This window comes from Cheilinus undulatus, linkage group 13 (assembly GCF_018320785.1).
Source record: "Cheilinus undulatus linkage group 13, ASM1832078v1, whole genome shotgun sequence".
NCBI lineage: Eukaryota > Metazoa > Chordata > Actinopteri > Labriformes > Labridae > Cheilinus > Cheilinus undulatus.
Window position 1 is genome coordinate 36,325,823 of NC_054877.1, and position 288,358 is coordinate 36,614,180.

The 288,358-nt window shown below is 39.1% G+C and overlaps 6 protein-coding genes across 12 annotated transcripts; 5 read left to right on the top strand and 1 right to left on the bottom strand.

The window, feature by feature from the left end:
- The first annotated feature begins 9,975 nt into the window (after positions 1-9,975).
- Positions 9,976-27,936, top strand: pgap6 (post-glycosylphosphatidylinositol attachment to proteins 6). Of its 2 annotated transcripts, XM_041804293.1 has the most exons (14): positions 9,976-10,137; positions 11,741-11,924; positions 12,090-12,291; positions 12,941-13,068; positions 16,080-16,348; positions 16,457-16,803; positions 19,384-19,480; positions 19,698-19,812; positions 20,794-20,936; positions 21,099-21,277; positions 23,181-23,327; positions 23,437-23,553; positions 25,270-25,628; positions 26,262-27,936. In XM_041804293.1, exons 1-13 carry the CDS (start codon positions 10,074-10,076, stop codon positions 25,597-25,599), a joined length of 2,322 nt encoding a protein of 773 aa, XP_041660227.1. In that variant the 5' UTR covers positions 9,976-10,073; the 3' UTR covers positions 25,600-25,628; positions 26,262-27,936. The 2 variants fall into 2 exon arrangements, with proteins under 2 accessions (XP_041660227.1, XP_041660226.1); XM_041804292.1 differs by having other exon boundaries at positions 25,270-27,936.
- Positions 27,937-31,968: 4,032 nt separating this feature from the next.
- rgs11 (regulator of G protein signaling 11) lies at positions 31,969-48,424 on the bottom strand. The gene is made up of 17 exons (XM_041803671.1): positions 48,321-48,424; positions 47,979-48,075; positions 47,721-47,771; positions 45,664-45,770; positions 45,338-45,389; positions 44,985-45,043; positions 44,787-44,863; positions 44,615-44,696; positions 42,947-43,015; positions 40,824-40,847; positions 40,660-40,721; positions 40,290-40,403; positions 40,005-40,120; positions 37,411-37,498; positions 37,185-37,323; positions 36,433-36,515; positions 31,969-33,589 (listed from the first exon to the last, which is right to left on the bottom strand). The coding sequence occupies exons 1-17, from the start codon at positions 48,381-48,383 to the stop codon at positions 33,451-33,453; spliced, it is 1,422 nt and encodes a 473-aa protein (XP_041659605.1). The 5' UTR covers positions 48,384-48,424; the 3' UTR covers positions 31,969-33,450.
- Positions 48,425-49,777: 1,353 nt separating this feature from the next.
- c13h7orf26 (chromosome 13 C7orf26 homolog) lies at positions 49,778-54,689 on the top strand. Its single transcript, XM_041803724.1, has 8 exons — positions 49,778-49,868; positions 50,444-50,643; positions 50,731-50,952; positions 51,953-52,118; positions 52,246-52,523; positions 52,623-52,860; positions 53,063-53,102; positions 54,270-54,689. Exons 2-8 carry the CDS (start codon positions 50,449-50,451, stop codon positions 54,511-54,513), a joined length of 1,383 nt encoding a protein of 460 aa, XP_041659658.1. The 5' UTR covers positions 49,778-49,868; positions 50,444-50,448; the 3' UTR covers positions 54,514-54,689.
- Positions 54,690-68,664: 13,975 nt separating this feature from the next.
- tfr1a (transferrin receptor 1a) lies at positions 68,665-96,040 on the top strand. The gene is made up of 18 exons (XM_041802496.1): positions 68,665-68,816; positions 79,216-79,265; positions 79,944-80,181; positions 80,379-80,565; positions 82,206-82,431; positions 82,526-82,648; positions 83,363-83,446; positions 84,298-84,437; positions 84,545-84,696; positions 84,778-84,897; positions 86,304-86,389; positions 86,523-86,586; positions 86,681-86,748; positions 87,397-87,461; positions 89,258-89,351; positions 89,433-89,654; positions 89,937-90,095; positions 92,105-96,040. The coding sequence occupies exons 2-18, from the start codon at positions 79,233-79,235 to the stop codon at positions 92,342-92,344; spliced, it is 2,301 nt and encodes a 766-aa protein (XP_041658430.1). The 5' UTR covers positions 68,665-68,816; positions 79,216-79,232; the 3' UTR covers positions 92,345-96,040.
- Positions 96,041-99,583: 3,543 nt separating this feature from the next.
- On the top strand, positions 99,584-196,429 carry tnk2b (tyrosine kinase, non-receptor, 2b). Of its 6 annotated transcripts, XR_005992716.1 has the most exons (21): positions 99,584-99,815; positions 116,556-116,804; positions 138,793-139,318; positions 159,986-160,163; positions 163,817-163,887; positions 168,639-168,908; positions 169,216-169,368; positions 171,769-171,932; positions 174,275-174,394; positions 175,017-175,143; positions 176,654-176,800; positions 177,707-177,801; positions 178,271-178,465; positions 180,297-180,388; positions 181,062-181,184; positions 181,491-181,918; positions 184,046-185,206; positions 187,817-187,912; positions 189,630-189,760; positions 193,090-193,160; positions 193,292-196,429. XR_005992716.1 is itself a non-coding variant. In XM_041802356.1 (20 exons), exons 3-20 carry the CDS (start codon positions 139,235-139,237, stop codon positions 193,094-193,096), a joined length of 3,642 nt encoding a protein of 1,213 aa, XP_041658290.1. In that variant the 5' UTR covers positions 99,584-99,815; positions 116,556-116,804; positions 138,793-139,234; the 3' UTR covers positions 193,097-196,429. The 6 variants fall into 6 exon arrangements, 5 of the variants coding, with proteins under 5 accessions (XP_041658290.1, XP_041658293.1, XP_041658292.1 ...); XM_041802356.1 differs by having other exon boundaries at positions 193,090-196,429; XM_041802359.1 differs by lacking the exon at positions 181,062-181,184 and having other exon boundaries at positions 193,090-196,429.
- A 24,425-nt stretch (positions 196,430-220,854) lies between these two features.
- LOC121520229 (beta-1,3-galactosyltransferase 2-like) lies at positions 220,855-224,810 on the top strand. Its single transcript, XM_041803604.1, has 7 exons — positions 220,855-220,911; positions 220,988-221,046; positions 221,487-221,561; positions 221,659-221,761; positions 222,440-222,490; positions 222,590-222,657; positions 223,607-224,810. Exons 1-7 carry the CDS (start codon positions 220,855-220,857, stop codon positions 224,808-224,810), a joined length of 1,617 nt encoding a protein of 538 aa, XP_041659538.1.
- Positions 224,811-288,358: the final 63,548 nt, after the last annotated feature.

Below are 288,358 nucleotides of genomic sequence, written 5' to 3' on the forward strand. Positions count from 1 at the left end.
TTTTTTATTAGTACCACTTACTTTTCCTGCCTTTTGGAATCCCATTCCTACTTTTTTGAGATATGTTGCTGCCATCAAATTCAAAATGGGACAATATTTTCATGAAATGGTAAATTGTCTTAACATCTGATATGTTGATATTCTATTGTTAATAAGATATGCAAATCATTGCATTCTTGTTTTAATCACATTTAATATTTTTTACAGTTGGGGTTGTATTCAGAGACATAGTATGAATTTAAATAACAGGCCCCGGTAATTCATATCACTTTATAAGATGCAGTATTGCTCACATTTTCAAATGAATTCCTCCTCATATATTATTTACTGGTGCTTCTCCAGGAAAATTTCCTCTTAACCTCAAGGTTAAAGTTGTTAGATATTCCAGTTCAATTAAGAGGGAGATTCTGTTGCAGTAATTTGATAGTATAATGTCATAGCTAAGTTAATTAAATTGAACAGCAGTTTAGGGTAAAACCCTGGTAAAAGACATTTTTCTTGCTCCATCACGTGAGTTTTCTGTAAGTACATCAGACTACATTCTCCTGTAGGTTGTTTTGCTGTGTCTTTGGCTGCTGTTGCTTCATATATATGCATTACACACTCTTTAAACTATGCATTTAATGCAGATCAACTAGTGCTAGTCTCAATCATGAGGACACAGGAAGCCCTCAGAACAGCTGCCCTGATTTTGAACCGCGTCAGTTTAGGGCAAGATGACAGACGAATAAAAATAAATGATCTATTTGAGTAGGTGGCAGATGTGAGCTTCCTGTCTGCGTGTTTGACCCGACTATGTGTCTAAAAGTGGGCTACGTAGCTAAACAGACCTGTTTCCTCTGCAGAGACTCTTTGTCTGAGCATTTCCACACCGTAAAGAAAGCTGCAAATTAATCACAGTTTACGACAAAAGAAATGTCACTGAGAGCAAAAGTCAGTGGCAGTATTTTTGACATTGTGTCATATCTGATGAGCACCTACAGATTAAATACCAGAGTAAAGTCAGCCATTAAAAACCTAACATTTCTTTCCTCATGTCTGTAAATCAGGAATTTTGTTCCTATACTGACACATATCTGGGTCACTTCTTCCTTATTAAACACATCAACTTAATTGAGAACAAGAAGTTCATACTGTCGTTTATCAATACTACAAAACAAGCAAAGACGGGCAAATGGTTAAGTTCTTTGCCAAGCACTATATAAAAGAGGCTGATACCGTTTAAAGGAAGATGTGTCTGAATTAAATAAGATGTCTGTTTTTATTGCTTAAATAAGTCGTTGTGAGCATTTACATAAAGAGGAAAAATGTGATCATTCCTCAGATGAGGCATGGAACATGTTCCGACCTCCATGGGCCTCCAGCCCCTGGCTGGGCCCCAGAAAGCTTTCCCCTTCACCCCCTAATGGATGGCCTTGATGTCTGCTTTGAGCTTCCATATATCATTGACTTTTTGCCACAGTCTTTTTTCCCAGGCACACATTTGTGACCCACTTAAAGCAGCTTCACAACCTACTTTTGAGTCCTTCCCCCAGGTGAGAACCTCTGATAGCCTACTGTAGATTCAAATACTTGGAATGTCCTTTAAATTCACAGAAGTTACAACTTTGCCAGCAGTGGGTTGTATTTTTACATTTATTCAGTGATGGACTACAATAGCAGCAACTTTATAATTTCTTATTTTTTTACATATTTGTCATATTTAACTGTTTTACACCATGAAACAAATTTTAATATTAGACCAAAATAACCTAATGCAGTTTTTAATTGATGATTTCATTTATTAAGGGAAAAAGCGATCCAAACCTACCTGGCCCTACGTGAAAACCTAATAACTGGTGGTGCCACCCCTGTTCGAAAAGAAACGCAAGCAAATGTTTGCAACAACTGGCAATGAGTCTTTCACATCCCAGCGGAGGAATTTTGGCCCACTCTTCTTTGCAGAATTGTTTTAATTCAGCCACAGAGAACGGCCCGTTCAAGGCCATGCCACTGCATCTCAGTCAAACTCAAGTCCAAGCTTTAACAAGGTCGTTCTAAAATCTTATTTTCAAGCCATTCAGAGGTGGACTTGCTGGTGTGTTTCAGATTCTTGTCCGGCTGCATAATCCAAGTGAGCTTGTGGTCATGAATTGATGGCCAGACATTCTCCTTCAGGATTTTGTGGCAAAGAGTAGAATTCATGGTAACAATAAGGCAAGTGGTCCAGGTCCTGAAGCAGCAAAGAAGCCCTAGACCAGGGGTCATCAAGTACATTTGCACAAGGACCAGATTTATTCTCGACAGAAACTCTGGGGGCCAGACTTTCAAATACAGAAAAATTAGATAAATATTGTGGTCTGGTTAACATATTACTGTAGTAGTATTTGTATTTTTTTTTCAAAATGCAGGACATTTTTAAACATTACCAGTGAGATATATCCCCATTATCTATCACGCAGCAAGAAGTCAGGCCTGACAAGTCAGGCCTATGAGATGATGCATCTCAAGGGGCTATCCTTGAAATAAATAAACAACAGAGTTGGCTGGCCCCCTGATAATCCCAGAGAATTGGTCCACAATTGTGATTTAGTACTAGTATTAACTCATTTCAACCCCTTTTTGCCTCTTTAACCAAATTTTTGCCATTTTTAACCCCTTTAAACTACTTTTCTGGCATGTTTTATCCGCTTTGTGCCACTCTTATCCATTGTTGCCAGTTTTCTTCTATTTTTGTTACTTTTTAACCTCTTTCACTTCATTTTTTCAACAATTGTTGCAACTTTTCACCAATTTTTGCTACTCTTTAACCCCCTTTTGCAACTTTCCTGCCAATAATTTCCCTTGTGTGCCAATCTTGAACACCTTTCACTAATTTCCAGGCTATTTTTGCTGTATTTTTTGCCACTTTAACCAACTTATGATACTTTTTGCCCTTTTTTCCCCTCTTTAACCAGTTTTTGCCACATTTTAACCTCTTTTCATCACTTTATCTGGTGATTTTTGCAGCACTTCTGCCAACCTTTACCCTCTATTTTAAATATCTACTAATAATGACATTAAATATCTGTACAGATCAAATGTTAAGTCATTCTCACACTATCTCAATATTTATCAGCTGCAGACTTTTAAAGTCAAAGGATACTACTAAAACCTGACTATCTTCTTTTCCTCCTTTTTTAATTTAATGATCTTTTGGGGGCCGGACAGAAAGCTTTGGGGGGGCCCGATATGGCCCCCATGCCGCCAGTTGATGATCAGTGCCCTAGACCATCACACTGCCACCACCATGCTTGACTGTTGGCATGTTTTTTTATGAAATGCCTTGTTAGTTTAACATCATGTAACAGAACACACACCTTTCAAAAAGTTCGACTTTTGTCCAATATTTTATTTAATTAATAGTATTATTATAATAATAATATTTATTTTAGAATATTTTCCCAAAAGTCTTGGGGATCATCAAGATGTTTCATGGCAAATGTGAGACAAGCCTTTGTGTTCTTTTTGGCCAGCAGTACTTTTGGTCTTGGAGCTCTCCTGTGTGTGCCATTTTTGTCTCTTTCTTATTGTTGAATCATGTCCACTGACCTTAACTGAGGCCAGTGAGGCCTGCAGTTCTTTGGATGTCATTCTTGTTTTGTTTTTTTTGTTTTTTTTTTTTGACCTCCTGGATGAGTCACTGATGCACTCTTGGAGTCGTTTGGTTGGCCGGCCACTCCTGAGAAGGTTTCACCACTGGTCCAAGTTTTCCCCATTTGTGGATAATGGCTCTCACTGTGTTTGCTGGAGTCCCAAAGCCTTAGAAATGACTCTATTACCCTTTCCAGACTGATAAATGTCAGTGACTTTGTTTCTTATCTGTTTTGCATTTCTTTAGATGGATGTGTTGCTTTTGTCCTACTTCACTTTGTTGGACAGGCCCTGTTAAAGGATTTCTTGATTCAACAGGTCTGGCAGGATTCGATTTGTCTTATATCCTTTTTTATAAATGACCTAAAACATTTAAGCGTTGCAAATATCCAAAAAATGAAATCAGGAAGGGGGGAAATACTTTCTCACACTAAGAATTTACAGTAGCCTTGTTTACAGGCTCTATCTCTGTCTACTGTCCTTTAGGATGAGAAGTTTACCTGTGTGAGTATTTACTAGGCTGTTCTAGTTTATTCTCAGTGTGACCTTTTTGTTTGTTTTTCATTAAGAGCAGTCTCGGTTTATTAAACCCAACCCCCTGTCATTGTTTTGATTGGACTTACTTAAAGTCAGACTAATAAAGACAAAGTCTTCACGTGCTTTCAGAGTAAACTCCCAACATCAGCCCAGAGCGTACAGGTGAATCCTCTCCCCTCCATGTGACCTCCAACTATTGTTTGAGGACGACACAAAGAGCAGCTCCACTTTCCAGCATCACATTCTCTTCTGCATTCCAGCAATAAATACCTGTGACAGGTGATCGGCTCGCGCACTCTTCCAGTGGTTTCATGGCTCGTTCTGCGCTGCTGCGGCAGATTCTTCACCCATGATCATGCTTTATTGTGGACTGTTCAGGACTACAGCGTTTGGATTGTGTTGTCAGTCGAAAAGTGAGAAAGATTTACGGCTGTGTGGTTTACACACTGGGGTGTCCAACTTCTAAAGTGGCTTTACGCACGAGCTCTTCTCCATCCGCAGCCACAGATCTGAACGCTTGGAAGTAATCACAGCGCGGAGAGGGATGGCAGAGGAAATCCTAAACCTCCCAGATCTTAGGGAACTGGAAAATAAGGTTGGCAGGAAAACACCGGAAAGTCTTCTGATGTGGATGAGAGATGCCGTGGAGCGTGAAGATGGCTGGAGGTCTGATGTGGTGGACTGGGGGGAGGGCAGATCTGCGTTCAGCAAGACTTTTTATGACAAAATCAGCAACTTAAAGCAAGAGATGGTAAAGATTCTCCCTCTCAGTAATCCATTTTAAAATGTCAGTCACTGCATGCATGTTTCTTTATATGCAAAATATTCAGTTTTGCTGCTGTGCTGGTTTTGGTGCGTTTTAATCCACTTTCTATGTGCATCTTTCCATTTTTGATCCAATCTTGCATGACTTGTTTTCGCAGCCACTGCTCTGTTTATTCTAATGACATGTCTTTCTCTCAACCATACAAATGTCAAAGCACTGAGTTCCGTTCTGAGCCACTTCACCTGCTCGTTTTAATGTCTGCTGACAGCTGCTGCAGCCTGCTTCTGTCACACCCTCTCACCTGGCTTTCCTTTCATTCACCCCCATTCATTTCTCACATTCTGTCTGGATTCCGCCGCTCATTCTTTTCCACTTCACTCCTCACCTCTGATCCTCCCTCATTCCTCTCCTTTTCTTTTTTTCTCTTCTTTGTGTGTTGTAATCGAATGTGCACACATCTAGGGGTCTGTATAGGGGCCCCTGTGTAGAAATGTGATTTCTCATCTACACCTGCATCACTCCACTCTGCCTACAGAGGTGGCTGCGCTCTGCAGATGTGAGGATCTTGCGGCAGCTCGTGGCCGTGCATGAAGGGATCGAAGCCATGCGGTGGCTGATGGAGGAGAGGGACGCATTGGTGAGCCGAAGCAGCAGCCTGACAGGCAGCCTGAGCAGCTTGGCCACTGTGGAACCTGGGACCTCCATGTCCCCCTGCAGGTACAGCAGAGCATTGCAAATGTACAGGAGCATTTGATTCTAGATATTTTGTTTTTATTATATAAACTGATATCAGTTACATGTAGAGATTTGGGTTAAAGCCCCTGCGAGTAGTTTTTTGATGGCATGAAAGTGACTGATATTAATATGGATGAGTCTTGCTGAGCTAAAAAAGCAAATGAGATCGCCAGCATGAAGGCTGAATGTTTCTCTACAGTTACATAATGTCTGAAATAAGTTGCTGCCACAGGGTAGGTTGTCAGTCAAAGTGATTAGCAGCAGGCTGCACAAGCATTCTTCATACAATTTCCACTTCTACAAGAACTAGACAAGTACAGGACTAAGTCTGCAAATAGAGAAAGATCTACCACTTGATAGGTCAGAAGACTGTTTCCAGGGAAGGGTTTTGGCCCCCAGAAAATATCTACTTAGGGCCCCCCTTAGCCTGCTGTACAAGCAAAAAATGTCCTTTTTTAAAAATCAATATCTATGCATTTTTTGTATTTCTAAAGTATTGTTTCCCTATTTCAGTAAGTCCAATTTTTGCTATGGCAAAACTGAAAATACTTATATTATTTCATTCACATTAGTTTACAAGTTTATAGGCTATTCTTGCTCTCTGTCCTTGCTTTCTTCTCCTCCATTGTTCTCATCTTCCTCTCTGCCCCTGCTTTCTTCTAACCATCATCCTCTTCTTTCTCTTGCCTGCTTTCATCTCTTCAACCGTCCTCTTCTTGCACTCTGTCCCTGCTTTCCTCTCCTCCATTATCCTCATCTTGCGCTTTGTCCCTGCTTTCTACTGTTCCATCATCCTTTTCTTGCTCTTTGTCCCTGCTTTCCTCTCCTCCACCATCCTCATCTTGCTCTTCATCTCTTCTTTCTACTCCATCATTCTTTTCTTGCTTTCTGTCCCTGCTTCACCATCCTCATCATTATCCCTGTCCCTGCTTTATTCTAACATCATCCTCTTTTTTTCTCTCTACTGCTTTCCTCTCCTCCATTATCCCCATCTTGCTGTCTTTTCCTGCTTTCTTCTCCTCCACCATCCTCACTTTGCTCTCTGTCCCTGTTTTCCTCTCTTCCATTATCCTTATCTTGTCCTCTGTCCCTGCTTTCTTCTCCTCCACCATCCTCCACCATCTACATGTTATCAAGGTATTATCATACCGTGAGATTTTGATACCATTCCTACCCTAATGTTAACAGGCTTGCACTACAACTAGACCACTCCCATAGTATCTGCCTCGTTCCCCTCAAGTGGTGCTGATTGGTTTTGTCATTCTCTAACCAGGAGCAAATGTTTCAGCTTGAATCTAGTGTATGAAAGCCCTAAGCAGATATACATCATTTTAAAAAAAATAATTACACTTTGCTATGATAATAATTGAATGTTGGTTGTTTTCTTGAGAGCTCAACTCCCTTGTAAATTCAGATGTACCTGTTCACCTGGTATAAAAGCACACTCATCATGGTCACTTGTATAGACTGCTTCATTGCCATAAACTCTCTGGACACAGTAGTCATGTTGAAAAAATAACCTATTTCCAAATTTACCTTTTTTCACTTACAAACAGTATCCAAACACATCAGTTATCATCACCCACTCACTTGGCTAGCATGGATGGACTATTGTACATAGCATAACTTTTTTATAAGTAGTGTGTCAGGCCTCTTTCTGTTGACAACTCATTCAGTTTTTCTTTGCTATATATATTTTACAGTCAAATGTTGATGAGATGTTGGTCAACTCCCAATACCTTCAAGGGGTACTCTTTTACTTTGCTGTCTTTTGCATGCATTTTACTCCAAACATTAATGCAGTTATGTGGCTTTAGACAGCTCAGTCACGCTTGGAGATCTACAGCTTATTCACTTTCAGGGCTCATATGTATTCAACTTTTTCTCCTCCTGCTTCCGCAGAGAAAATCTGAGTCCCACTCAGGATTTAACTGAAACCACCGGATATGAGTCAGCAGATCAACAACCACACACTGACCACGATGAGTCAAACCACACCAGCGACTCTGACCTGCTTAGCTCTGAGCCTCCTGACGCAAGACCTCCAAGTCCATCCACCTCCATGTTTGAAGTCATTCATGCCACGCAGAGCAGACATGTCCACACATCCCCTTCTCCTGAGATTGATTATGGTAGCGTCATTTTATCAGAGTCACATCCACAGGACTCAAACGTGTCTCCATTGAAAGACATCAGGTCTGGTTCTGACATCATCAAAAGGGCTCTGCTCAGGTCGAGCAGGGTGAGAAAAGAAGTGAAAGTAGATTCTGGTATTTTCACCATCAGTAAAGAATCAGAGGAGAAACAGACAGAACAACAGGGGGGATTTAAGGACTCTGAGAACAATGTGATGGGAAAAGATGAGAGTCAAGTAAATGCAGAGACAGTTTTATTGGGCTATGATGCTCAGTGGTGCTGGGTAGAGTCACAGGATGATGTGACATTTCTATGATTTTAATGTATGATCTTTGATGTGTAGCAGCTCCCATGTAAAGCAAAAAGCCAGATATAAAGGTAAATTTAAAATTAACTTTCACAGTGATAAATGAATGATACCTAAATATGAATGTCCATAATTATTGTCTACATGCCATAACACTCTACATCACCTCCTTTAGTAACGCTCATGATTTGTTAATGACACAAACAACATATTTCAAAGTAGAAAAAGAAAAACTGTATACATTTTCAGTCCTTTTTGAATATTTCATCCACTAGGGACCTAATCTCAAGAGATTTGGATCGTGACCCTCAGGTCTTCTTTATCAATGGGTCTTCTTTTTTCTCTTATATGATTGCACTTATTTTCTCAGAATTTAGATCTTTTGTTTTGTTTGACTATAAATAAATGCAGTTTATACATCTTTGTGCTTATTTCTTAAATTCTTCTATTTAACAATTGTGAACATGATTATTAAAAATGATAATAAACTGATGAGTTAAGATCAGTGCCGAAATTAAGGAGTCTCCATTACTCCTCTTGCCTGTCTTAGTAAAAAGCAACAACATTTGGAAGTGTTTATGTAATATTTGCATATTAGTACTGCACAGTTAATCTAATTTTAATTGCAATCGCAATATTAGGCTGTGCAATTACATAATCACATAAAAGTCTGCAGTATTTTTTAAGTTTGCAAAAGTGCATGCAGAAAAGCCTTTAAGTTCACATAGTGCCACTGCATTTGCACTGTGCAGAAGCACCTTTATTTTTTAAACAGGAAGACATTTTATTTTTGGTAAAATTTTGAGTTATTTTGAAAGTAGTACTTTAAAACAAAAAAAAATCAGGTTTTGTATCTGTTATGCCATTTGATATTTGTTTATTCTTCATTCATTTTCGGTTGCGTCACCTGGCATGCTGGTTGTGCCACCTGACATTTGCAACTACTTTCAAATAAACAGGCACATATTGTTAGTTTTGATCTTGTTAGAAAATTGGATCCGTATATAAAAAAAACTTAAGAGTTATATTGTTAAATACAGTTTTATTAGTTTTATATTGGTTATACCTTTGGCATGTAAAGTGTGCCATCCACAAGGGTTGGGTGGAGTTAAATGGATGATAAATGATCTATTTTAACCTTGCATTTCAAAATAATGTTCCCATGATCAAGGTGGCACCACCATGACATTTAAGAACTTGCAAATTCCGGGACAAAGTTTTTGGATGATCCTACTAGGTTTATATTGATACATTTTAATAACATTTTTTTTTTATTTCAAAGATTTCAACCATAAAATCATGCCAAAATATTAAAATATGAATTCCTTACAATTAAAATGCAATTTATAATAGTGTAAATAATCAGTTCATTTACTCAGATGGTTTCACCACCTGACATGTTTAGGGTTTGAGTAGCTAAAATATGATAGGAAATATATTATTCAAATATACTGAAAATGTATTCAGACAAATAAGATTTCATAGAACAAATTGATAAATGCCGTGAACTGATATTTTTCCAAGGAGAAATAAAACATTTGGACACCAAAAAGAAATGCACTTCATGCATGCATTTCATGTTTATTAAATTGATGCCTTTATGTAGTCTGTTTTTTATGAAATTACAACAGATAGACGAGTCTTTTTTGAGAACCAGTTCTTATTCTTTATAATTTAAGTATAATCTATGGTATTTGTATTAAAAGTATAATGTATATGTCAATATTACAATATCCGAACGTTCTCTACCTGTAAATAACGCAACTTTTGAAGAAAATGCCAGTACGGTACCTCTGAATGTACACCGTTGTCTTTCCGATGGACCACAAAGGCAGCACTCAATGACACTGCTGACGTCATGTATTTACATGAAAACCCGGAAATGTGGTGCAGGTAGAAATGATTTCCCCGCGGTAGATTTATTTGACATTACAGGTGGATAAAGGACGATGTAATGTTTCAGTCGCTTTCAGAGGGAAAATGGACTTTAGTTTTCTTCGTTGTCTCCTTTTTGTCGTCCTGACGGCCTGGACTTTAGGAGACGGTGAGTATTTTTAATATGAGGGTCGAAATCTCAGTGAGTGATGTTAGCATGTTTGCTAACTGCGTTCAGTCTGATATAATGAGACCTTTGGCAATCGTTCATCTGACAGGTTGCCTGGCGTCTTCATGGCTACGATAACTGTATGTTCACATTTGTATGATTTTAAACATACAGCCTCACATTATATTCAAGTTAGGGTGGTAATTTCTTATTAAAATAGCAACAGTTGTTATTCTGGGAAGTTATCATTCTTGTCCATTGATTTGAGTGTAATAATTTTATTATAGTTTGTATTCTGTGTGTTGTGTAACTGTCGTAGGCTGAAAGCATTGACTTATTTATTGGTAGTTTTAGAAGTCCGGAAAGCTTTTGATTCTGATCTTTTTGATTCATTTCCCGTAATCTTTACAAGTTTAATGACGCACATTTATTTAAAAAAAAACATGAACAATTTAGCGCTTTGCCGATTTTCTCTTGTTTTTCATTAGCTACTTCTCCAGTTATGCTGAAACACAAACATTTTTTGAGCGAATTGGGAAAAAAGAAAAATATCAGTGATTTCTATTCAGAAATCTAAAAACAACGACAGTAACTTTTATTTATTTTCTTTAAACTCTGCATACAATGTATTAAGTATTATATTGTACATACATTGAAGTATATATGGTCTTTTTAGTTGGGATGCACAATATTATCAGTATGATATCAGTATCTGCAGAAATTTGCCTTAAAAAGGTAAAAATCTGCATCAGCAGGTCTGGCAATTTCTGCCAATATTTACAACTGATTTTTTTTGCTTTTTTAATTTTTAATTTTTTGAAAATAATCTAATTACCTTTTTTTTTCTTCCCAATATTGTGGTAAGATTTAATATTCTTTTTTTTATTCCTAATCTTTTGAATTTTTAACAAACAAAAGTAGAAAAATGTTCTACATATGACTGAATGCTTTGAATCAATGCCCAAGGCACCCAGTGTTGAGTAATCTCTTGTTTTTAATCACCAGAAACTGCAGGCAAAGTCCTGCAAACCGTGTGAATAGCATTTTACACAATGATGGTGCTGTTTACACAGTTCTCTCTTTCTTTCACTCTTGGAAGCTTTAGCGTAAAAAGTGACAGGAGACATGAAGGTTTTTGTTGAATTTATGGAGATTATGTTGAAAGTACTGAACATTTTGACAACTTTATGTGCAACCCACGTCTCCACTATGAGTCTTTTCAAGACTTGCTGTGATTAAAAGAATATTTGATCAGTTTCCAACTCTAATATTAACTGACAGTGATTGTGACCCTCTTTTAATCAGTAAACTGATGTGAGATGTGGGATTTCTCTGATTCCTTTATCTTTAAATTTTAATATTTTTCTGGTTTCTTCCTCCTTTAAACAGCAAAGACATAAAAGGCTCAGAGACAGAACAAAATATTTAATGAAGTTTTTTTTAGCTTTCAAACACTGGTTAACATTTTTCTGACCTTTTTTAAACTCAACCACAAATTAATTGATTCATTAACTTGTATACAAAAAGTCTGAGCTCTAAGCTGAACTACAAGCACAGAGGTTGGTATTTTTACACAGACTCACCAAAGTCTTGCTCCTTTCAGATGCACAGGTGACGTTTGTGTCTGAGCTCTCGTCCAAGCCAGCTCAGAAGCTGTCAAAGTATGGCTGGTACGGCAACGTGAGGCTGCAGAGGTTTCATATACCGGAGGAAACGGCCATCGCTCGATGGCTGTTCTCTGTCACCAAAGGCCACAACTTCTACTGTGGGCAACACAACGTCACCATGTAAGGCTCACAGTTCAGCACAATCCCTCCTCTCCTTGTTTGATTTCTCTTGTTTTTGAGAGATCTAGTTACCACAGTCAAGCACACCATCAGTTACCCAGATGAAATTCTCCACTTACATTTGTTTTTATTTGTCTTTTAATCTTATTTTCTCTCCTTTCATAGCCATATACGATGGGGTGCCCCTCCAGTTATAAACCCCACAGGTTCTGTGTTTCCTAACGCAACGCTGTGGAGTCCTGGTCTGTCTTTGATCCTGCCTGTGATATCGCATAGCTCCACGACCTTTAACCTCTCCAGTCCTGCTCCAGGTCATTGGTACATTGCTGCCCATTTACCTGAAGATGATGGGCGCATTGAGCAGAAGGTTTGTCTTTAGCTTTTATTTACAGCACATGCTTCTGTCTGTCTCTTAGGATTGTTGTGATTTTCACATTTTTTTCCCAGGTCCCATTACCAGACAGTTGCTCTGTGCTAATGCAAACAAACATTTTGCATATAAAAATAGCTTATATCCTCTAAAGACAGTTTTAAGTAACATTTAACACCATTTGTTTCATCATTTTGTGTCATGGTTGTGGGAAATATTTGCCGAACCCTAACTTTACATATCTGTAATGTAAGTTTGGGAACTGTTGCTTTGTCATTTAATGCCACGATGAAATGCCAGAGTTGTAATCACTCTCCCTGTGATTTTTTTTTACTCTGACCTGTCTAGCAGGAGAGGTGAATAGAAGTAGCCAAACTGCATTTTCCTGCTGCTTTCATTTTCCCGGCTTCATTTTTAAAGCACGAAAGCTGCTGGCAACTTATTCTTCTTCGCCTTTTTTCTGTTTAGGTTTATCTTATACCCCTGCTTTTATTTTCGGTCATGTTTTGTTTTCCTGTTCTCACTACTGACTTATCACTGTTATCAGTTTGAAACCTGTCTGAAAGTGTCAACACAAGCTTTGGCTGAAAATTTAAAGATAACCTTGTGCCAGTACGAATTAATATTTTCTGTTTTTATCTGTTAGGGCTTTCCATCGTGTTCCTACTTCTTCCAGCCTCAGTTGTCAATCCGGAGGGCCGTGGACACACCCATTTTACAGCAGGGCACACTCCTTCAGCAAACTGCAGGCCCAGACAAACCTGCACGCCTTAAGTAAGACCTGGATACTCTGGGGCTGCACCTTAAGAGTCAAACATGGGAATTCAATCAAGTAGATCCTCAGTCAATTTACATTTTATATTTTAGTATATGTATTGCAGTGTTAATTTTGACAGCTATTTTTAATTTTAGTCTAATCCTTAGTCATTTGATCACATCTTTTAGTTTTAGTCATATTTTAGTCATTTCTACCCTTTTTAGTTTTAGTCTAATTTTAATCCATAAAAAGTCCTCACATTTTAGTCTTTACTTTTAGTCCAAGCATTTATTTTCTTGCCTTAATCTGGTACAAAATCATGTCAGTGTGTTCTATGTACCCTGCGAAACCTGGGGTCCCTGCTTTCTACAGCTGAGAGGCAGACGAGAAACAGATGCATTGGTTTTTAACAGATTTACCCTCAGTGGAGAAATATCACGCATTTTGAATGTCTGTTGAAAACTAAATTACATTTTAGTCTAGTTTTAGTCATCATGATGAAAACTAAACTTACTTTTAGTCAGTTTTGGTCATCATAGATCTATCTTTGATTGATGTTTTTTTTGTTCACAGAGTGCAGGAGCAATGGCTTTGTATTAACTCAAGAAACTGAGATTTTAAATGACTTATAAGTAGTAGTAGTTTTATTCAGTCATAACACAAAATCAGAAAAGTCTACACTAGACAGATTTAAAGTCAATGGCCATATACAGAGTAGTGACTGAAAAGGCATAGGCACAAGCAAACTGCTTATTAAAGCCTGTCCTGCAGCCTTATCAGTTTAGGTCACCAACTTTCACAAGTTTAAGAAAACAGTAACAGATAAATCAAATACACTAAAATAATAATCCTCAAAAATATCTTTACAAAACATTTTCTTGAAAGCCAAAATTAGATTGCATGTTTTTAGATTTATAGCTGCATCATTCCACAGTTTAAGTCCAGCAGTAGAAACAAATCTTTTTTTCATTTATCTTTTTGCAAAGTAAGCTAAGAAACAACTCTTAAATCATATCAACCTTACTGTATCAGTAATACATTTCATACAGAGTCTGGGAGTGTTTTTGATTTTGCTCAGAACATGATTTACATTATTTTGTATCAGAGTCAAAACATTTTATAATGTGGATCTGTGTGAACAGAATAATCTGCCTTATTGGTGGCTCGTTTTTGCACGATTACTATTGAGTTTATAGTTGTATTAAAGATAGGATCCCCACAACTCCACACAGTAAGATATGTTAGGAATAATAAAGGAATAATATATTAAATGTAAGGCCTTATAATTAAATATATGTTCTGTTTCTTAGAGGATTGCTACTGACTTTGAAACGTTTTCTTTAATATGCTAAGATGTTGTTTCCATGTTAACTTACCACAACCCCAATGAATTTGGTCTAAAAAAACTCTTCAAAATTACACTTTTTTGGTTTTGTGAACTTCAATTCGATTCTGATTCACAAAAAAACATGAATTAAGTTTTCTTGACATTTAGAGACAATCTGTCAACATCAAACCAATTTTTTAGACTTTTTCTAGCTCTTTTTCAACCCCACAAAAGATTTGTTTTAATTCTTACCATAACAAATTAATATGTATCATCTGCAAGCATTACAGATTTTAAAATAATAAATAATACTGCAGATATCATTGATATAAAGTATGAGCAGTATTGGTCCAATCATTGATCCCTGGGGTACACCACAGGTAATCTTCCTTAATCCTGGCACAGTATCATTCTTTCCAGCTAAGAATAAATCATCTCTCATATCCCATACATCTCCACTTTTCTTGATAATTGCCAGTAATCTACTGGATCAAAAGCCCTCTGCAGGTCAATGTATCAACCATTTCAACATTTATCATTTTCATTAGCATAAAATTTTAATCGAGGTTGCATTTTTTTCAGCAATAATGTTACTCTCACAGGTTTCTTCCACCCAAAACAAACAAAACAGCTTATAAAAATAGAAAGGAGAACTTTAATCAGACTTAATTAAAAAATAATTGCCTCTTCAATACTCTTTATTGTGTGCAGGGTGCTGCAAGCCAAGTTTTTTTAAACACTGGGTTCCCCTGGTTTCTCTGAAAGCGGATATTGAAAGACTCATACCTATTTTGGAATTTAATGACATACAAACCCAATTCGAAAGCTGAGATGCTGTGTAAAACGTAAATAAAAATAAAATGCATTGATTTGCAAACCTTATAAAAACCATATTTTATTCAAAATAGAACATAAGCAACATATCAGATGTTGAAACTAAGGCCTTTTACCATTTCATGACCAAATCTTAGCTCTTTCTGTCCCTTGTGCGCAGAGATTTCTCCAGATTCTCTGAATCTTTTGATGATTTTATGTACAATAGATGGTGGGATATGCAAAGTCAATGATTTTATGTTGAGGAAAATTTTTCTGAAATTGTTCCACTATTTGTGGACATTTTTTTGCAGTTTGGTGAACCTCTGCACATCTTTTCTTCTGAGAGACTCTGCCTTTCTAAAATGCTTTTTTTATATCCAGTCATGGTACTCACCTGTTGCCAATTAACCCAATTAGTTGCAAAATTGCTCCTCTAGCTGTTTTTCATAAGTACAACTTACTTTTCCAACCTTTCGTTGCCCTGTCCCAACATTTTTAAGAAGTGCTCAAATTCAAAATGAAATGATATTTTTCATGAAATGGCAAAATGTCTCAGTTTTTACATGGATCTGTTATTTATGTTCTATTGTGAATAAATTATGTTTTTTTATATATATATTTGCATCATTGCATTTTGTTGTTATTTACATTTACACAGTGTCCCAACTTTTTTGGAATTGAAGTTGTAGTTTCAAAACACTAACTAACTTTAAGTAGGGGGTTAGTCTCTGTATAGAATGACTGACCACATATGATGTTAAGCCTCTGAATAAGGTGCAGCCTTCGTGTACATGTTTAACTTTGTGTGCTTAAATCATTTATCGTATCTTTTATTTTCCTCATCTGTCTACATAAATCCAATGACTGTATTTGTGTTTGTCTCAGGTTGTATGTTCCAGAGTTTGCCTCCTCTCTCTCCGTCTCTGTGGCTGACTGCTCCTCCTCAGAGGATGGAGCAGACGACAGAAACTGCTCCCTCGTCCTCAGGCTCGGCTCCTCTTCTCCTCTGCATAGCCCAGTCACAGTGAACTGCTCAGGGATCAGCTGCTCTGCTGTGCTTTCAAACCCTCCATGGGACACTTGGTTACGAGTTGTCGTGGAGAGCAACCAGGACAACCGCACTGTGACCTTTAACATTGTCTCAGACTGCACAGGTGAACATTAAAATGCTCATTACTTCCTACCTAAGTTTCACATGTTATGCCAAAGTTTTTTAACCCCTTACCTGTGAGTATTCTCCCTAATCTACTTTTCTGTCTCAGTGGGATGTAAGCCAAAAAGTGTCGGCCTCACAGCAGACGATAACATCAGCAAGCTCCGTGGCAACAGCAGCTATAGCAACTCAACATCAGCAGGGAACAGCTCACTAGACACAGACCCAGACGGTTTTGGTAACAAATCAATAGCTCTATTGACACCATTGTTGCCCTCAGCCTGTGTGTGGAGCTTCCCCGTGCTGTACGAGGAGGTGGACATCCTGTCGCTACGATACACACCTGTCAACGGACCAAACGTTAGCGTGTCGAACACACACCCCTCTCTGCTCATGTACCCGCTGCATGCACAGGCCACTGGTGGGACACTGAACCTACAGCTCACACTCAACACTGTGAGTACTAATTCAGTACTGCAACAACATGCATGCATTGTTTGGGTAAAACCTGTTTGTTTTGATAGATTTTTGTTTTCAATTTAATACAGTTCAATTAAACTTTATTTATACAGGACATTAAAAACAGCCAGAGTCAACCAATGTGCTTTACAAAGTAAAAACTATGTGTAAATCATTATAGACTAACATTAAAATAGTAAAATCAATTTGATTAGAACATCATAAAGTAATAGTAGGCACAAGAGTAAAATCTATAAAATGTGTTGGGATTAAACAGTCTCATCTTGAAATAAAAGCTAAAGAGAAGAGATACGTTTTTAACAATGATTTAAAATGTTCAGGAGCTGCTGGTTGGCAGACCTCAGTGCTCTGGCTGGAGCACAAACGCGAAGCAGTTCACATAAATAAGGTGGTGCCACACCATGAAGAGCTTTAAAAGCTTAAAATTAAATCTTGAATTAAATCCTGTGGTGAACAGGGAGCCAGTGTAGAGAGAGCAACACTGGGGTAATGTAGTCGCTCTTTATTTGTGCCTGTTAGGAGACAGGCAACTGCATTTTGGACCAGCTGGAGACTCTGGACAGAAAATGGTCCATGCCAATGTATGAGTTACGATAGTCAAGTTTAGATGACATACAGTAAATGCATTTATCAGCCTCTCTTAATCTTTGAAGGAAGACACAGTTTAACTTAGTTTATTAGTCTCAGCTGAAAAAAAGCTTGACTTTCAAGAGAAAAGATCTACTGATCAAATTAAAAGCATCAACAAGATAAATATCAAGACTTCCCTGAAGAATGCACACTACAAGTAAGAGGACTAAAAGTGCTTAGTTCTTTTAGCCCACACATGCTCACACATTCAAATTTGGTAAATTCAAGGTCATCCATGTTTATCTTTGTTTCTTAAAATTGTTAAAACAGTCATATAGAGGCTGTAGGTTACCTCCATTTTTGTTTTATGTAAGAGGCTTGTAGGTTTCTCAAATTAGACCCCCCAAAATAGGATGGGGCCCAGCACAGAGCCTTGTGGGAACCATTTGTATAAGAGGAGAAAAAATCTCCAAGGTGAACAGAGGAGGTGCTTTCTGTTGTGTTAGTGAAAGAGCTGTCAGAGCTAATGTGTTAATCAAGATGCAATTATGGCCCGAATAAAAAATGTATCTTTTAAAATTAGATTCACTCTATGCATTTTGTCACTTTAGGTCCACTGTAGTTAAGCCACCATAGTGTCTCCCTGCTCCCAGTGATGGATAATACTGACCTTTGAGTGCTTTTGAATGTCTCTTTACTTAAAAAAAACACACAGACATCTCAGAGGACAAGTCAAAAGTAACCTATGCCCTGTGATATCAACTATTTCCCTTTTTTAGTATTCTGTTTACCAATTTTCAATTACTTCACAATCTGTAGGAAGTTCCTTTTTTCAGTTTTAACTTATTTTACATCATTTTTTCTACCAGGAGTCGCCCTATTTTATCCAAACAGGAAGTACAGTGCCCTGAGCTAAAGGCAGAGCTGAATACAAAGTATTTATACAAAGAAAGCATTAAAAGAGCAGTTTTTGAGTAAATGTATTGCTAGATTGTTAACCTTAACTGGGTTACTTACACAAAGAAAAAAGCAACAATACCCAGACTCCTGATAAGTGCAGGTGGTCATGCTGCTGCATTAACTGGGGATCATTGGGCTAGTGTTGCACAGCTAATCTAAATGCAATTGCAGTGTCAGGCTGTGCATACAAGGCTGCAATTATTCTTGTTTTAGGTAGAACTGGAAATGTTGAAAAATGCCTGCAGAAAGAACTTTAAGTTTGCAATAGTGCCACTGTTAGATTTTCTAGAAGTCCCTTTATTTTCAGAAAAAAAATTCTTTAAATATTAAGTTATTTTGATGGCAGTTCTGTAAAGACTGGTTTTGTATTTTATGTTACTTAATATTTGTAAGTTTTGAGTTGAGAAATACAAGCTTAAAGCTGTAATTATTCTCTTCATTTTCCTTGATAACCAAGAAAGTAGACTCATGATACCATTGATGTATTACCACAATACTGTCAAGTATAATCACAATTGCACATTATTACCAAATCCTGTGGCACCACATTAGATGGTGGTGAGTCTTTTTTTTTGAGTCACTCCTGTATGTTTCTTCATGTGTAACAATGTTATACTTTCAAATAACTAAAATAAGTATATTACTCATGTTAATCACTTTAAGCTTTCTCTTTCCTCTGAGAAATGGTTTCATGCCACATTAGTGTATCCGTGCAGCATCCATTCATGAAATAAGTCTTAGATTTAAGACCATTAAATATGTTTCTTGCATTCAGTTGATATCCATGGAAGACAGTGGTTATAGTAGCTTCACATTGTTAAAATTGTTAACATTAATATGGACCTTAAACAGTTTTCTGGAATGAAAAATTGAACTTTTAAATATGAGATTAAAAATGTGATTAAATGCAATTAACTACTGAAATCCATCAACTATTCCCAAAACTATTAATAATTCAACAGGCCTAGTATGTGGGTGTTTTTGACTTGCTCCTCATATTTGTTTGTGTTTTTTCTGTTTGTTTAGACTAATGTGACTCTGGGTAACAGCAGCAGCGTGGTGGCTTGTCTCTCTCCCTGGGCTCCAGTCCTTGAACTCAACAATTCTCAGCCCTGTCGCACAGGTAGGTCAAATATAGCTACAGTAACCACTGACATTATAAAATGTATGCACTTAACATGTAGAACTGTAACTGCTATATCATAAAGTGTGCTTCATTAATATGAAGTTTAAGAAAATATTTTATACACTAGAGCTAACTGTTATTCTACCAGATTAAATCTCCTGAAACTGAACAGATTCAACCGTTTGTTTTTTTGTTTGCATGTGTTTTTCTGCAGCTTTGTATGGAGGATACGGTGTCGGTGTAAATGTCAGTGTTCCTAAAACTGTGATCAGGCTGCCTTTCCCTCAATCAGCAACCTGGTACCTCACCCTGCAGCTCACATGCAACAGGTAGAACACAAACTCCAGTCTATTTGAAGTTTTTGTGATTATTTTTGTCAAATAAGCAAGGCTTTGTCCTTCTACATCCTCAGTCAAAGGTCAACAGTCAACTCAGGATTTTGTAATATACACATCCACACCCCAACACAATCACAAACATGAATTAGATCTTTAGGCTTTGTAATGTGTACACTGTGGATATTGTTGTTAATTGTCTGTGCCAGCACACATCACACTAACACATTTACTAAAAGAGAAATGCAGGCAAACAAGCTGGGTAGTATGTTTGTTTTTTCCATATGGTATGATTTTAACTGGTTTGTTTGACTGTAACAAACTCACTATACAGTGCCGTGAAAAGTATTTGCCCCTTTTCTGAATCCTGATGTTTTTGCATATTTATCACACTTAAATGTTTCAGATCATCAAAACAATTTTAATATCTCACAAAGACAACCCAAGTAAATACAAAATACAGTTTATAAATGAGGATTTTATTTATTAAGGGAACCAAATCAAAACCTATCTGGCCCTATGTAAAAAAAGTAATCCCCCCCTTGTTGAATCATGAGTTAACTGTGGTGAACCTTCCCAGGATTGGTCCGCCAACCAAAATTACTCCAAGAGTGCAATGGCAACTCATCCAGGAGGTCACAAAAGAACCCAGAACAACATCCAAAGAACTGCAGGCCTCACTGGCCTCAGTTTAACATTGGTATAGATGGAATAGGCCCTGTTGGCAACCATCAGTTAGGACAAAAAATGTGGCATGAACTGATGTCAGTAGGTTATTTTTATCTGTTGTGTCTAGTCAATCTAATGCTGGCATGTAGCCCACCTAACTGTTGTATCAAAGTTTATTTTTACCAGGCAGAAAACGTCACATGTTGGGAAAAATGTGATCTGTTTTCATAGTTGAAAATGAGAGAGAATGTTGGCATTGTGGGAGTGTTGCTTTTACTCATGTAAATGTGTATTTTCTTGTTGCAGCAGTGACTGTGGGAACACGTCAGTGGTGTCTGTGGTCCCTGAGGTGTCTGTCAGTGCCTGTGTGGAGGACTGTGGGATGTACGGTGAATGTCGACTGCTGCGCTCCTACAGTTACCTGTACGCCGCCTGTGTCTGCAAGGCTGGTACGACACACATACTTAAAGATAACATTTGACGTCACTGTTATATAAATTCCTACTTTTTCTTTTAACTTTGGCTATAATGATGAGTCAGCACTGCGTCAGATATCAATAATTCATGAACCTCATGATTAATTAATCTGGTTTTATTGTGTGGGTGTTCAGGCAGGAGCGGTTGGGGCTGCACTGATGATTCAGCAGCTCAGTCGTACCTACGGCAGGTGACGGCGACTCTTCTACTCACACTCAGTAACCTCTCCTTCCTGCCCGCCATCGTGGTAGCCGTCAGACGGTGGTACATCACTGAGGCGTCCGTCTACCTCTTCACTATGTTCTTCTCCACGGTAACAGTCATTCAGTAGCACACGTACACCTCTGCATTAATGTTGCAACACTTACAGTATTTCAGGCGTTTCTGGAGTATTGCTCATTCACATTGCAGTTGTGTAAGAAGGAGGATTCATTATGAGCTTGAGCAAACACCAAGCATTTATTTGGTTTAGAAATCACACTTTTAATCAGTGTGAGTGTTATAATGCTAAACATGGAGAGTTAAAGTACAGCATGTTCCCTTTCATAACAAGGATCAATATGTTTACACTCAGACTGTGGGTGTAAACATTAAGCATCTTTTACAGGTAGTTTTCATTTCAAAATGTACATGTAAGATATAAGAGACATTTAAATAGTAAAAAAAAAAAACTAGAAACAGAGGGTGATAAAACTACATTAAAAATGCAATAAATGTTATTCAATAGAGTAATCAAATCCTCATTTAAATCAGTATATCCATACATTTTTAGTTTAATCTCTTCCTTTATATTTCAAGGCTTACCTCATATATTCATAGCAGACGAAGTTGTACATTAGGGAAGCACCAGTTCCAGGTAGTAGACTGATCCCTTGTAAAGACTTTTGGGCTCCCTGGGAATAAATGGACATGACGCTCAGTACCAGCTGGAATGAGGTTATAAGTTCGTTCATTAAATGAAAGTCTAGGATGCACTCATAGTGGTGAACTTCAGGTACGGAGTAAACAGCCCGTCTCGTAGACATGTCCGAGTGTCGGCTGTTGTCTTTTACTCATCCTTATAAGTCTGACTTTAGACAGTGACCGAGAGCTCAGCCGTGCTCTGCTGCTCTCCCACTTTGTTGGGAGGAAAATTTAGCTTTTTGGACAGTACCACAAAAATATCAGAAAAGCTACTGAAAGCTAAGGTACTGAAAAGCTATTTGATTCCGAAAATAATAGCGATACTACAAAGCTACTGAAAAATGTAGTTAAGCTACTAACAACCCTATTCTTAGTGATGCTACTGCCCAGCACTGGCCATTGCTCTGATGACAATCTTTATTAACTACTTGAGTAGACAGCGTTTACTTTACACCTGCTGCCATTCACCCAGTCATTCGTGGTGCAACTTGCTCATAGGTTATGCAACAGTGGATGTAGAGTTGGTCAAATCTTAATGAAATGCTATGATGCCATTTCCTGTGCTTTTACCCACAACCCACCAAAAAACTTCTTGTGTAAAGGTTCAGATAAATTGGTTTAAACAATGCAAGAGGGCCCTTTTTATGTTGGTGTTTTGCAAGACTTTAAACTTCATAAACTGATTTTGTCAGCCAAAATAAAAGAAAAAGATGCAACAGAGCAAACATCCCAAATAACAGAGGGGCAACCTATACTTGGTAGAGCTCTCCTGTGTGATTTTTTATAGTTTACATTTTTGTAATGAGCAGATTTTGAGTCCCAACATTTACTAGACGGGCCGCTCTAGAAATATCTCTCTGTTTGCCACTATAATCAAAACGAGGCCTATGTGCTTGGCACTATTCCACAACAAGGAAGGGAAAGTGTTTACGCAAGAGTGCCGGTTTAGCTCAGTGGCTAGAGCAGGTGCCCATATACAGAGGCTATAGTCCTCAACGCACTGGTTGCAGGATTGATTCCCAGTCTTTGTGCTGTTTGATATATGCCTTCCCCCGACTCTCTCCAAATTTCCTGTCCCTCCTCAGCTATCCTATATAAATAAAGACATTTTTTAAATGAGATTTTATTAAAATGTAACCTTTAAAAAACAAGTGTTTACACAAGATATCAAAACAAAATGACAAAGGGACAAAGCAACATGCTGAAATGCTGCATACTATGTGTGTTTCTTTCTGCTGTTATTGAAAAGAGGGATGGAGCATTTGGCATCATCCTAAGTGATTCCTCTTCTGTTTTTCTCTGTCCTTGTGTAGTTCTACCATGCCTGTGACCAGCCAGGTGTAGCTGTGATGTGTATAATGGACTACGATACCCTGCAGTACTGTGACTTCCTGGGGTCCGTCTGTTCCATCTGGGTCACCATCCTGTGCATGGCTCGCATAAAAGACACATTCAAATATGTGAGACAGTGACTGCCATCTGTTTTTCTGAAATGCATTTCTAACACTTTGACCCAGGATAAATCAACATGTTTAGTGTTAAGCCTGATTTAATGTTGTCTTTTAACAGACTCTGTTCATGCTCGGGGCTCTGCTGATCGCCATGTCGATGCAGCTGGATCGTAAAGGACTGTGGAACCTGCTGGGTCCAGTCCTCTGTGCCATCATGTTTATGGTCTCTGCCTGGGTAAGAAATTCACCAGGATATCACAGAAACCAAACAGGGCAGATGTGCTGCAAGAATTTTGTTGTTTACTGTGGAGGGGTTTTTTGGGGATGGTTTTTTTACTGAATGTGATTTTATCATCACCACTTTTTTTTTCATTATAGAGAGATACATGTATGTTTTGCAATTGCATTGTTTTACACCTGCAGCCTTTGTCTTCTATTGTAACTCTTTTGGGATTTTGTAATACATTAGTCCTCATCTGCCACCGTTTTATAGGGAGTATGAATATCACACTATGAGAACTTTAAACTTTAAAATAATAATCATTATGTTTGTTTTGATACCACAGCATCAAATACCTCAGTCCTAGGCACCAAGTGTTAGATCATTTATAATTTTAGTGACCAGAAAAATGCATGGGTATATTTCACAACATTTGGGAAACCTCCTGTACACCATTTACCTTGCAAAGCAGATGGATACGCCCATTTCAGTGTTTCTCACTGGCAAATCCATCTTGCAAAGCTCCTGCCTGAACCGCTTGGGCCCGGTTACAAAGTGACAGGACCAATCAGCGACAAGGGGCAGTGCTTACAGGCATGGCGGAGTTGTGGCGTAAGCAAGCAGGAACAAAAGGCCGGTGCGGTTATGGTGGAAGACATTAGCGTGGATGCTGCTAAAGCACCAGTTTTATTAGGACTTGACAACATTTCTTTGTTAAAAGAAGAACAAAGAATAGCACTGAGTTGTTTTCTTTTCAAAAATGACAAGTCATGTACTCACACGACCACAGTTGCCATGGTTCGTTTACTCCCTCGGTAGGGGCGCACCTTGGTAGCGTCTGTGTCATGTGTTTTGTTGTTTTGATTGACCCGTAAAGATGTGACTGACAGAACGTTCATCCAATCACCCTCTGAGTTTTTTTTCAAAGCCTCTGCCCTGTCCTCAACCCTATGTACCACAGGTTTACCGGATGGATGTGTTTCACACATCCATCCGGCGTGTCAGGTTAATACGCCATTGTGTTTGGGGAGAAATTCTCAGAAGGTGATTGGATGAACATCTGTCTGTCACATTCAATATGGGCCAATCACAGTGGCAAGACAAAATGAGGTAGTAAGCATTCTCAGTTCCAACAGTAACCGGGGCTCTACAGGCAAGTGCTGCTGTAGTTTTTCAAACATCGGAGCTTGGATAAAACACATGCCGAGGCTGGCTCTTTCCTCTTGTTTTACTAAAGAAACATGGCACAGTTAGATACAACTGCTGCTACACTACATTTACATCTAAGCTATTTGCTACACCAGCAGCAGCCATTGTATATACCAGCATACAGTACAACTAAACCACCCCGTAACTATGGCAAACTCATGTCAAAGCAGGGCGGGATAAGAGCAAAACATCTTTTCTGTCATAAAAAGCTTTCATTTCAGATTGGAGCTTTGGAAGATGGATTTGCTTGATGACAGACATGGAATCTGGCCAATCCATCTTCTTTGTAAGGTTAAACATCGACTTCTAAAGCAGAATTAACCGTCCCAGCTAGTTTGACAGGCATGTTTGTCACTGTGCACTGACGATAACAAATAAAAGATTAAAAAAGTATCAAACCATAGAAGATTTTTACAATATTAACAGGGAGGTTTTAGAACAAAAGTCTTTGTAGTCAGAATTGGCACATAAACTAAAGCCCAGTAGTGAGACTGAACTTCCTGCTGTTCTTTTGGATTACAGGTGTACCGAGGTGTGCAACGGCGGCACTGTTACCCTCCTTCCTGGCAGCGCTGGGTCCTCTTCCTGATCCCCGGGGCTCTCTGTGCTCTTATTGGTGTATGTTTGTACATTTTTGCCGAGACTGAGGACAACTACTATTACACACACTCTCTGTGGCACATCCTGGTGGCGACCTGCGTGGTGTTCCTGCTGCCGCCAAAGGAGAAGAACAGGGAGGCGTTTGGATGGAGCAGAGGCTGGAGCTGGACGTGGAGCTGGAGCTGGAGACCCCGGGTCTGTGGGTACACGCTCTGTGAGAGCAACAAGGATGAACTTTACACTGTCACATAGGAGAAGAAGGGAGGCTGTGAGGAAGCAGAGTGAGCAGACCTTGATTGTTATAAAGCTTGAAGACATTCACAGTACAGAAAAAGACAAACATGGGGTGTCTGCACAGGGTTGAGAATATCTTCAAATATGTCTTCTTTTAGATCAAATATACACCTATATCCTCTGTGGTTCTACCTTTATCATAAAGGTTTAAACCTTAGAATGAAAAAGATATAATAATATTGAAATAGCTGTAAAAATCGGTTTGCAGACATCCTTTCAAACACAGAAATGCCCAAATCAAACCTGCTGAAACCTCTAAGGTGGTCTGTTGCACCTGTTTTGGAAAGAAAAACCACCTTTTACCTCATGACCAAGAGTTTGTACATAACTGCATCTGTAAATATTTTACCAGAATAGTGAGAACATGTATAAAAATATTCATAGGGAATATTAAGCACTTTGTGTAACACTTTTGAATCTTTATATTCAGCCTATACTCAGTCTTATATACCAGTGATTCTCAATCTTTCTGATTCACAACACCCAAGAATAATATCATTGGTGTTTGCAACCCTGTCCTCACTGCTGAAGCAGAGAGATTTCTCTGCCTTCTTCCTTTTAGTGGTTGTAAATACAACTATTGACCCTATTTCTTCTCCTTTTCCTGTTGTAATTGACAGACGGAAAATAAATGACCACTAAGGGAAGTGCCGGTCACAAGAGAGAGGGAATCCCAAGATGGTTTGAGTGAGTCATCATGCAGCTGCCAGTTTGAAATAGCTTTCAAAGAATACTGATATGTCCTTTAAAAGTGTGTTTTATTTCTCAGCAATTACATGGTGACCCTCAGAAGTTATTGCACAACCCCAATGGGGTCAGGACCCCAGGTTGAGAATCACTGTTCTGTATCATATTTATGGTAGGTGTTCCTTACTCTTGTGCCCTTGATTTTTTTTCCTCAAGCCTTTTAAAAAGAGTTATTTTTAAACTTGGTTTATTTCTGTAATCATTTCAACAACCTTTAAATTACAGCAAAAAGTCAGACTCTGCTTTCTTGCCTTTATCTGATACTTTCAATCATATAATGCGGCCTTCATCATCATCATTATCATCATCATCAGAGGAACCTTTAAACTTTGTTGTCTTCAAATTGTAGAGTATAGTGCCGAACATCTAAGGAAATCAATGAAAAACATTATTAGAAATTATTTAAAAACTGTTCGTTTTTCTAAATGCCTTCCCATTATATTCATCTGGTGGTTCATATATGTAAAGAGGAGATTATCAACCAATGGCCAGCTGTATTTAAACTTTATTTTTTGGTGTATAGGGTGCCTCTTGTTCAGCATCTTGGTACACTGGACTTTTTAGGTTTTGCTCATGTATAGATTTACAAAAAGGCTTGTCCTCTTCATCCATTAAACCTTATCACCTCTTACCTTTTTCCAATATTTATACTGACGCACTTTTATAATAAAAAATCTGATTCACTATGTAATGTACATAGCCCACATGAGCGTGAATGTGCACTTTATGAATGTATAATATTCAGATTACTGTGTCTAGTGCCTCCTCCTTCTGTCTGTGTGTTTGGGCTGTTCATCTTTACTGGTCTCACCATTAGATTACGATCATACTGTCAATTATTTGATTCAGTCTCATGTTGCTTTACGATGGGCTGCATCCTCATTTTTTTTCTCAGTGCGCCTGGATATGTTTTTATCAATGAAGACAGGCAGTTAGATAAATGTGACCTCCCTTTTTTATCACAAAGAAAATGCTTTAGGAATATATGTGAACATGGATGTCTTTATGTTGTGACTCAAAATAAATCACTTATATAGGACCAGCTGTGTCCAGAACATCCATGAGCTGCATCAGTTTGTAATAATCAGTAATGTTCTGTCATTGCATCGATGCATAATTGTCCACTTCTGCATAGCAGTGGATCGTAAAAATTACGCTCACTGACTCTCAATATGTACTGTATGATTATTTGTTTTGTGTTGTATTATATTTACTTTATTTAATTTTATTTAGTGAAATATGCTGCCTATTATTATTTAGTGTCCCCTCATAAATCAGATTTTCATTCTTTGTGATTTTGCACTGGATCAAGTTGAACAACTATGTCTCACTTACACAGCCTTTCTTTGTTGTGTATTCTGTTTTCCCTGTGTTAAGTGTGAATAATTTAATTTTGTTGTTAAATTTTGTTTTGACCACTACAACATATACAGCAGACTGTAGAGTTCAATACATAGAGAAATGTATTACTTGTTGTAAAATGGGATTTTACTTCTTGTACTGGTCGGACACTTTTTAATCTCTGAAAAAACCCAAACGGCATTTAGTCTACCAAAATAAATCTGTTGTATAAAGATGAATGCTTCTTAGTTTATTTTTGAAATGGTTTTTCTTTACTCAAGCACTCACAAACACAATCTCAGACACCAAGAGAGGATGTGGAAATGGAGGGAAGAGGATTATCATAATCCTTGGAAATACAGAAAGTGCTCACTGTGTAGAAATACACATTAACCCCCAATGTTTGTGTGTGGGGGGATGTGTGTGTAAATATATTTGCTTGTATGTAGCTAACCTCCATTAGTAAATTTGATGAGCAGTCAGGTTGAACACAGCTGACACAGATCAGTGCTACAATCACAACATCAGGACGGACTGCTCATTGTTTATCTGATAATAAAAACAGTAGAAGCTGAAACATGCTGGGTTATAATCCCTTAAGTAAAGCATTTCCCATATGCAAGTGACTTTTAAGAACTAAATGCCCTACGTTTTAAAAGTCCATGCTAAGTTCATAAAGCAGATCCCTTTAAACATTTAGCATTTTTACAGTCTGATGTTAATGCTGTCTCCTTTTAACTCGCCTAAAAAGAGGCTTGTGAAAGACAGGAAATGTTTTCTTAACAATAGTTGGAACGTCCCTAATTAAAATACTTAGTAGGTACTTTGAGTTCATACATGTGCAAAGTGCATTCACACTAAGAAGTATACTCAAATAAATTATACCACTGGCACACTCAAAACCATCCAAATATTGAGTGTGGAATAATTGACTCTTAACATCATCACAATGCTATATAGGTGTTGTAGCAGATACAGTTCTGTTAGCATGTTAGCAACAGCAGCACAATTTTAATCGACACAAGGGCATTTAAGGCAAAATAAATTTGTTTCTTTCTTAAGCAAAAAAATGTTAACATAAAATGCAAGTTAAAAGAATTCAATAGTGAGTGAAAATATTGAGTGAAATGCATTACTAATGGCAAACTAAAAATCATCCAAATATTGAGTTTGGAACAATTGACTCTTAGCACTATCACAATGCTATTAAAGGTGTTGTAGCAGATATTGTTCTGTTAGCATGCTGGCGCACAAGCTAATGTTAGCATCCACTAGCTGGCTAATGTGCTTTTAGCAACAGCAGCACAATTTTAACCCCTAAGAACCCACTGTGACACGGGTGTCACACAATATTTAATGTTCCATCACTTTCTTTGTAAATCTTCATTTTTGATTTTTAAATCATGAAGTCCCCACATAACACCTAATGAACATCCGGCCGGTCATGTGACAGACCGTGTGATTTTATGTTTCCAAAGCATCACTTCCAAGATGTCTGTGTGCCAGGTTGACACATTTCACTGAACTCGCACATTTTCAAAAGCTTCTTTTTCAATGCCAAAGGTAAGATTTAAGGCATTTAACAGTTCTAATTGAAACAAGGCATTCTTTCGTACATTTAAGCTGTTGGAAACACAGCTATTTTGAGTTAAATCGCAATCAAACATTTGAATCTTTTGGCAGCCCTAGGTTAAACGTAACCTCTCACCACACATAGACATCACATCTGGAACGATGAGGACATTCTCAAAAAAAAAAAAAAAAAAAAAAAAAAATCAGTGTTGTCTGGAAGCTGGTTCAACTTGGTCTAATTTGATGCCAGACTTTTGAGTTGGATCAGCTGAGCAGAGCCTGTTTTTGGTGAACTGTGAACTGATCAGTTCATTTTTCTAAATATAAATGCCAGCTGAATGTCGTGCAGTCTGAAGAACATCCATTCATTGCAGTGTGCAGCTGACAAATCTGCACTCCCACGCTCCCTAAAGAAGTCCTGCAAGGGTAAAGTCCTGGTCCACTGTCACACAGCCAGGACGGATTCTGCATTGTTCCTCCTGAATCTGAGGTTCCACAATCTGCCAGAGCCTCCTTTTCAGCATCCACAAGTAAACTTTAAGGTAGGCCATATTTGCTTTGACTTACTTAAAAGAGGATTTATTTTTGTCTGGACTTCCCAGATGAATGTGACTTATAATACATTAAATTAGTTTTTTTGGGACAAGAAAATAGACAAGTACATGCTTTGGTTAGAGTTTTTGCAGTGTAAAAGCAGCTGCTGAATTTCAGCTTCAGGAAGCAGCTGTCCTGCACTACTCAAAGTCTTTAACCTTCTGTTACCAATTTAAGTGATGATAAAATTTAAACAAGAAATGTTTAAAAGCTCCTCATCTTTTCTTTCCCTAAGCTCTTTAACCCTCCATGTGCATCTTGAGATCAATGAATACTAAAATAACCCATGAAAAGGATTTGTGCTTAAAAATAGAACTAATGGCTACAAAGAGCGCCCATCCCTGTCAGGGATCCACAAAAACTCCCATTTTACCAAAGCATGCAGAGCTGAGAACACAACACAGCAAAGGCTGTTGTGAAATTTTATTGGGATACTTAAGCAAAATCAGCAATTACAGTGTGAAGTGTAGACATGGAACAAACATCCTGTACAATATTCTCACACATGCTCAGGCAGATTTATAAACTCATACATAATTCACAGTTCTACTAATCTATAAACAACCATTTGATAAATATTGGAAATATTGTAGGTTCATTATAAAAGATATCGAGGAAGACAGGAATATTTGCTATTAGGAATCAATATGAAAGGCTTATTTTGCAACTTTTAGAGGAGATTTTCAGACCAAAACAAATGTTAGTCTGTTAGTCTCAAATCTATTTGGAAACATCTCTTTCATTTCTCAGCTCTGCCCTCACCCTCCTACCTCCACACCTTCCTTGCCCCTCTGTCCTAACCTTACAAAGCAGATGGATACGCCCATTTCCTTGTTTTTCACTGGCGAATCCATCTTGCAAAACTCCCATCTGAACCGTTTGTGCCTGTTAGAAAGTGACAGGACCAATCAGCAACGAGGGGCAGTACTTTCAGGCACGGCAGAGTCGTGACGTAAACGAGCAGCAGCAAGACGCTGGTGCAATTATGGCAGAGGAGCTTAGCATGGACGCTGCCAAAGCTTAAGTTTTATCAGAACTTGACAGCATTTCTTTGTTAAAAGAAGAACAAAGAACAGCAGTGAGTTGGTTTCTTTTCAAAAATGACAGAGGTCGAGTACTTACATGTCTATAGTTGCCATGTTTCGCGTTATTCCCCGTAGCTGTGCACGCGCAGCTCTATAGCTACTACGTCACATTTTGTTGCTCTGATTGGCCCGTAGAGTTGTGACAGACAAAACGTTCATCCAATCACACTCTGAGTTTTTTTCAAAGCCTCTGCCTTTTCTCAAATGTTTCCTATTGAAGCTTTCCCAAATGGATGTGTGAAACACATCCATCTGGTGTGTCAGGTTACCTCAGTCCCTGTTTCAACAGCAAACGTCTGTGAGACAGAAGCTGCAGACTGAAGTTGGGTTGTATAAGATACAGTGCCTATAAAAAGTATTAACCCCCTTGGATGTTTTATCTTTGATGACTTTATAAGATACAGTCATGGTCAGTATAATCTGGCTTTTGACAAAAAAAACTACTCAACTTAATGTCAAAGTGAAAACAGAATTCTGTTTGGAAGGCCAAGTTAGTATTCCTGGCTACAATTACACCATAAAGAACAAAAGAATACTCCAAGACACTCAGAGAAAAGGTTACTGAAAAGTATAAGTCAGGGAATGGAAATAAAAAACTACAAGACACTGAACATCCCCTGTAGTAAATCATCAAAAAATGGAAGAAATATGGCACATGTGTAAATTTGCGTCGATCTGGCTGTCCTCAAAAGTGAGTGGCCATGCAAGAAGGAGACTAGGGAAGACACCTATGACTATCTGTAGGAGTTCCAAGCTTCAGCAGCTGAGATGGGAGAGACTCTCCGTACAAAAACTTTTGCTAGTGTTCTTCACAAGTCAAAGCTTTATTGGAGAGTGGCAAAGGTAAAGCCACTGTTGGAGAAAACTCAGATTAAATCTCAACTAGAGTTGGCCAAAGGCATGTGGGTGACTCCATGGTCAAGTGAAAGAAAGTTCTTTGGTCTGATGAGACAAAATAGTGCTTTTTGGCCATCAGACAATATGCTATGTTTGGTGGACACCAAGCACATCACTACAAACATACCATCCCCACTGTGAAGCATCATGCCGTGGGGATGCTTCTGGGCAGGTAAAATGGATGAGACAAAATGCAGGAAAATCCTCAAGGACAATCTTATTCAGTCTGCAAAAGAACAACAGCTTGGGAGGCAATTTATTTCCACGCATGACTATGACCTGAAGCAAACACTGAAAGCTACACAGAAATGGTTTAATGACAACCACAATGAATGTTACAGTGGCCAAGTCAAAGCCCAGACCTCAATCCAATAGAGAATGTGTGGCTAGACTTGAAAATGGCTGTTCACGTCTGATTCCTGTGCAATCTGACAGAGCTTGAGCAGTTTTTGCAAAGAAGAGTGGAGTAAAACTGAAGCGTCCAGATGTGCAAGCCCGATTGAGACTTTTTAAAGGCACTGTACTTGGCAAAAGTAGTGGCATTGACCTACAGATATTTCAGTGAGCACTGTCCCTTTAAGAAAAGCGTGCTGAGGGCATCTGCCTGGAAGCAAGGCTGTACAACGCTGCAGACGGGTCCGGTGTGGTGAAATAGCATGTAACCAAAAGGTTGCTTGCAAAATAGTGGCAAACACAGAGACTTTCCGGATGAAAAATAAAATGCTTCAACAATTTTTTTAACAAGGCGTACAACAGAGCCAACACTGGTTTTTGGCTCATTTTCACATAAAACTCACTAAATTACATGGAGTGACTGTACCCATCTGTTGTGCTATATAGCCTAGCTTCCTGGCAGGTGCCCCCAGCATGATCTGCTTAAAGGGACAGCACGCACTAAAATTATTGGAGGGTAATTCTGTTACTGTTGTAACCTCATACAACCCAACTTAAAAATTATCAAAATATCCCTTTAGGTATCTATAAGCATCTAAATTTGCTCTCTGTTTGTTTCATAAGACCAAAGAAATCTTTTCTTTTATTTGAAAAGTTCTCATTCAGTAGTACCCCTTTGACCACACTCCATCATAACACCCCTAGACACAGTGTCCCTGATTGGATGGGGCCATCACTCTTCTTCCACCTGATAACAAGGAAAGTGTGAGCGCAGAGCTGAGAAAACAAACTCAGAGGGAGTCTGACCTCTCTTATTAGGAAGACGTTACTCCACAATATATTTACATATGGTGTGACTGATTTTTGCGCTATCAGCATTCAGAATGTTGCATATTAAGCCTTTAAGAACAGTAAAGACTTTGTGGACAGAGAGGTGTAGATGTAGGATAAATATGCAGCAGTAAAGGCTGTAACTGTAATTCTAGCTCTATTTTTCTCGGTTCGTGCTCTGAGAATATGGCGTGATGCTGCTGAGGTTTGTATTAACACCTGTGCTCTGAGAGGAGGCTCTAACATTAAATCCTTACCCTGTTAATGTTGCCAGGGTGAAGATAAAAGCTGGACATTAAAGAAAAAAACTCTCATCAGCACTCCTTGTGCATTTCTTTTGGCCTGAGTTTCAGGCATGGGAGCCGCCTCCAGAGTTGCTACCTGCTTGACTGCCTCCCTTAGCATGCCCATCCTCCTCTGTCCCGTGACTGGCAGCCTGAGCAGGGGATGGACTTGCATGCCGCTGACGTCTCATGAAGGGGAAAACACTGAGAAGGGGGAAAAAGGAGATTCTTAGTGTGGGGACCTGGATCTGAGTATACTTGATCCTAGAGTCTAGTTTATTTGATCAGTAAGAACACAAGCGTACTGTAATCTGGCACCATGACATTTGAAGAGGTGGTCTTGGCCGATTCACATGTGGTACCTAGAGCTAAAACACACCCTAGTACAGAGTTTTATCAGCAAGTAGAGCTGTTAAGGCAATCCTAAACATCTCCTCTCTCTTCAAAAACCATAGCAGCCATGCAGCACGGATCCATTTCATCCTCAGATATGGAGGGTTTTTTGTGGGCATCTTACAAATAACAGACATCCAAAGTACTTTTAAGAACGGATTCTGTTGTCTCCATAGAGCATAAACAAATGTCAGCACAAGTGTTTGCCATTATTGCTTCTTTCCTCTCCTTTGTGAAGTTAATAACCATGCATGACGCTGACGATGAGGTTACTAATCCTTAGCATCAGGCCATAGCTTCCATGTTTTTTTCATTAATCAGTGATATTGGACATCCTTTACATCTGTTAGTGGATGTAACAAATTTTAAACCAACAAATAGTGTCAAAATGATACTGACTGTGACCAGCATTTTCATTCCCTAAAAAGCGGTGATTTTGGACAGGAGGTTATGGTTGACGTCTGTGTAGTGCTCTTTTCTTTGATTGGCTTATTTTTCAGGGACAAATGCAGTTTACAAAGATTACTGAACTACAATTATCCATTGCACTAACTCGCAGCATTTATAGCTAATGCTAATTTCCAATGCCTGTCCGTTGAAAAGCCTGGGTTGTATAAGATACCATGAAAGCAGAGCAGAGGCAGCAGAGGAGAGGGAGGATTAGTATCACCATCAAGTCACAAAATGGACAGTAAGTATATGGTGGCCATAAATTTGCCTTCCATTTGTTGTTTTTTTATTTCTCTTGTCCTTCTCCCTGCATCCCCCTCTCCTCTTTTCGTGCTGCTCTCCCACCCCTTTCCTATCCAATCCAGTCCTATCAAAATGAGTCTGGTTCTACTCGAGATTCCTGCTTGTTAAAGGGATACTTCAACATTTTGGCAAATTCGCCCAATCCAACAACTGCAAAACGCTCTTGTGGACAAGTTGTGACCTGCAAATTCACCACGCTATAAAATAATCATGGAACATTACGAGACAGAGTTGTTTAAAAGGCAAATGCAAAGCCGGAACCAAGTAACTGCGGCACTGCCACAGGCGCGCACTGTGTCAGTCCGCCCAGTGGTTTACTCAGAAAGTAGTAGTAGTATTTGCTTCATGTGTTGTAATGTTACATAATTATACGTTATTTTTTCATAGCGTGGTGAATGTGCAGGTCCCAACTTGTCTACGAGAGCGTTTTGGAGTTGTTGGATTGTGTATTTGATGAGTTTGATGAGGGAAAGCCGGAAATACCATAAGACTCCATAGAGTTGGTGGATCAGCTGGCATCTCAGCATGGCCGATCTAAAAATAGCTTGCACTGACAACTAAAGGTAACAAACTTATTACTAAGACTATAGGAATTATGGCAATGGGCCAATTTGCCAAAATATTAAAGTATTCCTTTAAAGAGAAGGTTTTCCTCGCCACTTTGACGAGGCCAAATACTGCTAAAGTTGAGCTCATGGCAATTAATGTTGGGTCTTTATATTAATACATCAAAGAGTATGGTCTAGATCAGTGGTTCTCGACTGGTTTTGTGTCAGGACCCATGATCACCTCCATAATGATAAATCACAACCCCAGTTTCTTGTATTTTTCAATCATAACTAAATGTTTCAAATTAAAATAGCTTTTTTTTTCAACAAAAAGATGTGGACATTTCCCTTCAAAATAAAAGCACATCATAGAGCTTTTGCCACATTTTTTTGCCTTGACTACCATACTTTTTGCCTCAAACTTCATTGAAGATCAGTAAACTGTTTGTCTGATCTAAACTACATGCATGCATCCCCAACCACTGAAAATGGATTCATGACCCACTTTTTGGTCCCGACCCACCACTTGAGAACCAATGGTCTAGACCTGCCTCTCTTAAGTTATGAATTGGTGCTATACAAACAAAAAAATGATTAATTGAAGTATCAATCATGCTTAAAGGGATATTTCAGTATTTTTTAAGCTGGGTCATATAAGGGACCTGGCAGTAGAAGTGGTATTAGCCTCCAGTGATTTTAGTGAGCATTGCTCCTTTAAGAAGGACTCTTTAATTGTACCGGCCAGGAAGCTAGGCTATACAGAGTAACAGGTGGGTACAGTTTCTCCCCAGAATTTGGCAGATTTTGGATTAAAATAGGGCACAAAATAATGATGACCCAAATGTACACACTGTCAACAATTTTTTAAACATTTTATGTCATACCCAGAGAACCTGTGTTTTTGTCAAAATTTTGCAATGCAAGAGCACGTAACTGGTTTTAAAAGCCTGCATCGCAACATAGTAATAAAAACACACAGGCTTTCTGGGTAAAATATATCGCACTACAAATTTTTTATTTATTTATTTATTTATTTTTTTTTTTTTCAAAAGTGTGTACATTTGAGTCTACACTGTTTTGCGACCCATTTTGACCAAAAATTCTATAATGCTTAATTCTGCTGAGAATCTGTACCCATCTGTTACACAGTATAGTCTAGCTTCCTGGGCGGTACAACCAGCGAGTCCTTCTTCAAGGAATGATCCCCGCCGAAATCACTGGAAAAATCACTTCATACAGCCCAACTTTAAAAATACTGAAATATCCCTTTAAGCACAGTACAAAACAGTTGTGAAACTGCCCTTTGAGAATGAATGTATTTGTTAAAAAGTGTTAACTGGTGTGACCTTTTACCTTTTCTTTGTCTCCTGAGGGACAATTGCTTTGGCTAGCATGTTCTTGTAAAGGTCAGACTTTAGATATCTTGGGTAAGAGTCCTGTGCATACAAAAGAGACAGATTAATAAGTGTATCACACAACATTGCCGTTGTTGACTGCTTTATCTATTGATGAGAAATGAAGAAAGTAAACATTTACAGAAGAAACCCAACTGCATGTTTTGACCTAATTAAATCTATTTGCAACCAAATTTTCATGAAGGGTTTTTTAAATTTTGTTAACCAAGGGACTTTTACACTGAAAAGTTGTCAGAAGTGGCACCCCTCAGGGATCAATACTTGGCCCACTAGGGTACCAAAAATATGGACAGTATGCTGATAACGCTGAATCATAAATTTACTTGTCTTCTGCAGTTCAAAACCCTAGTTAAGTGCATCGTAGGCATTATTTAATATCTGACAACTTGTTTGTGCTTGAAAGGACGTGTCTTTGACCTTACTCATGCACTTTACTAGCATAACTTCTGAATCATTTATAAAAGGACCATACTGAGACAGACTGAAGAGGACAAGCCTCATCTACTATTGTTTTGACTATTTTAATGCCTGTGCCACTGGTGTGCTACACAAACTAAACTAAAAACATGCTGTAGACTGAGTCCTGACAAGCGATATCATAATTATCCTCTGAATATATGATTTAAATATCATAATCTCTATAACATCACATATTTAGAAAAACTGAATTGTAGTTGAAAGAGTTCTGACCTTCTTCATGAGAAAGTAGATGTGCATTTGTGCATCGTCCATGACAAAACGATGCGGATGTCTGATCCCTTCTAGGGTTTTATCCATCGTCTTGCTGTCGATATTGACCCATCGCGCAGCTCCAGGAGCCAGGAAATTTCTGAATCATACAGAAAATGATGGACTGTTGGAGAATTGTTAAATATTGTTGTGAATTTCTTGTATGCATATGTGTCTGTATGCTTACTTGTAGATCTCTTCCACTTTCTCGATGATCCTGGAACTCTCTCCATGTCTGACATCCTCACACGCCTGCCAGAAACACAGGTTCTCCGCTAGCAGAGGGACAGACATCAAGATTAATCATATACAGGACAAGAAACAACAGTGATGCAGGAAAAAAAGAATCACATATCAAACTTCAAATAGCTGCTCTCTGTGGAAATCCCAGAAGAACATAACTCCCCAGCAATAATTTATTCATCCATATGAAGGAATGTTCCGTATTATATCCTTTACTTTCCTTTAATTTTTTATCTTAGTCTTTAATCTGTCTTACTTGCACATCTCTCTTCTCTTACTAACTATTTTCATCCTCTCAGCAAACCTAGTGCTCTTTTTCTCTACATCAGATTCTGTCCAGAGTGGTTCTCTTGAATGGATAGAAGAATAAAAATACACTTGACATTCATAAACCAAAATCTAATCCATTCATCCACATGTCCAAGTTGGCATTAGTGCCAAATTTAAGTACTCCCCTCCTGGTGAGCCTGAGATGTCACAATCATAAGTATCCGACAGAAAAATAACAAGAGAAGTGTTTTAGGATACCTGAATATAACTAAGTTGACCTTGAGGATTTGTCTTCACTTCTAAATTGTTTCTTATTTGCATCATGATAGTGCATTATTTTTTCCACTACAGGTGTTTCCATTGTGTTGATTGACTCAACACACTAGCATACCACTTTTTGAAATATGGCTACATATGTTTTCTGTGATATCACAGTGATCTTAAAGTTTTAAACAGGCAAAATTTTAACAGGCAAAAGTATGCATGCCCCTGCCCATTTCTTTTTCAGTAACTTGTTGACAATTTTGTCACCCATTTTGGTGATGATCCGCGCACCCGTTCGGTTTTTCTCGGACTTCGAATTTTGAACACCATAGCAATCAATGGGAGCGTGAGTTCCTCGGTGGCGCTGTTTAGGCGTGGGTCTGCTGCCTCAGATGGCCATTCTAGTTTAATTTAAAATAGTTTTAGTTCCTGTTTGTCTTTTAAGATGTATGTAACTGGAAAAAAATATTGATTTATTCATTTATAAATACAAACATTGACCAGTTCATCCTGGAGGATGTTTGTGTTTGATGTTAAAAACTTCTCACCGGCGCTTATTGTTGCTACATAACAAAAAAATAAATCCAGCTTTCCTTAAGAGAATCTGTAAAGCTGTTTTAAAATAGCTCTATGTGCTTCAAATTTCTGTATTTCAAGGAAATATCACACAGAAGACAACAAGACAATGCAAAGGAATCCTGCCCTAACACAGGCAGCAGCTGCAGACCTGAAAACTACCCTAAAAAAGATGAACCATATTAGTTTCTCTTCCGCTACTGTAAGAAGTCCTGCCCTTCATGACGAGGGCAGAGCTGTTCTAAAAGTTGAACGATTTTCAACCTAGAGCCATTTGAGTGTGACAAAAACAGCTGGCACTGAGGGCGTTTTTTTAATGAATGAATTATAAATAAGAGCTGCCAGTGCTAAAACAGAAAAGAACCATACACCACTGCTTCTTTCTCAGGCAGCCATGATAAGTCTATCTTAGATGGTTTCAACATTACGGCTAACAGTCCAACACAGAAGCAATGCAGAATGTATGACTGAGGTCTATTTGACTGCTAAATCTTGGCAGAGGTCAAATCTTAAGTTCAGCCTTAAGTCTAACACTTTAAAGCAGATTCCATGTCTGACATCAGGCAGATCCATCTTATAAAGCTCCAATCTGAAATGACTGTGCAAGGTCTGAGAAAGCACCGGACCAACCAGCCTCATTTGAGGAGACCAAGCCGGTAATTACGGGTGGGGTTTAGTTGTACTGGGCCAGGGTAGTAATGGCTGCTGCAGGTGTAGCAATTAGCTTGGATTAGCTATAGTATCATGGCAGTTTTATCAGAACTGGACCACACTGCTTTACTAAACAAGAGCAAAGAACCATTGAAAGCTTCTCTTGGAAGGTAAGGTGTTTTTGCTCTTCTTCCGACCTGCTTTGGCATAAGTTTGCAAATGTTATGGCGGCTTTAGTTGTACTATAAGATGGTAGCGCATCTGTTGGTGTAGTGATTAGCTTGGATGTAGCTACAGCAGCAGTTTTATCCTAACTAGGTCACATTCCTTTATTAAAAAAAGCAAAGAACCGCACTGAAAGCTTCTCTTATTGGAGACGATTTTTTCGCTTCAAACCAGCTTCGGCATGAGCGTGTGACAGTTAAGGCAGGGTTTAATTGTATTGCTAGCTGGTGAAGCTATTAACGTGGATGTAGCTTAGCGACAGTTTTTATCAGATCTGGAGTTTTCACAGATGGATGTGAAATATATTCCATGAGACAGTCTACCTGTCGTGTCAGGTTGCCTTGAGTCCAATGAGAGTTGTTCAAAATGAAAGCAATTCCCTTACTAAGGTTTCTTAGATATTGGATTAAAAGTATAGGACTAATGAGGGGACAGAGATACAGATAACTTGAAAAATACTGCTTCATGTTCAGCTGGCACAAACCCTTACAGGAATGTGTAAAAAAGCCAGATTATAAATCTGAATCTCTCATGTCTGAAACTTTATCTTACCGCTGAACTCTTTCTCCAGATATGTCATGAACTCTTTTCTTCCCATGGAATCGTTGAGAAGCTCCATGAAGCTGAAGCTCCAACGCTCCACTCGTAAACGTGTTGGTACAGGCACCCTGGCCACAGAAACACAACATCAAAACAAAAATAAACCAAGTACATTCAAATAACACACTACTGTAATGACTTTGAATTACAACAAGAATGTGACGTGTTGAGAAGAGCTAATACCAGCAGTAATGCATTATTGTTGTAATTTCTGTGTATCTGTGTGTATTTTCTCACGTTTCTGAATTCATCGTCCAGTGTGCTGTGTCATCAGAGATCCAGGGGTTGCTGGGAAGACAGCCTTGCATAATGGGGTCGTGGTTGAGGTACTGCTCGCTGTATTTCACAAAACTACACAACAACACATATACACACAGAGTATTATTGTATCAGAGCTGCAGATCATAACAGTAAATGGCCACTAATTCCAAGTTGCCTCAGGAAGCATCCATTAAAGGCTCTTATAGTAGGAGCACTAAACCTTGTGCGCATGGTGTGTACAAAGACGTCGAGTTCGGAAAAGGCAGCTTCAAGTCCATTAGTCCCCCCTGTGCATGTGTGCCTGCCCAAGTTTGTGTGTCTTTATGTGAGTGTAAGCAACACATACCCTTCTAGGCAGATGGATGACTTTACACGATTTCTTCCAAGGGCCCTTTTACAGGTTTCGATCTATAAAAAAATGCCAAAAACCAAATGAGGAGCTGTAAACACAGCTTTTATCTACAGCCATTGACTTTAAGTGATAGTGTGTTAATTACGCATGGTGTTTACCTCACTTTTGTAGTAGTCACTGTTCTAGTTCTGAGGAGAGAGACACATAGGCCTCACTTTAGGTCACACAATGACTGAATTATACATTTATATAGTAATATCATTCACAAAAGACAGACTCTGTGTTTACTTACACAATGAGCAGCATTAATATTAAGAGGATGTATTTTGTTGAACAAGGATAGGAAAGAGTGAGAATATTTAAAAACGAACAATTTTTGTAGTCCTACTCGATAGTAGGGATTGCATTCAAATCTGTCGCAATATTTAAATGAATTTGGGGAAATTCAGCAAATCTATGCATGTTTCCAGCTGTTATGTGAGTGTTTAGGATTCCAAAGGATGAGCGGTAGGTGGCGCTACTCATGGGAAAAAGAAAAAACTACAGAGGGAAAAGATTGCATTACTGTTCATAACCAGTTTCTTAGAAGTTTGTGAAGTGATGGAAGACAGATGGAGGATTTTATCACATAAATGGAGGGGGGATAGAGCATCTTTAACAGACTTTTCCCCATACCATACTCCACCAGTAAACAGAAAGCACAACTTTTTTAATGCCCACCCCAGCCTCCCTTGTTGTGATGTGAATTCTGGCTCTTCTTAGAAATCCAGATCATTTCAAGACAGCCTGGCTGCAGACCGTTCATCCCTGAATGCCTCTCTCATACACCATTCATATGAGACACCATAAACGCTAAAACTTTCTAATTAAACTGGATAAAACTTTGGTTTAGGGTTAGAGTAAGGGTTAGGGTAACAGGATACCAAAAATTAAAAGTTAAAAACATAACTTCCAAAACCTAATTCTAAAACGTTTAATAAAGCAGAGGAAACAGTCTACTTATAGGGAAAAAAGCTCATCCCCCATGTAAACATTCCAGCACAGCAAGTCTAGCTTACTTTGCTCAGTTGGCTGTGACAGCTGTGTAGATAGCAAAGCTATCTGGATAAAGGAGCTGCATAAATAACAGAGCTACACTGATTATGAAGCTACGTAGCGAACGTAGCTAAAGCTAACTTACAAAGCAGCTACATAAGCTACATAGCTTAGTTAGCTTTAGCTATATTTCTAAAGCAAACTAGCTATAGACAATGGAGTTATATAGCTAATGTAGCTATGTAACTAATGTAGCCAACATAGCAAACACAGCTACAGCTAAGCTCATAAAGCAGCTATGTAAGCTACATAGATTCATTATCTACGTAGCTGCATTAGCTTTGACTACATTTGCAAAAGCTCATGTTGCAAAAGCTTACTTAGCTACACTGGCTTATGTGGTAATGTTAACTAGGTAACTATGTTGGCTTTAGCTAAAGCTAGGAGCTAAAGCGAGCCACCATTTATGTAACTACTTCAAAAACAGGCCTATTCTAGAATACAACTCTGGATTAGACCTCTTGCCTTTTTCTCTTTTTTTATGAAATGTAGCTTAGTCTGTAACGTTTGCAGTGAGGTTATTTCACGAATGTAACTGCCGGACTTTTTTTATGAACACCACTGAAGTAAAAAAAAAAAAAAGTATGTTTATGAGAAATGAGGGAGAAAAGCTGTTAAAAAGGCACTGCTAACTTAGTTTATGGTTAATTTGCCCCTAGTCATATGTTTTGCTAGTAGCTTAGCATGCAGGAATACCTAAATCAGAGAACTGGTGTATGGGCTGTTATTTGAATGAGAGGTGGACATGTGAGTTCTGACTGGTCTCCACTACAGACTTGTGTTAACTGAGTCATCTTTGTATTTGAATGTCCAAAACTGATGTTACTCTAAGGCTTATGCAAGGTATAAACAACTTCTTAGTGCAGCACATCATTTCCATGCTGTGTATTGACACTATGTCAAATTGCATCATCCCTGTTAAACAAATTACATTCAATTCAACCTCAGTTTATTAGTAATGTTGCTGAAATGCTGTTGAATGAGTGTTTAATCTTACAACAAAATGCTTATAAGACTATATTTCATCAATTATAAAGCACACCTCACGTAGTCACTTACTTTGAATTTCCCAGCAGCAAGAAAATTGAATTTAAAAAAACAGGGAGAAATTATGTAATCACATGAGATTTTATTGGAGGTTTTTATGGTTAAACAGTGAGTAATGAAATGTGATGATGCCACTAACCAGAGTCACTCGTGAGCTGAAGTTATTTGGTCTCTCCAGACCCATGTCCAACACATTTGGTGCCCCAGGCTGAAACAGTACACATGTACATAAAGACATTATTAAAAGGGTAATATGTTTGTCATTACAGTTGTATTGTGTTGTATAGTGTGAGTGTGAGTGATGACGATGAGAACATGCGTGTGAGTAAGCACTTATCCTTCCTTTAGCTTCCCTCCCCCAAAACCCTCCTCCTCATTCTCCCTGCTCAGTGCCTCTTTACTTCACCTCAGCTTCTCTTCCCTTTTGTTGATCATCCTCTTTCTCTCAGTCCAAGTATCAAATGGACTGCTGTAATGTTTAAAGCAAATAGCAGAAATATAAGGTGAAATGTGATCTTCCTTTCCTCTCTATTTCTGATTCTCGTCTTCTCTATTTCTCTCTCCCACTCTCTTTTTCCTCTGTTGAAAGCCACAGCTTTTACCAGATGGGTTGAATATTTTATGGAGGAGGCAGAAGGGACTGTGAGTGAACATTGGTGGGGCATCTAAATGTTTTAAATACTGTTAACTATATTTCTCTACTTTGTAGCAAAGTTAATCAAAATATAGTGCTGCATAAAACAGTGTTTTAAGAAAGCAATGTGGTAGAGTATTACATAGTACAGTGTAGTGATGTGTGATACAATATTCCAATCTGCAAAAGACACTGTAGTGTTTGTGGTGTTTGGTTTAATACTGCTGTGATGAGCAACATACTGTAGTAAAGAACTGTATGGGTATTTCCAATTTGCCTCTGTAGTGTCCTATATAGTTTATTGTTATTCTATACAACACAGGACAGAAAAACTGTGTAGAAGGCTGCTATATCAAATTCTATAGCACTATGGACTGTAAAGAACAATGTGATGTAGTATAATCCAGCAAAAGACAGAGAGAGAGCAGCACTGTACAGTATTTACAGTTCAGATATAAAAGGCGTGGGCTATGAAAAACAAGTTAAACAAAAGAATGACAATGAATTGTACCTTTCCTGAGCTGCTGTTAACTCTTTGTTGGTAATTTCATGAATTGATTGATATATGTCAGAACAAATTAAGTGAGTATAATGACTGCTGCTGCTGCTGTTTCACATAAAACCTCCACAGATGGAGGCCATGGTGTTGGTGCTCCTGCTGTCACATACTGCGCCAACCAAACCACTCAGCCCCCTTGGATATCTTAACCTTTTATGTACTTTATAAATCAAGATAATCAAGTACTATAGCATAGCAGATGCATGGAATATTATAGTTTAGTATAGGATAAAATAGTGTAGTTTACAAAAGCATAGCATAGTGGAGTATTGTACAGTATTGTACGGTATAGTAAAGTGGGATTTCAATATAGGATAGTATATCAAAGTGTACTGTAGTATAGTTTATAGTATATAGTATGGTACAGTGCAGTGTAGTATAGTATAGTATGGTATAGTAAGTTTAGTGTAGAGTAGTGTAGTGTAGTTTAGTTAAGTATAGAATAGTATAGTATAGTATAGTATAGTATAGTATAGTATAGTATAATGTGTTGTACATTACAGTTTAGTACAGTACAGTCCAGTATAGATGAGGTGGTATTATAATATAGTGTAGTGCTAAGTGTTGTAGAAAGTGTACTACTACAGTCAATAGTAGAATAAAAGTGAACATACCGGGGGTCTGTTGATGAGCCAGTAGGCCTGCTCCTGACATTCAAGAACAATGCGGTCTGCCTTCCTCCTCTGTTTGGATGCTCTAAACATAAATCACACTGTTAGTGTGGCCGTGTGTGTGCAGCCTGATGTGTGCTTTAGTTTGTGTGGCTGGTTGTGTGAGTGTGTTCACCTGAGCTGCTCTCTAGCTTGCATCACCACAAAGTCCCAGGTGTGGTTGATCCTCTTGTGCAGCACACTGTATCTCTCCTAAAAGAGAGAGAGGGGCAAACAAAGAACAAAGAGGACAACAAATCACAAGGTAATAATGCTATTTACTATGAACACACTGTTATCTTCTCTTTGACAGAAAAACATGCACTTTGCTTACCTTTTCATATTCCATCAGTTCTCCTTGTTTTCTTATATTCTTCTTAGCTAGATAGATTGCTAATGGGACAGAAAGAAGAAAAAAACAGAACAGTTAGGAGAGAAAAGGGTTAGAATTCATAAGATATCCATAACTTGTACATATTTTCAACAGGATTTATGCAAGTAACTACATAAAATTGTTCTTGCTTCAATTAATAGTCTCTCACATTGAGTCGTGTCACAGTGAGGGGAAAATTGATGTTTTGCCTTTAAATAAAATATATACTGTGTTTCATTGGAAGCCTTTTTCTGTAACTAAACCAAAAAAGCCTACCATTTACTTTACCCTTGACCTTTTTGGCATATCCTTACCATAGTCCAGCTCTGAGGCAGGCCAGCGGGTACTGGTCCAAAAGTATGGAGTCTGAAAAAAAACAAGTGACATATTCAGTCATTTATGATGGAGATTGATAGTGAAGCAGCAGCAGCAACTGATGATGAAAAAGGGGCAGCAGAGAGTGGCAGATGGATGAGGGATTAGGAGGTGGGCTAATGGAGTGAGAGGGAGAAATGGAGATGGACAGTGATAGAGAGATAGAGATGCTTAAGTCCAAAGTGCTTTTGAAGTGGAAGGATGGACAGTGAGATTTTTAGGAGCAGGCAGAGTGGACATCCAGCATGAGGGATGAGAAATTTACCTGGAAGCGGTAGGGAGTCTCATCTGGCCTTAACACAAGGGATCTGGGCTCTTTAAGAGGGTAAATATACCCATATTTCACCAGCATGCCACCAACATGCAGAGACTCTGTGAAACAAATTTGAAAAAACAAATTAACCTTACACTTTAATAACCCTTACATTTAAAGTTCCTGTGAGGACCTTTTGTTTTGTGTTGTTTCTAATGCCCAGTGTAGACAAAGCAGCTCATCTTATTATTTTAATTATCCTGACTTATAAATAAACATGAAGGGTTTTCAGAGAAAAATCTCTGCTGTCTTCCTTTAACTGCAAATGTTTGAAAAATAAGGCCAACACTTTCAAAACCTTTTGATGCCACATGCTTTCAAACAATACAATATCCATTATTTTAGTAATAATTGTAAAAAATAAGCTTAATAGTTAAAAATAAATAACCTATACAAACTGGGTACAAGTCAATCTCAGGGATAGATATCCAGTAAAGCCTAATGCTCATACCTTAGTATACTTATATCTCATAGGATGTCAGGAAACCTGAATTTTAAACTTTGATAGGACACTGGTAACCTTGCAAAGCTAATGGATTCCATATCCAGCATCAGGTGGATCAATCTTGCAAAGCTCTGGGGTAAAATGCTTTTTTCCACCAGACCAATCAGCGTCATGATATTTTTGCTATTCTCCCAACCAGCTTTGGCAAAAGTTTAATTTACCAACTGGCTCCACTGATAGTGAAAACACCAACAGCTGCCTGTCCAGCTCACACTGTGTGGTTTATTCTCTAGCACACACCTACTAAATCCTTTTTGTTGCTCTGACTGGCCTGTAATTAATGTGAGGGACAGAACATTTGTCCAATGACCCTCTGAGATTTATTTTGAACTGACTATGGGGTGTTGCCCAACGTGAAGTATATATATATACCATGCAATGGATATGAAAAACTGTCAATCCAGCATTTCAGGTTAAGAGACTAGTAAAAATCAAGCATTATCAATACCAGACTCATGCAAATTGTCTTAATAATACAAGTACATTAGCAGCAATTCTGTACTTAAATGTGTTTCTGTGCAATTTAGACAGTGTTCAGGAATTCATCTGCAATTTAATGGATTCAGATCTCTTCTTTGTACCTGTTGTATGAAGGTTATTTAAAGCTATAATACTTCCTGTTACTACCTATCATTAGTATAACAAACAATGTGCTGTTTGCAAACATTTGCTATTGAAAAAGCGTTAAAATTTGACAACCTTGTCTAGTAGGGATAGATTAAATCCAAATGCCTGTGCTGTAGACATACATTTCTTTTATACTAAGCTGGGCTAGGTTTTTATTGATTACAGTGCCATAGTTGCTGGCACACACAGGAGCTATTGATTTCATTAGGGATAAATCTCTCACATCCAACATTAAATATAAAACATGATTTGGCTCCAGGGAATAAAAGTAAAAAAAAAAGGCTGTGGACCAAAATGAGTCATACATATTATTTTAAAAACCTGCTGCCTGTCAGCAGTCTCTCTCAAAACAACACTTTGTTCCTGGGATGAAATGCATAATCAATCTTCAGTCTCTCCTCATTTGTTAAAGAGCCCTACTTTTATGACTGACAGCTTCCAAAAAAAGCTGTGTGATGCATTTTAATCAGCTCTTACCACTCTCTCTCTTTATCCCTCGCTTATACCCACTCCTCTCTTCCCTCCTTTAGTGTGCTTTGAGGCCACAGAGACCAGCAGGCTCATTTTTTCTAACTTCTAATTTAGTTCAGGTGCGATAAAGTCTCCTGAGGCGCAAAACTCCACAGGGACACTAATCAAACCCCCAGATCATCAGGTGAGTTAATGAAACTGGGATCCTCTGGGGCTAACCCCGGTCCTTGTTTACTGGAAACAGCAACCCCCATAATACACTCCTGAACAATTCACTTCCACGTCAGGTGGAGGGAAAGCTCCATATCCTGGCAACACTCTAGCAACGACACAACAAACCGAGACAGAGAATCACAGGAAAGTCTCCTTCTCTGTCTGAAATGTATACATCGATACTGCTGCTTACCCTCCTCGCTGATATTGTATTTCTGCATCAGCCATTCAATTATATCCCGGCCTGAAAAAAGAGGCACAGAGTCAGAAAAGAGACAAGAAATAAAGGGACAAACTTCTTCTACTTTACTCTGCAAAGCACACACTCTTCTCCCAAATTCACTGCTGCATTATGCATGACCAGTGGGACCCAAACACTGGCTGCAAAGTGCAGGTCCACACACAGATGCTGATGCACACTGACATACAGCACACACAGGAATATACACACCTGTCATGGCGTGTGGTATGACAGTAATAAGGAGCCTCTGGTTTCTCATCTTCATGCCCATGTCAGGGTCCTGCATGGCCACAATCACTTTCTCCATCTGTCAAGGAGGTGCGTACACATGAAGTCACGCAAGCAGACACAAAATGAAACCACTTAAAACATGCAAAGTCAAATATTTGTTCAATCTAGGCATATATTTTAACTATTCTATCGTTAATAACTTGATTTATCTTAGCTTACGTGCATGTTTGTGATGTTTTTCGGATTTTCACAGGCTCGTGTCTACAGCTTAGCATGTCAGAAAATAAAAATAAAACGAAGGAAACAAATTTGTGTAGTTACCTTTCGAAAGCACGCCATTTGCTCCCGGTTCCAGCCTCCTTTAGCCAGGGTGTTGATGGTCATCTTGCAGGCTGCTTGGGATCACTCGGCGGGACGGTGGAAAGTGCAGGAGCGAAGTGCTGTCGGGAGCGCGCGGCACTGAGTGCACCAGTGATTCCTTTTTTTTCTCCACGAGGCGGTCTGGAGCCTGGCATGCACGCGCCGATAGATTATAAAGGATTATACGGTCGATTATATTTAATTCTACGTTTGTTTGTAACAATAAACTTTGTTGTGTTGCCATCAGCGTCTCTTCTCTAATCTGTTCATGTTGTTTTTAATAGCTTCATGCAATCGATTATTCCTGATGAAAGAGGGCACAAAACTTCGAATATTTAAAGGAACATACAAGTAGTTTAATATCATGGTAGGTCCAAGTGAAAAAAAAAAATACCCCCTAACATTAGAAAAGTTTTTATAGGACATAATATAATATAATGTGACTTAACTGAATTGAGCAATGTCCACAATATCATAACAAATTTCACATACAATATTATATTTCACTTGTAGTATTCATAACATTAGCAGAACTGTTAAAATCTTTTTACTGTGACTAATCTCAGAATTAATGGAGTTAATCACGATAAATCTCAGCGTTTTATGAATTTTACACTATTTTGCATTCAAAACCGTTTTTGTTTCTTTTGAAATATAATATAATTCAATATACTATAATATGATATTATATTATATTATATTATATTATATTATATTATATTATATTATATAACATAATATAATATAATATAATATATTAAGATTTTCAATTAATTCGAATTTCAGTCATGATTAATCTCATTATTTCTTTTGTAATCACAATTTACTAAAGAAATTTTGAAATTCCATAATCACATTGCAATCAATGTATTGATTTTCAAAGCCCTAGAAATATAATATAATATAATATAATATAATATATATCCATAAATAAGTGTAAAGATATATAAATAAAAATCATTCTGAGACGGTTAAATGTTCATTTAAATAACAGCAACATAGAGCATGTTATTTTTAAAAAGGCTTACATAGGCTATAGGTAATAGACTATTGTCTATGATTTTAAAAAGTGTGTTTATATGATGTAAAAATCCCCACTACCTAAATGAAATAGAATAGATTATTAAATTATTATCTTGCCACATCTATAATACAAACATAGGCTGATCTATCTATTTCAACCGATAAATGAAATCAGAAACACAGATGTCTTCTTTAAAGTGCCTCTGCTCAAGATAACACACTTTAATTTTGTAACTTTTTAAAAAACAAAACATTGTGTGTAGTGATTCGCAGTACTGTAGGCCATGGTGAACAGTTTACAAAGAGCACGGTCTATTGTTGACATAACCTAACAGCACATGCACTGATTCCGCTAGAAAAGTCAATGACAGATGTTTGTCCATCACAGGCTACCATAGTATCCGGAAGTGGCTTATCTTCGCATTGAGGCTGTTCACTTGACTGATACTCGATTAGTTTCTAAAGAATCGGAAGCTTTCTCCAGGGGTAAGAGTTTGTTTAAACGTTTATTTCGTTTGAATGTCCACAATGACAGCACGCGCTCATAAGATGCCTAGCAAAATAGAAAAAGTCCACTAAGCTAATGTTGCTAATGCTAACTGTAGCAGGATGGAGGAGACCGACTCACTGAAGCTGGTTCACTAGAGAAGTGTTAAGCGTTGAGCCCAAGACATACAAGACTGCCTGTAAAAATACAGCACTAAATATAGACTTACGTTGTTCCTTGTGTCAGCTTTCTGTCAGTTGTTTTCTCCGTTCGTACTTAAACATGTACGAATGGAGGACAGGTACATTGTTTTGTTGTAGCTTAACGTTTTTTATTTGTTCTACTAGGTGTTCTCTTCTGTGAATACATGAACAGTTTTTTTCATTCATTGAACATTTTTTTCATTTCAATAATTTACCACTTCTATAGCCAAGTCTAATACATCCTTTTCACGTGTTGTGAATAAAATAGACGCATAGAATATCACCTTTCTGAATCAATTTTAACACTCTTGAACCATAAACACAAAACATCCGTTTTTGAGGTTAGCTGTTTTGTTTGTGTTTCTCTTAAGTGGTGATGGGTGACATCCGTCAGTCGTTGCTGCCTCGTGATGTCCTGAGTGCAGCCAAGGAGCTGCTGTATCACCTGGACATCTACATCTGTAACCTGGTGCAGTCAGGGAGGCAGCCTCCTCAGGTCGACTCAAAAACCCTAGAGCTGGTGGAGGAGTTTATCCTACATGCCCCGAAAGACAGAAACACCCCAGCCAGGGTAAGACATGACCTTGACGTGCTTTACCACTAATACCTTGATACATGCACAAATGTGTACAGCTAATACATTGTGTTTTTCTTTCAGAGGATGAGTGCTCTGCAGGAGCTCCAGCTGTTGGAGATCATGTGCAGCTGTTTCCAGGAACAGAGCCGGGACACCGTGCGGCAGCTCATGTTCTCAGCCCTGTTCAGTCTCCAAGGAAACCAGGCAGATGAAAGTCGGATGGCACTGTTAGGGAAGCTGGTCTCCATGGCGGTTGCTGTGGGCAGGGTGCCTATCTTGGAGTGTGCTGCTACCTGGTTACAGGTGAGGGTTTTTACACATACAACTCAAATAGCGTTCAAACTTGAGTTTTATTCTGCTCTGTACAATTCAGATCCTAGACCAAATCTGCATATTTTTTGTGTAAAATGTATTAGCTTTATTTAATTTGTGGAAACAGGTTTTAGTATTTTTTTTAAATGTACCTCTGAGTAGGGTGCTGGTGTAGCTCAGTGGGTTGAGCAGGCGCCCATAAGCATACACTAAAGTCCTCTATGCACTGGGATTGATTGGCACATGTTTGGTGTCTGTCTTCCTCCATTATAGGCAAAATGCCTTTAAAATAAGATCTTGGCAAAAATCCAAGTCCTTAGGTATATCTATGTATTTTCAAACAAGATACAGGGTAAGATAATATCATTTATATAGTTGATGTTGAGGCATTGAAAACAAGATGCCAGGCTTAATTCTCATTGAAAATATAGTTTAAAGTAAGAACAACTAACCATATTTGTTAATTTACCTTAAGAACATTTACCGTATATAATGACTGAAAAAAAATAATACAGATACTTGTTTGATAACACAGCAACAAATAGGAAATAGACAAAAATAGAAGTCCTATGCACTCATACTTTTTTTTTATAATTTAGGAATTTTAATCATCAAAAATTGATTAAGAACTCCTGCACATTGACTGAATATCCTCAGTGCATCAGCAATGTTTGTAAAAGTGAGTGGACTGAAGAGTGAGGGAAACCCCTTAAACTTTAGATTTGCCTTTCGGTGGTTCATAGTGTAGCTACCTGCACAGAGGAAGCAGAAAAACAAAACATGCAGATGCCTCAGGGATTTCCTTTTTGTGGCAAAAGGGGATGCAGCATTTTCCCTTGATGGTAGATAACTTTAAAGAAAAAGATACTACAAGCATATAACTTGAATTTTGGAACAAATGTGTTTTAATCACTGGCTACAGCAAAGAACGTTATATGAGGCTTCTGTAACAGTTTACTTTGAGATGTAAATTGGTTATGTTTTTCTGCAGAGAACCCACAGAGTGTACTGCGTACGTCTGGCACAGGTGCTTGTAGACGACTACTGTAGTTTAGTGCCAGGCTCTGTGTCCACACTTCAAAACATCCACAGTGCCAGCCCACGCTTCTGCTGCCAGTTCATCACTGCAGTCACCACCCTCTATGACCTCACCTCAGGTACTTGGGGAAAACAAAAAAAGTAAAGTTGTATTAAAAAGTTAAATTTGAGAACAAGGTAAATATTATGTCATTATGTTAACTTGAGATGTTTGGTGTCATTTTAAACATTATTTTATGTGTTTAGAGGAGCTCACTCCTCCTCTAGAACTTCTCCAGATGATTGTGTCATGGATCCAGGACGACCCTCGTCTGGTCCTCATCACCTTCCTGAACTCACCCCTCTCTGGCAGCCAGCCAATCAGCTCACTGGATGTCACACCATTAGGCGGGTTAGTGCGCTGGTGCGTCAAAGCACCGCTGGCCTACAGAAAGGAAAAAAAGCAGGCCTTAACCAATGGCACCGCTGAGAGTGAGACAGAAGTTGGGCCACTTTTCTCAGGCCTCCATCTGAGTGTCCTTCAGGTGAGCATTTACGTACTTATATACAACGAAGAATACCTAATAAATCCAGTTTTAACAGCAAAGATAATCTACCTATTTAACATTGTCTCCCACATTCAGGTCTTCATGCTCTTGCCTAGTATACTAAATGAGAAGGGGCTGTTTGGTCGTCTGGCACTGCTCCAGGTTGAGTCCCTGGCTGCTCTGACTTCAGACCTCTCCAGGTTGTTGGACCAGGCTGACAAACATACTCATACATCATCTGCAGATGCACACTCGCTGTCCCAGCTGACCCTGGACCGGCTAGCACAGGCCCTGCAGGTGGCAATGGCAAATGGAGCTTTGCTCTGCTCGAGAGGTAAGATTGTTAAAAAAAGAACAACTAACAGTATTTCAGTGCAGAGGTAAGAAAAATGGATAGAAGAGGAGAGAAACATTTCTATTTAGGAAAACCTTAGCTGTGTTATTGAGTCTGGGATTTTGACTCTAATCACTTGTCATATGGTTTATCTGCTGATGCTACAACAGTATTTGAGGTCTTTTCTCATGCTTCCTTACAGAGGACCTGCGAGCCATCTGTTCCCGCCTCCCACACAACAAGTAAGAACTGTTTACTATACACTAACATGGTCACTATTCCCCCTTTAACTTAATTACAGCTGGAAAACTATGACTACAACTTATAGAGTACAGCTTCAATATGCTCTTTATACTCTTGTAACAACTTATAAACATCTAGTGGGGCCATAATGTTTTGGATGGGGAGTATTGTGTTATGTGGCGCAATCCCAAAGTACCCATTTCAAGACAGACTTTGGGAACAGAGAGCAAAAATAAGTCTTGTTACTGAGTCACAGAGCAAAGACTAACTTCCAGCACTTTTTATTCATGTGAAAATTTTTAGTCATAATTTTAGTCTACAGAATAAACACTGACTAGGTGTAAAGTCCTTGGTAAAATAAGATTGTCATGCTGATAGTTTTGAGAGGTTGGATAGCTCTGAAGATGATGAGGAGCTAATTGCACCAGGCAATTTGGTGTCGGCAGTGAGCAATTACACTTTTGTCTTCCATGAGCGGAGTTAATTTTGGCCTCCACCATTATTTACATTTTCCATACATAATGTTATGGTTGTTTTTTTTTAAATGGCTCTAGGTTTATGCTGTAGGCTTTGGTAATCACCTATGCAAAATGCTTTGTCATATTGTTCATACACTTTTGGCGCTGTTTGAGGATTAAAGGCTGTTAGCTTAAGTTATTACCACCAGTTTGCATGTTAGGATACAGTTGGGTATGAAGGGCAGCGCTGTAAAAAACACTGGGTTAAAGATGCTTTTCCCTGATTGGTTAAATAAAATCAAAACGTCCTATCCGTGACAATATTTCAGTTAGTTTGGACGTAAATCTCTCCTAGGTAAGATGAACCTTGCGTCTCTGTGGTGCAAACTAACAATGACACAACTTACAACTTCACTATTGCTGTCGTAGTGTTTAGTGTGGATTCTATGCCATATCTTAAGACAGATTTCACTCAGCCGCTGCAGCAGGCGGTACAAGTGTAACCCAGTTTTGAATTAGAAAAAGATATATATTTTTAGATGAGAAAGAGGCGTGCAGTGTTAATATCTGCTGATTGTGTGGTAGCTGTGCCTCAGCTCCCAGCTTTGTCTTTTAATATACAAGATATGAAAATCAGATTCATTTTTTGCTTCACTCTAACATTTCTCTTCTCTCCTCTTTGTCATTTTTTCGTTTTCCTCTCTCCAGTTTGCTTCAGCTGGTGCTGTCAGGCCCGGTGATGTACTACAATAACATCCACACTCCTCCTCTGGCCTTCAGCCCACACGCTGCTCACTCCCCCATCGCCTCACATCCCACTCACTCTCCTCACCCTGCACACCCCACTCACCCCACGCACACACCACTGGCCCCCCACCCCTCTTCTCATGCTCAGTATCCTGGTCAGCCGTTCATGACGGGGATGCCGTTCCCCTACAGACCCAGCCACTAAAAGTGACCCAACATGTCTGCAGATGTGAAGCTGTCTGTTAATGTAAGTGTGTGAATGTTGTTGTCAGTTTGTATGTTTGAATAAATGGTTGATGAGTGTTGTTAATGAGCACATTTTCTGTAGCTATAATAGTCTGTGTGGCTGACGTATTGTCCAATAAATATTTTTTTACCTCATTCTTGGTGTTGTTCCTGATTTCACCACTTGTGGTCACTGTTGATCTACTCACAGCTGCAGATATCCAGTTAGATCAGCTCTCAAATGACCAAACAGACATTCATTTTAGGGCTTCTTTTTCCTTCTTTTAGTCCAGAATGTACAAAAGCCTGCCAGAGGCTTTATTATACCTCATGAAGACTAAAAGAGTGCAGATGTATGATTTAAATGTAGTTTATTTTAGATTTTTCTGATCCAAGTTGACAAAACATTACAACCACAAGAAAGCAAAGGATCCAAGCTAAAAGACAGAGTATGAAAATTGAAAAGAAACATCTGCCAAGCATCAAAAGTTATGCCGTATGCTCACAACAGGTGTTTTTTTTTCCCAAATAGTCCAAGGAACAAACCCATACCTCCAAAAAACCTCTGTCTGAATCAGACCTCTGAAACTGTAGCCCTTTCTTTTGAGCTGCAGCAACTGTTTCACATGGAACTCTCTGTCAAATGTAAGAACAAGAGCCTTTTCACAGTAAAAGTCTGGATGGGTTGAAACAGAAAAATACGTTGTGGAATATAACAAACTTACAGTGCCTATAAAAAAGTATTAATCCCCTTGGACGTTCATCCTTGTAATTGATTTTATAATTCAGCCATGATCAATGTAATTTGGCTTTTTTGAACCCAAAAATTCATGAAAACCTCTTTAATGTCAAAGTGAAAACTGATTCCTACAAAATCATTTCAATTATATTAAAAAAATACTAGGTTAAATAAGTGATTGCATAATCATTGAAGTGACTGACGTAATTCAATAGAGGTCCAGCCAATCGATGCTAGTAGTCTCACAGTTAGTGAAACTGGGATCACCTGAGTGCAATGAATGTCTCTTAAGTGATTGTAATATAAAGACACTTGTGTCTGGAAGGTCCAGTCACTAATTTATTAGTATTCTTGGCTACCATTACAGCATGAAGACAAAAGAACACCTCAAGAAACTCAGAGAAAATGTTATTGAAAAGTTTAAGTCAGGGGATGGATACAAAAAAAAATTCCAAGAGACCCTGAGGTCAGCTTAATCCATCATCAAGAAATGAAAGGAATATGGCACATATGTAAATCTGCCTTGATCAGGCTGTCCTCACAAACTGAGTGACTGTGCAAGAAGGAGACCGGTGAGAGAGGCCACCAACCTATGACTCTGAAGGAGCTACAAGCTTCAGCAGCTGAGATGGGAGAGACTCTGCATACAACAACTGCTGCTCAGGTTCTTCACCAGTCAAAGGCATGTCGGAGACTCCATGGTCAAGTTGGAGAGAGTTCTTTGGTCTGATGAGACCAAAATGGTGCTTTTATTACTTTCTTCAGATTCAGTTTGCATACACTTCCTTACTATTTGGTAGCATTGCCTTTAAACTGTATGACTTCGGTCAAATGTTTTGGGTATCCTCCCTCAAACTTCTCACAAGAGTTTGCTGGAATTGTGTCCCATTCCTCCTGACAGAACTGGTGTAACTGAGTCAGGTTTCTGGGAAAGACCGATGTTTGAATGCTTGGCAGACCAAAATATCAAAAATACAAAGATATTAAAATAAAAATGCTTAAAAACGAAACATATATGTTTGAAAATATTGTCAAAATGATTTTTTTTCTGTGTGGGGGTCCATGGAATAAATTATTTTCTCTTGGGGGAGGCTCACTTTCCACACTTTGAAAAACACCTGCTCTACGACGTTTAAAACCTCATTCACCTCCACCTTTCAGGGCCTGACTATATTTCCTGCTTCTTGTCAGAGGGGTAGAGCTTCACTGTCAGCACATACAGGGTGATCCAGTCAGAGATGTGGGTTCCCTTTAACAGGCTGTGGAAAGCAATGATGGCTAACTCGATGTTGGCAAAGGACAGGAAGATACCACTGGTGCAAAAGATCACACAGGAGCCAGCTGAAGAGACAAAGATGGGTAAAGGAAACAACAAACAGTGATGTTTGGCTAAAAGAGAAAGCAGAATAAAGACTGGCATTAGCAGGGATCTGAAGTTACAACAGTTAGGAGAATAATAGATACTCACGGAGATGATAAATCCAGTTGTCAAAGCTGTGTAAGACATGCTTGCACATTTAAACCTCATGTGGTGCAAAGAAACATCTTATAATAGCTATAAAATATGTTATAATATCTTTAAAAATGAAGAAAAATAGGTACAAAATGACATATGTAAAGATTTCTTACTTAAAAGTTTTCCATTTATGCAACAAGAACATGAAATCTCTTCTTCTGTGAAAACATAACGAACAAAGCACTTTTATTTCCTTTCAATCCATTTTTCTTACTCTGTCAACAATTCAGACTAGGGCTGAACAATTTGTAAAAATGATCTACAGGTACATCTAAAAAAAAAAGAGTAGAATATCATGAAAAATTCAATATTTTTTGTCACTCTTTTCTGAAAGTGAAAATCATATATTAAATAGACTTGTTACACATAGAGTGAAATATTTCAAGCCTTTATTTCTTGAAATGTTGATGATTATGGCTAATAGACAAGAAAACCCAAAATTCAGTGTCTCAAAAAAATTAGAATATTACATAAGATCAATAAAAAAAGGATATCTTAAAAAGAAATGTCAGGCTTCCGAAAAGTATGTTCATTTCTATGCAATCAATTCTCAGTTGGGCCTCCTTTTGCATGAATTACTGCATCAGTGCAGCGTGGCATGGAGGCGATCAGCTTGTGGCACTGCTCGGGTGTAATGGAAGCCCAGGTTGCTGTGATAGCGGCCTTCAGGTCTGGCCAGTTTTCTGGCCAATCAAGCACAGTAACACCATGGTCATTGAACCAGCTTTTGGTACCTTTGGCAGTGTAGGCAGGTGCCAAGTCCTGCTGGAAAATGAAATCAGCATCTCCATGAAGCTTGTCAGCAGAAGGAAGCATGAAGTGCTCTAAAATGTCCTGGTAGATGGCTGTGTTGACTGTGGACTTCAGAAAACACAGTGGACCAACACCAGCTGATGCTATGGCGACCCAAATCATCACTGACTGTGGAAACTTCACACTGGACTTCAAGCAGCATGGATTCTGTACCTCTCCACTCTTCCTTCAGACTCTCAGACCTTGACTTCCAAATGACATGCAAAATATACTTTCATCTGAGAAGAGGACTTTGGACCACTGAGCAACAGTCCAGTTTTTTCCTCCACAGCTGCGGTTATCCCTTATGCTGATGCACTTTTTCCTACCACACTTTTTCCTTCCACTCAACTTTCTATGAATATGCTTGGATGCAATGACCTTTTGTGGCTTACCCTCCTTGTGGAGGGTGTCAACGACTATCTTCTGGACATCTGTCAAGTCTGCAGTCTTCCCCATGATTGTGTAGCCTACTAACCCAGACTGAGAGACCATTTAAAGGCTCTGGAAACCTTTGCTGGTGTTTGGAGTTGATTAGCTGATTAGGGTGTGACACCATGACTTTCCAATAATGAACTTCTTCACAATATTCTAATTTTCTGAGACACTGAATTTTGGGTTTTCATTATCTGTAGGCCATAATCATCAACATTTCAAGAAATAAAGGCTTGAAATATTTCACTTTATGTGTAATGAGTCTATAATATATGGGTTTCAATTTCTGAAATGAGTGGTATGATGGCTGGACACTCCTATGGTGTTTATACATGCGTATAATGGTTTAAAGAGATGAACGTGGCACCTTCAGACATCTGGAAATTGTACCAAAGATGAACCAGACTAGTGGAGGTCCAGAATTCTCTTACTGATATCTTGGCTGATTTCTTTAGATTTCCCCATGATGGAACACAAGGAAGCAGTGTGTTTGAGGTGTACCTTAAAATACATCCACAAGTGTGCCTCCAGTTAACTCAGATGTTGTCAATGAACCTCTCAGAAGCTTCCATGCTGTCATCATTTGGGCTTTCCCAAATTGTTTTAAGGCATAGTAATCTTAGTATATGAAAACTTCTGACTTTGAGAAAAGTACTTAAAACACTTTCTCTCAATATTCTGGCATTTAGCATATAGAAATAATCTTGGTAATCCTAAATGACTTAAAACAAGAAAAGTTTAGTCTGATTTAATGACAGACATTGAGAAAAAAAAGGGTTTATACAGTGTATGTAAACCTCCAGTTTCAACTGTCAACAACGGCAACAACTGACCAATACTGATATGGCTAGAGTTGTTTTTTTATGGACTACATATTTTGCAGGACAGATTAGAAAGTACAAACAAGAATTGTGTGATTATAGTTTTGAGAACCACATGGTTCCGGTTGACCTTCAATAACCCCAGTGCCACGGACAAATTGGCAACATCCTGCTGCTGCTCACCTTGAAATGAGAACAAACCAACGATACCAGTCTGCCTGTGTTACCTTTCAGACCCAAGCCTGTTTTCATTGACATTTTAGAGGTTTTTATTTTTTAATCATAAAAGCCTAATTATTTTGACCATGTTTGATTTACAATATCAGTAAAAGGGTAAACATCCCAGGGACTGAATACTTTTTATAGGCTCTGTTTTACTAGTATAAGAAAACTTGTCCTATACATTTGAATTGGAAAAATATCTGAATAAAAATGGGGAGGATACAGGAAAACTTAACCAATGATTGCGTAGATATATGAACTGCCAGAGGCTCCCTGAGATCTATTACCTAAAGGTACACAGTCCACCTCTGTGTAAAACCATCAGGGGTTGTTACATAACCAAAAATGTCAGAGTCTTTTAGAGCCAAACCCTGAGCGTACACGCTTGTCCCTGCTGCCCGTCAGATATCATATCACTTAGCTGCAGCACAGCAAAATGACCCTCCCTAGGACCCCTGCTGGCCTCATCCTGGATGAGAGTTGCATCAGCCATTGTTGCATCTGCACATGTAAAATTCAGCATTTAGATATTTAAAACAGAAACCTATTAATATTTAAAGCAGTCTTACTTTACTTTTATTATGTTTATATTCCTACTTACCTGACTTCCTTATCCTGTTATGCAGAATTCTCTCTTACCTGCCGAGAAGGAAATAAACACTGAAATTCCTGTGTGTACTACTGAGTAGTCACTATAATTAGCAGTTGCTTCTGAGTTCCTGGTTTGTTTTTGTTTTTACAATGAATTTTTCACAGGCATGCAGCTGGAATTTTAACCAGAACTTCTGCTGTTTATCCTGCAGCCTTGTGAAATCCCACAGAAATGTCAGACTGTCTCTCACAATACTGAAGTTGATTGTGATTAAAGGTGGGATTAAAGGAGGGACTGTTGCAACTTGATAATAATGTGCTTACATACTGAAGGTTGTCACTGGTTTCCCTTCTACAGAGTTAAAGGGTGAGGCAGTGATAAGGATATTGTTTCTAGGGAAATGATTCAGAGCTGTTAGTCTAGTCAAAGGTGGCGGCAGATAATATTCGAGCAAAAGAGGCGGGATTGCAGATAGTACGTATATTTAAAAGTGTGTGCTGCTGTAAGCCAGGCAGAGTCTAGTTTGTTGGCTTGACATGACATCCAGGCTCTGTATAGTTGAGTCACCATTGACAAGTAGTTTAATAATTAGCCTTAACTCATTCATTCAAGCATTTTTATGCCCTGTTGTCATAAATGAGCTTTCCCTCATTTGCAACAATGTCAGGCTTTAATGTAGATCTGCTGGTGTTAAATATTAATATTCAAAACATCCTCTGTAGGTAATTGGTGGAACGGTCTGTATGTCACTTTCATGATGGGCCAATCAGAGCGACAAGACAAAATTATGTCGTACGCTCAGTTCTCTTGAGCTGACAGGCTAGCGCTGCTGTAGATTGTTGATGGCAGAGCTTCTCTGTGAATAAAATTGATGCCAAAGCCGGTCAGTGGACATGCAAAACCATCTTCTCTGCCAAGACAAGCTTTTTTAGTGTGACTCTATGCCCTTGTTTTTTAAAGAAATGTGGTCCTGTTCCGATTAAACTGCCACTTTCCTACTGCTACGTCCGAGCTAACAGTTACTGTGGCAGCAGCCATTGGATACACCCTCAAACCTCACCTCATAGTTGAACACAGTCATGCACATTAAAGAAAACCATTTGCAGACTTAATTTTAAGGATTTTTTAAACATTACTTTGATTAGAGCACAAATCTCACAAAATGAACAAGATTTCATTTTACACTTATCTTATTTTAAGCACATTTATTTATAGAAATGGGTAAAATATAGCTTCATTTATAACTTTATTTTTTGGAAGGCATCTGGAGACCATCTCTCATTGTCTCGTGACCTCCAAGGGGGTCCCGACTCCCAGGCTGGGAACCACTGGACATGGGTATCATTTGAGCATTTATTTAGGGAGCCACGAGAGCCTGGTCATGCTGTGGATGACCCAATAAGTGCAAGAAAACCACCAGCGATCTCTGGATGTACTACCAGGAGTGAAAAAGTCAGCACAAGTGCTGAGCTTGACTCTGGTTGCCCCTCGCCAGCCCCAGGTAATGGGGCATCAGGCTGAATGATGAGTCCTGTAAGTAAATAGGTTTAAAAAAATGGCAAACTAAATTCCAAAATAAATTGAATACGTTAAATCAGTGGTCACTCGGAAGGTTAAATAGCCTAAATACAATTGAATTCAAGAAATGAGTATAAATGATTGAACTTTTACAGAGGTTGCAGTGGATATAAATGTTTCAAATGTTTTAAGAGCACAAAAGGGCTTGTAGGTTTTTTTAAAGATTTATTTTTGGCCCTTTTGCCTTTATTAGATAGGACAGAAGATAGAGTCGGTAACAGGGAAGAGAGCGGGGAGAGACATGCAGGAAATAGAGCCATGGGCTGGATTTGAACCTGGGTTGCCTGTGTACATGGCATGCACCTCAACCGCTCGACTACCAGCGCGCCGGGCTTGTAGGCTGTTAAGAGTTGGCAAACGGACATATTATAGTACATCATCTGCATAAGGGTAGATCGTACATTAAAAAACACATCTTCAATTTAAAAATAAATAAGATAGGACCCAGAATTGATCATTATTGTACACCTTTTCCTTGTGTTTCTCTTTATGTGGCATCCCTAGCTATGCATTTGAACTGAGGGTGTCTGAATAGTAATACACAGATTAAGGCCCTAAAAGTGTTTGGCATTGCTGGTGCAGAGTTGTGGAAATTTTGCTGCCCTTTTTTATTGGTGTCTAAAAGAACCTCTGTGTGGTCTGGTTCCTCTCTACCCTTGCAGGTGTGCTCTGTGGTTGTGTGGGACTGTCTATGTTTGCAGCTGCAAAATCATATTTTTCATGAAGGGAACAACCACAACCAAGAATCATATTTGGGTCACAAAAAAGTTTCCCTTTCAAGCTAACCACAAACCAGAAAAATGAACATGAATGTCTGCAAAGTATTAAATGAATTTGCTGTTAGCTTGGAAAATATCAACTCTGCTTTGAGTTTTATCACAAGAATGTTTCAAGCTTGAGAGCAGAAATAACAAAGAGAAGTGATCTTCATAAGCTTCTGCCTCCACTCATTGGGAATCTGCATTCTTACGTTGCAGGTGTTTGGGGGTTGATCTACTCACACATCCTCTTTTCTCAATCAGTCCACAAGAAAAGACTAAAAAAATCACACAAAGTTTCATAATGAATGAAACCTGCACTTTAAATAGTTCTTTTTTTTTGCATAATGAGAGAACATAAAAACATCATTTGAGGTTGAGAGGAGAGAAAAACAAATCTGTGTTCATTTTATTGACAGCATCCTGTGGATGAAGAAGACTACAGTGAGGTATCATTAACCAGCTGTAGTCAGATCCTACAACACAGGACTTGATCTGTAACAGATTACAAATTCAGCTGTGGTTGATGTGACTCTGCGCTCACAGGCTTTTCTTAAAGAAAGAATCTGAGTTTACATCCTGCGAAGCCTGATCCTATAATTGAAACAAACAGATCATAGTTCTATAGGACTCAAAGCAGTGTTTTAATGGGATTTAGAGGTGGTTTTAGTGGTGTTATGAGAAAGTGAAGACATTTCTTTCTCATACGGTCATGAGCTCCTCTACTAGCTGAAAAGAATTATGCAGCATAATGGCCAAGCTAATCTTGGTTTTAAAAATGTAGAAGAAAATCAGTCTATTGGGGGGCGCAGGTGGCCGAGTGGTTGAGGCGCGCCCATGTATGCGGACGGCCCGGGGTTCGAATCTGGCCTGAGGTCCTTTACCGCATGTCTCTCCCCTGCTCTCGTCCCTGTTTCTGACATTATCCACTGTCCTCCTCTATCAAATAAAGGCACAAAATGCCCAAATTAAACCTTTAAAAAAAGAGAAGAAAATCAGTCTATTAAGTAGAGTGCAGTGAAACGAGCCTAGTTTATGATGTGTTCACTTTTGGGTGTCAAGTGACAACATAGCAGGCTAGTAGGCTTAAAAAGACAAGGCTAGAAGGCTCATAAACATTGCATAGGCCTATTATTCACTATTCAAGTACAATAACAAAAAAGTTGGGGCAGTGTGTAAAATGTAAATAACGATACGTAAGGATTTTCAAATCTCATAAACCCACATTTTATTCACAACTGAGACATCATATGTAAATAACAGCTCATTTTGAATTTGATGGCAGCAACACATCTCAAAAAAAGTAGGGACAGGGCAACAAAAGACATCTAACTGCAAATCTCCACCACCTCCATCACCACAGACACACACTCCACATTAACAAACTGCCTATCTGAAATAAAAACCTGGGTGAACATCAATTTCCTTTCTCTAAACTACAATAAATCTGAACTCTTGATCATTGGCCCCGAATCTCTCACCAAATCCATCCATAACTTCAGCCTCCAAATTGACACCTTCACCCACACACACACACACACACACACACACACCTTCAGTAGTCACCTCTCCTTTGATCAACACCCTGCTCACAAAAAATGCCTTTTTTCACCCATAGCATCCTTTATGGCACATCCTCAACAGTCCTCAATAAACTTCAATACATCCAGAACTCTACAGCGCGTCTCCTGACCCACACCCACTCCCATGACCACACACCCCTGTCCTCCAATACCTCCACTGGCTCCCTGTCCCCTACCGCATCGATTCAAAATCATCCTCCTCACCCACAAAGCCCCATACCAGCAGCTGACTTACTGACCTCCTACACCATCACACCCCCTCCCGTAATCTCCACTCTTCAATCCTCAATGTCCTCTCTCCACCAGGTAGAACCAAGCACCGGATCTTGGGCAACAGAGCCTTCTCCATAGCCGACCCCTCCCTCTGGAACTCAGTCCCTAAACATATCCAAGACTGTACGGACTCATCCACATTCAAATCACTGCTCAAAACTCACCTTTTTAAACTGGCTTTTAATGTTTGATTCTGTTGTTGTCTTGCCACTTTGATTGCTTGCTTGCTTGTTTTCTCTGTTTGATTGTGATATTGTCCTGTTTTGGCTTTTTTTGTGTAATGTATTTTATTATTTTTGTAAAGTATCTTTGAGCTTTTGAAAAGCACTTTATAAATGGAATGTATTATTATTATTATTATTATTATTATTATTATTAAAAACTTGAAAAGTCATACAAATAAAAACAGCTGAAGGAGCATTTGGCAACTAATGAGGTTTACTTTGTGATATTTTGTTCAAATCAGAATATCAACTTTCTACCCCTGACAGTACAACACAATCAGTGCGGCTTTATTTCCTTGTATTGTGTGTTTAATTTTACATAACTGAAGCTGTAGTTGATGATGATGTTGTACTGGAGTGCACTGATAAAGAGAAGTTAATGTGTAGATAAAATACAAGTAAGAAGGAAGTCAGGGACTCAGCTTAACATCCTCATAGATGTTTAAGGTTAACATGCTGATCTGTTATCTAACGTCTTTTGTCCTCTAACAGGATATGATTGGTTAAATCCTCACATGTGTAAATTTACTGTGCTTGACAGGACAGTTCTACATCTGTTAAAATTACTGTGATTGTTTCTTTCAACGTTATTGATCGTGCAAAACTAGAACTACCACCTGATGGTGACATTCCTCTCTTATGGTTACATGCGCTGCCCTCTCTGGACACTGTTACACTTGTCAGTGGATTCCTTCCCCCAGGAACATTTGAAAATACCTGGTGAGCTGGCAAATTTTCATTTTATTGGCCTCGGTGAATAACTGCAAATCTCTACAAACCTATTGAAAATAGCTCAAAATATTACCAATGTTAGATGCTAGTGATGTAGGCTTATAATAGCGGTCCTTCCTAGTTTGCTAGCTGCCTTGCCTCCACTGACTTACCTCTGGACTCAGTCAGCAATTGTTCCTGGAGCTAGAGGTCTGAAAATTCTCTCTGTCACCATCAGGGCCTTCTTGATTTGTACATAATATGACATTCAACAACACTGATTAGAGCATAATCCCTTGCAATGTACATGGGAAATGCTCTTAAGATTTTTCTTTTTTTTAGAGATATAAAGTTATCCTGATACAGTGTCATGTGTCTTTGTCTTTATACTTTCACTCCATTGTATCAATTATATGTAACTTAAACCAATTTAAATGATAGGATATTCATTGTTTTAATCAGTAACGAACCCAGCAAGTAGACTTTCATCCATCCATGAATCCATCCATGAATCCATCCATCCATCCATCCATCCGTCCGTCTGTCCATCTGTCTTTCCAGCCAGCCGGCTGTCCATCCATGAATCCATGAATCCATCCATCCATCTTTTCATCCATCCATCTGTCCATCCATCCATCTTTCCATCCATCCATCCATCCATTTTTCAAAATCTAAAAAGTTTATTCTGGAGTGTTGGTGAACATTTTTGCAAAGTTTAAAGAAAATTCCTCAAAGCAGTCTTGAGATACTGAGTTATCAAGCAAGGGATGGAGATAAGACCCAATGACCTTGACCTCTGACCTATAAACTCTGAAATCAAATAAGTTCTTGAGTAAGAATGGACATATTTGTAAAGTCTGGAGACAATCCCCTAAAAGACTCCTAAGATCCTGCAGGCACAGGATGAACATAAGATCAAATGACATGGACTATTGACCTCAAAAATGGAGGGGGCATTTGTGTAGGGTTTAAAGAAAGTCCCTTAAGTGTCCTTGAGGTATCGTATTCATGAGACCAAATGACCTCGAGCTTTGACCTGTGACCTTTAAAATCAAATCAGATTATCCTTGAGTCAGAGTGGACGTTCTTGCAAAGTTTGAAAAGGATCCTTTAAAGAGGAGCGGCCCAGTAAAAGGCGTAAAAGGTCCAGACTTTTCCAGTTAACTCTGAAAACCTGCTCCCTCTCTCATCATTGTTATTTTTACTGAGAAAAGATTTCCTGGACTGTTTTCACACAGCATGACTGGTGAGGTGATTGTCAGTGTGGAAAAGTGTCAGCTTGCTGTGCAGAGAGTTAACAATTGAACCTAACAACACAGGATGAGGCGATATTACCTGTTGCTTAACACCAGCCGAGACCTTAACAGAGTGTCAGGTAATGATTTCACAGACTAAAAGAGACAATGGAATCAGCTGACAGTCTCCATGGTGCCTTTGCATTCTTGGACTCTTCCTGCATGATACTACAACAACCACTTGTTAAAAAAAAATGCTGCTGAACTTTAAAACTACAAATCTTGGGCAGTGATACTGCTCTTTGTAAAGGATGGAGATAAATTCTCATTATGCCCGCTCTGTAGACGATATATAGCTGTTTTAAAGGGTAATCCTTAAGGTGGTGGTAGGAATAAAGCTCTCCTGAGTTCAAATAAATAGATAGTGAGCTAAAATGTAGGAAAATGATGCTGTGGGAAAAAAATATTAAAACCTTAGCTCGGACCACCCAATGACTGCTCTGCACAAAATAACAGTTAGCAGCTCTGCAGCAGCCATAAACATGTAATTACTGCAGATACCCAAAAGAGCAATTATAAGAATGCTTGCAAAACATCACTGACGCTGTTTTAGTCCAGAAATCAATCATTAAAAGTGATGGTAAATATGGGATTGCAAAATGTGTAAATAAAAAAATAGAAAGAACCATCATGTTGACAAAGATTTACAAATAATTTACCTCCTGTGGGGACAGGATTTGTCATGCCCACCATGAGTGTCCAATCACAGGGCAGCATGTCTGTATGAACATAACCTTGGGTGATTTAATAACAGAACATCAATAATGAGATCAAATAAAACATTGGACTTAATATTTTATCATTATTGGTTTATATGGCACAAGAAATGCAGTGGTTTTCTAAATATTGCATTTATAGCTTCTATTGTGAGAAAAAGCATGACCACTCTGTGTTTTAAAAAAGAACCTATTCCAGATGACTGAACTGGAAAAAATCAGCACGTCTGACTGAGTCAGCAGACTGAAGACTAAGCTAAATAGGCTCCAAGTCTTTCCTTTCCTAGAGCTGATATTTTCACAGCTGCAGCATAAAAATAAATGCTTTTCTGTGGACTCTGGTGTCTGAAAGGTAACATGGGCAGACTGGTATTATTGGTTTGTTCTCATTTCAAGGTGAGCTTCAGCAGGATGTCGCCAATTTGTCTGTGGCACACTGAGGGATTTTAAGGTCACCAAGAACCATGTGATTCTTCCTTATATAAAATAAGCATGCAATAGAAAAAAATACCAGTGATAAGCTGTGATTACACAACACTTGCTTTTGTTTTAATTTCCTTTACTTACTTTGCTCACCATTAATTCAGTCCATAAAACTCTATCACAGTATTTGGTCTGTATTGCCCACTGTTTTTGTGGGTCAACTATTGCTAATGCTATGTTGACATATAAATGATTAATATTTTCAGTGGATTAAAGATGAATTCAGTATTTCTTGTAATGAATAAGACAAATTTCAGTGTTACACATATGGAAAAACGCTTACTTAACAGACTACCACCATCTTACTTTTGGACTTGTTTTTTATTATTGATTGCATTCTGTAAATGACATCCTTCATAATAGGAAAAACCCCTAGAAAATGTATTTCATAGGAAAGGTGAAGGAGGATAATTTATCAAAACACCTTTCACAGAACATCACAAAGTGCTTCACAACAGTTGGAATAAAATTACAAAGAAATGGTCTTTTTTTCCCCACTTTTAACCGATTCGTGCTGCTATATTCTATTTTGGCTTCTTTTTGCCACTTTAAATCAACTTTGCCATTTTTCACCTTTTTTTTGCTACTTTCAATTTTTGTTTTTACAACTTTTAACCCACGTGCAGCATTTACCACTTTTACTTTTTATCAGGTTTTTGCCCATTTTTTTTTTTTGCCAATTTCTTACCTATTTTTGTGGCTTTTTGCCAATGTTTTTTAACCACTTTGAACCCATTTTTGCCACTATCAACCAATTGTTTTTGCCTCTCTTCACAAACATTTATTGTTTTCCATTAAAGTTGTCCCAGTTTCTTCGACTTTATTTTCTGGTATCCTGACATTTGTGCACATCATGGCTTAGCTCTGAAATCTAACATTACTTTCCCAATCATTTAGTTCAGTGTGCCATTCTGTTTTAAGAAGAGGGTTACATTTTTTAAGAGCTGATATTGTGACACAGCATAAATAGTGAGAGTGGTGTTATCCATTTTAAAAATAAAATATGGTTACTTTACGATGAACCGTGATTTTGCTGACCCCCAAAGCCTCCCTTATGAATGCCCCTGTTACTAAATGTGAGCGTTTGAATGAGAAATGTTGACCACAGTTTCAAGAAATAGCCTTTTTAAGTTAAAAATGTTATTACGGTTTCTGTAGAAACAAATAACATATTATTCCACGGTTAGGCATAATCTCTAAAAGCATGGTCTGTCTATGACAGCGGAATTTTCAAATAAAAAAACCTAAACTGTGAAAAGTAAAATCCAAACACACGTGCTGCCTCTACCAGTGTACAAATCCAAAACTCGCGATAGCTGGTTTTGGCCTTTGGCGCGGAGGAGACCGGTGGGGAAGTGACGTTCGTCTTACGTCTCCAGCCCCCGTAAGCGTGCCTCTCTCATAGATAAAACTGAATGCAGCATGGTCAAGGGCACCGGCTGAAAGAAGCAGATAGAAAGCAGAAAGCACCCAGGAGGAGAGGAACCTCGTGTTAAGAGCTGTCAGAGGAGAAGTCAGTCAGTTTTGAGCCGTTTAGAAGACACGGTGAGAGCTTTAACCGTCATTCACTACAAGCTTAAATTGATCATACTTAGCCGTTAAAGATGCTAAATCCTAATGTAGCTTTATCATTATTTTAAAGCTTTTACCACGAATCTCATACTATGAATGTGAAAATTAATAGCTGCTTATTTGATTAATTTGAATGTCCTTATGAAGACTAAGTGAATGTGTATGTACATATTATGACCGTTTATTTTCATATGGAGTTAACTCTGTAACGTCTGTCATCCTCTTCAGTGCTAACGTGTCCTAGCATGTTTATCAAAGCCAACTGCAGGACTCCACCTGTCACTTAATAAGAGACATTCTGCTTTATTATTGTGCTGATATTAATTTTTTCACGCGGTTTGCTGTCATGTTGCCAGTTCACCAAAGACGCCATAATGAGGAGAGCCTGTAGTCACGTCTAGCAAGTCCCATTGAGCTCTGTAATCTGCACTGTGCTGTGTTAGATACAGCTAGCTTCCTTGAATGACCCTCTTGCTCGGGGCTAACCGTGTCAGTAGGTAGACATTACACTGTCCCTGTTTACTGACCTTGACAGGCAGCAGAAGGGTTCTGCACAGATACGTTATCTTTACTACGATAAGATTCACAGCTATAAACGTGAGTCTAGACTGCTTATTGATAAACACGTGCTGCATTTATTCATTTCTATTATACATTTATGCACTCAAAGGCTTCTCTCATATGATCTGTTAACATATGGTAGGCCAGGAACTAGATTTGGTCATTTGTGAGGTGTCTTTTAGGAGCTATTGTGTGTGGCTCATGATTGAGGCATTCATTACACAGTTTAGACTAGCAGCAGGTGAATTTGACAAGCCTAACTGTTGGCTGAAGCTCTATTTTCACTGAAAAGGGCATTTTGGCCTTTTCTGTTAGTGCATTTGAAATACAGATGTAATCAGTTGGAAAATTTGAGAAGCAAAGTGATATTGTGGAGAAGAGACAGCACAGTTTTGCAGTAACTGCAGTAATATTACTCTTAAGGTGAGTCTTACTGCCTTAAAATGTCTTGACCCTTTGCACTCTTGCATGCTGAAAGCATGGTGCCCCCTGGTGGGACCTGTATGTATGTAGGTTGCAGGTAGGACTAACTGTTGCAAAAGTTACCAGCAATACCTGCATTATAGTAAAATTAAACAAACAAACAGAAGTATTGCTTGAAAACAGAGGACAAGTGGTCATTGTTTCATCTACATGGAACACAACAGCATCCTGTGTTGCTGCCCTTGTCTATAATTCACAATGTGCTGCTGTTTTAAGATTACTTGTGCAAGCCTAATAAATGGGATTTGCCTGCATCACCGTTCTGCTTCATTTTCCCATGAGCTAGTCAGAGCTTTGCCCCAGTGTGACTCTCACATGATAAGCCACTGCACAATGACTCCAATGCACCCCTGACCCCTCTATCCCTCACCTCCTCCTCTCCTCTTCTGTTCCTCCCCCATCATTTCTTTCTCCTTTTTTCTCCCCCTTCCTTTGGTCTCCCACATTAATGTTTCCTACAACAATTGCTATGTCTCTTGATCAGCCTCTATCCTCTTTTTATTCAGTTGAAGATGCTGATCTAGTGGTTGTAGGTTCGGGCTAGGATTTCTTAGAGTTTGATCAGACTAGAACAAGAGAGAAAAATATTTCGCACATGTATTTATGTCCCCTTTTTTTAGTAAATTTAATAATAAAATGGTAATCAAAATCACTACAGTAACATATCAGAGGTTAATCTGGTGTTATGACTTCTTTGGTTAACTGAGCTGTTAGGTGAGTAGTATTTAATGCCGTATGTTATTAAGCGCCTTGTATGATGCAATCGCATGTGTCTCCTGAAATGTTATTCCTGTAAACAACTATGAAGATAACTATTGGTGGTTTTCATTAGAAAAACCAGTATGGGAGTCGAGTAATCATGGGCTAAATGTATCTTTATTAGAAAAAAAAACATATTTCATAGATTTGTTTTCTCAGCTCCTTCAATCTCACACATAAGAGCATTGTTTTCTCAGAAAAAAAATGGCTTTCTTCTTTTCTTGGTTCATGATTCCTGTAAAGATCAACAAACTTGTTGAACAGGACTGTCTCTTGATCACTTGTTTTATTTGTTTGGCTCCTGGTAGGCGTCAGAGCTCTAACGGTTGCAGGGTTTCTTTAAACACTTGCCAGTGATGTTTCGATCGAAGGTGCGTTCATTAAAAGACCTTCATACCCTTATATGAACCGTGATTAAAGATTTTTGTCTGGCATGACTTCAGGTGCTGCTGCTGCAATGCCAGATCAAATTGCAGTTTGTCTTTTTGACCTTTTGAGTTCTGCAGAAACACAAACATGATGTTCAGCATTTAAAGCACTCATATGCTTGGCCTTTAACACCATAATAATAGTTATTATGATGCACTAACAGGTAATAATTGTGATGTTGTGTTTTTAAAGTGAGAGCTAAGCTGAGCATGTCAGCAGTCTAACATAAATGCATGTTCACTCTTGTCCCGTTGGCTCTAGTCAGTAGATTTAGTGAATGTGTGATTTATATAATTGAGGTGTTTTCGCCTCTGGTTTTCTGCCTCTTCGTTCCCCAGTGACTCTCAGCAGAGTTCACAGAAGCAATGTGGTAATGTTGCAATCTTGTTGCCACAGCATCTCATGGAGCAATCACTTCTTTCTTGTTAAAAAGGAATGATTGTTTCTCAACAAATAAAGAGTAAACTGCTGTAATGACATGTTTCATCTGGAAAGGGCAGGGAAAGTCATCCTGTCGCTTCTACAGTGATATTTAATCCATCTGCAGAGCAATGCAGTTTTAAAGCTGAATCATGCTTCATTAAAATGAATGCAATCTTGTATGTAGCGTTTCCTTATTGGGAAATTGCTTGCTGTTCCATATTCCTACTTTTTGTGGCTAGGCCTGTAACTTTGACAATAAAATTAAATTATATTGAAACATGTTTTAATACATCATCAAGTCTTAGGTACCTGTGTTGGGAAGCTTCTTATTTTATGTGCAAAAAATGCAAGCAAACTCCTGCATACGGTCTAAATTGCACAAATATGTGAGCAATGTCAGCACCGAAATATTGCAAACTTATTTGTACAAATTTGTCAGCTCTCTCTCTCTCTCTTTTGGTTAAAAATCTTACTGAAAATTGGAGGTTTTCTTGAAGCTTTGGTCCTTTTTGATACTATGAACCATTAGAATAGCAGAGAAGGTATCATTTTAACATGTAACACCGGGTATCAAAAAGTACCTAAAAGTCCCAACCTTGCAATGATCTCTATTAAAGTAAGTGGAACCATGCTTTCCAACCCTCATTGACTGAGTCTATCATACTACAACTACTAGAGCGGTTCTCAAAAGGGTGTGACTCAACTTTGCTCTCACTATCTCTTGCACACACGTGTCTGAAAGTCATTCAGATACCTCAGTCATTCCTCAGTCAAAGTCAGATACTGCTCTAAGCAAATGGCTGCCTTCAAGGGCACTAAGAACATGCTGCCACTTTTTACCAGAGTTTTCCCTTTTATTTTGCTTATATCCATAGATCTTTAGACTGAAAGAGTAGCTAATCTGATTAAAGTATTAAAGCGCAGCTTGGTATTTTTGGTATGTAAGATTATAGACATAGTTCTGCCACGTTAGAGAGCAATTAGCTTTACAAAGCGGCTTAGACCGTTCTGATAGCAATTTAAAATCCGTATTTGCTCATTTTATTCAGGTTGTGTTACAAGCAAAGCTCTCTCAGAAAAAGGTTGAAGCTGAATATGTTTTATTCTCCTCTTTGTGGTAAAGTTCTCTGATGTATAGTGTTTATTGGGGGTCCTTAGGTTGTTTAAGGTCATGCCATTATCTAAAGTTAGCTGTACTTCTTAGCACCTAGAATAGTGAGCATGTTTGTGTTATTGCATGACCCTCTACTAGCATGTCTGCACCCTCACTGGCCTTGTTGAAATGCACTCAGTACAAGGTTAGGCTTTTTATCTATGCTGTCTTGGAGCCTGATGTAGGAGTTTAGTGAGGCCATGCCTTGGCGTTGCAAATTAGAGCGGACAGGCCTGCCAGCCCAGTCGTTAGTGTCCCACTGGCTTTCTCCCAAACCAACTCTCCTCACGCAATGTCCAGTTTGGGATCTCCTTCCAGTGGAGCTTGTAAATTTGCCCTTTAGTCATTAGAAGTTGATCATAACCTGCCGAGGCAAGCTCAGTATCTAGTAGCTACAGTTTGAAATTGTTTCCTGTTATTGATCTGTTTGCACTGAAAAGGCAGTCCCAGGATACTCTGAAATAACCGTGCACAAATAAATGTGCAAACTGCATGGGGTTGGCTGTTTGTGATTGAACGTTCTGTCAGCACAGCAGTGTTTTCAGTGTTTTATTAAGTCCAGAGTTTGTTCAGTGTGTGGAGACAGTTTAATCCCTGAGGCCGTATACTTCTCACATATAGGCTGGGAATAAGATAACCCTGACTTGTTTGGGTGTTTTGTCTTTACTTCTCTGAAGGACAGGCAGAATGGGAAAGGTGATATCAGCAAGACAGCTCACTAGACAGGGCCAACAGTTTGCTTTAGGGCTGCAACTAATTATTATTTTTATGTTGACTAATTTATCAATTATTTTTGCGATTAGTCGATTAATCACAGGTATCTGGTGTACTATTTTGAATCCCCGTTTTACCTAAATAGTAGCAATTTAAATAGTAGCAGTTCACCTGCCTTGCAGGTTACAAATAACTAAAGGATGGCTTTCTTTAAAGTGACTGGTATGTCCATAAAAATAAATAAAGAAAATATCCCATCCAAGTTCAAAGGTACAAATAAAGCTTAATGTAAACAGATCAAACTTCCAGCCCAAGTGACTGAACAATAGATTATAATTTCTTTAAACTGCAGTGCAGGAACGTGAGCATATCAACATGTTCTGGTGTGAGGCTGGCTCTCTTCTTTGAGGCGATGTTTCTGGCTGCTGAGAAGAGACAGAAGGCGTAGAAGTAGCCACCACTTCCTGTAGTGAACTGCAAGTACAGATGAGTTTTTACCAGCCGGTTTTTTATTTTACCAATATCAAAAACAATAATACTAAGTGTTGACACTTGAATTTCCGCGTCGACTAACTTTTATAGTCGACATAAACAATTATGGCGACTAATCGTTGCAGCCCTAGTTTGCTTTGCTTATTACTCAAGATACTGGCTGCTTCAATGTAGATCTGTGTGTTAAATTTACATGTTTACCTACAAGAATAATCTGAAAATGCCTTGTGATGGAGACAAGACACAAAAGACCTTTTGTTGATGCCCTGTTAACTATTTATCAGCCTGTCTCCGCTCTGTTTGCATTTTCTACAGTTATATTGTTCCTCACTGTGCTTTGTTTTTACATTGTGTAACTTTGTACTTCTCCCGTTGTCAGGATCCTTGCATTGTATGAGCTACATAAACAGAAAAACACCTGGGCAGCATAGTGCTTTTGTTCTGCATGAGGAAGTGATGCCACAGTTATTTTTGTAGAAGTCATGTTAATGTGGTAACATCCAAAAGGAGGAAATATCATTGCGGTCAACAGGTACATGTGCATGTACAGGAGGGCTGTACCAGTAAGTAAAAATCAGTAGATCATACTGGAGAAATGTCTACATAAAGTGCTGATGGTGTAGATCAATAGTTCCCAAACTTTCCATGCCGCACACTTGTATCTAAGACTTGAGTCTAAGACAAGCTGAGCCTTCTGAAAAATGTCTCTATGATAGAGCTGAGCAGTTAATTTTAATTTAGATTAAACTGCAATATGGCCTGCTGCAATTTTCAAATCTCAGATTTCTTTAACTTGAAATGTGTGTCAAAGCACTAGTTTAAAACTTTTTTGCAGCAGAGATATTATGCCATACACACATCTCAATATTCAGTGATTGTTAGCAGCTAAAAAGATGTATATTAAAACGTTTTTATCCTGAAAAGTGTTTCTGGTTGATATTTAAGTTCTTCTTCTGTCCACAACCTCCGAAGCACAAAGCCCTCACTTTGAAAAAACACTATCATTCAGCCTAAAACACACTTTAATTAGACAAATAATTTGCACTATTTTGTCCAGAATAGTTTACCAGTTTACCACATGATCTTCCTCTATGACAGTCTATAGTGGCCTCACTCTTCATGCTTGAAAAAGCGTATCCAGCTAGCTAAACAATCAAACATGCTCAGAGAAGACTCTCGGAACAAAGAAGTTGCGTTGTCTTTGAATTAACTGAGGGACATGACTTGACTGTGAAACTGTAATACAAACAATACAGAAATAGCAGTAAATGTAGGCTCTTCAACATAGTTTTACAACCAAATTCTCATTTTACAGGTTAAGGTAAGTATTTACTATGCACACACTATGCACATTCTCACACAATGCACATGAACAAATATGCAATAAGTGCTAAAGAAATACTTGAGTATGTACAAAACAACAAAATCCTGCACATCTTTCAGGCTAATGACACAAGCTAGCTTCGAAACAAACACATCTATCTTATTCTAAAATTTTCTGTATATATACATTGAATAGTTTCGAGTAATGAGAAAATAAATAACCATCATAAAATTTGCCAATATGGCTTTTGATAGCTTCAGAAACATAAAATATTCCTTCCACAGGGTGCAGGAGATAAGACTGCACAAGAGCACTTACCGTGTGCTCTTTTAGCATAAATGGAAGTGAAACTTAGCTTAAAACTACAGCCCCATTGTTACTCTGTGCCACTAGGCGGCAGTGTTGCACTAAGAAAACAGAAAAAACTGATTTATCTGCTAGGACATGGCACAGTCCATGACACAATCCCTTTGCCCTGCTCTACCTCCTCAGACACAGTGCTAGCTAACCAAAACAGTCGCCACCAAATCAACTTAAACAAATCTGAAGGCAGTATCCATACCAGTGGTTCTTAACTGGTCAGTTACTGGTCTGACCTCAGGACCCATCCCCACCTTTATGATGACAAAACATGACACTGATTTTTAAAACATTCAATCATCTAAATTTATATAAAGAACAGTGATGCAGTTTGGACACGAGAAGTACAAAAACATGACTATAAGCCCTCTCAGTGGCCTCACAGCTCATCATAATCCCTTTGTCCCAAAAGAGCAGCCATATTTTATGTATTTTGTGCCATAAATACATCTCGCTTTGCTCAGACAAATTCAACTAATTGGATAGATATTTGTATCTCTCATATGTATATTGAGCAAAAAAAAAACCTCACTAGATATCTGCATTTTGAGTAAATTTTCCTATGCAGTAACCGGTCATTTCAGACTGGCAGCATGCTTTGCTGCTTGAATCTGCTGCACGTGCTGCTATGGCACGCACCATGACAGCTTTCAAAGTATTCAAAGTATTATGTTCCACCAAAGGGAGTTTCTCCAAAAAAATGCTAAAGCGGACTTTTACTTTGAAAAGCGCAAACCAGAAGTGTTTTTGTACTGTGTTTTTCTTTACCTGCAACGTTTTGTACCGTGTGGAATCAGAAAGTTTCATAAACATTTCGTGGCCTTCATCAGGGTCATAAAGAAACAGACTCTAGCAGTGTGGATGAACATATTTGCTACAGCAAGGTAACATGACTCTGTACTCATAAATTTCCTGTCTGTATTGACGCTAGCCGCGTGTGGTGTGCAGAAACAAAAGACGAAACCTCAAATCTCAAAATTCTCCATGCGGGAGAGGTGCAGTGTCTCGACGGCATGTGAGATGCAGCCATCACACTGGCTGCCAGTCTGAATCAGGCGGTTAAAGCATAGTAACAGCAAGTAGCGCTCTGGCCAAGTGATGTCACACTACCAGTGTGTTCCGAAACATGGTGGCCTGATGAGTTTATAAGCTCAAATTTACTCAAAATACAGATATCTAGTGAGTTTTCTGTTCAATATAAAAATGAGAGATACAAATATCTATCCAGTGAATTTGTCTGATCATGCTGGGTTCCTTTTAAGTTCAGCAAGCAAGCAAGCTGACATATAAGAATGGTGTTGGAGTTAAACATTTACAGCCAGATTATTATCAACACATGCTTGTGCAGGTATAGTATGTTTTGAGAAAAGATAAGCTGCTTACTTGTTGTCTGATTAGTTCTGACGATTATGCTCTCATTACAGACTTCTTTTCCTGCCTACATACGACCTCACTCTCACAGTATTTTTCAGTCCCTCTTGACCCAGTAAAGCTAGGATTCATCTGTAAGAATTTATTTACATTAAAGAGGGGCGCAAAATGGTAGGGCATGTGTTTTAGTGGCGTTCACTTTGTAAAATTTGTGAGCCTTATCACAAAAATGGGCTCTTTTTAGAGATTTGTAAAGTCCATCTTCTCCTGACTTCTTGATGATTACAGTCCATTCACCTTTCACTTCTGAACCACAGCTCAGTCTGTGAAGATTCAATATGATTGAATCATACTTGTCTACTTATGTTTTGGGGAATGTTGTTAATCAGTTTGTAATGTCAGTTGGATTCACAGAATTGTAACCACTGTTAGTCAAAAGCCGTTTACAGCCAGGAGTGAAATATAGCAGAGGAGGGTGATGCAGTGTTCAAGTTTCAAATATCTTTAAATCAACAGGAAACTTGCTGAGTTGTTGGAAATTTTTGATTGTATCGTTGCCTCTCTAAATCACCAGAGTGCATGTACCAATAGAAAGATGTTTCCTCTGATTTGTGGGTGGAAACGAGTATGAAACTGAAGCAGAAAAGTATGCTGTTTGGAAGAACAATGCTCCATATTACCATATTTGCTGTAAAAGGGGCTGTTTCAACTGTATCTAAAATGTTGGCTGTGTCCAACTAAAAGGGGCGATGCATATAGTGGTCTAAAATCTTTATCTTGTACTGGTATTTCAGAAGTTCATGAGACCGAAAACCAATAATTGGAACAGATAGGAATTTATTATGACATGCATACATACATACATACATTTATTGTATTTAATGTGATAAAACTAAAACTGCATGATCAAAAAAGGAAGGAAAATAGAAAATTTAGCCCTGTCAGAATGAGGAACGGCACAGAGAAGCACAGTAGAAGCAGAAAACAGGAATTGATGCCAACATGCTGTAAGCTCACTTTATCAGTGGCACCCAGGCTTTAGTGGTGATTGGCTAGTACTCACATGACATATAGCTAATCAGACTATCTTGTATTCTGGACATTTGGGGAGACTGTAGAGAGTGAATATAAAGCCAAAGTGAAAAGTGGAAGTACACTTTTTTATTTATTGATATTACCGTTTACCGTTAAGATAAAATGCTGATGCCACTTTTCCGCCAAATGCCAATATGGGCATCAACAAATCACCCAGATCAATAATTGGTTACCCCTAGTCATGACTGCCAGTGCACCTGCAACCAGTAAAACAGAAATCACCTTGCGCTGAGCTCAACAACCATACCCAGGAAAACTAAAGTCCTAACAGAACTACACTACTGCACACAGAAAAAGGGTAAAATGACGAGAAAATAGTTCTTTACTGATCCAAGTCAGAAAGCCGGGAAAGTTTACATTGATTTTAATGTGTGATGCATTTCTTTCAATGAAAATGTGTTGTAATAATTTGTACACACATTTTATTGGTGTATATATTGTTGTCAACCTATTTTCCTGTGGCTGACCCCCCCAAAACGGACTGCTTCTTATATTCCAGTTTAAACTTTATTCTAGATGTTACATGAGATGAGATGGGAAACTCATCTGACCTTCCATAGCTGAGGCACCTTGCAGAGCGGTCCTCTCTCCTAAAGATGATCACATGTTCTCTTATTTCACTGGTATTTCATGACAGTATTTAAGATAATATAAGCAAGGCTTGAATTTCAAGTCTTGTTCCTATGTTAAATGGAAACCTGCTTTGTTTGGCTTGTCTTTTCAATCAAAGCTAGTGGGAAGCTGGTTATTCTGTTATTGTATTCTTCTGGCAAAAGAGTTCACATGGAGGCATGGAGACTGTGTTGTCCTGTACTGGACACTGGTCTTTTGTGCTGAGAAACAGTGCTGCCTTTCTAGTTAGCAGCAAAGGAAACCCCATGGATGTTTGGACAAGAGGTGGGATGTGTTCTTTGGACACCCCATTATTCCCAGGAATGATACAGTAGGGCACTGTGAACACAGGAAAGATACCTTTAAGTGTATTACAATCTAAATATTGTTTAAATACAAATGATTGTGGACTTGAAAGGTTAACATTTTTCAAAGGTATCTTATTTATAGCTAAAAGGTCTAGAGGGAATAATTATTTGATAATTGAGTTTGGTGGAAGTTAGTTTTTAAAATGTTAGAAACTGAGAGCAAGACAATAGCTACAACTCACCTTAAATTCTGAATTTTCACCTCACTTATTTGTTTCCTGTTTTTAGATTCCAGTGAAGCATCAATGGACCAGGCAAGGTCAACAATTTCCAAAATTGTGAGTATGTGTGCCCTTATAATGGCGCCTTAATCCTAAAATAACAAGCCTTGCCATAAGAAATTATCCACTTAAGATTTAAGTCTGAGTATAACTCTACTTGAAGTGTAATGAATGATTTTCCTATTTTCATCTTTGGGAACAAATACTTATTACTGTGCATTTCATCACCACCACACTGAAGGATTATGGAGAATTTGAGCAGGAAAATATTTTAAGTCGATGTTAAATATTATTTTAGCGCTGTGGGTTGATCTTAAGATTTAGTCATGGTTGTTTAGTAATGAGACAAAAGCTGCACCACTTAGATACACTTGAAAAGACTAGTAACCATTACAATTACCACAGTTATTGGAAAAGGCTTCGCTTTTGTGTTTTTTACTTATTTGGTAGCAGTGTATTTCTGACCAGTCAGTAAACAGATGTGGAACATCTTGATCAAATTCTTGTAATAGTGCTCTGTTAGTTTTGAATGCGGACTTTTAAAGCTGTTTCAATTGAATCCTGTTATGTCGAAGACTTAAATTGTATATAAGTGCAGGCTTTATAGCTCACCAAGCTATTTAAAAACCTCTGATTATTACCACATAGAGATATGCAGCCATAACTAGGAATGCATATGAAGAAGAAACGACGTACTGTGTCTGTCTGGTCTTTACGATTTAACTGCCTTTACAGTTTAATGGAGAGCCCCACTCCTACACCCGCTTCAACTTGACACGAAACATGGAAGGTGATAACAGCCAGGTGGAGATGAAGCTGTCGTCCGACATGGATGAAGACGTCGGGGGAAATGGCGTTGGAGAACACCTTAACCACAACTCAAACCGCAGACCTTACGTGGCTAATAAGTTTGGGCGCACCCCCAAGAACCTCTGCTTCATGGCAGCCACCGTCCTTCTCATCTTCATCATAGGTAAGAGGCAGGTGTTGGTAAACAATCAACAGAACAGAGTATTCATCAGTAAAAATTATTTGTGTAGTTCCTCAAGGATCAATACTGGGGTCACTATTTTTTAAATATCTGATGTGTTTTTTCACACATGCAGACAGTGAAAATTGTGACATATTCTTTGCTGATAATTTTTTATTTGACTTTACATCTACTTCCAGGGTACTTGATTGGCTTCTTAGTTCATCGAAAGAAGGATGCATCCCCTGTCTGTGCAACCTCTGCTCTGCCTTTAGAAAGAGAATTCATTCCCCATGAGACTGGTGCTGCCCCGCTCATGGACTGGGGCATTGTCAAAAAGCTCCTCAAACAGAAAGTGTCTGCAGAAAAATTTGGGCCTGTTTTGAGGTAAATGTTAAGCTCTCAAACTAGTGGTGGTAATTGAATGAAGCTGAAACGAATCTTACTTTTTTATGACCAAGTATCTGCCTTCACCAGCACACATTTAAAAATAAGGAAGAACAGGTTGTTCTCATTTACATGCTCTTTCTGTCTATTCTTTTTAACATTATTTTTTATGTTAAAGTCAACATAAAATCCTAAAATATGTATCAGTCTAATCCCTAAATTCCACTAGATGTGTGTTCAAGTTTCTGCTCCATCATGGCAATGGAGCTGACAGGTTTCAGTTTTAGTCTAAGAGAGTCTCTGCTCCATCACGGCTCCGGCAGCCTGGAGCCTTCTGCAGCAGATACTCAGGACTTCTACTTCTGCAGGATGCCAGACCATTATGCATCCATTTAGCACAGAGAAGATCAAGCAAGGCAGGAAGTTTCACCAAAATCGGTTTAGTTTCAGAGTAAAATACTCCATGTTGATGTCAGATAAATGCCAGATTGTATTCTACTTTACATCATCAACAAAACGTTACAATGGGATCTAGCCGAGCAAGGATTCAACAGGTCAGAGGGACAAGAAGGGTAGGTAAAGTTTATTGAAATTGTACTTCTCAAACAGATTATAGTAAACTGATTAAGTTTTATATATGAAAAGGTTACTTACCTATGGTAGAAGCACAAAAATCCAAATGAAGGACAGAAAAGAGACAAATCCAAGCAAGTTTACCCTTCATCAACTCCTGCAGTTTAAAACACTAGCTTCACATGTGGGTGTTATGTTTGTATAGCTCTTCAGTAGTATGTTAATGCACGGCCAGGCAGGATTCTGTAAGATTACATATTTTGGCTGCACACGGTGGGTGTTAATAGATGTCGTCAACTCTCTACTTTAGACTCTTTAAAGTGCTTTTTTCCCCTGCCTGAGAATAAAGATCAATGACCTGTTTCCTGCACCTGTTTTGTCACTTATCACAACACAGCATGCTAGTGTCAAACTCAGTAAAGGACAACATAACAGCTTCAGAAATATGTAGCTGAAATATCTCGGTCGCCCCCTTGTGGCTGGCTGCATTATAGGTGATGCAGATGAATCACATTGGTGAAGGCAATAAACTAAACACTGTATGTTTTGGAAGAAAATAAAGATATACATACCAAAATTTATATATAGTTTTCAAATAATGAAATTTGGCCCTCACAGCATCAGTCAATCAAAAAGCTGTCGCTTGTACAAATGTAGTTGACAGCCCCTGTGATATCATACAATATAAGATACAGTACGATGTAATGCAGTACAATACAATGATATCAAAAGTGTCATGAAACAGTGTTTCCCCAGCAATTGCAAAACATTTATATAATGATACATCAAGATATCTGAATAAATAAAGAGTGCAAAATGTCACTGCAAAGGTAAGGTGCAAGGTTTATGTGGTCATTCATCACAAACTAGGGCCAGTTTCACTTCTTTTAAAGTGTTCATTACTTCTTTTCACCTAGGTCGGTCTTTATTCACCTAATTTCTTCTTTAATCCTGCCACCAACTTCTTCTTTAGTGATTAAAGTGTAGATGGAGTAAGCCGCCAGTCTTATCAAACTTTAAAAATACATCTATGTATTTGTAATTCCTTTTTTCTTTCTTTACTCCAGTCAGTTTTCTAGGGATGAACACCGTGCTGGTTCACCAGGAGATGAAGCTTTGGGAAACAAGGTGCTTGACAAGTTTAAAGAGTATGGCATGAAAACTTGGACCGATGAGCACTTTGTGAAGGTTCAGGACCCCCCAGCTTCTGGATTCAATGTATTTGTTTTCAAGAACGGGACAGCTCAGAGGCTGGAAGGATTCTTATCCTACAGCAAAACTGGAAAAGCAACAGTGAGTGACCTGCAGGCCTAACTTAGTGCTGCAAATTTAAAGTACTGAATGGAAATGGATGTAGACATTTTTGTGCATTATTTTTTTTGCCAAGGGGTCCGTCTTGTACGCGCATTACGGGCAGGAAAGTGACTTCGGGATCCTGCACGACAGAGGCATCAACACGACTGGAAGAGTCATGCTGATCAGGGCTGGAAAGATTAGCTATGCTGAGAAGGTGGTAGTTTTTTTTTTTTATCAGAAATTAAATGTAATTGTAAATAATAATCAACTATCTTTTTACCTACAGTGCTTAACAAAATTCTTAGACCACCTGTCATATTTGTCTCAGAGACCATCCAGCATCATGGAGTGCTTTAATGCAGACTCTTTTATTTTCAGTGAGCTCTCCATGTTTTACCATTTTGAACAGGAATGAGGAATTTCAAACTGAATTCACCTTTTTATACCCAAATTTGAGCCGGCTCACTGGGCTTCTCTGAGAAGTCAGAAAGTAATCAAGCATAACTTTCAACCACTAAAACTAATTTTTCTGTTCAGGAATGCAAGTAAATAACTATAATTTGACATATTAATCAAGAAATAATAATGTGCTTCACTATTTTTTCAGTTTTTTTGTAAATCGGTAAATTTGAAAATTCATTGATAACAATAATAATTATATTTTAGCATTAAAAATATCATTTCTGTTAAAGAGCTTCAACATATTAGTGTATTAACCATTGCAGAAACATTAAAAATGATTTTGGTAATTACCAATGCTGTTAATTTAGGGCAACTGTGGCATAAACCTTACTTTAGTTGGTGGTCTAATAAATTCGTTAAGCACTGTACCTTGTAACTTATTTTTTTCTATCTTGTTTTTTGTTTACTGTCAGTGATTAAAGAAACTAAACCATCATGCTTTACTATTATTTATTTGTGTTTTTAGGTTGCCAATGCTGCCAGCATGAAAGCTGCTGCTGTGTTAATCTACCCAGACTCCACAAGTTACTCCACTCCTCTGTTTGGACATGTGAGTACAGGCAGATAAGAAGTAGAAGGGCCGGTGTCGCTTGTGGCTTTTTTTTTTTTTCCCCACTGATGATGCTCCCACCCTAAAGGCCCCACCTGCTCTTACTATTGCTAACTCATGAATGTTGGGTCTGACTACTTATGCTCTGTCTTAAATTTGTTTTTGTCTAAAGTATAAGCTTTTTTCAGGGAAATTCACTTTTGAGAAGATGAAACTAATTTTCTCCTTTAACATCAATGTAGACAAAGCTGACCTCAAATTCAACTAACTAGAGCCCTGTGCAGGATGCTTCCTTTTTTTTTTTTTAACTAAGACTGGTTTAACTAGCTGGTTAAAGGTGACCTTTGGCAACAGTAACCTTAACCAAGCATTTCTGGTAGCTGCCATCAGACCAGAACAACGTTCAGGAGGAATTTTAGACCAGTCATCCCAACAGACCTGCTTCAGCTCATCCATATTCGTAGGTTGTCTGGTGGAAACAGCTCCCTTGAGGTCATCCCACAGCATCTCTGCTGTAATAGAAACTTTAGTGATGCTCTTGTTTGTGTTTGTCATGTTTCCTCTCACTGTTTCTCTTTTACTTGGCATCAACAAAACTGATATTTGTGGCATATTACATATTTTATAATATCCAATAACAATTAAAAAACTTAAATTTAAATTAGCCAGATTACATCATGACTGGGTTTGTCAAAATATTACTTAATGTACCTTTAATATATTTTGATTCATGTTCCATCTGTGAACTTGAAGAAGGCAGGGTCTGTGGCCTGTGATCAATTTTCAAAGAGACTCAATCAAAAGGCAACAAAGTTGCTAATCTTACTTCCTTTTCCCTTCGTGTCCTACAGGTCCACATGGGCTCAGGAGATCCCTATACCCCAGGCTTCCCCTCCTTCAACCACACCCAGTTTCCACCAGTCCAGTCTTCAGGCCTTCCACAAATCTTGGCACAGACCATCTCCAAGTCTCAGGCTACAAATATTTTAGAGTAAGCCTCTAAAAGACACTTAAAAAGAGAACTGATTAGAGATAGCAGGGGGCCTCATTTAGACCAGCTGTTTGTTTGGCATCATAGTTTACTCTCTGCATCCACAGTGAACTGGGCGGTCAGGCTATGCCTGAGGGATGGGGGATGATGAACAAACTGGGAGGAGATAGCGACATTATTACCGTGGAGGTCAACAATGTTCTTACAGAGAAGAGGATAAACAACATCTTTGGGGTCATCAAAGGCTTTGTGGATTCAGGTACAACCAGGTTTTTATTTGATGTAGACAAAATCTATCCATGAATTTCTACTCATCATTTTTTTCTGCCTTAAATTTTAGACCGCTATGTGGTTATTGGTGCCCAGAGGGATGCATGGGGTCCAGGTTTCGCTGCATCTACTGTTGGCACCAGCATCCTTGTTGAGCTGGCGCGATCAATCTCAGACATGGTTGAGAGCGGTAAGAGTGGCCTCAGCGGCTTTTTTATTTAGTTTCTTAGACAAAAATAGTGCTGAATTGTATAAAAAAGACGTTCCCTTCATGTTAGATCTTCTTTACGTTACCACACTGAAAAAAACTCAGATCTAAGCAACAAGATTTGTCTAATCATGGTAAAGAATGTCACATTATGTTTACTTTATGCAACATTTACAACATAAAAAGAGCAAAATAAGGCCTGAATTGCTTTTGATAATTAAAATGATTAATTATTAATATTAGGGCTGGGCATTGTTAAGAACATCACGATTCAATTCGATTTTGATTCTTTAGGTTGCGATTCGATTCGATTTCGATTCGATATTGATTTAAGTGCTTCAATGTCAATTCAGTAAGAAGTAGAAATACACAAATAACCTGTTGACAATTTTTTAATAATTATTTTCATGCCCATGTGAACATATTTGGTACGTCACCTCACATTTTTGAGCAATAAAACATCTGAAAATAAACATTTGCAAAATAATAACTTAGTTGTGCAGATGGAGTACAAAAGTAAAAAACATGACAGTTCTGTATAAACACTGAAAAAGTAAAGTGCATGTAAACTTAAAGACTATTTCTGTCCTCTTGGAAATTGTGATAAACCTCACATGACATGGTTATGGTTGGTTGTTGTTGTTTGGTCGAGCGCGGCCTTCGTCCATACAATGCGTATCACACGCACAGCGACCCCCACTGGCCAGGAGGTGAATCGATTCTGAGGATTTGCTGAATCGATATTGAATTGGGGGAGGAAATATCGTGATGCATCGATTAAGCGATATTTTTACCCACCCCTAATTAATATACTTTACAGTGTAATATTAGGCTGTACATTTGTCCGTCGTGTTCAGCAGCTTTGCAGGGTGCAGAAAGTCATCTAACCCAATTTATGTTTTAGGTTTGCATACATATAAATAAATCCAACTTACACCAGAGAGTTATCTATAATTTTTTTGATCTTTAAGTTAGCTTTATGAATTAGGAACCGCACAAACCATGTCATATTTGCAGAAAATCTGGTAATAATACTTTAACTTGTTAGTCAACATGATTTTTTTGGCTTTTTGTGATGTCTTTGCTGAATTTGCCAACCTTTTTTCCTTCAAAAATGTACATAGCTGATGGCAATTGGGGGTGGGGGATCAAATTCATTTTCTTTATTTATCTTGAAATAAGGTGTACTGTTAATCTCGTCATTTAATTGAAGCTTATAGTAAACGAGGAGGAGATATTCTTGATTACAAATTGGACAATCCACTAGCAAAGATTTGAGTATATGGGCAGCTGAAGAAATGTGATAGGAAAGGAATGTTGAATAAGTTTTTTTATTGAGCCAAGGTCCTGTTTGTTTAAACTAATCAGACTTTGTGTTCTCCTCACAGATGGATTCAAACCAAGAAGAAGTATTGTGTTTGCAAGCTGGAGTGGTGGAGAATATGGGAACATTGGTGCCACCGAGTGGTTGGAGGTGAGAGCTGCAATTAATTTTATACGACATGCTTTCTGAACGGCATTTTTATTTATTGTTTTGTTTTTGCTAAAGTGGTGTTTATCTGTGCATGAACTCTTCTTTGATGCTGTTTGTATTTTGGTTGATCCAGGGTTATCTCTCATCTCTGAGCAGCAAAGCCTTCGCCTACATCAACCTGGATGCTGTGGTAACAGGTGTGTAGTTTATCATGCTTTTAACCACCAAACCCTGAGTTACTGTGTGATAATTAAAGTAAATTAAAACAGCTGGATGTGTCTTTTTTTGCAGGTCAAGCTGGATTCAAAGTAGCAGCGAGTCCTTTGATGCACAATCTGGTCCTGAGTGCTATGAAGGAGGTGAGTCAATGCTGGAGAAATGTCAGTGAATTATCTGTTCTTTTTCTGTAATGTTCAGAGGTGCAGTAAATTTGACCTTTTATACATATCATAGATTTTTTTATATAGTGCTTTTATTTTTGTTGTGTTTTTTTCAGATGGGTTGCAAAACAAGAAATTCAAATTCTGATATGATTCACTGAAAAATCAAGTAATATTGATTCCCTGTTTCCATACCATGTAGACAAAATAAAAGCCCCAGACAACAGTCACTGGGTAATTTGTTACTTTTGATCACAAAAAAAAAAATGCAAAGCAAACTCCAGCACATGGTCTAAATTCTACAAATAAGTCTGCAGTGGTTTGTTACTGAACATTTTCAGCAATTTTGGGCAATTAAAAAGTAGTGTTAGGCTTTGTTGAAATAAAACCAAAAGTCTGTAGTTTTTTTACAACTTTATCTGGATTCTGTTGATCATTGAAATTTTTATGTTTTTCATATCAAACACGTTGTTGAAAAACATGAAAGAATGGTAAAGTTTATTGATTTTATGATCTTGTCCTGCCAGATGAGCCATCCAGTTTAATTCTGTCACCCACTAAAGTAGCGGTTTGGTCGTTATGTGGAGTTAATATGAAATAAACTTAAAACAACCTTCTTCTCCTCAGGTGAACTTCACCAACGCGGGAACTATCTTTTCTAATTTTGGAAAAGGCAACTGGGAAACAGATGTGTAAGTTTGACTAGACCATTAGTCTGGTCACATCCTCACTCACCTTACTACCTGCAGTAAAAGCCTGATCACACAAAAGCTGAGCTTTTTTCTAGCAAATTTTGTGTCGCCGATCCCGATCTGATACTCATATTTGCCTGGATTAGAGTTTTAATGGTTTTTGTGTACAGAATGAATTTATTAAACAGAATAATTACTAGATGTCTCAAGCATATTCCATTTAACGTAGTACAGCTAACAGTGTCTAAAACACTCAAAATCAAGTTTCTACTCAGGTGGTGTAATAGCTGTTTCACTTTAAATTAGTCAAAAAATAAAGTTGCATATTCGCCTAGTGCAGTGTTTGAATTAAATTGGACAAGAATCAAAAATCCACTTTAACAGCTGAGCAGTCAAAAGCCAGACATGAATGAAACAGTGAATAAAAATAACCTCAGCTCAACTTAAAAGTGGTGTAAACAGTTTAAGTAGTCACAATAACTAATACATTCAATAAGTGAATTTGAAATATTAGAATCCCATGTAAAAATGGTTCAATTAGCTTGACTTCAGTAGTCACAACAGAAACTAAACTCAAAAAATTACTTCAGAAAACCCCAAATCCACTTTAAGGTGGTGTCAACAGTTTGACTTGAATAGGTACAAGATCAAAAACAAATGAATAATACAGATTCAAAACAAAAATCCCTGTTAAAATGTAGCAGCTTAGTCTGAGATATGAACCCTATATGAACACTAACATTGCAGTAACACCTGAGGATCAAATACATGGTGCTCTTATTATCACAGTGACATTTCTAAAGTGCAGCTGGAGCAGCTACAGAACTTTTTACTCTTCACTCTTATTTCTTTACCCACCTTGGGTAAAGAAGGTATTTGTCTCTCTTAAAGTCCAGAGTTTGTTGCTTCAGTGTAGCAGCGGTCTTGTTACAGATGCTTCAAGTGGCTAATGAACTGTTTTCATTCTCAAGCTTGAAGTATTTCCATAACATTTTAGCCACAGGATTGCTAATGTTGCTGCTGCTGCTCTGTTGCCTTACTTTAGTCATATCCCATGCCGTTTATGAATCAGTCCTCAGTTGAACCGGAAGTAGTTTCTGATCCACCATCTTAAGGCCTGTTCCAAAGACCCTTAGCTGGACCGAAGACTGATGACTAAGATTTGAAGACCGATGAGCAGAGACACATGAGAGTAGGCTCTCTCAGACTCTTTTTACTCAAAAACACGCCCCCTTATTGGATATCATTCTCTAATTGGATGCTGCTTCGCAGTGGACATCAGTGCAACTTCACAGCACCAGCAGAGATAAATAATAGAGGAGAAATGGAGTTTATAAAAGATGATAAACTGACAAAACTAAATGTAAATAGAACAGAGCACCAGCAGTTTTAAAAGACTCAATAACTCATGGGCTGGGATTTAAAGAGTGTTTGAAATAAGCATTTATAGTGAAATATTGAGAATACATTTAATAAAATAAATATTTAAGAGTGAATCAGTATGGAGTTCAATGTTTGATTTGTTTTCTGATTCACCTTCAAACATAAAACAAGCTAAAATTCATAAAATCAGAAGATTCAGGTTTAAATCTTTCCTTTTCTAGTTGGTTATTTATGTTTATTAGTTCATGAAGAGAATTAAAGTCTAACAAAGCAGCAGTCTGTCTGTCAGTAAGAAACACATTTTAAATCCATCCCGGGGTCAATAAAGTTTCGATCAGTACATTGTAAATAAATATTTATCTGTATTACATGAAACCAAAACTAAAGCTAAATCCTTCCTGTTTAATTTCCAGGCTTCAATCTTTGATGATGAACGATGCTGCGTATCCATTTGTCGCCTTTTCTGGCATTCCCTCGCTTTCATTCAGGTTCAAGTCGGACACAGAAGTAAGTCGTCTGCTCTTGATATTCACTGTACCAAAGTTTTTCATTCTGGATGCATATTGACGTTCCGGTTTTTCCTCTCAGGAATACCCGTTCTTCGGCACAGCACTGGACACCCAGGGGAATCTGAACAGGGCCACCAGAAGTTTGGTTCCTCAGCTGACTGAAGCGGCGGCCAAGTTTGCCGGTCACATAGTGTTGAGGCTTGTGCACGATCACCTGCTGCGCTTTGACGTGAAGAAGTACGACAAGATCATACGCGCTCAAGTGGTTAAGATCAATGCAAAAGTCATGAAATTGCGAAGGGTGAGAATACTTATGTTTTTCTGCTGACTTTTTTTGACCTTTCTCGATAGTCGAATTGGCTGTGAAGACTTTGGTCTGAATAGAGAAGAAGATGGAAGCTGTACCCTTTTTGTAACCTCTTTTTAAGTTTAAAAAGGCCAATTTAATCATCAGTGCCTTTTAATGACGTTTTATGCACATTTTCCTCTAGTTGTTTGATTAAGAACCCAACCTGGCTTAGGAAATGATCTATTTGACTTGTTATCCATAAACACTAAACTACTGCTGTGATTGTGTTTCCAGCTGCAGCCCCAGAAGCTGCCCAAGGCCCTGACGGTGCAGTGGCTGATTTCAGCCCAAGGCTCCTACAGCCGTGCCTCTGACAGCCTGATGACAGACATCCAGAAAAGCAACCTGGACGACATCGAGTTGTGCCGAATCATTAATGATCGTATCATGGCTGTAAGACTTCTCTTCTACAATATTTATCTTTTTAATAATCCAAAAATGAAATAATTGTTGCACACAGCTTTACAAAGGAAAAACCCATTGTTTTATTGAATTGTAGTTGTACAGTATGAATTGCTAGTTAAACTGTTGATTATTTTTAAGAAACTCTGACCTAGGTGCCAATGTCAGTCAAAGTGTAAGCTACTGTATATTTGGCATTTTTAGCACTTTTTTTTACCACCTGAAAACCTGAGTTTGGTACACTGCAAAGAACTCAGATCAAAGCAGGCGTACAGCCATCATAAAACAGAAACATTTAAGAAATCCTTCAAAAAACAGTTTAAAACGAAAAATGTTTTGTTATATATTTGGCAAACTGAAACAACTAAATACTTGTCACACATAATAACTAGTAAAGAGTCATGTTTTATCTGGCCTCATTTGGCCTCGATAACAGCATGTATTTTTGATGGCATTGTTTTTTATGAACTTTTCCACAGTCTCTTTTTTTATTGAGTCCTTAATAGTCTCTAGCTCCTCCCACAGACTTGCTTTAGATTAAACTTGTGCATGATCAATCTTTCAATCCACTAAATCCTTAATTTGTTCAATAAGATTCAAATCTGCACTTTGGCTTGGCCAGTCCACTATCCAGATTTCTTTTTCTTGGTCATATAGTCTCTGCTGTCACAGCTTCAAGTCTGCTGGGGGTCATTGTCTTGGTATATGAACCCATGACCAATCAGATTCAGTCTAGAAGGGATTCCATGATGCACTAAGATGTTGTGGTAGACGTTCTTGTTCAAGATACCGTCAATTTTGACTCATTTGCCCACGCTGTTTCCACACATGGAACCCCATTCCATAATGGAATCTCCGCTGTGTTCCACTGTGGGTGCATCTGGCATCAAAACGTTTTCCAGCTTTTCTGCAGACAGCACAACAATTCTGACTGAAGGGTGCAAACTTGGACTCGTCCATCTAGAGTACCTTCTTCCAGTCATTAGCAGTCCAGTGTTTGTGCTCCCTGGCAAATCTGAGGGTTTCTGGATGTTTGCAAGCCTCAGTAATGGCTTCTTAGCAGCTATTCTTCCCTTTAAGCCTTGTTCCATCAGTTGTCTGCTTATAGTCATTCTGGAGACTTTCTCAGACTCTGCTTAAAGATCAGCAATAGTCTTCCTTCTCTCTCTAGTACTTAAAATCTTGAGGTGCCTGACATCTGCTTTAGTTAACTTTCGTTTCCTGCCTCGTCCTTGATGCATGTTGTTAGTACTGGTCTCAGGTATTGACTCCAAAGCATACTTGACCACACTGTAAGAGTTCTTTGTCTTTCCCTATTTGTCTCAGAGACCGTCCAGGATCATGAAGTGCTTTAATTTGGACTCTTTCATTTTTAGTAGCTCTACACATTTTACTGTTTTGAACAGGAATGAGAATTTCACCTTTTTATACCCAAATTTAAGCCGGCTCACTGGGCTTCTCTGAGAAGTCCAAAATTAATCAAGCTTAACATTCAACCACTAAAACTACTTTTTCTGTTCAGGTGAATAACTGTCCCTCGTGTAGGGGCATATTTATTGTGCAGTAACTTAAAAAATATTCCCTTTACATTGAGTGATTATGAGAGTTGTTGCTATTAAAAAAAGATGCGTTGTCTCCTCTGGTTGCAGCGGTGTGAACTGGTTGGCTTTTAGTCCCAGAGTTGCCAGTCGCAAGTAGCTGCAAGTGTCAACCCATCTCATCGTGAATCTTTGGTCTGACCTGGGCTAGAGAAACGTTGATTTTGAAACAACATAGAAATGTTTTCACTGACACACAAGGTCACACTTTGAGCTCAGATTTAAAATGTTAAGCTGAGCTGATGATCATTCCTCTTTCTGATGACTAGAGATGATTAAAGTTAATCTCAATCACCTCAATCAGCTGTTATTGTCAAAACAGTACAAATATCCAATGACCTGATGAGGCTGTGAAGTTAATCCTCCCACCCATCATCACTCCTTCTCCTCTTGTTTCTGCAGGTTGAGAGGAACTTACTGTCCCCGTATCTGTCTCCCAGTGAAAGTCCTTTCCGTCACATCCTGCTGGGATCGGGCCCTCACACTCTCAGGGGTCTGTCCAACCACCTTGAAGCCATCAGAGACAACCCCAACATGGACGCCGACGAGTTCCGCAACCAGTTTGCCCTTGCTACCTGGACCCTCCAAGGTTGTGCTAACTCACTCGCAGGAGACATCTGGGCCTTGGATAATGAAATCTAAAAAAAAATTCACTCTTTATCCCCTTTCTTCATGGTTTGGCCCTCTCTTCAAAACTGACAGTGTGAAAACAGATCATCTGTGAAAATACAACAAGTCACAGCAGCACAGATTTAAAAATATCAAGTAAAAGATAAATGTGGAAGCATTTCTGAACGCCACAGCCTTCACTTCTGTTTGATCATTTCAGCTGCCTAAACTCTTTCAATTCTAAAAGTCTCCATTACACCAAACTTTCAAGTTCAAACATGCTCATTGCTGCCTTAACATGAATTAATAACAGTAATAATAGGTCATCCTCTCTTTCCCAACCTCGGAAAGAAAAGTTCTTTCATTACGTGGCATTTTAAACACTTTGGTGCTAGTAACATCTACCTGAAACAGCCATTTATTGTGGCAGTACTACATAAACTAACATTGTCCTATGAATGAGTTGAATGTAGAGAAAGTGATGCATTTTCAGCACAGTATCATCCTCAGGAAAAGCTGTTTGCAGGCACAGAGACTAACTAATCTTAACATGGTGGTCAGATATAATAAGCTAACACTAGATCGTTTGTTTACCGTGGCTCTTACGGATCAAAACTGCTGGTTTTTCTGCTGCTGCTGGAGCCTTACGATCAAACATGAGCTGGTTTGTGTCAGTAGCTGAAACATACTGTGCTGAAATCTGCTGCTCAACTCATCGTCAGTGATTCAGATTTTACAGGGGAAGATTTAAATTGGATTCAGTAAGATTTTGGACAATCATCAGCGTGTCCAAGAGACTTTGAGTCTCAATGACATGCAGTTTAAAAAAAACACATTAAATAATAATGAAAAAAATCGGATTAATCCATCTCCTGACATGAGCGCAAACTTCTGCAGGCCTCTAAAACAAAGAGAGATGATCTCCAACCATGTGGCACTGAAACTAAAATCGTACGTCTATTTATTGTGTTATTTATTTATCAGTGGCAGAGATCACTATAAATAGTTTTTTTATCACCTTTTATAGAAAAAACGATGTATAATTATCGGGAGCAGTGCCTTCCATAATTATGACAGTTATACTGTCGAAATGACAAAAGCAGCATCTGCTAACAGACGTGTGCATGCGCACCGACGGCCAGTACTGAACACAGAAACATCAGAAACCTCTGCAAACCGCACAGCTATGAGGTTACTTATTTAGAACTGACACTGGATTGGCAGATATTTACTTTAACCCGCTCTGTGTCAGTACAAGTCCTTGGTGCATGTACACCTCTCGTCCCAACATTATCGGGAGCAGTGTCTTCCATAATGTGCAAAAAGAAGAAGGTAGTTTTTATTCTACCAGTGTGTGTCTGTATCGGAGGCAGTGCCCTCCATATTTCACTGTAGGGGTGGATGTTTTTATTATCGGGGACAGTGTTTCCCATAATGTATGTAAATACAGTACATTGCTTCACACTGCACGCAGCGTCTGCATCTCTAGAAGCCTTCTATGTTTTCCTGGCTGCAGCTTCCTCAGATGGTGCTAAGATTTTACATGACACTGAAAAAAACTCAAATCCAAGCAAGAGTTTTTGTTTATTTTTTGACCTAAGTATCTGGTTACATTGACTTTAAGCCTCATAAACCTGACAAGTCTGAATAAGTCTGATTTCAAAATAAAGGCTATCTGCAGAGTCTGAGAAAGTATCAAAAGTTGATGAATCACTTTAGTGAGGAATAAGGCTTTTAAAAAGTCTTACAAGCAAGACAAAAATTGTAAAATATGTAGGTTTTGACTTTTGATTTTCATGAAAAGAAGTTCATGAATTATATTCAGTTCTGTTTTCTTAATTTTTATTCTACTTTTATGCTGCTTATCCTGCTTGCCAGCTACTTTTAAGTATTAAATCAGGGTTTTTTCTTATCATCTAATCTCAAAATGCTCTAAGAAAACTACAAGTAATACTACCAGCATTTTCTGTCTGTTTTGTAACCTTAAACTTAAAATTGTGAATGTTACAGTGTAACAGGTTGGAAGTGGAGACACTATAGGCTCTTAAAATCCACAGGGGGTCATGGAAATGGCATTATATAGTATTAACTATAATGTCAGATTTTCTGTATATGCTATGAGAAATTGCAAGCCAGAAGTAAGGCTTGCATTGCTTGTAAAAAGTGAAAATATCAACCAACATGGCTAGAAAAGTATAGGGAAGTGTCTTCAAAGATAAGACATCAACGTCTTATTTTAAGACAAATTTGCTCACTCTATTGGCTGTTTTTTTTTTTTTTTAGCTTTTGATTCTTCATTTTTGCCTTTTGTACCTTGAAATAAGATGTTATCAAGACTTGAGTGGAGAGTTTTGCTCATTAGGATAGTGAGATACTTCTGCAGGAAGTTAGACACAAACTCTTGCTAAGATTTGAGTCTTTGCAGCGCGGGATTTCCCATCTAAGTAAGGTTGTCAAAATTTCTATACTGCAATACTTTTTCGATCTAATATGTTTTTGATCTCTTTTTCTTTAATGATCCATGGTATGAAAAAGTGACCAAAACTTAAAAAGAGACAGCAATTTAATGCAAAAGGTGTGTAAGAGGGAAACCACTCTTAAAATATACTGGCAAACTTATGCACACTGTCTAAACTGCACAAAAAGTGTGCAGGAGTTTGCATGCTTTTTAAGTAGTAAAAACAAGAAACAGTCACAGTTGTATTGGAACAGTCAACAGTATTTTTTAGATTTTTCATGCAATTGTATTGAAGTTTAAAATTCGGACAACTTTGCTGTTTAGTATCACAAAGAAGCTGCTATCTTTAAATTCCTCTGTTGTCTCCTCTTAATCTAATGGGTTATTTTTCCATGAAACATTAAAACGGACATGGAGAGACTTGGTCTGAAGAAAAGAAATGTTACAGAAATGCTTTTGTTTGGGACCACTTTAGTTACAGCCTTGTGGTCCATGATTTTCAGTGAAGATCACTGCTCTGCAAAATAAGTTTGTTTATAAAGATTGAATCAGTGTGAAAGTAAATTCTGCTCTCTGTTTTGATGTGTTCATCCTTGTTGAAATATTTCCTTGTGCCTTTTTTATGTTATGACTGCAGTATAGAGCTGAGTTTCTACATTCACAACAGTGGAAGATGTATATTTGGCTTGTTTAGTTTAGTTTTGACATTTCTGTGTTCTTTTCTCCTGTTTTCTGCTTGAATCACAAGTTACTGGTTTAAAAGCCTGTAATACTCCTTATTTTAGGTAAAAAGTACCAGTAAGAGAATTGTATAAAGAAAGGCATCATTGCCAGTTGGATGTTAAAGTCACACCGTGAATGTTACAGTCATTGATGTGATGGTCATTTTGAAAACACATTCATTGTTTTCTGTTTATTTCAATATAACAACTACCTTGTGTTGTGCCTCCAGTGGATAAAACAGAAATTTAATTTCAGCCTCTCTCCACAGATCTCTTTAATTGTCCACGCTTTCATGTTTGGAGTGATTAGGCTGATCTGCTATAAAACAGTTTTTAAAACTGTTTTTTTAGTCTATCTAGCATCTTCTGACAGCGCTGCAAAAACAAACATTTATTGGAGGAATTGGTTTGGGAAAAATCACAACTCTAACATGGATCAAGAATGTGTTTTCAGAAACGCAAACATGACTGCATTTTTTTTCTCAAAGTGTATTCAAGTCTGCTTAGCTTTCCATCTTTTGTTGCTGCAATAAACAATCACACCACAAACAGAGAGTCCTGTTGAGTCTGAATCATCACTTTCCTTCTAGTTGACTTCATAATATCTTTCCTTCTGGCAGCCTTCTTTTACAGTTACATGAAATATCTTTTTAACATTAATGAAATGTTATTAGTAGTGCTGTCATCTGATTAAAATCATGTGATTAATTATAGGCTTTGTAGCTTATTAATCGCATATAATGTGAGAAAGATTTCATTACTGGTAGATCAAAAGATAATTAAAACAAAATAATCAGAAAAGACATGTTTCTGAAAGGCTCTATATGAATAAGTAAATTATAAAGGCTCCTGTGTGGTTTTAGCTGGTTATTTAACACTGAAATTAATGCTGCGGTTGCTGGACTCTATGAAAAAGAAATTGACCTATGGCTAAGCCACGCCCCCTCCACTCACTCGGACAAACAATGAACATTCAGTGACACGCTATTGCAATTGTCACAGTAGGAGACACTTCACAGGAGGCCATTGATGATTTTTGGAGACAGAAAGATTACATATCATCTAGAAGTCACCAAAAGGGTCTAAACTACGCACTGGAGGGATATATTATTCATTTTATTGTCGAGAAGATCAATAAAAAGCTACGTTACAAGCCAAAATTTACAGATCCCAGTGGAGACATTTTCCGGCTTATCAAATGAAATAATTTATCAAATTTATCCTATTTGAAATCTGGTCTTCATTTTTTTCTAAATTGGTCATGCTTTTTTTCTGTGAAGAATCAGAAACCTTCACTATCTGGTGACAGCTGGTATGACCAGTGATAGTAAAGTTCAGGAATTATTCTGGACTCCATCACTGTGGCTATGCTTTCTTTCTTTGCAGGAGTAAATATTACTACAAGGAATGCAAAAATGCATTGGTTTAAGACTGGTGTTGGCTAAAGGTCAACTGATAATGTACTTACATTCAAAATTGTAGTGATAATTTTTAAATAAACCCAGTGTTGTCTAAAAAAAGTCCCTTACGGAGAAAAAAATAAGAGAACGATGTTTTTGCACATATTCTGGTCAAAGATTGGTCTGTCAAGAGCACCTTTCTGATTTGGATGCTTTCACCCATTTATTAAGAGTTCCCAACAAACAAATAAAATATTAATTATACCAGAAATTCCAATTATTCCACAAACATAATGATGAATAAACTAAAAACTAATTCTAAATCTATTGTAACAACATGGTTGAAAACTGTTAACTTCTAATTCCACATTATATTTGACTGGAGTCTTAATTTTGTGCCAGCATAACCAAGAGCTCCATCTAGTGTGCAAATCCAGAATTACACTCATAATACAAAATAGATACAAAAATGACCGTTATACCTAGGTTTAGGCAAAGACAATAAAACATGTTTTGGCTCCAACACATGTAAATCTTTGAAAGCTATTTTGATTTATATCCCATATTTCATACACACATTGCTTGGGCCTTGCTGTTGGGGCTAGGGGTCTTTCTTCCTTTCCTTGGGACATTTTTGGAAAATCATCGGGGGGCTCACCTGCTGGTAAACTTTTACAGGACCACAACTGAATGCCTCCTGGCCTACTGCTGCACAGTGTGGTTCAAAAGCTGCACAGCAGACGTCAGGAAGGACCTGCAGCAGGTGGTGAGGGTGGCAGGGAAAACTGTTGCCCCCCCCAAGGACATTTACACTGGTCGACTCCAAAATCAGTGCAGAAATATCAGCACTGATCCCACACACCCTGGACATTCCCTGTCCCCTCTGGAAAGAGTAAAATGCCTCACCTCATATGAATATTTGCACTATCCTCATCCATCTTAAATTATTTTATCTTACTCTTGTAAGTGTGCTCACATGCTTTTATATTTCAGAAAATCCAAGTGATTGCCCTGGGAACATAGAATGTGGACATAAATAATCTTACATTATGTTCGGATTAAAATATATGTTTCTGTGGTTAATCAACAAAATTAGAAAACAAGGGTCAGTAATCAAAAATTAACTGAAAAAAAAAAACAGAATGTGTATAATAAGTTATGCTGTATTATGCATTATTTATTCCCTAAAAGTTATCTGAAGGTCATCTTTACATTTGGCAGGACCAATTTACACACGCAAGAGAATTGTAGTTGTTTTAACAAACTTTGACCAGCTGATGGAGACAAAGTAAACCATAAGAGACTTTCTATCCAAATGTCAAACTATAAGTCACTCTAAAATATGGTTATCAAGTTGAAGGTTTGGATTCAGCTGTAGCTGCACAAAGTCATTCCTGTCAAAACTTGTTGGCAAAGTTATTATCCAGATGTTTATTTCAGGTTAAAAGTAATTCCAATAATTGCTTTACTAATTCTAGCTAGTTTAGACTCATATTTTTCATGCAAGTGAGTGAAATGACAACTCTAGTGTAAAACTGTATTTGTACATTTTATTTCATTATCCAAAACACTAAGGCATTTTCACGCTGGGGTCGCAAAGTGTATTAATGTTGAAAATTTGTGACATGTTCCTTTAAGAGTGGGCTGAAAGCCTAAATGTGTACCAGAGATAGGATATAAACCAGAGCTCTCACTCCATATAAGATTTGTACCACAAATTTGAATTACACGATGTTATGAATTAAAGGACCCAGATTTAAGAAGACATTAGAAATTTAGAACAAAGAACTATTCCTGTTAGTGTGTTGTAAAGTTATGGACCCATAACAATATAAGCAAAAGGCCGTACTGTTTCATAATTATTACATTTACTCTTTGGTTGTGCATGCCTTATAAATATATGCAGTGTTGCTGAACATTTTTCAGCATTGGTAGTGGGGATACATGTAACTGAAATGCTGAAATACTTTTTGTGTGGCAAAATGCCTTAATTCGGTGAATTTCTACTTTTCTCTGCTGTCTTACCTGTTCCAAAATAGTGCTGTTTTTCCACAGTGTAGTATCTGTATTATACACGTGCTTACCTGCCCTGTATTAGTTTGCATGACTTAATAAAAAGGAAGAAAAATAATAAAATGTATGCCCTATGCAGCAACATAGACAAACAGATTGCAAAAAAAAAAAAAAAAAAAAAAAAAAAAAAATAAAAAGGTACATTTCAAGAAATTGTTTTAAAGCTAAAAGGAAAAGTGAAAAAACAAAACAAAACAAAAAAATATGTGCTGGGAGTTTCAGAAAACCCAGTGTAATAATTTTTAGGCACCAACTATGTTACAATTTCTCAAAACTATATCGTTATATGGAAGAAATGTCAAAACTATTTTTACAAGAATATAATAGCAGCAGGCACACGTACATTTAGAAATGTGCTAACTAACTAACTAACTAGCTAGCTAACTAGCTAACTAACTAACTAACTAACTAACTAACTAGGTTCCCCTTAATAGGCACAAATATATATATTTTTTTATTATTATTATTAGTAGTAATAGTAGTAGTAGTATAATTTAATTTGCAGACAGGAACAAGCGCACAACGAAAGTTTTTTTTTGTTTCCGTAGTGATCCATCTTAAGTTGTGTATACGATCTTTGTGTCGTACAAAGACAGTAAAGAACTGACGCCAGCAGCAACGGGCTCAAAGCTGTGTATGTGACTGTGTTTTCTGACAGCGCTGGTGTGCAAGTGAATCATTGAACACTGACTGGTGCAAACTTTTCTCACAGTCAGTCTCATTCACTTCATGTTTGAGACTCTGTTAGCGTCACAGATGTCAGGACTTGGAAACTTTTAGGCTGTTTGTTGGAGTGCTGAAACACACCGGAACAAGAGGTGACAGCAAGTGACAGGAGCAGAGATTGACAGGTAGGCGCCCTCACGAGAAAGACCTAGCAAACATGCTTTTATTCAGCATGTCCCTTTTGAAAGTGTCAGCTGTACCATTTTATAGAACATGCATTGATGATTTACTGTGCAGACACTTGTTGCAGCCGTCTTTAACCAGATAAACCACCAATATCACGCTGACGGTGCTGAGTTTGTTGTGGTGCCGCATGATGGTGAACTGTGCTCGGGTCGTTTTTGGCGCACGGTCGCAGCTAAACTTTATTTTCATTTCTCAAAATGTTGTTAGAAAGGTACATGTTAAAGGCTGTTGTATAATGCGAATTGAAAACGATGTAAAGGTTAATAATGTGTTTTCAAAAATAGTATTTGTGAGTAAAATTCATTCTTGGGCTACTGTTATATTTTAAAAAGTCCAGAATCAGGCTTTGAAAATTTCACCTGCACAGGTGTGTTCATTTAAGTTAATTGGCTTCAAAAATGAACTTTAAAGCAGGCATTTTTCACCAACTTGTCCCACTCTGAATGCATTTTTCTCACAGTTTAAGTGCATCATTTTGTACTTCCTTTGTCCTTTTTCCTAACAAAACTGTGAGTAGGAAATGTCAAATTAAATTCTAAGTGATGTGTCTCCCATTGTGAAAGCTATTATTAAACATAAACAAATGCATCTACTAGACGTTTAACTCAGAGCGGGTTGGTTTTAGTAATGTGGAGCCCCAGGACCAGGTATAACCCTTCTTCAATTAGCAGAAGATAATCATAGTGAGTAAGTAAACTATTAAAAGCATCTGGTTTAACCCTTAATAGTTTCACTGATAGGGATGGGGAGTAAGAAGAAAAAGTACTAACTTGTACTTTTTCCAAAAAGGAAGGAAATGATAAGCAGAATCAATAAGGACATAGATATCAATAAATCTTATCAATTCCCATCCCTTCTCTTTGAAATACTTTGAAATTCAAAGTTTCAGCCCTAGAATATCATTGTTGGACATCCCAAGATTTTCGTTAGTCCTCTAAAATAATACTAATAATGAGTGAAGGACATTTAGAATTACAAATCTGTCGCCTTTCTGTTTTTGTCTAAACCAAATCTACACCAAACTGTGACTCCAAAACAGAGGTACAAACTGAACTGTGACCTCTGTGAACTGTTACACCCCACAGTGATAGTGGTTTTGATAAGGACTCAGATTGATAAAGAGCTTAAGATTGAAAATATGGCCATATAATCTGTTTTTCTTTGGTATCTTTGTGCTTCTCTGCACTATCTAGGGCTGACAAATACATCATTTCTGAACCACAGTGACGATGTGTGCGTGCCCAGTTGTCACACTGTAAGGATGTGCTGTTTTTCACGTTAGCATATCAGGCTTCCACTTCTGTGTTGTTGGCTGAAAGCCAGAACTGTGAGTTTTCTCATTTCTGTGACTTATTTGCATTGAAGTCCGCTTAGAAACACCATCAGAATCAATAGAGCTGCACAGTGCACAGGCAAAGTCTGTGTCTCTCTTGCATGTACATTCAGGCATCAGATGAAACTTCTGCTGTTACCTGTACACCGGTATGATGCTCCAGCAAGCATCATGCTGGTTACAAAGGCCAATCCTAGGTGAGTGGATGTCCTCTGTAAGTGGCATCTTGTCCTGATGTCCTGTTGGTCATAAATACTCTTACGGACTGAGTTTTCTTTTTTTTCTTTCTTTTTTTTCCTGTTAAGTCGACAGTCTAAGGTCGCCTTTTGCATTTTGGTTTAATTTGATTCACGATGATGATGATGTGTTTTGAGCTTGTAAATTGATTAGCCTATGGCTAAACTGTCCTATAGGCCTACTTGTCTGTCTTTGTGTGAGAGGTAGGCAAGAGAACAGAGGAGACAGCAATGCCTCCTTCTCTGCTGTGACGTGTTTATTTACATCTCCGGTCAACGTCAGTAAACAAACCTACACAGCATGCTGCCTAGAAATGATTTACCTTGATATTTAAGCACGGTTATTTATTGATACTCGCAAGCTTTCATCTCTAATACCAACCCTACAGTGTTTAGTATAAACTCCCGAAATATTTTACAGTTGTGATAAGTTGGGAAAATGTTTTAAAAAATGTTCTTTGATGAAACCAAAAGAAGAGAAATCAAGATTTCAGCCACCTCTCCACAGTCAGTAGTGGACGTTTGTTTGTAATTATGGATGATTCTCCCTCTCCAAAGAGCACCTCCATCCTCACTGGTGTCAGTTTTCCCTTTAGTTCTACCAAATGTGACCTTGTCATGCTACAGATGTCCTATAAACAGTCACAACTGAATTGATGCTAGCCGTATTAACTTCTTGTCCTAACATGAGATAATGTACCCTCATGTGTTTATTTCAGTGTTTTTTTTCCACAAAATTCTGTCAATAAAAGCTTTCAGAAAAGACCATTAACTGTAATTCTGAAAAATGTGAGTAACTTAAAAAAGTAATGATTATATGACATGAACTCTCAAAACTATTACACATTTTAAGAAATTTTGTTGCTGATATTTTATTGGCTCATGCATTTAACCCACCAAAGTACACATTTACCTTAGATGGTACTGGCAAGGCACCGACTCTGATGCTTAAAAAGTCACCGGAAGTGCCGTTACAGGACGTTATAGCGGAGTCAGTGCCCAGACTGTTGTTTAAGCTCTGACACAGTTCCTCTGGTCTGAAAGAGTCACCATGATCATAAGAGCTAAAGAACGGAAACCTCAGAGCCCAAATCAAAGTAAGTACATCCAGTGTTACACTCAGGTAACTCCAGGTCATGAAAGAGTACGAGTAATTTCCTCTCATGAGGATTATGACTGTTATATTATAGGAAGTGCAGTTAAGTTGCTCATTACTGTCTGTTTTATGCTTTTATGTCCGCGGCAGATTCAGTTTTATGCAGTGTGATATACAACAACGTTTTCTTATCTTATCCTAAAATAAATTGGACAAAGTTGATCATGTTCTGTCAAGCTACTCTAAATATATGCACTATATTGCCAAAAGTATTCACTCACCCATCCAAATAATTGAAATCAGGTGTTCAAATCACTTCCATGGCCACAGGTGTATAAAATCAAGCACCTAGACATGCAGACAGTTTCTACAAACATTTGTGAAAGATCAGGTCGCTCTCAGGAACTCAGTGAATTCCAGCGTGGTACTGTGATAGGATGCCACCTGTGCAACAAGTCCAGTTGTGAAATTTCCTCGCTCCTAAATATTCCACAGTCAACTTTCAGTGGTATTATAACAAAGCCAGGACTTCTCGTCCAACATCAGTGTGTGACCTCACAATTGCACTTCTGGAAGAATGGAAAAAAATTCCAATAAACACACTCCTAAACACTGTGGAAAGCCTTCCCAGAAGGGCTGAAGCTGTTATAGCTGTAATGGATGGACCGACGTCATATTAAACCCTATGGATTAAGAATGGGATGTCACTTAAGTTCATATGCAAGTCAAGGCAGGTGAGCAAATACTTTTGGCAATATATTGTATATATATAAATATATATATATATATATGTATAGGCTATATATAATAAAGAATTTACTCATCTTCACAGGGAAACCTATAGAATATGTATGTGCCCTTAGGGCTTTCATACAACAGACTTTTTGCTGGATTTTTTCCCTGGCAAACATTTCACGATCCACTTGAAAGAGCTTCGCAACCCACTTTTGGGTACTGACCTACCAGTTGAGAACCATTACTTTTTATCACATTTTAAAATTTCACTGTATTGCATTTCAAACTGTTTTGTTTTTTGTCACTGAGGATGTTCTACCATCTTAAACTAAGCTTACCTGATTCCCTTTTTGGATACAGACCTGCTTTCATAGGTAGATCAAAGATAATGACATGAAATTAACCACAGAAAAAAAATGTTTTTCTGGCTCTTCAAGTACATACAGGCACAGTAAAAAAGATAAATGTTTGATAAGAAAAGGTGCAGAAGACATTTGACTTGTCTACTGAGCTGTCTGTGAGTTTTAAAGGGAAGTGAGACATTAAGCAGCAGAGCTGAACTTATTTTACATCACTGTGGCTGCAGGGAGATGCTGCACTGCCTTAACCAAAGTGCTGTGAAAAGAGACAATAATTCATTAAATTTATCATGATTTAAAAAGAAATCAATACTGTAATTATGGACCTAAATTCATCAGGAGTAATCTTGACAGCTTTAATTGATGCCTGGATATCAGAAGTTAAATTAAACTGGGGGTTTGGACACTAGTAGCCTCATAAATATGTCTGACAGAATCATCAGAATCTGGCTCCTTACCTCTGGTTCATTCTGCACTCTCTCATCTCAGTTGCTGACTACGCCCACTATCCTGTTAAAATGAACAAAAAACAACCAAATAAATGTTTTTCATAGAGTTCAGATGAGACAAAAGTTATAAAAGTCACATATCTGTCATAGAATGAATTTAACCATTCATAGACTTGTTTGTCTGTGTGTAGTTAAAGCATATGAGTGAACATCTGTAGGCCTTTGGGCTTCTGCACCTGCGTTTAAAAATGTTAAAGGAACAGTTTTATTTTTTCATCAAAGAAATCCCATCTCCACCAAGACTAAAACACCAGACAGGAAATACGTTGGAGTTCAGAAAGATGAAATATGTAACTTATCTTCTTAAAAACTTTTCTTGTTCCCACTTGCACTTTCTTCTTCTTACTGACTTCTTACAAACACCTGACACACCTGCAGTAATACGAGGCCTGAGGGCAGCGCAACAGAGCTTTCTTCCTCCTGCACACACCTGCACAGACTCACAGACTCATCCAGAGAACAGGTATGAGCGATGTTGGTCACTATCAGTGTCACTCACCTGTCTTATCACTCACACACACCAAGCTGCAGTAATAGCCATCATTATCTTGTTATGAGTAATGTTCACAGTTTTATGCCCAGTATGATGTAAGCCATTTGCTCATAACAGATTTTTTATTGGTACAATTAACCTTAATGTTTGACTATAAAATTGAATTGACCCACTGTCTTCCGGCAGGTCAAAGTCGAGGTCACTGTCGTTCAGCAGGGAGTTGATAAATCAGATTCAAGTTGCTGAACACAAGTGTCTGTGGGGTTCGTGTTAGGGCTGTGCAATATCATCATTACTATAGTATGAGTCCAGTGTTGTAGGATTTTGCTGGAGAAGCATGTGAACACAGATGTTCTGTAAAACATGAAGAACAGACAACATAAGTGACAAACTGACAAATAGCTTAAGCTCCTTCTGCATCAGTTACTGTGGCGAGCATGACTATTATATGTCATGTATGTCTATGTACTGTATCTTTAGCACAGCGACTCAGAAATACATGGGCAAATCTGAGTAAGAGCATGATGGCTGCAAATGTCACACAGCTGAACGAATACTTTAATAGCTCGGTGTTCAGATCTTCATATTTCCTTATGTTATTTGTGATATTTATGATGCTTCAGTTGAGTATAATGGAAGGCAAGCTTATTGTTGTGGCATTCGGGTGGTCTAAATATTTATTTTAGCTCAGTAATTTCTAGGCATTGTACCAAAGTGTTTTTCATGTTCACAGACCAGTAAGAATTTGGGGCCAAAATGCTTTGCAAGAGTGTCAGATTTTTGTACAAATGGACAAAAAAATATCACTTACTTTATTGTATTATATTAAACATTTAACCCAGCCAAGGTTACAGATGTGAAGGAGCAGAATTCTTTAAAGTCATCAGTCTCCTCCTCTGACGTGATGCTGATTGTGTGAATCAAAGTGGATGCTGAGGTGCTTCCTCCTCATAACACTGCATAATGTACGGATAGTACTGAACAGTCAGACAAGGACAGAAACATGTCTTTTTTCCCTGACATGTTTAAACACAGGCCAACATTTTTGTGTGAAAACAATTAATACTCCTCACAGAGAAGGTGTGATTGGACATGTGAGATTGATTGAAAGGAAACTGTCTCTTATTGCTGGCTTGTTGCCCAGCAAGCACTTAGCAGTGGTGTTGGATTTGGGGAGTGCCAATTTCCAAATGGATGCCATTTCTGTGGGAGTGTTGCACCAATGTCCTGCATGGGTAATATGCTTGAAAACACTCGATGACTCAGAGCAATCACAGCTGTTTATAGTGCTTATACAGATTTGTTCTGTAAGCCCCAAGTCCATAATTCAGAATGACAGTCAGGAATAAGATGTTTGTGTAAGGGGAATTTTCCAATTCTTCTTCTGACCACTTTCATTGTAGTTCTTTGAGCATTGGAGCCTTTAAGCTGTTCTACTTGGACATTCAGCCATTTGCAGCTGTTGTATAAGTCTCTATTCAGATATGTAGCCAATCTCATCAGATTTTTGTCTGTTTATTAGACAAATGAAAACCTTTGATTTCATTTGGACAGTCCATTGGTTGTCCTTTGATTGTACTTTGGCAACTTTGAGTGGGGTTCACCTTCTCTCCTTCCCAGCATCACGGCATGGCTAATGGCAAGGGAGGGAGAGATACACATGAATGGTCAGTGGGAACACAGAGCTGAAAAAACAAGCAGTTTGACTCTGCTCTCCTTTTTGGAAGCCATAACTCATTAATAGAAATGTAATGGTGTTGTTAATTTTGCCGCTTCAAAGGGCCCGTCTTTCCCACAGCAATGAACTGTTCAGTTCAAGGTAATGAACTGAATTACCTTGGTGATGAGGTTTGCACATTTACTATTTGTTTGTTTTTGCGAGAAATTCATCCAGTTATGTGGACAAACAATATCAATATCAATATTTCCTCTTTGAAACTGAAGTTGTAGTGCAGTACGCTGTCACAGAAGCATCTCAGTACTGTTGTGGATCTGCAAACCGATCTGAATATCATAGGTCCAAGTGCATCATTAGAAATGAAGTATGAATCAGTCTATGGACCGGTTTTAAACCTTAGAGATCACTGAGGCCCTGCTGCTTGTTATTATAGCTCTGGTTCAGCGTCTTTAATCTGGCATGACCTGTGGTGACCTTTTACCTTTAATGAGAGTTACGGTAGCCATAGGTGCTCGCAGGTAGCTGGTATGTCTCATTGCTCATTGGGGGAACATCTCACAGTTACAATTCTCCACCTCAGAAATCGGATCATGTGGACTCAGTATGAAGGAAGGATAACTTCAGAAATATCTGCCTGTCTGTACTCCTTGGGGAAAAGTGATTAAGAACAACAGCAGCTAATAAATCTCACTTGTTAACTAAGATGCTGACCCTATACATAGCACAAACAGACCTGAATATTACACACTCTTGTTGTTAAAACTCAGTTAATACTGTAATCAGAGCCCGTTTTTCTCCCGGGGTTTACAACTGTAGCATGTTAACCAGGGTGATTGATTTGGTGACAGTCATATGTCTGAGCCCACTGATACATTAATCTGAAAAGATAGAGATCAGTTGATCTCCAGTGAATTAATTTAAGAATGAAAACAATCAAGAACAGTCAGGTACAGAGAGAGGAGACAACAATGTTTTGACTTGTAGACTGAATACTCACATGAGGATTAATATGCCATTTATTGCAATATATTGCAATATATGATATCGTAGTACTCTGTGTATTTCCAAAATGTTTAAAATCGCAATAATATCGAATAGTGATCAAAAGTTTTGTGATGATATTGTATTGTGGGGCCTCTAGTTATTCCCACCCCTAGTTTTTACTGTAATCAGGATTAATAAAGCTAGCGAAGTTCCATGTACAGAAGGACAAAGATTTATGTAAAAACTCATTTTAATATTTGGCTTCCAACTAGCTCTCAAAGTAGGACACCTTGACATAGATGTGATGAAAACTTCATTTCATAAACATAATGTCATAATGTTTACGCTGGGATTTAGTCTCTCTTTTAAATAAGCTCAAAGACACTTAGACTGTTATGAAATCACCTTGTTTTCCTCCTTTTTTCACCTAATTTTTGTTAAAGCAAAAAGTTCTTTTGATTCCTTAATCAGTTTTAACATCAAACCAAATCGAATCAGATCAGACAGAATCATTCTGTATTTTAATGAATCGTCAGTGAATTGAATTGTAGCCTGTTAATTGAGATTCAAATGCAGTTGTCTTGAGACAGAGGGATTCACACCCCTAAGATTGTCAGAAGTATGAGTACATAACAGGATGAAAATAAGGTTGTCTTTTAGCATGTCATTGTGATGGTGAGTTGAAAGGCTCGTTTATGCTCCCTTTGAAAATAGATCGCTAAATTTTAAGGCTAAGCAATCAATCTAAATTTAGATTTAATCGTAATTTGTCTTTCAGAAGGTGTAATATTTCTTAACTTGAAATAGGTCAAAATAAGATTTTAATACATTTTTTTTCTAGTGGAGATATAGAGCTATCCACATTAGCAAACATTCAAGTTAGAATTGTTTAGAAAAATACTTTATTGGTTTTGTATGTTTTTCTTAACATGAAAATGATCTTTCCCTTCAATACAATACAACAATTCATATTCATACATTAAATGCGAAACTTAAAATAATGACATATTAAATCCAGATTGCAAAATTGGAGAAAAAATGCAAAGAGATTGGTGGCTGTCTAAAAGGTCACTATAACTCCTTGGCTGCTGCTCCATCTGTCCTTCTGCAGTTGTGCTTTTGTAGTCGTCAGTTTCCATGAGATAACATCGGAAATGTTTGTAGTTTTCTTCTGCGTTGTGTCATACTGCTCTGACTGTAACAGCTGTCTTAATTGCTCAACACTGCCCCAATGGTTACTACAGGTATTACAACATCTGGTCCATATTGATAAGTTTTGAGAAAACATGCTGAAATATGGACCAAATGAATGCAGAATACATACCAAAAGCTCCGTCAGTATCCGATGTGTTTTGAAAGTCGAGGATAAATGTCCTTTTTTTTTTCTAGTATAGTAAGTGATTAAGGGAATTGTCAATTATATCACCATCATCAGTGGTTATATAAAGAAAGATCTGAACAGCTTTGTGGCTTGTGGTGCATAGATGATGTTACATTTGGATTTATTCCTGATTGTGTTGCCACTGTGTGGCTTAGAGCTGTCGTAAATGTGCCTTTTTGTTCAGATTTGCCCCTGGGATATCACATACTATCTCCTTTGTTGGTGTGTGTAGATTGTTTTACATTCCTTTCACCTCTAACTAGTGTCTCTTCTTTCTCACTGCAGCTTTCCTTTGTCTTCAGGAGAAAGTACAGTTGACCTGGTCTCAAATATCCCATCTCTTACTTCCATAACAGCCTGATCATGGGAATATTATCTTTAAGCACCCAGAAAAACATAATCAAAACACAGTGATATTTCTGGTGCTTTATTTATTTATTTACAATTACTGTATACATCTCGTGCTTAATTTTATATTATGCTAAAGACTGTGATATAAGTGCCTGATATATTGTTGATATTTAAATTACTGACAAGTTTAAATGTCAGTACAGTGTAAGAATAGGACTATTGTAAGCGTTCAAGTGGTCCCGTCAAAGATGATGTAACTGAAAACACTACTTTTGGTCAGTGGTGTGATGTTGACTTCATCAGTAGAGAGGGGGTATTGTGAATGAAAGTCTTTTCTGTGGACAGCGGAGTGCATGAATCAGCAGTGACTGTGCAATGGAAACTACAGGAGAGGCAGGCTTTTATCCAGCCTGACATATCCGGTTTGATTATTAGCTTGTTTAAAACACAATGTCTGTTAGATGGGATGAAGTGCTGCATGTGCAAATACTGAGTCTTCCCCTTGGATCATCAGAGAGTGGGGATGTTTGTCTTTTTCTCTGCAGAGTGTAATCCGTACTGGGACACCCTCTGTATCCTCTAGATCAGGGTTTCCAAAACTTTTCAGCCTATGGCCCCCATAATTTGATGCATATGATGTTGCACAAAGCTTTATGTAAAAATTTAATTTTAAAGAGTCTTTGAACACGTTACTTAAGTTTGAGCAAAAAATTTCTTCTTAGCTACGGTAGGTTTATTTTTTATTTCAAATTGACTCATTTTAAGGATTTCTTTTACAATAGTGGATAGAATGTACCACTTAAAATCTTTTTCATGTTTCTCTTGTTTTTTGGAGTGAATCCTAGCAGCATGGGTGAAAAGTAACTAATTACATTTACTCAGTTTACTGTAGCTGAGTAGTTTTTTGTGTACTAGTAATTTTTTTGGGCACATTTTGAAATCTGTACTTTTTCTTCTACTTAAGCAAGTTTTAAGTAAAGTAACTGTACTTTTACTTGAGTACAGTACTCCTGTACCTTTTCCAACTCTATTGACTACACTGTGATTTCAAATCTTTGAAATCAACATTACTAAAGAGTTGCAATGGAGATGGCCGTGAAGAGGTGACCTACTAGGGAGTGGTTTGACTTTATAAAGGGAAGTACAGAGTTCTCTCTTTGTAAGCTATTATAATATCACATTTCAAGCCTTCAGCTGCAGTGGTTGATGGTTGCATGTATATTTATTGTATGAGGATAAATTAAAATAATAATCCACAACTGTTATTATACAGTATCTATGAGTGTGAAGCAATGTCCCGTGTGCTTCGAAACAGATAAAGATCTGCCTTAAATAATTAGGCCTATATCTGTAATGTGCAGCCTGGTGAGCTCTGTTGCCGCGAGTTTACTTTATAGGAAGCTTATAAAAAGTTACGGAACATTTCAGAGCTTTAAATAACATAAATATTAATAAACTTTATCTACATTTCCCAGGAAAGGGCTTAAGAAAAGTTCAGGGGTTTTTAAAATCTGTTGATGGGGTAATTATGCTTGACTTTGCTGCTGCTGCAGCATGCAGCACCTGTGGTTATTAATAGCCTAAATGTTAACATTTCTCTTCACTGATCTACACACACCTTTTTTCCTTAGGTACCCCCCTACTCATATCTAAGAAAGGCTAAGCCCCCCAGGACCCACCAGGAAAAATGAACATCAGTTGTAATTTTTATCAGTGTGAGCTACATTCACTTGTTCTCACCAAAACATCGATGTTTAAACTATCCATTATTACCACAGTGTATCAGGGCCACATTGACAATTCTGAAGAAAAACAATGAAATTATTATGTTTAAAAAGCCATTTTGAAAAGTCAAGGCATTTTAAACTCACAAGACATTTTTAACTTGAAAAGTTGTAAATGTATGTGGACTTCAAAACTAATCTCAAAAATACCCCACTCCCTCCAAATTTTGGCTTTTGTGCTCAAAAATAAACAGATTCTCTTTATGTTTTTTTACATTTGGGGTGACTTTCATGCCGTTGTACACTATGTTTCTAACCAGGGTTTAAAAAGCTATATAAACTCCTTATTTTGACAAGGTCAGAGCAGGCAGGGTCCCGCAACCCCCCTGAGATCTCTATTATAATGTAGCATGATGAAGAGACAGAGCTATTTTAACTGGTATCTGTGTTAATGACACTAATCTTTTGTTTTTAATCGTATGACTAAGATTTGAGTCAGCAGCCCAGTTTTTATGTTGCACTAATAATCCACATCAGCATTGTAGAGGAACATCAAGATCAAACAAAGTTTTATGTCATGCCATCACTTGAGCCCGTTATGACCTGCTTAGACCCTTGTTGCTGCTTGGCCACTGGAACATACAGTACATCTCTTTGTCCTTGTTATGTGGTTACAATAATTTAATGTTTTAGTGGAAAATGGGGTGAGCGTTTAGCATTTGAATAAAATATAATACCAACTGGAAGTGTTATTTTTGACAGATATTTTAAATTGTAGTCTCAGCCTTTAGATCAAATGTCTTTTAGTTTTAGTCACATTTTAGTCACTTCTACCCTTTACAGTTTTAGTCTAGTTTCAGTCGACAAAAACTCAGAAACATTTAAGTCTAGTTTTAGTCCATAAAAAGTCCTCACATTTTAGTCTTTAACTTTTAGTCCAAGCATTTCTTCTCTTGCCTAAATCATGGTAATGTGTTCTATGCATCCTGCCAAACCTGGGGTCCCTGCTTTCTACAGCTGAGAAGCAGAATAACAACAGATGAATCGTATTTTGACAGATTTACCCACAATGGAGAAATATGGATTTTAAATGTCTGACAAAAATCAAGTTACATTTTAGTGTAGTTTTGGTCATCTTGACAAAATCTTACTTGTAGACAGTTTAACTCATCAAATATCTTTTTTAGCTTGTCTCAGTCTGGTCTTTCTTGTGGAAAAATGGCTCTTGACTAACATTTTTAGTTTCAGTCAAAAAAGTAACACTGAATTGGAGTACTGTCTGTCCCTAAGCTTACGGGTATTTTCAGCTCTAACAACATAGGCACTGGTACCAAATACAGCCTCTCATTACTCATCTCTTATGGTTTGTACTGTAAACCTGGGGAATATGGTTCAGGATTCCTCAGCAAAGCAGAAGCATCAACAGGGAGGCACATGGAGGTTTGATATAGATGCATGAAGCTGGTAAGATTTTGAGTAGTGACTGTCATCAACAGTTCACACATCGGTCATTGGTTTACTGTGTCAACATTTTATGAGCCAGGAAACATAAAATGTGTCTTTTTGTTTTCAAATGTTGGTTTGACATCCAGCCCAAATAAAAAAATAGAATAGAGAAGGCTGGCTGGTCTTGCTCAATGTGGGCAGAGCCAAATATTTGACTCTAACCACGTTGAGCAACTCACGGTATTGCATGTTGCAATCAGGGGCACTCGGTATTAAGTGGCCTCTGTGCTTTGTGCGCCGTGTTTGTGCAGTTTATTTCTGGCCTTTCTTACACTGTCGAGGGACTGGGTGGTGGTGTTCCTCTTTTTTGTGCCAGGGTGGGGGCTGCAGCTATAAACTACCTTCTTCCAGCCCTGCCTGCTGTCAGAGTTGTGTAACAAAAATGTAAAAACTGTTGGGGTTGTGTGATGTCACCCTCTGGCATGTTTCAGATTGCTGTCAATAGAAAAAGATGCAGACTACTGTTGTAGCCTGAGCCATTAATGCATGATTGGTGCACGTCGATAAATGAATGACATCCCATGGGTCACTAGTCACTCTAAAGCTATCCGTTGAATGTGTGTTTTTGTTTATAGTCAGGTCTATGAGTGTCGATGGCTGGTGTCCTGCCTGCTGGTGTTATACCACGCACAGTTACATACGTAATCTTTTTTCCTTCAGACAAAGGAGACGTTTGTGGAGAGCGTGCATGGAGGAAGAATAGCTCGGTGTTCCCTCTTGTTGTGAGCTTCTCCTCTGACACTGTAGGCTCCAGTCGGCTACTTTACTAGGTGGTGGGTGGACTGTGTCCTCGTCTGTCCGTGTGAATTGCATTGATTCATTCATACTGCCCTCTCCTGCACAGGGCCCCTCAGGCATTCCTACCACAGCCCCCAGACCTGGTTTGGAACAATGTCAACTTAATTCACATCCAGCAATAGAAGTCGCTTCCGGTTGTAGTTTATTGATTCAGCAGGCCATGCTTACATAGACTCTCATGTTCTTTCAGTTTGTGTTTTTTAGGACCTGTTTAAAATGCTTACAATCTTGAATTATACTTTAAAATCAGTATAATATGGATCATTGAAAATATCTTAATTTTTTTTAGCAGAATGTTGTCGCTTTGTTTTGCAGAGATTTCAAATGAGTAAAAATATTCATTTCTGTCACTTCACTTTATTTTAGTGGACCCTAATTACCTAGTAATTTTAAAGTAATAAGGTGGTAATTATCTAGTAATAAGTTGACATTTTACAAGTAATAACTAATTAATATTAAGGAATGTTGTAGCTAAAATTTTATTCCTTGTAATATTTTGCTATTATCTGGTCATTTGGTGGCATTTAACCAAGGTATTTCTTAAAAATAAGATGATTATTTTATATATTGACCTTTTGCACACACTTCACTACTGTAACGTTTCTCTCCAGCAGTAGTAGCAATGTCAAACGGCTGTTTACATTAGGTCAGGATGGTTTTTGGTAAATAATTATATCAGAAGTGTATTTTGGAGCATTAAAAGTAACAGAAAGTGCTATAATTGGGTCAGGCTACTTAACACAAATGTCAGTGACTCTGTCAAATGAAGTATTTTACTTCGAGGGCGCTCACAAGCAGAGAAACATATGAAGAGTGGACTGACAAAGGTGTTTATATACAGGCATTGATCCTAAAACACCCTCAAGCCATTAATGTCCACACGAATACCTCTGAGTTTAGTGTTTCACTAAAATGTCAAAATATGCTCATGAAACCAGAGAGAAATGAACAGACGTGTGATTTTGATAGCCATATGACATACATACGACTAATATCCTAAATAATAAACGACAAAAGCATCATGCCTGCACAACAGCAAGTCTGGAGCGGGGCTGGGCAATTATCGAAAATGAGATAAAATTGCAATATGGCCTGGTGCAATTTATGAAGCACGGAAGGTGCATTATTTATTTAAGCTGAAATTTGTGTCAAAATACCAGATGATTTATTTATTTATTTTGCTGCAGAGAAGTTATAATTTTCTTATCATGCAATCACCCAAAACTAAATATGAGAATAACATAATAATGATGACTCCCTTCAATACAACAATTCCTGTCTAATTTGAAAAAAAACAAAAAACAACAAAAAAAACCCCAACAAAACACAAAATCAGGAGCTTAAGGAAACATTGCATATTATTTCGCAATTGCAATATTGGGGAAAAAAATTGCAATAAGATTAATTTCCCTTATCATTCAGCCCTACTATGGAGACACATATTTATGTACGTAAGGTTTTTGAATTAAGATACTGAAAGTGTGACCTTCTCTTTCTTACACACATACAGTCCATTTATGGACAGTTTTTAACACACCTTCACATTAGCTCTCAGTTAGCCTATTAGCATATTAGCCACTACTATAATGCAGCAGCTTACAACAGCCAGATAACATTCACCTCAAAAAACACCAACAACAGATCGATAACCAACAGTCTGTTAAAGTTACACACCACTCAGCAAAAAACTCAAAAAGCATTTCAAATGAACTCTGTGGCTTTGATAATGTTGGTCCTCATTAGCTGATTAACTCAGTCGTAGCCATTGTTAGTTTAAGTCCAACCATCCTGTTTATTTGGAGGAGCTGAAGAGAGTGAAAAGCATTCACTGTGGATGGTTCAGGGTTGTCCTCCTCTGGTCCAGTTTTCTTCCCTGCAGCTGAGGTTATGTTTACTGCTAATGCTAGCTGTATTAGCAACAAAACTAGCCTCAGGTTACTGAGATGGTGCCGTTTCCTCTAATCCAGAAACATACACATCGTCCTGCATGACGCAATTCTGTGTTGACAACAGTTCCTGGATTGGTCAGGTAGATTTTCCAAGTCCTTGAGGTCCACTGGAACTTTATGATAGCTAGACTTAAACCCAGCCTACCCAAGCTACCACTGTTTCTATGTAAATTAGCCACGTGCTGCTGTTCCACATAAACAAACCTTAGCATAGTAGCACAGTCACTTTATTAAAGCTCTCTAGGTAACACATCTTAACATGAAACTATTTTATTAATTTATCTTCTAATTGGCATATTTCTCATCCTGACATCATCAGTGTCTTTTTGGGGGGAATTTGTGGACAGAACTCTTACGACTATAGCTTGCAATACATAGAGTGACTTTTTTGCCATCCACGTGGGGTGTGACATTACATGCAAAAGGTCTGTAAATTGCTTTAACAATTCAAAGGGAATTTCTTTTTTTCTGTCCCACTAAATTAAAGTGGATCATTCCTTAATAAGTAATTTTTAGGGTTAAGGTATGGGTTTCAAGATTATTACCTGGTAAAATTACCTTATTCTTGAGAAATTACTAGATTATTACACTTATTGGTTTAAAATGACTAGGTAATGAGGGCCTACTAAAATAAAATGTTACTGTTTACCTTTTCAGGTGTTGCCGTCTGTTAAGTTATGCGGGTGAAATGAGAATGAGTTGATAACTGTTGCTGAAAGTCTGTAGTATATATTGAGATTTTGCAGGAATACATAATGAAACGAACCACACTGGCAAAGATTGGTGCTACTTTTCCCCCTTGTAATGTCATAACCATGCAATTAAAGAAAACAGAAAGTAAACCTTTATGTAAATAGATGGTGTATAGTGCAGGTTTGACTGAGAATGCTTCTTAATAAAGACAGCATGTCACAGGCGAAAGAGGGCAAAGTGACTCGCAGGCTGTGAATCAGTCTCTGAGCAATCACTGGAGTCTGAGAGCTCATTCTCTTTATTATAGCTAGTAGATGTGCAAACTCCATTGGGTGAAAACAGATGGTACTAAAAGAGCAACGCCACAGCACAGAAATGATCAATTGTGGACTTAACCAGACGAAATAAAACTTACAATGCAAGTAAGTTTAAACCTTTTTCCCCCGTGGGAGGTTTTAAGAACAGGCTGTGGCTTATCTACTGGAGCGGCTTGTCTCTCAGATTTTACAGTACCTTATGACTATTGGCCATAATCATACTAGTTTCATAATTGTATTTTGACATGTTTCCATAAAACGCATATTTGCTTGTGTTTTTAAACTTAGTTTCTGTCTGCATTAAACCCTCCAGTATAGTATGCTCCTTTTCTATTGAAACCCTGTAAACCTCTCCAGGGTCCTGGCCCTGACTCATCTTCTCACCACAATATCAGATCACCCTGTGGTTGAACAAAGACTCATGGGTGCTCAGTTTCAGTGCTACAGAGAAAGTGAGACACAGTTCATGTAATGCTGGCTATCTAAGCACTGTACAAAAGGATAAGTCATATTTCCCCCCCTTTTTGTGCTTTTCAGGCACGTCCTGAAACATACTCCTGGGTTTGTGTTGACCAATGGACGAGGATGAAATCATGTGAAGGTGTGCCAGCTTTGCAGTGTCATGGACTTGTAGCTGGGGAAAATCTCATCTCAATGGACTGGGGGCCTTGTCTGCACACGGCTGACTTCCTGTCATCAACCTGAGCAGAGTATTGACGGTGTCAGAGCAGACGCTGGACTCCCATCAGGAGAGAAAACCAGGCTCCTGTGACTAAAATATTGCAGGTAAGATAATTATTATCTGTCAGCTTTGTGTTTACTTTTCTGTCTCAGTGTTTGAGCTATGCAGACATGAGATCATGCCAAACAGTGAGTGTGCTCTTCTCAGAGCGGGGAGGTTTACACATCAGCTCACTCCATGGCTGAATGGGAACTATTCACCTCTGAAATGCTGAGGAGCAAATAGCGAGCATGATGTCATCTTGGTTGATACTGTGGTTTTGTTCTATGTGTTAAGCTCAGTGTGAGGTAAAGAAGGCTTTGCAACGTAAAGAGGGGAAGGAAACTTTACAACATGTACATTTTTTTTATTGCTTCTTTACAGATAAAACGAGATGGATGTGTTTGAAAGTTTCTTGTTTAGTCAGGCATATGTTTGTGTATCCAGCGGGTTTGTCACATCCCACATTTATTTATTTTCTACTTCTGGACATGGTCACTGGATAACATTTCTTAGCTCATGAGGTAGAGTAGGAGGAAGCGAGAGTCAAACTTGTTGCATTTATAGAAACGCCTCTTCTAGGCTAACAAACAGATGCACACACAGGATGCTGGCCAGACATACACTCAAACAAGTGTGTGAACACCTCAGTAAAAAAACAGAGATAATATGTGAGTTTGTGTTTGAGAGCACAGGATGAAAGAAAGTGAGAGACATTTGGTGTATTTACAAGCCCCAATTCTAAAAAAGTTGGAATGCTATAAAATGTGAATTAAAATATAATGCTGTGAACAAGTGAGCCTTTCAGAGGAGCTCCTTTTTACCAAATTACAGTACTTTAACTTGTCACCAATTAACCTACTTCCTGTCAGGATCACTGTCGTCCATTTTATTGCAAAATGGATATACAGTTTTTCTTGGCAGAGAAGGCTCTGCCTAAAAGATGCTTCCTGGGTTAATCAAGCAGCATGCTTTGACTTACCAGGGAGTGCAGAGCTAACAACACCCATGGATAGATACATTTATGACAATGCATTCTGAATACAATAAAATTAGTTTATAAGCAATTAATCCATAGTAGAATGAATCTGAATATGAGGGTGCAACAAGCTTCACGCTGTAAAGGAGGAGGCTGGGGAGGGGGAGTAGCATCGTGGTGCATCAGCATTAATGCAAGCAGGGATAAGTTAGAAGTATGTAATATTTAACTACACAGCCGTGTTGAGAGAAAGCTGTGATTGGCTGTGGGAGCTGGGGGGCAGTTACTGGGATCAGCTGGCTGTCAGCTGATCATGGCTGGGTGTATGACTACCGTATCCTACGTAAACTAACGCGTCATTACCTATGGAGTGTTACAGGTGTTTTGAGTATTCCTCAACCTTTTCAGTCTTTTCCTGGCCCAGTCACAACTTTTTTTACAACATGCCTAAGGCATCAAATTTAGAATGTGTTTATACTTAAAGAAACAATAAAGTTTGTCAGTTTTAACATTTAATATCTTGTCTTTAGGCAAATCACTATAGGCCTATTCTCTTTTAAATAAGTATTACAAAAGTACACCAGAGACCTGCTTCGTTATACAAATTTACCTATACTACTGCCCCAACATTAATAAGCAATGAAAATCAGACTACAGGCCGAGCAATCATGACAGGACCCTAATTTAGAGGAATACATTATTTGTCATATTTGTCAACACCAACCCAGACTGTTTTACATCCACGAAGTTTGAACTTTTAAAGGAACTGGGGTTTGCAGGCAGGCAAAGTTGTATGATTATGTTTGCATGACTAAAACTGGAATTTTAAAATACATGTAAACTTCAGTTTGACTGACATCGTACCAAAGAAAATTACTTTTATCTACTGACAGTAGATGATGTGGTTTGACATGTTGGACAGCATAAATGCTGAGTGTAGCAGAAGTCATATTTTTCTCTGACTTCAGAAATCAACATAAGCTAAAGGGACAGCGTTCATCACATTCATACCAAAATTAAAGCATAGTCTGTACGAAATTTATAGAGCTGTAAAGTTGTTTATTTTTGGCTTTTCAACAGACAACTACCACCTAGCTGCTTGCTAACATGTAAGCAAGGTCAACAGGAAGAAGGTCTTGTAGCAACTACTAGAAAGGGGGGGATATCCACTGTAACAGAGGTAAACATTGTCCCATCAGTGAATAGATTCACCCTCTGAGCCCCCCCGAAACACACACACCTTTCAGAAAATGTGTGCTAAAACAAGCCGTTCTCAGATTTTCCCCTCATGATGTCATGTGGGGACTTAGCACTGCCCCCAGGTGCGGTTGGAGGAAAGTTCTTCTCCTCCTCCTCCTCATTCATTGAGCCACATCCATTTCTGGAGAAGGGCGTGGTCAGGGGCGGAGTCAGTCGAGGAAACAGAGGGGTTTTTAGACATACATAAATCCTATACTGGAGTATTTCTTTCAGCAACAGACTTCACAGGCATGATTTGGGGACCTCTGAGACCAATATAAACTTGCCTTAAAAGAGTAAAATATGTCCCCTTTAACAGTGCATTAAACCTGTTTGCTGCACAGAGAAGTGGCTTTAACTTTTCCCAGCCCAGATCTTAAAGAGACTTAAACGTAATGGTTAAAAGTGAGTAGAAACCCTGATTTAGCCTTAGTGTCATTTACGTAGAACTATTAGAGTTGATAGTGATGTAGCAGTGGTCAAATTCAAACATTTTATGACCAAAATAAAATTTAATGTGCAGCCATACTCTCTGAGCTTTTATCAACTTAGGCTGATTTGTTTCAAACATAAGAAAAGTCCATGAGAAGAAGCTGTTCCCTCATCAATCACAGATTTTAAAGCAGAGAGTATCGATTTCTTTTAGAGACATTAAGATATATCTACTCGGACAGAAGAAAAGTTATGGTGACAAACATGTTTTAAATGGATCGTTAAAGCAGAGTTGACAATTTGTTATTTAAAAAGTGAGAACTGGTGGTGATGGCAGAGTGGAAATTCAGGTTTAGGTTCACGTAAATGAATCCTGCAAAGCTGACTTATCTGTTTTCATACTGATATCTACCCACGATTAAGTTCTTAGAAATCAAAGCGACTGGTAAAGCAGTTAAAGAGAAGTTTATGTTTCTCCAGCTGTTCTGGCCTGAGGGTAAAAATGTAGATTGACTCCCTGCATTTGCCAAAAACACTTATAATGGATATTGGAAGGAATGTTTCCACCACTTTAGTCAGAGATGCTCCATGAATGAAGGTAAACAGCAAATTTGATGACAGCAGTGACAGTGGTAAGAAAGGTAAACAGAGACAGAAAGTATGAGGATGGAGGGAACTGGACTAAGAGGGAGTTGGGGAGCGGAAGTGGAGCTCCCAGAATAGCAGCAGTGAGCAGTGAGGGAGCTTTTTGTGGAGAGTGTCTCTGAATGCTTGGAGGGCCGCGGGGGCCCAGACTGACAGAGGAGAACTAGGAGGAAAGGGAGCCTCTGGGAGTCAGTGGGTGTGAGAGAGAGGACAGTGTTATTTTAACCCTGAACTTACATCCGGCTGTCGCTCCTCACACCCCCTGCTGCTCCTTTCGGCTGACTCTTCTATTAATCTACCTGGTTGTCTGCCACCTCACTGTCAATTTCACCCCCCCGGCTGTCCTCTACTCTCACCTTTACCTGTTTTTACCTCTCATAATCCTTTCCCTTTTCACTGTTCCTCCACACAGATACACAGGTATCTCATTACTAGCCCCCCTGAGGTCTGGCATGCTGTCTGCTGCTTCCGGGTGTATTGTATGTTGGCCGTGTTATTAACGCGTCAGGTTTCCTGATTAAGTGACCCTGTAATAGATCACCTAGTGACACTGGCAACTCACAACCATGAGCTGGAAAACTAAAACATCCCAGAGTTTTGAATATAAGCCACTCTGTCAGAGAAACTTCAGATGATTACAGCTAGTATGCAGTCATGTGTTGAAAGTACAAGTGTGCTTGAAGGTTGAGCACCTCTGACATAATAAATATGTGATCTGTTCAAGTTGTCTCTTTTAAGCATGGCTCTGGGTCATCTAGTGGCCTGCCAGTTTGATAAACAACACAACATGTAACAGAAACGACAACACAAACAGGAGTGTTGATTTTTCAGTGTTCACCATATAAGCTTTGATTTAATATCTCAAAGTATAACTTTAACTCCTGAGTGAAATGGCCTTCAGTGTTGGAGTTATTTTACAGTGTTAGTCCAACTCTGTAAGGAGTCAGTTCATTTAAGCTTCGCCGACTGGCATTTCAAATCTTGGGGGATACGTGGACGAACTTTTCCCATCATACCCTTGGGCAGAATGTTTAAATGTGTCTTAGATGTTCGGATGTTTTTGGATGTTACCTTGGAAGATTGATCACTGCTGGAATTCCTTTGCTTATGTTTCTGACAGATTGTTGTTGTTTTTGATGTTACACACTTTTGCACCATGAATGAAGTTATCCACTTCGTTACTGACTTCCTGTCTGTGGAAACAAATTGTTTTAGGTGAAAGATAATGTACAACTCTTTATCAAGAGCAGTATCTATAGCTGAGAGCTGAGTGTGTCAAGAGGATGCATTATAATTAGTGCTAAATGATTCTGGAAAATAATCAGATTTTTTCCCTCTATATCGGTTTTAATTTAATATGTGATTATTATTAAGTCCCTCATTGTATATATTTTCTCTACAAATCCAAGCACTAAAACATTTTATATTATAACAAACAAATATCAAATAGATTAAACTTGATTAATTCATTTTGTGAATGTTAATAATGTGTTAAAAATGAACATAATAAGGAAGTTAATATATTTTCACTTTCCAAAGTTAAAATCTACGTTGGAACTTGTGAGAATTATATAATTCAGGGAAAGTTTTAAATCTTACACTTTGGGAATTGAATTAACGCTAATAATTATCTGTAAGCTGTTGTTCTTTACTGTCTGTTTATTTGACTTTCCTACCAACATAGTGAAATACTAAATTTAATGTACAGAAGTAAGATATCTGCTTGTCTACCTAAAATGTGTGCCAAAATACCGGTTTAATATTTTGGGGTGTTTTTAGCAGCAGAGATTCAATGCTCTACATGTTATGCAAACATTCCAGTGTCATTTTTTTTTAGAATAGTTAGCAAAAACCCTACTTTTCTTATTCTTGTATAATTTCTTACTCATTTAAAATGAGAATGGGGTAAACATAATCATTCCCTTCAATACAACAATTCATATCAAATTTGTAGTATCAATCAAAATACTCATAACGAGATATTTTTTCAAAATCGTTCAGCCTGAGTCTCCGCTATGAGTGAAAGAACTGTCATAAGAATAACTTTCCTTTTCTAAATTATCCTCTGCAGGATGTTCAGCAGTATGGGAAAATATTCAACACAGTGATTATCTCTGATGTGGAATTCTGACATAATTAACCAGAATGTCCACTGGCGTTTAGGCCATTTGCTTGAAATGTTGGGAGAATTTGCTTGGAAATTTCCGAGTATTTTCTTTGAAATTTTGGGTATATGTTTGTTTATTTTGTATGATTATGTAATTACATATCCTAACATCACGATTGTGTTAGGGTTAATTGTGCTGCACAAATTAAACACTAATAAGAATGTATGTAAGACAAAGCATTTTTGCAAATATTAAACAGTTAAATCTAATCAGAAATAAACTGAAATTCAACACAAAAGGTAAAACAAGATGAAAATAAAAACTAATGAAAAATCTCGAACTATTGTAACCTTGCTATGTAAATCCTGAACTGGCCCTCTATTGTTATCTAAAGCACCAGCCATTATGAAAATGAAAGGACTACAAAAATGTGCAACATTTCTTCTTTAGTTGATGGATGTTTGAGTCTTTTATAATAAAAGTCCTAAGTTTCCTGCTCACACAGTTAAACACCATACGACACATTAAGAAAAACAGATCCTGGTTACATGCAAACTTTGTCTGGGCTCTGAATTCTTGTGCTTGTCTCAGTGAAATGATTCATGACAACCTAGTTTGCCATGTTAAATTACAAATGTAATATAATTTTTCTAAATGTGTTTCTCTCTGCTTCAGTTTGTTGAAAAGCTCTACCTTCCTTTTCCCTTCTCTCTCTTTCTCTTTCTCTCTACATCTCTGTCTCTGTCACATACACCACTCTCATAAACACGCTCACTCATGGCCACAGAGTACAGTGAGTGTTGTTGTTTCTCTTATCAGTCGTTACTCCACTCAATCTCTCACTCCTTGTGAGTCGATGGGACCGGAAGAGCAGCTTACATATTGACCAGGCACACTCTTACACCCAAACACACAAACACGTACCTGCACACCTCTTCAGGCAGTGATGATGCAATTTTTTTTTCAAGTTTGTGGAAGCGCTCATTTCCACCCACGTACAGACGCAAACTCATGTACTCAGCTCTCATAGTGTCTTAAGGTATTCAGGTTGAAGCATTTTAAATGTTAAAGTCTTGATTTTTTAAAATTATTTTGCATTAGTTAATAATTGAAACTTTATTTAACCAGGAAAACCCCACTGAGGTTGAAGCTCTCAAGAATTGTAACCGACAGGCTGCAGAAGTTAGCAGAGTTTCTGATCAACAATGAGCAGCCGTACACTGGAAGTACAGGATGCAAAATTCAAATGCATCAACAGATGAGTAGTTGCAACTTAAAACAGCAAATATATGTCAGAATTACCCATAATACTCAATAATGTAGGCAAAATATTTGCAGCTGATGTGCCTGCCTCTGAATCATATAACTTCCTCTTAAAGGTGTCTAACAACACCAGCTCATTGACTTTCAGGTCTTAATGCTGTGTTTGATAAGAAATTTAGTCACACTATAGCAGTGTAAAACAGCTCAACAAATTATCTAACTCCTAAAGGTTTCTGCATCATTTTCAGAAGATAATGTGTGCCTTTGCTGGAGATTTCTGTAGATGTTCTTGACTCTTGGATTACCCTGTATTGTAATATTCTTAAAGTGCCATCTATCTGTCTGTGTCAGAGGCCATGGTTAGCGTGTGGGTAGAAATCATTAAACTGACATTTCACTTTTCCTCATCATCAACCCGAAGGATAAACTGAACACTTCAGTTCACAGGAATCACTCAGAGGGAAGGACGTCTGCCTTTTCCAAAAATAGAAGAGATTACGTCCCTGAAGCTGCTGACAGACATTAAGGAGAATTATTAACATCTGACCTAGCATCACCAGTTTGAGCAGCAGTCTGCAGCCGTTTCAACATCTCTGCTGAACAACTCCATTTCAGATCAACTTCATGTTTTTTTTTTTTTTTAATTTTGAAAATAGTGAAAGGTTTATGGTCTTTGAAGAATGATTTCTTACATACGGGTACAAGACACTCCCTGAGCTCCAATGTCTCTCAAACATCCATGTAATTTCACATGAGCTTTCATAATGACTTACTTTACATTTCCATGAACTTTGTTGTTTCTCAGACAGTTTTGTCTCATTTAGGGTCCCAGATCTTATTTTTTGCCAGGTTATGTATAAGCTTTTTATGCACATAATATTTTTAGATAAATATATATGTGCTACATAAAAGACAGGAAGTCACTCAGATTTGGACTTCATTACTTACACTTGTCTTATAGAAATGAACAAAAACTGCTTTGAATGTTATTTATTGCTCTCACTGCCCTAGCCTGCCCCCTTGTGGTCAGTAGTTGGAAAAAGAGCAGATAGTTCAGAAGCAAATATCAGAAACCAACATTATAGATGGACTTAAATTTGAATGAAGAATTTTTCTGTATGAGAGAGAGAGTTAGTAAAAGCATTTCACAGTGTCAAAGTATATGTTAACAAAGATTTGTTTGAAATAGAGCCAAGAATCATATCTGGATATTTGACATTGCACAATGTATATCTTATATTTTCTCCTAAAGAAATAAAAAAATGAAATAAGATGACACTGTCACCTGTTTGACACCAAATCAATACTCATAGAAGTCCAAGATGCTCAGTTTAGGGATTTTTTTTTCATTTGTTAATATCATAAATGAAGGAAAACTACACGTTTTGATATACTGGGTCGTCAGACCATCTCCAGTATTTTAATGGTCAGTGGTGGAGAAGTAAAGAAACTAGGCGATCTTCAGTTGCATCAACATTACAAAAATCTGTCAATTAATTTTATTTCCTCAGGAGTTTGCCTGCAATTTCTGATAATTAAAAACAACAGACTAGCCAGATTGTGGGTGTCTAGGACTTCTGTAGTATCAGATGGTTATTGTATCATTTACTAACAGTAGAAATGCTCCTAAAATAAATGAACAGAGATTATTGCCAATTTAGATTTCACATTTTAGATGGATTAGCTTGTGGTCAGTAAGCATACTATTGAGCGCTAGACCTACTTTTTACCCAATCTATATAAATTATACATGTGTCATTCCCTTTATTTTACTTGTAAATATGCAAAATATATTTGATAAACGCAATAAATTTCCCAGCCCTACCACCTTTACTACACCATCAGCGGTGATTCAGTGTAATTTTATGTAATATATCATCATACTAGATTGGCTGGATGACATGGTTAAAATTAAGTGGTACAGAAACTATTTCAGGGAATATTTTTCCATTAAAATATCAAAATGTAAAAAAAGAGGTCAGATATGTTCAACTAAAACAAGGCTTACAGCAAATAGAGTTCAATTATATTTAAAACATTTAGTTTAGGGTTAAAATTGCCTTTAAAATCTTGGTGTGTCAGTCTAACTTTATTCATTTGTTGGAATGGATGTTAAAATAACTTTTACTTTAACTCCCTACATTTGCACACAAATATTCCCCAAACAGAGGTTAAAACTAGGAATGTCCCTGTCAATGTTTTTGGCCTCTGATCCTGATCTGATATTTTAATATTGATTATCTGCTGATACTGAGTCTGATCCGATATTCATATTTGCCTAGATCAGAGTTTCAGTGATTTTGTTTACAAAAATAACTGAAGTAAACAGAAGAACCACTAGTCCATTTAACTTAGAGCAGCTAACAGTTTTGTAAAACACTAATTATATATTAATATTAAATTTCTACTCAGAATTGTGTAATAGCTCTATATCACTTTAATAATTAGTCAAATTATAAAGTTACATCTTTACTTAGTGCAGTGTTTGAAAATTATTCATTTTTACTGAATTTATCAACTAGAAGATGTTTCTTTTCTTTAAGCAGTCTTTTTTCAAAGCATAATTCTAAACAGTCTCTCATGTTTTCATTAGTAAGGAGTGTGTCCTTTAGGCTCCTCGGCCCATCTGAAGAATGGAGTATGATTCCTGAACAGCAGGGATGGCATGTGAGTGGAGGGTGTGAATGAGCTGTAATGTGGTCAGTGTCACCTCAAAGTCACCACTCACACAGACACAAAGCTCCTGGCATGATGTGAGAGCGGGCACACAGATGGCAGGGAAACACAGAGGGCTTTGGCTCCTGATGATTTGAATACCTCTTCAGCGTGACCTTGGCACAGACGCACACACAGATTAAGAGACAGTAGGACCCTCATCCTGTCCTCCTGTCCCCCTAATTCCGTCCTCTGCTAACCCACATGGCCCACTGATGTCCTGCAGGCTTTAGATTAGCCCCTTTAAAACCCACCTGTTTATCCAGGAGGGACGGGTAGACACACCAACACGGCCCACCAACACTTCTGAGAAAGACAGCATGAGAGAGGAGAGGATTATAAAACATAGAGATCTATCTAAATCTCACCGTGTCACAGTCAAACACATACACCCCTGTACACTGTGGATTTGTTCAGCACGCTCATGCACCTCTGATTCAGCAGAAGTGGAAATCTTTCTGAGAAAGCAGAGATGAGAGAGGATTTGTGGAGGATAATATTCATCTGAACAGCTCAGGTTGAAATATTCTGTCTTCAGTTAAAATGTTTGGCTCTGTGCCAGTTGGATCTATACTGAGCCTGCTGGTCTGAGGACAAGCCTTCATTCAATCACAGCCTTTATTTAGGGATAATGGTTTTGGACTTGAAGCTTCACTCGAGGGCTGAGCAATAAAATGATCCTGATAGGGGGATTGTTATAAATTTGATATAAACTGAATGTGAAACTCTAGGACTTACAAGACAGAAGGATGACAGCCACTGACTGTGTATGTAGCTTTATCAAATTGTGTGTCAGTGAATCAATGTCATGTGGAGGGGTGAACTATATTATTGGTATGATATCATGATTGGCAGATATTAGCTTAAAAAAGGAATTATTGATATTGACATATTTTTACAACCAATATTTTGGTTCTAAAATTCTGCCTATATCAGCTGTAGATTTTGGCTGTACAAAGTAAGTTAGTGGAGTTTTAGGCTGGACCAACAGACCTATGTCAGCTGAAGTATTTGTCTTAATTCATCATCATTCCTTTAACTTAAAAGTTTGTTTTAAAGACGGAAATTTATTAATTTGTACAACATCAGACTAGAACAGAATTTTTAGGTCTGAGCTAGTTTTAAATATCGGTATTGGCTAAAATTATTTTGTAAATTTCATATGTTGGCAAAAAAATATCGTGCATTCCTAATGTGCAGTTTTGGCACAGTCCCTGTGGAGTGGTAGACTGGGATGGTGGTTTCCAGTTTTAAAAAGTAGGACCAGAGGTTGTGCTCCAATTCCCAGGGTATCACACTACTCACAGACTGAACAGTATCTGTGGTCTCTGCTCCATCAACAGTGGCCTGAACAGTCTGGCTTTGCACCTAAGAGGTCTACAGGAGCCCACATCCTGGCACTTCAGGTCCTCACTGAGCGCTTGTGGGGACTCAGAGGGTTGCTTAGATTCTGGAGCTCCATGGGTTCCAGGGGAACAATGGTGGCTCCATGTCTGACTTCTTCCCAGTTGATATTCTGGGGTGAGGCAGAGGTGTATCTAAACCTCTACGGCCTTCATTACCTGTATAGACTGGATAAAGGGGCGGGTAACAGGCAGCGAACTGAGAGTGTAATTTGGCGATGTCCAGATCACTGGCCGGGACTTTACTTATGATGCTGTGATCCTTGCAGAGACTTTTGATGTTCTTGTGGAAGCTCTTAACTTGCTGAGTAAGGAGGCTGAAGCATTGGTAATGCATGTCTCCTGGGCCAAACTGACCTGGGAACACCAGGGAATCCACCAGGAAGAGCTGCAAAATGTCCCTGGGCAGAGGGAAGACAAAAGTAAGGAAATAATTTCTAACATCTTCAAATCCCTCCCCCATGCTATCATGCAAAGCTTAGAGGTCTGCTACATCAGCAGAGCATTATTCGCCATGAAACAGGATGTAGTCTTTTAAGAGGCTAAAAACACCTGTATTACCATGATTTTTAAGCAGAAGGACAGTGGAAGTTTCATATGGGTTTCGTCAGTGAGCGTAGCTAAATGGCTCAGTGGCACTGGCGCCCCCACAACATTGAAAATGGTCTTCCCCAGTCACATGGCCAATAGGGCTAAAACAATTAATTGATTAAATTCAAGAACGGAAGGAAGATTAGGCAGACAGACAGATAGAGGGTTGTATTTTTTTTAGTTTGTTGTAAATTTTTTACACAAGAAAGTTTATTTTGTTAACCCCAAGAAGTTCTTACTAGGCTTTTTCAGCATCAGGTGAGGACTACATGAGAGAAGTGTTTAGTAATCAGCTCCCTGCAGCTATTGCAGCTAAGTAATTGAAAAGAATTAAAGCACAAAGAAATGCTGAAGGAGTTCCTGTTCCTCCACCCTCCACACCCTGACCACAGCTCCTTCAGCCTCCCCTGAGGGCGATGACGTCTTCACTGTGTCAACATGTTCACACTGAGCTCAGCAGTCATTACTCCATGTTATCGTCTCTTTACATATCACACAGCGCTGACTCACTAGTAGCATGTTGGTCTTTTTCACCCGAACTGAGGTGAAGTCATGGCTAAAGTCAACAAGATTTCATCCCTGACCAGAAGTTGTGGGTGGGTGCTGCTACCATGACCTACAAGAGGAAATATTTCTGTAACACGGGTGTTTCAAAGGAAACTTTGTCTTGATTTAAATCCTGTAGGCTACCTCTGGAAAGAGACTTTTAATGCAGCAAAGTTCATAGAGACTTTTAAAAATATGACTGTATGTATGATGTCCAGTAAAACATTACTTTTATAAACTAGAAAAGCACTTGGAGGGCACAGATCTCCGCCATTAGCCTTATCTCCCAGTAGTACAGAATCCTTTAAAAAATTCCTGAACCCAGACGGTGATCCAGATCACTCCCAAAATCTAATCAATTCTTCCTTCTGCTATTTCTGACATTTCCTGAAAATTTCATGAAAATCCATCCAAAACTTTTTGAGTTATGTAGCTAACAAATGAACTAACGAACAAACCCTCCCGATCACATAACCTCCTTGGTGGAGGTAATAAAAAATTTAAGCTAAGCAAAGTGGATAGACAGGATGGCATCAGAAGACTTATGCTGACAGACTCAGAGATTTTTGTTTGTATTTAACATGGTGTCAAATAAAAAATGAAGCATGACCTTTTGAAAGCAGTGGTCTTGGACACAGCAGATATATCAGCTGTAAATCAGCATAAAGTATGAAAAAGTTTGTGCAACTTAAAGCAGTATCAATGGGCCTACCTCAGCTAAGGTATTTTCTTGATTATCCAAACTCCTAAAACTTTAAAGGGATATTCTGGGATTTTTGAAGTTGGGTCAACTGAGGCACTTGGCTATAGTAGTGGCATTAGCAATAGTGATTTCTGTGAAGGTTGAGCTGGCGATTATTATGAGCTCAGAGAGATCTGCGGCATAATGGCTATAGATAGTAACGTTCATCCGTGTAGTTTAAGAATTTTTATGTAAAGATTGGACTAGAAAAAAAAAAAGAACTCCCCTGGGTCAGACACTAATTTATGATGCAGCTGTCGGCATTTTGTCTCCTTCCGCTGCGCACTGATGTCCTCTGATGAGCTATGTGAGTCTGCGGACTTCTACAGGGATAAGGTGTAGGTGTGGAAATGCAAACCCATGTAACTCAAATGACATGACATGTTTAAATGTAACACTATGATAAAGAAAATCCAGTTTTGATGATAAACTTGAATAAACGCAGCTGTAAGGATGGGAAATGTTCGTTTTGTCAGCAGAATTAAAGATATAACAGCTGGAATCACAACCTTTTAACCTTTTATCTCAGGTTCCACCCAGCTGATACACTTCACAATAGAGAAGTGCTGAGTATCAATAAGGACTCAGATCGATAAGGAGAGTCGATAAGGGTCTAAATAAAGAAAAAATAATTTCTATCCCTACTTTTATTGATTGACATCATTCACTGTTTCCATCTCCTTACATGTCAGGATTGCATTGTCCTTTTAAAAAATCATTCATTTGAAAATAATGACAATAACAAAATACTAGTGTATTGGCCTACCCTGTAGCCTGCAATTATGATGATTATTTAGGTAAAGCTCGCTGGGATTTTATATAGTCAGATATTTGTATCTTAATGACCTAATGTGCCCTTACAGATACAAATCTTGATTTAAAATGAGGAATGAGGATATCAGCTAGGGCTGTGGTCAAACTTTTTAGGTAAATTAATAATGAGACAAATGAAAAACACACTCAAATGATTTTATAAGAAATGTATTTATATTTCAGTAACACTGATGTACAAATGCGGTTTATAAGCTCTTTATAAAGTCCTGTTTCTCCCTATACATTTACGCTATACATGTACCCTCTTCCTCTGCCTGATTATATTTCCACCCTGCAGCCTCACATCAGAATTAGACTTCAGGGATTTCATGCAGCTCCTGTTCAAAAGCTCACTGCTGCCCCCAGAGCCGCTGTCTGCCCACCAACAGTCGTAAAGAGACAGCAGGGACCCCAAGATCCCGCTTCTTTTAGTCTTTGAGGACCCTGAGCATTTTCTCTGAGGGAACGTTTAAATTATGTTTGGGCTGGAAACACTGAACGTTACACCCACAGCCTGTCTGCTCTGTGTCTCCCTGCTCTTCATCACGCTCACAGAGAAGGCGTTTACACGTTTAACAGGCTCCACTCTACCTTCATCCTCACACAAGATGGCTGACAGCTGAGGAGTCAAAGGTTAGAGCCCCAGTACGCTGCTATTAAAGGGGATTTCCAGGTTTCTGGAAAAGTGAGTGTAATGTAGATAATAATGTAGGCAGAGAGGTCAAAGGTGAAGGCGTGAAGCCCTCTGAGTAGCTGATATCAGTGGGAAACAGAGCATACTTGGTATGCTCTTTTTTATATTTTCACAAGTTTGTACAGTTAATGAAAAAGGAAAAAAGACAACCACACAATCAGCAATTTCCACTTCCTGAAGGCAAGAAAGAAAATCCATCTTACTATGAAAGCGTAAAAAATAAAAGTAGAGCTGCCAACATAAATGCACTCATTAAGATACAGTTACAATCCTTATAATATATGCATTCATCCTTTTAATCAGATTATTTTATTTTTGCCTTTTAAGCACATGTTAGTGGAGATACTGCAGTGTCTCGCTGCAGCCACAGTGATGGAAAGTAAATCCACCATTGCTCCTTTATGTCTCATTTCACTTTAAAACTACTACTGACTCATCTGCACCTTTTGTTGTCAAACATTCACCTTTTCACTGTTTCCTTTTTTCTTTTTCAATCTGTTTTAAGTTCCATTTTCTTGGGTTAAGTTCATGTCATAACCTGAAATTCCCTTTTCTTTTAAATTTAAATGCAGTACAGTATCCAAAAAGGAAGTAATTTACCCTTAGCTTAAGACGGAACAAAAATCCCAAATAAAAACAACAGTTTAAATGCAAAAAGTGGAATTTCAAAATTAAAAACAAAAAATTAAATGCGATTAACTCCAGAATTCCTGAGATTATTGTGATCAAAGATCAGAGAATAACCTAAAAGCCCTAAACATAAAAATATACAGAATGTGAATAAGGAAATAGAGTAAATGTACTTTTTTCAGTTAGGTCCGGCAAAAATAAAGTAAAAATAATACCAGTACTTCAAAAATAACAACAGAATATCATTTCAGGAAATTAGATTAATATATAGGTAATAAGTATGATTTTTAAGTTTAAAATAATGACTTACAGTTGCATATTTGTTGATACACACTTAGGGTGTGACAGATCTCAAACTTTTAGAAAAGGCAACTGTAACTGTGATTTGCTCTAGTCAATTAACAAACTCAAAACTGAAAATCAAACCCACCACTGTAGCCAAGGCTTTCCATAAGGGGGATAAAGGGTGGAGCCTTCTAGGGCTCAGTGAAACTTGGGCCCCATGGAGGTCAGCGAATCCTGATCCATTGTAAAGTTGATCCAAGTTAACCATATTTTATTTCAAGCTGAAGAATAACCACTCTTATCAAAGCAACAACATTTTTTTTAACAATGATTTATGTCACAGTATATAGGTTCTTCAAACCCCTTTTTATAGGCCAGGATTAAAATGGGTTGAAAGTGGCAAAAATATGTGAACAGAGGCAAAAAAAGAAAGAAAGAAAAAGGCGAGAAGTAGTTAAAATGGGTTACAAGTGGCAATAAAAGGGCTGAAAGGGGCAAACTGGTTAACAGAGGTGGAAAAAAAAAAGGCAAAAAGTGCAAAAAATGTTAAAAGTGACAAAAGTGTCTAAAATGGAAAAAATGAGTTAAAAGTGACAAAAACAGGCAGAAAAAGTGGTTGAAGAGGTTAAAAATTGATCAAACTACAGAAAATGAATGCTCTCACAGCAACATTATTTCTGTTTTTGATGATCCTTCACACAGGACATTAAAATACAATGACAGAGGGGAAAAGAAACAATGGAAACATAGAAAAATGTAAAATGTGATAAAAAACAGCAAATAAAACCTACAAAAGATAAAAACAAAGGCAAGGCAAGGCAAGTGTATTTGTATAGCACATTTAAGCAACAAGGCAATTCAAAGTGCTTCACATAGGACATTAAAATACAATGACAACAGGAAAAAGAAAGACAAAATTTTAAAAGAAAAAAAGTGATTAAAAACAGCAAATAAAACCCACAAAAGATAAAAACAAAGATATGAAAGTAAAAGTTATAGTGCAGAGTCCTAGTCCTTCGTACTAGAAGGTTTCTGATGTATTTTGGGCCTAAACCATTCAGATCTTTAAGCTAACAGGAGTATCTTGAAGTCTATGCTCTGAGAGACAGGGAGCCAGTGTAGAGATCTCAGAACTGGAGTGATATGGTCCACTCTCTTGGTTTTAGTGAGGACTTGAGCAGCAGTGTTTTGAATCAGCTGCAGCTGTCTGATTGACTTTTTAGGCAGACCAGTAAAGATAAATGCATGGACAAGTTTTTCAAGGTCCTGCTGCAACATCAGTCCTTTAATCCTAGAAATATTCTTAAAGTGATGATAAGCTGACGTTGTAATTGTTTTTATGTGGTTTCTAAAATTCAGGTCTGAATCCATGACAACGCCCAGATTTCTGGCCTGGTCTGAGGTTTTTAACTGAAGTGACTGGGGCTGCATGCTGATTTTTTAGAGATTCCTTCTTGGGTCCAAAAACAACTACCTCAGTTTTTTCTCTGTTTGACTGAAGAAAATTATGGCACACCTACTCGGTAATTTGTTCTGTGCATTTACTAAGGTGAAAACATGTCAGGAGAAGAACATGAAGTATTTTACAAGCAATACTGTGTGCAAAATATGAAATGTGCAAATTTCCAAAGTTGCAAGCTCGTTATTAAGTGCCAACATATTTTAATGACTCCACCCTGTCTGCACATTAGCTTTTTATGTTTCCACTGAAAACACAAGACTCAAATTGTCATTTAATCTGACTTTTCTTTCATAAAATCACAATTAAATGAAAAGAGCAAATGGAAAAGCTCATTCAGTTTGGTTTTATCCCTGCTCGCCAGTCTCAGCACACCGTCACACAGTCTGTACTGGAGCGTGTTAACTCTATCAGGGGGAGGCGGTGGGCAGCAGCTCTGACCCCACATGACTCCACTGCTCCATTTATCATAGCCTCAGTCAGACAGGAAGTCCATGCTCTGTGTCTCATTGCCACTGCATTTTATATATTTCTAAGAACAATTTTTTATAAAACACTTATTATTGTTTAATACAGCGGGGTTATATATATATATATATATATATATATATATATATATATATATATATATATATATATATATTTAATCCTTTTAATGTTTATGTGTAAATAAAGTCAGTATTGATACTGGTAGTGTATCGGCATATTATAGTCTCCCTTTGTGCATTTCATTAACTGTCACCTAGAACCATGTTATATTCATCTGTGTCCAATGATTATTTATCTGTTTTTGTTCACACTGTTGTAAAGCTCCAGTAGGTGTTTTAGATATGAAACTCAGTCTTCCTACTTCGTGAAATAGAAGCTCTTATTAAAGGTAGGACCCGTCACTGTTGGAGTTAGACAAGCTGGTTTATGAAGCCATGTTTGTTAACACTGCCTGACTGGCTAAACCACAGGGTTGGTTGCAGGGAGCTTGTAAAGCCTTTGAGGTTAAAAGTTGATCTGATGGCAGAGTTTGACATTAATTATGGTCTAACGCCTGGTGCTTACAAAATAATTCATGGAGAGGTCTCCCTGGTGTTATGCTGCAGGCTTAAGCTAGTAGTCCCACAGTACCAGGAACTGGGAGAAATGGGACAAAATATCGATACAGGAATACAGTTGTCCTGAAAGCAGTTATTGTAGCACTGGTGCTAGATATTGGTATATATTTACAGCCGCCCAAGTATATTTTCTGACCATTTTTCCTCCTGTTGTTCTTTTTCTTTTCCATATAGACTCACCATCCAGCATGAGTGAGGGGTCCTTTTATAAACAAATGCACCATTTAAGGAGTGACATTTCATGTTAGAAATCCAGTGTCTTACATTTTTGTTTTAACATTTTTTCTGCAGCTGCTTGCTGCTGATATCATCTTGTATTCTGCACTCTAGGATGATGGCTGCAATATGTTATCTTAACACCATTGAGGCTTCACACGCCCTGCTCACCTGCTGTGATTATAGAGTGAAACAATTAAAGAGGCGAGTGATAATATCTAACATAAAGAGAGGAAACCGGGCACTACAAACATGAAGAATGAGGAAGGAAATACTCAAAAAGCCTTTATTATAATGGCCAAGTCATTTAAATAGCAAACATGTTTTCACCATGTAGACCTACGTGGTCCAAACATGCTGGCTTTTTGATACGATACACAGGTTTTTTTTCATTATTTATTTTGAATTCATATCTTTTGCTCTCACATTTCAGGGAGGCTGTATTAACTAGCATCTGTCTACTTTTTTCTTGCTCTTTTATATGCTAAAATTTGGCACAGTACTTCTGTTCTGCCACCAAATGAAGAGATGTTGTGGACGATGCAGCATTGACTCCCTGATCTTCTGTTGCAGGAGCAAAACCATTTAACCAGGATGACTGATTTGGGAATCAGAATTTAGAGGAGGGGACACAACACAACACCTCAAAAAGAGAACTGACAGAGGTGATATGCTAGAATTCACTGGAAAAAAATCATTTACAGTATATCAGAGGAAAACTTGATCGTTTTTTTTTGCTTGCAATGTCCTGAGACATCCAGAGTCAGAGGCCTCCATGTTGCTGTGCTTTTTGATTGCTTGCATGCATGTGTAGTGTTTCTGCTCAATAGTCTAAGTCAGTGTGCCCACAGTACTTTTATGTGGAGGTGTGTGCATGTGTGTTTATAGTGCAACATTGCGTGCTGCTCTCATGTGTGACAGCTGGCCTCGAGAGGAGCCGAGGCAACAACAACAGAGCAGTACAAGAGCAAAAAGTGAATGTTGCTCAGCGGGCTGCGAATAACCAGCCTGAGGACATTTGCAGGACTGGAAAGGAGTCAAAGAGGGAGAGAGAGAGGAGGAAGAGGGTGATGGAGAACAAGAGGAAGAGGACAAAAGAGAGAAGATAAGGGTAAGGGCAAAATAGCAAGAAGATAGAATGGACAAAAGGAATGAAAGAATAAAGATTATCCCTGTGCTGTGTGCAGCTGTCAAGTTGTCACACTTATAATGGGAGGGATCATAAGTGACACTAGGGATATAAGACATACGTAGATCAGTAGGCTAAACTATTGGCTTGTATTGCAAATATTTTATGTAATTTTATTATTCAGATGATAAAATATTTACCTGTCATTCTAATGACGGACTTGAATGAAGCAGCAATGTTCATCCGTAAGGGCATGTTGGCCCGTCTCCAATAAACAACAATTTTACAAAAGTTACAGTCACCTGGCACATAGAAATAATTCATGGGAGCTGATTGGCTTTTTATTTGGGGTAAATGCTGAGCTTTGCAGTTTTTTGCCAACTTGGTGACTCTGAGGTTGTTAAAATTAGGTTCACTCAGACTACCTAAAATCATGATAAAACCCATATGAATGGTTCATACCAAGGTCTTCAGCTAATAACACTTGTAGTTTTGGGCTTATGTGTTTGGCTGTAAACAATGAAAACAATTCAAATGTATGTGTATTTTTGACAGTAATATGTCACTTTTTCCTTGGGGGTCCTGGGGTACAAAGCTCTTCTTAGATATGTGAAGGGGGGCTCAATGGAAAAAAGGTTGGGAACCACTGATCTAATGAACAGATGAGAAACAAAGTAATTGACATCTATTGGTCTGAACAGGCATACAAGGCCATTTCTAAGGCTTTAATACTAGTGAACCACGTTGAGAGCCATTATCCATGAATGAAGAAAACCTGGAACAGGGGTGGTCTGCCTACCAAAATTACTCCAAGAGCGCACCAAGGACTCATCAAGGAGGTCACAAAAGAACCCAGAACAACATCTGAATACCTGAAGGCCTCGCCTGGCTCAGATAAGGTCAGAGTTCATGAGTCGACAATAAGAAAGAAACTGGGCAAAAAATGGCATCCATGGGAGAGTTCCAAGATAAAAACCACTGCTGAGGAAAAAGAGCTCAGAAACTCATCTCACAACTGCAGAAAAATAAAAACATCTTCATGATCCCCAAGACTTTGGGGAAAATGTTCTGTGGACTGATGAGACAAAAAATTAACTTTCTCGAAGGTGTGCATCCCGTTACATCTGGACTAAAACTAACCCAGTATTTCATTTAAAAAAAAAACATCATACCAACAGCCATACATGGTGGTGGTAATGTGATGGTCTTGGGCTGCTTTGCTGCTTCAGGACCTAGACCACTTGCAGTAACTGATGGAACCATGAATTCTGCTCTCTACCAGAAAATCCTGAAGAAGAATGTCTGGCCACCAAGCACACTTGGGTTATGCAGCAGGAAAATGATTTTAAAAACACCAGCGAGTCTGAGTGGTGAAAAAAACACAAAATGAAATTTTTAGAGTGGCCTAGTCAAAGTGTGCACTAAAATCTGATTGAGATGGGCAAAAATCCTTCAATGCGGCTGAAGAGAACCGATTCTGCTAAGAGGAGTGGGTCAAATTCCTCCACAGCAATGTGAAAGACTCATCGGCAGTTATTGCAAACGCTTGCTTGCAGTTGCTGCCGCCTAGGGTGGCGCAACCTGCTATTAGGTTTAGGTGGCAGTTTCTTTTTCACATAGGTTCAGGTAGGTTAGGATGGCTTTTTTTCCATTGATAAATGAAATAATCTTTTAAAACCTGCATTTTGTATTGACCTGGTCTATGTTTATATAATTAAATATTCAAATTAGTTTGATGATCTAAAACATTTAAGTGCAACAAATATGCAAAAAAGAAATCAAGAAGAGGGTAAAAAACTTTTTCACAGCACTGTAATCGATGGTTATCAGTATCGGCTTCAAAATATGCTCATGGTGCATCACTAAGTGACACACATGCTTGCTTACACCTGCACACAAACACATTGTTCTTTTATTCTATTGGCCCTCCATCCAGATGTCCACTCAGCGAGCATCCAGATGGCCTGGATAGAGAAGAGGTGCTTTGCAGCACACACACCCACACACACAAAGCAGCATGGCCGTGTTTTTCTCTCACAGGGAGGATTAACTCTCCTCATTAGGTCTCCCCCGCCTCTCTCCATCCTCCTCCCTCCCCCTTGTCTGCCTGCCACGCTCTCATTGGCTGCTTCTCTCAGGACCACCGCTCACTGGATCACCATGATGACAGGACACAGGAGAGCAGGGAGGAGGTGGGACTGGTTGATGTTGCCACGGGATAGAGGAGACGACCACTCATCAAATCATGATGCTGGACCTTAAAAAAATAAATTGAAGTGGTGGGGTGCATAAAGCGGGTTAAAAGGTGGGGGGAGAGGAGGGGGAAACAACAACATCATCAACAGTGAGGGATTAGGCTCTGAGCGAGGAAGTCCATAAGAACAAAGCTGCGTTAAGAATCCTTCCTGACTTTGGTCGTGATCGTCAGGGCTGAGCTGACAGCCCGATTGGACGGCTGCTCAAGATCTGTGCGGGGAAAAAACAGAAGCACACAAAGAGAGGATGAAAGGAAACAGGTGAAAATGGAACAAAAATTGCCGCTCCTGTGCAGTGGCTCGCTCGGATGCTGTGATGTTTCACTCCTGGCAGTGATGAGAGAGGAGGTAAGCTGGCTGGAGTGATGCCTGAGGCACAGGAATAGAAATAGGGAGAGAGAGAGAGAGTGGGGAGGGAGGGAGGCAGGCATCACTGGATATGAAGAGCATGCGTCAGCACTAAAGCAGCCAGAGAGAGAGAGAGAGAGAGTGACAGTGGAGATGAGCGAAACACAGGGTGAGGTGGAGCGACACATCGGCTGAGGGTGGAGGTGATTACCGTAGCGTGTGATGGGACAACAGAAATAGAGGCTGCTGGATTTGTCACCTCCAGTGCCACACCTCGGCTGCATCATCACAATGCTCCTTCCTAACAACAGCAGCCTTCACACATGGATCTTTGTTTTAATTTGTAAGGATCAGCTTCACACCTCTACTTCCTGAGGATTTATTCACTGTTGTGTGAAAAGGACAACCTGTGTGTGATTTTAAAGAACAGACTGTTTCCTTTCTTTTGCTTTCAGAAGAGGAAGAGAGTCTTGCATGCATCGGAAAAGAAAACAAAAAGCAGGAGGAATTATTGTCTTCAGCTGGCCAGAGGAATGCATCACTAAATCCTATCTCCATACAGATAAGCCCCTGTGTTTTTACAGACTGGACAGTTAGTGAATGAACTACTGTTATCTCTGTGTAAAAATGTCTGGACAATGACGGTGGGAGTATTTGAGGTAAATGGCAGCAGCATCCTCAGTGACTGAGTTCAGATATTGTCCTCAGCTGCTGGAGATAATGCAGTGACACACAGAATATTGTTAACCTCATGACACCAACACAAACCTCAAGCAGGCCAATTGACCGACTGACTGACTGAACGAGTGAAAGAGAGATTGCTGCTGAAGCTGTGGCTATCTGAGGACTGCGAGGACGTGTAGCCCCGGGCGGGAACCAGTTGAGTGAATCAGCTCCATGATGGGGGAGACGGCAGAGTACCAGAGGCTGCAGGAGACATCAGAGTCCGACTATCAACGCCTGCCCAGCGATGATGAAGAGGTAGACCTTTACAGTTTCCTTCATTGTAGTCGTGTTTGAGCCGTACAGCTGAAGACAAACATGAATGACAGTGAATTTCAGCAGGGATTATGGGTCCTGTCAGAGAGAAATGAAAGGGTGTGAGGTGATTTAAGAGATGATTGAGGGCTTTGTTTGTGTTCTGTCACAAGTGAAGATTACTTCCAATGGTGAAGTCATGAAGTCACCTGTTGGACAAACTGTAATTTGTTTTAGATGCAAGTGTGAAAGTAGATGTCAAAAAACGTGGGAACGGCACACTGTCTTTGGGTAAAATACATTTTTAAGACCAGTGGAAGTAGTAGACATCTAAAGCACTTGAAGAATCAGTATTGTACTCAGCAGTTGTTCAAAACTTCAATACTGGTATTAGCCCTGATTTTCACAATTAGTGCATCTAATTTTTTTCAATGCGTCACCTGAAGTGTCAGCGGTGCAACTTAATCCTGTGTGCAGATGTGACTTTACATGTGCAACATTTGTGTGTGTGTTTGCATATTTCTGTGTGGCATTTTCTAAAAATAGGAACCTTTTACAAGCAGCTGATTTTTTGTAGACAGGGTCACAGACAGTTCAGTGACAGTTCGGTACCGGCTTTTTTTTTTAAGTTGTGTAATCATGAAAACCTGACCAAGCTGCAGGCAGAAAGATGGCGTATTATAGCTGTTATATTTGTTTACTCAAGTTATTCTAATACCTGTCAAGGTGTTACATTCATAGTGCAAACATTTTTACAGGACAGGTAGATAATATCACTAATAATGAGTGAATTCTGTTGAGCTTCTTCCACGTTCAGGGTCCTGGTTTTTGCATAATTGCATCATACTGGTATTGGTATTGTAACAACCCTATGAGAAATTATCCCCCACACCATCACAACACCACCAGCAGCCTGAACTGTTGATACAAGGCAGGCTGGATCCATGCTTTCATGTTGTTTCCAATTTTGGTGAGTCCGTTCGAACTATAGCCTCAGTTTTCTGTCTGCACCAACAAGCATGCCACATTCAAAGTCACTTAAATCTGCTTTCTTCTCCATTCTGAGCAAGTTGTCTTTACCATGTCAGCATGCCTACATGCATTGAGTTGCTGCCATGTGATTGGCTGATTAGCTATGTGTGTTAACAAGCAATTGAACAGGTATACCTAATAGAGTGGCCAGTGAGTGTATTTTCCCTGCAAGGACATGCTTTAGGCAAAAGTCACATGACCTACTAAAACCTCAGAGTCAACGAGTCATTAAATTATTAGCCAAGAAGAGCCAACCTTACATAAAATGGACAGTTTCACATATCCATTGCATAGCTGTGTTACTTTTGTTGACTGAAACAACATTTGTCGTTTAAAAGGTGGAATGTCAGAGCTGCAAAGTGTTTTACATCTGTAGACGTTTGACAGACTGGCAGAACACAAACATGCAATCAGAACTGGAAATATTAACTATCCAATGGCAAAATGTTATCTAGAACTCCACAACAGCGACCCAGAAACTGAATCAATGGGAGACTTTTTGGATTTACAAACTACAGGACACTAAACTCCCCAGTCTAAACGAAGAGTTGGATTATTACACTGTGTTTTTGTAAAGGATTGTTTATCTGTGTTTTAGAAGTTAAACATCTCGTTTTACCTCATCTAACCAGTAATGTGGCATTTTTGCACTGCCCTTTAATACTTTTCATCTTGTGAATATATGTACTTCTGTAGGTTAGTTTTTGTATCTCCACTGACCTGTATCAGCACCATTTGCTGGAGGTTTTAGATGCCGAAACCCTCTGCAGACCATTACTTGTACGCCCAAGTTCCTATTAATCAGTTCCACTTCAAAAAGAACCTACAGCTTCCTAGTTTCTGTTTGTTGGACTTCCTGAAGAAGGCTTGGTGCAAAGTGTGTCTTTAAGGTCAATATGACCATGCCGTGAAATAGGCCTTTTAATGTTTGAAGAGGGTAACCCTGCAAAGCAGATGGATATGCCTGTTTCCGTGTTTTTCATTGGCAAATCCATCTTGCAAAGCTCGCATCTGAACCTTTTGGGGCCGGTTAGAAAGTGACAGGACCAATCAGCGACGAGGGGTAGTACTTTCAAGTGTGGCGGGGTTGTGACGTAAGCAAGCAGCAACAAGAGGCCAGTGCAGATATGGTGGAAGAGCTTAACATGGATGCTGCTAAAGCACCAGTTTTATCAGAACTTGACGACATAACTTTGTTAAAAGAAGAACAAAGAACAGCAGTGAGTTGTTTTCTTTTAAAAAACGACAAAAGTCGTGTACTGACATGTCTATAGTTGCCATGGTTCGCGTTGTTCCTTGGTAGCTGGGCATGCGCACCTCGGTCGAAGGTCATTTGTTTTGTTGCTCTGATTGTTCTGTAAAAATGTGACAGAGAGAAACGTTTATCCAATAACCAAGTTTTTGTCAAATCCTCTGCCCTTTCCCAACCGTTTAGTATTGAAGGTTTTCCAGATGGATGTGTAAAACAAATCCATCTGGCGTGTCAGGTTAGGAAGAGTGTGCCTTGGAATTTCTTTCTGTTTATTCATCAGTATTTTATCCTTATCATGGGAGACTCCACTTTTTCTCTGTCTTGGGATCTTGTGTGTACATACAGTGAAACGTTATGTAATAGCTAAGTTAATTGGGCTTATGTTATCACATTCATACAACAAGTTCTATCTGAAGGAGAGTCGGTCTATATTGTCCTCCTCTTTAAACATCTGGACGAGTAAATAATTGTAACCCACACTTCATAATCTTAACCATAATTGTTTCTTGTTTGTTGTTTTCTTCTTTTCCAAGCATAAAACAGCTAGCATCACAAAGATAGTTTCTGTTGTATCTATGATTGACTATCTTTGACCCACCCCTTCAATGACCTGTGAACTCGCACACAGTCGTCAGCTTCTGATTAGCGGCGCGATCACACTTGCAGTGTGGCCATGCTGTCAGCCAAGATTGGACAAGCTTTTGTTGCATAGTCTGACATGGTGCAGGTGTTAAATACCAAAAGAAAACATGTAGCCTGAACCGGCCTGTAGAGAAGTTCTGATTGATGTTTGTCTTTAAACCTGGCTTTTTTTGGAGATTTGTGTGTTGCAGCAAAATTAATGAGAAAGACCAGAGGAATGAACTCACATTTAACACACATTCACCTCGACATTTTAAGTTTACTCCATGGTAAATCTAATTCTGTGTCATAGATTTGCATTGCATGGATGCTCACATGTCATCATCACTCTCCTCACCCGCCCCACACTCATACACACACTCAGCACTTCTCTCCCACACATGAGGCCGGCTCCACGTGTGCATGCAGAGTTAGTGAAATCAGCTCCATGAGGTCATTGATGAATTGTTGCCAGGTTGGTGACAGGCAAAGTATGACATTTTTTACCCTCCCACCTTTTCCGCTAACTTCGGTGTCTCAGCCCCCCTGATGCTCCGATGGACCTGTTTTGAGCTCAGTGGAGTCCAGAATCCCATAAAGAGGAAGCTGCAACTATAGCGTCAGACTGGTATGGATTTTCAGAGGCAATACTGATACTGATACGAGGGAATAAAAAAGTCTGATAACGGATGCATTGGCTGAATAAATATTCCCTTATTTTGATTTAATAAATAAAACAAATGGCTACTTCTGATCCCTTGAATATAGTCCAAACATGTTTAACAAAAATATAAATTGAAGGCAGAACATTTTGCTATTTTCAATTCTCTTGTTACCAAAAAAGAACTATCATGGACAAAATGCTGTGCAAAAATGTAGCAAGCTTCACAGTATTACAGACTACTTTACCAGAGACATCCTTAGTGAAGTAGTCCGACACCTTACTACATCCACCTTCTTTTGCCATCTGCAGAAAAAATACAGTAAGATATAAATATGCATTAGTAAAAAATAGAATATTACAAATATGTCAGGCATTAAGTATTTTTCTTATGTTACATGAATCTAGCTTATATACTCCCTGGCCACTTCATTAGTCTAAACTTATTACCTTTAAATCATTGTTGACTGTCAAAAAGCTGATGATTTTTCTGTATGCTTCTTATTGGGATGGTAGACGGCGTTGGTGTGAGGAGCGTTATATTAAAGAGTCTCGCTCACATACAACCCAGGGTCAAAATAGTTGGAACACCTCTTACAACAACAGCAACACTCTAATCTCAGTAATAAAGATAAAGAAGAATTAATCATTTCTCTGACAGTGTCAGCATTTACTAAATCATTCATTTATTACAGTAGAATTCATGGTAGAGATGTTGTTATTGGTCTGCATTACATCGCACAAATGTGTCTAATTACATGGTCAGTGAGTGAATTTACAAATGGTGAATTTATAATTATCTGTAGGTAATAGGCATGTGGATAAGCACCATCATAAAAATCACAGGTAAAACACTCCTGTGCATCCTGTGTAAAATGCTCCTCTCTGATGTCCTCTAACCGTGCATTCACATTTTCTCTCCTCTATCTTTCTGAATCATGAAGTCAGTATGACTCAAACACCAACCAGGCTGAATTGAAACAGGAAGCTTATGAAGCTATTGTTTATTTCATAAAATGGTTAGAAATTTAAGGGATACATGATATTAGATTTTTTACCGATATCCATATGCCAATATTTATGGATTAATTTAAGCCGATACCGATATCAATACAGTATTAGAATATGTCTTTCAGATTTAACTTCAGTCCTTTGAACACATTTCAAATTATACGGATGATCAAAGCAACAAACTTGAGTACTTAAAGCAAACTTTGAACTTAAGAGACTGAGAATGAACAAAGAAAATGACTGTAACTGGCATAGGTCAGTTGGTCCAGCCTAAAAAACAGATATCATTGCAGTAATTATTATTTAGTTTGTGGATTTAGACAAAACATATCTTCAAGCATTTGATAACTTCTGACTTGTTTCCCAATTCTAAATCTTGGTGTCTGCCTTTATTAAAATAGAATAGATGATTCGTCTTTTGTTTGGATACTCCTCAATACACTTTTAAGTGAAAGGCTGATTACTTACTTATATGTGCAAAAACTGACAATATGAACTAACTCAAAAGGCCTACAACAAATGTCAACAGCATGTTGTTAAAATGTACGATTATGATTTTTTTATACAGTCATTTAGATTTTTTTGTTAAGATATGCTTTGCTAAAAGCATTCATAAAGAGCAGCATCATGATGATCAGACAGGATGACATACAGATAACCCAATATCTTTACGATGGATTATGGTGAGAAGTGCATAATCTGTTTACATTATCCATGATTGTCAAAGCAAAATCAGCATATATGACATTTTAATCTGTTAGGATGACCGGCGCAAACCATAAAGTGCATTCTACTGCATATCCCAAGAAATATATGCATTTACCATGATGTCAATCCTGCAGATGAATCATTTCTCTTTGAGTTAGAGTTAGGCTTAGTTCTCACTCAGGTTATTTAGTATTTTGATACTATAGTTAAAATCAAATGATATTGAAACTGATACCTGAAACTGCTTGATAATATTACTTTTTAAAAAAAATGTCCAACCTGTACACAAGAAAGGTTCAGTTAATACATACCAAAATTTGACACTTTTTCTAGTAATAAAAGTCAAAATGAACAGCTAAAATTGGTATCAAAAAATCTAAACCTGCTGATTGTGTTGATCTGTGCAACAGTCACTGAAAAACTTGACTGTGTGCAGCGTTCAGGGTCTGTTTGTGCGTTCAGCAGGATTAAGTCAGTGCACACTGCAGCTGTCCTGCACGCTAACGGCTGAATCAGATCAATCTTTATCTACAGCTGTGGGCCTCTGCTGAATACAGCATTTTTAGTTCAACAACCTTAGCACACTTTTTCCCATCAATAACATAAGGAGAGAAAAATATGTGAGACAGATGAACCGAGGCATACTGGAACAGTCTAAAGAGATGCAGAGTTTTACCAGAGCAGAAATGTTATTCTTGTTATAGATTTATGTTAATAAAGGGCTTTTGGATACCACATGTGTTAAAATGATACCATATTAGTTATTTTTATGAAAGATAGCATTACAAAGGACAGAAGCTTTCAAATATGACATGCATTTTATAAGACAGGTGCTTCTAAGTCCTTTGAAAACTGTGTAAACTCCTGCAGGCTGTCTAATCATGCAAAGCCAGGGTTTTCTGCAAGCATGACAGTGTGTAGGAGTTTGTCTGCAGATATTGCTGCTTAAAAAGATTAGTATTTTTTGCCCAGGATTTAGATTTTGTTGCAAATGTCTCTTTATAGTGCTAATTATGTTAATATATGTATTATAAGAATGACATCAAAGTTTAAAAATCTGGTGTCGCTATAGCTCTACTACAGGTCTTTATTAGATATTTTTCCCACTGAGCATGACACAGGAAGTGAGCGTCATAAACACTTTAGTTTTGTTTAAACATATTTGCCTATTAAAAGGAAACAATGCATTTTCACATCATTGAAAATATTGTGCTTTATTCTGTATTTCACAAGCTGTTTCCTGTTTGTGGGGGGTCAACACTTGACCGACATTTTTCACCAGCACCCTCCTTTCCCCTCTTAACCAGCTTTAGGGGATCAAAGAGGCGATGGCTTAGGTTGGGTGTTTTTCCAGGGTGGAGACCATGTTAGGAAGTATTAGTGGGGGTTGTTTTGGTCGTCTGGCATTATGCATATTAGACCAAGCAGCCAAAAGAGGACACATATGTTCTGATTTTTGCCTTGGAGCAGTCTGTCTGAATTCCAAATTTTTTTGGATTCCCACAGTCAGTTTTTGCTAATGTTGAACCCCACCCCCACAGAACGCCTCTCCTCTGCTGATTCTGGGAAGGACGAGGTTCTCTGGACGGTGAGGGGATTTAAGAAAAACGCAAAGCCAGACTTTGGTGGCGGGCCTTTATCTGTGAGATCAGGAATCTCTGCCTGTGCATGCCGGCCTCCGTCAGAGGCATCACTTGTCTGTGTTTGTGTACATTTTTCTTGCTCTCTTTTAATATGGATTTTTAATATTTGCTTCTCTTCGTTCTGCTGTATTTTTTGGCTGCAGACATCAAACCATAGACTGCTGCTTTGCCACCAAAAGGCTGCGACTTATTTAAGAACTGAACTGCCAGCGTGTCCCCCTCCTGTGTAACCATTAAGCGCTCCTAAAACCCAACACTTAACATCAGTAGGAGTCCAGCCAATGTGGGTGCATGCCTCTGCTGGCACATATGCGTGTTCATCATAGAGCATCATATTTCAGAACCAGGCTTAATGTGTGTTTGGTCGCAGACCTCACACAGAGCTTTGTTCTTCATAATCTTATTAGCTGGCGACTAATTTGATGCCGTTCATGATAACCCAATCTACATGGTCAGAAGTTTAATTCAGGCTTTACAATGTTAGCATCCTTTCATATTTCATTTGAACGGCCTTTGAGTCACCCTGACTGTTTCTGTGTTTGTATGGAAAATGAGACAGAGACATTAAGGCCAAATGAGAGAAGCAGACAGCAGAGTTTTATTGTTATTCAGATTATAAAATCCATAAGAAACACATTTCTTCAACTTCAATGCAGGCATTATGAAAGCATGTTTGAGTGTTTTTAGCTCTTAATGACTGAGGTTGTCAGAAGCTGAGCTTTAGGCATGAACAAAGAGTACACTTAAATTTGAGCAGTACTAAATAATTTGGTAATAATGTGTGATTGCTTGAATACTCGACAATATTGCGATTTGCAATTAAGATTACAATGCAACACATAATGACTCTAAGTGCTATGTTATCAAGTAATATACAAATATTCACTAGCGTAAAAAATACAAAACCTGAAGTTCCTACAGCACTGCTTTCAAAATAATTAAGGATTTACCCTTATTTGACAGAAAAAAGCCCCCCCCCCCCAAACAAACAAAAAATTATGAATGAATACTGGATGGAATTAAATACATGACTGCAAAAGGAGACATGAAAAAACATGTTTTACACCCCATTTCCCAATGGATACGTGTACATTTTTTCAGTTTCCAAAGATTTTGAGAAATGGCCCCATTATCATGGGAAAAGCAGAGTTGTTTTTGCAAGAACACGAGACAAATTAAGGCGGCCTTACACCTAACAACTTTTCCTCCAATTTCAAAGTTGCAGACAAAATGTCAAAGTCGGAGTAAAATCATGGAAGTCAATCTAAAGCTGCAGCTCGATGTCTCGTCTCTGTCATTAGGCGTTCTACTCGATGTAAATTATTTTAAAACATCGGATTATAAGAGATATGAACTCAAATGTGATCTCCATCTCCTTCTACACCTTGTTCTCTGCTTAAAAATGTTGTGAATTTCCACCAGATGCATGATGGGAAATAATCACAAAAGGAATCATATTCTGGTCTTGTAGTTAGTGACCTCCAGTCTTTGCAAAATCTTAGTCTGAGACTAAAAACTAAACGGCTTGCTGACAAATTGTTTCTAGATATGAGAGGGTTTCAGGTGTCAGTCTTTGTAGAGCCTAGTAAGAGTTTTAGCAAAGTCCTCTGGTGTAAGGCCGGCATAAGTTGAACAATTTATAAACATTTAGGACTGCAGTACTTCTCAGACCTTTTGCCACCATCTGAACAGCTTCGCGACCCACCAGTTGAGAACCACTGATTTAAAGCATGAAGTTTGCCTCTCAGTATTATTCAAGCTCAAATTGAGTTTCATTTTCAGTTTGCATTTGAGTTTAAAATATAAATGTTGGTATAATAAATTCTGATGTTTAATTTCTCTTTAAATTTGCTCCTTCAAATTAAAAGAAATCATAATTGTTATACTGAGAGCATCCTATAACTTGCACCTTTGTTTAGAGTTTCTGCAGATTTCCGGCTCTATCGCCCAGCTTTAGTTTAGAATCAAGAGAAACATGTTAGAAAACACAGATGTTCTGTAAAACATGTTAACAACAGATAGATATAGTAAATAGACACTCTTTCAATTTTTAGAATTCATCCCAATTCATCTGTTCCTGTACCTCATAGCTACTTGTCAGCCTTATTAAATGATATCAGGTTTAAGAAGTACAACCTTTCCGATGCACCTGTGCAGACATGAGGTCAGACCTTTTAGTGACAGCGTTAGAGTAAAGTCTAAACTATTTCTGGAGAGATGAGGTGCTTTGCAATCAACAGTACAACTTGCTGTCTGGACCAGTGAAAAACAGCAAAATATATTTACAAAAATAAATTTGATTTCAGATGTTACTTCACAATATTGTCTTTAAACCTCTAAGATTAAACTCAGATCTCTGCAGCAGTTAACATCATTTGACCTAACACTGAGATCACTCCTCCACCAGCTGAATCCTCCATCATTAGTTTGGTGCTCCCTGGTGGTGTCCGAGTGTAACTGCAGACCAACCTACTGACCATCAGGGTTTGGTATAATCTGCTTAGTGAGGAGGCAGCTGACAACACTGTGACACATTCCTGCCTAACATCAGAGTGACTTTTATATATGAAGCTCTGCATTCACACAGCACTGACACATATTCAGCCTTTGAGCACAACTTCTACAGAATAAATCCTTTTAACCTGTGAATAATCTGTATGCAGTGATTTAAAGATCTTACCTTGTTATTGATTTCTCCCAGAACTCTCTTTTTTTTCTCTTTTTGGCTTGAAAAAGAGGCATGTTGGAGGTATGTCTTCTAGCTGTTGATAAAGACGTTTGGCCTATTTAATATCATTTCTTTATTGTCACATGAGTTACATAACTGTTCCAACACTTCAGCAAACATAATTTCCTATCTGTCAAACTCATAAAGTTAACTTTACTTTGACACATTCCTTCCAGGTGCACATTCGCCAAGTTTGAGTTAAAAGAGGTCTGAGCAGAGATCAAGAGGACTTCTGGGACTTTTGATGTCATTAATGGAAAAGCTCATTTCAGGGACTTGTGCGCCAGACTGCGTGTGAGTGTTGAGTGAGTGTTTGTGTGTTTGTGAAGGGAAATGGAGGGCGGTGAACTGTTCTGTCACATCCTGTGTGCTCGGTGGTTTAGGGACAGATTCATGACGTCACCTTTAGCTGTGAGAATGACACGACTGAGGGCCGACTGAGTCCACGAGGATTAAACACTTTAAGCCTTGGAATAATGTCTGGTCTTGTTAAACATTTATGAAACCACACACTGACTGTGATGGAGCGTTTGCTGCTGGATGTGTGATAACAGCGTTTGTTATCTAGAGCCAACACGCTCTTCCTCACAACAAATGTCACTTGTTGCTACATAAATCCTTGAAAGGGAGCGTCCTGGTGTGCAGATCTCTCTGCTTCTTTATGCTTGTTTGTTTTGTATCCAGCACCCACTCATGGATGCTTGCCTTTTTTTTATTTTCTCCCTCAGTTTGTTATCTAACCTCACCATGCATGCTGCTTGCTTCTTTTAGTTTAAGATCAAACACACCTGTCAGAGAGACTTTCTGGTGCAAGAGCTTGAAAATTTAACACTGCTGAATAAAATCTGCCCCGATTCATAAAGTCAAACTTTGAAGGAAAAACAGATAAACCTTAATATCCTGACTCTGAGTTAAGGTGCTCCAAAGAGTAAAAGTTCACGAGTAATTTTCAGATTTGTATTCCCATGGAACAGTGGTTCTCGACTGGTCCTGCTTCAGGACCCTTCCCAACCCTAATGCCACCTGCAACCCAAATTTTGTACATTTTAAAATCATAACCAAATGTTTCTAATCAAGAATGAGGCAGTTTAGACTTGAGGTTGATTAAAAGATGTAGTTGAACAAAGAGCTGTAAACAAATCCTTCAAAATAAAAGCACATCAGAAAATTTCTACACACACTCAGTACGATCCCTACACTCCACAAAACAGTGATTCTTACCACAGTTGAACTGATTTACCTGGCATGGGGGGGGATCAAGGTCACAATTTACTCAGTCCTGCAGACGTCCTAGCATTGTCTAGCCAGATGAATTGACAAGAGTCTTGAAGAATCTTTGACACAGACATGCTATTCATTGAAACTGTGATATATGTGATATAACGAGCCTGTTCTATGAAATGGCTCTTTAATGAGAGCCACTGTAGCTAGATCCCATTTTAGTGCTAGTTTCCTTTCCTTTATCCTTTGTCGTTACCTCCACACTTAAAAAGCCAAACTGGTACAAAATGAAGAGCCAAACAAACTTGGATTTCCTTTGCTAAATGAATCCTAAACCACTTTGTGAAACTGGAGCATACATTTTCGATACCGGGGGGCTTTTTTCAGGGTTTAGTATTTATCATATGTGTTGTTCATTGTGAACTGGTGTGAAAAAGGGAAATGAAGCTCCATGAATGACGGGCAGTGATGTACTGTTTGCTGTTTTAACAGTGACATTTTTGAATGCCATGTTTAAAGACAGAAGTATAAATGTGACCAGGCCTCCTGACAAGCATGAATTATTTACTGTGATGTGTGCTGCTGACTTCTTGGTCAGGTCACCCTTGTGAAAGAGATCTTGATCTCACTGGGTCTTCATCTGGTTAAAGAAAATCAAATAATCTACTGTTATGAAAGCCAAAGATTTCTTTCACAGTTTAAAACATACTGCCAGTGTTGTTATCAATTAAGGAACAAACTTACACACCAATAAAACCCAAGTACATGGCCCCATGTTTGCAGAAATGTCTGTTTTCCTGTCTTTAATTAAATTCAGGCTCTCTCTATGACTGCATCCCCATGTTGTTGTTGTTGTTGTTGTTTTCTCTCTCCTTCCTCTGCGTGACTCCAGCGTCTGCTCACCTCCCTTCCTTCCTCCACTAAACCCAAAATCTCCTAATTAAAACCAGAGGAGTGAAGAGGGGGAGCAGAAAAACATCCAAAGTGAAAAGCCGAGTCAAACATTGAATAGATTGATTAAGTAGAAGAGAGCCGGGAGAACAAAAAGCTGAGAAATTAGAAAACCAAAAGCTGAACAGAGACTGAAAGAGAGGGGGCTCGCTGCCACAGAGGGGCTGAAAAGCAGCTGGTAAGGGTTTGTTTATAGTCGTCAGAGGGGGAGAGAGATAACATTTTTGGAGGATTAGAGGCAGGAAATAAAAGGCAGCACCAAATAAAGAAGAAAATGCAATGGGTTGGCCAGACTCAGGGGAAAGAGGGAGGGGAGGTATGAGAAAAAAGGGGATTAATGAAGGAGTGAAGGAAAGGGAGGAGAAGGGCGAGGTTGGGCTGTTTTTATTCTTCATAAAACACAAAACAGACGTCAGCGAGACAGAGAAGGAGTCACAGAGAGAGCTGACTGATGTCAGGTGGCTGAGGCAGGTCCTTGTTAAGATAATTGGTTTTTATTTTCAGCTTAAGTTTTAGTCAAACACATCTGCTGCCTGTGTGACTTATTCAGTCCATCAACCACGTCTTTAGACTTTGGTGAAATGATTCAGTCGTGTGGATGTGTGACCTCAGTGTACCTTATCATGGGAAGAAATATACAATGTCAGTTTCAGTTAAAAAGTTTACTTTAAAAGTCAATACTGTAGTTTGATGTAAATATTTTGTTTTAAAAAATGTGGGTAAAAACATTAAAGCAGGAAGGTTCCTGGTTTGAATCCCTGTCAGACAGGCTCTTTCTGTTCTCTTGTTTTAGTTTGTTAGTTTGAAGCTGGTTAGTCTCAGTTTTAGCTTTATCCTTAAAGTCTGATTTAACTGAAACTGAGCCTTGGCTGAAAGCTACAATAACATGTTATATAATTATATATATATAAAATTTTATATTATATAAATTCATTTTTTAAAGAAGAGTTAGAGGGTAAGGAGTCATGACCAGTAGAGGACTAGGATCTAGTTCATGTTGTTTTGTATCACTAATCACTCTGTTGTGTTATTCAAATTATGCAAATTCCCAACCCTTTTTCTAGGGTTTCTCAGCCAGTCTCAAGTGGACACTTAAGGAACAACACTTTTTTCTTAAATTTCTGCATTCGCTTCATTTTTCAGCACTGGAGGAGGCTGCTTGGTTTTGCTGAACTTTTACTCAAAACTCATCTTTCTGGGAACTTTGAGTTTGAAATTGTAAACATATCTGTAATTCTTGGAAGATGATTTTTCACCATGGTAGCCAGGACATTCCCCCCATGACCTGACCAGATAGACTTTTTTTTTTTTTTTTTTTTTTTTAAGATTTATTTTTGGGCTTTTTCGTGCCTTTATTAGAGATAGGAGGACAGTGGATAGATTCGGAAACAGGGACGGGAGCAGGGAGAGACATGCAGGAAATGGTGCCACAGGCTGGACTCGAACCCAGACTGCTGCGCACATGGTGCGCGCCCCAAGCACTCGACTACCGGCGCACCCCAGCCAGATAGACTGTTTCATATATCCATAGGATTTATTACACACCCATCTGGGAAACCTCCCACACGTTATACTGTTATTGTTGTGGTTGAGAATTTTACACTCTGGTTAATCTCAGAATTTTGTTGCATTTTTAAATTCCTCTATTTTTCACCCAAAATTGTCAGGTAATTGTTGATTTTTTTACCCCCACAAACTTGGGCTAATTGACATCCTGTTTGGATACAAACCTGCGTTTACTTTGAAAAACAAGAGGGAACTTTATTAAAGATTATGATGTGAATGTTTTATGGATTGAAAATTAAATAAGAAAACAGTAAAACAGTTGATGTTTCATAACACACGGTGCCGATGACCATTGACGTGTCCACTGAGCTGTCTAAGTTTTCTACAGTAAAGTTAGACATGAGGGACAGTGTTGGACTTATTTTACTGAACTGTACTGAAGTGACCCTAAAGCATGCTTTTGAGAGGAATAATGCAGTAACTATGGACCTAAATCAATATTGATGAACACATTAATGCTGACGGCCTGACTTGAAACTGTTGTATAATTTTGCTCATCTTAAACCTGTGTCTCATAGATTTAGATCTTTTTGTACCTGAACTCAGTCGTTAAAGGGCAAATTCTCTGGACATGTAGAGCACTGGTTGTGAGTATTTTGGGCTCGTTTCAAAGCAAGAAGCCATAAAGAATAAAATTCTTCCTTTTTTGGTGAAGAGTCGAACACCTGGTCGGTTAGTAGGGAGGCTCAGTCTTTACCCTAACAGCCCTTAGATCAACTCTGGCACTGGCTCTTTGATGCATTTCATCCTTGCTCTGTTATCCCATATTTCCTGTGTATATAGCTGTCCTGTCCAAGAAAAGCAAAATGTCCAACCTTTATAAAAGAACACCTGAGAAGCTTAAGTTGTTTGTTTGGAAGGAAATCTTGTGCCCATGTTTAAACTTTACCATTGCTCTGTTTTGGGAGTTCAGTTGGTGTCATTCTTGCTCAGACTAACAACCCAAATACTGAATAAGAGCCCCGTCGCCGAGCTCTTAAGACGAGCAGGCCGGGACATGAGGGGACATCAAGTATTGGAGAAGGGGGAGTGAGTGGTCGCTGGTAGTTTTGTGTGTGTGTGTGTGTGTGTTTGAGCGGTTGCATCACAGGAAACAAGCCCTCCATCCTGCAGTTGAATGTGACCCTTTGGCCCTGGATCAAATGCTCCTCTGGGCTGAATACCATGAAGCCTCTGTCCTCTGCACCACGCACTGCTCTGCACTGCACGGAGCGTCTGACTGACTGACTGCAGGAGGGAGGGGGCAGGACAGAGAGATAGAAGCTGAAAAGTAGAGAGGAGAAAAGGAGTTAAAGAGAGGAAGGAACAGAAAATGGCAGGGTGAAGACCAAATTAGAGAAACAAAATTCCCACTCAACATAGCACACAAACTGACTCTGACATACAACTTGTTGCACCCTAAAATGTGAAACCAGAGACACTGAATCAGGGAGAAGTTGCTCCTATTTTTAGCCCCATGCTTGATGGGAGGCTGGAAAAGCAAATAGACAGTAGCTGCATGCACAAAGACAGGACAAGAGAGAGAGACAGAGAGAGAGAGAGAGAAAGAGAGAGAGAGAGAGAGAGAGAGAGAGAGAGGAAGCAAGGAAGGAGGAGTGACTTATTTGTGAAGTTCTGCAACTTGTGCTCCCTAGCTCAGTGCTGTCTGAGGAGGACACATGGCTGCACGGGGCACAGAGCACAGCCGGGTGACTTACTCTCCTGCGATCAGCAGTTTTTAGTCTTTTATTCACATTTTAGGCCAGCTTTGGGTTCCTTTTTGCACTCTGAAGTTTTGCATGAATGCTTTTTTTCTCCCTTAAAGCAGCTCAAGCCAAACAAGGGGCTTACAGGACGCTTGCCCCGCCATGGAATGCTGTAGATTTGCACTCAGGGTCTTAGGAAGCTTTTCTCCTTCCTCTGGGGTTCAGAGCTGTGGGTCTGGATCCGAGGAGTTTGACAGCTTCTTAAAATTCTCTCAGAGACTGGGAACGCCAGACTGGGAGGACTATGAGGCATGCCTGCTAATGGTTTAATAGACCAGCAGCCGCCTCCGGCCATTTAAACCCTCAAGCTCTTATTTTTTTTGCACCTACACTCATCCAGACGAAGGACTTCAGGATGCGGCGCTTTGACAAGTTGAAAAAGTCGTTCCCCTTTCTGGCACACTTTCACGTTTATCGAGTAAGTGTCTGCTCTGCTGGGTCTGCTGGGAGATCTGAAGTCAGGATCATGTGCTCTGCACAGATGTTTGAATATAGCGTTTGTTTCATGCATGCAGTATGGAAGAGGTCAGTGTATGTGTGGAGTCTCCAGCTGGACTGAGGCCGTCCTCTGGGAGCGTTGTTGTTATTGCAGCAGGATGTTGGAGCAGAACAGATCTGATACAGGACATGGCTTCGGCCAGGAGATGTGTGCGTAAGTGTGAGAAAGTGTGTGTGCGTGCATTTCTACACCACCATGAGGAATGAGTTCAGACCAGAGACATTTCTCAGCAGGGACATTGTGTTGTGTCCTACATCCCTTGTTCCCTCACTTTGTGTCACAGCTTTGCTTTCTGTCTCTTTTCCCACTTTGTTTACCATATTTATATAGTGTATTTGAAGCTGAACTACACATAAATGTTTTTATTCACTCTAATTGACTAGAATTACAAATATGTGGACTTTCAGTGTCTATACTGGACTTCTATCCCTGCTTGGATTCCTCAGAGTCCTGCCATAAGTCTCACCTGAGAGTTTAAACGTGTCGTTCCTCGTGCCAGCCTCACACCTCAACCTTCATCCTTTCATCCCATTATAGAGAGAACCAAGATAAGCACCTGGGAGTGATACCAAAGAGGCTGTTTTACATATGACAGCATAAAATGGAGGGAGAAACCGCTCACAGTTCAATCATATGAAAATATTATTTGATAGTGTCAGTTTAATTTAAATGTGCCTAGCACAGCCTGAGAGTAAACACTGCTGCCACCACACAGTCTCCTGGGGAGCTGACCAGCCAGTCACACTAATGGAGTGTTTGTTATGGTAGTTACTTTTTAGTTACTTTTTAGAAAAAGATAATGAGGTAGGGGTCAACCATTATCGTTTTTTTAGGGCTGATACCAACACCAATTAGTAGTATTTCATGAGACCGACAACCAGGGGTGGAAAGTAACTAAATGCATTTGCTCAAATTATTGTAATTGAGTTGATTTTTAGGGTACTTTTACTTGCTTGAGACATTTTGAGATTAGTAAGTCTTAACCAGAGTAACTGTACTTTTACTTGAGTGTAATACTCTTGTACTTTTTCCACCTCTATTGACTACACAGTAGTACATGGAGAGAATAATTCCACATCACATCCATAAACAGCAAAACTTGAGTGATGACTGATATTTCAGGCTTGGATGTTTCAGAGTTGATTTTTATCTCCAGTCTGTGTGAAATGGTCTTCAGTTTTGGAGTTATTTGACCATATTAATCCTCCCATGTTAGATCAACTCTTTAAAGAGTCAACTGGTTTAAGCTCTGCCCACTGCCATCTCAGATCTAGGGCTATGTGTGGGCGTAGTTTCCCATCATGCCCTTGGGCAGAGAGTTTAGATGTGTTTGACTGTGGCCTGTTGTACATTGATCCCTGCTGGGGTTCTTTTGCTCGTGTTTCTGGTGAATCGTTTTCTTCTTTGTGTGAGACACATTTGCACCATGACTAAAGTTATCTACGAAGTTAGAGTCCCCTCCTGTGACTGTAGGCGCTCCTTAAGGACGCAGAGCATATCAGTATGCAATGCCTTGCAATGAAGTTGACTCTCTGCTTTGCTCTTGCCAGAAGAAACCCGCCCTGCCCCAGATTTTCAAAAGTTACAGCAGCACCGACCAACTGTAAAATATTTAACACTTTAAAGGTGTAGTTTTACTACGTTGTGTAAACCACAGACTTGTTTCAAGGGTTAAATATAACTCTATCAGTTTAATTGACACTTACAATTCTGCTGTGTATCTTACTTTATTATAGAAATGAGTCTTTACCTGAACAACCTGGTTGGAGATTTATTCTCTTGTTGTTCTTGCCAATAAGGAAATATCATATTTTACTCTACCAGACCAAAGCTTGAAAAACAACACTTAAGATCTTAAGTCATATTTAGTCAAAGCAATAGGTCTCTGGTACCAAAATATTGCAAACATACTGCAGTTAGAGAGTGGGCAGCAGTTTTCCTGCATTTTTTACTAATTAAAACCAATGAATTTTCCATTATTTGGTGCCTAGGACTTTTATTCCTGCTTCCATGGTTAAAACTCATATTGTTTGAATTTTAAAATAGATTTATATATTTATACACACGTTTAATATTCTAATGGTGTACCATAATCTTAACCCTTCATTCTCAGCTGGTGGGTTGGAACACAAGAGTGGGTCCAGAAGCCATTTCCAGTGGGTTGCTATTGCGTGAAAAAAACATGTTGCAAAAAGTCTATGATGTGCTTTTATTTTGAAAGAAATGTCACCATCTCTTTGATTTGTTACATCTTTTGTCCCATCTCAAGTCCAAACTGCCCTATTTTCTTTGAAAACATTTGACAGAAGAATTTAGGAAATTTGGGTCACAGTTTATTATGAGGGAGGCAGTGGTGGGTCCTGAAGCTAAACCAGTTGAAAACTACTGATCCTAACTACTTTTGTACGCAATGGTGTACTTACTCATTCATATGTTGTCTTAAAAAGAAAAGACAATAAATGAATTTATTTCCACATATTAAATCTGCTTTGTGAAAACGAGTATGCATGTTGACAGAGAAAGATGATATTCAAGCTGAAGCACCTTGATTTTGACCCCTCATGCCTCAAATTCAACACTGTCATGGAAAGAGGCCCAAGAGGAAGCTGGCTTACGTCTTTGGCACTGTGCAGCAAAGTTACACCAACATGCTGGCTGTCAGGGAGGATCAGACTCAGGGCTGCACTATGGCAGACATGCTATTTAAACAAATATTTCTGTCTAGGATGCAAAGAACAAAAGTTGGTGTGTTGTAATCATGCCAAACTATATTGTTAACTCTTAATGGCATGATGAAAGAATTGTGCTACATGGTAGGGGAGTTTTTTCCTCCGCTAAGCAAACCAAACAGACCTCTGTATCATCTTTCCCAGGGTTAGGGTCAGGCATGATGCAGCAAAATGCAGAATATGGAGATGGGTTCAAGTGACTGCAGCTTTAGTTACCCCTAAAACCACAGGCACTGCAAGCATTCAGCTCGCCTGCACCTCTTTGTAGATTCTAATTATTTGATTGTATCTTATTTGAAGTACCCATTCAGCTCTAAAGCTAACATTTAAGATCCTTCGTGCAATGTGATTTTTAATAGAAACTGTTAGTAGTGGACCCATTAAATTGCACAGAGCCTCGTTATGACTTGCAGCCAAAGCTGCATGTTTAGACGTTGCTACACAGCGATCAGCTGACCCACTTTTATGTGCATTGCTGTGAATTTGTCTCTGGATATGGACATCTGGCATAATCATTGGGGATTGAGCCTCACTCAGACCTTGTATTCATGGAAAAAAAAGGAGCACTCGTTTAGCTGAGTACTCTATTTACAAGAAGAAGCCCAGCAGATCCATATTTCCACATCCTATCTTTACTTTTACAGCCAAGCTTCGACGTAGGCGTGGATTTGTCTGGGACTGAAAGATGATCTTTTACTCTTCAGGTCAGAGTCATTAAGCGATAGGAAATGACCTCTAACCGAGCCCATTAAGGAGTTTAAATGACAGAGAGGCAGCTCTGACCTCTCTGACACTTTCCTCCAGACCTTGTAACCTTGGCTCAGCCTGCACAGGAAGTTCCTCATTCACAGAGTAATTACGACCGCGTGGAGCGACCCCCACGCCCCTCAGCATCCACCCTGAAGGTCTTCCTGTCAGTCTTTTCAGATTAGGAATGTTTGTCATTTCTGTGCATTGATCAGGTTGGTTTACTGGTTCATCTTCCTTTGAGTCTGAGAAAAATAGTGTGAACAGTTTCAGCAGGTGAAATAGAAGCTCTTGTAGAGGTTTTTCAAAATCTTTGTCTCATAATTAGAGGTGGAAAAAGTACATGACTATTGTACTCAAGTAAAAGTGCAGTTACTCTGGTCAAAATGTACTCAAGTAAAAGTAAAAGTACTGGTCTGTAAATCTACTCAAGTAAAATAAAAAAGTGTTGAGTTTAAAGTTTACCTTAGGTACTGAGTAGCTATTGAAGAGTTGTACAGTAAAATATGATCCTTCCATATTGACAAGAACAACAAGAAACTAGATCTCCAACCAAATTGTTTAGATAACGTAACACCTCTATAATAAAGTTGAATACACTGCAAAAATGACAGGGTTAATTAAACTCATTAATAGTTAGATTTAATTAACTATTTCTTTGGTCAGTTCCCTGCTCACGTTACCTTCACTCATGTGCCACTATGAGAAGTCATGAAGGGTAGCCCTTTGTTTTTCATTGAAATAAGGATAATTAAATAATTATTTAAGTTGGGATGAAGTTGCACTGATTTACAGCTCTATGATGAGGTTAATCAGTATTTATTCTAAGATCAGATAAATGTTGTGCTATTTTCAGCATGTTACAATAATGAGACAGTGATGGACGATGTTTTAAGGAGGACTTTTGTGTTTTGACACTGAAGATTGATGACTCAAAGTCGTGTGGAGCAATATAGTCTATATTTTGGTCAGATTGGTCGGGAGCCTCCCATTTGTCTTCACTGAGGCTTATGGGCCCCAGATGTGCATCATTTGTCTCCTGTTATATCTGCTGTAATGTTCAAACTGCATCATCTGCCAGCTTTCTACTACTGCTGCCAAAAATACTACTGTCTTTTTATTCATGAATCTTCCTGACAGGGATAAATTGCTGACTAAGTGTTGTCTTAACACCACATTGACACAGGATCTCTGTAACCGAGTACCTCCTGTTGGCCTGTTTCGCTTCTTGTGCATGTTTATGTGATGTCAGCGTCTGCATTGTGTGCTTATGTTTGTTTTGGGTGTCTATGCAGAGAGATGTGTATCTAACTACTCACTGGTATGTGGATGTAAATGTCAGAGCTTGTTAGCAGGTATTTCAGAGTGCTGTAAACAATCACTGGCGAGCTCACAAAGGCTCTGAGCTCAGTTCCTCTCTTTTTTTACAGAAAAGAATGGCTTGATTGTTGCTCTGTGACGTTCTATCTGGTCGTACTTTGCATTGAGAAAACTGTTGATTGAACGTTGAAGGTTTTAAACTCAGCTTCCTGTTTTCTTTTTGTGTTTTTTTGTAGAAACTGGGCAGTAACATGCAGTGTGAGGAAGGTACAGAATGGCTACTGGAGCTGCTGATGGAGGTGCAGCTGCAGCAGTACTTCCTGCGGATCCGAGATGACCTTAACGTCACGCGGCTGTCTCACTTTGACTACGTCAAGAATGAAGACCTGGAGAAGATCGGCATGGGACGACCTGGTGAGAAACTGGGATTCAGTGTTTGTGTGTGTTGGCTTTGTTGTGCCTGAGGAAATTGTTTTTTTCTTTTGCTGAGAATAAGTTTAAAAACACTCTGTTGCGTTAACTCAAAGGCCAAAAATGTCCTTGAATTTTGTTGGTAAACTAAAAAAGTGGTGGCCAACCTCCTGGGATCCCAAGACAGTATTTTTCATACAAAAATGCATGCAGAATCCCAACCCTGTAAGGCACAATCAAGTTATAGACATCTACTTTTCATGACACCCTGGACTATCAGAATATGTGTGCTCTAAGGATGTCAGATGAATGTATCAGAAGCTATGTGACCAAAAAGACTAAGTAAAATAACAATAAAGAAATAATGAGTTTCTCCAGGCCTTTTTTTTTATCTAAGAAACATTAACAACTTTCTAACAAACAACAGAAACCATCACTGTCATTTATTTCCATAAAATCAATGACATGTTGTGCACATGTGGTATTCTAGTATGGAAAATGCACATGAACCCTACTTTTTAGGAGTGCAAATGTCACCTTATATTATTTTGGCCATAGGGGACAATTTTTTCTTTCCTTTCCAGTTGGCAGATCTTGTCTCTTGTTGCTCTTTGGCTTGCCATGATTGGTCGCTACCACCAAGAAAACAATAGAAGAAGAAATTGGAGCACTGGGATTTGCATATATCATTGACAATGTTGATTTGTGGTGTCAAAGCTCTGAATTAAAAATGTTCTGGGAAGGATAGAAACACCAGGAGCCGTCTGTGGATCGGCAAAAAGTTAAGCTTCCCATCACAATTCACTTCATAGAGATTTGTATTATGCTTCCTGAGATATTGCAAGCAATGCATGCACTATCGCTTGGGATTGCTGATGGTCCAACGAGGTTCTTAAGGTGAAGAAAACAACCTGTTAGATGGGACACGATTATTGAAGACTGTGCATCTGTACCTGCACTGGATGACTTTTGATAGAAAATTTTATAGTACCCCCCCGATTCTTTTGTGTGTGTCCTCAACCCAAATGACCATTCACTCCTTTCTGCAGCCGTAAGAAACCACATTTCCCTTTTTTTATTTCTGTACATTGATCACTCTTTTTGGCCTCTAGCATAATTTCTTGAAGGAGAATCCTCTGACCTGTCCTTGTTTTTTTATTGAAAAATCTTGACAGCTCCTGAATTGATTTAAAGAAGTTTTATACTGGTATTTAGCACACCAAACAGCAGACTCAGAGAAGAGATTTATTATTGAGCAGAGGGTGTTGCTGCTGGACAAACTGAATGTTTTCATGGCAAAAGATGAAAGGAAAGTTCGGTGTGTGGGAATGTTACGTCCAAAAAGTCTTAAAATTAAAAAAACAAAAATTGGTATTGGCTATCAGCTATTGGCTAAAGTTTTGTTTTAAGCATCTGTATCAGCCCTAATTTTTTTGCATTCTGGACATGTAATTTTTTATCACCATATTTCTATAGCAAGTTGAGATCATTATTATCATTATTATTTGTATTGACTCTGATGTTCATGTTTTTGCCAGTGCTTTGGTTTTGAATTAAAGTGTTATTAATGACACACACAATCTTTGAGCATTATCAGCTAATTTTGCTATTTTACCAGAAAGAACGTTGTTGTGGGTTGGCCAGTCATTATGCCTGCCAACGTTTACATGTTTGCTTTTTTATTGTGAACATGTTTAGCATGTTGATAGTGGCGTTAGCATTTAGCTCCAAAGAGTGCTAGCTGAAGTACACCCTTACAGAGCAGCGAGCACAGCTGTTTTATTTTACTTTCTCTTGAGACTGTCTGTTTGATGACGATATAATGGTAGATACTTTTCATCTATTCATCCGTTACAGGAAATTGCTTTGTTACTGCAGCAAATGTTCACAGTCTGTTATCACAGAAACACACAGAATTCCAACAAAAGTATGTGCACCCTAAACGGGTATTAAATGAATAATTAAATACTAAAATATTTATTTGGTAGCATTGAAATTGTGACTGAAAAAAAAACAGCGCTGTGCAGAATTTTAAGGCATGTTTGGGCCGAAAATTGCAGCTTAATTAAGACAAAGATGTGGCTAGTAGGCTGTCTGAGAGCATTGGGGTACTGTCACAACCCCGGTCATGTTCTGGATGTCTTTGCGTATTACCAGGGGCATGGGAAAACAATCTGTTGAAAAACAAAAAAAAAGTCCAGAGTGGATGTGATGTCCCAACAGCCAAAATTCCTGTCCAGGTGGACAATAGGGCTGCCATGAGTCCATCGTCATACTGTGGACATCCCCAGGGCCTAAAATCTTTTGGTGGACTTTGGCATATCACCAGGTGGGACAAGACCAAATGAGAAAAAATAGAGGCCGTAACACGTGTCGAGCTTGACTCACAGCCCAGGGTTGCGGCATGTCAGGCACTGGGATGAATCCTTAGCTCCTACATGCCTTAAACTTATGCGTTGGACTGTATGTATCACATAATAAAATCCTATTCCAATGAAGTATGCAAAATGTGCTATCTGTAAATACTTTTTTAAAACTGTTAACAGAATAAAAGTTCAAAACTATTAAAACCAGCCTAAGAACCACTAAATGCATGTATATTAAAAATAACTGAGCACATAACAAAAAAAACAACTTAGTGCACATGAAAGAGTGCAAAGAGATTTACACCTGACAAAGGATAATTCATCTTCAGCTTGGATATCTCTTGAACACTTTGGCAGATACTCAGGATTCTTTATAAGGTCAGGATCCACACGACAAATCAGAAGAGTGATTGTCAGATGCTGCAAAGATGCCTTGTGTCTGTCATCATCCCTCTTAATTTGAAAAACTGAAAGCTTATGGCTTTTGTCCATCTTTTCTCAATTCCCAAATAGAGGAAGTGAACTCAAGAGTTTCTCTCATGCAGTGATACTCTATGCCTTATATTTGTCATCAGTAATGTCCTTCAAATTTTCTCTCTGCTTTTGTGTGACTACAATGGTCTAATCCTTGGCTATGTGTAGCCTGAAGTTTTAATTTTGTCCGTGTAGCCTTAAGTTTTAATTTTGTCTGTGCACAGCGCTGTGTCATTTGTCTCACCCTCAGCATAGCAGCAGAAAATCCTCCAGCACTAACAGCACTAGTAATTAGGCACAATGGGATCGGACACTAAAGAGCCAAGTCTTTTGTCTTCACTCTGTGTTATATGTGTTTGAAGCCAGCGCAGCAGTAACGCTCTAAATCCAGTTACTGAAGCCCTCAGGGCCTTGGCTACAGAGCCGCTTAAGACTAATTACACCCACTTCTCATGCTCATATATTCATCACATCATCCTCCTCCTCCCACATCACTTTTATCCAGCCTTGACAGCCTTTATTCTTTCCTGTTACTTTTTTCTTTTCATTTTAGCTTGTTCCCATGCATAGTATGTGTCCTCCATCTATATTTCTCTCTCTGTCACCTTCTCCTTGGTTGTTTTTGTACCCTCTGTCATTTCAAAGACATCAGTTCAACTCTAAAAATGATAGGTTAATTGAAATTCAATAAAGTTAACCTTCTGTTAATATCCTTTGGCTCTGCTGATGTAAGAGCAAAAGTAGCAGCTGCAGTGCTCATCTTTTTGCCTCTCATTTTCAATCTGTTTCTTTTTCTTCCCTTTTCATCTGCTTAAGGACAGAGACGACTGTGGGAGGCCGTGAAAAGGAGGAAAGCCATGTGCAAACGCAAGTCCTGGATGAGCAAGGTAACCAACATAAACAGACATCAAACCAACACACATAGGGAGCTCATTCATTATGATTCGTGGTATGTTTCACATTATGTCGCCATGGTGACGTCTGCCTGTCCCATAATGCATTGTTGAGACCTCAAACTGGGTCTTGTAAATATTAACATCTGTATGATGTCAGTACGAGCTGATATAATCCCAGAAAGTTAAATATCAAGAGGGAACTGCCTGCAAACCATAGACCTGTGGGACACTGCATCTGTCAGAATGGAAATACACACTAAAACTTTTAAAATAAAATCAGATAAACTTTGGGGTATTTTAGGGTAAGGGTTAGGATACCAAAAGTTAAAAGTCAAAAACCTGATTACAAAACATTTAATAAAGCTGAGTAAACAGTCTGCTTACAGGTCCTCCATGAAAACAATCTGTGCTCATGTAGCTTTGTTAGCTGCCTTAACTACGTAGATGATGGAGCTACTTAGCTAATGTAGTTAAAGCTTACTAAGCTCATCAATAGTTTAACTAATGAAGTTTGCTTTTGCTATGTAAGCTACATAAACTACATTATCTACTTTGTTTACATGACTGTGCTAGCTTTAGCTACATTTGCTAAAGCTCACATTGCTAAAGCTAACTTAGCTTCATTGGCTTATGTAGTAACATTAACTACATTGTGTTGTTAGCAATAGCTAAAGCTAATGAATCTTAAGTAAGCCACTGTTCACAAATCTACTTCTACAGAGGGCCCTTATATTCATATTCATATTTTACCCCCAAATTAGAACTTTGGCTTTTTTTAAATCCTTTTTTATTTATAAAATGTTGCTTAGTCAGTAATGTTTGCTGGAAATATGTTGTACAATTATGGTACTTCTGTTCTGACAGAGATGGCATCTCACATTAACACTCTGCAAGAGGGGCCGTCCGAGCTCTCTGGACTGCAGGGAGACTGTCGTGAAATTATCAGCAGATATGAAGCTTATATGGCTGCAAATGTGGGCTTATATCAGCTTTAAATAATAGCTGTATGTATGATTGTTTGTGAGGTTTAAGGCAGGACCAAAAGACCAAAATCAGCTGAATTCTTTTTCTTTTACATTCTCATTCCTTAAAATGTGTTTTAATGACTGAAGTTTTAGGTCTGAGCTACATATTTATATCAGCAGTTTAATCGATATTGGCTAACATAAAACTGAAAATATATTGTTTATCGGTAAAAGTCCAACACGGGGCATACCTGGCAAAAATGCACAAGTTGTTAGTTAAAAACATTTGTGCATCGGCATAGACCAAAAGTAGCTGTACACTGAGGAGAGAGGGAAACTATTGTACTGATATTCATTCATATCTTTTGTGAATAAGAACATTACCTTATATGACATGCTTGATACATCAGACTGGTTGTGTCATTCATTGCTTTAAAAATGAACTAAAAGATGTAAAATTGTTGCATTTTCAGTGTAAATGGGTCTTAAGTCGAGCCTGTTCAGCTTTTTGCCCTCAGGTCCAAAATAAGCTTTGAGCAGAAGAATCAAAATCAAGTCTGACAGCCTTGTTTCAAAAATCTTTAAATCATCGCATGTAAAACAACAGCAGTCTGTCTTTGTGGAGATCTCTGATGATTACAGAGAGGGTCAATTAGTTCAGTGTTTTTTTTAACGAACATCTGCAGCAAACAATCCTCCAGAGAGCGAGACAGCTTGAACCTTCGCATGAGATTGAGCACGTCCGCAGTCACACACACATGCACACACACAGAAACACGCACACGCATTCACTTAGTCCAGTCACAAGAGAAAGTGACACAGACCCAGAGACTTGCTGCATTCATAAAAATGTCTCTCTAGGCAGAAAGACGCTCTCTTAAAGAGACAGAGCAACATTGGACTGTTTCATTTATTCACTGTCTTTAAATCAAGGCTGAAAGATTAAGATTATTAAGATTATTTAGCTTGTGAATGAAGCAACCTTCATTTCTATAACACTGAAGGCTCTCTTGTATTAAGCATGTGAGGGAATACTTAGCAGCATTACCCATACTGTGTGTGTGTGTGTTTTGGCTGTTGTCAGTGGAAGTTGCGGTGCCTCTTGCCGTCTATAATTACACCTGTCTGTTTCCACCTCTGGCACCATCATGAGCAGAGTAATCTGCTTCCTCAGCCCTGTATGTGAGAGCGTGTGCATGCACTGAGCTCTCACAGTCAGAATCTTCTGAATGTCAAGCCTCCTATTTGCAACCATACCGTGGCCGCAGAGATGTGGTGTTTTTAAAAAGGTCTGCAGCATTATGTCATGTCTGGTTCTGATGAATGTGAAATCGCACACCGCTCGCTACTGTTTATATCTGTCCAGACATAAATGTTTCACACCAGGGATTTATCTACACCTTTTCTCACTAATGATACACCCTCTGTTTAAAGACCCTTGTCTGTCTGCCAAAAATAATGTCATATTATTGGAGTAAAACACCAGGTAATCATTGTTTTGATACTGTAAGAAAACATGCACAATGCTTATCCTGTAACTGTTAATTATAATGTTCTTAAATTATTTCCCTCAGTATTTAACCTGCAGCCCCAGTTTCTCTACTCCAAAATTTTGATAAACATTCTCCTTTTGAGCTGCTTAACAAAAGTTCCCCTCAATTACTCCAACAGTGTGCACATTATGCAAGTTCAAATCTAGGTGAATAGAGAGCCATTCATTCACAAACACAGACAGAATCATGCACACAGAAACATTTAGGTCACTTAATTTAATAGTGCTCCATAATGGCTACTTCCTAAATGCTAACTCATTGCTTCTGTGTCATCAACATTTAAGTCAAGAGGCAGGAAACCTCTCCCTCACTGCCATTATGATAAGTGTGCATCTGGTGGTGTGTATGCATGCGTATGATAAACATTCAAAGTTGATTACTTGTTTCATTTCCAGTTAATCATGCATCATGTGTTGTGCATTAATCATGCACAGATGTTACATTAGCGTTATGGTGCTCATATGACCATATGGCTGTAGTTACAGCACTTATAAAAAAAAAAAAATTCACCCCCTTGGATGTTTTACCCTTTTATTGATTTTATAATCCAATTATAGTCTATATATTTAGCCTTTTTTGATGTAAAAATCTCTTTTTAATGTCAACCTGAAAACAGATTTCTTCAAAGGAATATCGATTAAATAAAAAATGTGTCATGCAAAATAAGTGATTGCATAAATATTAAACCCCCTTTAAAGTGACTGATCTAAATCAACAGAGGTCCAGCCTATTGGTGCTAGAAGTCTCACAATTAGGGAAATAGGGATTACCTGAATGCGGTGAATGTGTCCTGAGCAATTGTAGCAGCAGGACACCTGTGTCTGGAAGGTCTGGTCACTGGTTAATCTGTAGTCCTGGCTACCATTACACCAAGAAGACAAATGAACACTCAAAGCATCTCAGAAAAAAGGTCTTTGAAAAGTTTAAGTCGGGGGATGGATAAAAAAAAAACCCAAGCTACCATTAGCAATGAAATAAGGTATTCCCAGTGGATTGTGGGCAATGTTTCTCCTTCACCCTTGGAGGAAAATTTGTACCTTTTTATGTACCTTTGTTTCTCCCCCCTCTTTTTCAAATGCCATTTTTGAGCCAAATTAAATGCTAGTTGGTTTGGTTCCCAGAGTTAAAATGTTGATTAGAAGATTTTTCAGGTTCATGTAGTCATTTTATGTTTGATCAAAAAAGTGTCATTGTCCAAATTACTTTCTTGACCCTCACCTTTGATTAACTAACTTAACAAAGCTGATTGATTGCCCAGATTTCATGGTGTCATAGGGCACATCCATCCAACGATTTGTGCCAGGTCTGAGAATGGACGGTCCAATCAGTGTCATTTAAGGGGAAAGAGGCAGTAGCTAAGAGCAGGTTGCATGCTTGTGTAGCAATTAGCTTGGATGTAGCTTTAGTGACCGTTTTTTATTTATCACTGCTGATTCTGATCATTCTTTATTAAAAGAAAAGACAAGAACCACACTGACAGCTTTCTTGAAGGAAAATATTTTTTTGCTCTTCTCCCATCCGGCTTTGGCATGACTTTGATTCACCAACTGGCTCCACCTATAGTGGACAACAATAGTGGCTGCCTGCCAGCTAGCATTATGTAGGTTACTCACCAGGGCTGCATGCTCCCACCACATCATGTTTTGTTGCTCTGACTGGCCTTAATAAATGTCAGACTGACAGAATGCTGATCCAGTCACCCTGCACATGTTTTAAAGGTTCTGCCCTTCCCAAACACAGACTTTGAGCTGTTGCCAAGATGGATTTGAATCGTGTCCCAATGGAAAGAATAGAATATCTATCTGCTGTGTCGGGTTAATGATCAACATTTTTTTACAGCAGTGGTTCTCAACTGGTCTCTCCTCAGAAGGACTATCCACAATCTCTTTAGTTAGATATTACAACCCAAATTTCCAAACATTTTCAATCACTCAGATCAATTTCATTAAAAAATTGGATCTTGAATAGAACAAAACATTTAACTCAACAAAGAGAGAACAAAACAAAAAAGTTTAAAGTGCACATCATAACACAAGCCTTATATGCACATATATGTTTTATTGTACACTGTTTTGCTGTGATAACATGTACATTTTGGTTCTTTTCTATAAATCTTGAGAACCTAACACACTATCATGGGAAAACCAGTTATTCCAACATTACAATAATAACATGTTGTGATCTTGAAAAGCTTCATCTCTTCTCTCCTTCTGTTTTTCTCCAGGTGTTTAGTGGTAAACGCCCAGACGGAGGAGACTTCCCCCAGCAGGGACAGCCGGCTTCCTCCTTCCGTAAACTGTCTCCTACGCCTCCTCTGGGCCTGGGAGAGGGGGTCCTTTCCATACAGCCCAGTGGTGGTGCTCCTCTTGATGGGCAGCAGCAGGCTCTGACCTGCCTCATCCCAGAGAAAGATCTGACGCTGTTTGAGAAGCTTGGTGACGGGTCATTTGGTGTGGTGAAGAGAGGAGAGTGGCTGACACCTGCAGGGAAGGTGGTAAGTAGAACACTGATATTCTGTACTTTTGTTAGAAATGCATGAACAGTTTTTCATTTCAACAACTCTTTTTAAAGAGCCAGAGTGTGTTCACAATAGTATGGATTTTACATAAAATATTGAGCCTAGTTGCATTTTCTGCTGATGTGACTATAAGTAAAAGCAGGTGCATGAATCTGTGCTCATTCTGTTTTTAAGATGAGTTGGCACAGGTGTGATACAAGTGTGTTCACCATAAATAGAGCACCACCAAGCTTAATACAGTTGTATGAACACGTTTTAAATGATTGTTTTTCCTTGTTTCCAGTTGAATGTTGCTGTGAAGTGTCTAAAGACGGACGTGCTCAGTCAACCTGACGCTCTGGAGGATTTCATCTGTGAGGTCAACGCCATGCACTCCCTGGACCACCAGAACCTCATTCGCCTCTACGGTGTGGTGCTCACACACCCAATGAAGATGGTAGTGGACACACAGAAACCCCCACACACAGGGAGGACAGAAAAACATGAACACATACATGCAAACAAGTGCAGCAGTACTTACACCCTCACAGAATCAACATACATCTCCCTCTCAGCACTATTACCTTATGGTGAATCAGGTCAAACTTGCTAAAGCTGTTGTCATGATTGAATAAAGTGAGGGAGAATGAAGCGAGACAGGAAGGGTGAAGGGCGAGTGGATGCTGGACAAAAATAAGGTCTGACATTTTGGCCTTGTTCCATTACAAGGATTTTTCCTTGCATTATTGTTTTTCTTCCACATACTTCGCATAAAAATTTGCAGACAACAGTATGATAAAGTGTAGAAACTATATGTACTATGTGCTTATACAAGGGGTGCCCAGTCTTTTGCCACTGACAGCCACTATAGAATAACAAAAGGCCAGTGGAGCCTCTTTGATATCGTTGAACTTTAGTGTGTTAAAGTTAGTAAAACCATTTCACCGAAGGTTATGATAAACTTAGTGTTTAGACATGCTTCAAGAAAAAATAGCCTAGGTCACCTCTTTTCTTTAATGGCAGACAAGATAGTTTGTAAGAATGTATTAACATGCAAATCCAAACCAAAGTGGGCAGATGCTGAGCCGAGAGAAGAAACACAAGTGAACAGGAGACATCCTGCACACTTCAGGGCTCCAAAAATCCAAGTTATTTTTTTTACTGTGGTGCAATAAATAACCCGCTGTGAAACGCTTCTCCTTGCCTTTAATAATTGGCTTTTGACAAGGCAAAAAGCCTTATTCTTAAGGATTTTGTGGCCCAGCAGATTTCAGGGCAGGCCCTGGTCAGCCCTGGCTTTCTATGGCTCTGCCCCTGGTCAGGATACAAAAACAATGCTCCTGGCAGCAGAGAGGGGATGGCACCCTGATGGCTCATCTTCACATTCAGACACAAACAAGCACTAACAAGCGAAGATTTGTGCTGCTGTTTGCTGCTTTAATCCCTTTGTCTGAAATACCATGATCATTTTTGTTGATAACATGTTTTCTTTTTATATTTTGGGTTTCAGTTTAGACATGTAATACAAGCACATGTTGTAAAGCAGGCCTAATTTTATTAGATTTTTTGAATTTGCTCCAGGACAACTAAAATTAACTATGGGCTGTATTATAAATGAATCAAACTGATATATTAATTCAACTTCTATTAACCCAAGTACTAAGGTTAAATCGGTGTAGTTTCAATTAATTGAAACTATTCGCCCTATTAGTTCTCATCTGAAGTCATGTATATCGTTGAAAAGTTGTGACATCGTCCATTTATAAATGACTAGGAGTCCACCCAGTTTATCCAGTGGTAAAATCAGTGTTGTACTGGAAGCTGGTAGCAATGGCTACCACCAGTGTAGCAATTAGCTTAGCTGCTGCTATAATACAGTGGAAGTATTATTAGAACTGAACCACATTTCTTTATTTAAAAAAGAGCACTAAAAGCTTTTCATGATGGATTTTTTTTTTCAATGCTGTGCTGACCTGCCTTAGCATGAGTCTGTGAGAGTTACTGGGGTAGGGGTTGTAATGTGAGTCAGTATACAATCGTGGAGTTTTTGCTCTTCTCCAGACCTGCTCCACCATTGGTTTACGATCGTCACAGATGGAGTTTAGTTGAACTGCAAGCCAGTGTTTACAATAGCTGCAGTAACGATGTAGCTGTAGTATGGCGGCAGTTTTGTCAGAACTGGACCACATTTCTTTATTTTAACAAAAGCAGAGAGCCAAGAAACCATGAAAGCATTTCTTGGTTTTGTACCAGAGCTGCCCATGTGTACAACCTCAATTTTATTTGGTCACTCTGATTGGCCAGTAATGAATGTGAAAAACATCACATTTGTCCAATCACCATCAAGGAATTTTTAAAAAAAGTGCTGCCCTTCCTAAACCCTTTGTATGGGAGCTTTGCCAGATTAATGTGGTATATCTATGCAACGGATAATTGAAATGGTCTATCTGGTGTGTCAGGTTAGTTATTCTCTGCAGGCTTTGCTTATGTAAATCTCCTGTTTTGAAAGCATGGATTCTGATTTTTGCTTCTCTACTTCTTTAACTGAAAATATTACTGAAAAAGTGTGGATTTTTGATGGTCTGCTTCATTCAGTTGAGAGATTGGTGCATTGATGGGCTAAATTGCCAGAACTTGGTAATGCACTTTATTCCTATTGCTAATATAAGTGTCTACAGGAACAGCTTAGTCATTGCTCTGTTGTTAAATCTTCCTGCATTTTTAATGACTTATATTGTCATTGCATGATTAGAGTCTCTTTTTTATTTCTCACTCTTTCTATCCCTCTGGTTTTGTGCTTTTCACTCCCACTTTTCTCTTCTCACCCACTTTCTCTCCCTCTCACCCCCCTCTGCAGGTGACTGAGTTGGCTCCTCTGGGCTCTCTGCTGGAGCGTCTGCGATGTGTCCGTCCTCAGGGTCCCGTGTTGATCCACACTCTGTGTCAGTACGCTGTGCAGGTGGCCTGTGGGATGGCCTACCTGGAGCAGAGGAGGTTCATCCACAGGGACCTGGCAGCCAGGTGGGTGACAGAGAACTTTTTAAGGTAGAATTATGTTCAGCAGCTATAAAAATGTCCAAACGTGGATTTTATGAGGGTGTATTTTTCACACCTTCTATGAAAACTATTTTTCCTCCTGGATTTTTTTTTATTGGTGTGTTGAATTATTTATATAGCTCCTCAGTCTCCTCCACCCTGAAATTTACAGGCTATTACAGGGAGGTTTGGCCCAAAAGCAAAATGAGTCACCGGTTGGCTAGCTGCACTGGGTGGTCTGAGTTCTTGGTGTTGCCCAAATCCATCACTTTCACTTTTACTGTTACGCTGCATAGATGCTTGAGAAACTCTTAATAGCTGGTTAAAGTGAGTCAGTTTTCCTTAAACGCTGTGACTACACACGGCTATTACAGCCTGGCAAACAGTGCAAGGATTTCTCAAGTTGTGGTTTTGAAAGCTGGACGTTTAGGTTCAGGGTCCTTAACACGTCCCAGATTTTTAACGCCTCTAATCAAAACCTGAAGTTGGCTTTGGAAAGATGCCTGAGTTCAGAAGAGGACATAACCCAGACTGTTTACGACATGCTGAGATTAATAGAACCCTTTATTTAAAGGATCACATTTATAACACTGCATATTTGACCATCACAACTCCTGCTGGATAGAGGATTAAAATGTTGGAAATATTATTATTGTTTTCTCAACTGCCTGCTAGAGTTATAACCAGTTATTAAAACCAGATTTTTTTTCTCCTCAGCAAATGGCCCAAAGTAACAGATCAGACTGAAATGAAAAACATTCCCAAAATTCCTTTTTAACCCTCAGATACAGAAAAATTAATTTTAACACTCAGGGTGTAGGGACCAAAAAATGGCAGCTTATATAATACTAAAGTAATGTACATTTATATATTTTTTACAACTTCTTTTCCTTTTTTTTTTAATCAAGATCAAGCATGGATCATTAATGCTAATATGATTGATTTCAGGAATTCTGACCCTTTAAATGCCAGTTTAAGTGCAAATCCTGATGTTTGTGATGTAAAAAACCCAAAAGATGAAAAATTCTTTAATATCCTTCATGCACATTGAATTTCCTTGAAAGGGTTATCACAGCCTTAAAGATAATAATAATGAGCAGCAGCTTTTATTTCTATGCATTGCTATTTTTTTCATTTTAAGATATTAATGAATTTCTAAACTCAGGGTGTAAGTGACCAACAATTGAAAAGCATACATAGAAAGTAGTAAGAGAAAAAAATATAGATTTATAAATATTTTTAGTAAGATTAGATCTGATCATGAATAACAAATATTGATTAATATTTAGGAATTAAACCCTTTCAGTGCCAGTTTAAGTGCAAAATAAAAAAGACTTTGTAATGTAAACACATTACATGAAAACACAAAATGTGAAGTTTTTTTTTTATTTACACATGCAAATTGGATTTCCTTGAAGGGGATCATCATAGCCTTAAATATTTTAATACTGAGCAACAACTTTGATTTTTTTATGCATTACCATTTCTTTATAAGATTTTAATTTTTTTTCACAATAGTGCACCAATAACAAACCAGGAAAAAACAAATTCTCCTCATGTCAAATTTAGGGAAAATGGCTGAAATTTGGTGATGAGTAGGGAAAACTGCAAATTTGAACCAATGACTCTAGAATAAAAGCCTAATATTATTAAAATCTTTTTTTTTTATTTCCTGTGATGGCTGCAGGATTAAGCACTGTTGACCAACAACACCCTGAGTAAATACAGAAAGTGCACAGTGCTTATTATTGACCCATTAAAGGTTCTGGTTTTCAAATTTATTTATGCTAACTTTGAATGTTGATACAGTTTGACACCTTATCAAACCCTTAGTTTGATTCAATACTTGTTTTCTCTTCTTAAACTAATTTTAAGTTGTTTATGTATGACTAAATGATGGAAACAGCTGTGCCTTGGATTTGCCCTGCAGTGTTAGAAAGGGTTAAGTTATGAGATTAATCTGAACTTTACAGTACTTTACAGTATTTTGTGGGACAGTAATAGAATTTTAAAGTTAGATATGACTCTGGTTAAAGTGAAACAGCATTGCTCCTGTTTCGGTATCATGGCAGCAAAAAAATGCAGCTTTGCTCTTACAAAAAGTATAAAATTGTCAGTGTATTTGTGCAATTAAGTCAGTATTCTCTCTTCTGCTGTCAGCAGCTTTAGGTCAAAATTGTCAGAATAGATCTGTATTGTTTTTATAAAGCTCCAGGACTTTTCAATACGCTCGTTCATGTGTGTAACTGTGATTGTATCGTTTCAAACTTGTGGTGTCAAGAAAGTAATTCAGACTTGACTCTCTCTCTCTCTCTCTATCTCTGCAGGAACATCCTGCTGGCCTCGGCTCACAGAGTAAAGATCGGTGACTTTGGCCTGATGAGGGCGCTGCCCAACAATCACGAGCACTACGTCATGCAGGAGCACCGAAAGGTCCCCTTTGCATGGTGGGTGTACTGAGAACAACACAATGAGAGCCCAGCTGGACCTAGATGTCATCCAGTGCTGGAGTTGTGTGGTTTAGGGTTAGGGTGGGAACAGATTTGTTTTATTGCTGAAAAATTCCACAGAGAAACGCGATCAGTCACAGCTGCATACCAGCCGGGCTGATAATTCTTATGAAACAATGCTGGCTGGATGTTTGTACTTAAAAACACGCCACAGGGTAATAAGCCTTTATGCTTTTCACCCTTCATTCATCTAGTAGTCTTTTACTTTTTTATTTTTACATTTTTACTGAACATTTATTTAATCAGAAAAAACAATATTAAAAAATATGTTTTCTTAACAGTGTCAGAACATACTGCAGCACAGTTAATAGAGTTTCTGATAGACAACTAGCAGCCATTCATAGAAACATATGATGTGTACAGGTATATTTAAACCATGTAGTTTGAAAAGTTATTGTACCATTTAAAAATGCCTTAAAGGTTTCAGTAGCCATACTGAAAAATTTACCAATTCCTAGCACAAAATACAGATTAGCACACTATTGATTTTGATATTGATTGACTATATGATATTGATATTGATTATGTATGCTAAGGTTTGTTGTGTCCCTTGCTGCAGGTGTGCCCCAGAAAGTCTGAAGACCAGAACGTTCTCCCATGCTACAGACACATGGATGTTTGGAGTCACGCTCTGGGAAATGTTCACACATGGACAGGAGCCATGGCTGGGCCTTAATGGGAGCCAGGTATGAACACCAAAATGATCAAAAGTACTCTGAAAATATTAATTTATATCTTAAAGCTTAATTTATACAGATGTTTATTCACAACAGTTTGAATTTTGGTATATATTTTAAATTGAGTCTCTTTTTTAGTCTTTAAATTACAATGTTCTTTAGTTCTAGTCACATTTGAGTCATTTTAACCTTTAAAGTTTTAGTCTAGATGCTGCAAAAAATGTGTTAAAGTCAAGCTTTAGTCAAATAAAGTCCTTACATTTTAGATGTTACTCTAAGTCAAAACATATTTCCTGTGAACTAATTTTAGTGGCCATATTGTAAAATTAGTATAAATCTAAAGCACTCATATTAATGCACTATCAGTACTTTAATTTATTAGAATATGCTGACATACATTATCATCACAGTGGAGAAGTAATAGTCTTCTTTAACCTATTTAGACCTAAAGCTACTTGAAAAAACTCTGTAAAACCTAGATATTGTTTTAGAACAACCTTTCAAAAGCCTGACATATTTCTCAAAAACTGCACTCTAGTTACTAACGTATGAGTCTTGCGCAGGACTCTTTTCTTAATCCCGCCTCTGCCCACTCCTGCAGCTCATGTAAATCCTGCCTGCAAGGATTCTGACAGTCAGTGTGAAATATTTAGAATAACAGACGCATGTGTTTAATTAAAGGCAACATTGACACTTTCATTCAAGCACCACCCTGATTAAGTTTTCTCTCTGACTGAAGAAAACCCTAAGAAAACAACAGCAACACACATCCTAGACATGCGTATGCCACACGTGGATTAAACAAAAGCAGTTGAGATCCTCAGACTGATTTAACTCCTGGTCATGGCGTAGCATTAGCAATGTCAAAGTAATATTTACTAACCTTGTTTAAATGTCATTTATCATTATTTATTTCTAAGTCATTCAGAGGTGGAATTGTTTTTGATCTGCAGTGCACTTCCATTAGCTCTCACAGACAGTAGGTTGATCTTCACTCTATTTATGCTCTGCTGTTATCAACCTAGTCATTAGATGCTTAATGCTATAATCCCAACTTGAATGAATGGGGTGTTTTTTTCCCAAATAACTGCACATGAGCTTAGCGTCTCTGTGCACCCATGCTTATGTGCGGCTATTAGCCGGCTTTACAATAAGAGAAGCATTAAACCTCTGCCTTTTGACTTCTTTATAAACTTTTAGTGTATGCAATTTTCTACGGAGCTTTAACAAAGCATTACACTGCCCACCTGCTGTGTGATGCTAGCTTAAGCTCTTAAAAGTTTGTTATATAAAGTTCTTTGACATTTTCTTAAATTATAAACCTCTTCTCCACATCATAATCTAGGTGGTCACTATGGCGGTGTTATTGTTTTCTAAAATACAGCTGTTTACCCTGCTCAAGTTTTTAGCCATTGTCTTTGCTAAAACAAAGCATGTTTTTTTAATATATATTTTTTATACCATGCCCTTTAATACTCATTCACTGTTACTCTGTTCTTCATCCTATATACATCTATAGATTCTGCACAAGATTGATAAAGAAGGTGAACGCCTTCCTAAGCCTGAGGACTGCCCGCAGGATATCTATAATGTCATGCTGCAGTGCTGGGCTCAGAAACCAGATGACAGACCCACGTTTGTCGCCCTGCGGGAGTTTCTGCTGGAGGTATGAGAGATTTATAATGAAAAAGACTGGTTTTCATGAGTTTTTCACTTCTCTGTCTCTGTCTTTAACACTAGAACTGCCATTAGGTAAAATTTACCCAAGGCTGTTTGTTTAATTGTGTCTAACTTTGTATTGATCATATTTTAAAGTCTGTCAATCTTTGACTTTTCCTTACGTTTGTTGCAGCACCTGCTGTTGTTAAAAATTGCTTTAATGAATCCAGATTTTTAAAATGGACATTTATACCCAGAACTGCCAATACAACCAATATTTACCCCATGAAAAAGCATCGATTTTCCCTCTGTTTTGTTTCACCCCAGTAGATAAACACTAGATTCTGTCATGGGAAAACCTTGTCACACTGCCTGATCAGGAGTCACAGATCAACCTTCAATACGGACACACAGGCAAAATAAGACATTCATTATTATGAAATGTCAATAGATTGGCTCAGTCTTTTCACTGAAGAAGAATCTGGTGGTGGTGAGGTTTAAAGGACTGAGCGATCAGTCCTAATACGATCGATCATCAGCCGACAGTGATCCTTTTTTCTCTGTGTGATCAATCAGCGGTTCAGTGTCTGTGGTTAATTAATTGTTCTTGATCAGTGCTCTGTGTGAAAATCAGTGCACCTCAATAATGGACACACTTTACCTGTTGGCTGTTTTAGGTATGTAGAGATCCCAGGTGGTTCTAGTGTTAAAAAAAACAGAAACTTGATTGTAAATATTACACATTTAGTGAAGAAATGCCAGTCTTCGCTCTGCAGGTTATAACTGAAAAATGGAAAAATAGTGCCCCCTAGTGAAATAAATGAAAGGCAGAAACTGAAAAGTGCCCTCAATTAGAATGTTGCCCTGCTTGCAAATGAACCTCATTCTTAAGGAGCATGTTTGTGTTTTTCAGACCATGCCTACAGACATGTGTGCTCTGCAGGACTTTGATGAGGCTGACAAACTGCACATCCAGATTAATGATGTCATCACTATCATAGAGGGGAGGTGGGTGTCCATTCATAATCCTATTTATAACAAGAGACACAGAAGGAATACATGCAAAAACTATTTTATCATATGGAGATAAATGTGAGGGAAAACAGGTCTGCCAGTCTAATCTAGACTCTAATGTAAGTTTAAAATATCACATATCAATACAGGTGAAGGTTAAAGTCGTACATTAAATGTTTAGGAAGTGACACTGAAATGTAAAGGCAAAAGAGGTGGAGAAACTGTAGTTATTGTAATCCATGTGGACTTATATTCTTAAAGATCCCATAGAGTAAAATTTAGTCGCTCAGTGAGTATTTTATCTTTTCTAACTGTATGAAATTTATCAAGTCACTAAGCCACATGTTAAGACGATACTTTTTTTTGTCTTTTCCTTAGAGTAGGATGCTTTTTATCTATGATACCAAATAAAGCTGCTGCTACATTAGGTTGGAGTCATTCTCTGTATTTCTTTCTGGTTCAGGGCAGAGAACTACTGGTGGCGTGGTCAAAACAAACGGACCCTGAAGGTGGGACAGTTTCCCAGAAATGTGGTCACATCAGTCGCAGGTTTGTCGGCTCACGACATCAGCCGGCCACTCAAGAACAGCTTCATCCACACAGGACATGGAGACAGCAACCCTCATCGCTGCTGGGGCTATCCTGACAGGATTGATGAGTAAGGGCCAGTTTGAGTGAACTGACTTTAAGTTCTGCATGAACCACAGTACACCCAGAGAGACTGTAGTCTGGTTTTTGCTTTACAAAAAGGCATCATAGTGACAGTTTTAATCCTTTATTGGGCAAGGAACCCTATATGGTCACTTTGGTAGATCTCCGTCACTCTCAGTGATTTAGTAGAACCAGGATGATTTTCTTAAATATTCAGTGGAGATCAGTCAGTGTCAAGGAAAGTGACATCACACCATCTGACCAATCAGCAGCGGCCCAGAGCTTCTCAAACTTCCTGTTACCTCTAGAACTCGCAAAATGCAGTTTTACATCTCTTTAGGATCCAAACAAATGGCCCTAAGATCCTAACTAACCATGATATTTTTCCAAAATCTATTGTAAAAATAAATTGTAATGCTGAATGTCATGATAGGTGTAGGATTTCTAGCAATTACTCAAATTTTGGCTTGAAAAACAGAGGAAACATATTTGGACAAATGCCCATTGTCTAAGCTAAACCAGTGGATCTCAACTGGTCCGGCCTCAACATCTGATATAAAAAAGAAAAGGGATTAAACTGACGAATGTTACACCCTCTTTCCCCATCATCATGTATCAATTTTTGCCAATTGTCCAGAGAACTTGTGAAATTACTTCATTATCATTGAAAAAGGAGCCATTTATTTCAAGTAAAGGAGATTAATTAGTTGAAATATTTATCAAAAAAATTAAATTTAACCAATTTCACAGTAAAACAGGGTAAAATAATAGGTATCGATGCATGTCCAAGGACTTTAGGACTTTTGCCACCATTTTTTTTTCAGACACCTTGTCACGACCCTCTGAAAATTGCTCCACAACCCACTTTAGTGTCCCGACCCACCAGTTGAAAACCACTGAGCTAAGACATGTGACCAGCTCATGTAGCAGTCATACTAAGAGGGTTTTCTTGAACAATTACTTATTGTAATGTAGGAAAAAAGTACTCTATAGTGTTGTGTGAAGTTTTCACAGGTTTAAAAAAAAAACAAAGAGTGATCCAGTGGTAAATTAGACTAATTTATAGAAATTTTCAAAGTATAAAAAGTCAAATAGGTTGTTTTTTCTTCTAACAGCTTTATTATACTTTCGTAGTTTGTATCACTTTTTATTTTTCCCGTGAACTTTATTTTTGCTTGAATTGATTCAGACATTTAATATTAGTGATGTTTCTTATGTTTTCTGGTGGAATTACAAAAAAAAATATATGGTAGAAATAATTAAGTATATGAGATTTTTGTCACTTCTACAAGAGTATTACTGTATTGTTAAACTTAAATGGCATACATCAGTTTTTTTATTTTTTGTGTGCCTCATGACTGCAACCTAACCATGTCTTGTCAAATGAATATTTACTATTAAGATAACTTTTTGATCTGTAAGTAAATACTCATTAGATGAAACTTGTGTTTGTTTTCCATGATTAACATTTTAATCTGCATACACTTTATGAAATTTTTTTTTTTTTTTCACCATAAACGGACACGGCCCCATATCTGGCCACTTCACTGATTTTCACCATGATAATGAAAAATATAATGCGTGATAACAGCAAATAGAACGGTTTGGAATGCCCACCAATTATATGCTAGAACTTAAATTTAGATTTTCCAAGTATTTTAATGAGTGCCCTGTAAAGGGTTGAAAAGTCAGGTGCAATAATGCACTCTAACCAATAGGTGGCAGGAGCACACTGTATAAAACTCTATCAGCATTTGACAGCATTACAGCAGCTACGTTGGTTTAATTCTGTGCTTTGACATTGTTTGTTATGAAGTTTGTCTTCCTCTACCCTTCAGTCTGTATCTGGGGAATCCCATGGACCCGCCAGATGTCCTCGGTGTGGACCTCAATTCTGCTCGTCCCACGCAGCTCCCAGGACGAGCAAGAAGTGAGTTAAAAGGCTCCAAATTAAGCTGTAAAATAAGCAGCAAATGGGAAAATGGGTACTGGCAGATGTGAAAGATAAACATGAAAGTAAGATGCTTCATTATCAGCTATCTTTGGGTTTAAAGACCTTAATTGGCATCAAGTATTTACTCTAGCTTTGGTGCCAAAAGTCAAAGCTTTTGCTGGCCAATCGCCATGCAAGTTTCGTTTTTTAAAGGAGCCCAGGGTGTTTTTTATCATATAGATCCATTGCAGGTACTTCTCAATATATCAGTGTTTGAAAATAGTTTCATTCTTATGACTGATGTAAACAAGCATAAAGCAATTGAAAAATATGAAGAGTTCATCTTTAGTTTGGTCTTCTTGATACTCTTTTCAGCATACCTTTAGACTGCATGCAAAATCATCTGATTCCCCATTAAGCTATGAAGCTACCCATCTATTTTAGAGCCTAGCTTTGATTGTGGGTTTAGATTTGTGCGGGTCTTGCTTTGGGAAAATACATCTAACACTCAGCTTGCTTTTCATTTTTTGTAGCACTTCCTGGCCAAGCGTTCTTATACAATCTAATATTTGCTTCCAGCTTCTGCCCCCTAATCTTCCTTTCTCTGCTGCTGTCTTTTCTTTTCTCTGTTTTTTCTTTGCGGCTGCGGTAATTGCTCTTACTTTTCCAGAGGAGCCTCCTCCCCGGCCTCCTCAGCCTGCTGTGTTTATCAAGAGTAAGTCTGGTTTCCCTCAGCAGCTCCTCACACATTGCTCCTGCCCTCTCTGTTCCCTCCTAGCTCCACTCCTCAAAGGTACATCCATCCACAGTACATGGTTTTGTTTCTCCTCTGCCTGTCTTTGCAGTGATCCCTTTGTCTACTTCTGTTTCCTGTCTCAACACTGTCGTCTCTCCATCTTTCCTCCTGTTGTTTCCCTCTAACAGGTGTGCAATGTCTTTGCTGTGCACTGTAGGACTAACTCACACCCTGGAGGCTTTTTTTGGAGTGAAGTGTGTCCCTTGTTTTGTGATGTGACATGATTTTAAAGAGCTTAGGTGTCACTTTGGCTCTTATTTCAGTAAATTCATGAAATTAATGTGCTTTTTCTTAATCCTCCAGAGCCTTGCTATGATCCAGTAAACGATGATGAAGATCTGACTTCAGCTGGACTAAAAAGATTATCACTTCGGAAAACTGGTTCAGTCAAAGGCTTAAAACTCAAACCTGCTGCGTGGGTCTCTGCCTCCAAACAGGGGGGAGGCCGGACTTCAGGCTACAACACCCACAGTGAGGTGTCCCTTATTGACTTTGGGGAGGAGTTCCCCCCACCCACACCCTCCCCTTCCCCTGTGGTGGAAGTTCAGATTCCTTCACTGGCACGGCTAGTTTTGGAGGCCGAGAACATCCTGGACCGGACTCCGCCTCAAAGTCCATCCAGATCCCTGCCTCGCCCCCTTCACCCTACGCCCGTGGTGGACTGGGATGCTCGACCTTTACCTCCGCCCCCGGCATATGACGATGTAGCTCAAGATGAAGATGACATGGAGGTACGGTAGGAGGTGATAGAGAAGATTTTAATTTTCAACCCCCCTTAAAAAATCTAACCATGTTTAAATTGTTCAATTCCAATTCCAAAAAGGTTGAGATTGTGTTTAAAATGTAAATTAAAAGAGAATTTGATGATTTGATTTGAAACACGGAAACCCTGTAATTTAATTGAAATAGCACAAAGAAATCATAAAAACATATCATGAGACGTATGTGGATCAGCAAGTGGAGTTGGTGTGTTGCATCGAGAAGGTTGTTCATCGTGACCTGTGGTGTAAATGTACTTTGAGTAGTCAGACAACAGGAAGAGTGCTATACAAACTTTAGTCTATTTAACATTTCAGATTGGGAATTTTCCCAGTTATTGGAACATTATACAGCCGGGTTGAACATCCTGCCTTCAGTATATTTCAAAAAAGTTAAAAACACCTGATTGAACCTCTCCTAGTAAATGATCTTGACTGTTAGACATAATTACCTCCGCCAAGGAGATTATGTGATCGGGTGGGTTTGTTAGTTTGTTAGTTTGTTCGTTTGTTTGTTAGCAACATAACTCAAAAAGTTGCGGACGGATTTTGATGAAATTTTCAGGAAATGTCAGAAATGGCATAAGGAAGAACTGATTTGATTTTGGGAGTGATCTGGATTACTGTCTGGATTCACAAATTTTCTTAAGGATTCTGTACTACTTGGAGATAGGGCTAATGGTGGAGGTCTGCGCTGTTACCACTTGACACCAGGAGATGGCGGACATGAGTAGCTTCAATTCTAGCAGCAGTTTTTGGGTGTGTTTCTATTCAAAGTTTTGGAGTTTATAGAGTTTGAGAGACGCACACCTGGTCGAGGAGACAAGTCGGAGCGAAACAGAGAGAAAGACAGTGAATTTTAGCGAGAATATTCACAATGCTGGGAGGAATAGAGGAATATTCACCCTCTGCCATGACTTCCAGTTGTCCGGTAAGACCATGGGTGCATCTGTTGGCACCCATAGCGAAGCCAGTGCTTTGCCTCACCATGTTTACACCCTACCGGGGAGGGAGTAATCAGTGACTGCCGTGGTGGGGGGCACATGGGGACTGATCCAGGAATTTTTTAAGGGTTCTTCACTATTGGGAGATAGGGCTAATGGCGGAGGTCTGCGCTCTCCGAGTGCTTTTCTAGTTTAAAATGTTATTGTTTGTTTTAAAATCAGCGCCCTAGGAAATTTCCGACCTTTTTAAAAGTTTACACACCATCTAGTTCCTAGAGGTCTGCTGCTTGATTATATTATATCAGGTAAGAACTCTGCCAAATTATTGCAGTACCAGAGGCATTACAGGTGCCCATCTCTTTATAAGTTTTGGTGTCTGAAGCCACAAGGCATGTGTGATTTTTTCCATTTCATATAACTAGTACCTTCTGAATCCAGACATTATATGATGGTGGTTCTAGGTTGAACCATCTGATTGTAATACACTTTATGGCTGCTACTAAAAGGATTTGGAGTTAATATGATTTATCTCTGCTGATGTTTTCAGGTAGTACAACAAGGAGAACAACCGTTGGGTCTTTGGGTATCTCATGATGAAAAACTTAGTTGAAAGCATCAAATACATCTCTCCAGTATGCAGTTATTTTTGGACGTGACCACAGAATATGTGTATGATTGCCTATAAGCTGTCCACATTTTCTCCAACATTTATCTGACCTGGTTTGGTTCCATTTAACTGTGACTTGTATACCAATATTTAAATGTAGTTCACACCAAAACCTTCAATCGTTAAAACACAATTTAAAGATTTAGGGTGAACCAATAGACAAATGTCAATCCTTAAGACACATGTTAAAGCAGTAGTTCTCAACTGGTGGGTTGGGTCCCAAAAGTGGGTCGTGTGGTGTGAATGAGTAACTGGAATAGAAGGGGGGGCCGCAAGGATGGGTTCTTTTAAAGGATGACCTGATCTTCAAAAGCAGAGGACAGAATGTTCAAAATAGCAGAAGTTTAAAATGGAAAAAAACGATGCAATTTATTACTATTCACTACAGATATTCTGAGATTAATCACGGTTGAAATTGTAATCTTTTGACTCAATCTTTTTCCTTTACAACCCAAAATACTGATGTTTTTGTCAATTTCCTCTCCAAAGGTGAGCTCCATCAACAGCTCAGAGCAGCAGCATGAAGAGGAGATGAGTGACAGTGCTGTTTCTGCTGTTCAGAAGGTGGAGGGTGAAGTTTTGGTCTCCAGGGTTTCAGACAGACCCGGACTGGAAGACAACCTCTTCCTCCCCAGCAAACAGAGCCAGAACATGACCACCTCCTTCTCCCAGTCAGCAGAGATTTTCCAGGAGCTGCAGCAGGAATGCATGAGGAGGCTCAATGTACCAACAGGAAGTGCTGTACCACCCCAAACCTCTACCTCCTGCCCCCAGACTCCACAAACCGAGGAGGGACCCCAGCAGGGCATCCTCTCCCCCACTGAGGAAAAACCTCAGATCCCCCCTCGTGTTCCCATCCCCCCTCGCCCTGTAAAAAGAGGCGACTACTCCTCTTCCCGCTGGTCGAGGGATCTCTCTCTGTCACCAACTCCAGCTGACACCACAGATGAGGTTTCAGGCTTGGAGTTGGAACGACCTCCTCAGATCCCCCCCAGAGACCCTCTGTCCCAGCCGGGCTCCAGGACTCCCAGCCCCATGACTCTGGTGGTAGGCTCCCCGCAGCAGAGGGTATACTCCATCAGCCCTACCACCTCTGGCTCTTCCACGCACACCTATGGCTCCTACCTCTCCACCTCTCCGGGTAAACTCATGCCCACTACGCACAGCTTCGCTTCAGACCCCAAATATGCGGCACCCAAAGTGATCCAGGCCCAGGCGCAGGGCAAGGATGCAACGAGTAAGGGTCCCTGTATCCTCCCAATCGTACGAGATGGGCGTAAAGTCAGTAACACCCACTATTACCTTCTACCTGAGCGGCCGCAGTACCTCGACCGCTATGACCGCTTCTTTAGGGAGGCAGAGAGTCTCCCTTCAAGCGCCACAGAGGAACGGCAAGTACGGCAAGCCAACATGGCCACCGTCAGACCCATGGTGGTCAGTGGACAGACCCTGCAGGGGCACGCCCAGCCTGGAGAGCTGAAGGCTAACTTCTCCTCTAACAATAACAGTAGTCTGGGGGCTCCACGGTCAGGGATGAAGACATCAGTTAGTCTCCCTCGTGTCTGTTCAGAAGGGCTGACAGCACCTGTGGGTCCTGGTTCCTGTACCAGGACGGATGGAGGAGGGAACTCGGCTGACAGGGTCAAAATGGTAAGGACGGATTACTTTGTGCAGCTTCTCATTACACTGTATATTCAATCATGTGCTGAAACATTTTATTTATTACTTCAGTCATTAAAATGCAAAGCCTGATCACTTTCCTTCTCGTGATGGATGTAAAATATCTAAAATGAGGTTTTTTACATGCAATATACAGTTGACCCCATGTCCTTTTGATGGTACTTTGATTGCTTTTAATTAATTAAGATGTGAACACCCCATAAAATTGCAATCAGCTTTTCTATCATTGAAATTAAAGCATAAATCTGCATTAATGTGAAGTAATTTCTTCATCATGCAGTTAAGAACTAAAATATCATGGCACTGTCTGATGTGATCATGTAAGATTTCTTCATTAAGAAGGCTTTAAATGTTAAATAGTAGCAACAGAGTTTAATTGGAACAAGGTTTGATGGATTTTTCACACTTTGTTGACCGATTCTGTACATCCATATCGTGGTGTACTCACTTTGATATATGTACCCTGAACATAAGGGGGCATTAGAGGGTAGTTTTTATTTTTTGCTCATGCATTTAATACCTTGTTTGCAACTATGAAAACAGAGCATTTTGTTTTTGCTGACACATTCAGAAAGCAACTCAAATTTGTTCAAATTAAATACAGAACTTTTAAATGCAATTTCTTATGTTGATGTTTAATGCTGCAGTAAAAAAAACAAAACATTTTTTTCTCATTAATCTTCACTCAGTTACCCATCATGACAAAATGAAAACAGAATTTTAGAAATGTTTGCACATTTTTGAAAAATACAACAAAACTGAAATATCACAGTGACAGTATTCAGTCCCTTTGAAAAACTTGAAATTTAGCTCAGGTTCCTCCAATTTCTCTTGATTGTTGCTGAGATGTTGATGAAGTGATGATGAAGTGATTGGACATCATTTGGAAAGGCACACACCTTTCTATAGAAGGCCTCACGGCTGGCAATGCATATCAGAACAAAAAACCAAGATGAGTTCAAAGGAACTGCCTACAGAGCTCAGGCAAGGTAGTTTCAAAGCACAGAAATGTGGAAGGCTGCAAGAAATATCTGATACACTGAAGGTTTCACAGAGCAGGGACCTTCATAATGTTCATATGGATGAATTCTGGCACAACCAGGACTCTTCCAAGAGCTTGTCACCTGGGACAACTGTGAGAATAGGGGAGAGGGGCCTTAGGAAGTGAGGTGACAAAGAATGCAGAGCCTAAGGTCAGTACAAAACACATGAAAGTCAACTTGGAGTTTGCAAAAAACTCCATGTAAAACCAGGTGGACTTTCATGTGTTTTGCACTGAGACTTCCATCTTGCTACTCGGACACATTCAGAAACCTTCTTAAATTGATTAAAATGAAATACATAACCTCCAAATGTAATTTCAGTAACTAAATATGAGTGATTATGTAAATAAGATCAGTTTTGAAACTGGAGCTGAACTTAGAAAGCCAGAAATTAAGATTTACTGTATATTCTATCAACATTTTTTCCAAGGGGAAAACAGAAGTTAAAATCTCTTACATGTCTCCCTTACTGTGGAAAAGCATAAAAATATAATAGCTTCTCATTTCTTACTTGAAAATATGCCAAAGTTTGTTGGAGACAAAGGCCATGTTTGTTATTTCTTTGGATTGAAATTGAAAGATGTGAGTACAAACTTTGATTAATTACTTTTTGCTGGCCAATTGATTCTGACACCGATTGAACCTTATTGAACTGGAGCAAGAATCACCGTGAAACCTTGAGGCTCCCCATCGATCAGGCACATGGCATTTTATAATGGATACACTGGGATCAGTGGCCACACATGAGGTGATGTAAGAGAGTTAGGTAATTTCTAAACTGTAGAGAACAATAGGAGACATAGAGATGCCCTCCAGAGTCAGCACCTGAAATAACTAGAAAAGCACTCAGAAAGCGCAGACCTCCGCCATTAGCCCCATCTCCCAATAGTAAAGAATCCTGTAAAAAAATTCTTGGATCCAGACGGTGATCCCGATCACTCCCAAAATCTATTCAGTTCTTCCTTATGCCATTTCTGACATTTCCTGAAAATTTCATCAAAATTCGTCCATAAGTTGTTGAGTTATGGTACTAATAAACAAACAACCCCTCCTGATCACATAACCTCCCTGGTGGGGGTAATTAAGAAAGCACATTATTACTAAATAAATGATTGCATGTGATGCGACTTCCCAAAAGCAAAGTCAGTATAATCTTTTTAAATGAGATCTAGCTTAAGGTTGGTTGAACATCATTAGCTGAAAAATAAGAGATAATTAAGTTTGTGAAAGGATAACTGTTGGAACAAAAACAATAACATTAAATCCAGTTCTGCTTAAGTCTCTGTTCTTGGTTTCTAATCCTCGGCTTCTCCAGTTGAATGTTAACAATAGAGCTAAACAAGTGCCAAAAAAGAAACAAGAATAATTTTATATCAAAAAAAGGATACAATCAGGTGTGCAGTGCTTGTTGGGAAAATGCTGAAATTAGCTTTGAGGTCAAGTGAACAATCAGAGCCAGGGGAGTCTGAGTGTTTTTGGACTGTGCAAAGACTAACAGTGCTCATGTGTTAATGTTGAATTATTTTGTGTGTTTCAGGTGCAGGAGGCAGTTCATGGTGTGACTTTAGAAGAGTGCCAAGCCGCCCTCCAGAACCACAACTGGAACATCCAGAAAGCTGTGCATTATCTTAAGGTACGAGAGTCAAATGTGACTGTATTTACCTACCAATCCAGGTGGCAGTAATGTTAGTAAGTAATTGGCAACTTCTATTTAACAACCACGAAGAAGAGGAAGATGCTGGCATAATAAAACACTCAAAGAAGAAAAGTTTGCTTCTACTAGAAAGTAGCAAAATAAATTAGTTGGAGCGGTGTCGGATTGAACATATTTTAGTAGCAGCTGTTGTCAAGTTTTTTTTTAAAGATGATGATATTTTTAGCGTATTTTCAAGCTCGTTTCAGATCTGTGGACATCTGTAGGCCACACTAAAACTTGCACATTTCAGCTTACCTACCAATTAGGTTGGCGTTCCTATTAGGAATTACTTGTTCCTCGTGTTATGTGCATAAAAGGGAGTGCAAATTGGAATAAGATGACATCATATCATATCATTTAGTCTACACACTACGTTATACATTAAACATGCATTTTTTCATTTTACACTCAGTTAGTTACCCTTCAGATAATTGAGAGAAGCATTTAACTTAGATCACGGTATTGATCGTATAACTTTCTTTTTTAAGATTTGTAGTTTTTCAACATCATTAGAATATGTATTACACCATATGACATTACAATAGTTTAAGTATATACTTGGAAAGGCATAAAATCCATGATCTGTCTAATCAACTGGCTGAGCTCTGGGACAAGTCCGTCTTACTCAAGAAGGCTATTCTGTTTTTTTTTCTTAAGGTAATTGATCCTTATGGGTCCTTATGTTATGAACTGTTATTAGTACTGCCATCACACTGGCCAAATGAAGAATGTAAACTAACTGAAAAACACCCTACCTTAACCCTGAGTGGGGTCGGTCAGGACAGGAGAGAAAAAAAGGCTTCTCTGTCAGCCTCTTCTCCACAGTTTCAAAGTTAAAAAATGAACACGTAGAAAGTTCACGGAAAGTATCCCTGATATGAAACAAAATGTTTTAAGAACAGTCAGGAGAAAATAAAAATATTAGCAGTCTAACACTGTTGAAATGTTGGGCAGCACACTTCACAGCTCTACTCTATCAAAATAAATGCCCCATGAAGCACAGCATTATACTGCAGCAGGGTGATTATTAAGAGATCCAGAGCTCTCAGTAGTAAACATAGAGCAGTCCTCAGAGATCCTCTGCACTGCATCTCAGGTCAGACTCACAGTCTTTTTCTTTAATAACCTTTTTAGTGCAGCTTATAACTGCAAACAGACGGTCATTCACAGCTGCTGAATGTAATTTTTTACTTTATAGGTTCATATCAGGATATGAGAAGAGCAACTTTGTTGAACCTTCAGGGAAATTCTGGTCTCTGTTGGTGCAATGAGTGGGCTATAAATATAAGAACCTATAGACTGTGTGTGGCCCCCTCAGCCTGTGGTTGGAGCTGCTGTGGTAGAAGGGAAGATGTGCTTGGATGGCAGTGGGCACAGGGGGATACTTTAGTGCTCTTTTATAGTGGTGGCAAAGTTTAGAAGATAAATAAAAATGCAATCCAAGGGTCTCAGATTGAATCTGGGAAGCAGAAGTGTGTTTGGGAAGAACATTGGGATTAAATTAAGACTGAAATAATGTTGTAATACGCTTGCTGCTGCTGCAATCACACTCATAGTTTTGTCCTGACCCCAGGATTCTGCTCTAATGACTCCCTGACTGTCCTCTTATGCTGCTGTTTTCATCTTTATTTGTTTGTTATTTGTCTCTCTGCAGGTGGAACAGTTGTTCTGTTTGGGTCTGAGGAGCAGGTCCGAGTGTCTAAAGCTGCTGGAGATGTGTGACTGGAACCTGGAGGTGGCCAGCACGCAGATGTTAGATAACTACGGATCCTCAAACAGACAGAGGTACAGAACCGTTTTCAAAAACTGTTTGCTCTTCTATGAATTATAACTCTCTATGAACCACACTCCAAAACCATGCATGTTTATTTGTCTCATGTCTTGTCAAAAATATTCCACTGCACTTTTTATAAGGAACTTTCACCTGACAAGTCCAGATAAAAATGTTATTTTAACATATGAAAAGAGAAAAGTAAAACTTACACTGATTTTGATAAGGAAGTAAATATGCCTTAGCAGCAAGCTAGTACTCTGTATTAATTTACAGATTCTTATAAAAATTTTGAATACTAATGGGTTTTCAGCATGGTACAGGTTGTGGTTTCTGTTTGGAGTCCTAGCTATGTTGGACAATCCCTGTCAGCAGAATCTGGTGTTGCTGTGTCGGACAAGCAATACTCAAACAAAGAGCAGGTGAAACGTTATCCACGCTTTGAAGAAGCAGCTCCTAAAGACAGTATTCCTACAGTGATTTATTGATCTCTACAAACACCTTAATTAAGTTCCTTGGCAAATAATTTTTTATTTAATTAAATGCAGATTATATTTGTGTTAGACTGACTAGTCTAAAGTCAAGTAAATACAGTCTGTAAACCAATGTAACAATGCCACATTAGTTTACAGAATGTTGCTACCTTTACCAGTGCTAGCACTGCTAGTTTACGATTCTCTGTGCAGGTTAACGTCCACATTCCTGTGCTGAATACTGTCACTCAGTTCTTTGGTTGGTATATGTAAGTAAAACCTGACACAGACTCTGGACAGCTTTGTCCTTACAGTGGATTAAGAAGTATCCAGACCCTCTTTATGGTTTTTTTTTTTCAATTTTGTTATGTTGCAACCTGATCCTACGGTTGCTTAAAGTATTTTTTAATTTTTTAATCTACACTCAGGACCCCATCATGACAAAGTGAAAACAGAATTTTTGAAATTTTTGCAAATTTATGAAAAAAAATACCCTGAAATGTCACATTGAAGTATTCGGACCCTTTGCAACAATACTTGTAATTTAGCTCAGGTACCTCCCATGCAAAAAAAATCCACATAAAAGCCAAGCAGGCTTTCATTCGAACAAACCAACAGCAACTTTTATCAGCTATTTCCCCTCATTATCTAGAATTACAATATTAAATGAAAATAGTGGTTTACTGTCTCCAAAAAACACCTAATGGAGTGTAGCTTTGTTCAGGACAAGAATTTTGAGCCGAGCAGCATCTCTACTCGTCACTCGTGACCTCCTGATGGTGGACTTTACAGACTCTGTGTTTAATGGACGTTGATCTCATAAAACTCTTCTGCAGAGACATTTCACTTTGCAAACTCATGAAATACTTTGGTGTTATCACATCACTCAGGCCCGACAACCTTTAAATCCAATTCATACTTAAATTGACGTGGCATTCCTCCTGTCTTGGTGGCATCAGTGCTCACCTGGTAAACGTTTCCACATTGTTTCTGTAAATTAGATTCATTCACTGATGACCTCGCTCCACATGCTAACACCCGGTCAGTGTTTTTGCACATCTGTCATAGCCAAACAAACCATTAAATCTGCCTCCTTGTTTGGCTTACCTGTAGGAGATTTTCCCCTTTCCAAATCTGAATTACAGCAAGCTACCAGAAAAGTTAAGAGCAAATGAGAACTGCAGAGAGACAGGGAGCAGTGTGATGCAATGAGAGTACTGCTGTGCTCTGCTAATGAGGCTAACAATCCTGTTCTGCTGCTACACTGAGAAAGTTTCTGCTGCCTTGTCCCTTTCTGCAGAAAAAATAAAAACAAGAGTCAAAAAATAATACAACGAAAATGTTTTTTTGTTGTTGTTTTTCAGTAACAGTCCAGTGAAGTTTATTATACAGCTTTTGGGCTTGTGTCCAATAATGGCAGCATCTCTTACTTTGCTGTCCAACCAAAGTTAACTCCTGCTGCTTCTACTTTTAAGAATCTATGTAAAGATATGGTCTGCATCGAGGGGGGACACCTTCAAAACCATTACTTGGTTAACTATTTGCCAAAATGCAGTTTTCTGATATATTTATTTATATATCATCGTTGTCTAGCATTAGCATCAGAGTTTAAAATCTGTGCATTTGCAGCAATGCATGCTAGAAGAAAGGATTCTTTCCCCCCTGGGACTCGTTCAACAATGGCACAATGCTGTCCTTATTCATGCTCAATATTTTTCTTTATTCAAGGGAACATCAACAAGAAAACATGAAAACTATGTGAAGGAATTATGTACTAGAATTAGGAGTAGCTCCAATCCTGGTATTTACAGTGCCTATAGAAAAATATTCACCCCCTTGGATGTTAGACCCTTTTATTGATTTTATTAATCAGTCATGATAAATATAATTTGGCTTTTATGACAGAAAAGAACACATCTGGAAACTGCAATGCACTGCATTCTTCTTTGCAAAACTGCTCAAGCTGTGTCTGGTTGCATGGAGATTGGACATCAACAGTCCTTTTCATCTCCAGCCACAAATTCCCTACTGGTTTGAGGTCTGGGCTTTGACTCAGCAACTCCAGAGCATTCACCTTGTTGTCTTTAAAACCATCTCTGTGTAGCTTTCACTGTATGCTTGGGGTCATTGTCTTGCTGGAAAATAAATCTTCTCCCAAGCTGTAGTTCACTTAACAACTGAATTAGATTGTCCTGCAGGATTTTCCTATATTCTGCCATATCCATTTTACCCTCTACCTTTACGAGCCTTCCAGGGCAGACTGCTGAAAAGCATCCCCACAGCGTGATGCTGCAACCACCGTGCTTCACAGTGGGGATGTGTGTTTGTGGTGCAGTGTTTGGTGTTTCAAACTAAGTGTCTTGTCTGATGGCAAAAAAGGACTTGAACTTTATAAAAACCTTTTCTTTGAGTTACGTGGTTTGTTCTTTTGTCTTTATGGTGTAATGGTAGCCAGGAATACAGATTAACCAGTAACTGGACCTTCCAGACACAGGTGTATTATAGTAAAAATACACCTGGCAGTCACCTGCACTCAGGTGACTGCCATTTCACTAATTGTGAGAGTAGTAGCACCAACTAGCTGGACCTCTGTTGAACTGATTAAGTGAATGAATTTCTCAAAGTCTCAGAAGGTTAACTAAGACAAAAAATGTCCACTTCTGCCTTTGATGCCATTCTTATCAGAGTGTATGCAGGGATTTTATAAGGAAATTTTAAACTAATTATTATGATGTGTTTCTCACTTTAATAGCTCCAGAATTTGAGGTCCTTCTTTGAGCTTGCATAAATATAATTCCTGATAATTTAGGAGGGTTTTAGCATTTCCTCCGTACTTTTCAATCTAACCTAAAGCTTCTCTCTGTTTGCAGACGGTGACAGAGATCTCAAGCTGCTGAGCTCTGATTGGAACTTCATCCCCAGAAAAACATCATCAGTGAAGGTGAATCTCCTCCTCACCTTCCTGTTCTCACACGTCCAATCAGAAGACTGTATTTGACTTTGGAAGAATCCAGCACATTTTCACTGAGCTAGCACAAAAACCAAACTCCATTATGGCTCTTTTTTTTTTAGATTTAACATGGACAGAGGATCTCCGCCTGAGGGCACAAAGAGGACTTTTGGTCTGAGAGATACGTGATTGTTGCACTTATGAGGAATTTTCAGAACTCCACCAACTGTCTTTTATAATTTTTCCAAGTAAAAATGTGCTTGTGAGCTTCAATCAGCCTGATTTGGGGCACCCAAAAGATCACAACAGTGTCACTTCTCCTGGGTGCTAAATACCACCTCCCCTGTGGCATCCTCACTGCCAGCTTACACTTGTTGAGAGATTCCTGCTGCTGTGATCAGCTGAATTAAGAAGTAAATCTGAAGACTTCATAAAGAGTACAAGCACAACAAAAGCAGTTCCACTCCCTAATGATGTCCATATTTTGCAGAGTTTGTGTGTTATTCAGAATAAGGCCACAGCAATTGCAGGTTAACTGGAATTTATTTTATCAAACTGTCTTGGAGTTTAACCTTAACATTGAATAGATAATGTTTGGAAGTTCATGAAAGTGTAACCTTGTTTTGGCATCCTCAGTGCTACTTTAAAGCTTTTGTTTTGGAGTTCGATTTTACCCAATACAGAGCTACAACAAAATACAAAGTTTATATTTAATTGGGTGCTCAGGTCGTACTATACAGAATATAATTTGGTCTTTTTGTTTTTCCAAAGAGGGTTAGGGATATGATTATGCTGCTGAGTCAAGGGAATTTGTGCAGAAGAATTACTTTTGGAAAAAAAAACTTTTCTATATTAAAAAAACTCTCCCTATATAATTTATACAGCTCTATTTAAAACTTGTGTGGAGCTGTTAGATTTGTCGCAGTGCTGCAGTCTCTGTGGAGAGTTAAAGGTCAAACCTGTGAGAAATGAAAGAAAATAGAAGATCAGAGAGGTACTTTGTTTAAGGTTTACCTTTTTGGAAGACCATTAAGACTTTCTAATTTATATACAAGAAGGCAGTAGAACCACACCTTTACACAAAGACATTTAAGAGTTTGAGAACAAAAATAGTTTAATATGAGACAAAACTAGATTATCATTTTGATCTCCCTTTTCTGTTTACCACAAATCTATTCCAATTTAATGTTAGGGAATAAAAAGGACATTCATACACCTTAGATTCAGTCCTTCTTAATTCCCTCTATCTTAGCATTTTGCAGAGAATTCCTCCGCGTTGTTTCAAAAAGCCCTGTCAGCTTGGTATTTTCTCAATGAGCCCAAACTACGTTGGAGGCCAATAACAGCAAAGCAGTAACATTTACCCCAAAGCACACCTCCTGTCCCTATAATCATCACTTAAAACCACAAGTATGATATTCTGGTCAGCAGCTTCAGGGTGAAACGATTGAAACTGTTAGGACGTGTCAGCTCTGGGTGAACTCACTGCTGGATATGATGATACATCTCTCACAGAGGAGCCCCCAGCTATAAATTGCTCAAAACTCGGCAAACACAAGGCAACTTTAGATTCCTGACTTCTCCCAGATACACTTTGTTTGAAGACTTCATAAATGCTTTTATGCAACTTTCAGAGCAGATTTTAGACTTCAACAAATGCTCTATTTGGACACACCCCCTTCATCTATCCGCTCCTTCCTCCAGACTCGACCAGCCCCCTTTTTTCCTGTTTATCCAGCCAAAGTCTGTGAGACGAAGAGCAGCAAAAAGTGCATCTGAAGAGAAGACTCTCAGTTTAATAAGGGATGCACAATATTACTGGCATGATATCACATGAGCAGGTATTAGCTTAAAGAGGTGGTAGATATGAGAATTTCTGCAGATATTCACAACCAGTATATTGGTGGTTAATATCTGCCCATATCAGCTCTAATGCATGAATTCATTTGGAGTTCTAGACAGGACCAACAGACCTATAAGTAAGGCGTAGATGTGGCGAGTAAGCTGCCTTAGGGCACTATTGCTGGGAAGAAGCATTGACAAACCCCAATTATGCTCTGGATGTCCTTGCACATTACCAAGGGCTTGGGAAAATAATCTGCTGAACAAAATAACAAAGGCTGCACCTTTAAGCTGAGTAAAGGTGGATGTGTCGGGTAAGCAGGGCCTAGGGCACCGTTCGGGTGGATAGTAGGGTTGCCATGAGCCTCTGGTCGGGCTCTGGATATCCCAAAGGGCCTGAAAACCGCCAGTGTTCTCCAGACGTATCACCAGGGGTGAAAAGGCCCAGACAAATCTATCTGCCTTGAACTAGGCTGCCCAGCAACACTTGTGTAATGAGATGTGTTGCGCCTGACTTTGACTGCCACCCCTGCACTCTCCAGCCCCAGGTTGTGCCACATTGGGCCGGATGATGAATCCTTAAGGCCCTGTATCAGGTTGTCACTTCACAAATCTTTTCTTACATTTCTTCATCTGGAAAGTCTGATAGTTCTCCTTCAGTTTTCCTCTTGCAACATCACTCTGTCATTATTCCCCTTAGGGGCCATTGTTCTTCTTCCTACTAGTGTCAGGGCTAACTGTCAAAGAAGGAAGCGTCCATTCAAAAAACAAAACAAAAAATCCCAGATGAAACATTTTGGAGTTTATGAGTGATGCTGAAACTAACTGAAAGAGGAGCCATTCTGTCAGTGGGAACACAGAGCTAAGAACAACAAACCCACTGGGAGTGTGAGCTCACTCTCTTTGGAGTGTGGGTGGCAAAAGTCTCTAGTATATTGTTTTTGTTTAAGTTTTTTTTTATAAAGGTATTAGAGCACCTTTAGTTCAGTGGATGGAGCAGATGCCCATATACAGAGGCTGTAGTCCTCAACGCACTGGTCGCAGGATGGATTCCCAGTCTTGGCACTGTTTGCCCCACGCTCTCTATCCCCATGTTTCTTGTCTCTCTTCAGCTATCTAAATAAAGGCAAAAAAGTCCCCAGAAATTAATGAGCTTATAAAAAGGTAATGCATCTTTTACACTAGATTTTATGGTACGTGGGGCATATTTGAGGATTTTTTACATTATTCTTCAGGATGTCACATATCAAGCCTTTAAAGGAAAAGATGAGACTGCATGTTTTGAGAACTAAAATAACCCTTTATTTGTTTGAATTAATTCTTTAGACTCTATATCACAGGTTTACACATACGACTGCTGCTGTGTTCCTCTCTCTCTGCAAAAAAAAAAACACCCCTCTATACCAACTGGTGCCATCTATTAACATTACAATAGAAATGTTTATCCCCATGTAGACCCTGGCTTTGCTCCAAACCAACCAGCCCTTCCATAGGTCCACAAACCCCCCCTGGTATGTGACAGGTCTGAGCACAATCTGTCTGGCAGGAGCTTCAAATGGCCTCTGAAAAAGCTAATATGAAACCACAAGGAGCCTGCTGTCTGTCCAGGAAAATTAAGGGGCTTAGACAGTAAACAAAAAATGCGTAGAGATTTTGTTTTTAAGGATGTACAGGACTGATTTTTGGATGAAGTTTTCTCCTGTGTGCAATACATCTGCTGTAGAACCTGTAACCTCCTGCTCTGTCCACCCATCAGTGCCATCCCGCTGTGTGAAACCAGCTTTTATCCCCAAGAAAGCACAACAAACAACTTTTCAGTATGATGTGTTTGGTGACTCAGTTTTCCTCCTTGAAATAAGGTGAAGTTGTCCTAAAACTCTGATCTGCAGCCAGTTTTATGAAAGCTGATTGTAACCCAGTGCATTAAGACAACTTGATGTACGTCTGTTCATGTGTTGTTTGTCTTTAAACCGAGCTGCTGTAGTTGTTTTGAAGGACTGAAGTGAACCTCCTGGTGTTATGATCAACCCAAAGTGACATTTTCCTGTTGTGCTGTTGGAAAAATGTTTAAATTTTCTGTTTAGTTCAGTTAAGTCTGTTTTTCCTCAGAAACTCTGCTATTTTATGTCATTTTAAATATTTGTGCTGTTGTCCCTTCAATCCATTTTTCTCTTTCTTCCTCATTTGTAAGTTTTTTACCACCCAGTGTGTTTTATTTTAAACTCCTCCTGTACAGTTGGTTTTTTGTGTCTCCTCCTGGATTGATGGAAATGTTGAAGAGAAGTTCATGCTGCCGAATTTATAAATGTATTTTTTATTAAAGAATTAATTATTTTTTACTTCTTCCTTGCACTTATCTTTCTATCTCACCTTTAGAGTTTGGGGAAAATGTTAGCTCAGCTGATGGAGTTTTACTAAAATAAGTCAACAGAGATCCAAAATGCATTAGAACTATCAATTAGAAATACTTCCTTAATTACCTTTAACAGCAAAACTATTTGTATGAAAACTCAAATGCCTAGCAATGCCATTGCTAAAGAATGCATGGTAATAAAAACTAGATAAAATGATAATTCTAATACTATCTAATATTCTTATGATAATGAAAAAGGTGGAACCCTCACCTTAGTCATAATAATTTACTGAGCTGAACCCATCATAGTATAACATGGTTCCTCCTTTAGTTAGCCAAATAGCTTTTATCCTGCTGGTGTCAACATGGCTTTTAACATTAGATGAACATTTTTAACTAACAGGACTTCATACAAAGTTTGGGTACCCCATAGCTTCTCTGGGGTTTAGGACAGGTGAGTTTACCGACCAATCACGCACAGGGATACCATGGTCCTTAAACCAGGTATTGGTACTTTTGGCAGTGTGGGTATGTGCCAGGTCCTGCTGGAAAATTAAACCAGCTGACTGGGGCAGAGCTTGACTCTGGCCTGCCTGAACTAATACTAAACACTCGTTTATTGGCTGACAAGGCAAATACACAATTATTTTCAGGTTTTTGGGCCACCAATCAGATTTCAGGGTGCACTGTTTGCCACTGGCTCGGCTCCTGGAAGGTTTTTGGTACCGCTATTTGCTGCTTAAACTCATCAGAGAGTTAGAAAACGAGTGGGTCATATTTCATTTTATTTCTAGAATTTGCTGCAGGCCAATCAAAATTGGACCATGGGCCAGTTTGGACACAAAGTCCAGTTCAGACACATTTTGGATCCATATGAAGAATCAATTTGACATTAGAGGCTGACTGATTGAGATAATGCACTGGGGCATTTATACTAGTAAAGCTTAAGATAAAAAAGAAAGATTTAATGCATTTCTTTTTTGGTAAAAGTTAATTTAACTTCTTTCTTATTTGAAATTCTGTTTAGACCTAAATGCAAATGGAAGGTGCCTTTTTTCATTATAGAGAATGAACAGACTTAAATAACAGTCCTCTACTTAAAGAGCAATTAACCTCACTGTAAACAGACACTCTGAGTGTGTACACACAGGAGTGTGTGCTTCGCTGATCAGTGGATTATGTAGCACAGTAAGCTACTCTATAAGTGATCACCAGCTCCCCTCTTGGCCGTGTGTACATGTGCATGCCTGTGTTTTTGTAAGAGTGTGTCTGTGTTATGTGACGGATCAATACGGATCAATCAGGCTGTGTTTGTGTCTGTAATCATCGATGCTCCGACAACGTGAGACCTTGATCCCTGTAAGAAATTAAAGTCTGGTCCTTGCATGTGTTGCCTGCATTGATCGTCACAGCACGCACATCAATCGACCATCATAATGTGTATTCATATCGTCGCGGCAACACCGAGCACTTTATGTTTCATTGTTCATAAATTGTTTCAGACGTGTCGAGACCTACATGATTATATCCCAGACTCATTTGTTTATTGATGATGTGGCCAGAATCCTAATGATGAAAAATGACCATGAGTCGATGAATCATAAAACTTTATTACTGTATAAGTGAGCAGAGAATGGCTTTGTGAAGATTTTAAACAATGGCAGATAAACACATACGATCTTTGATGTTTTACCTCCTTCATTCACCATCTTCTTTTATGACACTGTCCCAGAGAAACTAGTGCTTACTAATGAGCGACCAGCAGGCCATCATTCATCTAAGTGTATGTTCATGAGTGAACAATGTCATCTCTCAGTCCCGGGGCAAATTATTAATGTGTGTTCCATTTGTTTTGGGCTTTAGAGCTTGCATGAATCCCTGGAGAAATTATAGTAGTTTTCAGCAAACAGAAGAGGGTAAATAAAGAAGGAGAGATGACGTAAAGGAGAAGGAGAGCTGCCAAGAAAACATCGAGGGGGAGATATGAGAAGAAATCCTCCTGCAGCATATTTATTTATAAATGTGTGTATGTGTCTACAGTCAGCTTTAAAGAATATGATTTCAATATCTCTCTGTGCTTTTTTCTGCTTTTTTTCTTTTTTATTTTATGAGCACTGTATATTTTTCCCCGGAACTGTCTTCTTCCTTTCTCCAGGTCTCCTTTGTTCTTCCGGGCTGAAACTTTAACTCAGAGCCGAGCTTTGACAAGTGAAAAAAACTCTGGCCTGCAACAGCGTAATGACAGAGTGAGGGTAGGATGTGGAGGAGGAACAACAGAGACTTTTAAGAAGAAGAAAAATATGTAGCATTTTCCATATTTAACTAACAGGAATGGAACAAACGGGCACACAACAATCAAACATGTCCGGACCAAATCAATGAAGAAAACACTGAAAAGTACACAGTGAGCAACAGAATCAGTCTAACTTTGCCTCTATTTTCAGGTTGTACTTTAACAGCGCAGAATCTGTAGGTGCAGGGCTGGATTTTGATCACTAAAAGTGCTGAGATTTCCATTTTTAGCTCACTTGTCATGAAGCAGACAGCAGATATTTGTTCAGGCCAACAGTCCATATAAATTCACATCAGTCCTACTAAGTATGATGTGGTATGTATGGAATACATTATGAATTAAAGGTGACACATTTTACTCCTTTAAGACAAGTTTATATTGGTCTCAGAGGTCCCCAAAACATGCCTGTGAAGTTTGTTGCTGAAAAAACACTCCAGTTTTGGATTTTTGCGTGTCTAAAAAACCCTCTGTTTCAGCCCTGCTCAGAACATAATGAGCTCTCTGACTCCGCCCCTGGCCACGCCCCTCTCAGGAAATGGGTGTGCCTTAATCTATGTGGCTCTCCTGATCCTCCTCTTGGCTGCCAGCTGAGAGGGAGATCAGGAGAGAAAGGCAAACTTTCTTCCAAGCGAGGAGAGCCAACCGAACCTGGGGGCGGGGCTAAATCCCCACATGACATCATGGTGGGAAAATCTGAGATTGGTTTGTTTCCGTACACATTTTCTGAAAGGTGGAGAAAGAGAGGGTATAATATGTTACCTTCAATAGTGGGATAATTTGTGTACATTGAAATTCCTGCATGTACAACCCAACCTAAATGTAAATTAAAACAGAATTTTCAAATCTCATAAACTCATTTTATTCACAATAAAATACCAAAAACATATTGGATGTTGAAAAGCTGGGACATCACGACTTAACACGAAAATAATAGCTCATTTTTAATTTGATGGCAGCAGAACATCTCAAAAAAAGTAGTGACAGCGCAACAATGTCACAGTTTCATGTAGCAGATGCTTTTGTCCAAAGCAACGCACATCTAAAAATAAATCAATTCAAGAAAAGATCTGGACAGGATGAAACCACATCAGTTAGGGCCAGAACGGGCTTCAGGTCCAATTAGATGGAGGTACTACCATGTTGGGCTAGAAGCAGTGCATGTGGTGCAACAAAAGGCTGGAAAAGTAAGTGGTAATAATGATAAACAGCTAAAGTAGCATTTGGCAACTAATTAGGTTAATTAGCCAAACATCAGTTGGATGACTGGGTATTAAAGGAGCATTTTAGAAAGGTAAAGTCTCTCAGGAGTAAAGATGGGCAGAGGTTCACCAACCTGGAAAAATGCATCTAAAAAATGTGGAATAATTTCAGAAAAATGTTCCTCAACATAAAATTGTGAAGGTGTCTTATATCCCACCACAGTGGCGTGCACAGACTTTTTCAAGGGCAGGGGCAAAAAGAGAAAAAAGGGCACATACAGCGCGTTCTCGCCACTGACGAGGGCACTAAGTTCCGCGTGTTTTCGAGGGCACTTTAGACATGTTTATATGTTATACAAGTGGCACATTATATAGCCTTAAAACAGACTAGACAAACTACTCAAGTTAGTTTGTAGTTAGGATCAGCTTTCACAAGAACTGTGTAGATTCAACGTTGGACGGTGAAGAACACACAGAAATAAATAAATAAATCCCTAGGGGTCTGGGGGTCTTCCCCCAGAACATTTTCAATGAAGTAGATGCCATTTCCTGTATTCTAGTACATTTTAACACCATATTAGCACCAGATAATCCAATCTGGTTCTGTGAGATATAGTTCTGGCTCAGTGTAGATCAAGAAAAGGCCCAACATAAACGTCATTGTAACAGTAATGTTTCATAGTATTTCTTGGTCCTAATGGTCTTCTGGAGTTTAGTGTGTTTTTCAACCCAAGAAGGCATTTTAGTATGTTTTGCCAACCAGAAGGGCCCTTTAGCACACGTTTTGGCTCCCAAGAGGGCACTTTTAGCATTTGTTTTGGCTCTAAAGAGGGCACTTTTACATGCGATTGCCACCCAAGAGGGCACTTTTACATTCGTTTTGCCTCCCACAAGGGCACTTTAGCACGCTTTTTGCCTCCCAAGAGGGCACTTTAGTGCGCGTTTTGCCTCCCAAGAGGGCACTTTAGCGCGCGTTTTGCCTCCCAAGAGGGCACTTTAACACGCGTTTTGCCTCCCAAGAGGGCACTTTAGCGCACGTTTTCTAACAATTGGGCTACGAGGGGGAAGAAGGTGGCATATTTCAGCAGAATAATGCTGAACCACATGCTGCATCTCACAACAGCATGGCTTCACAGTAGAGGAGTCCAGGTGCTAGACTGAGCTGCCTGCCTTTCACCAAAACACTGCATAGGCATCATAAAATGAAAAATCCAGCAGACCCAGAGCTCTTGAGTAGCCATACATCAGACAAGAATGAGGCAACATTCTTCTCCCAAAACTCCAGCACCTGGTCTCCTTATTTCCCAGATGTTTACAGGCTGTTGTTAAAAGAAGAGGGGATGCTCACAGTGGTAAACACAGCCCTATGCCTACTTTTTTGAAATGGGTTGCTGCTATTAAAGTCTAAATGATCATTGCACTTTTTTGTTTACATTTTACACAGCACCCAAACTTTTTTGGAATCCAGGTTGTACTTTTTTTTTTTTTTGGTCAAATATTGTTTTTATCATTATAGTCCTTTCTTACTGATATGATTTTATGAAGAAGTTTTGCTTTTATTTTGTAGCATTTTTAAAAAAGGACTACAGGGTTTGGTTTGCCAGGTAACATTTAGAGCACGTGCCATCGTCCATGTTGGGTTTAGTTTGACCTCACTGATTTTATGTGCGTTTTTACATACTATATCTTTATCAACATGCATTGTTTGTACTAAAATATCTAGGTGACTACAGCATCTTTTTCTGTTTACCTGGACCTCTTTGGCAAAGTGATCTCCTATTTGATGAAGGAAAATAGTACTTATTTTTGCAGATGTACCAAACATTTGCAGAAATGTCACAACAAATAAAGGAGCTGAGCATGCTTGGAAGATTTCCCCTCATGATATCATGTGGAGAGTTAGCCCCGCCCCCAGGTTCTGTTGGCCCTCCCTGCTTGGAAGAAAGTTCCGCCCTCCTCTCCTGATCCTCCTTTCAGCTTTCAGCTGAGAAGCATTCATTAAGCCACTTCATTTTCCTGAAAGGAGCAGGGTCAGGGGCGGAGTCAGACAGCTCGCTCTGAGACAGGCTGAAACAGAGAGTTTTTTTAAAAGTGCAAGAATTCAATACTGGAGTGTTTTTTCAGCAACAAACTTTACAGGCAAGTTTTGGGGACCTCTGAGACCAATATAAACTTGTCTTAAAATGGTAAAATGTGTGACCTTTAAATGTTTTGCTGTAGAGTGTAACTAGAGGTGTGATATGTCTGCTTGTTTGTGCATTATTACTAAATTATCAAACATTTATGAGCAAATGGACCTCCTCTCAATCTCTAAACTTCACCTTGTAACCACTTGCCCTGTCAGAACATCCTCCTTGTAATCCATAACATTAACGTAACCTGAAATCCATCTCCTGTGTGGCCCTAAACATTACATGATGTAATCATATATATGCTGTGAAGCATGTCCTATCATTTGACATAATGAGACACAAGCGCATGAACATCAGCTGTGAAATGTTTAGAGAGCTGGGCTGTTGTTGGCCTTATGAATGGCTGTCTGTCCGTTATATTGGAACATTATGTGCGTGTTCCCTCCACCGACCTCCACTCATGGATGTAATTGGATTTCTGGAAGTACCAATACACGTGCGGCCAGACATATTGTACAGAACAGGTGCACGTGTGAGGAGTGCAATAGACGAGGAGGAGTGAGACGTTACGACTGAACAACAGCTGGGAGAGAAAACGAGATCAGATTTTCTTCTAGAATTAGCTACATTAATAGGATATTATTACATATTTTCAAACAGTCTCTAATAGTAAAACGTTTCATCATCTGTGTGTCAATGGAGATTTCCTCACTTCTTTGACTTAAAAGATGACAAAAACTTCTGAAGGAGAGCCACGCAGAGGCAATTTTACGGCATGCAACTATAAATTTGAGACATTACCGCTCCTATAGGGTGAAAAGAGAAGAAAAGAATCTCAGATCTTTAAATAAGCACCAACTTATGACTAAAGTCTCGAGTGAGCTGTGGAGTGACACATATGGATATCTACAGGGAGTGGAGACTGGGGTTCAAAAACAAACCTCCAATAAATTTAAAGGTATGAAGGCAACAGCAGAGACAAAGCTGAAGCTTTCATCCCTGCCCCTCTCTCTCTCTCTGTCTCTCTGTCTCTCTCTCTCTCTCTCTGTCTCTCTCTCTCTCTCTCTCTCTCTCTCTCTCTCTCTCTGTCTCTCTCTCTCTCTCTGTCCCTCTCTGTCTCTGTCTCTCTCTGTCTCTGTCTCTCTCTGTCTCTTTCTCTCTCTCTGTCTGTCTCTCTCTCTGTGGGTTTCTGCTCTGACTTCTCTCTTTGTGTTCACCTGGCGTTGAGTTTCTGAAGGTAGAGACTGTATAGATTCATTACCCAAAAGCAGGTCTCAGGCTAATTTCTATTGAACCAGTTCAACATTGTCAGGCCAGTGGCTTTGCTGTGCTTTTAAATACTTCTAATACTTTTGATAATAATGATTAATGTTGAAAAAGTGATTGCCACTCCCCTGTTAAATCATGGCTTAAGTGTGACCAACCAAATTTTTTGGGAAAGCTGAATTCAGTTTCTCCAGACCTGTTGAATCAAGAAATAAAACCAGTCTGACAAAGTGAGAGAGGCTTAAAGATCTCAAAACCCAACATGTTATGCTTCCATCTAAAAAAAATCAAGAACAAATGAGAAACAGTGTCATTTACATCTATCAGCCTGGAAAGAGTTACAAAAATTCTAAGGCTTTAGGACTCCCACCAACCACAGTGAGGGCCATTATCCACAAATGGAGAAAAGTTGGAACAGTGGTGAACCTTCCCAGGAGTGATCAGCCTTCCAAAATGACTCCAAGAGTGCATCAACAACTCATCCAGGAGGTCACAAAATAACCCAGAACAACTTCTAAAGACCTTCAGACCTCAGGTGACTCAGTTAAGATCAGTGTCCATGAATCAACAATAAGAAAGAGACTGGGCAGAAATGGCAACCATAGGAGAGTTCCAAGGTGCAAACTCATGCTGACCAATAAGAGCATAAAAATTTGTCTCAGAGTTGCAATCTCACAGGAAACCTCTTGATGATAAAATACCATACCAACAGTCAAACATGGTGGTGGTAATGTGATGTTCCAGGGCAGCTTTGCTGCTTCAGGATCTGGCCATAATTGATGGAACCATGAATTCTGTTTCTACCAGAAAATCTTGTAGGAGATTGTCTTTGATGCGATCAATCCTGACAGCTCTAAACGTAATTAATCATTTTGATACCACTATTTACAACAGTTGTAAACATTTCATTTCACAGAATAAGCAGTGTCATTTTTCTTTAAATTATGGTTTCAGACCACAATGGTCTAGCAGTGCCCTTGTTTAAATGATAAATCTAAAAATCAAGGCAATGAAAACATCTCTCTGCATTCATTCAATTCCCAAATCAAGAAAATGTTACAAATTGCCTTGTCAATATGGAGTTAGGGAAAATTTGTAATGAAAATTTGCAAAATATCTACTTCTAAATGTGATTAAAAATGTCATTAGTTGTAATTAACTGTCATATTTCAGTGATTAACAGCATTAAATAGCAGAAGTGCACACTTGAAAAAACAAATACACCACATGTGCTTGATTTGCACCTGCGGCTCCTCCAAATCCTTCCTCTTTTATTTTATTTGCACACCCACATTTTGTCTGTAACCTTACACCAAAAAGTCCTTACTTGGCTGGTGTAATGCCATCTTTCTTTCATTTTTTCCTGGCTTTTTCTTGAAATGTTTAAATAACCTCCAAAAGAACTGTGGAAAAAGCAGTCAGTCCAGTATTTTTGGTCATATCTGAGCACACTTATAAGGAATCAAAATCTGCGATGCCGAGCCTTTAAGATTCTCGCTGTAATTGAAGAAGCTGATAAAAAGACCTTGGATCTTTGACCAAAGAATGAGCCTCTGCTTCTCAACAGAGACTTAGATAGAGTTATTAAATATGCATAGTAGCAGGAATAAAACATTACTGGAACCTGGCATAGGGACATTTATTTGTTGATGATTACAATAATAATCATAATTATTACGACTCAGCACTAATAACAGCAGGCAATGGCAGACTGCACTTTAAACAAGCTTCAAATACCTTTAAATATGAATGAACCTGCATGCATGGATTAATGAGGTCATTAAGATGTGATGCCTCCGTGCTGACCGCCTGCTCACGTTTATTGTGTTATAGTTATTAGTTTGTAAAATGTTGACACCTTTATTGGTACATCTGCTACTTCATGAATAAAACAATGCTTGGTCACCTGATTTAAAACTCAAACTGATGTTAAAACATTTAAACTTTATCTATATTCCAGGATTCATCTGCGGCATTCAGCGCTGTCTCCCTGTGTATAAGTAAATGTTTGCGTGTGTGTAAGCATGTTTGCGTGTGTGTAGAGAAGCTCTCGGCTGTCCATCACCCCTTTCTCTCTCTGCCCGTGTCGTCTTTAAACTTTTATAGACTCACTTCTTGTCCTGCCTCACCTTTTACCGTTCCTCTACCCCATCCACCTGCTACGTTTTTACACACATACACACACTCCTTAGTTGTAATGCCATGTTCACCTCTCCTAGCTGCAAGACACAATGAAGTAGTGCAAATGTGCTTCTCAAGTTCTAACCTGAGCTATTCGGGGCGCAGGTGGCCGAGTGGTTAAGACGCGCCCCATGTACGCGGACGGCCCGGGTTCAAATCCAGCCTGAAGCCCTCTACCGCATGTCTCTCCCCAGCTCTTGTCTTTGTTTCCAACTCTATCCACTATCCTCCTCTATCAAATAAAGGCACAAAAATGCCCAAAATAAAAACCTTAAAAAAAAAAAAAAAGTTCTAACCTGAGCTCTATAAGCAAGGGCTGCAGTAGTTTATGAACAACAGGGGTTGTTGGTGGATAAAACTCATGCGAAGTCACATCACAGGGTTTTTAAGTGTGAACAGACTATTTATGGTCATGTCGCAGCATCTCTAACAGATTTCAGCCTGGACTTTGACTAGGCAATACCAAAACCTTCATTTGTGTTTAAAGCCATTGGACTTGGACTTGATGGTCTCTTTCAGATCATTGTCCTGCTGCATAACCCAAATATACTTGAGCCAGAGGTTGTAAACTGATGGCCGGACATTTTTGGGAAGGTCCTGAAGCAGCAGAGCAGCCCCAGACCAAACTACCATCACTATGTTTGACTGTTGCTATGATATTTTATGAAATGTGTTAGTTTTAAACCAGATGTAACGAGGCACACACCTTACAAAAAGTTCTGCTTTTGTCTCATTAATCTGCAGAGTATTTCTCCTAAAGTCTTGAGGATCATCAAGATGTTTTTTTTTTTTTTTGGCAATTGTGAGACAAACCTTTATTTTCTTTTTGGTTAGTGGTGGTTTGTACCTTGGAACTCTCCCACGGTTGTCATTTTTGCCCAGTTTCTTTCTTAATGTTGAATCATGAGCACTGATCTGTTTCAGGAGCAGATCTTTAGATGTTGTTCCGGGTTGTTTTGTGACCTCCTGGATGAATCATCAACACACTCTAATGTATAGCTTTTAGAGATATTTTAGCCTACTTCACTTAGTCAGACAAGTTCTATTTAAGAGATTCTTGATTCAACAGGCCTGGCAGAAATCAGGCCTGGATGTGGCTGGAGAAATTGAACTCTGCTTTCCAAAAATATGGTAAATCACAGTTGATTTATGATTTTACACGTGGGGAAAATAACTTTATCAGACTGGGCTACGTCAGTTTGCCATTTTGTATTTACTTGGGATATCTTTGTCTAATATTAAATCTGATTGTTAATCTGAGACATCTAAATTTGACAAATAAAATTAATAAATAAAAATCGGGCTTCATGTTCACCCCTTGCTTTTAAGAGTTTTACCAATCAAACCAGCATAGAAACCACCGTTAGTAAGTCTTTCTTCCTGACCCTGTACTGTACTTTCAGTGCCCAGCAGGTGTGAACCTCACTGAGGCACAGAAGTGTCAGGCAGTAGTTTTAGTTGTTTCTGGAACTTTGTCTGGCACACTGAGCTGTGTAACTTCATGTCTGGGTTTTTCCCTTCAAGGCCAGTGAATGTATTCTTTAGTGAATCTTGTCCATATACATGTAATAGTGTTTTTTTTTAAAAACCACTACTGATTAGCTTGCAGACTGGCCTCCTTTCCCCAGACAATTTCACCCCTTAATTCCAGCTGGCGTCTACACCTTGCCCCCTGGGGAGAGACATGATGAAATGGGCTGCTTATCAGACGGACACATTGCTGGATTGGACGCCAGACATCCCAACTCTGCAATCTTTATTTTCACTGATTTGAGCTGGAACTGGTATCTTTCCAACCTGGGAGGACAGGATATTCAATCTCCTTTTTTTCTACATATTTTGTTATATTAACAGTACATCTAGCCTGAAGCAGTCCTGAGCAGACAGCTATTCAGATTGTAGTGCCAGAATCTCATTCAAGCCGCGCTGATGTGGACCGCAGAGGAGAGTGAAAGGCTCAGAGAAAGAAGTCTTCACTCAGTATCTCCTCAAACAGCACAACAGGAACGCTAAAATCCTCAAACACAACACAAACCAGCATCTCCAGTCTCTCCTGTACTGCATTCATAAACCTGACAGGCTGGGGGTCATTGAAGGTGACCTAAAACAACAACAGCACTCTTCTGTCTGCTGATCTCTGCAATTTTGCTCACCCAGCATAAATGTGAGAGAATGTATCTCTCCCCAGACACTCCTGATTCCTACCTGATGTCTAAGTCCATCTTGTTGACAACATTGGTGACACCTTATGTAATACGTCAGCAGATAACATATTGTGCTACCTGACAGAGATAGGTGAACACGACCTCATCTAGCCCCAAAACTTTTTGGATTCACTGTTTTCATCCACAAAGATTGGTAAAAAGAGGTTGTTATACCATAGCTCCAGTACCCTGTAAGTTATATACTACCAAAGTCAGTCCTCTCCATGTCTTTATTATCATAGCTGCAAATTTTCATATGAAAATGGTCAGTCAGATTTTTAAACATGGCTATTGCCACTCATACTACAGTAGAAAGAAAGGTAGACATAGGTTTATCTTAATGATAGTTGCTGCTCAAGGCTGTACTTCTTCCTCAGCAGATGGCTGTTCAACATGAACCTGGTTCCAGATCTACTGTGCAGTAACTATGGGTTTGAAATGAGTGACTGTGAGAGTTGTGGCTATGATAACAAAGCATTGTCTCCTCCAGTCGCAGCGGTTTGAACTCACAAGCTTTCAAAGTGTTGCAGAGCTGCCTGTTGCAAGCAGTTTTGGGTTTCAACTCGTTTCATTTTAAATCTTTTGAAAGGTGAGTAAAAAGGGCTTCACAATGCTATTTGTCTTATTGAACACATTTGCAGGCTTCTAGCACACTTACACAAATGCTTTTATTTGATTTTGGTCTTAAATTTGCACTCCTTTGTGTGAGATCAATCAATATAAAAACTGCTGCAGATCAGGTCAGTTGTACCATATAATCATGCTGCTTTTTCATGCTGCAGTGTATGAGTATGCTATAATATTAAGCATTTCCCAGCATAAGAAAACCACAATTACAAGCATAAGTTGACAAAACACCCAGAATCATTAAAACAATAGATTAAAAGAATGACTAGAAAACCATAGTGAACACAAATGTTATGCCTGTGAGTCATAAATAAAGATTATTTGGTGTTGGTGAATCATTTGTGAAGGTCTGTACATTTTAAATTAAAAAAATGGACATAAATTCATGAAACAGTCTCACAGAATTAAATTTGGACTTTATGTGCGTCATATTAGAATGAAATAAAGCCATTTTCTGTCTGTGTTGCGCGTCATTGTTCATGTCTGTTTGTGCCTGATCTGTTTAATCTGATCAGTTTCAGGTGACCTCCATCTGTGCTGCTTCAGACTCTCTGTGTTCCAATACATCAAGCATGTTATAGATGTCTTCATTATTTATTGTGCTTTCAGAGGTACATTTTGCACGCACAAGGACACACGCACTCACATAAACGTGACCAGCTGTATCCAATTGATCCATGATCCTGATAGTGTGTTATAAGGAATGAATACAGCTGATGCTAACAGAGCTGTGTTTCTCTTCAAACTGACCTCTTGGGGATATTTTCTTCAAAAATCTTCTCCTCCTGTTTGTTTAATATCACATGTAAATTCTTAGCTGTCCCAAAGGACTCTTTTGGCACTTGTATGAACAGGAATAAAACTCCAAAATTAGAGTGAATAAAAACGTCCGCCTCTCCTGCTGTGTCCTGTTTCTGCTCCATCTGTCCACTTATTTTTATCTTCAACAGAGAGTCAGGAACAAAGGAGAACTGTGACCCCGGCTGACCTGGGCCCAGTTTCTCATGCTTAAACATTTAGGTTAAAATCCCACAAAAAAGTATCAGATAAAGTAGATTTAAGCCCTCACAAGACTGCAAACAAGGCAACTGGGCTGAGAACTTTCTTTTTATAGTATTCACAGTCATGTGGGGTTAAAAAAGAACGCTCTCGTACACAAGTGCAACACAGAAAGAGGTCACAGGACATCCCAGGTGAAGGAAAAATTAAGGAGAAAAAAGGTGGTTTTACAAAAAAATAAGCAAGTTAAAGCATTTAAGCAGATTTTTGCTTTAACACTTGAAACTTGTTTTTTTTTTTTATTTTAATCATAGCATCCATATCTGAAACTGCTGATGCAGCATACTTCATGGGTGTATTGTTTCCAAACCAGGGCCTCCATCACAGCCACCATGCAAAGCTTTCATGCAAGGGCGTAGGAACGAGTTTAACATTGGGGGGGGGGGCACATATTGGAAACCTGACAGGTCTGTAAATAGTTTGAGCAGAAATATGTCATAAATTAACTGCACCGCCAAACATTCACAAAATGCTGTGATCATTTACTCTTTCTTGTTTTTTCAAATGTTTCTTGGAAAAATAGTTCTGTGCACACCTATATAAATGCATGAATGAAATCTGTATGTATGTATGTATATGTTTTATGATCTTAAAATGTGGGCAAACCACCCAGGAAAACTGCTTCTCCCTCTTCCTCTTGAACAAAATGGCTTGAGTCTTTAATCAAAACATAATGATTATGAGCTTTAAAGGTCCTGAGCACCAAGGTGGCCCATTTTAAAACTAGACAGGGAAAAATCCACTTATGTGCACTATGGAGTAGCATTTCACCATATAAATGTGCAGAACACTAGTGGGGTGTTCTAGTGCAGCTGATAACCTCATCATAACCTAACCCAAACCCTCCTTAGAGTACTGTGGAAATAATGAAACAATTACTGAAAACGGAGCTTTAAAAAAATCATCTTGAAATCAGTCCTCACCTGTTCTTTCTGAATCTATTATAATCAATAATCTGATTTTTAAACCTTACCTCGCACCCTGAAGCTCCATCTGCCTCTCCTGTCTCTTCCCTGAATGTATGACAGTTCTTCACAAGATAAAAATGTTTACATTTAAAAAGTATTATTGGGCTTATACATATTTCACTAATCATTTTAAGACCTCACCTGAGCTTCCTCAGTCTCTCCACCTTTCATTGCTTCAACTGCCTCACTACTCTTTATTATCATTCTCCTGATAAGACATTATTATCTAATATAATGTCATACATGTTGATAAACAGTCTAGTATAATCAGTTGTTCGCACAATAACCATTCCAGCGCATGAATGACACCTATAGGACAAGAGCACACCTACAAACAGGTGCACAGAGAGAGAGACTAACGCTGCATGTACTGCACCAAAACATGCAGCCAGAAAACTGCCCCTAAAACATCAGACAGCTTTAAGAGCAGCAAAGGGAAGAGCAGCAAGAGTTACAAGAGAAATTCCACCACTTATAAGTAATACAAAAGCCAGAAGATGGAAATTTTTGCTGTGCGTTTTCCGCTCTTCCTATACTTTCTTCCGATGTTTTAAACTTGGGCGAGCTCATCCCTGGTATAAAATGTTACACCACGTCATAACATAAGAGCAGCTTAAGTCTAGCTGGTGCACAGTTTAACTGTAAGTCAGTCATAACTTCTAACTCTCTTCAGAAATAACCCTAAAATCAGCTGCTGTGCTCGGCTAAGGACAGGATGAGATTATGTGCCTAAGCGTCAACCAACACATTTCCTCCGTTTGGATTCAATACTGTGGACACTTTGCGCCAACACACACGCAGATGGGCCCACAAACACACACACAACTAAATGATGTAGACTGCTTCCACAGTTCACAGCACACACGCCCACGTTCAGCAGGGCTTGTAGCCGATTCCGTGGTCTGTCCAGGACCATGGTCTCTGGCACCATATCAACGCCAAAACCGAACACAGAAAGTCTGAAACCAGAGCCTCCACAGCTCACATGACAGAATTCACCTTCTTTTATCTCATAATAAAGCGTTAAATGCATCCAAACATAATTACGGGCAACGAAAATAAAGAGCTCATGTTAAGGCACGGCGGCCAAATTTATAATTAAAGCATGGTCTTACCTTAATACAACAATATGTGTCACTTTGACATGGATGAAGCGCTGCCTGTTTCTCTCAGGTCTGTCTTACTGTGATTCAGGTACACAGCGATAGCAGTCTGCTAGCGGATGTTGCTAACTCTTCATCTCAGCTCTCAGCTACCTGTACAGGTGACGGTGACTCAGTGTCCGCAGGTACATCAGCTGTTGTTTCAGCGTCGCGACTGCTGCTGATGACTCCTGAGTCACAGCTGTTTTTATCTTTTGCCTTAAAAAATGTCCGTTTGTCCATTTTGTTAGCTGAAATTAACTCTCGCTGCTACTTTGAAACTAGCGCTTGATCGTCTGTGATTGGTGGGGTGTTTACCATATGATGCTTTTGCGCACAAGTCAGGATGTGATAGGCTATGTGGAAATGACGCTTTTTTTTGTTTAGCCTGCCTACCAATAGCTGCAACATACAGTAGCCTAATGCTTGTGTTTTGTATTGGTGATTTGTTGGGTGTATTGTGAGGGTTTTATGTGCATAAGGGATTGTTTGTGTGGTGTTTATGTTGTGTTTTGCTTGCAGCGGTTCCGGCACCGTGAATAAGACTGTTTGTGTGTTTATGTCAATAACCAGCGCTGAAGGGACCATGCGGTAGTGGCATCATATTGATAGGAATGTGTCCCTAGTGTCCCTACCCAATTCTACGTCCCTGCTTTCATGCAAGTGTGGTCTCCATTTTGTGCATTTATCTGCTTTTCTGCTTTTTTTTTGCAACCTCAGTTTCATCAGTCCATGAAACATTTTCCCAGTAGTGCTGTAGAGTGTCAAGTTTCTCCTTGGCAAACTTCAGGTGTGCGGTGATGTTTCTTTGGGTAAGCTGCAGCTTCATCTGTGGTGTTCTGCCATGGACAGCATGCCTGTTCAATCTTTAATGTATGGTAGACTCATGAACAGAGATGCTGACTTGTTTCAATGGTTCCTTCAAAAGGAGCCGACATGAACAGACAAGTTCACTGATTGGATAGATATTTGTAATCACATTGAACTATAAAACTCACTAGATATCTAACCTGACAGGCCAGATGGATTTGTTTCATCCATCCATCTGGAAAAGCTTCAACAGGAAACGTTTCAGAAAAGGCAGAGGCTTTGGAAAAAAACTCAGAGTGTGATTGGGTGAACGTTCTGTCAGTCACATCTCTACAGGCCAATCAGAGCAACAAAACACGTGACGTAGCTGCTATTGAGCTGCACATGCACAGCTACTGAGGAATTACGAGAAACATTACAACTATAGACATATAAGTTCTCGAATTTTGTCGTTTTTGAAAAGAAAACAACTCACTGTTGTTCTTTGTTCTTCTTTTAACGAAGAAATGTTGTCAAGTTCTGATAAAACTGATGCTTTAGCAGCATCCATGCTAGTCTCTTCCTCCATAACTGCACCAGCTCTTGCTTGTTTACATCACGATTCTGCTGCGCCTGAAATGCCCTTCGTCGCTGATTGGTCTTGTCACTTTCTAACCAGGCCCAAACGGTTCAGATGGGAGCTTTGTAAGATGGATTTGCCAGTGAAAACAGGGAAACAGGCGTATCCATCTACTTTGCAAGGTTAGATATCTGCATTTTGAGTGAATTTGAGCTTAAAAACCCACCAGGAAGCCGCCATGTTTTGGTCTGCACTGGTAGTGTGACGTCACTTGGCCAGAGCGCTCCTTTTAGCCCCCCAGGGTTTCTTTTAAGTCTTTAGCTGTTAGTCTAGGATCTTTTTTAACCTCTCTGGGCATTCTGTGGTTTGCCTTTAGAGTCAGCCTGGCTAGGCGTTCACTTCTAGGGAGAGTAGCCACGGTACTGTATCTTCTCCATTTAAGTTTAACTGTCTAACTGTGGACTGGTGAATACCTAAAGTCTTTGGGATGACTTTAGTACCCCTTCCAGTCTCATGCAGTTCAACAATTCTTGATTGATGATCTTCTGAGATGTACTTTTTTGCATGACGAGGTTCATGTCAGCAGATGCTTCTTGTGAAGAGAAATCTCTAAAAGTTTGAGGGTTTTTAGAAGTCACAATAACTCTACACCCAGATCAAATCTGTTTTAACTGATTGGACTTCAGGTGTGCTAACTCCTGACTCCAATTGGCTCTTTCTGGAGTCAGTGGTCTCAGGGTCCACTTACTTTTTACATAAGCACTATCAATGTTTAAATGCTGTGTTCAATAAAGACCATAAATATTTTAATTATTTGTGTGGTATTTGATTAAGCACATCATGTTTGCCTATACTTGTGACTTAGAGGCAGTTCAGATCACATTTGGTGACCAATTAAAGAAGAAAATAAGATCAGTTTAAAGAGTTCACTTACTTTTTCATACCAAGGTCAATATTTGAACATCAGTTGGTGTCCAGGTGTCCACAGAAAAGCTGTTTCCTTCCAGAAATTTTGTCTGACTCCTTTTAATCTAAACTTTCAGGTTGTCAAACAACACAATTTAACTTCCTTTCTTTTCCTCTTAAAGGTTCTGGACACAAACACAAATGTGATAAATTATGTTATAAATCACTCTGGTGGAGTAAAGCAGGTTGAAAATAGGTGGAGCTATGGTGATAATTTATGATGTCATAAATTCTAACAACCAACAGAAATGAAAACAAGTCAATAAGCCCGCCTTCTTAGACTCTACAAAATTAACAGGGTAGTGGAGCTGTCAGTCAAACACACTTGTCCACACCCAGACAATCCTGAGAAGAGATCCATCATGGTCCAATCACTAACACCTTCACTGGTGTTCAGGGCCTTTAAGATGTCTCCAGGCTGGAGTGTTTCTCTTCATTGCCATATTTTATACTTTCATGTTGTAAACTCTGGTGCCAAGGCCAGCTGAACCATCGTTACATATTTTTATGATATTCTGATAAAAATAGTTTTTGGTCTACAATTATCAACTCCTGGTCATCCATACAATGTAATGTATGCAGTGGTTTTGAGAGCAGTTGTGATAAATAAAGGCAAGTGTCTTTGCCAGCATTGTACCCTCTGTTAACAAATGCACATTGTCTTAGAGGGTTTGGGTTACAACATTATGTTTGATGACAGTGCAGTTGCACTCAGTGACCTTCTGTGGGTGCCAATGTGCACCAAACCCAATTCCTTTATGTTGTTCCTTTAAAACATATTTATTCATTGTATTTCAAACATCAACAATTCAGAGATATAGCTTTAATTTTCAAGAATGATTATATAATTAAAGCTGATCAGTACTGAAAAAAAACAAAAACAAAACATGCTGCACCGTTTTTCACCAAAGCATTGCTTGAAGAGGACAGGCGGTTCTAGCAGCTCCAAGCTGGCCTCATTTTGAACACTGGGGGTGTGGCTTGATTCCATCTTGGAGATACAGGATTAGAGGCTCAAACCCCTGGGAGTGAAAAACTCTTCCTTATTCACATGATATAGCTGAGCTGGTTCAGGCAGGTGTTTCAGGTTTTGTTCAGCAGGGTTAGGGTTAGAAGACAATAGGTCAAGACCAGCCTATGCAGTTAGAAACACTATCCCAGCTGCCCTCAGGATCCCAGAGAAGAGCTGTAGAGAATGCTAAAGAGAGAAAGAATGGACTTCCTCATTCAGAATGCTGTCACTTTGACCTAGGCATAGGTTGACAGCAGAAAACTAAAAGATGGATGGACACAGGTCTCTAGTGTGTCGTGTTTTTTTTTTTTTTAATTTTGATTCTGACATTGATGTTTTAAGAATATTTCCAGTACTCTCTTGGCTATCTACAGAGATCTGTCAAAGGACAGGCAGATCTGTATATACAACCCCAATTCCAAACTAGGGCTGCAAGCAGCACTGGAGGGCCCTCGCACCCCGGTGCAACTCGGGGTATGGTGCAACCGCCACTGTGTGGCAATAGCGGGGTGTAGTCGAACCCGTGTGGTGTGCTGCCGCACAGCAAAGACACCAGGGTGATCCTTATTTGAGCGTCATTACAACAAATGCAGAAACGACCAATTCGCATCACTTCCTGTTGGCAGTAGAGGGTGCCATGATGAGCTGTTTTCATGTGGGGGTGTTCAATGTGATAGTGTTGTGTTGCTGTAACATTTTGAAGACCATAGAATGATATTCCCCAAAGTTACATCAGTTTTCAGTGTACAATTGTCCAAAAAAAAAAAAAAGACTTATTTTGAAATTGGGGCAGAGCTGGTGGACTTCCTGTTGGGATTTTGGCATTGGTCCAAAGGCTTTTTTGTAGCTCTGATGATGATCCATATGCAGAGCGGAAATCATAGGCCTAGGATAAACGACGTATTTTTGGTGAATTTTTTGTGGCAACCCATAAAATGCACTTGAAAAATCTATAGCGTACATGTTCACCTGGCAGAAGGGGGCACTGTGGGGAAAAGATGATACTGATGCATGATTGTATTCAGGACCAATGTGCAATTATCCTTGTGAAGTTTGGTGATGATTGAATGAAACACTAAAAAGGTATCAGGCAATAATGGTGTAATTTCACAGCGAAAAATTGACCAAAGCGCAGAAAAGTTTGGGCACAGATAACGTCATCACCCTATGGTGAAAACTCACGTGGAGCACAGCCTGGGGTGTCAAGGTTGTCTAGTTTGAGTAAAAATAATCTGGAGTCAGTCAAATGAAATACCTGGGATGAGTTCATTCAAATATGACCCTTAAATTTTGGAAAAGCGAATCCAAAAAAACAAAATGGCTAGTGGACTTCCTGTTGAGATTTACAATATGAAAGAGGCTTTTTTGTAGCTCTGATGATGACCTATATGCACACCGACATTCATAAGCCTGGGTTGAACCAGCTGAGGGGGCTGAATGTTTTAAATTTTGTAGGGGGCGCCATTGAGCCAATAGGCCATGCCCATCAACAAACATCACAGCAATTATCTCAGCATGCTCATGAGAATGTTTTTGCCAAGTTTCATTGCTCTACACATATCACAAGCCCCTGAGAATTCTACTTCCTGTTTCATCCAATGAGGCTAGTGGACTTCCTGTTGAGATTTTGGCATAGGTCTAAGGCTTTTTTGTAGGTCTGATGATGACCTATATGCACACCGACATTCTTAAGCCTGTGTTGAGCCAGTTGGGTGGGCTGAATTTTTGAAAATTTGTAGGGAGTGCCATTGAGCCAATAGGCCACACCCACCAACAAACATCTTATCGATTAGCTTGGCATGCTAATGAGAATTTTTCTACCAAGTTTTATTGCTTTACACATATCACAAGCCCCTGAAAGTTTCTACTTCCTGTTTGACAGCAAACAAAAATCGCCAGTGCCACACCTTTTTACGTCAAATTTCTTTTGTCCGGGCCTTTACATGCCTGGTAATACACCCAGCAATCACCAACAGTTTTCAGGTGCTTAGAACATATACACGACAACCAGAGGGGTGTGGCGACCCTCCTACCCGCCCTGACAGTACCCTAGGCCATGTTTAAGTGCCACATCTACCCATAATTCTGCCCTAAAGCTTTGGTTTTTGTTTTCATCAGATTTTTTTCCCATGCCCTTGGTAATGTACAAAGACATCCAGAGCATGACCTGGGTTGTGTCAATTCTCCTTCCCACCAGATGGGGCCCTCAGGTGGGCGTACTTGCCATAACACGCCTTACTTCAAGCTCAAATTTGACCCAAACAGGCCTAAAACTTCATATACCTACATATATATAAAGTACATTAGCTATCATGGCTTGATCCTGTGTTGTTGTTAGCGTCTTTGCTAACATTAGCAACATTAGCTATCATAGCTTGATCCTGTGTTGTTGTTAGCGTCTTTGCTAACATTAGCAACATTAGGTGTCATGGCTTGATCACGTGTTGTTGTTAGCGTTTTTGCTAACATTAGCAACATTAACTATCACGGCTTGATCCCATGTTGTTGTTAGCATCTTTGCTAACATTAGCAAGATTAGCTATCATGGCTTGATCCCATGTTGTTAGCGTCTTTGCTAACAGTAGCAAAGATGCGTCTTGCCTGGAGGTGGTACTTCAGACTCATTGTGCTTCGGTGTAAAGACAGTTCATCACTGTAGTATTTATACACAACTTTAGTTTCATCCAGACTTTTATCAGGCAGCTTTTTAAATCTAAATTAGCCGTGAAGCAGACCTTGGTCTGTCTTCTCACTCATCACTACTGGCTGCGTTTGACCTGCCTTTAACCTTTTCACCCCTGGGACATAAACATCCAGGCAGGAGGACTACGGGAGGAAGTTCAAACTTAGTCATATGATGAAATTGTGTTATTATATTAACAGGCCTAATATATATATTTATGTTTTTTGAGCTGTGGTCTTAAACTTTTGATCAGCTGATGAACAGACTATGTCACTTTATTTGTTGTTTTCAATAAATTGCTTATCCATTTTTTTTTTTTTTTTTTTTTTTTTTTTTTGTCTCACTCCCGTTTCTTCTTTTTGTATTTTGAAGCTCTACGGAGAACCCTCTTAAGATCCAACAGTGCAAAATGTCAATTCTTACTATTTTTCAGCAGGTCCTAAAGTTTAGATCAGGAGTGTACATATGTAGTGTATGTAGAGTGGCAGAATACATTTTACCCTCCCTGTTGCTGACTTTGAGAACTCCATTACAGACTCTATATGCCGATGATATTTTATGTTTGTGGAGGATATAGCTAACTCCATTGCTCCTTTGCTCACTATTTTCAATCAATTTGGCAATATCTCCGGTTTTAGGATTAATTGGGAGAAGTCGGCACTGCTACCACTACCACTAGATAATATTGATGCTGTGACAAACTTATCCCTTTCATTACCTGTAGTACAGTGCTTCAAATGTCTTGGAATTGAAATATATGCTTCTCTGGAGGCTATCATCAAGAACAACTTTACAGATGTTTTAAATAAAGTCATATATAATTTGGACAGATGGATGACTCTACCAAACTCATTACAAGCTTGCATAGCAATTATAAAGATGAATGTGCCACCTCGAGTTAATTATATTGGTTCCATGATACTGCTTGCACCCCCAGCAGGAAGATGGGAAAAATTGCATAAAGCTATCAACAAATTCATCTGGAGGGGCAAGAGGCCGAGATTGAAAAGCTCAACCCTCCATCGAAATAGAAGGGATGGAGGGCTCTCATTGCCAAACTTTAAATTATATTCCTGGGCTTTTACCCTTCGCCCTCTCATAACATGGTTTAATCCCAATGCAAATGTTTCATGGCATATATTAGAAGAACACATAGTGCATCCTTGGTCTCTTAGAGAGGTACTATTATCGAATTTACCAACTAAATCTTGTAAATTACAATTGGCGCAATTATAGCATATCTGATTTCAACCTGGCATTGTGTGGAAAAACTATGCAAGATTGGAACCCAGTGGCACTTGAACACCCTTATTTTTAATCATTTTAGTTTAAGAATTGGAGACCCACCTATTCAATTCCAGAAATGGAGTGATCAAGGTATCCATCTGCTTAGAGATATCTATGATGAAAATGGCCTGCATACATTTCAAGATATTAAGTTATGTCTTATTTTACAGAACACTACTTTCTATTTTTACTTGCAGATTAGGGCTGCATTAAAGGCGAAAGGTGTCCCTCATGATGGTCAGCTTTCTGAACATCCCTTGTATGAACTCATAGATAATTTAAAAACAAGAGGTGTGGTCACTACTTTATATCAATATATATATAAAAAAATCATATAAACCTTTGGCCTTAGATGCAATATGGAGGAAAGATATACTGGATTGGGATTCCAGATTCGACTGGAATGATGTATGGTCTAATATACTGTCATCTTCCAGAAACCCTGATAACCAGATTATTCATTTTCAATTTGTGCATAGAACTTACTTAACGCCCTGTAAGCTTCACCGTATGAAGATACTGGACAACTGCTTCTGCTCATTATGTCCTCTGAACAAACCAGGGACTTTTACGCATTTGGTATGGGAGTGTTAACCTGTGGCCAACTTTTGGCAGCAGGTTGCATTTGCGATATCCCAGCTAATGGCAAAAAACATCCCAGAAAACCCTCAAACACTTATCTTAAACAATCTTTCCACCGTAAATGCATCACTAGGTCAGAGAAGATTAATACTTGCAGGCCTAACGGCAGCGAAAAAATTTATTGCAGTAAGATGGAAACCACTACATATACCATACCATATATCTCTAAAGTATCAACTTATGACAGAGTATATTAATTTAAATCATCATGACTATGAGTTGGGTTTCATTGAATGGTCCAGAAGGTGGGTTGGGAAGGGGAGAAAATATGTATATGTTTATCTGTCATAAATGTTGACATCACTGTATATAAAAAAGAAAATGTAAATAAAAACATTTGATCACAAAAAAAAAAAAAAAAAAAAAGAGAACTCCATTGCAGACTAACAGGTCCAACAAACAAGGGTGGGGCATAGATTTAGGAGTAAAGGAGATTAAACCACACCTTAATCACATAATAATGGACAGCTTCCAGCAGAAATCTGACGAGGACTGGTTTTACTCCACTGTTAGAATGGTAAGATAGTGTTAGAAATATGACAGAGAAGCTGGTCCTTTTTTTGTTTTTCTCTATGATGAACCTGTGAGGACAGCAGCTCAGCCAGGACGGTCCCATCATGGTGAAGAGGAGCTCTGCCAGGGGACAAGGATGGTATGTCGTCTTTTTTCTGTTTTCACATGATTCTGATGAGGAAAGGTGCTGTAAATGATGAAGACAGAATCTCAGTTTGATAAACAGGAGAAATTTAAGATAATTCCCTAATTCTGTGGGATTAGAATAATCTAGAGAGCTCTGATCATTTCTGGATTATCCCCCGATGCCAGTGGGATAAATGTAATAACCTTATTGACATTTCTGTTGGAAGTCATGGAGATGCCGCATGACAACAGAAATAAAAAAGTGGTGAATTCTTATTTCTAAATTCTAAAACAGGATGAAATGATTTTGGTGTTTAGTCAGGAAAAGGAGACTACAGGTTGTCCTCATGAATCCTACACAGACTGTTCATCACCAAAGGTTTTAATTTAAGCATTTCTAAATCTGTAGTGATCTGTCCATGATGGATAAACTAGTGATCCCTCTCCCCTCAGTCTTCCAGTGCTCATGGAGGTCACACCTGTCACCTGTGTGAAGCAGCAGGTGATCAGAGCTAAAGCACTGTGTCTGTATGGGACAGTTAGCTCCTATTCTACTGGTTCTGGATCAAGAACATCAACCCTGATGCCTCAGTACTGAATGTTGAGCCACATTTCTCTTCTTCAGGAGTGTTCTGTTTGAACCAGGGCTCAGTGATAGTGATGTAAGGTCAGACCCAGAGGAAGAGAAGCTGCAGGAACAGAGCGTAGTCATGGCGTTTCTGTACAAAGTTTGAGCTGATGACGGGACTCCACAAGGAGTGAGCAGTTAGCGGTGTCTTTATAACCTCTAACGGGGTCTAAGAACGTTTAGCCAAAAATAAAAAAAGACTCTCTGCTGCTTCATTTTCAGATTTAACAAATAAAATCTGTTTTTGTTGAGATCATAAAATGGTCTGTTATCTAAAATCAACTTTGAATCTGTTCATCTGAAGGTGAATGTCAGTGGGATGTAGTAAAAGACCAGAAGTCTTGGGATCATCAGGGTGTTTTTAGTCAAATGTGAGATGAGTCTTTGTGTTCTTTTTGCTCAGCAGTGGTTTTGGCCTTGAAACTCTCCCATGATGCCATTGTTGCCCAGTCGCTTTCTGATTGTTGGATCATGAACTCTGACCTTAACTCTTTGGGCGCCAGAGTTTTTTCAAGAAAATATTCAATTTTGATTTCAAGATTTCAAAAGGCTGTAGCTTGAAAGTGGTTAGAGATAAAGGCATTCTGTAAATGAGAAAAATCTTCAGTGTAACCCAAAGTTTGTGATGGGAGTAAATTCACTCATCTAATTTGCATATTTGATATTCATCACCAGGTGGCCTCCACCGCCACTGGCTTTCTGTTTTCTCTCACGGCTTCTAACATGGCTGCCCCCACCTCCACGGTGTTTTTCATTCCCTGCCTCCGTCACTATTCAGTGCTTTGACCACCCCGATACCCCCACCACATCCCCTCCCTCCACGGCCACAGTGAGGCAAAGCATCGGCCTCTGTATGTGCTGCTTGTGGACTATCATCGTGCACGGACGCACTGTCAGTGCTCACAGACGCACCCTCAGTCTCACACAGGGTTTCACCGGACGACTGAACGTCACGTCATGTCGCTCCGACTACAACCCTCATCTCCTCGACAGGGGGTGGGTCTTTCAAAACTCTCTCTCTCCAAAACTTTGAAAAAAAAAAACACCCACAAATGCTGCTGGGATTGAAGTTACTCATGTCTGCCATCTCTGGTGTAAAGTAGTAACAGCATTAGGCACCATATTTGCAGCTATAGCCTGTTTAATTCAGCAATGTTGCTTGTCTCAATTTTGCAACTTTGGCGCTTAAAGAGTTAACTAAGTCAGTGAGGCCTGCAGGTGTTTAGATGTTGTTCTGGGTTCTTCTGGGACCTCCTGGATGAGTCATCCATGTTCTCTTGGAGTCATGTTGGTAGGCTGGCCACTCCTGGGAAGGTTCACCACTGTTCACAGTTTTCTCCATTTGTGGGTAATGGCTCTCACTGAGTCCCAAAGCCTTAAAAATGTCTCTGTAACCCTTTCAGACTGAAAGATGTCAGTGACTTTGTTTCTCATCTGTTCTTGAATTTCCTTAGATGGTTCCATGATGTGTTGGAGATCTTTTAGCCTCCTTCACTGTCAGACAGGTTCTAGTTAAGGGTTCTGGATCCAACAGGTGTGGCACTAATCAGGTCTGGGAGAGGATAGTCAAACTGAACTCAGTTTAATAAAAAATGTGGTTAATCAGGACAAGTCAGGATGTCACAAGGGGAGCAGTGAGTTTGGATGGTTTTGACGGCTTTTTTTCCTTAAAATAAACAAAATCATTAGTTAAAAACTGACTTCAGTGTTTACTCAGGTTATCGCTATCAAAGATTAACATTACTTTGATGATCTGAAACATTAATGTGTGACAAATATGCAAAAAAAAAAAAAAAAAAAAAAGAATCAGGTAGGTACACGGTACTTTTCCCCAACACTGTGTAGTTCATCAGCGTAAAAGCCCATTCAGTTTTACAATGACTATTGTTTTATGATAATAATGTGTTCAGAATGATTGATTCTGTGTCACTGTTGTGTCCTCCAGTGTCCCTCCCCATCAGACCAGGGTGGATGTTGGTGCATCGCCTGAAAGCAGGAGATGGTGCAGAATGTCATGGCTTCACTGCCTCTTCTTCATGCTTGTTTTGGGAGCATTTTTATTTTTCTTCAACACAAATGTGAAAGGACAACCCGACTGGAGCTCTCAAGGATGGACAAACCAGAACGTGAAAAAATGGTGGATTCCATACCAGAGACCAGCACCCTCTGGTGTCAGATTCACCACAAAGGATGTCTCGCCAACAACAGAGTTGATCACGACTCCTAAGAACACTACTATCCCACCAACCCCGCCCCCCTATAAACCTTCAGGACCGTACTTTGTGGAGTACCCCTACAAGTACCACTTCATCATCAATGAGCCACACAAATGTGTGCAGCAGAAACCCTTCCTGGTTCTTATTGTTCCCGTGGCGCCCAACAACAGGGCGCACCGTGACATCATCCGCAGCACGTGGGGAAGTGAGCGCCTGGTGATGGACAAAATTGTGGAGCTGTTCTTCCTGCTGGGGCAGCAGAGCGGAGAGGGTACAGAACAGCTTCAGGAACAGCTACTGCAGGAGAGCAGAGAGCACCGAGACCTGATCCAGAGCAACTTCACAGACTGCTACAAGAACCTGACCATCAAGACCATGGTGATGCTGGAATGGCTGGACTCGTACTGCTCTGGCTCCTCGTACGCCATGAAGATCGATTCAGACGTGTTTCTGAATTTGCCCAAACTCATCAGCATGCTGCAAAACGCCCCAAAGACAAACTACCTGACCGGACAAGTGGCAAGAGAAATCCCTGTCCTGAGAGACAAAAGATCCAAGTGGTACATCCCGGCGTCTGTCTACCCCCATCCCTATTACCCACCGTATGCTTTCGGCCTGGGCTACGTTTTCTCTTTGGACCTTCCTAAAAAGCTTGTGGAGGCTTCCAAGTTCGTCAGAGCTCTCTACATTGAAGACGTGTATTTAGGGCTGTGTATGCAGTACCTACACATCCCCCCCACGGACCCTCCAGGCTGGGGCTACTTTCATAGCATTCCAGTGAGGTACAGCCGCTGTGCATACTCCAAACTAATAGCCACCACAACAGATCAATACCTGGATCGTATGTGGGCTTGGAAACACTTTAAAAAACCTGGACCACACTGCAGAACCTATATAGGCAGATATCAGGGCTTCAATGTTCATTTGAAATGAAAAAAAATCAAACAAAACTCTGTTGTGAATGCGGTTCATCATGTGTGAGTTTATGGGGTCTATCTATGAATGCTTTGTGAGCAACACAGCTCAAACCCCAACCCTACAAACATCACCAACAGTCGAAGGAGCTGGATCACTTGGGATTGTCACTGCTGCCTTCTCTGAGGGGAGGTGCCCTGGCACTGGCAAGACTCAAGAAAGGCCTGTCAATTAGTGTTTACTGCACGCCAGAATGACTCATCCCTTGGTCTTGGTCTTGTCTGTTGAGTCCTGTCCGTTGAGTGAACGCTGCAAAGGAAGCGTTCTAAACCCAACCCGACTCAGTGCTGGATTGGATCCAGTGGTGTGCACAGACTTTTCAAGGGCAGGGGTGAAAAGAAAAAACAGGGCACATACAGCATGTTCTTGCCACTGAAGAGGGCACTAAGTTTGGCGTGTTTTTCGAGGGCACTTTAGACATGTTTATATGTTATACAAACGGCACATTATATAGCCTTAAAACAGACTAACTAGACAGACTACTCAAGTTAGTTTGTAGTTAGGATCAGCATCCACAAGAACTGTCTAGATTCAACGTTGGACTATGAAGAACACACAGAAATAAATAAATAAATCCCTAGGAGGATTTTCAATTACAGTTTTTTTTTCTATTGCTTAAACACGATTTTGAAAACAGGGCTCATTTTGTCAAAACACTACACACAATTCACACAACCACACACACAAGTAGCAGAACACCTCAGATCCTTTGCAAAATGAAACACGCTTGTAAGAACTATACACTAATTTGTAAAAAACATATTTTGTTACCATATGTAACACACGTTTCACATGAATAAATTCTGTTTGAATCATGTACACACTGCTGTTGCTAACCTAAAACACTTTTAGCAATTCTACTTCTCAGTGATTAGAGTACTGTAAGCAGTGGCGAACTTAGCCATTTAGGGGCTCCAGGCAAACAGTCATTTCTCCTCCATGGATTCCCTCTCTCACCCTCACTCTTCCTTGTCTGACTCCTTCCATTTTGGTTAAAGACAGGTGAACTCACCTGCTGCATTTTTATAGTGCTTAAACCTGATTGGTGTGTCTACAATTAAGCAATTGTGTGTTTGTATGCCAGATGGCTGTGTTTAACCAATGACTCATAGGTGTGGTAATTTGACAGTCAGTGCTTTGGAATTGCAAAGAAGTGACATCATGATATATTTCTGTGTCTAATGTATACAAGTGTGTTTAGTGTTTTGCAAATCACTGTGTGTATTGTTTTGCAAAAAGTGTGAGGCTGATATTGTGCTTATAGTGGTGCAAATCTGAGCCAATGTTTTGCCCCTTGAGTGTAAGGTTTTGATAATCGTGTAATACTTTTGATTTTAGTGTTTATACAGTCATAAAAAACTGTAACAATAGTGACATCTGTGGAGTTGTGGGTCAAAACTGACCCCTATTGATTTATGGTTAGGAAAAAGGCTAAGAGTCTTCCTTTTTATAAAACCAACTTTATTTTACTCAGAGTAGCAAGTGCAAACTGAAAATCATACCATAAATTGAAAAGACTACAATATGGTGTCTATATGAAGATGGAGGTGTCTGTGTGAAGGTGTGTGTGTGTCTGTATGAAGGTGTGTGTGTCTATATGAAGGTGTGTGTCTGGGTGAAGTTGTGTGTGTCTATATGAATGTGTGTGTGTCTGTATGAAGGTGTGTGTGTTTGTGTGAAGGTGTGTGTATATTTGAAGGTGTATGTCTGTATGGGGGTGTGTCTATATGAAGGTGTGTGTGTCTGTATGAAGGTGTGTGTGTCTATATGAAGGTGTGTGTGTCTGTACGAAGGTGTGAGTCTATATGAAGGTGTGTGTCTGTATGAAGTTGTGTGTCTGTATGGGGGTGTGTCTATATGAAGGTGTGTGTGTCTGTATGGGGGTGAGTCTATATGAAGGTGTGTGTCTGTATGAAGGTGTGTGTGTCTATATGAAGGTGTGTTGTGTGTGTGCGTGCGTGTGTGCGGTGCGGTGAGGCAAATTGAGCCATATTTGATCCACAGAGCAGCCCACAGCTTTTAAGTGATGCATGTAACAACCAGTATTCTCTGCCGGGTCATATTTGACCTGTCACGCCACTAATGTCCCTTTTTTTTCTGAGGCCTTAAGAATTTAATAAAATGGTGAAAGTTTATTTTGTTGTGTTGAAATAGTTCTGTCTGAGGATTAGATGAAGCCTTGTTCCAGTACAAAAAAAGCATACCTAAACTTGAAAACGGGTCAAATTTGACCTGAACACAATAGTAAGGTTAAGCTACCTTTCATCATTAAATAGCCCTTTTTTTCCCCAAATATTTGTGCTCATTTTTGTGATGTCTTTTTGCCACTTTTTCCCAATTTTTTCCCACTTTTCGTCCATTTAAGCTGCCCATTGCCATTTAATACTACTTGTTTCCTTTTTCTAATATTTTTGCCCTTTTTTCACAAATTTTTACCACTTTTATCCAAATCCCCCCCCCTTTTTTTTTTTTTTTTTTACAATTTTTAAACACTTTTTGCCCATTTAAACTATCCTTTGCCATTACATACCACTTGTTTCCTCTTTTTTTGACCATTTTTGCCACTCTTGACTCCTTTTTGCCCATTTTAGTCACTTTCCACCCACTTTTTTTGTCACTTCTCACCCATTTCTGCTACTTTCTGACCATTTTTCCACTTTTCCTCCCCATTTTCGCCCGTTTTCACCCATTTTTTTGTTGCTTTTTGACCATTTTGCCACCTTTAACCTACTTCTATTGCTTCTTCAAGCTGTTTTTGCCTCTTTTTACCTCTTAGATTGTGGCACTTGCAAAGGTATTTTTCAATAATTTGGCTCTTTGTTGAGTAACACTGTTCCATAGCATAGTCCCTATAGTAACTTTAAGTTTATTCATTTTCCTTCATGCACAGCAGAGGTTCTCAAAGCAAATCACCTTTTTTCTGGTTTATGGTTCCACGCCTCCCCTAAAGCTCTGTGGCGCCCCCCAGGGGTGGCCTGCGTCACACTTTGAAAACCACTGCTATAGAGCAATCCTATGGCTGATTTGTGGGCGCCGCCATCTTGAGCGGCCGCCATTACTGCGGTGGAACTGCAGTGTCCACTACCACCTGCTGGCTGTGACAGCAGCAGTGGTGTTTGGAATAAAAACGTTACAGAACCACAAGGGAACCGAAATCAGAGGGTTACGACTCAGATCCGGCAGCATGGGCGGGCACTAGGGGGCTGTGCTTGCCCACGGAATCAGCTGTGCCCGCCCTGGGACTTGAAGCTGTCCATATTTGGGTTTCCTTTTTTTCATCGGCGTAGCCATCTTCTATTATTCATATCTCGATTTGTAGATCCTACAATTCAACCAATCCAACCAACGAACAAAGGCAACGTGCTAGCCAACTACAAATAGAGGGGGGTGGGTCACTGACTCATACAGAATCATACATTCATGGCGTTCACCGTTGCTAGTGCACAGTAAACTGAACATGGATATCTTGAATTATTTCCAAAAAAATACAAAAGTACCAAGGACAAGTGATGATGCAGACGGGAATTAGCAGGAAGCAGCGCCATACAGCTTCACTTCTGTTTGAAACATAAGCACTGAAGTCAACAGCCACACTGGAGTAAACAATCATGTTAGGAGGGTTAGCTATGGCAGCTAGGGAGCACAAGGAGCAGCGCCAAGCAGTGTATCAACCAAACTTGATTTATATAGCACTTTTCATACAAGAAAATGTAGCACAATGTGCTTTACACACTGACATAAATTAAAAGGAGGTATTACCCAAACCCACTCTGCCTGACCCCTTAACCCCTAAATTACTAAAAAAGATTAAGATGAGCATATTAAATTCAGGTAAAAGTTAGACCAAAGAGGTAGGTCTTGAGTTTGACATCAGTGCTTATGTTTCTAAAAGAAGTGAAGCTGTATGGTGCTGCTCTCTGCATGCTGCAGCCCCTGTTGCGATGCTTCTTGACATAAATGCTTGACTTTTGAGTTGAATAAATCGACACATAGCACTACACTACTGTTTTTTTGTTTTTTAAGATTTTGGGAGGAACTGCCCCTTTTTAGTGAGAGAAAAATGATTTCTCAGCACTGTAGAAGTAGCCACAACGCCACTGTTCAGCCTGAAGCAAATAAAATCTAGGTTGAAAAAATGTGTTCCCCCCCCAAAAATGTAATGCCCCCCCTCTAATTTGTTTCTGCAGCCAAATCTGTTACGACTTCAGTTTTATTTTATACATGTCTAATATCTATTTCAGAAATACAGTAAAAAGGTGAACTTAGGTCCAGAGTTCAGCTGATCGACCTCCATGATTCCACTCATATACAGCTAACAGACATAATCAGCATTAACAGCAACAACAGACACAAACACAAACTGTGATCCAGTTTCATGTCAAGGCTGGAACCACATATTTCTGTACAAAACCAGACCAAAACAATAAAAACCAAACTGAACCTTAATCCAAGCTGTCCACCCTGTCATAACAGCATGTCTAACACAGATTACATAGGAAAATGACTGAGAAAAGTCATCATTTCATTTGTTTGCATGTAAGTTAAATAGAAAACATCATAAAGTGTGACCAGCTGTTCCTCACATATGCCATTTGTTGTGTTTGACACATTTAAAAACATGTAGCTTCATGTTAGCTCCCAGTTAGCACTTAGCTCGTTAGCCACAATTAATAATAACAATAATAATAATTAGAACTTTATTTATATAGCACCTTTAAAAACACATGTTTACAAAGTGCTTTAACAGACATAGCAAAAGCAAGAACTCATTCAATGGGATTTCCCATAAAAACAAAGAACAAATTAGCAATAAACTAGACAGAGAAAGTCTTGATAAACAGAAAGTCAAAACAAACTGAGATACAGATGTCTAATTGCATAGTTAAAGGAAAAGGAAGGACATAGATGATGATGGAGGCAGTTAAAATACTGAAAGATGGAAATATTTAGGAAAAGACAGTGATATTATATGACAGTAAAATCATAAACACATATAAGAAGACACATATGAGGAGACAGCATATACAATTAGCATATACAATTAGCAGCTTACAACAGCCAAATATCCTCCACAGAAAAAAAAAAGACAAATTGTTATACCAAACCACTAACCAGCAGCAGAATAATGTCAGACACTGTGCTAAAACTCTGCATTTTAAATGAACTATGTTGCTTACCTAACTGACGATTTTGATCCTCATTTGCTAATGAATTCAGCTGCAACCGCTGTCAGCTTACAACTTTAAAATCTAGCTATCCTTGTCCTGGGAATAGCTGAAGAAAAAAAACGTCCCCAGTCGATAGTTTAGTGCTGTCTTTGTCTTGTTTATCCCTCCAGCTGAAGTTATGTCTTCATTGCTGTTAGCCTGGATAGCCCTGATCATGCTAACCAGCTTCATGTAAACAAGTCAGTGCTGTCCTCCACAGCCAAAAACATCTGTTCCTTCCTGCGTGACTCAAATCCATTTTAAATACATTTCTACATTTTTGAGAATTGACCACCGGTAGATTTACCTACTCTTCAAAGTCCAGCTACTTCTTCATATTTGCGTCGCTAAGCTGTCTTCAGTCCTCCATGTTTCTGCTGTAGTATTCGCTGCATCCTTGACTGATTCAAAATCCTTCCATCCTGCTGATTTTCCTGGATAGAGTTTTGTTTGTCTACTTAAGTACCCTTCTCATTGGCAAAACACACTAAACTGCCCCCTTGGGTGGAAAAAACACACTACACTGCCCCCTTGGGTGGAAAAAACACACTACCCTATTCATTGCCAAACACACTTAATTGCCCTCTTGGCTGGTTAAAACATGATAAACACACTAAACTCAAGAAGACCATTAGGACCAAGAAATACTATGAAACATTACTGTTGCAATGACTTTTATGTTGGGCCCTTTTTTGATCTATATTGAGCCAGAACTACAGTGGTGTCACCAGGGATTTTGGGCCCCATGAAAAGAAATCTTACTGGGCCTCCCACAGCCGTCCATCAGGCGGGTGGAAAATTTTGATACTGTTTTACATAAAACTATGCATTTAATGATGTTTTTGACTATCATTCCCATATTTGTGAAAAGAACAACATGACAGTTACTTGGTAGGGGGAGTACTGAAAATACTATGAAATTCATTTAGATTCAATTATTTGCTGCAAGACTGATGCTCTACATTCCAAAACCCATCTCTTTCTTTAGATACTTGAACATAAAATTCTCTTAAGATTAATTAATTATTCAACACATGACTATTGATTTTGTTTGAAATGTTTGTTTGAAATGTCTATACTGTGCAAAATGTTTGGTGTTGTGTTATGATTGAATAAACTAAACTAAACTAAATAACCTGAAAATACAAAACTTAAATACAAAATAACCTCCTCCATTAAAATGTAATGCAATTATAATCTGTGGAGAAACAAATAAAATCTCAGCTAAAAACACCATCAAAAACAAAACGGCCAACTGCCTTTTTATGATTTATTGTAATTTGAACATTATAATAATGTAAATAAAATCAGCAGCAGATGTTAAACTAAGTAAAAAAAACAAAGGAAAATGTGATTTTACTTCAAATACTCCACTGCTCACTGTCTCCCTCTTGTAGCCCTACATGCAGGTCTAATTTATCTCTAAAACTGTAGACTCACAGGTGATGGCAATAGATTTGTGGTGAAAAATACAATTACGAGGCTATATGGTTGTTGCTATTTAATCTTCTGATTTCCAGAAAATGTCAACATTTCTCTGATTGGATTGAGAGCAGTCACCCAGTCTGCACACACTAGAAATGTTCTCTGTTCCTACTGCAAAGCAGGGGGGTGAGAGTCCCAAACTACTGACCAAACATTATATTTCAGAGATAGCTGATGCTTTTTAAACCATTAAAATCATTCTGAAATAAATACAGACTATAGACTTTTTTATTTCAGAACAATTTTTATTCTTTAATGTTTTTTCTCCATAATAATCAATTAATTTAACACACACTGCTCACCTCCTTCCTCAGGGGGTACCTGGGCTTGTTCAGGTGGGGTCGGGGGGACTGACAGCTGCTGCTGCTGCTCTTGACGTGTCTGTTCGGAACATGCGTCATTTTTTGACTGATTGAATATGAGCAGAGCAGCTTGCTAAACGTTTGCCTGCATTGATTATTTAACTAAAACAACAGTGAAATGTACAAATTCAGAGTTTTCTTCAGAAATATGAGCTTATACGGGGAGAAAAGTGAGCTAGCTTATAAAGTATGTACAAAGTTAGGAATAGACAACAGGCTAATGTTCCAGAACTTTCCATCACATGAACCACTAACAGACCCACCTTGCCTATGAACGAACTGGGTAACACACAGTCGACTCTCTGCTTCTTTTTCCTGTCTGAGCTTTTTTCTTGTCTTTTTTAACTCCCTGACTTTTGAGACATCCTGTCGTCACCGCCTCCACTTGCTGTCTGGGTAAAGTTACCGCTCTGCAAGCTGCCTCACGGAGCAGGTGGACTGAACCATTTTATGTAAACAGAGAGGGGGGGCAGGCGTTGAGAAATTTTTCCAAAACAAATAAACTTAGTGTTACCAATACATTGTAAATAGAATATATGTGATTGTATGTTTATTACTGAGTGTCATATTATTTTGTCAGTATTATACTTGTATTAGGGGCCTCTCTGGGCCCCTACAATCCTTCTCCTTATTCTCCCCTTTTCGGAAGAGGCTGCAGAACTATATCTCACAGAACCAGTTTGGATTATCTGGTGCTAATATGGTGTTACAGTTTTTTTCAACTGCATAAACACTAAAATCAAAAGTATTACACAATTATCAAAACCTTACACTCAAGGGGCAAAACATCGGCTCAGATTTGCACCACTATAAGCACAATGTCAGCCTCACACTTTTTGCAAAACAATACACACAGTGATTTGCAAAACATTAAACACACTTGTATACATTAGACACAGAAATATATCAGGATGTCACTTCTTTGCAATTCCAAAGCACTGACTGTCAAATTACCACACCTATGAGTCATTGGTTAAACACAGCCATCTGGCGCGCAAACACACAATTGTGTAGACCCACCAATCAGGTTTAAGCACTATAAAAATGCAGCAGGTGAGTTCACCTGTCTTTAACCAAAATGGAAGGAGTCAGAAGAAGAAGAGTGAGGGTGAGAGGGGGAATCCACAGAGGAGAAGGAGGAAGAGGAAGAGGAAGACCTGAAGCAAGAAGAGAACATACTCAAAGAAGAAGAGGACCAAATTCAGCAAAAACATCTAAACCCAATCAAAGAGTTTTTCTCAGCATGGCGTTGGAAGGTTTACGATCTCCAGCCCCAGGCTCAGGCACCCCTCATTCAGGCCATGGAGGAGGCCTGTGACCAAATCAGTGCCGCAGCTGTGCAAGTATGGATTAGACACTAAAGACGGTTCTTCCCATTGAACAAAGAGTAATGAATTAAAGGATGAGAACAGCAGGTTTTCTTATATGTAAAAAGGCAAATATTCCCTGTATATTCAAATGTAATGGTATGGAATGTAGGTGCCTGCTGTCATTTTTGTGTATTAATATGTGGTTAAAATAATAAGAAAACTAAGACGAGCTAAAATAAGGAGGACGTGTCGAGGGGGAAGAGGCAGAGAAGGAGAGACTGGAAAAAAGACAAAGGAGCAGGCAGACCTGAGAATTAGGGCCTGAGAATGAAATAAAAAGTAACAAGCTGTACACGTCATCTAGAGAAAAATAACTGAAAAGTTAAAGTAAGCAGCAATTGCTACAGAAGACATTAAACGGGTACTGGTTGGATTCTCTGTGAGGATGCTGGGGAGTGTATTAGGATCCGGACTAAAGAAGGCTTTCCCTGTGGATTATGCCTACCTGAATCGGGTGAGATCGTCTCTTTTTTTTGTATATTTTTAGCCTGGTATACCAGTATTAGCAATCGATCACATATTTTTTCTTTTGTTTTTTTTTCTGTGTGGATTTATCGTGTTTTTTCCTTTGTTTCCTTGTGGATTAAAGCAGTGGTTCTCAACCTTTCAGCCCGCGACCCCCAAAATACAGGTGCCAGAGATCGGGGACCCCACTGTACCTGAAGGTGGTTGAACAGCCAGGAACATTCAAGAATAGTAGTGTGCAGACAAGGATGCCCAAAAGGAGTTATAAAGGGGGAGGTCTCTGAGACACAGCCAAACTGGAGGTCCATGGAGGTCAGCAAAACCTTGGTCCATTGCGAAGTTTAGCTGTGAAAACCATATCTTATATTTGACCTGAATAATAACCACTCTTATCTTATATTCATTTAGCCTTCTTTAGATGGAAAAACTTTTGTTTAAAACAAAATTTAAATGGGTTAAAATTGCAAAAATTTGTTCATGAGTTCTAAAAATGGTAAAAAGGTGGTGAAACTGGATTTTTAAAGAACATAAATGGCTAAAATTTAGTTTATTTAGAAATTGTAAAGACTGATATTGAATCATTATTTTTGTTGTGATCCAGTTTTTATTTAACTTTACGCGCGGTGTGTGCATTGTTCTGGTGGTGATTAATTAAATCTGAAACCTTTTGAATTCATGACATTCTCTTGAGAGCTTTATTGATTGTTTTGTTCAGAATTGTTTCCTGCACTGTCAAATATTAGTTAAATATAAGGTTTTCTATTTTCCTTAAAAGTTCCCCCTTGTGTGTGATTAATGCTGACTTGATAAAAGTGAAGTGTTACTAGTTTACCCTCGTGTTTGGAAGGAAAACTTTCAGTTCTTCACTGAGCGGCATCAGAGACGATGACTGGCAAAAATGTTCAAACATTGCAGGTAATTAAACAGTGACTAAAAACCTGAATTACCTTGTTATGACTGTGAGTCATATAAATTGTATTGTTTGTTGTATTGAGTAGAAGAGCACTTGTGTCTTCTTCCTCCTCCTCTCTCTCTCCTCCACCTTACGGTACTACAGTTGTGGCGTGTCCTGATTGGACGGCAGCAAAAGGCGCGCACCAGCCGCTTTCTGGAGGAGTGCAGTGGCGTCATGGACTGCAATTGGCGGAAGGATGATGGCTGCAGATTCAAAAGCAGACAGGGGGAGCAGAGACGCCAACCCTCCTTCCTGACAGCCAACATTTGCTACATTGTGATTGTTAATTGTGATTTTGTTAATTCATTAAAAACTAAAAGTTAAAACATAAAAGAAGTCCCAGTAGGGAGTACAGCTTTTTGGGAAACTGTTTTCTCCTGTTTCTTTGGTAGGGAGTCAGTCTAGGTTTGTATGAGTTTTCTTTGTTTAAGACAAGGTAAGTGTTTTTGATTTATGAGAGTGTTTTGGTAATTGTTTCGCTATATCTCCCTGAGGTAACTTGTTGAATCTAACAAAAGAAAAAGCAATAATTACATTTTGTTTGGACTGCAAGCTCGTTTCATGTCCCTTTGTGTGTGTAATTATCTTGGGAGTGAGGAAGGAGAGATCACCTTTATGTTACGTATAGTATCCCCTAGGCTGGGCGTAACACACCTGCTCAGGTACATGCCACTGCAGGAATCCAGTCTGTGTATTTATTGGGACATACAGCTCAGGTATTTTTTTTTAATCAACCAAATAAAAGAGACATTAAGCTTTTCTCAGGTGTTTTGGAGAGGTGGAGCTCAGGTAAGATCAGCAGCCAAACCAGTTCAATGTGTGACTGACATTTCTGTGTAGAAATAAAAACAGATCTGGATTAGAAGGTTGATCCAAGTCACAAAGCTGACAGAAAAGAAGAACAAAAGTACTGAAACAAAACTACTATGGTATCTATGTATGCATACTTGTGAACTTTCACATCTTAAAGGCTTTAAAAAACATTCTTTAAACAAACATTTCAGACCAATCAGAGGAGGAGCTGACGGTGATCAGGCAGGTAAAGATGTGAAACCACAGATGGAAATCCTCATGATGATGACATGCAGCATTTAATGTGTAAGAACAGCAGATTACATTTAAATAAACATTTGTGTGTATGTTTAAGGCATATAGGGCGCTAAGGATTCATCATGGGGCAGAGTCAAGCTCAACACATGTCAGGAACTGAGACGCTCCACAGCAAAAGGTCAGTGCAACGGCATCTCTTCAGTCTGGGATTTTTCACCGCTGGTAATACGCCTGGAGACGCTGCTGGTTTTCAGGCCCTTGGGACATCCTGAGCAGGACCAGGGTCTCATGGCAACACTACTAGTCACCTGGACGTTACTCTAGGCCACATCCACCCTCACTCCCCTCTAAAGGTGTAGACTTTATGTCTTAAGCAGATTATTTTCCATGCCCCTAGTATTATGTCAGGACATGAAGAGCAGGGCTGCATTGGGAGCAGGATCCATGGGAGCGTGGGTTTCCTGCAGGCTGTGGGTCCAGGCTCTTCAATTTTCTGTCCCAGAAAGCTAGTATTTATGTACGACAGAGTATTGGAGGACAAAAAAAAAAAGAATTAATTTTTTTTAACATTATGAGAATAAAGTAATAATATTACGAGAATAAAATCGTAATTTACGAGAAATAAATTAGTAATATTACAAGAATAAAGTAATAATATTACAAGAATAAAGTCGTAATATTACAAGAAAAAAAATTGTAATATTACGAGAATAAAGTCGTAATATTACGAGAATAAAATAGTAAAATTACGAGAATAAAGTTGGAATATTACGAGAAAAAAAATCTTAACTTACGAGAATAGAGTCGTAACATTATGAGAAAAAAATCATAATATTACAGAATAAAGTCATAATATTATGAGAATAAACTTGATATATTACAAGAAAAAAATTAGTAATATTACAAGAATAAAGTCGTAATATTATGAGCATAAATTCGTAATATTACAAAAATAAACTCAATATATTACTAGAATAAAGTCATTATATTACGAGAATAAAGTCATAATATTACAAGAAAAATGTTTGTAATATAAAGAGAATAAAGTTATAATATTACGAGAATAAAGTCATAATACTACAAGAATAAAGTCATAATATAATGAGAAAAAAATGCGTAATTTACGAGAAAAAAGTTGTAATATTAATAAAAAAACGTTATATTATGAGAAAAAAGATTCGTAATATTATGAGAATAAAATCGTAATATTATGAGAAAAAGACATAATATTACAAGAATAAAGTCATAATCTTACAAGAATAAAGTTGTGAAATTACGAGAAAAAAATTGTAATTTACGAGAATAACGTCGTTACATTTGAGAATAAAAAATTCCAAGAAAGAAAGTCTGCAGGGGTACCGCCTCCGTTACAATGAGCAATGTTGAACATCTTGTGAAGTTTAGTATCGGTTTCACAAATAAGGAAATACTTAATCTTTTGATACATCAGCACCAAATTATTATCAGAATCAGGACAATACTCTGTCGTAGATCCGCGGTGCCGTGGCAGACTGTCTTTCTTGTAATATTTTATTCTCATAATTTTACGAATTTATTCTCTTAATACCATGACTGTTTTTCTTGTAATATTACAATTTTATTCTCATAATATTGCAATTTTTTTCTCATAATATTGCGACTTTATTCTCTTCATATATATATATATATATATATATATATATATATATATATATATATATATATATATATAAATTATTCTTTTGTTTTTTTTCCTTTGCGTGGCTTCTGCGCATATTACCAGGATAATACATTAGATGTGTCACATGTTACTGTTAGAATGACTCTGACAAATCAGATGAGTCGCGTTCTGTGAATTATAGTTGGCACTGCATAAACACGTGTGAATATGGGTCTGTCTCCACTGCAGCCAACCAGTAAAATCCTCTGTAACAGCTCCAGTAAAAGGTGCACATACTAAAACTTTTTCGAAGATTTATTTTTTGGGGCCTTTTCATGCCTTTATTTGATAGAGGAAGGACAGTGGATAGACTTGGAAACAGGGAAGAGAGCGGGGAGAGGCATGCGGCAAAGGGCCACAGGCCGGACTCCAACCCGAACCACCTGCACACATGGGTAGCGCCCCAAACCACTTGACCATCTGCGCTCCCATATTAAAACTTTTTTGATAAGTCTAATTCATAGAATTTGCACAAGAGCTTTATTGCCCTCTGTTGTGTTGTTGGCTGATCATATATACACAATGGTGTGCAGAGCCGTCGAGCCGTTATGCAGTTATGTGAGGAAAAACCCTCACCATGCTAACTACTGAGCATCTAATGATGATGGAAGTGCTCTGAAGTTTTTATGACGAACAAACTTCCCACAAATCAGGAAACAATTTCACCTCTGAATGACTTTAAAATACACTAGGGCTGCAAGCAGCGCTGGAGGGCCCTTGCACCCTGGTGCAACTCGGGGTGTTGTGCAACTGCCACTGTGTGGCAATAGTGGGGTGTAGTCGAACCCGTGTAGTGTGCCGCCGCACAGCAAAGACACCAGGGTGATCCTTATTTGAGCGTCATTACAACAAATGCAGAAATGACCAATTTGCATCACTTCCTGTTGGCAGTAGAGGGTGCCATGATGAGCTGTTTTCATGTGGGCGTGTTCAATGTGATAGTGTTGTGTTGCAATAACATTTTGAAGACCATAGAATGATATTCCCCAAAGTTACATCAGTTTTCAGTGTATAATTGTCCAAAAAATTGCCTTATTTTGAAATTGGGGCAGAGCTGGTGGACTTCCTGTTGGGATTTTTGGCATGGGTCCAAATGGCTTTTTTGTAGCTCTGATGATGATCCATATGCAGAGCAGAAATCATAGGCCTAGGATAAACGATGTATTTTTGGTGAATTTTTTTGTGGCAACCCATAAAACGGACTTGAAAAATCTATATTGTGCATGTTCACCTGGCAGAAGGGGGTGCTGTGGGGAAAAGATGATATTGATGCATGGTTTATTCAGGACCAATGTGCAATTATCCTTGTGAAGTTTGGTGATGATTGAATGAAACACTAAAAAGGTATCAGGCAATAATGGTGTAATTTCACAGTGAAAAATTGAGCAAAATGCAGAAAAGTTTGGGCACAGATAACATCACCAAGGTTGTCTATTTTGAGTAAAAAAAATCTGACTGAGTCAGTCAAACGAAACCCCTGGGACGAGTTTGTTCAAATATGACCCTTAAATTTCAGAAAAGCAAATCTAAAAAAACAAAATGGCCAACTTCCTGTTTGATTTACGATATGGGTCTGATGATGATCAATATGCACACAAACATTCATAAGCCTGGGTTGAACCAGCTGAGGGGGCTGAATGTTTTAAATTTTGTAGGGGGCGCCATTGAGCCAATAGGCCACGCCCACCAACAAACATCACATTAATTATCTCAGCATGCTCATGAGAATGTTTTTGCCAAGTTTCATTGCTCTACGCAAATCACAAGCCCCTGAGAATTCTACTCCCTGTTTCATGGCGACCAAAAAATCGCCAGGGTGCTGCCTTTTTACGTGTAATTTTTTTCCCTTGCATATGTGTAAGGACAAGTCCTTGGGAACAACCTGAGCAAATTTCAGCATGATTCGGCCAACCATGTAGGCACTGGAATGTGAAAAAGACTTTCTCTTGCCACAGGGGGCGCTGTAAGATTTTTCAAAATTTTAAAACATGAATGTGTTCTAGCTTGGAATGTTATCAAGCAAGTAAAATTTGTGTAAGATACAACAATGTGTTCCAGAGTTATGACTGTTAAACCATTTTGGGAGAGCCAAAAAAAGGTTGTATCGTGAAATTGTGATGAAGCTGGTGGACTTCCTGTTAGGATTCTGGCATGGGTCCAAGGAGCTTTTTGTAGGTGGGATCATAATGCATGTGCAGACCAAAGATCATCTGCCTAAGTTCAAAGGTGTATTTTTGGTGAATTTTTAAAGTGAGAAAAGTGGAAAAAGTGCCAAATTCAATATTGTGATGTCATAAGCGGTTGGAGTTATTGATTTCTGATGTTGGTGTTTGATTTGATAGAGCCTCCATGGGTGATCATCTGTGAGAAGTTTGGTGATGATTGGTGTAAGCACTAAAAAGTTATGGACAATAATTGTTGTTTTTACACCATTTTTTTGGAGAAAAATGCTGAAAAAAGTGCTCGTCAAAGTTTGGGGCCATACAACAGCCCAGCCCCCGGTCAAAAACTCACCAAGAGCACAGCGAGACATCTCCATCTTGTTTTGTTTCAGGAAATACCAGTCTTGAGTCCAGGAGATAAGTCGTTTTGGGACGAGTTCGATCAAATGCAAGTACTGCGAAATTGCCAAAAATGGGCCAAAATGGCCAGTTTTTGCTGATTATATCAGTTCCTGTGCATTTGGTGGATGGTCCCAAGAGGATTTTTTGTTAGTCTAGTCATGATACATATGTGTACCGATTTTCATGCATGTCGGACAAACTTGTGGGCGAGGCTCCTGATTTGTTGGTTTTGGCGCCCCCTAGCGGCTGTTTCTGGAGGGCAAAGTCTTGCAACACCAGAATACGAAATTTTTTGTGGGTCCAAACGAGATGAGCAAAAATTCAGGACTTTTTAGGGGGTTTAAGGGCCCCAAAATCTAGCACGAAGTGTTGGAAAAATAATAATTTTTTGGACAAATGGGTCTTTGCGCCGAGGTCGGTGCTTGGGCCCTAAAAAGTTGGGGCACTGTGTAAAATATAAGTAAAAACAGTATGCAATGATTTCAAAATCTCATAAACCCATCTTGTCCCATCATAACCCATCTTATACATGATAGATAACACAGCAGATGTGAAAATGAGAAATTTGACCATTTAAAAAAAAAATTACTCATTTGAATTGATGTTAGCAAAACATTTTTTTAAAAAGTTGGGACACGTCGACACACAACCATAAGGTTTAATTGGCAACAGATCAGAAACATGACTGGGTGTAAAAGAAGCATTTTAGAGAGGCTTTCAGAAGTAAAGATGGCCAGAGGCTCACAAATCTGAGAAAAACTTTCTAAATATTGTATGCTCATGATCTTTGGACCCTCGGGTAGCACTGCTTTTAAACAGGCATTCTTCTGGTAACCACTGCATGGGCTGAGGAAGTCTTTGAGAAATTATTGTCCATTAACACAATTTGCCATACCATCCACAAGTGCAAGTTAAAGCTGTATCAAGCAGAGAAGAAGACATATGTGAACAGGATCCTGAACCACCACTGTTTTCTCTGGGCCAAAGCTCCTTTCAAATGGGCCGAGGCTCGATGAAAAACTGTTCTGTGGTTGGATTAACCAATATTAACCAATATTTGGAAGACTAAAGAGGAGAGGAACCATCCAAGATGTTATCAGTGCACCGTTCTAAAGCCTGCATCTCTGATGGTATGGGGTTGTATTAGTGCCTATGGTGTGGGCAGCTTACACATGCCTCCATCCGACTATTTCAGCAAGACAACACTAAACCTAATACTGCATCATCACAACAGCATAGCGACACAATAAAAGAGTCAGTGAGCTACACTAGCCTGCCTGAAATCCAATAGAAGACATTTGGAGCATCATAAAACAGAAAATCCATTAAAGAAGACCCAAGACTGCTGAGCTAGAATCCAACATCAGACAAGAATGGGACAACAGTCTTCTCCAAACAACAACAACTGGTCTCCTCTCTCCCCAGATGTTTACAGGCTGTTGTTAAAAGAAGAGGGGATGCTGCACAATGGTCAACATGGCCCTGCCCCTACTTTTTTGAGAGGTGTTGCTGCCATCAAATTCAAAACGAGTTAATATTTTCCTTGAAGTTGAAATGTCTACCTTCAACATCTGATATCTTGTTTATGTTCTACTGTCAATAAAATATGAGATTTGCAAATCAGTTCAGTGTTTTTATCTACATTGTACACAGCGCCTCAAATTTTTAGGAGTTGGGATGTATTTATTTATTTATTTAGATCTTCTCACATAGTGTTTAAAGCCTGTAAACTTGGTCAAGTGAGTTTGTTTTAAATGTGCTACATTTAACTCTGACTTGACTTTATCACATCCCCATAGGCTTAAACTAATGAGGTATTTTTAACATATGAAAATTTGAATATTTATTCTAAAATCTATTTTTTAAAAACCCCTCAAAAATAGACCAGAAGCAAAAAGACATTAAATAAGATGGTGCACAAGAACCTTTTCCTCAACAAAAAGGACATTTGGCTCTCTGGACATGATTGGTGCTTTCACAAGGTGTCATAAACATTTTAAACCTGCAAACAGTGGGAGTTTTGTTAACACAAACGGAACATCTGCCAGATAGCGGGGAGTGTGCAGAATGGGGCAGATGGTAGCTGTTAACTATTTTGCTTCGTCAGATACACTAGATTGCACAGCAGATTTTTAGTAACAACACATGAAAACCCACAAACCAATCAACCAAGTCCCTATCCAGCTCAGTTAAACAGAGCAGAACAAATAGAAGATGACGCTCTGTAAAAACCTCCTATCTGTGATTGCTCGTCTCCACACCAGCTCTTTCTCATCTGAAAGGAAAACATCATTTAACCTTCTCAAACAATTACACTGTGGGGAACCACAGTGTTTAAGAGGGAAGGACAGATCTCTGGGAGGATGCAGCAGCTTTATGTTTGTTTATCTATGCTGCAGAGCTTTATCACAGTTTACATCGCATTGTTGAGGCAGTATGTCACTTTGTTTGCCTGCAGCACACGCATAGGTGGCAAAAATTATTGGTCGCCTGCAGCGATGACATTGTTTATAATTTCATATTGTCCTGTATGAGCAAAATTACATTTCTCTTACGCACATAAACTATGTAGGTGTGGACTTAAAGTCTGATTGTTTTCTGTATTTTATGGCTGTTATATTGCACATTTTCTGTAACTGATAAGTCGCATACACACCCTCTCTGTAAATGTAGTGATCCCTACAGATCACTGAGGCAGCAAAACTGCTCTGTGCCTCCTCCTGGAGAAAGATTATGAATGAAGACTTCGCTTTTAAAGTTTGAACATGAACTAAATGAAAAGGCTTTATTTCAACTGATAATGATCGCATTTAAAACTAGAAAAGCACTCGGAGAGTGCAGACCTCTGCCATTAGCCCTATCTCCTAATAGTAAAGAATCCCTTAAAAACATCCTGGATCCAGACGGTGATCGAGATCACTCCCAAAATCTAATCAGTTCTTCCTTATGCCATTTCTGACATTTTCTGAAAATTTCATCAAAATCTGTCCATAATTTTTTGAGTTATGTTGCTAACAAACAAACTAACAAACAAACCAACCCTGCCGATCACATAACTTCCCTAGCGGAGGAGAAATGGAAGAAAAGAACTAAAAAATTTTAACAGAATGGCAAAAATGGGTGAAAAGATGTTAAAGTGTCAAAATGGCTTAAAAGAGGCAAAAAGGTTTAAATGTGGCAAAATTGGCCTGAAGTGGAAAAAATGGGTGAAAAAAAAAATGGGAAAAAAATTGCTAATAATGTCTTAATCAACCAGATAAAGAGCTGAAGGCTATGAAAAGTAGCAAAAATCAGTTTAAAGTGGAAATAAGAACATAATAGTGATGAAAAGGCAACAAAAGATGTAAAAAAAAGAGTTGAATTAGCATAAAGTGGTTTAAGAGACAAGAATGAAGGAAAAATTGAAAGGGGTCAAAAAATGGCTGAAAATTTTCAGCGTTTTAGGAAAAGGTGGTGAAAAGGGTAAAAAACAAGTGTTAAAACTGTGTGACAACAGGAAAAATGGGTTAACTGTAGCGAAAATTGGATTAATTTGTCAAAAATTGTTTTAAAAAAGGCAAAGATGGGTGAAAAGTGAACAAAAAAATTGCTAGATCTTCCAGAAAATGTGGCAAAATGGGTGAAAAGCAACCAAAAATGGCCAATTTTTGTCCAGATAAAGTGGTTAATAATGGTCAAAAATGGGTTGAAAGTAGCCAATATGGTGACAAGAGGAAAAATTTTGCAGGAAAATGTTGTGAAAAGGGCAACAAAAGTTATGAGTTGTGCAGGAAAAGTGGAAAATAAGGGCAAAAATGTGATTAAAAGGGGTAAAAGATGTCAAAATCTGGTTTACGCTAGCAAAATTTTAAAGTGGCAAAAAATGGTTAAAAGCAGAAAAAATTGCCAAAAAGGCTTAATTACCCAGTTAAAAAGGTGAAGGCAAGAAAAAGAGGCACAAATAAGTTTGAAGTGGAAACAAGGGCATAATAGCGATGAAAAGGGGCCAAAAAAAGTTTTAAAAAAAGTATGACAAAAAATGTAAAAATTGCTGAAAATTTGGCGAAGAGGCAAAATTGGCAGGAAAAGGTGTTGAAAAGTGTTAAAAAGTGTTAAAATTGGGTTTAAACAGGCAAAAAAATGATTAACTGTAGCAAAATTGGATTAAAGTGTCAAAGATAATTAAAAAAAAAGAAGAGGAAAAAGTGGTTAAAAGTTAACATAAAAAGCTAGATTGATGAACAGGGGTCAATATATATAAAAACTTGACTTAACCCATCAAAAGTTTAAAGTGGCAATAATGGTTAAAAGAGACAAAAATGGTTGAAAAATGGCCATGAGTGGCTAAATTGTATAGACAGAAGTGGTGAAAGCTAGCCACACTTTCAGCTGTTTTTGTTGCAGGCAGCATGAACAACCTTGTGCTCTGCTCCGTTAGCACCCACACCTCACTGCACAAAGACAATGAACGGGTTTGACAGAGGTGTGAAGCAGAAATGCAGTTAAGAAATGAGTTCAGTTTTGCAATGTGAACTAATAAAAGACTTAACAGACATAATTTGATATCTTTACAGTACCAACTGATTTTAGAAAGAAAATATTTTAAGTACCAATTTTATTTCCTCATATCCTCTGATCACTCTAAAACACCAATATGTACTTTTTCTGCAACCTTTCCTTATGATCAAGCCTCCTTTTTCCAAATTTTGAGATTTATTCAATTCATTTACATACAAGTGGACTTGAAAAGCTATTTCTGCTGATGTTACAGTGATGAATTTACTGTGTACTATTTTTGACTTACTGCAATCCTGATTTTAATAAATGGAGAGGTTAAGAATACAGTGGACTTCAATCAGTGTATCAAAGAAGGCCTGAAACAGCAGACTTTTCCATCTTTATTTATCTGTAAAGTCTATATCAGACACCACTCTTCAGCCATAACGAGGGGAGATTGGTTTATGTCTGTGATTGTAGACATAGTTAGCAAAATAAGGGGAGACGGCTCTGGTCTCAATACAAAATGTGTCCACACAACTGTGAGTGGAGTGGATATCCTCTTAAACTCTCTGTTTACATGTAGGTTCAGTCATCTGTGTTTGACTGAGCTCGATAAACTGTGATACTTCTGGACTGTTTCAGAGTTTTCTAGTCTGAATCTAAATGTGATTTTATAGACCTTAAATTCTGTATCCTAGAACGAGTCCTACTTTCATCTTGAAGGCTTAAGTATAAATCCACTCTTCATGAAGTTTCAGTAGATCATCAGGTCACTCAACAGATATCACCTGCTGTGTGCCCTGTCTCCCCCACAGGGCTGTGGTATCGATTAGTCTTTCTTTCACCACAAACCTCAGTCGTCTCTCCTCGACCTGCCCCTCTCTGTTTTTCCCTCCCTCTCTTTCTCTCTCAATGCCCCATTAGTGCTGTGAACAGCCGTCAGGGATGCCCCGGGCTGTGGGGCAAAACACTGAACAGAACTGACAGCAGAGATGGACGAGAGGGCAGGAGGAGAGATTTAGCAGAGTGATGAGAGCAGAGGGAGCAGTCGGGTAAACTGGATGGAGAGTGGGTCGTCTCTCCATGAGGACATAGGTGAAGACACGTGTCAGCACAAACTGTACTTCACAGTATGAACAGCACTATAGGTTAAAATTGAAAGGTTCAGGGAAAATTCAGACCTCAATGTACTTTTTCTGCAGTTGCACTTTTTTTCCCCCCGCTATGACATTTTTTCTCAATGACAACTCACTCAGACTCTCCCTGACTGATCAAATTGGTTGGACAAGTCTGGCAGATTTTTGTCAGTGTTGGTCTGCTTCTAGTAAGAAATAAAAAAAAAACATTTTCCTATACCTTGACTTCCTCTTAATTTATCTTTTTTTGCTTCTTTCCAAACCACAGGATGACTTGCACATCCTGCATGTCATCATGATGTCAGTATAACCATGTCAGCAAACACAGTGACAAATTTGACACCTTCAGGATAATAGGTGTTTAGCAAAGTTTAAAAAAAAACAATGATTACAAACATAGTCTTACAAAAACATGCAATTGTACTGCATTTGTAGTGATTAAACAGGGTTCTGACACACCTTTACATCACTGGAGCAACAATGCCAAACCAACGATGATGTGTTAGGATACAATACATGACAGAGCACGTTTGGTAATTTGAACCAGGCTGTAACCCGTTTATTTCTAGTGTAAAAACGGCTGTTTAACAGGTGTCCAAACGAGACTTCCGGTGTTCCTGCAGCCAGCCTCAAATGGACACTCGCGGTATAGCAATTTTTTGCACTTCCGCATTGGCTTCATTTTTCAGGACCGGAGGTTGCTGCTTGATTAGGATACGATACAATATGTAATGACAGAACAGTATACTGCACGTTAAGACACAACACATCATGATGGAACAGCGTATGATATGATATAATATGATGTCTAAGGATATGAGGATACAATATGTTACAAAAGGACAGCATACAATAAGATTTAATACAGTATGACATGACATGATGCGTGAGGATATGATAGGATACAATACAATATGATACAATAGTATTGCATATGGTTTGATAGAATTTGACAGTACGATGCAATACTATATTATACAATAGAATATGATACAATATGTTATGATACAGTAGGGTGTGGTATGGCATGATGTGTGAGGATAAGATACAATATAACACGATAGAACAGCAAATGAAACAAGACAATGATATGCATCAGGATGCTCGATGATATGATACAATATGATGACATTATGATAGGATATGGTTGGATACTATATGATAGGACTTTATACATTATGATGTGAAATTTTATAACAGAAAAGCATCCTTTATGCTATGATACCACACATTATGATTCCATCAACATGTATAGGATATGACACAATAAAACAGCATAGAATATGGTTAGAAACAATATGAAACAATGTATAATAGAAAAGCAACTGAAATGATATGTGTTACGACCAGCTTGTTAAGGGAAAGGGAAGCAACATAAAACCAGATGTTATTGGTAAATTAGTAATTTATTACAAATGAAGTAAAATTCTGCTGAACAAAGGTGAGGTAAAAATGAGAGGACAGACGAGTGCTGATCAACTACTAACCAAATAAAACAGAATCTAAACTAGTGTTTTAAAAGACTAACTACTTTGTGAAACAAATTGAACACAAATCCTAACTACACTAGCTATCCAAATCTATCAACAAAAGAACAGCACACCTAAACCTGGTGTGACTAAAAATCCATAACAAAACCTATGTGTAAGTGTGTGTCTAAACTAAACTACTACCTGGCCCAGTGCAGCAAAACAAGTGCCTCAACAAACAGAATTACAAAACAAGTTCTAAACATTAAACATAATTCTGACAAAAAAAAATGCACAGTGGCCAGCTTGAACACAACACAAAGCTGTGCGTCAAATACTGGCAGTCCAGACTTTTAAAAGGGTTGAGCTGAATGTTGCTGTCCACTGATTGGCTGATTGATTTGCCTGCAGCTGCTCACTGATCAGCTTCACCTTTCAGCAGCAGCAGCAAAGGTGACAGGAATCAGCATCGTGAAGCACAGTCAGCAACACACACACACACAAACACACACAAACACACTGACCCCTAAAATACAACAGATACGGTAAGGACACCAGATACACCAGATACGGGGTGACGGACACTCCAAAACAGAAGTCAGTAACATACAATGAGAGGGGATGAGGCTGCAGCCGTAACAATGCGATATGATGCATTACAATGCCATACAAATCAGCTGCAACACTATGAGACGAAACAAAACATTACTACAGTATAATATTTACACATTTTAACACATTTAAACGCCTTTAGCAGTGTTGATAATAAATAATGATTAAAAACAAAACAACCATAAACAAAAGCACCTACCAGTGACAACCAAACATCAGCTAAAAACAGGACAGTATTGGTACAGATCAACAAAGCCAACTGATTTAAGACATTTCAAGAATTTCAAGTTGATTAGTGTGTCAAATATGTGGTGGCCCATCCCCTCAAGGCCCAGTTGACGTTTTTTATATAGTGTAACCACATAAAGGTCCTTAAGTATAATAAAAAATTTATAAAACTTGCAGGCGACATTTAATAAAGCTACTCTGCAGTGGCTGGAAGTAAACATCTACATGTGTACATTGTCTACACACACTGCAGGCACTGTGCTGCTGTAGCACAGAGGAGATTAATAGGGCTGGCTGTGAACTGATGAGGCCTGGCAGGATCCTGCTCTCAGTCCTTCAGGGAATAAGGTCTCTTCCCTCCCTACCTTAATTCTCATCTCTGCACTTCAATTCGAGTTTATCTTGTCTTTTCAGCTATTCTGAAGTATCCCCATTTTATATCCCTGTCTTTAAGGGCCCTACTGTTCGGGATTCATACATGTGCAGTCTGTGCAGCCATAACAGAAACACTGATCTCATATCTGTTTCATGCTCTCTACAAAGACCCCTAGGTGTATCCATGATGTATATGAAAAACTACTGATAAGGTAGTGAGAATATGTATCAGATAAAAACAGGTGGGATGTTGGGCAATGGAGATGCACAAGGATAGAATAGTGCCCCTTATTAAATTAACCATGATTAACCATATTTCATGGAAAACTGAGTTCAACTTCTTTAGCCACACCCAGGCCTGATTACTGCCAGACCTGCTGAATCAAGAAATCACTTCAACAGAACATGTCTGGCAAAGTGAAGTAGGCTACAAGATCAAAAAAGAAACACATCATGCTATGATCTGGAAAAATTGAAGAACAGATGAGAAACAAAGTCTTTACATCTATGAGTCTGGCAAGGGTTACAAGGACATTTCTAAAGTTTTGGGACTCCAGAAAACAAGTGAGAGCCATTATCCACAAATAGAGAAAACTTGAAACAGTGGTAAACCTTCTCAGGAGTGGCTTGCCCAGCAATTGACTCCCAGAGCGCACCACAAACTCATCCAGGAGGTCCCAAAAAAACCCAGAACAACATCTAAAGACCTGCAGGCCTCACTTGACTCAGTTAAGGTCAGTGTTCATGATTCAACAATCAGAAAAAGACTGGGAAGAAATGGCACCCATGGGAGAGTTCCACTGCTGACTTGCCAGTAAGCTTCTTGATGATGCCCACAACTTTTGTGGAAATAAGCCATGGACTGATGAGAAAAGTCGAACCTTTTGTTACAACTGTTGTAAAACTACCACAGTGTTTCGTTCAAAAGAGAAGGCCTCACTTGACTCAGTTATGGTTGGTGTTTATGATTCAACAATATGAAAGAGACTGGGCAAAAATGGCATCCATGGAAGGGCTCCAAGGAAAAAATCACTGCTGACCAAAAAGAGCACAAAGACACGTCTCACATTTGCCAAAAACGTCTTGATGATCCTTTAAGACTTTAGGGACATTTTCTGTAGACATGTCTTATGAAAACTGCTAAATGGCCTTTAAAATAGAAAGAAATGACACCAGTATTGATTTGTTATGATGTATGGATATGTCCTGAACGCCAGTCAATGCAGATATTTGCAGTTCTATGAAATGTTCATGATCAAATTTATTGTGCTACCACTCACTCTAACTTTTTCACCTTTGAACATTAACCTTTCATATTTTTTTTTAAGTTGATACTGCTTCAAATGCAAATGCAATTTTTGCTGCTCACTGACTTTCATGTTTGAAAAAGAAATGGAGCAACTGGTACAGAAAATAATTAAAAAGGCCTGACTGAAATATTAGTCTGACAGGTTTCCTCCACCTCTTTGGCCTTTTGCATCCTCCTGACATGAAAGACTTCCATTTCACCCATGAAAGATCAACAGTTTGAAAGAGATAGCTTACTCATTTCCCAATGCGTGGTTCAACATTCACTGCAGACGTCTCACCTTTCCCATCAAAGGGGAAGGAAGCAAACAGTCACCTTTGACAAAAATCTGGTCAGTAATGAGTCCTTACATAAGGACAGCCTGACGGAGCCTGAACCCTCTCAGAGGCAGTAAGGTCTGACCAAGCAGTGAGAAAGCTGCTGGCTCTGTGTTCTGCATAAACAGAAAGAGACTGAATAGGTGTGACCATAGATGTGTTACATACACTCTGACCCCCAGTGGGGGTGAAAGGTCATTTTCATATATCAAGTGAAAGAGTAGAAATGTACCCTGCTGTGTTAGGAATACAAAGCCATAAAGAATAGACATCACATATTAATGTTGCCAGGATGAGTGCAGAAGTAGCATTGGCTATTTTCCCTGTTTTCACACCATATCCATGGAGAAATTTTCACAATTCAAACACTGCTGTGGAGGTAAGTGCCCTTCCTGGTTTGTTATTTTTTCCACATTTGTCACACTAAAATGTTTCAGATCATCAAAAATTTTTCCATCAGCCACTTTTTTTTGGGGCATTAATGACATGTTAAAGGTCATGCCACAACATCTCGAACAGATTCATGTCCAGCAACACCATGACTTTCAAAAAAAAAAAAAAAAAAAAAAAAGAAAAAAAGAGGACTAGTTAGTGTGTTTTGACTCATTGTCCAGCAGCATAACCCAAGTGTTTTTGAGTTTGAGATCACAAACTGATGGCTTGACATTCTGCAGCAAGATTTCCCAGTAGAGAGAGCAGAATTCATGGTTCCTTCTGTTATGGCAGGTTGTTCACGTCCTGAAGCAGCAAAACAGCCCCAGACCATCAAACTACCACCACCATGTTTGACTGTCGGTATGATGCTCTTTTTATAAAATGCTGTGTTAGTTTTACATCAGGTGTAACAAAAGGTTCAACTTTTTTCCTCAGCACATGGATTATTTCCCAAAAGTTGTGGGCATCATCAAGAAGCTTACTGGCAAGTCAGCAGTGGAACTCTCCCATGGGTGCAATTTTTGCCCTGTGTCTTTTTTATTGTTGAATCATGAACACTGACCTTAACTGAGTCAAGTGAGGCCTGCAGGTCTTTAGATGTTGTTCTGGGTTCTTTTGTGACCTCCTGGATGAGTCCTAAGTGCGCTCTGGGAGTCATTTTGGCAGGCCGGACACTCCTGGGAATGTTCACCAATGCTCCAAGTTTTCTCTATTTGTGGATAATGGCTCTCACTGGGGTTCACTGGAGTCCCAAAACTTCAGACATGTCCTTGTAACCCTTGCCAGACTCATAGATGTAAAAAGACTTCGGTTCTTCAACATAATGTGTTCTTCTTTGAGATCTTGTAGTCTACTTCACTTTGTCAGACCAGTTCTATTTAAGTGATTTCTTCATTCAGGAGGTCTGGCAGTGATCAGGCCTGTGTGTGTCAGCTTTCCAATACATGTGGTAAATCACAGTTGATTTATGATTTAACAAGGGGGTAGTGGGTTACTTTTTCACACTGGGCCTTGATAAAATAAAATAATCCCTTGGATGTTTAAGCTCCATGACTGATTTCATGAATTAATCATATAATTTGGCTTTTTAACAAAATGAAATAACTAAGTAAATAAAATAAATCCATCTTCAATGTCAAAGTGAAATCCGATTTCTCCAAAGATTTTTTCAATGTCAATTAAACATAAATATATGATGTAAAATAAGTGACTATTCAACCGCTTCAAGTCAGTATTCAGTAAATTCACCTTTGGCTGCAATCACAGCACTGAGTCTGTGTGCAAAGGTCTCAATAAGATTGCATAACTGGGCACTGCAATTTTACCCCATTCTTCTTTGCAAAACTGCTCAAGCTCTGTCAGGTTGTACTGGGATTAGGCCTGAACAGCTCTTTTCAAGTCCAGCCACAAATTCTCTGTTAATTGTGGTTCATTTGTAGAAAGGCTTATGTGCACAGGAATGGAGCAATGATGCATTACATTTTTGTGTACTCAATGATTTACATGCATGCAAATTAGCACACTCAGCATGCTGTGTGCTTCACAGTGCAGTTTGCGCAAGTTTGATTGTCCCTTTATTCATACTCTGTAAATTGGATGCAATTTTGTATCTGTCACTTGCACAGGTTTGGTGCATGAAGTAGTACGTATTCTCTTGTGGATCTGGCCCATGATGACATTTTACACCACTTAAACTTCATTGAGCTATACTGTCACTTTGTCCTCTTGTCTTGTTCGACAGTTAGGTTCAACTTTATCATAATTGCCACTTGAATTCACAATGTATGGATTGAGCCATTTTTTAGAGGTCAAATTGGCTACAGTCATCAAAATCTAACCAGTCCATATCTGAGACCAAGTGGAAACTTTTGCAAAAATCAAAGGTACTCTTTCTGGGGATTTCTGCATTTACTAGAATAGAAAATTTGAATGGACAACCTGAAAATACAATGGAGCTGTATGGAGACCTTATAGATAAACATAAATGTCTTAATTTTTTCCAGTAATCCCTGTCAGTGTATGTACCATTCCTCTGCATTAACGTATATCCTCTGTGACTATTAATTTCCTGTGGGTTCAAGTATGAGAAATCTCAAACGTGCTACGTGAGAGCAGCTACTTGATGATCCTCCAAAGTCTCCTGTGATATGTGCAGGTTTCCTGATCCACCAGGATACAATCACGGCAATAAACCACGCAAGTTTTCTACTTTAAAGACGCTTAAAGTAACTCACATGTCAACCCTAAAAAAAACAACATTAAACCCATGACATGAAAATGACTGTGTTGATACCCAGATCAGTGTTATCCTTAAAGTAAACTGCCTTTTATAACAGAGAGTGCTTTATTGACATTTTTCCACTGACACAAAAACAATACCTTTAATGAAATGTTAAGATTCGACAAACAGTCAGGAAAGACCTTTACTTTTAAAGCCTTTTGGACCTTGGCAAAAGATAAACCTCTGTTGCATAAGAGAAAACAATGCACAAGAAAAAAAAAAAGCTTCCTGTTTGGCAGTTTGATTCATGAACCTTCCAGAGGAGATGCCCTTTGTTTAATCATCAGTGAATGCCAGCACTTTTATTTCAAACTATCTTTTTACTCTTTTAGCCTTCTTGTTTTTTCAAACAGCTGTGGTCCAAATTACCATCCATGGATTAAGGCAAAAAGACACCACTAAAATACTTTCAAGGCTGTGTGGTTACAAACTGAATCATGCTCAGTTCTTAAAACGTCTCGTTGTTTTTAGTATGGTAGTCCCAGGCCCCTGGCCTTTGCAATCAACTACCAGCCAAGGGCTTGGAGGCAGGGGGAAACTGTGTCTCAGAACAGAAATAAATGATAAAAATGTTTAAATAAAAAAATGTTTTTTTTTTTTTTTTTTTTTTTTTGTCAAATGGGTTCAGCTAGCCTCTTAGCCCACAGCAAGTCTTCTCAAGACTCTTGTCTCCCTTTATCTGGCTAGATAATGCTAAGAGGTCTTCAGGACTGGGTAGACAGTGAAATTGATCACTTCCATGCCAGGTAAATTGGTAAAACTGTGGAAAAGTGTGGGGAGTGCATGCAATATATGTAGACATTTTCTGATGATAATTGCAGCGCAGAGATCCATTAAGAGCTGTAAAGTGCTAACCTTCATCCGTCCCCATTCACTCCTTATGGCTGTCCCCCACTTCCTGACCCCTAACGGACATTTGGGATCATGTGATTGCAAACAACCTATGGTTCCATTGTGGCACCACTCTTTGCTCTTCTGTCGGTTAAAAGGCAGCATTTCCTGGCATGTCTCCCTATAATAGAGATTACTTTGCTATTGTTCTAATGAAAGGGAAATTGATTTAATGATGTTCTACTGTGGACAGTTTCCACATTTTTTTCCATTGGCACATTTCCATTTGAATCCATTTTTGCTTTTTTACCATAGCTTAGGGTTGAGACAGCAAGTAAAATAACACAACTAGGGTAAGAAGCCATTGAGGAAGTGGTCATCTGTGTAAAATAAGTGTTGTCTTTACAACTGTAACAAGGTGAAAAACAATAAAAAGATGATTTAATAATAAATATTTACATATTAGATGAGATGTAGCTCAAATTAAAGTCATCTTTAGACTCAGCCTCGCTGTGAGGAAATGCACGTTTAATGATCCCTCATACACTCTTATCTGCAGGAACAATGGTGTAAATGTAGATCTATTCAACCTTTTGTTGCCTTCTGCAGAACACAATGAAACTCAGCGCTGATAGAAGAAGGCAGTGAATCCGCAAACCGGCTTGTTGAAACTGTATCCTAATCATGTAGCTCCACCTCCCACAGCATGAAGGGCCTCTTCATCGCTCTCACACACACACTTAACCTCGCAGTGGCAGACCTCACAGACAAGCGCGAGCCGAGTAAACATGTGAAACTGAATTCTAATTCGAGAGCGTTTTACCCAGGAGTCCTCCCTACAGGCGTCCCACTGACACCATGATGAATGGCTCTGTGCCTGCTGGATGTGCTTGTCCATGTATGTGTGTAGCCAAGGTTCAAGGCACAGAGGTTGTCACCCCTCAGAAAAAAACAACCCTCCCTCCCCCATTAAGCTGCCTGTGGATAATTAAAGCTGGTTTTGAAGACTGGCCATGCTATTATTTATTTACCTGTTTGTCTCCCATGATACATGAGAAGAGAGAAAATCAGAGGGAGGCTTGGGATTCTGCCGAACCCGACACATTCAGGGCCATGCTCCCACTTTATAGAATATGCGAATGAGAAGTCAAGCACTTTCATATGATGCGCTTTGTGTGTTCCTCGTGTCCATGCTTAGTTATATAAAAAACAATACCTCCTGGTGCGTTCGCAGAGCAGTTTGGACATTGATTAATTTTGTTTGTGAGTAATAGAAACCCTGTGACTCCATGTTGTCCTGCTGAACAAAGCGGATGGCCTTGACTCAGGTCTGAATCATGAGGCTTGCAGGCCTGATGGCGACAGAGAAACTGCTAGCTTAGCATTAAACCACCATTCTCAGATATCAGGCATAGGTTCGGGTTTCTGCTGGGTTTCTAAAGAAAGTATCATGCCTTAAGAGAGCCTTAGAAAACAAATTACAAAAATAAGGTTTGGCTACAGTTTTTTTTTTTTTTTTTAAATCGAAACAGCTTTTTCGCCCTTGTTTCTGCTATCAACTGGGGGTAAGAAGGAGGTCATAGGTCTTATGGGTCAAAGGACAATGACATTGGGCCTCACAGGTATTCCTTGCTTTTAAGCAGATTCTCAGGAATATCTTAAATCCCTAAAGGGATTTTCTTCACACTGTGCAAATGTTCATCCTGATCCGAGGGTGAATCAATAACATTATGAGGTTATATTTCAAAAGGTGAAAGGTCATGATGCTTGTGGGCCTCCCTTGTTTGTAAATGCAGTATCCAGTTATGCTTTGAGAGATTTTCTTTAGACTGAGTTAAATTTCCACTAAGATTTAAGAAAGATGTGAGGTAGATCCAAAGCCTGTGGATGGAGCTCAGGTGAAGGAGAGGCATCGGGAGTGGTCTGCTCAGGTGGATAGGAGCAAGTGGGACCTCTGGAGTGCTGAATCAACGCCTCCTTCAGCCCCCTGTGGCTTGGGGATTAGGTGGTTGTATGTGCAGGTTGCGACTTGCTGGGACCCTTTCTTCTTGAGTTCCCCACCGTCTGGGTTGTACCTGGGATGAGGAGGCAGAGGTGTCATCTGGAGCGTTGACTGGCAAAAGAACCTGCACAGGAGAAATCGTGGGTGAATATCTTTGATGGCCAGGTTTAGTGTAGCCATCCATTTAGCCTGTTCTGAAGCCACGTCAATAAAAATGATCAAGAACGACTCTTTATTCTTCAGTTTAGTTTTTGAAGGGAATTTTCATTGATGTTTAACCCTGTTAGTCAGATGCCAAGAGAGACATGTGGTAAAGGGCTTCAGGCCAAATTCGCACCTTAACCACTTGGCCACCTGCGCCCCAACTTCGCCAGTTCCACCTGTGTCTTGTTTACCCCACCAATTTCACCTGTGTCTCGTTTACCCTCACCATTTTCACCTGGGTCTCATTTACCCTCACCAGTTTCACCCGGGTCTCGTTTGCCCACACCAGTTTCACCTGGGTCTCGTTTACCCTAACCATTTTCACCTGAGTCTCATTTACCTCTGCCAGTTTCACCTGTGTCTCGTTCACCCTCACCATTTTCACCTGGGTCTCGTTTACCCTCACCAGTTTCACCTGGGTCTCGTTTGCCCGCACCAGTTTCACCTGTGTCTCGTTTACCCTAACCATTTTCACCTGGGTCTTGTTTACCCTTGACAGTTTCACCTGTGTCTCGTTTACCATCACCATTTTCACCTGGGTCTTGTTTACCATCACCAGTTTAACCTGGGTCTTGTTTACCTGCACCAGTTTCACCTGTGTCTCGTTTACCCTCACCATTTTCACCTGGGTCTCATTTATCCTTGACAGTTTCACCTGTGTCTCGTTTTACTCTCATCATTTTCACCTGTGACTCGTGAACCCTCACCAGTTTCACCTGTGTCTGGTTTACTCTCATCATTTTCACCTGTGTCTGGTTCTTCACACCTGTGTCTCTGTCTGTGATCACCCCCTCTGTATTAAGGTTCTATATTTCTCCCTGTCTTTTGTCAGTTCATTGTTTTCTGTCTGAGTTGCTGTCTAGTGTCCCTCTAGTGTTCTGAGACCTCTTTTACCTGCTTTGTTATTTTTGGTGGAAGTAAATTTTGTTATACATTTTCTTGTGTTTTTGTTAATTAGATTAAGCTTGTTTCACCTGCATTTGGGCCCTCCTTTTGATTTTTTTTTTATCACATCGTGACACTTTTGTCGACGTGATATTGCAGTTTTTTTATTTTTTTATTATTTTGTAAAAATGTCTAAAATTCTATTTTCACTTGTCATAATGGGGAACTGAGCGTAAATCATTTAGGAAAAATGTAATGGAACAAAGTGATCAAAGCAAAGATGGTCTGAACACTTTCTGAATGCACTGTATGCCTTTAAATAATGTAGACCCAAACAACACAGTCCATGGTTGTAACTGTTGAATCCTCCAAATCACTAGACTGTACTTTTACCAAAATCAGTATCACGACTTTTTGTGTTTTTGGACATAAAAATAAACCGCTACAGAGGAGCAGTACTCCTACTGTTATTAAGTACGAAAAAATAACAATAATATACCTGAATAGTATAAGGTATATAAAATAGGAATCATTACTGAAGTCCAATGAGTGAAGCCACATGAAGTCACTTAATTGTCATGACGCTTGCCACTGTCAGTGTGCTTCTTTAATTTTTCTGTTATATAGCATTAAAAAAAAGCTTTTGATCACTAGTATAGATTCCATTCAGCAGAATAATTGGACAACCACAATCCCATTGTCCAATCAGAATCCTTGCCTGAGCCGAGCCCACTGACCAAAGGTCACGGTGCTGTGAGGGACATTTTCTCTTTCTAAATGGCTTTCTTATTGACTTTCTTATTGACGTTTCTCAGATTACATAACTGTTTTTATTTTCTTACACAGAACATAGAGCAGAAAATGAACCAAAGAACAGCTCATTATCAAACCTTTCACTGTACACGCTGCAAAAAAACTATTATCAAAAGTGACTCTGATCCCTGAGGGCCAACATAACATCACCTCATCAATTTGCTTGTATCAACTCCTCTGTGTATCTTTGAAAAAGCCCACTCTAGCTTCATTACTGTAACCCCAGACTGTTAATATGAGGTGATTACTGGATGATAACTCCACAATGGGCATCTCCTCGTGTTCAGCCCAGGTATTGAAGCAGTCCTTTGTGGCTCCACTGAACTGTATGTTTAATGCACTGCTCCCATGGTAAACCATTACCGTGTCTACTGTTAGACACAGCCTCCACCCTGGGGAGAGCTACAACCAATTAAAAGATACCTTGAAAGGGAGTTGCTTTCAGGGGGGAGTGCACGCCTGTCCATGACAGGTGGACAAGGGTGCCATGTTGTCTTTCAGTTGTGTGTATGTGTTTTCTGATGGCGGAGAGCTTTAAAGAGAGAGGTTATAGTGTCAGAGTGTTTGCACATGGGATCTTTCGCTGCATCTGTGCCAGCTGTTCAGACAAAAGCAGTTTGATTGGAGCGGCGGGTGGAGAAAACATGAAATGGGACATCAACTTCTAGCTCCTGTCACTGTTATTTATAAACAGCTTGCTGCGTGTGTTTTCTGGCCTGATGTAGCTGTCAGTCGTTCCGTGACAGTGAGTAATGAGCTTTACTCACCTCTGCATTTCATTTACTGGACACACACTTCAAGTTTCACAGGTGTTATATGTTGGATTTATGGACAGAAACAGGGGAATATGCTGCAGTAACAACCACCACAGAGCTTGGTCTTGTGTGAACACTCTTTCATCCGTCTGTTGTTAACTTTCATGTCTTTAGGTTGGATTTTAAGCAAACACCATAACTCCAAACAATTCTGCTTTTAATTTTATATGCACACGATATGGACAAATGTGTTTGGCCACCCCTGGTAATGGTTGAATTCAAGTGTTTTAATCAGAGTTGTAGCTACAGGTGTATAAAATCATGCACCTACTGTAGCCATGCAGTCTCCGTTTTCAAACATTTGTGATCCCAAATGGGTTGTTCTGAACAACTCAGTGACTTTGATTGGAGTATTGTGATGCATGCCACCTTCGCAATAAACCAGTTCATGAAATATCCTCCTAACTTGATGTTCCACAGTCGATTTAAAGTGATAGTATTAGAGAGTAGAAGTGTTTAGGAACAACAGCAACTCATCCAAGAAGTGGAAGACCATGTAAAATCATAGAGCGAGGTAAAGTACTGCTAAGGTGCATGGTGCTCAAAAGTTGCCAATGTTATGTAAGACAGCACATAATTTAAAACTGTGCGGTGGGAGTTTCAGGGAATGGGATTCCATGGCCTGGTAGCTGCATGCAAGCCTCACATTACCACTGAGTGGCCATGGCAGAATGTTCCCCAAAACCTTTCGTCCAGTGCTCTTTTATATTCCAGGTTACAATACTTATTTGCATGCCTATACTTCAGGCTAAACCATTTTTACTGCTAACCTGACACGCCAGATGGATAGCTTCAATAGGAAACGTTTGAGAAAAGGCAGATGCTTTGAAAGAAACTCGGAGTGTGATTGGATGAACATTCTGTCTGTCACATCTCTATGGGCCAATAAGAGCAACAAAACATGTGGCGTAGCAGCTATTGAGCTGCGTGTGCACAGCTACCAGAGAATAAGGGGAGCGCAGATGGTTGAGTGGTTTAAGCCACTACCCATGTACGCGGACCGCCTGGGTTCGAATCCGGCCTATGGCCTCCCACCCCATGTCTCTCCCCATTCCCCTCCCTGTTTCCAAGTCTATCCACTGTCCTTCCTCTATCAAATAAAGGCATGAAAAGTCCCCCCCCCCCCCCCAAAAAAAGAAAAGCTACCAGGGAATAAAAAACATGGTGACTATAGACATGTAAGTAATTGACTCTTGTCATTTTTGAAAAGAAAACAACTCACTGCTGTTCTTTGTTCTTCTTTTAATGAAGAATTGTTATCAAGTTCTGATAAAACTTACGCTTTAGCAGCATCCACGCTAAGCTCTTCTGCCATAATTGCACTGGCCTCTTGCTGCTGCTTGTTTACGTCACGACTCTGCCGTGCCTAAAACTACTGCCCCTTGTTGCTGATTGGTCCTGTTACTTTCTAACCGGGCCCAAACGGTTCAGATGGGAGCTTTGTAGTGATGGGTCATGTGCAAAAGCTGCGTCTCTGAGAGCCGATGCTTTGTAGTGAATCAGAAGAGCTTGCTCACATAGAGTGAGAGCTGGCTCCCAGTTTTTTTTTCCTTTCACTGCTTAGCTCTCATAGTGCTCAGCCCCAGCTCTGGTCAGAACTTTGTTTTGATTGGCCAGCATGGCAGCCATGCGGCCAATCATATGTGAGGATAAAGGATTATACCATTATGTGAAAATAGAGAAGGGGGGTGTCACTACCTGATCCGTCCCAGAAACCCGATTTGTACTGCGCATGTGCAAACGTGTCCACATCTACTCTGCATTACTTCTAACCCTAATCAGTGGAATTTAAATGTTAAACCTAAGAATGGTTTTGTGACAGAATAAATGCACAAAATTAGGCAATTACAAGGCTTCTCATAAAAACATTGAATGCAAAAGGGTTTTCGACACACTAACCATTATTTTTTGTAAAGTCATGGTAAAATATAGGGCTACAAAAGATCTTAAATTAAGAGTCGTTCGGGAGTTGAAAGAGCCGGCTCTTCTTTGGGAGCCGAGCATAAAGAGCCGGCTCTCTGATAAGAGCCAAACTTCCCATCACTAGAGCTTTGCAAGATGGAGTCGCCAGTGAAAAACAAGGAAATGGGCGTATCCATCTGCTTTGCAAGGTTTGTTCCCCGCCTTAACCCCTCCTGGCCAGAGCAGTTGAGAGTGAAAGTTACATCAACTCTGTAGACGCCAATGGGCCAATAATTTTACAGCAATAGTGGATCATGGGAGCCCTTCTTTTGCATTAGACCTGTATGGTTAATCTGGAAACAAAAGGATTGAATAAAATGTTCTTCAGAAATCGTGTAAGCCATTGTTTTATTGCTTAATTTTGTTTACTAGAAAATATGGATAAGTAGTCAACTAGTATAAAATAACAGGAAGCCGTGGGTTGGTTTTCCTCCTGTCCTCCAAAATTGTTTCAGTCACCAGCTGTCACATTCATATTTTTATATACATACATACAGTGGATGGATACGATTCTGACACCCACCCCCCCCAACACACACACACACACAACAGCATATTGCAACTTGGACTATCTTGCAACAGCTATTTTGTATGGACTACAGATTGATCACTTGGATATTTTATACTTCACAAGACAGAGTTTCCTACAAGCTTTAAGTTAATAAAGCCAAGTTACAACATAGACATTGTCCTTAAAACATCTGAACATGTTTTCCCACTCAGGAGTATCACACAGACTTCTTTCTTCATCTGAAATTAAAACAAAACAAGTCAGCAATTTTCAAAATCACCAACGTTGATGTTATAAACAAGGCAATTAAGTAACATTACAGTGTCAAGCAATGTTGGCAAGTCAAGATAGTAAGTAAAGCCAGCTAGTTTACTGCCCATCATCCCCTTTTCAGAGGAAATTTCAACAATTTTAAAAGCATTATCGCAATAATGATGTTCCTACACATAGAATATGTGCCACATTGGAATGTATATATATCTGTTTATGAATGTGAAAAATGTAAATATTGGTAAGTAGTTACCAGAAATCGCGGCTAAGCAGTTCATTCAAATGGCCCGCCAGGCTTTGTTTGGAACTATTCGGCAGCTACATGAACCACGTGACCCTCTAGCGCTCTGACCCTCAATGATGCAACTCTCTCTTTCCATGGCTCTGCTCCTGGCTAGAAACCCTCAGATCAGAGATCAACCCCTCAGATCAAAGATCCTTTTGTTTACCACACTGATTGCCCCGAAACTTCCCCACGGGGCAAAGACCCTTTTGCTATACAACCCTTGGTTAACTCACTAAGACATGATAAAAGGTTCAACATTCCATGAAAACAAAGGTACACATACTTTCCCATCACATTATTCAGATTGAAAATAAAATACACTTATCACAACTCAACTTAAAAATGGATCAGGACTTTGCTGACCTCCATGGGCTCCCTAAGCTGACAAAGAAATTTTGTCAAGTTCTGGTAAATCTGGCGCTTTAGCAGCATCCACACTAATGTCTTCTGCCATAGCGGCACCGGCATCTTGTCGCCGCTTGCTTATGTCACGACTCCACTGCACCTGAAAGTACTGACCCTCGACGCTGATTGGTTCTGTCACTTTCTAACCGGGCCCAAACAGTTCAGATGGGAGCTTTGCAAGATGGAGTCGCCAGTGAGAAACACAGAAACAGACGAATTCATCTGCTTTGCAAGGTTATGGGCCCACCATTTGGCAGAGCCCCTTTATCCCCGCTCATGGGTAGCCTTGACCACTCGTAAAAATTCTGCAAAGGAATGGGTTTTTGCAACACTTTCATCACCAGTTAAAATGCCTACGTTTTGCTGTGCTGCACACGCGAGTCATATTCGCTCCCACAGCTAGGGGAGCAAGTGATTTGTGGCGGACAGCTCAGGCTGATACCGTGATATGATTTTTAGGCCATATTGCCCAGGCCTAACCACTAGTGGGCCCTGGCCCACACCTTAAGCTTCAGTGTTATGTGACTGGTCGGCACTGTCCATAATTTATCACTTCGTTGTTTTTCTGCTGCATCCCTCGGAAATAACACAAAGCTGATCTGTTCCTGTAAAACAGGGTTTAGTGTCTCTAATGGGATTTATGACAGACATCTAATCCCTTGGTTACCTGGATGACAAATCTGCCAGTCAAGAATCTGACTGGTTACCTGGATGATATGTCTTGTCCCATCTAGTACTTGACCAGTTTCCTAGATTACAAGTTCTGACCTATCTTACATGTAATTGGTCTGCCTGCTTGCAGCAGTAGTGTTTAAGTTGTAGTGCCCAGTGTGGCTAAACCCGCACCTGAAGTGTTCTTTAAAAGATTCTGAGTGCAGTGGATTTGCTCCTAATAATACTGCTACAAACTCGTACACCAACTTTAAACAATGCCCCCCCCACTGATGATACTGCTGATATACTTTCTGTGGATGTCAGCCCATGTTATGAGGCCTTCATTCGTTCATTTCAGTAGATAAGCTAATTAGCCTGCTAGCTGCGTCTTATCAGCTCACCTGGATGAGGCGATTGGATGAAACTCATTAGTGTCATTCTGGCACGCCTCACAGCACACTCTGTTAATAGTAGAACAGCAGATAACAGAAAATAGATATTGGAAACTGGTGATATTTCTCCATTTACATAACTTCCATTGATTTGCTGGTGTTCATCCAGGGCCTGATGTTGGATAGCACAGTGCTTTAGTTTCATTAATAACCTGGAAGATTGAGGGCTCTGCAGAAACATCCACGGCTTAAGCCTTGTAAGCCATCCCTTGGCTCTGCTGACGCTCAAGAACTTTACCATTCACCCAAAACAATCCTTGATACCACATCCTGAGGACAAAGTACTGCCAGAAAGAATAATGGGTTTACTTTGAGCCTGCTGGGTGAAGTTTTTCATGAACTTGTCACAGTCTAGGTGCAGGGTACATGTAAGTCCAAAAAATAGCCATTCTGAAACAGGACTTCTGTTTTCAGGGTTAATTGCCTTCTTCTCCTATTTTCTTGTCGTATAGACCAATGAGTAATGATTTAAAAATAGATACTTCATCTCTACTGCTTTGTACAGCCAAAGAATCCAATTTCCACCTGGATGTCTCCTCATTTACACTTAGTTTACCTGAAACACTATAGCCTTGGTAAAGATAATAAGGTGAAGTATTTTTAACTGAAATTGGATGTCCAAGTATCCAAAAAATGTTTGGCAGAATCCCAGTCCATTGGTTATCTGCAACAGTATAGAGATTTACAATACCAGAATTTTAAACTGCATAAAGCAAGTAGAAATTTGTTTTTACTGTTCTAAGAAAAAAAACTGTTGCAAAATCTAGACAATGACACCAATTCCACAGTTTATTCTTCAAATCTGATAAACTTGTAATCAGCCCCATCTCCTGGCTGAATTCTCTTTGACTGCATTGTTATACAGCTCTGATGTCACAATGAGACACACTGAGAAACTCAGAGTCCAAAACATGCAATCTTGTTAAAAGGACAGCCCAGTATTGATGAATGAAAGTGAGACAGGGTCGGGGTAACGAGGTTCACAGCAGGTTGTCTTTCATCTGCGCGTTGTTGGAGCTGCAGAGTTTTCCTCGTGTGTTTGGTTTTTAACCTGACCTGCTGCAGACAAATGACCTTTACTCAGCTGGTAACACATTTCCGTCTGAGAATATAGATTACATGTCAGAGTGCGGCGTGGCGGGACAACTGCAGGGCATGTCAGGGAGCTATATTTAGAATGGCAGCTAATTACAGATTCATCACACTGAAGGTGTAAAGTCTCACTTTCCTCCTTCCACACTGAGTCATTTTTACTCAGAATCAGACTGTAGTCTGTATTATTTTGCCTGATTTGACCTGAGAGTTAAGTTTCAAGAACACTTAAGTTCACTCTGTTACTGTATCTTATATCATACAACTAGAATGTAATTACTTTAAGTAAATGCTCAGATTGTGTTATTATCAATGTTACTGGAGGGCTTAATTTATAGAGAAGAACACAAAACCTGCTCCTGCTGAGCCAATCAGTTAAGCACAAGGTTTGGTTGGGTTGGGAAAGGACTGATCATACAGACTATTAGAGGTCAATGTATTTATCCCTGGCTGAGAGGTGACCGCTAAAAAGCATGTTAACAACTTGGGTCATCACTGGTCCAAACGATAGACCTTCCATTACAGAGGAAGAAAATGGGGGGGGGGGTATAGGGGGATTTTAAGATACCTTTGATTTACATGTTGGACATTTTTAAAAAAAAATTCATTTAGTGTTATTCCAAGTCTGTAGGGTCAACTGATCCAAGCTCCGCCCACTGCCATTTCAAATCCAGAAGGGGTCCAACGCTGATCAAGTGGCAACTGGACTGGTTCTGAATTCTTGAAGACCTTTTGCCTCTTCTCCAAAAGGCTTCTTCAGTTCTGAGAGCGACTCGGGAAGACTCAGTCACTCTCAGCCCTGGCTGCCCCTAGAAATTCTGTCCATAAAAGTTATGAACAGAATCGGTGATAAAGGGCAGCCCTGTTGAAGCCCAACTGGAAACGAGTCCGACTTACTTCTGGCAATGCGGACCAAGCTCTGACACCGGTCCTACAGGGACCGAACAGCTCTTAGCAGGAGGTCCATAACCTCATACTCCTAGAGCACACTCCACAGGATTCCCCAAGGGACATGGTGGAATGCCTTCTCCAGGTCCACAAAACACATGTAGACTGATTGGGAAAACTCCCATGCACCCTCCAGGACCCTAGAGTGTAGAGCTGGTCCACTGTTCCATAACCAGGACGACAACCTCGTTGCTCCTCCTGAATCCGAGGTTCGACTACCTGATGGACCCCCCCTCTCCAGGAGCCCTGAATAGACCTTACCAGGGAGGCTGAGAAGTGTGATCCTCTTATAGTTGGAACACACCCTCCAGTCCCCCTTCATAAAGAGGGGAACCACCACCCCAATCTGCCAGTCCAGGGGCACTGTCCCTGATGTCCACACGATATTGCAAAGGCATGTCAACCAAGACAGCCCCACAACATCCAGAGCCTTGAGGAACTCAGGGCGGATCTCATCCAACCCCGGGGCCCTGCCACCGAGGAGCTTTGTGACCACCTCAGCAAACTCAGCCCCAGAGTTAGGAGAGCCCGCACCCAAGCCCCCAGACTCTGCTTCCTCATCTGAAGACGTGTCCATGGGATTGAGGAGGTCTTTTAAGTATTCCTTCCACGAACCCACAACATCCCGAGTTGAGGTCAACAGCACACCAATGTTGACAGTGCACTGCTTCCCCCTCCTGAGACACCGGATGGTGGACCACAATGTCCTTGAAGCCATACGGAAGTCGTTCTCCATGGCCTCTCCGAATTCCTCCCACGTCCAAGCTTTTGCCTTAGCAACCTCTGAGGCCACATGCCACTTGGCCTGCACAATAAATAATCATTAATTTAAAACTGGTATAACTGAAATTTGTGAGTTGAAAAAGGGTATAATTGCAAGCTTCTTTGATGGGAAAAAGCAAGTTTTCTTGAATGTCAAATAAAATAGTTATTTCAACTCAGAATATCAAGCTCAAATAATAAAACATTAAAAACTAACTTATATAACTCACCTTTTTGGGTTAAAATAATGCTTTTCTTTATTTTTAGTTTGCTTAAGTTTTTAAGGCAGGAATTGAACCACCCTGATCATTTTTACAGTGTAGATGCCATCATAAACAAGTCTTCAAACTCTTACATCAACTGTTGCAATTAGTGAAATATTCCAAAACACAGGCGATATTATCTGAGCTGCAGTACCACCGAGAATAACGCTGCTTTTGTAGTTGTGCAAACATGGATAACAGACACATCAGAAAAGCCCTGTCTGACTGAGATTCAAACAAAGAACTCTAAAACCAGTAGTTTTAAGAAAATAAGAACCTTGAATGCACATTTTCATTGTTAAAAAAAATCTTTGTGAAGTTTTCACAAAGATGTAGCTGTCATCTTATTGTAGCATTTCCTCACACAGCCTGCAGTAGCTTACCTGGACTGTCTGTCTCTCTTCCCTCCTGCAGTCATTGTAAAAAATGTTCAGGTCTCACTGGGGTCTCACCTGCTTCCTCTTATCTTGCAGATCTGCATCCTGTTTCCTCTCATATCCTGCTTCTTATCATTAACTCTGATTTGTTGAATAAATTTATGAAATTACCGCTGCAGCGGTCTTTCTGAAAATGTCACAGTTGGCAACATTTTAATTGACAGGTAAGAAAAGAAATGATCTGATTGTGTCTGGCTGTCAGGGCTGAACGCTGAAGACTCAGGCTGTGCTGATAGCAGCCAGGAAAAAATCTGAATCCTGAAGGCTTATAAAGCAATGACAATGAATCTGTTCTCCTTTGATAGTTATTGATATGCCATTGAAACAATTTAGCAGAGAGAGAAAAAAGACTAATCATCATTTTTGGCTGAGACATATGCCTGCTGCTACTCTAGATTTAGCTAACATCAATCTTACTCTAGTGAAAATGAATGCTGTGCAAAAAGGATGAAAGTGTTGCAGCATCTACTGTAACTATAGGTGCAAAATAGAAAAGGGATAAAATACAAGGCACAGCCTTGGAGGAGTCATGGTGATATCTGTCCCACTGTCTGTGTGTGCTCAGGCACCCAAAGGCAATTGTGAGCACCCATGTGGAAATACTTATTATTAGTGACCATAAAAGATGATCCAAAGAAGATCAGAGGTGGAGCAGACAAGATCTCAAGGCAGAGTTGAAAGTCAGAGCTAGAGCTGTAAGTGGTCTGTCTCTTTCTATGGTGTTGACCTCTCAGTCATGGATCATGATTTATTTCCACTTCATTCAGATATTTCTATTTCCATTTTCAACAGCTGAAACTCCTTCACCATCACATTTCAAAGGGTAGCATTGAACTAAATATAAACTCAATGGCCACTTTATTCGGAAAAATTCCTGAGAGATTTTGATCCATATTGACATGAAAACATCACACAGTTGCTGCAGATTTGCCAGCTGCACATCCATGATGCAAATCTCCCATCCCAACACATCCCAAAGGTGATCTGTGGGATTGAGATCTGGTGACTGTGGAGGCCACTGGAGCACATTATTCCTTTGGAGGACCAATGACCTGTGACCGAGACCGGGCTTTCTGACTGATAATCTTGAGATTTCATTGTACCCTGCATAGATTCAAGACACCCCGTGCCAGATGCAGCAAAGCAGCCTCAGAACATAACTGAGCCTCCTCCATGTTTCACTGTAGGTACCGTGTTCTTTTCTCTGTATGTCTCACTTTTGCATCTATGAACATAGAGCTGATGGGACTTGCTTAAAAAGCTCCAGTTTTGTCTCATCTGGCCAAAGAATATTCTCCCAGAAGCTTTGTGGCTTTTCAATATGCATTTTGGCAAATTCCAGTCACGTTTTATGATTTGCTTTCAGCTGTGGAGTCTTCCTTGGTCGTCTTCCGTTGGTCCACTTTGGCTCAAACAGGGACAGATGGTGCATTCTTTCACTGATGTACCTTGACCTTTAAACTCACCTTGAATTTCTGTGGAAGTTGTTCTGGAGCAGTCCCTGCTGCTGAAAAACACCCCCACAACATGATGCTGCAACCACCATCCCAGCAGTGACCATGCTTCACTGCTGGGATGGTACTGGGTAGGTGATGAGTGGTGCCTGTTTCCTCCAGACAGAACATGTGGAATTGAGACCAAACAGTTCAATCTTGGTTTCAGCTGACCAGAAAATCTTGTTACTAACTCTGCAATAAAGCCAAAATGTGTTTTTGCCTTGCAACAATCCTGTCCCTGAGCTCTGTAGGCAGTTCCTTTGACCTCATGGTTCGGTCTCATGTCTCAGTTTCAACATCTGATATGTTGTTTGCATTCTGTCGTGAAACACATGCAGGTTTATGAGACTGAAATTTTGCATTCTTTTTATTTACATTTTACAGTGCTGGAACTTTTTTGGACTAGGGGTTGCAGATTTTCAATACAGACATGTGCATAATTTTCAAATCAACATGGCCCAGTAAGAGCTTCAAATCAACTCATATTGCAGGTATTTTTTACTTTCATGAATGTTTTTGAATTTGCATTCTGTTTCTTCATTTGTCTCATGGGCTGTTGAACCACACTGACCATAGTTTGACACTGTTCATTTATCTGTAGCTTGTTTTACATTATACAGCAGATCACAATATGGATCCATATACCGAGTCGTCTGTTTTCAGTTGGTTATTGACGAGCTCCCCTTTCATTAACCCATGATGTAGTGCAGAGTCATATAGTGTTGTTTAGTGGCATTTTATATGTCAGGATATGTCATGTCAAGTATGGATTTTTAACACATAAATTACATTTTCACTGACATGTTTTTAAGTGCAGTCTCTGCTATTCAGGGTAAATCAAATCAATACAATACTTTCATTTACAAACAGCTCTGATGTATTCCTATAGAGTCAATGTTTAGTACGACAAGGCCATCCGACTCTAATTTACTCTGAATTTATGCCTCTTTTTTCCAGCTGTAATTGTGCTCCCTGAGAGGATAAGGCCACACATGTCAGCTAAATGCTCTGCTCTGAATAGGATATGGGGCGTGTAGGTGGCTCACACTTTCCCCCAGTTCATCCCAGATGCTTGTGGCAATTCATCAAACTCCCACTGATTTAGCATATCATAAAAATTCACCTGGAGAGAGTAGGAGGAGAGAGGTAGGAGTTGCTTTTGTACCCCGACAGGAAGGATAAGGATGGTATAAAGGTAGTTCATGGTAATCTATCATTGAGCGTAATACAAAACAAAATACACAACTGGTTGGTCAAGGGGCAAAGATGGGAAGAATAATCTATTAACCCTTATTCTCTCATGGTCACCCTCTTCATCTCCCTCCTCCTCATCTCTCTTTGCTCTCTTTTGGAAATCAATAGAAATTCTTTCATGTTTCACTGATCAGACCCTTTTTCTTCTGCTGGTGTTTATCCCTGACATGTTTGCTGTCATTGATTGGGCTCTGGTGTGGATAGGGCGGTTTTTATATGATGCCTCTGCAGCAATCATTCAGACGATTAATGCGCATTAGCTGTGACTTGTTTTTAGCAGACCTGTCAAAACAAAAGCCAAAAATCATTCCACAGAAAGTCACATGCAGACAAGATGAAAAGAAATCAATAATCCCACTTGAAAAAAGGTGTTAAAATTGATGTTTTAGGGTAGCATTATCAGTCTGGACATGCAAATACACGAGTGGTGATGCTGTAGATGAAACCTGAGGAAAGGAAGAGTTATACCATTTCTTTTATTTAAGTTACTCAAATAAAAAATGTTATTTTATCGTGTTTAATTTTATATTCATGATTTGATCGGTCTCCAGTCTAATGAGATATCCTGTTGTTTTGCTCTATGCTTCTGAAGGGACTTTCTCAGTCTTCAAACTGAACCAATAAAACTGTTTCTTAGAGGATCTAATACCCCAGCAGAAAGATCTACAGGGTCTGTTGAAATTTAGGTCAGGTTCCTCCCATTTCTCTTGGTCTTTGCTGAATATTTCTGAAGCTGTCATGTTGTCTATCACTTGGCTTGATGCTGATATGCTGTGTAGTGATATATGAAAAGCCATCAGGCTAGATCAGTTAAGATTCACTTATCTAGATTATTTTGGGAGTTGTTTTAAAACTTTTAATAGCTGTTTAATAACTTTGAGTTTGATGATCTTCTCGGGACTGGATGAGAAGATATGGGGGGCCTGATGTGGCCCCTGGGCCAAAAGTTGATGTTCACTGGCATAGTTGATTATGTCAAACTACCAAAGTCTTTGTCCTTCCTGATGCTCATTTTCAGGCCTGGCATTTAATATGAAGCTTTGACAACTTGTTAAGAAGAAAGAGAAAAAAATGTGTCTTTTGCTTTCATTGGTAATGGCGAGTATTTAGGTTTAAAACAGAGTTAAATCCTCAAATTTAGAATGGAAAATGTTTATTCTAACTTCCATTGGTCACCCCATGCAGGTGAGCCTTTTAAAGCTTTTTCCTCCCTTACTGAATGGGCTGCTTTTTACAAGATGCTGCCTGTTGTATCAGAATGGTTATACAGGCCTGTCTGAGAAACATGGCCAGTGATTTATGTTTTAAATGCATCCAGCACTCAGCTTACACTGTAGTATATCCATATGTACCTGTAGGCCCTAAGTCGATAGTCGATTGAGACCAGCTCTGAGGATTTTTACAATAATCTGGGAGCATGGTTCAAGCCTCATTGCTCCATCCAGCTCTGCTCCATGTGCTCTCAGTGAATGTATGGTCCACTGGGCCATGACGCACGCTCCCACATGATTGCACCAAAGGCCATTTCAGCAAGAACCAAACAATGTGCAGACAGAGGGCGGAGGAGGGGAAACAAGGGATAAGGAAAGTGTAACCTGGAGAGAGAGGCTTTATGGATTTCCTTTCCTTACATCTAACAGGACCACCCAGACACATAGAATACCACACAAACAAACAATTCATCCCGAGCTACCAGTCACACCAATCATGCACACTCAGAGCGGGATAATAGCCTGCTTTCAGCTTATAGCATGGGTGTTGACACCACCAACGAGCTGAATGAGACAAGAAAATAAAATCTGATTATTGGAGCTGATGCGTGCCATTCAAAGCCTCAACAATAGCTGAATAACGTTGATCACCAGAGGGTTTGTGTTTAATGACAAGACAAAAAATAAAAAAGGGGGCTTGGTTTGTACAGTCTAAATTCCAAAAAAGTTGGGGGTTGAATATTATGCTTGATTAATTTCTGACTTCTCAGAGAAGCCCAGTGAGCCGGCTAAAATTTGGGTATAAAAAGGGGAATTCAGTTTGAAATTCCTCATTCCTGTTCAAAATGGTAAAAAGTCAAGAGCTCACTGAAAATGAAAGAGTCTGCATTAAAGCACTTCATGATGCAGCTGTGGCATAAACCTTACTGTGGTTGGTGGTCTAATAAATTTGTGAAGCATTGTATGTCTGGTGAAATGACGGGGGGATGATCTGACAGGAAGTTAGCTGCTATTATCTGAAGCTACAGCGGCCTCTCGTAGCCGGAGGTTCATTACAGTTAAAAAGGCCTTAGATCGATGTTTATTAAAAAACATTAAAGGTAAATAGTTCAGTCTACTCATAAATGTTGTGCCGGTTAGTTTCAATGTTCAAGACCTTAAAGACCCTGTAAAGTGATAATAAATCTGTATTTAGGTTTGTTGTATGACATGTCATTGTGTTATTAACCAGTAAATCAAATTCCAGTCAAGTAAAACATCTCTAAGTTTTTAAAATTTAACTCCAAAATCATGAAAAATTAGGCAGTAAAATCTGCTCCAGGATGGTGTGGGTGTGTCTGTTGAATGAGATGAAACCACGCCGACTAAGGAGAAATACGATCCTTCCAGATTTAAAAAATATTACAGTCTGAGTGTTGACCTTGTGATCAGTGTGCAGCGACCTGGCTCTGTGCCAGTGAAGAGGCAAGGTGTGTTTTCTGGCTCAAATCTCTCTTACAATGCTTTAATGATCCATGGACCACTGCGGCTGATAAATTTGGCAGATTTACCTCACAATGAACAAAAAACAGCATTTACCCGACTTAACTTTAAACAAAGGCAGTGATATCGGCTACCAACAGACTGTACTAAGATGAACTGCCCTGTGATTTTATATTGTAGTGTTAGAAGGGCGGGGTTATTCCCCACTGTGGGCTCGTGACAAAATGAGCCCACATATTTGGCCCACCCAAATTAAACTCAGCCAGGAAAGAGGTGAAAAACTGTCTAACAATCTAAACCCAGAATTCAGTCACATTTAGATCTCTGTGTTTTCACGTTTACAGCAACCATATTCCAACATTTCTAGTGGGTTAAAGCAAAAACTTTGGATTTCACTTTAAAGGGTCTTTCAGTAATGTAACAAACAAACGTGCAAAAATTTACACACCAGCAGCCAGCAGTTTCAATCAGCTTCTAATGTCGGACTGTACTGGGTGACTGAAAAGGATTCAGAGCTCAAACTGAGCCTGACATGAAACGTCATGTACTCAATCCATTTATTGATTCATCTTAGAGTTACTTCAGGGCATTTTGCCCATAAAACTCTGGACAGTGGAGACAGAACAGGGAAAGCCTGTGGCAAAAGATCCAAAGGCCAGACTAAAACCAGGCCATCTTGCTTGAACGCAGGATGGCTTTAAAGATCTTTAGCTCCAGTATAGCTAACCAGCTAACTGCCAGGCCAATCGACTGAGGCCAACGTTGATTTTTCTAAATTAGTGGACAACAGAACTCAGCAAGCTCATACACAGTTTACACCTACACCACAAGTTATATGAGAACATTACATGTTTTAAATGGAAAAGCAGATAATATAGTGAGCTAGCACAAGCTAACCGTGGATGTTTAGCACCTACCTGTCTAACAAAGAGCACACCAGCTCTGGGTCGTCCTCCAGCCAAAGGCTCCCAAAATCCGTTCAGCTCTTCACTCAAAGCAGCTCCTCACGTGGCCACAAGCTGGTGACAGCCAACTAAAGTTTCTTCCTTGTTTTTGAACCAGATTTTAACCACTCGCGTTTCGCCTCATTAAGCACTTTTACTACCGTCCATGGCAACTGGACTGACTGAAACAGAAGGCCACGTGTTGGCAGGAGGGCTGCAATAAACGACGTGAATCGGATGATTATTTTCTTGATTCATCAATGAATCTGAGGTTTTTTCCCCCCTGGGGGATCCCCTAATTTAAAACTTAACATGGATACTCCAAAGCTGTCAAAATAATGTTAGAGTTTAATTGTCTATATTCTTAACACAGAAAAAAAAAAAAAAATTATTAAAAAAAATGAAAATGATACTTTCATGTTATTACTTTGCCTCCCTCCTTACAAACATACATAAACACTTTAAGATCATACTAATAACAACAGCCTGGGGATATGATTTGAATGAAAGACTGTTAGCGGGATTCTGCTTTTATTATGTCCTCTTGAAATTATTTTATCCCAGAGGAGCCACAGGTAAGCCTCAGCCTTTAAAAGCTATAGATATTATGATAACTTACAAATATTTGTCACTCACTTATTCAACAAGCCAACGTTGGTTCATAGATGCTTGTTGTCAGACCGACCCACACTCGAGGACAGACACACGACCTATCTCTGTCACACATACACAGATACACACACACACCCAAGCGCTCCTGTTGCCCTGTGACTGCAGCTCACGCTCGTCCTTCCTCTCTCCTGTTTTAGCAGACATTTAGAGCACAAAGTGATGCAAATATCATGAATTACATTAACACCTGACGGTGTTTTTATCCAGTCTTGTATCGTAACAGAAACTTACTAAAGCTTCACCAGAGTTTTTACGACAACGAGCTATTTTTAGATCGCTAGCATCTCATCTCCGTCATTAAACATGGTTGATGATAAATATATCCACTTAATTTTTCTGCTCATCACCGGATTATAATCAGAGAAGTACTAAACCAAGCGAAAGTAAAGTTTATCTGTCGTCTGTGTGTGACGTAAACAGCTCAACGCCACGCCGAGTGACACCATTATTGTGCGACACAGCGAATCGATACATAAATTCATTGCACTTTCAACACACTTTTAATGATCGATTTTTTTTATTTTATTGATTGGTTGTTGCAGCCCTAGTTGGCAGCACTAAAAATAGACACCACCACCGACTGTTCTCAACATGAAGCACAGTCTGACTGCCTGTGATGTCACTCTCCTGCCCCCTCCACTTTTCGTTTTAATTTTCCAGTTCTCAGACTTTTGAGAGACTTTGAGAGTCATCAGCATGAGATGGAAAAGGGAAAGTGAAAATCCTTTAACCTTTCTTTTGAACTTTGAGAAGGATGCCAAAAAGTGCACACACTCTTTGAAAATTAAAATGCATTTCTGAAAACTCCTTTTTAATTCCAAATGATTTATTTCATTCCAATAATGAGAACTATTTCACTGACCATTTTCTGAAAATTAAAAATTGTCTTTTACTTTTTCACTTTAATAATGGCATACACTGTGCAGAGGGAAGATGAAATTCAAAACACTAATTGAAAAATTAAACATTCATAAGTCAAAAAGTGCAAACATGTTTTCTGATATCGTCTTTTAATTTTTCTGAATACTTAATTTTATGAAAATTAAAAATGTGATGTCTAAAAATTTGGCAAATAGAAGAAGAAAATTAAATGAATAAATTGTCAGTGAATATTCTTGCCATTTTTGAGTCAAAAAATGCACACATTCTGAACATGAAAAAGCATTTCTAATAATGCATTTTGGTTTAAAAACTATTTGAGTTCTGAGAGCTATTTACAGAGAATTTTCTGATAATTAAAAATAAAAGTTATTTTCTTTTTCAATTGAATTATGTTGACATTTACATGTTTGAATATGAAAATTTAATGAATAAATTGTAATTTTATTTATAAGTCAGAAAATGCATCTATTATTGGAAAATTAAAGTGCATTTGTTTCTGTATTTTAAGTTTCAAATTAGACTTTCCACGCACCTTTAAACAGATGTTTGAGCCATCATGAAACCAAGTCAAACCATTTTAGCACACAGCTTAGGCTAAAGTCCCAGACAGGCAGACAGAAACACTCTGCAAAGCAAATACACTCGCTTTTTGATCCTGTTCTTACAGTCATCAGAGAAGAAAGAAAGCTTACTCTGTTTACTGTGCTGCACATTAATTGCATTAATCAATCTCAGTCTTTTACTGTCAGCCATGCTGTTGTAACGCTTACAGAATGTGTCTTGACTTAACCTTCTGAACTATTTTCTTAAAAAGATGGCACCTGGATGAAAAGCTGCTCCAAAACCTGTATGTACATGTCAGTATTATTGGTGCCTTCACAGATGTGCTAGTGACCCATGCTATGGGCACTGATACACCTCAACACAATCACAGAGACTGGCTTTTAAGCTTTGCATTGATAACAAACTGGATTGTCCTTTTCCTCTTTTAGCCAAGGGGATTCAACTGATATATTTTCTCAAAATCAATTTGAAATGTAAACTCAATAGACCGCACCACACTCTTTACACCCCAAGTCCATACGCAGGGTTTTAGAAATACCTGGGTCCATACTGAGCTTACTGGGTTTGGAAGTATGCTACCCTGAAGAAAGTTTTGGAGTAATTTTCTTTCATGCTTCAAAGCTTTGTGAACTCTTTGTTGTACTTTCATCCCTCTATAAGCTTCTTCCATGGTAGGAGAAAAGGCTGCATTTTTAATCTTAAGCTCATTCCATAGGTTATGTGTGCACAGGCATCAATTATGAGATCATTTCCTCTTTATGTATGGAGACATTTCTCTTTGTGATTTATACAAAACAACAAAGCCTGTCCAGGCCAGGCAAGGTCACGATGCTCCAACTAAATGCATCATTAATCAGGAAAACCCATTTGCAATGACAAACCCATCACGGCATCGTGGGGAGGGAAGGTGGAAGTTGATGGGAAAAGTGGGAGAAACAGGGAGGAGGGAATGAAAGCAGGAGAGATAATCACCTTATCCGCCGGTAAATTCTTCTGAGAAACAGGTGGGAAAGATGCTTTGAGGTGCTTTGGAAGCTGAGGCGAGATAATGTAGCTTGAAAACATACATAGAAGGCTGAATAATGAATACTTGACATTCCTCTGCCAGACTCACAGAGGTTTTATTGTGTGTGAGGAGGTGACATGTTTAAGAGATCTGGTGGAGCTGACATTCAGTGTGGAAACACACTTCCTGTGCACACAGCAGTCATTTTAAATAGGAGGTATATAGAGAGGATGCCAGATATCTGCTCAACATTTTTGTTATTTTTTCATGGGAATTAAAACTACCTGAAGTTGCCTCTTTAAGCAATAATTTGATGTGATTTCTTTAGGTCTGGGACTAAGTGAATAAAGCAGAAATAGAAACAGAAACAAACTTTATGCTGGAAAGTCTTTGATCTGATTGATTTTGAGAGTTTTTCTGCGTTCTCCAAAAAGATCAAAGTAATTGCTTGCAGATTCAAAGTATTTATATAGCGTTAGTTCAGACAGGTCAGGACAAGTGCTGCGATAAAATGGAGATCAGCTGATCTCACGCAAGTCCTGATCAGCTGACAGCCAGCTGATTCACTCTAAGCAGGCTATTAGCTTATCACACCCATGCTGCCATATTTAAAGTGCTCTCGCCTGGCCAGACTTTGCTGCTCCCCCTGCAGGACACTTTTTGCAAACCTCCTCCCCCCCCAGCTCCTCCTTTATCCTGCTTCTGACTTTATCAATGTCATCCCATTGTCACTGATGCCTGCTCTGCTGTAAGGTTTTGCTACTTCTCTCCCTGCCTCAGGCTTTCTTTGTAGGCACAGGAAAGACAGGAGCATGTGCTGCTCCTGCTTTGATCCCAGAGCAGCCAAATATAAATAACGCCAATAAGAGAAAATTTATAACTGCTAATAAAGAAAGACATTTATAACTGCAAATCACATGTTCTCTGACTGAACTGACTATATCATTACATGAAGAGGCCATCAGTCCTAGGCAGCTGCATCCATTAAGATTCATAAAACCCTCCTACTCATGTTAAAGTTATCTGGTATCTGAAATAAACATATACCCGCTGTCCAATCAGAAACAAGTTTTTTTGACTTTAACCTTCTTTTTTCACAGTTGTGGCAGTAATCACATGATGTCAATAAACTGTTGAGCAGCATGCAGACCCAGGTTTCTTTGTGTGAGTTTTTGTACAGTGTGATCACGTGGCTCTGCAGCAAATGATTCCGCTGTCAGTGATAACAGATAAGTGTGCCCGTTTCTGACCCAGTTTCTATTTAGGAAACTGAAGTCCTGTCACAAAAAACATTTCAGACTGTAGCCATCAAGTAAAAGTTTGTATAACACAGAGGAGAATGTGTGTGATTTTCTCTTTTCAGGTCATGGTGAACTTGTGCCAGACATTTAATCCCCATTTTAAGTCTTTCATGGACCAACAGACAGTTGTAGGCCTTCTCTTTAACACATTAAGAGATTCAATGAACCCCAAATGACTGAAGACAAAAATCTTTAAGTATTTAAATATTCATTTCTTTGGCTTGAAGTAAAAATGGTTAACTAACTGTGAGAACTATGATTATTTTCAGAAGGATGCTGTAAACCTTAAAGCACCATGAATGCATCAGTCCTTTTCTCTCTGCTCCATTTGAAGGTCTTTTAACCCTTTTCTAGGGCACTCAGGGAAATACTTGAAAATTCAAAATTCAAGCCCTATAATATTATTGGTGGACATCCCATGATTTCTTTTACTTTTCTCGCTTATATACAGTGTTTAACAATTTAATAAGACTACCCATCAACCAGGGCCGATTCTAGGATCAGAGGTTTAGGGGTGCTGAGCTGCCCAGCCAGGCAAGATAAATTTCACTGTTTTGTACATTTTAACGCAATTTCATTCCAACATTTGTGAAAAAAAAACCAACAACAACAACAAAAAAAAAAAAATACTTTTTGGGAAAGTCTGTGACTAAACCATCAAATCTGAAAAAGGTTATTCAATTGTTGAGCTACAGCAAAAGAGAAATGGATTGGAATCATAAAATAAACATATCGTAACCCTAATTTCTGGGGGAAGACAACTCATTTTGATACAGCAGCTCCTCAACGTACACACTAACAGTATGCATGTTTCTGGAGTAAACCAGCCCCCAATATCGAGTACCAGAAATACCAAAAATGGACCTTGGACTTATTTTTTTTTTACTTTTATTTGAAATGCAATACACAACATCTAAAACACTTTAATAGAAATTGACTTTTTCAATGTTTGTCTCTGCCCTTTTACTTCTTGTCTGTATTATATAATACAAATACATAGTTAAAAATACACTTCAAAAGAAGAAAAGTGCTTTAAATCTACAAAATAATGCTAATAATAAATAATGAAATAACAAAGAGAGGCATTCCTATGGTCCAATGTGTGCAATGTATGTAATCATTTTTGAAATGATACTCTGCAGATTATTCCTTCTACTTTAATCTATGTCGCCTCACCTTGAGGGTGGCAAATCTGTTGATTTCTTTTTGGTGTTCGACTCTCTCAAGCATCTCTTTCTCAACTGACATCACAGCCAGGTGCTGGAGTCTGCTTTGACCCATGGTCCTCCTCAGCCAGGTATGGAGCCAACGCAAGGCACTAAAAGACCTCTTACAGCTACAGCTGCTGACTGGCAACCTGAATAACAGCTTTCAGTGAAGGGAACATCTCATACTCCAGAAGATTGCACACTGTCAGCATATCCTGAATGGCACCAGCCTCACTCTTGCGCTTCAGAAAGTTTTTGGCAACCATCACTTCCTCTGACTTAAGTTTAATATGGTAATGCAGTGCCAGTGTTCACAAATGAGGCTCAAACAAGAAGTGATTTGAGGTTGGACCGCACGCCTGAATTCCGTAAAGCAAGTCCTGATTCACACCAGAAAAATGCTTCTCAAGTTCAGAGATCATTCTTTCCAGACGAGGAAACAACAATTTCCCTTTGAGCTCTTCTGACTCAGAAGAACCACAGACTTCTCTACCTGCCCCACAAGTTGACTCAACAACAAATCCATCCATTCTCTTTGTCTTCCGCCTCTGTCCAGAAGACAGCTCCAAGACTGCTATCTGGTTTGCCTCACATATAGCCTTTGTTCTTGCGTAAATCTTCAGAGTGTCAATCACTGCATCTCTGTATGTCTGTGCTTGGGTGATATCTATGTTCTCCCTCTGTAGGTGTCTGTGTAAACCTGCTGTTACAGACAGGAGATCCTTGAAAACAATCAGCAAATAAACTGAGAAGAATTTACTGAGAGAATCCCACTGCCATAGGTGTGTTGATAGTGAAGAGGCACTCAACGATTGCAGCGAAATTGTCAAGCACTGCAGTCACTGAACAAACCTGGCATGCCCAGTGTGTGATTGACAGCTGCACAAGTTCACTTCGCTCCAATCCTAATGTCTTCTGAGTGTCCACGAACTAATGATGGTTCACAAGTGAAACACAAGAAGGGATGGACACTTTCAAGCATGTTGAAGAGCTCTGTGGTTTCAGAAACAGCTCTGCATGTGTGACATAGGACGAGATTCAAGTCATGTGCATAGCAATGCACATATATCGCCTCAGGGTGCTGCTTTTGAAAACGGGAAAACACCCCCAACTGCCCCGCTCATGACAGCTGCTCCATCATAGGTCTGTGCCACACACTTTGCTCAATTCCTTTCTCTTGCAATTGATTCTCAATAGCAGTGGTTATTGATGCAGCATCAAACTGTGGCATTTCTGTAAGGGCTAGGAACCTCTCTTTATCTTCACCCTCCACAGACACATACCTCACACAGAGCGCCAACTGTTCCGTCTTTCCATCTCTGGCTTCATCATTATAATGGCATACATCTGTGATTTCCTCATCTCACTAACAATAGTTGCAGGTACCTTTTGTGAACAACATTCGATCATCTCATTCTAACTGCTACAATAGAGGTATGTGGTGTTTGATGTGGGTGTACACCTCTACAAGAATGGATCAGACTGCACTCTTGGAGATTCCCTTTATTGTCGCTCTCTTCTGTTTCATCATGACCTCGAAGCAGGTCTCTGCCACAATACGTTCCAGGTACTCCCTTCTTTCACTAATTTTAAGTGGCACTTGCTGCCTCTGTCTGCTCAACAACATTGCCTTGTGACAGACTTGCTTTGTAGCTGTTCCAAGAAACTACACTGTCCTTGTGTGACTGAGTGGTTTCATGTTTTTGAAACTTGCTCAATGCCTTTTGCCTGTTACTGACTCCATCATTCACTAATGCATCATATCTGAGACTTTTGCCAAATACCCAACATGGGAGTTTGCCCAACCAGTTTTTTTGGACCTGGAGAAGGCATTCGACTGTGTCCTTCGGGGAATCCTGTGGAGGGTGCTCTGGGAGTACGGAGTACTGGACCCCTGATAAGGACTGTTCGGTGTCAGAGCTTGGTTGCCATTGCCAGAAGTAGGTCGGACTCATTTCCAGTGCGGGTTGGACTCCGCCAGGGTTGCCCTTTATCACCAGTTCTGTTCATGTCTTTCATGGACAGAATTTCTAGGCGCAGCCACGGCGTTGAGGGGGTCCGGTTTGGTGGCCTCAGGATTAGATCTCTGCTTTGCGCAGATGATGTGATTCTGTTGGCTTTATCAGGCCGCGACCTTCAGCTCTCACTGGAGCAGTTCGTAACTGAGTGTGAAGCGGCTGGGATGAGAATCAGCACCTCCAAATCTGAGACCATGGTCCTCAGTCGGCTCGGGCATCTGGTCTGGATGCCTCCTGGACACCTCGCTGGTAAAGTGTTCCGGGCAGGTCCCACTGGGAGGAGGTCACGGGGAAGACCCAGGACACACTGGAGGGACTATGTCTCTTGGCTGGCCTGGGAACGCCTTGGGATCCCCCGGGAAGAGCTGGACGAAGTGGCCAGGGAGAGGGAAGTCTGGGCTTCCATGCTTAGGCTGCTGCCCCCGCGACCCGACCTCGGATAAGTGGAAGAAGATGGATGGATGGATGGACAATAAAATGCTACTAATACTACTACTGTGATAACAATAATGATAATAATGATAAACATAGAGTGTAATGAACATACACTTGCATATTAAAAAGTTCTTTAAATTCAAAATATTAATTTATACAATAATCATTTTTGAGGTACATAATGAAATCATAAGGAGGAATCAATATGTTGCCTGTGTTGAGGAAATCAAAAAAGGGACAAAATAGGGCCAAAAGTGACAAAAAGAGGGGAAAAAAATAGATAAAGGGGCAAAACTGTTTCCTACATGATAAAAAAGTGGGAAAATAGGTGAAAATAGGGAATATTTACCAAATAATTTTTTAACATAGCGCACACCCCAGGCACATGCAGGTGACAAAGAGACATACAGCTGGAGTGCACACACACAGCGACACGCGCTCTGTGGTCAGAGGGGCTTTTAAGAGGAGAAAGTTCTGCTGTTTTATCCTCCAGTATTCAGAAACTCTTGCCCTCAACAGATAGAAGCCTGAAGTCTACACTACTGACATGTTAGCATGTGTTTCAGTGTAGGTATGTGTGTGAGCGTCGCGTTTGTGTGTGTTGTTGTTTTGCAGCATGAAAGCAGACGAGGATGAGAGGAGAGCAGCCAACCCTGCTGCATAAAAAAATGCACAAACAGTCAACGAGAAAGGGATGATAAGAGAAAAAGCGACAGGGAGGACAGGAGATCATGATGGAAAAATTAAAAACCGAAGATTGTGCACGAGTCTCAAATCACAAAATATATTCTCTGCACAAGACAAGCTGTCAGTGTGGCTCTGTGCTCTGGATTTAGAAAGAACAGCGGTCAGAGTCGGAGTAAACTGCAGCGGTCCTACTGGGACATCCAAGCTAACAGCTAACGCTGGACAATGCAGAAAGCCATACTGTAACAGACGATGTTCTTGCTCTACAGGAGTAGAGCAAGAACATTTTTTTTGGTCACAGAAAGCTTTCAGTGTTGCTCTCTATGCTTGTTTGGATAAAACACGTTGTCTGGTTCAGACAAAAGCGCTGCTGCGCCTCAGTCCCAGCTAATGACAGGTCTGCTAGAGTCATTAGCTGGGACACAACAACTCATCAGCTGTATACAACAATTAACAATTTTCCTGTAATTATCACATAACCATGCCAAAGCAGGCGGCAGGAGAGCGACAACCTCGTTTTCTGTCGCAAAAATCTTTCAGTGTTGCTCTCAGTGCAAACTATGATGAAGAAATGTGCTGGTCTGGCTAAGGCTGAGTTAACGTTTGGCTAGCAGCCATTGTATACAAGCACAACAAGTCGCCCTTTCCCCCTTTAACTATCACACACTCACGCTGAAGCGGTTTGGCAGAAGAGCAAATACACCTTTTCCATTACAGAAAGCTGTGCTGATGTCTTTGCTTGTTTTCAGAGATGCTGGAAGACCTTTTTAACTGGGGGTGCAGAGGGTCAGCGCTATGCATACAGTGAACAAAACCATATAATAAATCCGACTTAGAGCCCATTACCGTTAAACAACAGATAACTTTAATGCATTAAGCCAAAAAAACTCATACAGGAAAAGCCGAACGCATTCTGCACTCCAAGAGCAATCTGAACCACGGACTTTGCCTCTACAGACTGTCAAAATATACATACAAAACCAAAAATGCCAAATTCTCTCAAATCTTTATCACACGCAGCATTTACAACAACTGTTGCTGTTTAAAAACGTAGCGTAGTGTAATCATTAAAGGAGTGCAGTGTGTATGTATCAGAGGGAGCGAGAGGGAGCGCAAGAGAGAGAGAGGGAGAGAGAGAAAAGAACGAAGTTTGATTTTTTGAAAATCAGGCAACATAAACAGCTTGGCGGCTGGTTTGGAACACTGAAACACAGTGGCAGCAAATCTATAAGAACATCAGCATCTTACTTTGCAAACACTAAAGCATCCCAAAGGTGGACACATGCTCATAAGGTCCTATACATCAAATTCAATCAGAATGTTTTGTGAACATGCAGAAGTGCCATATGAGTCAGTCTTTTCTGAGTGACACTGTTGCAAAGCCATGTCTTCATGCGGTGAAAGATCTCTCAGATGATGCGGTGGACACTGGTAAACACAAGCACATGTGGAGCAACTTTTCCACTTCTTTGAAAAGTCTTCTTGCTTGTGGATGGAGGTTTGACATTAGAAGTCCAAGTTCCTGTATTGTGCTGAGTGTTTCGTGTCTGGAGCCAGCTCCAGCTCACCTGTGACAGTGAAGGCGGCAGCGCTCCGAGTAAGACTGCTGGCAGTGAGGTTTGTTGCTCCATCCTCCTCCATGAGGGACAGTGCAGTGACAGTACTGGCAATGAAGCTTGTGGCTCCATCCTCCGCCTCTGTTGTTACCATGAAGGCGGCAGCGAGAGTGCTGGCTGTGGTACTTGCGACTTTAAGCTCCGGCTCTGCCATTTCTGTGAGGGCGGCAGCGGTCTGCACAGGAGTGCTAGCAGCGGGACTCATGGGGTCATCCGCTCTGCTGTTCCCGTGCTAGCAACAGCCATTAGCGGGCTGCCAGTGGAGCAAGCAGCGGATGGAGGAGTGTTAGCCTACTGTACATCAGCACAAAGGTCAGTGTTGAGGCCGGCGGAGCTGCTTCTGTTGAGTCTTGAAGAAGTTGTAGCATTATTTGCAGTGTTTCTGAGCAGTTTAGTCCCGTTAAGATTTTTTTAGGTAAAAGTCTGAAATCCTTTTCTGTGACATGTCCTGTGAGCTACCTACAGGCTTGCTTGTGTGTGTAACAGAAATTACTTCCTGCTGCTGATACATCACTGCATTTGGGCGCAGAGGGATCCGACTTGTTAAAACCACATTCTGACAATGCAACAGTTAAATGAAAGAATGAATTAATACTTATAATGATCTCCTCTCCATCAGTATAGACTGTTAAACAGCACACCTTAAGTCCATGAGTGTGAGAAAACCTGTATTTATTCATCTTATTTTTATAAATTGCAGTTGCGAAGAGAAAAAGTAGGGGGTGCTGCAGCACCCTCAGCACGCCTACTTCCTGCACCTATGCTTGTTTTAATAAAGAAATGTCCAGTTTTGACTAAGTGCTGCTGTTACTAATTCAGAGTTAATCAGTCCACCAGCAGCCATTGTGTATACAAGCATTTACACAAGAAGTTACCTTTTCCCCCTCAACTATCACATAGTCATGCCAAAGCAGGTCAGCAGAGGAGTGAAAACATCGTTCCTGTGGCCTGGTTCTGGTGAAACAGAAGCTAACGGTAAATGTGAGGTATTTAGAATTAGAGGGCTTTCAGCCCCCCTAAAACCCACTCACGGCACAACTCTGTATGTATGGCTCTAGTTAACACAGTGGAGGCAGCCATTAGCAACAGCATTCAGTACAAGCCATCGCAACTCTGTTATGTTAGGGCCCTCAAAGTAGCATCACTCACTCAGGCACTCAGTCAGACAGGGACAGACCCATCTGTAGTGGAGTAATTTTTCCTGTTAAATCTGTAATTAGATTAATTTTAATGGCTTTACGGCACTAATATAAAGGTTTAAACAGCATGGGATCCATGCACAATTATTGTTACATGACATAAACCAAATGTCAACCTTATATGTAATGTTATGAAATTAATTATGATTCTGCACCAGGCATATTGGAAAATCAGTCCAATATCAGCAGCCCTAAACTAAAAGTGAGTTAATATAGATATCTGAAGGATGTGGATACATGATATTTACAGAGGATCTGACCTGTAATACCCAGAGGCCTTCATCAGCCAAAAGAAGGGCTAGTCATCGTAAGAGTAAGCATCTGTGTTTGTGACTGAGCATTGATCTGCTCTATATTGACATCCTCTGATACTGATCACCTCCCAGCAATCCTCCAGCAGCTGCCTAAGGGCCAGAAAAATTCAATCCTCCAGTTAAAGGCAGCAGTTTGACTCAATCATGGGAGGATTTGATACATGATGCATACACGCTGCAGGGAGCAAGAAGTCAGATAACACACTTAAGATGTATGTTTGTGCTAATAGGAGCCTCTGGGGGGCATGCTGGTAGAGTACCTCTTTATTTCAATATAGTGACCATGAGCATAGAGTATTCGCTTCTGCAAAGACTGCACTTTTGTCCAGTTTAGTCTGTGTTCTATATTTATCAGTGGTTTTTAAAGTTTTTGCCCAAGACATATCTAAAATTTAGACAAATCTCTGGGTACACTATATTCCCATCCAAACAAACCCCCCCAGTGGGGGTTTGTTTTAGTGTATCGTCAGTTGTTCTGTAGTTGTATTAATACATAGCTGATAGGGGTGTGAATCTCTCCTTCTCGAGACAATTAGATTCACAAGCTATGATTCGATTCACTGACGATTCGTTAAAATACAGAACGATTCGGTCCGATCCAGTTAGGTCCAATTTGATCTGGTGCAAACTGATCATGAAAATGAAAATGAACTTTTTGCGTTAATAAAATTAGAAAAAAGGGGAGAACAAGATAATTTCATAATAATCTAAGGTTATTTTGAGCTTATTTAAAAAAGAGACTTAACCCCAGGCCTCCTTCTTGTCCAACATCAGTGCTTGACTCATAAATGTGTTACAGAATGAATGGGCACAAATTCCCACAGAAATCTCCAAAATCTTGTAGAAAGCCTTCCAAGAAGACTACAAAATGGGGGTCAACTGTATTTTAAGTCAGTCAGTTAAAGCTACATATTGCTCTCTAACATAGATAAAAGTCAAGTACAGTATGAACTTCTCTTTCTTTTTTTTTTTAATTTTCATCTGTGCCATCAATTGGCACAGGTGAAACTTAATAAGAGTCACTCATGTCGGGCACATTTGTAAAGTTTTATCTGAAAAAATCAAAGAGGTCTGCCTTTTTCTTTGTGGGGATGTGATTTCTCAAAATGTGGGCTTTTTGCAGTGAGGATACCATACTTTAAAGCACATCACACTCTGTGGGATCTTTATTATCCACCTCTGCACAGTTAAAGTCTGGGGCAAGAATGGATTCTTCATATTTAACAAATGCTGATTTCCTAGCAGAGTACATTTGTATTCATCATTTTTATTCAGCCTTGACTTGTTTCCAAAAGGCCTTTTAAAACTAGCTTGGATCTTTGCTAACACCCCCTAGTGGTCATAGATAGCTTATGCCACCTTTTTCACCATGAGTGCACACCATGAAGGGCAGGACTGTCCAGATAGGAATGATTGATGTGCTTTAAGTTTCAGGTCAGTATTCATGTCATACCTGTGTTTATTCCCCCTCTGCTACAAGGACACCACATCATTGTAATGAGGTCCTGCTTGTACTGGTTTCCAGTCTAACCTCTGGCCTTCAGGAGACTCTCAACTACTTCCTCTCTAATCCTCATTCCTCACACACTTCCTCTTCGTTACTCATGCTGAACTTAGTCCCACCTGGCTGACATTAACACACTCTAGTGTGCACAGACACACCAGCAGACACAACATTGACAAATACACCCCAGAAATATTGGAGTCATTATTGTAACCTGACTTCCTGGTTGCAGTGCATTAATCAGCTGTTGGCAGAATAATACAAAATTACTTCATTTGAATATTTTCAGAGGAACTCCAGGGAGGAGCTGTCTGGGGTAATTGTTGTTAGTGTTTCTGCTCGAGCTGGGGGGAGGGTTGAATTCAGCCGCAGAGTTTATTTTTTCTATTGTAGCTGCAGAATATAACTTTCTCATCTGGAGTCAGGTATATTTTACATAATGGGCTTAAATTTCATCTGCAGTAATCACCCACAAGCTCCTGAGGTTGGGAACCAGACAGTCACTATGGCAACCTCTGGGACCTGCAGGGGTGCTTTAGTGAAATGGTTTTACATTTAGTTATCCAAATGACAAAACCCTGAAGAGTTTAAACTTTTACCACCCAGAAGGTCTTAATTTTCTTCAAAATGCAGTAAAACCACTCAAACATAAAGTTCTCAAGTCAGTGTTTATGTTTGATTGGAAAATACAATAAAGTTTCGGTAATCATGTTGAAGTCTTGCTTGAGATTATAGACAAAAAATAAGCAGAAATACATTTCTTTTAAACAGAGATCCCTCTGCACAGCCCAGGTTGTCAGGTGCTGGTCGGCAGCAGGTCCATAAAGTACAATTTTTATTCAACCTTAATTTCACCGGGAGAAAAATTAATTGTGATTGAAAAACTATTTTTTCCTGTGTGTCTTGGCCAAGATAGATAGCAGCACAGTCAAATGAGACTGTTACAGATAGCTCATTACATAAGAGCCACATGGTGGTGCAGTGGTTAGTACTGTTGCCACCCAATAAGAAGGTTTGGGGTTTGCTTCCTGCTTGGGGGAGAAAAATCGCCTTTAATGTGTATTTGATTAAACAGAAAAAGTTTAATCAACGGATGATATCAAGTTGACAAGCCACCCTGACAAGGGCCAGCCACCTTGTCAGGGGGGCTGCCTCACCATACCTGCATGGGAAGAACTAGATCCCTGCTGGCATAATATCCTGGCCATTGGAAGAGATGAAATATCAAGATGAGGAAACTCCTTACGTTCAGAACGGAAGCCCAGTGAGGAGGAGGAGTCAGAGGGGCTGTCATGGGAGAACCAGCCCCTGCATGGCATGTACCACAGACGAATTGACAAAAGATACCCGAAGAACAGCCAACAACACAAGATCAATAGAGGCAGGACCCTAGATGCAGACTGTGCAAAGAAATCCCTGAGCCAGTGCAGCACATCACAGCAGGCTGGCAGGCAAGGTATACATGGAACGGCATAACCAGGTAGCTGGCATAGTGTACAGGAACATATGTACCGAGTATGGACTGGGTCAAGGGTCAAGATGGACGATGCTGCTAGCAATACCGAGCGATGGCAACATCAGGAAGAAGGAACACGAGAAGCTTGAGAAATGACATGAAGGGAGAGCTTGAGAAGATGTGGGCTCCAGCAGATACCTGTAACAACATCTGGAAGTCCAGAAGTGTGCACTCCTGGGAACACCTAAGATCCTGTGCAGAACCCTCAGGCTCTCAGGCTTCTGCTAGAGGACCTGAGGGAAATATCGTCTTCCTTTAAAACTTGATTGTTTTTCCCACCTTAAAGATGGACATGTAAAGGAGTAAATGCCAGAATACAGAATATAAAATCTGTGCAGTGATATCAGCCTGAAAGATGAGAAATCAACCGAAACATTTGTGATATGCTCTGGAAAATGGTCAGCAGTAATGCAGAGTGGATGCAATTTGTAGTTAATGGGCTAAAACATGCAGAATCCCTCATACACTGAATTTTATCATCATTTTACAATCATTTTTATTGGCAGCTATATATATATTTTTTATCTGATCCAATCAACACTTCAACACTTACATCCAGACATCAACACTTACCCCTGAAATACTCCGTTTTACAATGAGATCCTACTGTAAATGGTAATTTTAGATTCCTTTTTCTGCTTTAGAGGGGAAGTCTTTGTGCTTAAATTACTTTTTTAGGGTCAAACAAAGGAAGCCCTGACAGCTTTGCAGTTCTCCTCATCTTCTGAATGAGCCCAGTATTTACACAGTCAGTGTGAAAGGAGGCCTCATGGTAACAAAATGTACCCAGCTCTGTGGTCTCCTCCC

Excerpts from the sequence above, each read along its gene's own strand:
- pgap6 (XM_041804292.1), top strand. The coding sequence starts at position 10,074 with ATGGACTTTAGTTTTCTTCGTTGTCTCCTTTTTGTCGTCCTGACGGCC. Across the intron at positions 16,349-16,456 it reads CATTGTCTCAGACTGCACAG|TGGGATGTAAGCCAAAAAGT; the intron begins GTGAACATTAAA and ends TTTCTGTCTCAG. Across the intron at positions 16,804-19,383 it reads TACAGCTCACACTCAACACT|ACTAATGTGACTCTGGGTAA; the intron begins GTGAGTACTAAT and ends CTGTTTGTTTAG.
- tfr1a (XM_041802496.1), top strand. The coding sequence starts at position 79,233 with ATGGACCAGGCAAGGTCAACAATTTCCAAAATT. Across the intron at positions 80,566-82,205 it reads AAATTTGGGCCTGTTTTGAG|TCAGTTTTCTAGGGATGAAC; the intron begins GTAAATGTTAAG and ends TCTTTACTCCAG. Across the intron at positions 82,649-83,362 it reads AGATTAGCTATGCTGAGAAG|GTTGCCAATGCTGCCAGCAT; the intron begins GTGGTAGTTTTT and ends TTGTGTTTTTAG.
- c13h7orf26 (XM_041803724.1), top strand. The coding sequence starts at position 50,449 with ATGGGTGACATCCGTCAGTCGTTGCTGCCTCGTGATGTCCTGAGTGCA. Across the intron at positions 52,119-52,245 it reads CCTCTATGACCTCACCTCAG|AGGAGCTCACTCCTCCTCTA; the intron begins GTACTTGGGGAA and ends TTATGTGTTTAG. Across the intron at positions 52,524-52,622 it reads TCCATCTGAGTGTCCTTCAG|GTCTTCATGCTCTTGCCTAG; the intron begins GTGAGCATTTAC and ends TCCCACATTCAG.
- rgs11 (XM_041803671.1), bottom strand. The coding sequence starts at position 48,383 with ATGACCATCAACACCCTGGCTAAAGGAGGCTGGAACCGGGAGCAAATG. Across the intron at positions 44,697-44,786 it reads CAAGCTAGAGAGCAGCTCAG|AGCATCCAAACAGAGGAGGA; the intron begins GTGAACACACTC and ends ATTTATGTTTAG. Across the intron at positions 40,121-40,289 it reads TGGACGATGAATTCAGAAAC|GGTGCCTGTACCAACACGTT; the intron begins GTGAGAAAATAC and ends TTCTGTGGCCAG.
- tnk2b (XM_041802356.1), top strand. The coding sequence starts at position 139,235 with ATGATGGGGGAGACGGCAGAGTACCAGAGGCTGCAGGAGACATCAGAG. Across the intron at positions 168,909-169,215 it reads TGACACCTGCAGGGAAGGTG|TTGAATGTTGCTGTGAAGTG; the intron begins GTAAGTAGAACA and ends CCTTGTTTCCAG. Across the intron at positions 175,144-176,653 it reads TGGGCCTTAATGGGAGCCAG|ATTCTGCACAAGATTGATAA; the intron begins GTATGAACACCA and ends ATACATCTATAG.
- LOC121520229 (XM_041803604.1), top strand. The coding sequence starts at position 220,855 with ATGGACAGCTTCCAGCAGAAATCTGACGAGGACTGGTTTTACTCCACT. Across the intron at positions 221,047-221,486 it reads TCTGCCAGGGGACAAGGATG|TCTTCCAGTGCTCATGGAGG; the intron begins GTATGTCGTCTT and ends CTCTCCCCTCAG. Across the intron at positions 222,658-223,606 it reads CCTCATCTCCTCGACAGGGG|TGTCCCTCCCCATCAGACCA; the intron begins GTGGGTCTTTCA and ends TGTGTCCTCCAG.